At 33.5% G+C, this 234,915-nt stretch overlaps 9 protein-coding genes, 3 long non-coding RNA genes and 1 other non-coding gene across 24 annotated transcripts; 8 read left to right on the top strand and 5 right to left on the bottom strand.

Moving 5' to 3' along the window:
* Nucleotides 1-43,587: 43,587 nt before the first annotated feature.
* On the top strand, nucleotides 43,588-45,696 carry LOC133319540 (uncharacterized). The gene is made up of 2 exons (XR_009753114.1): nucleotides 43,588-43,763; nucleotides 44,438-45,696. It is a non-coding gene; the product is annotated as an uncharacterized LOC133319540 (long non-coding RNA).
* A 42,183-nt stretch (nucleotides 45,697-87,879) lies between these two features.
* On the top strand, nucleotides 87,880-106,624 carry LOC116776046 (NACHT and WD repeat domain-containing protein 2). Its single transcript, XM_061524252.1, has 32 exons — nucleotides 87,880-87,997; nucleotides 89,492-89,580; nucleotides 93,100-93,245; nucleotides 93,711-93,885; nucleotides 94,602-94,746; nucleotides 95,172-95,397; nucleotides 95,629-95,739; nucleotides 96,533-96,708; nucleotides 97,393-97,547; nucleotides 98,414-98,617; nucleotides 98,996-99,135; nucleotides 99,283-99,394; nucleotides 99,526-99,624; nucleotides 99,860-100,029; nucleotides 100,156-100,319; nucleotides 100,407-100,570; nucleotides 100,761-100,930; nucleotides 101,039-101,258; nucleotides 101,413-101,625; nucleotides 101,702-101,762; nucleotides 102,206-102,358; nucleotides 102,674-102,861; nucleotides 102,934-103,063; nucleotides 103,181-103,287; nucleotides 103,363-103,514; nucleotides 103,601-103,819; nucleotides 103,926-104,130; nucleotides 104,199-104,343; nucleotides 104,486-104,648; nucleotides 104,833-104,964; nucleotides 105,237-105,461; nucleotides 105,602-106,624. The coding sequence occupies exons 1-32, from the start codon at nucleotides 87,895-87,897 to the stop codon at nucleotides 105,744-105,746; spliced, it is 5,007 nt and encodes a 1,668-aa protein (XP_061380236.1). The 5' UTR covers nucleotides 87,880-87,894; the 3' UTR covers nucleotides 105,747-106,624.
* On the bottom strand, nucleotides 106,435-118,590 carry LOC116775890 (fibrillin-1-like). Of its 2 annotated transcripts, XM_061524253.1 has the most exons (28): nucleotides 118,419-118,588; nucleotides 115,771-115,945; nucleotides 115,384-115,465; nucleotides 114,826-114,960; nucleotides 114,681-114,741; nucleotides 114,413-114,549; nucleotides 114,148-114,271; nucleotides 113,631-113,789; nucleotides 113,307-113,483; nucleotides 113,056-113,205; nucleotides 112,886-112,982; nucleotides 112,743-112,801; nucleotides 112,543-112,671; nucleotides 112,085-112,228; nucleotides 111,756-111,903; nucleotides 110,986-111,641; nucleotides 110,583-110,915; nucleotides 110,389-110,499; nucleotides 110,134-110,310; nucleotides 109,871-110,020; nucleotides 109,163-109,320; nucleotides 108,981-109,076; nucleotides 108,771-108,898; nucleotides 108,291-108,427; nucleotides 107,923-108,064; nucleotides 107,240-107,360; nucleotides 106,907-107,028; nucleotides 106,435-106,624 (listed from the first exon to the last, which is right to left on the bottom strand). In XM_061524253.1, the coding sequence occupies exons 1-28, from the start codon at nucleotides 118,465-118,467 to the stop codon at nucleotides 106,462-106,464; spliced, it is 4,320 nt and encodes a 1,439-aa protein (XP_061380237.1). In that variant the 5' UTR covers nucleotides 118,468-118,588; the 3' UTR covers nucleotides 106,435-106,461. The 2 variants fall into 2 exon arrangements, with proteins under 2 accessions (XP_061380237.1, XP_061380238.1); XM_061524254.1 differs by lacking the exons at nucleotides 108,291-108,427; nucleotides 108,771-108,898; nucleotides 108,981-109,076; ... (1 more) ...; nucleotides 109,871-110,020; nucleotides 110,134-110,310 and having other exon boundaries at nucleotides 118,419-118,590.
* A 3,880-nt stretch (nucleotides 118,591-122,470) lies between these two features.
* Nucleotides 122,471-131,112, bottom strand: LOC116775905 (sodium- and chloride-dependent GABA transporter 1). The gene is made up of 12 exons (XM_032668932.2): nucleotides 130,986-131,112; nucleotides 128,524-128,750; nucleotides 127,854-128,125; nucleotides 127,591-127,692; nucleotides 127,333-127,504; nucleotides 127,036-127,226; nucleotides 126,673-126,853; nucleotides 126,478-126,602; nucleotides 125,941-126,185; nucleotides 125,658-125,861; nucleotides 125,232-125,399; nucleotides 122,471-123,931 (listed from the first exon to the last, which is right to left on the bottom strand). Exons 2-12 carry the CDS (start codon nucleotides 128,592-128,594, stop codon nucleotides 123,839-123,841), a joined length of 1,824 nt encoding a protein of 607 aa, XP_032524823.1. The 5' UTR covers nucleotides 128,595-128,750; nucleotides 130,986-131,112; the 3' UTR covers nucleotides 122,471-123,838.
* On the top strand, nucleotides 126,107-128,470 carry LOC133319532 (uncharacterized). Of its 3 annotated transcripts, none has more exons than XR_009753111.1 (5): nucleotides 126,107-126,193; nucleotides 126,720-127,278; nucleotides 127,358-127,722; nucleotides 127,917-128,007; nucleotides 128,361-128,470. It is a non-coding gene; the product is annotated as an uncharacterized LOC133319532 (long non-coding RNA). The 3 variants fall into 3 exon arrangements; XR_009753112.1 differs by lacking the exon at nucleotides 126,107-126,193 and having other exon boundaries at nucleotides 126,208-127,278; nucleotides 127,358-127,510; nucleotides 127,594-127,722; XR_009753110.1 differs by lacking the exon at nucleotides 126,107-126,193 and having other exon boundaries at nucleotides 126,208-127,278.
* A 7,984-nt stretch (nucleotides 131,113-139,096) lies between the features above and the next one.
* Nucleotides 139,097-143,954, bottom strand: LOC116775980 (zinc finger protein 345-like). Its single transcript, XM_032669051.2, has 13 exons — nucleotides 143,725-143,954; nucleotides 143,440-143,544; nucleotides 143,166-143,373; nucleotides 142,873-143,052; nucleotides 142,233-142,399; nucleotides 141,517-141,602; nucleotides 141,033-141,158; nucleotides 140,607-140,726; nucleotides 140,261-140,407; nucleotides 139,857-139,931; nucleotides 139,675-139,786; nucleotides 139,417-139,521; nucleotides 139,097-139,301 (listed from the first exon to the last, which is right to left on the bottom strand). The coding sequence occupies exons 1-13, from the start codon at nucleotides 143,872-143,874 to the stop codon at nucleotides 139,128-139,130; spliced, it is 1,755 nt and encodes a 584-aa protein (XP_032524942.2). The 5' UTR covers nucleotides 143,875-143,954; the 3' UTR covers nucleotides 139,097-139,127.
* A 4,251-nt stretch (nucleotides 143,955-148,205) lies between these two features.
* LOC116775978 (zinc finger protein 567-like) lies at nucleotides 148,206-151,423 on the bottom strand. The gene is made up of 8 exons (XM_032669049.2): nucleotides 151,230-151,423; nucleotides 150,410-151,082; nucleotides 150,029-150,177; nucleotides 149,720-149,844; nucleotides 149,315-149,432; nucleotides 148,961-149,088; nucleotides 148,587-148,721; nucleotides 148,206-148,344 (listed from the first exon to the last, which is right to left on the bottom strand). Exons 1-8 carry the CDS (start codon nucleotides 151,338-151,340, stop codon nucleotides 148,245-148,247), a joined length of 1,539 nt encoding a protein of 512 aa, XP_032524940.2. The 5' UTR covers nucleotides 151,341-151,423; the 3' UTR covers nucleotides 148,206-148,244.
* Nucleotides 151,424-153,594: 2,171 nt separating this feature from the next.
* LOC116775951 (uncharacterized) lies at nucleotides 153,595-164,628 on the top strand. Its single transcript, XM_032669020.2, has 10 exons — nucleotides 153,595-153,766; nucleotides 155,177-155,371; nucleotides 155,670-155,831; nucleotides 156,923-157,099; nucleotides 157,470-157,596; nucleotides 161,814-161,988; nucleotides 162,303-162,432; nucleotides 162,893-163,012; nucleotides 163,463-164,083; nucleotides 164,418-164,628. Exons 1-10 carry the CDS (start codon nucleotides 153,712-153,714, stop codon nucleotides 164,606-164,608), a joined length of 1,953 nt encoding a protein of 650 aa, XP_032524911.2. The 5' UTR covers nucleotides 153,595-153,711; the 3' UTR covers nucleotides 164,609-164,628.
* Nucleotides 164,629-165,556: 928 nt separating this feature from the next.
* LOC116775915 (calcium-dependent secretion activator) lies at nucleotides 165,557-199,514 on the top strand. 8 transcript variants are annotated; one of them, XM_061524262.1, is made up of 36 exons: nucleotides 165,557-165,709; nucleotides 177,221-177,300; nucleotides 177,928-178,011; nucleotides 178,565-178,658; nucleotides 179,113-179,221; nucleotides 181,083-181,250; nucleotides 181,326-181,501; nucleotides 181,636-181,721; nucleotides 182,699-182,707; nucleotides 183,300-183,457; nucleotides 185,522-185,602; nucleotides 185,674-185,843; nucleotides 187,224-187,380; nucleotides 187,497-187,618; nucleotides 187,765-187,909; nucleotides 187,990-188,096; nucleotides 188,279-188,454; nucleotides 188,526-188,546; nucleotides 188,628-188,804; nucleotides 189,040-189,176; nucleotides 189,547-189,737; nucleotides 190,293-190,452; nucleotides 190,694-190,841; nucleotides 191,022-191,134; nucleotides 191,932-191,970; nucleotides 192,883-193,039; nucleotides 193,152-193,293; nucleotides 193,369-193,543; nucleotides 194,209-194,343; nucleotides 195,600-195,730; nucleotides 195,919-195,930; nucleotides 196,087-196,195; nucleotides 196,408-196,542; nucleotides 196,803-196,936; nucleotides 197,130-197,238; nucleotides 197,584-199,514. In XM_061524262.1, the coding sequence occupies exons 2-36, from the start codon at nucleotides 177,231-177,233 to the stop codon at nucleotides 197,653-197,655; spliced, it is 4,209 nt and encodes a 1,402-aa protein (XP_061380246.1). In that variant the 5' UTR covers nucleotides 165,557-165,709; nucleotides 177,221-177,230; the 3' UTR covers nucleotides 197,656-199,514. The 8 variants fall into 8 exon arrangements, with proteins under 8 accessions (XP_061380246.1, XP_061380248.1, XP_061380247.1 ...); XM_061524264.1 differs by having other exon boundaries at nucleotides 195,630-195,730; XM_061524263.1 differs by lacking the exon at nucleotides 195,919-195,930.
* Nucleotides 199,515-200,783: 1,269 nt separating this feature from the next.
* LOC116775894 (LIM domain and actin-binding protein 1) lies at nucleotides 200,784-214,562 on the top strand. 2 transcript variants are annotated; one of them, XM_032668920.2, is made up of 17 exons: nucleotides 200,784-200,941; nucleotides 207,045-207,191; nucleotides 208,014-208,180; nucleotides 208,437-208,534; nucleotides 208,617-208,688; nucleotides 209,006-209,165; nucleotides 210,959-211,056; nucleotides 211,297-211,454; nucleotides 211,593-211,650; nucleotides 211,734-211,889; nucleotides 212,216-212,328; nucleotides 212,604-212,759; nucleotides 212,828-212,993; nucleotides 213,068-213,228; nucleotides 213,316-213,461; nucleotides 213,741-213,819; nucleotides 213,901-214,562. In XM_032668920.2, exons 2-17 carry the CDS (start codon nucleotides 207,054-207,056, stop codon nucleotides 213,901-213,903), a joined length of 1,929 nt encoding a protein of 642 aa, XP_032524811.1. In that variant the 5' UTR covers nucleotides 200,784-200,941; nucleotides 207,045-207,053; the 3' UTR covers nucleotides 213,904-214,562. The 2 variants fall into 2 exon arrangements, with proteins under 2 accessions (XP_032524811.1, XP_061380255.1); XM_061524271.1 differs by lacking the exon at nucleotides 200,784-200,941 and adding an exon at nucleotides 206,427-206,445.
* On the top strand, nucleotides 207,745-207,826 carry Trnas-gcu (transfer RNA serine (anticodon GCU)). The gene has a single exon. It is a non-coding gene; the product is annotated as a tRNA-Ser (tRNA).
* LOC133319499 (uncharacterized) lies at nucleotides 209,172-210,583 on the top strand. Its single transcript, XR_009753098.1, has 2 exons — nucleotides 209,172-209,723; nucleotides 210,127-210,583. It is a non-coding gene; the product is annotated as an uncharacterized LOC133319499 (long non-coding RNA).
* Nucleotides 214,563-215,831: 1,269 nt separating the features above from the next.
* LOC116775876 (uncharacterized) lies at nucleotides 215,832-224,900 on the bottom strand. The gene is made up of 12 exons (XM_032668882.2): nucleotides 224,430-224,900; nucleotides 222,354-223,053; nucleotides 220,780-220,932; nucleotides 220,578-220,695; nucleotides 220,169-220,357; nucleotides 219,686-219,826; nucleotides 219,424-219,560; nucleotides 219,111-219,250; nucleotides 218,584-218,731; nucleotides 218,222-218,361; nucleotides 217,876-217,974; nucleotides 215,832-217,730 (listed from the first exon to the last, which is right to left on the bottom strand). The coding sequence occupies exons 1-12, from the start codon at nucleotides 224,626-224,628 to the stop codon at nucleotides 216,901-216,903; spliced, it is 2,994 nt and encodes a 997-aa protein (XP_032524773.2). The 5' UTR covers nucleotides 224,629-224,900; the 3' UTR covers nucleotides 215,832-216,900.
* Between the last annotated feature and the right edge of the window lie 10,015 nt (nucleotides 224,901-234,915).

The raw sequence follows: 234,915 nt of genomic DNA on the forward strand, positions 1-234,915 counted from the left end.
TATTCATTTAAATCAAACTAATATATTTCGGATAACTATGCGGATTTTATTATTTTAAAACTACATAATCCCGACGTTTCGACTACTTTTCAGCAACCGCGATCACGGGCAGACGAGATGTGAAAGTTCACATCTCGTCATTGATTATGTAGTTGTAAAATAATAAAACCCGCGTAGTATATCCGAAATATATTAGTTTGATTTAAATGAATAACTGACGATATTAAATGGCTTGGAACTTTCAATGTCTTTAGACACTATAGCTCATTTGAAGCAGTAACTTTCTGGTAAAATAGCAAGTTCTATTCCTACTTACAGCAACATGTTCAAATTGTACATTATATTAATATTTTGTAGTACAAATTATTCACTGTGTGACTCATGTACATTTTACGCGCGTCCTATTTGTATTTAGGTCATAGAGGCTTCATGCAACAAGTGGTACATTATCGAAGAGTATAAAGACACATTTATTACAAAGAAAAAAGAGCACACTTATATGTATACGAAGTACGGCGTTAATGGTAAAGAACAAACCTTTATATTTCCTGTGTTAATTAAATAAATATCTGGTTAGTCAGCGACTGTTCTGCGCCGGGAGGTTTCGGAGTGATGTAAATCTTTATTCCGAATCTAAGATTCATTGTTTGAACACGTCCTTAGACAAAACAAACTTCTCCAAACACCAACGCTTGTATTCTGAAGTTACAATAAAAGATTTAACTACAATGAATAGTTTAGACTGCTTTATTTAATGACAAAAACATTTATAATATCACAATCGTAATATTTTATTAAAGCTATTGAAATAATATATAAAAATTGTGTTAGTAACTTTAAAATGAAACTAGCGATTGTATTTTGTTTGCAAATATATGTATAAAATTGATGTAATGAAAGTTTAAATTGGAACGAACTGACGTTCAACATAATTCCCGACTCGTTCAATACAACCGGCTCGCTCATTGTCGTCTAACACAATTGTCGACTGATGTTGATTTAATGTAATGTCTGCATATTTTTGTGTATTAGGAACTTTAGCTCTCCGTCTATATTATTTTGTTTGATATGTGGTATTGTGGCATATTTTTATTTAAAGAACAATGCATGTTACTCTTTCGTCTGATTGCGGTTAACTGAGATGTTGGTTGTGTTTTATTTATACATGATGTTCAAAGGAATTGGAACCAATTGTAGGAGGTACTTTTAAATGGGTGGTCATTCATTGAAAAGTCATTCAGAAAGATATTCCGCCTCAATGTATAATTCTCTTAAAACGTTATTTGTGTATAATTACTCAGTTTGGTCCTATTTTATAATTATTTGTTTAATATTTTTACTATGTATGTTATAACGAAGGGAAAAATTATAAATAGCTCCATAAAATATTTTCTCATTGACAGACGGACTGAAATATTTATAAAAGAATCTCAACCCCGGAAACACGTCAATGTAAACAGTATCACATGATGTGTGAAATAATCGAGAGAGCGCTGCGCACGCGCCGCTACACGTGCGCGGCATCTGTAGTCTTACCTACCGGGAGTACAGGGCAGGGATACGACACCTTCCTGTACAAATATAATATGAACATGCATATTAATATTAACATAATTATATATATTATCATATCACTTCAGGACCTTAGGTTTTAGTGACCGTTCTAATGTCCTGTTCATATTTTTATATGATGTTAATATATCTCAAAGGTTCCAGACGTCTGTCTCGATAGAACACACAATGGCAGGATTTGTTACCGCCTCCCAGCCAGGATGCTCATGCTTGCCTTTCTAATTATCCGCTCGCTTGATCGTGAAACAGTAGTACACTGTCTTCGCTCTCATTTAAGATTTGAATGTGGGTTTTATGTTTTTATGTGATTTTTCATTTACTCCCTTCAAGGGAAATTCCTTAAGATAACGTTAAAGCTTCTGTGATCTTAAATCTTCGAGATAAATATTGAGAATATTAGTTTTGTATTAATATGTATGCCTGATGAATTTATTTACGATTTAGAGCTCTAAATTTGTATTTGATATTTTAGGGACTACAAGAAGTAGATGTAATTGGAAGTACACATTAGGTACATAGAACACGTTTTGTATATTATACAATTTCGTATATTCTAAATAGTTAACGAAGAATAACGAGGTCGAAGCAAAATCAAGAACAGTGAGGTTTGACTAAAGAAAGACTTTATCAAACTCATTTTCTCTAGAATCGGAAATCATAATTTACATCATTATATTTGAAATATAATATTCTGGTAGTAATAATTCACTTCCGACCTACAATTTTATAACTAAAAATTAAAATAATAAAGTTTCTCTCTTATATTTCTTTACATAAGAAAATACTTTTTGTATTTCTCAATTTTACAGTGTAGCTAGTCTATTTAATAATTTAACTTCTAACTCCGTAATAATTTATTAAGAATCATAAAACGGATATTTTTTTTGCCAACGTTACACGACGGAGGAACTGAGAGCTAATTGTGATTGTGTGTAGACAAGGACGTTTTAATCAAAACCTCTGGATTATTATCACGGTACGGTCGACAAGGAAACGGAATAAATAAAAACAACTTGAATTATAAACATTAAATGAGATGTATTATAATTTTATACAATATTATGAGCGCATTACTTTTTATATGTTTTTTTTTAACACTTCGGGTTTTTGTAACACGTCAAATAAAGTCTTATTAAAATCTGTTCACCGATAATGGAAGAACTAAAAGATTGATAGGCTGCGTGGCAAATAATTTTATTTCCAGTATTCATTGTATTAAACAGATATAAAATAACAGTTATAAAATTTAAAGATGTTACTTTAAAAAAAATTGGAGAGAAAATTTTCATGTATTAAGTGTTTAATTAAAAAAAAAAAACTCTAAGCCTTTTTGAGACACCTAACTTTCGGATTCTCTTGTATATTTTCACACAATAACACAATTTTTTCTCCTCGAGTTAATCCTATCTAGTATAACGAACAGTATCCAAGGATACAGAGTTATAGTTAGTGAGGAAACTGTGTTATATGTGACCGACGTCAGTTCGCGTTGATTATAGTCGTTAGTTCATTCGTAAGTTTAAAAGCTTCATTTAAAATATCGTTTTAATGAGAAACAAAGCTGATATGTTATTATTATTTCTAAATGCCTTAATTTCCTACCTACTTGTAAACTTCGATATAAACGAGTTACTTGCAGCTATCAAAAATTGTGTTTGTACGGACCACATAAAGTTTCTCGCAAATCCGTTAGGTACTTTTCGCTGGAAAAGCAAGTGTAAACTTTTACAAAAATTCTTCTAAAACTTTATATCTGAAAAGTAATAAACATCCAGCCATCCATACAAGAGGAAATACGTACATACATCCGGTAACATGACACCGTCTTTAGGATTTATGATCTCAGAAGTCGTACATGGAATACGTATTCCCAAGCAATAGGTTTATTAATTTACTGACATATTTGTATAACAAAATGAATTGTTTCTTAACACTCATTTTATATTTAATATTTAAAAAGAGTATATGATATTTAAATTTTATGGTAAAAATATATTCAATAATTATTCATTATAAATACTTCAAGCTGTAACATTGCCAATTTTCTCATATAACACGAAATGGGAAACACGAACATGATCTATTGGGTAGGTACACATGAGTCACTTTTAAAATGTCTGCCAAATAACAAAGCAGTAATGCCTTTTCTTTCATGGTAAGAATCAAATTCATCAACCAGGGTGTGTCACTGCAAGGCTTACAAAAGAGGTCACTGGAATATCTATGAAATGAAGGAAAGATTATATTAAGTTTTTTTGGTGCTTGTGATAAAATGTTGCCTGATTAGAAAAATATGTACAAATAGCGTTGGTGAGGACTCCTTCAGATTCTACACCCACCATCTTGAGGAGCAAGGTCCATGAGCTGATTCAAAAAGTTTCAACGATCTTTTCCTGGGAATATTTATGGTTTTTAAATTGTAGTTAACTTTTCGTTGCAAAAACCGGAATCTCTGACCCAGGGTTGTTTCCGATGTAGACGTAGTTGTGTCCTGACGTCTCATTAGGACGGCAGCAGTAACGGTGTGTTCTTAACCGCTTTATAAAATGATAATTACGCCCTTAACGCGGACATTTTATGCCATAACTGTGTAATTAGCAATTGCAATTAGTGAAAAATATTTGTCAGTCAAGTCCCTTTGACTTTTTATTTTCCGACAACAAAAACAATTCAAAATGTTTTGTATTCTGATCTCATAACCGAATGGGAAATCGCTATAGGCTGTTTTTTATCATTTAAGAGATTCTAATAAACCTAAATGAATAAAGGTTTTGGATTTCCACCCCTCAGGCTGATCCGCCTTGGTTCAGTGGGTACATATAACTTACTATCTTTTAAGATATGCAATTTTTATATTTTTACGTCACTCTTACACGTATTGCATTCATATACTTTAATGACGATATTAGTGAATGTATTACTCACACATGTGTATATATATGTGTGTGTAATATCTTACATTAACACGTAAAACACAGATAATATTACTTAACTTTATTCTACCCTCTTGCCATTCATAATTCCTATAATCATCACAATTATTAATGATTATCAATTCTCAGTATCTGTAATCCATTAATATTTTGACACAGTATCTATTAATAACGTCAATTAATTCTAATCAATTTAATGTAAAAGCATTAAACGTACAGCTGTAATTACTTAATACTTCTGGTTCAATTAACGCAATCTAACCGTTACAAACGCGTGTCAATAAATAAACTTTATCAACAGATAATAGTATATTATGTAGCCAGCACCTTACATCGGAATTCAATTGTGTTCTGACTAAAATATTGAAATTTAAGGCTTGTTGAACATTATATGCAAATTATACATAATAATTATTATGACTGGGTATCGCTTTGTTAAGATTGGGACTTTTAATTTAGTTTCTACTTATACCTATCGTTTTGTGCGTAAAGTTTTCAAAAAGATTTGTTAATTGAAAGCGTTCCTCTCCAAACAGATTTTTTTTTATCATTGAGTTTTGACTTTTGCGAGTATTCATTTAAATGTTTACTACGCGTATTTTATTTAATTTTTTAAAATACATACGCCGACGTTACGGTTACTTTCGTCTGACGAGATGCCCGCGGTCACGGTTACCGCAAACATCGGGATGGATGAATCCGAAAAATATTAGTTTCATCTCTTTGTTATCGTTCCAGATCTGTGGAATTAATCCATAGAGAATATAGCAAAGAGGTTATAATGTTCTATTTGATCACGTCTTATTCACGTTTTAATGTTGTTTTAAAGGAAGTTGAATTTAATGCTGCTAAATGCAAATAATAATTAATTAGTGATATTTTAAAATGTCGTCTCACTGATAGATTTGCGTTTGATAATAAATAAATATAACTCATTATTAGTATATATATGATTAAAATACATTTGTAACAAAGGTCAGAGAAAATGTTTTAAAGCGTTTAATTTATTATGAAAAGAGACAAGAATTTTGTTATGAAATAAACCAATTTAATAGGTAATAATTTGTTATAATCGTAATGGTCAATGTAAAGTATTTGTCCAGATCTCGAGCGAAATCGATTTAATGTGTAAATGGGAATAGTTTGAATATGTTAAATAAATATCTCTATAAGGTAAATGTGAAATATATCTTGACATAAAATGTGTGAGCGTTTCGCTGCTCGGGGAAGATCTTTGAGTATTTTTCCAATAACCATCGCCTGTGGGTTACATTTGATAATGCGGGGATGTTTTTCGTAAGTTTCAGACAGTTTTAAGAATTTATTACTATCTCAACTAGACTGTGAACCTTGGTTTTACCTGAATTAATTCTGTCCTTGTATCATTAGACTGGATGTAGTGATTTTGTAAAAGGGACTTATGGAATTTAAATAATTTTGAAGTAATAATATGATAACATATCATATTGAGTTTTGGTAAAAATAAAATAACATTAAGTTAAATATATTAATATTTAATAAAAAAAAATTGTGCGTAAAATATTAGTTAAATGTAACTAAAGTTCTCGATTACAATCTTCAATCTAACTCTCAGCGGTCTTACACGGATGCTGACGTTAGATATGATAATTAAGTAATTTTATTGATAAAATACAGCCGAATGTGCTCTCAAGTAGACCTATCTCGCAACAATCCGTGGGAAAATACTAAAATTGCTGTAGGAAATTAGATTTACACGCCGGTATAAGTCACTGTTAATATTACTCAATGCTCTAAAATCTTTGCTATATCTTTGGATAGCGACTTAACTTGCAGAGGATTTATATATGACCTACTAGACTTAAAAAATAAAGACTATATTTTTCAATACATTAGTACCCACGAACTTTATGTTTAAAACAAAATGCTTGAATCATTCTGATTTATTTATTCAATAATTAAATACACATTTAGAGATTTTTTAAAATAAAATCCACTTATAAAACACATGACTCAGAAACACGATTTATTTTTAATTACTGCTTTAAATCACAAATGAGATTGATCAAGTTAGGGTCGTAGATTCCAATGTTAAAATATAAAAGGTTAAAATTACTGAAAGATGTTAACAGATTTTTTTTTGTTCTTATATGATCTTGATAATGGAACATAAACTCTGTTTAAGACGCCATTTTTGCTATTTAGTTGATTTCTATTAATGAGAATGCTGAATTAATAAAGTTATTAAACATTTTTGTATGAAATTATTATATTTCTTGGTCTCGTCATTTCTCCGATAAATCATATGGAGATTGTTGGCGTTGTCCATAACAAATAGTATCCTAACGTTTGCATTATCTGTATCTTTATTATATTTTATGTACTGACAGTAACAATAAATTCAGAATGAATATGTCAAAACTATCGATATTCATAGTGAGTATTCATCTGACTTTTATAACTAAAGGGAATTTTTTTTAAATTAAACTAAAATTTTCGGATTAATTATGCGTTTTTTATAATAATTACCTAACTTCACGTGTAAATTGGCCTTTCCTCGTCTATGATTTTAATGAAACCCTTTTGTCAAAGTTAGATGCAGGCGTCATAAAGATGTTGAAGTTTTTTCTGGGGCTCGCGCGAACGGCTGATTCATCGGCTTTATTCAGGGTCGCAATAGTTTTGGGCTGAATCTAAAAAGGCTATCGGTGCTCTATAAACACCTGAGAGTTTCCAAGAGATACATCCTGGGGAAATCCCATGATGACGTCGTTACATCGCTCCCAAAAGACAAAGATGCCCCAGAGCAAGAGTCAAGGCTTCAATTCCACAAGCAGTTTATGATAGGAGCGCAATTAATAGAGTAGGGCTAGGATCAAGTAAGAAGGTCCAAGATACGGATACTAGGGCTATAAAATCAAATGTCCAGTCTTACTACATCCTTAAAGTGGCTTCGGATTGGACTATAATGATGGATACGTATGAAAAACATTACAAAATCCCCTAGGATATTTGTGCATCGGCATCTAGACCAGACATATTTATGTATTCGCGAATTTTAAAGCGCGTTGTGATGCTAGAGCTTACGGTTCCTTGGGAAACCAACATCCCCAAAGACCATACCATCAAGGTCAACAAATATTACGAGCTCACTAACGAACTCACTCGAAATAGGTTCGTCGTGGATTTATACGCGGTAGAAGTGCGAGCGAGAGGTATAACGGCTAAATTTCTCTACAACCTACTAAAAGACTTGGGCCTGTCCAGAACTCACATCAATTCATTCTTGGAACGTTCTTCCAAAGGCAGACCTAGTAGGTTCTTTTCAAATTTGGTTAGGTAGGGAGAGGAGCTTGGACAGTGGAGGTGAGCGTTTAACGCGCGTTAGATAGGTGCCCCTTAAACCTACCCCTGGGTCGCAAGTCTCAGACACTCTAGAAGCTCCTCTCCCTGCAACGATGGACCCGGCACCCACACGGTGAATCCATTGAATGCTCAGAGGTTTAATCTAATTTGAAAACAACATACTCGGTTAGTTTTGCAGCAGGCGTGATCACGCGTAAAACGCGATAGTAGGTACATTCGACAGTATTAGTTATATTTAAATGAATACTCGAGCAATTACTTTGTGTCAGAAGCCAGAAAATTTATGGACTGCCTTATTGATGGTAGTGATACATAGCTTCAGATGAGTTGTAGGCTTTGAAATATTTGGTTATATCTGTATTCGAGAAGACATTTTCAAAAGTTGAAATGTATTTACTATTTCTTAAAACATTAATTTGTTCCTAAGACTAAGCTATTTCATTAGTTCTCGCGGTGAAGCTAGTCACCGTCTGAGACGAGACAAGAAGCGAGTGATTGACACACACGAGATATTTAAGGACGGATAAATCTCAGGATAACCATATAGGTATCTGTGTAAATATAATTGTAAAACTATTTAAATTAAAATAGGAACATAATGCGTAGTTACTATTTTAGATAGAAACAGTAAATAATTTTAAATTTAATTATGTGAATACGTAATATGTATTTTTATAATAGGTTTTCCAAATACAAAACCTTGTATCTTATTTCAGTGAGCTTATGTACCATCTTTAGGGCCTTATTTATCATTCATCATTCAAACAAAAGAAAAAAGTTATTCTCCGCAAACATAATATAGTAAGCAAATTGAGACGAAACTTCTAAGCATTCCCTGGATTCACCGTGCGGGTGCCGGGACAATCGCGTTGCAGGGAAAGCAGCTTCAACAGTGCCTGGGACTTGCGACCCAGGTGTAGGTTTAAGGGGCCCCTAGGTTTTAAATATCTAACGCGCGTTAAACAGGTCCAAGTCTTTTAGTAGGTTGTACAGAGATTTTGCTATTTCTATTTCGAGTGACTTCGTTAGTGAGCTCGTAATATTTGTTAACCTTGATGGTATTGCCTCTGGGGATGTTGGTTTCCCAAGGATCCGTAAGCTCTGTTATCACAACGCGCTTTAAAATTCGCGAATACATAAATATATCTGGTCTGGAGGGCGACGCACAAACATCCTTTGCGATTTTGTATTGTTTCTCATACGTATCCATCATTATAGTCCAATCCGAAGCCGCTTTAAGCATAGAGTAAGGCTTGACGTTTGATTTTGTAACCCTATTGCCTTCTCTCACAAAACCTACTGATCGATTTTTTGTAGTTAATTCCCTTTGCGCTCTGGCTACCGAAAGATTAACCGCTTCACGTATGATTTCCAGAAGCCTATAGTGACGACGCGAGTCAATACGCGGTCAATACCGCTATCCAGGAATACCTTACATGCCACCAGCAAATGCTCTGTGAGCAAGATGTAAGAAATCTTTTTTGAATTTTATATAAAGTATTAAGATTGTAAAATTAAAAAATCTAGTATGTTTTTTTACATGTATTTCAAATTTGTGTTTTTAAAAATCATTCACGTCTTTGCACTTTCTTTATTTTACTTTTATTTTTCGGTACAAATATATATTCGTACTATTTTTGGTGCATTGTGGTATGAATAAAATACCTACATTTTCAATTAAAAAAATCCCTCGTTTTGATATCGTCGCACTCATCACAAGATATTACGGCATGTGGGTTTGAGATAAACTGTCCCGAACATTTAAATCATGCATCCGTCACGACGGTCGCTGGTAGACTGTGTTATATCATGATGTATTTTCTCTGTCCTCGTCACGTCGGTCACACAGAGGACTTTATTTACATCTATTACAAATGCATGATAATTATTCTGTAGTTATTTCACACAACAGCTATAAATAGCTTTGTTGTTTTTTTTTTAAGTAAAACAGACTTCAATGACATATTTTTTGTCATTCTACGTTTAAAATGTCTATAATATTGTCTGTTTAATTAAAAAATATTCTTTTAATCCATTCGCTTTTATCTAGTTTTCATCATGGCTTCGTAATAACTATAGTTTTAGTTTACTTATGTGAGTGATTACTTGCAGAGTCCATCTTTTTGTTAGTCTTAGTCTCCATTTAAGAAATATATAAATATATGTATGGATGGTGTAAATAAACATTGTGACAGCGTTCGTTTTATTCTGCTGTCGGTATGAATGCATCTGCTAAACACCTGTTACTGAAGCCGATTACTCATCAGGTATTTGACGTGTTGGTGTCCAAGGTCACAGCCATTGTTAGTGCACACGTTACACACAGTACAATAGATCTAGACTATTGTTTCAACGTATTCAGTTTTTAGAATATCCTGTTAGAACATTACCATTATTTACAGACTCGTACACAGATAATGTTAGTTTAAAATTAATTAAAATGGTATCAGACAATAATGTAATTAAAATATATTAGAAATATTATTATAGTATTTATTTCGTCGGAGGTAAAGGTATAAAATAAATCACCCGCCATATTGCAAGGCCGCCATTTGCATCGCGTCTCATTTTAATATTAATTGTTTGAACCGTATTACACAGCGCTTCATTAGAGAGTCTCGGAAGATTAACTTGCAGCAACATTTTTACAATTTTTACATGAATCTGAAGTGTCATTAATTAATTCTATCTCCGTACTTCGTCGCGACTGACTCCAATGATATAAATTCACATTAAACGACATGATATCTCTGAGTTTTTTTAATGTTTAACAAAATGTTTAATACCGTTCTGTCGGATGTTATTTTTCCTATCATTTATTATATTATATGTGATGTTTTAATTAGTTTTAGTACGGAACACCTGGTGTTAATCAGCACTGGTGCTTGGTATGTTTTACACAGGCCATGTGGCGGATAAACAGAGATCAAACAAAAGAATCAGCTTTATGGATAAGGTAAAAATAACATATCCGATGTATATGGCGCTCGTGGTATGTTATATGCTCGCATTTATTGTATTGTTATAAAAATATATTTTCACAAATATATATTATAGTCGTATGTTTTAAATGTGAATATTCTAAAATATATAACATCAATTACATTAACACGAGTGAGACATTAACTGTGATGTAATTTATTTTATATAAATTGTGACGTAAGAAATTTAATGTTGTTAAAAAAAAAGTTAAATAATTCCCGTTTCCTGGATTCGGGACACCTTTTATCAGTCGGCCCCCAATAAAGGCGCGCTCGGTGCCAAAACCGGGCATCGAACCCTGAACATCTGTTTCTTTGCGCACGCGTCTTATACATCGTGGTTTGAAATTTGTTTTAAAATATTAAACTTATAATTTATTAAACAAATATCTACATTTAGCGTTAAAACTAGACTTTTTATTTAAGTATATTTTATAGATCCTATATTTTAAATACTTTATCTGGATAGTACATGGTATATATATATATTCTACATCTAGTTTCCGACGTGTCTCGGATGTAAATACATACAACTGTTCTGAGTCTCTCTGTGTTTACATTTGCTATGATTTTCGGTATGTAGAATGATGGCTATGATTTTCATTTATTTCAGGATATATTTAAATTAAGAGAATCTATTTTTTGTATGTTCTACAAGATGTAAGTAGATTAGATTATATAATTCGAGACACATTTATATATTAAGTATAAGAATACATTTTTACTCTTTTAAATGACATTCCAAAAATCACTGTCAATAATGTGGTACTTGCAATATATAAAAAAAAATCACTTGATATTTAAAATATATAATGTATTAAAATTAAAAAAATAAATAAATCCATAGTCACATAGAGTGTTTATAAAATTTTGGTGTTATCTGAACCGTATAGATATTTTCATTTCTTTAGTTTAAAATATACGCTATTTTTAACAATGGTCACCCCACTGAATCATAGACATAGCTGTGTTCAGTTTATTTGAGATAAATATCCTGGGTGGTCTGCGATACGATATATCAAAGATGACGGAAAATAACATATACGTTTTTTAATATAATTAGGGACAGTAATTTGTTATAAATATTAAAAAACAAGACACTTCCGGGAAACATTATATGTATGTTACATAATATAATCAATATTTACGCAAAGAAAAGAGGATAAAGTATAATATAATTTTAAATTTATAAGGTTATTGTGTTTGTGAAGGCAATATTATCTGTTTTTATTTTTCTAAATGACACTATTTGTGACATGCGTTATAGATGTCAAAGGTTAGTGACATAAGCATTTCGGAGCCAATATTATGTATATAAAGAGGCCCGTGCTGGTTCCGATGCAAAATTAATGTTAATAACATCAAAACAAAGGGAAACACACAAAAAATATTGTTTTATTCATATAACTGTTCCGTATATTATGTAAATCGTCCGTAATGTATGTAAAGCGTCCGCTCCTTTGGACTTTTCCTTAATATTTTATGTACGAAACACGAATTTACCGTTTTTCATATATATTATACGATATCTAGGATTATTTTAATCTTTACGTTCGTTAATCAGTGTTAATGTTGGAGTATTTGTTTGTTTCACACTTATAAGGTTTTCATATATGCGTTTAATATAATGGTTTGTAATAATAATGATCTGTTTATAGGAGGACAGTCTTTAAGTATAAATAGTATAACTTATTATCTATGTAAAGTTGTCACCAGATACCAACTATTCTCCACCCAGAAGAGACCGCTGCACCATTCACCTTGTTTCATAATATATCTTATAGGAAAGTTTATCAACTTGTTAACAAAAACTATGTTAGATTATATAAAGTTCATACAATTCTACTTATTTTTAATAAATCGAAAATCTGTATGAGTATTAAAAAATAGTTATGCTAATATTTAAATTATTATAATGGTAAGGATGTTTTAAACTTGAAAAAAGAATTAACAATTGATATACGTAAATATCGTGTTTGTTTTGTCGAGGAAACAAAAAATATACACAATATTTCTCCAAGGAGACGATCATGATCTTATTATGACCAAAGGGAAGGGTCTGAATGTCCTCGGCTCTAATTTTATTTCATTTTTTATAACCCTTCACCTATAACTTTATTGACCCTCGGGGTGCTACAGAGAATAAAGACTGCATTCTGCTGTTCGTCATTTTACGGCTATAAAATCAGAACTGGCTGGAATTGGTCATTCAGACCCCAAATAAACATACGAGGGCAGGCCCTTACAGCAAATAGAACCTTTTTCTATAAAGTAAATAACGATAGGCTTTATTTTTAATTATAAAACTTACACTCAAAATTTAACATTATCATATCATAAAGATGTAGGTACTGTTTTAGGACCTATCTATTAAGGTGTGTTCAGTAACTTAACTTTTGAAGAAAAAGTAACGAAGAAGGGAAACGATATTCTTTATTGTATGGCTTTTTGTATTTTATTTAACACAAATATCACACACGTTTCGTTTGTTATCCATCATGTTAAAGCCTGTGACCTACATTATAAGGGTAATAGGTTGACATTTAAATTTTAAAATAATAAAGCTATTCCCGCGCGAATCTACAAAATGGCGTCCTAAATGTCAAAACGTAAATGGTAAAGTGTAGCATTTCGCGAATCCTCACGCTCGACTGACCACCCCCGATTTTATATACAATTATGTTTAATAGAGATATTTCGTTACAATTTACTTGGCCTTTCAGAATAACTGATTTAGAAATTAAGAAGACCTACTTATATAACTGGTTTCGTAATATCCTAGGTCGAACATCTTAATACAAGCTGTGCACTAACAATACAATGAATGTTAGTGTAAAAATATATATTTCCAGTTCAATATGTATGTATTTTTGTATCAAAACCATTGCCCTCTTTAGCATGCTAGCTGTGAATAACTACGGCCTATTTACAAATATTAAATCCGGCTTGGGATGTTTTTGTGTTTGTTTTCAACTGGGTGAACCCATTCGGTGCAAGCCGCCGTGAAACACCATTTAGTTGTTCTGTAGTTTTTAATAATGCCCTATTTCTGTTAAATCCTTCAAAAGCTCGATATTCCCTTAATTAAGCACATATTGTTCGTCTCTTAGTTTAATATTTAAATATATTTCGATGTCATTAAAATTTGTACTCGTTTGTCGCAAGTTTTGGTAGGTTGAAAACAATAGTTTTTAAACTAAAAGCGTTTATCTCCGTCTGGTACAGAACAATACAGCTTTAATTTATTTTAGTATAATTCAAGAAGAGTCTTTTTAATTCCATTTGAAAGTAACTTTTATATACTAATGATAATGTCATTTTTATTAATTGGCTGAATGGGTTTAGGCGATGTACGAAGAATAAAAAACAGAAACAAAATTCTTCGTTTCATAAACGGATTTATGGATAATCTTAAATAAATTTATTTTATAGAAAAATATGTTCATAAAATTAGAAAAGTCAGTGTATTTTATCATGGAAATTGCAATTAATGTATAATATTATAAAATTTGTACAAAACGACTCATAAATTCCATTGTGTATGAAAGTCGTTTGTTCCATCAAGCACGTCTACGTCCGCCATTACTGGCGCCTGAGTGTTTTAATTAAAAATACTATATTTGTAAGCCTGAATTAAATATGTCTTCCATTTATAGTTGTGTAGGATTTTAAAAGCTCATATGACAAATATTTTTCATAATAAAATGTTTTAAATGATTGTTCCATAGTATAAAGATACAATGGAAAGAAATATTTCTTATCTGTGTCAGAATCATTCCTATAAATATAATAGTTTTGTAAGTAGCTATTTAATTTTGTGACTGTGTTTTTAAAAGAATATTTAAAGAAATATCTTATTTTTAAGTTCTCATAAATACAAAATATCAAGTCGACTATTAGCGTCCTTATCGTCGCCGCGGCCATCTTGGTACGTCGTCAACATGGCGGATTTATGGTCGCTCGTAAAGCGCGCCAAAATTAACAAAAGGTTTGGCAGCTGACTAGTTTTAAATATAATGTTATGATGGAAAATGGCTATCGGACGCGATGCTATCGAAGTGCCGCTAAATATAACTTCCACGTTAAACCGTTTAGTATTTGTTCATGTAATGTTCTACTCGTATATTATTACTGTTTAACTGATTTTACGTCTTGGACGATTAAGTTTACTTCGAATAAATGTTATATTCATTCAGATTGTATTGTAATTACAAAATTTTTTAGTAATTTGAAATTTCTCTATACTTAAAAATTTTATAAGTATGAGGCGAGGTGTCTACTTTATTTCTTTGCGACTTAAAGTTCAATAACCTTTAATGACCGATTTTGATTCAGCATAAAAAAACATTGCAATATAACTCTTGCGTTGAGGATTTCTTTGTTTATTTTATTCAATGAATGTCTGTGTTATAAGTTACGGTTATTTAAAACTGGGCTAATGATAGTAACGTGGTGATACCATGAAACAATGGGGTATCGTCCGAGCACCGTGACCCGACCCCATGACCGGGCCGATGACCCCCGACGACCTATTGTTGCTCTCATGGCGGCGTACGACCATTGACGGTAGGATATACTTTGCATACCATATATATAATAATCCTGTAGTAGTACTATTGTGGAATATATTATATATTTTTTAAGTTTATCACGTATAATAAAAAAACTCACTTAATTTCTCCACTACTCTTAGTTTTGTTTAAACTGTAAGGAGTTTTAATTCAATATCATAAAAGGATTTTTCGGTCGTTTTTATTTTTAATAATTATTTCTTTCTCTATGTTTTGGTTTTTTTTTGTCACTCCGGACACAACAGGAGCAGTGTTGTAAGTTGGCACGTTGGTGTCTGAGTGTGTGTGTATGTCTGTGGCATCGTAACTCTCAAATGGATCGACAGATTTCGATGTGGTTTTTTTCATTTGAAAGCCAGTTTATTTGAGGTGCTTCCCATTTATATTTGACTAATATCAGCCGAGCGGTATAAAAGAATCAAGTCTTTTCCAAAATATAATAATTTCTGCTTATGATGAATCGATTAAGTGCCTCATTCGTGCAAGTATAATCGTTACAATATAACAGATAATGTTTTGGGATTTTTAATTCCAAAAATAATTAGAAATATAAATAAAGGTGCTATAAATAAGAAAACTATTGTTATTAAATTTAATAATTTTAAATTGTAATTGTTAGTGATACTTACTCTGACTATATAATAGATAAGAAATACATTTTGTAACTTATAAAATACTTTGCCGATATTCATAATATATAAAACATAGTTCGCCCGTGACAAAAAGTTATTACATTAAACCACATACAAATTCAATAGCTATAGAAAAAATATACACATATATATATATATAAACGTATATATATATATATATATATATACGTTTATATTTATATTTATTTCACGAGATCACTGTTGAAGTTAAGTTTTATCAAATAGCATATTTTATTTGATAATACGAATTTATATATATATATATATACATTTAGTCTGTCAGCAAACAGTAAACATTACCTGGAAAGGAAAAAGATTTAATATGGCTTCTACCTGATTTAAATGTAAAAGGCTCTGTTTGGATTCATATAATGGAATTCTAAGAGCTGGATGCGAAGTTGACTGATGTACCGAGCTCCACACGTAACAGCAGCGAGATTTTAAGAGCATTCGTCGTGAGGTGGGAGTTACATCGAAATCAGTACAGACGTATGCTATAAATACGAGGCATTGAACATTCGACTTTAATTGCGTAGTAAACATATGTATTTGTACTTGATAAGTGAATCTCACGCCAGATAATTACGTTTTAATAAAAAAAAATATAAAATAATAAGTGTCATATATTGTTTTTAATAAAAAATATTTGATTTCTAATTACGTTAAATGTCAAAAACGAAAAACAAAGCCAGGAGACAGCGCTCCTTTCATCTATGAAGAATTTTTTTCCACATGTTCATTTTTAAGACGTTAACTTAACAATAAAACATATAGCATGTAAAAAGTAATAAAATATTTTTGTTATATATTATAATTAAAAAAGATATGATAACTTTAGAACCCTTGATTTGATTGAATTTCATTATCGGAATAATTATGAAAATTTTACGCAAAATTTAAATTTATTCGCAGATGATGGCTCACAATGAGACACCTATTATGCTAATTTGACCTTACGACAAGTTTTTTCATAACAGCAACACTGTCGGTTTCAACATTATCATTTATAAATCATAGACAAAACATTTGTATTCACTGTTATAATTACAATGTAAACTGGTATTATGGGCGCAGTTATGTGAGTGAAATCCCGACATGTCCTAAAGAGTTAGGACCTTTCAATCATTTCAAAAGCTACGGAATGTGACAAAAAAAAAACCTTATAAGTAATAAAAACATGTGTAAAGTGTTTAAAAAAAACTAAGGCATCTTATATGTATCAGTAGTAAAATACAGTATATGCTTAAAGGTAAGATATTTCTCATAAATATTCTTAACAATTGTTCGTTAACAGCACATCCAGAGATATCTTTATTTGATAGGTTTGAAACATTATTTAAATGAATCAATATATTGTTTATTGAAATTCCTATTCTATTGGCTGGTTCCAAAACAAATCGCTTTAAAGCGCTGTATTAATAATGTTCTCATTCAGATAGAATATTTATTAATCGTATATGGAATAACTCTAGATAATATTATTTTTGCTTAAAAATACAATGACTCTTTCTATTCTTTACAATAAATCTACGCTAGAATGTCCGTTTATAACATTAATTATATTTATAAAAAATTAAATAAATCATTAAGGGTTAGGGTACATGAAAAAATCTAGATCAAATTACTTATTGAAATTGATCAATTTTCTAACCTAACCTTTATGCATCATATTAAAAGAATCTCTTCTGTAAACTATAATCTTAAGGACCACTTAAGCAGCCACGTCTTTTGAGGTACGAAAAAAATCCTGACAGTAGTGGTGTGATAGAATAATGTGTTGCTATACGAAGATAAATCCTATTTTGTATACAATAAGATATATATTTGTAAAATTACATATAACATGTTTGTTTTAACGAAAATTCACGACTTCAATGGTACATATCTCAACATAATTTTATTGCTTAATGTCTACATAAAATATGTTATATTTTAATTTCAATCATTTTTATAATAACTTAAGTATTGCCGGCGTCTTCGACTGTCTGAACTTTGATTATGGGTTTAGAGTGATAGGTATAAAGTGTTTTAAAACAATAGATAATAGCAACCTATCAGTAGCGACATATGTAGTAGGTATTTGTCATAAGACTTAATACACAATACAGTTGTTATGGTGTGATCAACGGGAAATACGGTGGAATAAATTCTAGCCTATAACTTACTTTATTGTCAAAGCTATATAACAGTAAGTTTTGTCAAAAAAGTACAGTCGTTTTTGCGTTAAAGTTCAACAAACATCTAAACGTCATAGATACATCTTCACAAATTTTCATCTTTATTATTATAGTAGGATTAACACAGCAGCGTATTTTGCACAGAAAGGCCTGTTTATGTTCTCTGTAAGGAAAATCCATTACTCTCAAAGTATTTCACTTCAGATAGACATAAATCCAAGTCCAAATTCTCAAAAGACCAAGTTGAAATCTAACAGCAATCGAACCATTTGTGTGTTTTACTCATAAAATTCTTAATTCCCTTCAAAGACTAGCGCTGCCACATGGCTATTGATACTTTTAAATCACTCTCCCATATAAAAACATGAACCAGATCATGCTTTATTTTAAAAGCTGACTTAACAGCTATATTTTAAAAGTGCTTTCAGTATGCCAGCATTTGGGGCACTTTAGAGTTTTTCTCAAAGGATTTTGTGCTCTATTCCTATTATTTTTCGGTCTTTTTCATGTTGTGTTATATGTGTTTAGGTTATTGCGAGGGCAATCTATGTGTAAATCAATCTATCGGTAGTCGATCGACGCGTGCGCCTGCTGACGATCAAACAAGTATTTTAGGAACATATTTAAGTTCAGGATGAATCAGATAACACATAAATAATATTTGTTATTAACAAAGATTATATTTATTAAAAATAATGTATAAATTTAACTTTAATTTCACACTTGAACCATATACAAGAACATAATAATCGCTTTAAACACTTACGATATGTCTTTATTTAAGATGCAGTTTACATAATGAATGCTGATATTACAAAAAATATTATATGCAAGACATTTAAACTGGTCTTCATATAAAATCAATGTAATGTTACTTATTTTAATATGGCATAAGAGATGAGATGCTTCTCCTTAACGTCATCTACGGGGCCACTTTACGTTAGGGAAGCGTCTGGAATATTATAAAAATAGTACAAAAATAATTATTTGACGAGCACATCAGTTTTTAGGATATAATATAATACACATACATACACACGCACACACACAAACACACACACACACACATATATATACATGTATACAACCTATGACCAGTTTCCTTAGTTATGATTGATTATTTTGGATTTTAATTGTGAATTAATATTTATTGCACGTACAGACTTATATATATATGTATATGTATATATAATATGCGATCCAAAATCAAAGATTAAGTAAAATGAATAGAAAATTAACTTTAAATTTTAATACTTTTTAATACTTATCACACACAAACTGTCATCACGATCAACTTATTGTATAAAGTAATTTTTTACATTATTATATTAGATTAATATTCAATCATCATGATTCCAGATCAGTCATCAGCCTTACGAGCTCACGTCGTTATAAGTACCGAACATTTCTAGTTCCTAATTATATTCAGACAGTGTCTGAGACACTTTTATCTCTCGTATGCGGAAAGCTAAGTTTCATCAAAATGAGTACACGCGAAAATCTTAGATATTATTACTATTAATACAGTTTATTGAATGAGAAACGGTAAACGCTACGTATTTCGTGTGAGATAGCAAACTTGTAGTAAGGGTACTGAAAAGGTTATTAGTTCGTTTCGTGATGTCGTTTCACGAGATTTGTTAAACGTTTAGATATTATTTAATTCAAACGACGTACATACAATGCTCTGAACGTGCCGCTGTTATTGTACATTGTTTGCAAACTTTCAAGGGAGTAAAGAATAGTTTAAAACGGAGATCAATAGAGATCTAAAGATCCCAAGTTCAGCGGAGGAATAAGTACAAATATTCTAACCAACTACAAGGTTGTTTTATGATGTTTGCTTAAGAATACTTTTACAAACTTCCAGTACATATTTAATAAAGATTTTCCAATATTCTAACATATAAGGACCGCTTGGATGTCAGCCGAAACTCTATTGACCTTGGCATGCCTGCAATAACCACCGCAACCAACACACTTGGTCCCCCCTACAGAATCATAGCGAACATATTTTATATTAAAACATCCGAGACGAGTGTCTATCTAAACTGGTCCTAATCTATGACAACTCCCCTTCGAGATGAGGGAAGCTTTATTTCATTTCTTTTTTTATGTAAAAGTGTTTTTCAAAAGGCTGAAGTAAAATCTTTGAGATCATTGTTTGAAATTAAATTTTAGATAAAAAAGAAAATCAGGTATAAAAATTAATTGCAAAAAATTTTAAGCGATCCTTGGATAGCGTCTGTAATAAAATACAGGCTTACGACTGTGGAGTTTGAAAGATCTTTGATAAATATATGTAAAACTAAACTAAACTAAACTGAACTTACCAAAATATGAATTATTACTGATCACACAAAATAATATATTAAAATAATTTGAAATAAATTAAATTTTTAACTTCAAATATTGCTCATAAGACGATTGTGTTGCTGGGATTACAATATACTGATATTATTATATATTATATAATTAAAGGTATATGTTACACACACATATATATACTACATGAGAACGGGCACAAAGCAATTGTAAAGAGGAAATGGATTCGATCCCGAGGGAGTTACAGGAATTAAATGGAAGCCAGGAACGGGAAAGAATATATTCAAAACTACATTTGAACTGAACAAAATAACATCGTATCGAAAATACACTGAACTGTAGGTAAAGAGTGAACACCAATGAGTTATTTAACGTGAGAAGCTTTGAGTAATCTTTGAATGAAAACAAAGTTTTATCTTAATCTATTTTAAATATAAGTCGCCGTTACAATAACTATTTTTGTATTTTTTATAATTCGTTAACTTTATTCGCTTGTTTGAAATGTCGAAATGGTTACAAATGCTGCTTCTGCTGCTAATGCTGTTTTTTTCGTAAAAATCATTTACTTTTAGATTCAATAATTTACATAAAAGCATATAAAATAGTATGATTAAAATGTTGCCATATCCTTGGAAGTAAATAATACCTTCTATCAAATATATAGAGCTCTTTTTGTAACTTTCATCTGAGTTGTAATCAAAAAAGAGTTCTATTCCTATAGCAATAATATTTATTTTACATTAGACGTGCCGTTTGTCTGGGATTCATTTTGAAGTAGTAGAAGTTTAATTCATATGTCCTCTCCTTAAAACATTTGCAAGGAATATTAGGGTATAGCCAAACTTAAAATAAAACTATCTCGAGTATGATCGAGTTGTATTTCGTTTTCCTCTATAATAACATGAGCTTATCAAATTATAATTTTACATTAAAAAAGACTTAGTTTTTTAACTATTTGAGTTCGTGAAACAAACCATTCGTACATATTAAGATGTATCTACACATAAGCAAAAGAAGTGAACTATATGTTCCAGCGGTGACCTTGTAACAGTACATACTATTTAAGAAAGTGTTAATATATCAATATTATATATCGTATTATTGGCGTTATACATTACAGAGGACAGAAAACACGAATATCGCTTTAAACACAGAATTGAGGTAATTTAGAATTGTAAATGTTTTACAAAAATCTCTATTTGGTTGTGTTTTTGCGTCGGTGGTTACGCCAGGGGGAGGGTTTTGTTTCGGGACACTTCAGTCTGTCACATCCTGTGACTGAATTTATTAGACGACGAATTATTTTGAATACATTTATATAAAAATTACCAAAATCTTGTTTAACTACGATTCTATACATATAACTGTATTTAAAAAAAAATATACCGATTTTTCTTCTAATATGTTATATTTTTTGAGGCATTTACTGTTTGCAAATAAAAGACATACCGTCAATAATATTAAATCAATTACCTTGACCTGATAATATAAGTATTTTGTGGAATAGTAAATAATTTGTCAAGTTTCTGTTAGCTTAATAAAGGCCATGCAATGAAGCTGAAGTCACCAGGATGGAATTCTAATTAAGCGGGAATTAAGGAAAATGCAACAGGAGATCAGCACACACCTACACATACACATACGATAGACACACACACATGTAAAGATTACAGTGTTTTACACACGTCGTAAGAGAAAAAAGGTAACTTTAATTTTTACACTTATTCTCGTCTTGTCTGTGTTTAATTTATGTATGTGTGTGTGTAATGAATTATCAATTATATATTTTGATAAAATACGAATATGTAACGAAGTGAACCGAGTCATATCCGGTTAGTGAGGACTTAAGTGTTGCCAGTTCGGTCACAGATAAGAAATGTATAGCCTTAATGTAGGTTTAGTGGACCCGTGTCAGGGATTATGTTATCAGACGGTGGACATATACATACATACACTCATTGTAGACTATGACACAACTTTACATTGGATTAATTTTGGTACCATTATAGCACAAATTCATGTCATTCCTTAATTGTATCGCCTCCTTGGAAGCAAATCCCTGGAACTTCTGTTTGGCTGGTGGAAAAAAAATCTGAAGGTGGAAGATGTGACAGTTATGGCTTCCAGAAGTTTTCATTATATGTCTCATGATATTATGGTCCAGCCTCACTTGGGCTCCGTCTTCTCACACATACACATAGTTTTGTAAACATCTTTATACGCAACTGTGAGTTACTAATCATTGTTCTGTTAGTGGATATCTTTACTCAGGAGTCACGGAGATTTCAGTATAAATGCAATCTTTATCTTTATCTTATAGTGCATACATCAGGCCAAAGTCACATATAAAGTTAGTTTATAGCTTGTGCTTTCGCGTGAAATATCAATTATTACGTTTTTTGCAATAAATGTACGTACTTCTATAAAATTATTTACGTAATGGTCGTCTAGTTCTAGATATCTGATTGAATTGACCGTCTTAATGAAAAGGTCAGGTACTTCGGTTATAAAGTGATCGTTATCGTTGTTTTTAAGACATTAACCGGATGTGAAAATGATAGTTATGTTTTGTAAGCTACTGAATAATGATTGTGTTGAAATTACTCCGTTTTAATTTACAATATAATAATAATTTTTTTTTTTGCTTTGAACGTAATTTTGAATATTGAAAGCATAATGTTATAATCAGAAATGTTATATGTCATTTGGTCGTACCACCATTTGGGTGCAGAACCTGCTACTCATTTCTGGTGGTGCCAGTCATCGTAGTATCATATCGTTATCATGAGGAAGGAAACCATTTCACCATTTCCTGGTATTGATGGATGGGTTCCGTAATGGTGTTACTCTGATGGCTTCCATCATCTAATGGGAGTAGTGATGACAGTTTCCTATAGGCTTTTGAATGTTCAATGTCTTTGTACTCGTTTTAGTTCTACTTTTTATGTAAAAATTTGGAGCAGACGCATTCTGTGATAATATTCAATGTGAGTTATATAAAGCAATATTAAATTATTTTCTTTTACAATACGTCCACGAACAAATACAACTAATTAATAAACTAAACTGATATAAAAGGAATATATAGGATATTTTTATGAGACAGCTAATATTTTAGCAAAGTGACAAAAATGTGAGATAAAAAAATAATACGTTTGTCACTCAATCGATTTTTAAATGAAAATTCCTTTGACATGCAGTTTGAGGTCAAGAGTGCTCCAGTCAAGATGGCGGTAACGATCGCTCTGTCTCGCTCGCACTTATAGCAATCTCTCGTTCCATCCTTGTTACACGTCCGGAATACTCGACGGCACGCGGTTGCGGGTATTTTGAGTGACCAAAAATTTTTATTTTGTGTTCGTTTATTGAATTGTGCGTTAAGAAATATGAAGACATAATTTTGATTATACTGAAATTATAATTTGATAATAAGAGAGATATCTAGATAAAAATAAATTATAGTTTTATATTTTTCATTATATTACCTTGAGCTGTGTTTCATATTACTAAACATATTTTGAAAATTGTCGTCACTGTTATTATTTTAATGTATTTCAAGTAAAACAAAATAACTTCGTACACTTCTTCTGAACGTAAACTTTAGCCGATCTCTACTTTCGCGATTCACTTAACAATACTCTGAGCTTGAAGTTAATTGCGTAACGTGTTTATTTATGGCTGTTTATTCGTAATTAGTGTAAAATTATATAACCAACTGATTTCTGCAAAGAAAAGATAAATCCTTACTATACCTTTATAATTAAAGAGGCGTCGTTTCATTTGTTGTGCTTTAAATATTAATTAATTTTATAAACAAATAAAGTAAATGAAATTGAGTATTTAGGATACAACGCGTTTTTTATTATTTTCTACTTACACTTTCATCTCGTCTGCCCGTGGGCACGGTTGCGGTAAAGGAACGGATGTCGAGAGTATGCAGATATGAAGTTATAAAAAACGTGTAGTATCCGAAATATACACGTGAAAATCTTAGATATCATAAAAAGTAAATTTTAAGGAGCGATACTTACATATTTTTACTGAATGAAAATAATTTTTTTTGCTCATTTAGGCTTCACTCACGCTGGGTTGGTGGAGTATTATTTTGAATACATACTGCGTGGAGAAACACGAAGGGGTCTGTCTAATCGACTAAAGGCGATTTTTATCAAGGCCTTTTGCCAGCACTAGAACAACAAAAATTACGTTATTCTTTAAATTTAGATACAATATTCTAGATTATTGTCAAGACTATATGACAATTTATATTAATATATAAACTATATCTCAAAGCTGCCTCTTGACCAACATAGATATGTTTTAAACATGAAATAATGAAGAGAATGTTAGACAAGGATGGATGATGACGCCAGAGATGGATGAACGGCTTTTAACGAAATAGGTTTTATATGTTTCACTTAAACTGTTAAAATACTGTACACGCGTAGTACAGATATAACAAAAAGGCTCTATATTGATATAAATGCTTCACACAAATAAATTTGATTAATAAATCAAAATCACAAAGTTATATTAAGGCGTTATGAATTAATCATAAATTCGAAACAAAATGTTCGTTTGGACAATAGGAAGCCATTACATGGACTGGGGCGGCGTGGCCGTCGTTGCAGTTTAGTTCTTATTGCGTCGGAATAAGAGCCATGTGGTGGACCGGCTGCGACAATGGATGAGTGTCTGTTAGTTCATTACGCACGCAATCAAAACACAAATAACTTTGATGAAATCGTGGAAATCTATGGCTTTCTTGATTGGAGCTCGCTTAGAGTGACCATGAGATTCATATTTTGGAAGCCTTACATTAAAAAGAGTTAAGCTGATTGTGGCATATCGATTTTTATACATTTAACTTAAAGTTTAAGACATGAAGTTTTAGTAAAGGAAAAAGGCAGTACTCATATACTAAATACAATGTTTATTTATTAAATCATTTCGTTGTAAGGAAAAATTAGACACTCACACATACACACGCACACCAAACGCACAGATTTTCACACACACATACATATGTGTTTAAACTTCAATATTACTATGTAAGTGATTATTTTAATAAAATTTAATGTTTAATAAATGCAAATAAAGAATTTTCTCTCACTTAAGAAAACATGAATACTTCATGGACTTATAATCCTGATGATCCTCTCATACTCGCGTACTTCGTACACGCGTGTAAAAGCCTCATCATTTTAGGTCGTTTTAATATTATCAGGTTAACGATGACTCCGCTGAAGCCGGTTTGATGAATGGATGCAAATGACTTCGGAACGCCCAAAGGCGTTCAGAACACACGCTTTATGATAAAAAACAAAACTCTACCCAAAGACAACACTCGGTTGTAGTCATAGACAACATTTAATAAAACCTCATTTAATAATACTCTTACTATTTAGTGTGTTTGAGAATATTATCTAATTTTATATAACTTTTAAAGAGATAATAATATTAAAACAATTCCCTTGCCTCAGTTTTAGTTACCAAAGAATCGTTTCTTGCGAAACGAATATTTTTTTTATGAAAAGAATGGCTACCATGTTTTATTTCGTGCAACAATCGTTTAGAGAAGAACTAATTGATTCCAGGACAAGGAAGGTCGGCTTGCAATCTTTAATTTAATACTTTTATTCGTTATTAGCTCTGTGCGTCAATTTGTCACTCGATTCCTTTGTGTCTCTTAATAAAACGTCAGTTTTATGACATTCACGTAATTGAGAATTGTCGTAGAAGGCTGTGTTATATTTTCTATATAATAACACTTGTATAAAACTTTGTTTATACGCTTTAAATATGTAAATATATGTATGTATGTGTTTGTATATATTATAGTTCAGTCAAGTTTCCCTCCCAGGTCTTCCTGACGTTCGATAAAGATATTGCGTTAAATAAAATCGTCCCCTTTTTATGTTGTCGTAAATATGGTAATAAAGACATCGTTAAAGTTACTGAAACTGTTCCGCGTCTTGATTCAAGAAGCATTTATATCCAATAACCGTCTTATGAATCTTATTCAATAATTCCTATGTGTCTATACGTTAGAAAAAGATATATCTTGGACTCATAACAGATAGGCATTTCCGAATTCCTCAGAGACTCACTGTCTTCATGGTATACCTCATTTGAGATAACCCTAGTACACGTTGTTATTTACGCCTGTTTGTCCCTCAACAGCTTTTATGCTTACATTTTGGAAATTAAAGATTAGGTAGGAAAGAAAGTAAACGAAATTTGCACAAATATAATATTTACTACCCCGGTATAACATTGTTTAAATTAACTTATATTCTTATGATGTATGAATAATTTATGTAGTTTTAATTGTTGATAGAATAAATTGTATATTTTCTTTTGTTAAGAATTTAAAAAAAGCGTTTCTTCTTTATTTTATACATGATTCCCATAAACTAGTAATAACCGCACATTTATTGCTCTGTACTGTCATGACTAACTCCTACCAAGCTACTCGAGAGACTGATCAAATATGATTTTTATTTGATGGAACACATACATATATTATATAACGCTTGCCAATTTCTTGGTTTTCTTTCACTATGATAATGTTCTGAACAGTATCCAACGAGACCAGACAGCGATAGACGGTATAAATCACTTCAATCGTTTTTTTTAACTTCTAGGGATTCATGACAGATCGTATACTTGTTGGGATTCAATAATATTTAACGCGAAACCCCATGATCAATATTGGTTCGTCGAACTCATCACGAGAGAACACTAAAGAGTCCATAAATAAATCCAAACAATCAAATAAATATTATTGCTGCAATTTGTTTTGGATGTCACCAAACAGATCGTGAGCGGTTACTTGACGCCTGTCAGTCATCTTTCAAAAGCATTTTGGTCTCAACTCCTCGTCCTCCAATCATAGCTGACGATGGATCAGCCCACGAAGCGCGTCCAGAAACCAGCTCGCTGTCACTTAGAATATACACACAGCATCTTCCTCGCTGATAATAAAGCAGATTTTTCTTTGACTTTTCTCTCAGGTGCGTAAAAATATTCTTGTTTTCCTGCACTTTAATTACTGCTAATGAGTGTCATGTCAATTTTTTTTGTTCAGTTCCTGTCAGCGAGGATAAATGATGGATGGATGTTCTTTTGTTTATTTTTGAGGGGTTCTATATTTGTTGGGGAACTTTTTTTAAATTTATTAGTTCCACGTGTGCTCTAATAAAAATAAATTAACACCCTTTATACGTTGCAATACGATTATATCAGAACGTTTTAAGGTTTAAGTCGGTAGGAATGGAATGAGAATTCAGTTTATTGAGAAGTTAAAGAAAATAGGTTTAAGCTCCACTTTAATTCTTGTGTTCAAGCACTAAGTCGTTAACTCTATCAGTAAAGACAGGTAGAGTCACCATCAATATACACTCAAAGGAATTACTTAACAACTTGAACACACCATAAACTTACCCCACCCTTGCTTGAAATTAATTCTACCCGCCCTTGACATATAGCCATCCTAAGTCTATATTGTTTTTGTGTCTCCAAACTAAACTCAATCCTAAACATATATATTACGGCTAAATTTCCTTCGACGGTAATTTAAAAGCACAAATACATTACGCAAGGCAAATTCAACTTTAATGCCTACAACAAAAGGTGGTAGATAATGTATTACAACGTACGTGCATAAATAAAATTACAATTAATAAAGACAAAAGATATAAATGTCATTTTATAGCTTATGACGTAATAAAATCAGTGAACGTTTGTCTGTGTGTCGCTATATACAATGATTAAGATATTTAGATTCAACATCTAAGATGGAAGCGTGCAAATGACTTCGTGTTAGTGACATCCGCCTTTGAAGTGTTGGGTTCGATTTCCGATAATGTGTATCATGAATAGGTAACTTAATATTACTGTGTTATGTACATTATAAGTAATAATGAAATATATTCATTATGATCTTGAATTAAATTAACGCATTTGGTTCATTATTCAATTAGCTATGTATATAACGTAGGTGTGGTTATGTTGGTTCTGGTGCGTCGTGAATTGAGAACAGTTAATCTTATGCGAATGATATTTATATAATTATCAAATACTACTTGTATAAAATTGTCGATTTATTTAGATTTCGATGTAACAATTTTATGTGTTCATCTACTTGGGAAATATCATGTAAGGTTTGTGGTTAAAAAGTTTTTTATTCTGTATTTGTCTGGAAAATAAAATTCGTTTTAAATTTACACAAAAAACATTTGATATTTCCTCGAAGCGTACGCGTTTTCAGTCGGCTGCTTCAGTGAAAGTAAACACAACCTTCGAGCCCGTCCGCAAACAGCGAAGTGACTTAAATGAGAATATTTGAAAATGTTTATCAACTCTGATTTTAATTTATTGCTAAAGATATATAAGTCACATGCCTTATATATAGAAGTTTTTTTTGAAGTGAATGAAATCAAAATCCAGTTAATGAAAGTTTACATGTCCATTTAGGAGGAGTGTAGAAAGGCAAATAGCGGTGGTTCAATTCATTCAATACATTATTGGTCAACTATTATATTTAGCGAACATTCCTCTAATGCAAAAAAAAAAACTAGATTAAGCTAAAACTTGACTTGACTCGATAGTACGACAAATTATTTACTTTCCACATTTTATTTTGTTTCTTGTGCTAGAGCACATCACTTTTGCTAAAATTTTGTGATTCTTGGAAAGCACCCTATAGTTTAGTTTTCAAATTTTGCGAGTATCTAATTATGAGGACTTAAGGGTTTTTCTTGTCTTAAATTTATAGAAGTTTCATGTTTACACTGCTCCAAAGGTTAGGTTGCTTGGGAGTTTAATTCGTTTAAGGTAATATCACCAAACGTCGAAACAGAAACGCTTCGTATGTAGTGTGACAAAGCAAACCTAAAACAAGCATAAAGGCGTCTAACGCATTTGACTTTTTCTGAACTCTACCCGTTAAACTCCGAGGTGCCGTTTGTAAAAATGCTCTCAGGTCATCAAGGATGTCTTTGCAGTGGATTATGGTTGATTCGAAAATTTCACTCGTCCTCATGAGCACTTTGTTTTTATCTAAAGATGATTCTTTCCAAGAAGATGTTCCTACTGATATTATGTCAACCTTCTTTATAATAGGGATTAATTTTTATGACGATGAACCTTGGTGGAAAGTCATCACGTATGAAGCGGATCAATTCCTCAGAATAAATAGTGAAGTTACACGTTTTCTCAACGTCAAAGTATCAAGAGTAAATTTCCTTAATATTAAATGAAACTAGTGTTAGTCTGGAGGAGGTGTCACACCTCGTCTGCCCGTGATCACGGTTGCTGCAAAGTAACCGAAACGTCGGGATTATGTAGTTTTTAAATAACAAAATCCGCGGAGTAAATCCGAATAATACTAGTTTCATTTAAATGAATACTCGCGAAAATCTTAGATCACATTCCTTAATATTACATTGTTACTGTGACTTAACTCTCAGTTTACAAATACTTAGTGATACATTTATCGCAAGGATTCTCTGCTTAATAGTCCCACTAGTATAATTTTTGAAAGACATATATTAACAAGTAACTTTTCTCAGTGTCTTGTTTTACATAACTATCATAGTAAACATTTTTATAATTCCTAAAATTAGCGACTCTACCATTAGTTCGTTGATTGAGATTGCCTGGTTGTCAATACGTCAGAATTAAGTTTACCCGAGTGTTGAGTGATGGGTACGTCACCTATATATTTATTTAAAGTTGCACCGAAAAGAGGTATTACATCAATAATTTTAATGCTTCATAAGTATTAATAATATAATTATAGCTACAAATTATAACACTAGGAAGACGAAAAATAAATTTAAATTCAGTGTTTCAAACTCATAAAGTGTATGAGACAACTCGGCTCGCTTCCTAGTACTTTTAGCTCAGATTCAATAAAAAAAATCACGCGAAACGTTCAGCAGCCAGTGCAATATAATACAATAATCTAAGCAGGTTCGGTAAATGATATTATAATGTTTAAAGAGAAACGAAACAAAGATAGACCACTTAGAGACTCTGTGTTAAATATATTATGTCCCATTATTTGTACCAAAACTTCTGAATCCTCTTGGATAAAGTAATCAGAGAAGTATAAGCAGCCATTATCTACACTGTACTCAGTTAATTTTCCAATAATATCATTATTTTAAAGCTCTCTACAATCAAAGGCTTCAGAGATTTCATAGACTAGGCCATTATGGTATTTTTCAATTTAAAAGTAATCTAGTACAAAATAGCAGTTTATAGTTTCCTTATAATATCATTGATTTGATATTGCGACATGATTTCGTAACAATTTACGCAAATACAACTTTTGATATTAATAGAGGACCGCAAAATTGCTCAACACTAAGTCCTACGTTTTATTGAGATAAAAAACATGGTTTCCAACTAATATAAATTTGTTGCCAAATAGTTTTCTTGCTCGAGACCAAATGAGACGACCCATACAAACATAATTAAAAGGAAAAATCTATAATAAAGTACGTATTATTCAATTCAACGTACAATACCAGAGTATTGTAATGTCTGTAAATTGTTATACACAGGTATCGGTTGATTGACGTCCACATCGCACCCACATCCGCCGCTCCCTCGCCCGCTTTATAAAGGCGCGTCCACGGTGTACTTTACTGTAGAAATTATGTAAAAATAGGTAAAAATTTTAAACAAACAATCTATAGGGTTAATGTTTAAGTAAGGCTCGATATATCTAGTTCATAATATAAGAAACATTCCCATCTTTTTTATATATTTTTTTTTATATAACACCTATTAGTATAAACTATAAAGATGTATTCTGTGTATCATTAAAATAAATGATTCAATACTATACCAACAGGTCCATTGTTGGAACTTATAGCTGTATAGAGAGCCGGTTAGTTTAGGTATGTTAAATGTTTTATTTTTAATTGTCACAATGGTTTCATAAAACGGCGGACTGTGATCGCACCTTGTCAGCTCGTGCTGCTCCCGGCCCTGCCCACGACGCTTTTAATTATTTTTATGTTACTATGACCGTACACACACAGATGTATGTTACACGCGAAAACTCTTTAAGTGGCTAAAAGTTATGTGGCATGTCCGGATGTATGTACATATGTAAATCTATAAATTCCGATAACGTTTATAATTGTTATAAAATAAATTTTTAGTTTAAATTATTTAAATAAATAAGATATTCTAACATTTGGAATCAAATACAATACAAAAAATTATGGACTTATTTGATTATTTCTTTATGATAACATCAGGTCTTTTCTGTTATGTTTATAAAATACAGAAATATGGCAATTATAACGAAAACATGGAAAGTCGAAGGATAAAAGTAGCTTTAACTACGCTTAACTCGGTATCAAATGGTGCTCCTAAAAAAAATGGTGCATTTATAACGACCTCATCATCTCGACGAAGACCTGGAAATAGAGGGTGTCGCTTTAGTAAAACTCACTTCAAAATTTGACACAAATGTAATATTTAAAACACCCGATATTGTTTTTCATTGGAAAAAAATGTTACAGGAGCTCGTTACTTGTAGTTATGACGAGGTAAGACTATTCGATCTTTACGACTAAGTAAGAAATGGATTCATATGCGGAGTGGATCACTCATTATGCGGAGAATAGTTTAATGTGATGTGAGTACACTACTATTTTAAATTTTTTGCAATGAAATTCCTGGATAAACGAAACAGAAGAAGATCTACAAAAAGGCCTTAATATTAGCAAAAATTCTCGAAAAAAGTGCTCGTGTTGTTCCATATAGCCTATCGTTTGTCAAATTTGTAAAACTTTAACTAGATGGCCTCGTAATGTCTGTACTGTCTAGACTATCTAGTACCTGCTAAGTTTATGTCTTACCTCACGAGTCCACTTTGACTTCTGCGAGACCTCAAAATCCATGAAGAAGCAGATTTACACATGGATTTTAGCTTAGGTATGACGGGTATTGGCTGTGAGTTATTCTCCTTGATGTAAAGTAACTATCTTTTATTTAAATAAACCATCTGCTTGTCGAGCTTCGTATTTATTTATTCAGTCTTATGGGTTACTATTAAGTTGAAGTGAATAAAATTCTTACAGACTCCATATTGAACTAGAGTTTTATTAAAATAATATCTTGAGTGTAATATCAAATAAGAAAACGTGTCAAACCCCGAACTCTCCCCTATGTCATCAGTATAATATACTGTCAATTAAACTTGTTGAAGCCTGATTAGGTATTAGGAAGGTTCCTCCCGATATGATTAATGACCTGCCGTTAGGACATCCTCATATTGAAATTTAATATAATTTTAACATTGAAGTGTTTATGAGTCACATACATCTATCATTTGGAATATTTGTCAAAACACATTTTTATTTATCTTTCCTATACTTGAATGGAGCGTTTATTTTACACACACACACACACACACACACATGTATATTTAATGCTTTAGCGATAAATAGTTCTATCAATTATACATATAAAGTGAAAAATGATTTGAAGTTATAAAACAAAAACGAGGTGTGAATCTGGAAGGGCCCTAGGATAGCAATTTGACGCGAGTTTTAGGGCTCTTGGTGGAGTATAATTGCGTTAACCTGGAAACCGGGGGCACTTATTTTGTGCTAACTTAGTAAAAATAGTAGAGAACATAAGTAGAGACAACATAACGCTTTTTAACTCTACTTTTCATAGCTAGTTTAATTTAAACTGTTTAACGTAAATAGCGTGATTGGTTTGGAATAATTTTGGTGAGTAAATTAACATTGGTTCAACTGTTTAGTTTGTTCATATCTGTTTATTATATTGTTTAACTGGCAGTTTTTTTCGCCAAGTCGTGATAACATCCATTCCTGTTCAAAGCGTGCAAAGATTATTCTTGTGATGTAATCGAATTAAATGAATTGACTCGCAAAAGAAACATAACGGGTCTGATAACAATTTTTTCTCGATGACTTTTTCTTACATAAATTTTATCGTTTTTATTACTGTTATATATATATATATATATTTGGTCTATCTGTTTTCTAAATTTATTACGCATCATTTCAACGGACGACTCATAAATGAATATTGACGACATATTCTTTATTTCTTTACCCTAATACAAATTTGGAAACATCCACAAATATTTAAGTCCCTGCATGCTGGTAAATAGAGTGGTTAAATTAAAAATAGTACCTATCTCTTATCAATTTTTAGACACTATTTATGAATTGTAATAAAAATCCAGAAATCGTATACTTGTATGTGAACGACAAAAGACCACAGCGTATTACGACGTACCAATAAATGTCTGCATTTGCAACATTGTTCGTATTCAGATCTACAGCCATTAAGCCTCTGTTACGTTTCTAAAGATGGCTGAAGGCAATATCGGACTAAATTTTATAATGGCACTTACTTTAAATTATTGTTATTTAGCAACTTGCCTACAGTACCGCAGACTTGACGCCAGCACACTTATTCCGCACGCAACACTTATCCTATGTTACATACTGATACCGAACACAATTAGGCATTATTTAAATAAAATAGACACGCCAAAACTATTTATAGTTTTTCGGTGTAATGTCGTTTACGCTGCACGCAGCTAATACACGCAGCTAAAATTAGAATAGGACTCTTAGAAAAGAAATGTCGTTTCAATGAAATAAAGTAGGATTAACATCGTTAAATAATTTTTCTTTGATATTATATAGGATACATTTAATGTCCCCATTCCATCAGTAAAATGGTCAGTAAAAGTTTATTTGGAACTCTTTTATGGAAAGTAATTGGTCCAAGATTTACGATTCACTCTGTCAAGCGAAGTAGGTACGTTATATTGTTTTTCAATAATAAACTTCTATACAGTCGCTCACAAATAAATAGTATACGTATATATAGTCATATTATATAGGAAAAAATATGTAGGTTCGTGTAAATATACAACAAGAGTGGCAAATAGCGTTACTTATGGTGATTTTGTTGGTTTAGACCTAATGACTAATCTAAACGTGCAGAGGAAGTCGAGTAATAAATTATGTCATCTATATAATGTTTGATTAAGACACAGATTGAATTTAAATAATTGAGGCCGAACAATATTGAAAACGAGGTCAGAGAAACAATATTAAATAAAAGGAATCAAAGAGCTCAATATTAAAAGATGTAATTTAACTGAGATAAAAGTATTAAAATGAAATCTTTTATGAAGTCGACTTAACTCGGCTGCTGCTAAATGAACGCGAGTAGAGTGCACTTGAGACGCGTTGAAGCAGTTTGCTCGTTTGCAGTTAAAACGTAGTTGGCAGCTTTATTTAACGTTATCCTTACTGTCTTTCGCTTCATTATTATTTTGTTAATTCACTTTGTGTGCATATATTATTTTGTTATGTTTATAAACTCAACGATTGATGAAGGTAAGTATACTGAATAGAGAATATACTTAAGGCTTTGCATTTCTCAACTAATAATGCAGTATGTTAGGTAGAGGCCTCTTAAACCTACACCTGGGTCGCAAGTACCCGCACGGTGAATCCACGGAATGATGACAAGTTCGCCTCTGACTTATAAGTTTTCGGGACCAAATCACAGTTGTTGGTTGAGTCATTAAAAACACTTCTGCTTATTTCTATGATCCATTCTAGCCCTGAAATTTCAGACAGCGTTAGACTCATAACGATGTTTAACGATGTTTGTCACGATTAAACTATAAATATCATTGGGTTTCTGGGTTGCTTTGTACCTAATTTGTGTTATGCTACCTTGGAAATTAGGTTATTATAAACAAAAAATGTTACAACACTCGATGTTACTTCTTCCAACACTTGAAATGCCTCTATCTCATAACAGTGATAGCGTCTTTCTAAACATCATCTATTCAAATTATTAAAGATTTTGAGGGTAGTTTGAAATAAATTATACGATATTCTTTTAACTTTGAATTTTTCGTCAGATTTGATCAACGTTATCGAAGTCTGTGTGTGTGTGAGGTTACCAAAAAAAATATATCATAAAACAGCATGTTTTAATATTAGATGTGAAACTAGATAATCCTTTTATTTACTTTCTATCAAATTAAAGATCCTAATTTAAAACTAACGTAATAAAAGAAGGTGTCTATATAATAACGTTACTGTAACATGTTTTATACAGTTTGGGGAAAGTGAAAATTACGCGTTACGCTCTTTGAGTTTTGTCTTGGACCGAAAATTGTAATAGGAGCATCTTCCGTCACTCGTGACTAGAGTTATGGCTGAGCTTTACAAATAAAAACAGATAGGATGTAAGTATGATCCCTTTAAGTGAAACACAAAACAGTTCAAACGAGAAAATCCATTTACTTTTTATTAATTATTATATAGTGAATATTAAAATTATTTCTGTAATAAAAAAGAAAATTAATGAAATAAGATTTATACTGTTATTAAAGTTTTATACCGCCGCTAACTTAATTATCCGAGAACAGTTCACTGTTAAAATCATAATTTGTTTTATGTGTGATAAAAATATTTTATAGTTTTTCAAAATTTAAGTTTAAAAATATAATATATCATTATAATATAGTATATAAAAAACCTTAGCAAACGACTATCAAATACGTAAGTAAGATTTGTGTATGCTAATTTTAACTCTATAGAATTTTCAATCATTTTATTTCTGTCTTTTCCGTGGAAGCTTACCTTTGTTTAAATTTCATAGACTAATAATGATTGTTCCCGACGCCAGTGAAATATAAACGCTAAAAAAAATTATTAATATTAAAAATATATACGAATGAGTTTATTTCCAATCAATCTTGCGTGATGTTTAATGGATGGGTGAGATACGCCGCGCGTCACTTTGCATTTTAAATTATCTTTTACTCGCCACATCTGCTTTTCACGCACGTGCTCACTACACAAGCTACGAGCTTACGACTTTTATAATATTTTGTATATATTAAATAGTAGTTGAAGTTAAAAATTACTAATACGATCGGTGTTCGTACTTAGAACCTTCGGAGTCTCGCGTTTGAGTGGCTTTGCTAATTGAGATATTGTATCGTGATATGAATTGGTCGTTTAAATAATCTAAATATTTATCTGTAGTATATAAGGTTGATCAAAATTAAGCAGAAGTTTCATAAATGTGTTAAATTAGGACAAACAAGCTAAGAATTGGAAGTCAGAACTTAAAGTCTGCGTTGTATCAAAACTAAAGAACTGATCACAGTTAATGAAAACTTTTAATATTTCCTATACACTTATATACAGTACAATGCATTAATTTAAACCTTATTGCACTCATAATTTTACAGTATTAATGAACTTATCTATAACTTATTAAATGAATCAAAAGTTCGTTAAAATAAATGTACCATTAAATGACCACGTGATATTCTTTTATTTGTAATCTAAGTCATTTCATAACAGATATTGACACCACTCTCTGCTTACTACATTTTAAATCGTCACTACATACGGAGCGTTTCCCGTTCTTCATATAATAACCTACGTTAATACTGTAATGTGAGAAGATTTATGAATAAAAAACCGCTAACGTTCCGTATGTAGTGCGTCGAATCCAACTTAGGATAAGTTGTAAATTTTCTGGATACTAAGTGATCGTGAGGCTGTGGCTGGAGTATGAAGAGGAGATAAAACACTCGCTAATAATTCACTCATATATAGTAAAATGTACAACTGAAACTTATTAACTCCTTTCATGTAATAATAAAACTGAAATATCATCAAGATATTTCTGTAATAATTGGAATATCTGATTTATGTTTTAGATTATATATATAAGTATATATCGTTGAGCTATCATAGGTGATATGTCAAGAATCTACGAGACTATAATTATTTGGTGCTAATCCAAATCTATTTTACGAGGTCATCGCCTCTTGGGGTTGTTAAAGCTTTTTTTAAACATTCCTGGAAGTGCGCCATTTTGAGTTTGTGTCGGAGAAGGGAAAAGTACGTTTAGCTGTTATAGTTTTCAAACATTAAAATATGTATTTTTTTAATTAGAACGAAGTATTTTTTAAATCAATTCGCATCCGGCTTTTTTATGGCAAGCTGAACCCTAAACCCTCAATATATCTTGTACTCTTAATAAAGGTATCTAAAAGACTGAAATAATTAAATAGAAACTATTAGACAAAGAATCCTGACCTTTGGAAATAACGTAAAATACGAAGATGTATTCTGAAATTTATTTAAAATTCCAAACTTGTCCCTCATCCACTCGGAGCTCACAAAACTGTGCAGTAAACTTAGTAATAAAATTAAATATATTCGTACTTTATCGATTAAGCATTAGACTGGCTTCCGTCCGAAGAAAACGCCGTCCGAACTATTGATGACGTCCCTGCTGGTTAATGTTACAGAAGTACTGAATTCACATTATGACCACATTTAGAGCCTCATTTAACCTGAATACTATACGAAGGTTGTAAGAATATTTTCTTTCAAATGATATGATCTTCATTCTTAAATCCACGTATTCGTATTGTATGCGTTGTGTCTGAGTCTGTCTAAAACGAGTATACGTGGTCTAGTTTGTGGTTTGCTAATTAAAACAGAAGGTCTATCTCCAGCCTAGGTCTCATTAGCGTCTTCTTGAGTTGGCCTTGACACAAATGACGTACCTCGGGGTTTATGTGTTTTTAATGTCTTATATCTCTTCAGACACATTCTCAGCTCACCCACTATGCCTCTGCGAAGTGGATGTGTGGGTAATATTTTTATTTTCAGCAATAATTTCTTAAAAGTTTATTTAGTGCTTATATGTTTAAGGTTTCATTTCAATTGTACATAAGACGCTACTAAGTTTCATTAAAACAACCACACCAAGACATATTTTTTTCTCATTCATGATTATTAAAAATTAACGGCTTTAAGACGGTCTTTGCATATACGCTATGTTTTGTATTCTCTTAGATATTCTTGTGTTATTGTGCAAATAGGGTATAAATATATCAATAATAAAGTCATATTTACGCTGCCAAAAAAAAAAAATACAAATAAAATTATGTTTATTCCACTCTGTAATGTTTCAGAATATTATTTTCAGCAAAAAAGATTTCTTTAGTAAAATATTTCATCCCTTTAAATTTGACGCCCTCAGGAAAAAAGGAAGCCTAAAAGGAATCTCGCACTTAATATGAGAATAACGGGCGAGTCTTAAAAGTTCCTGAAATATTATCGCCTATAAGGCTTTGAGGGAATTAGAACCCGAGGCGTTGCTACATTTTGTTAAAATTTTATAATCCAGAGGTTATTGACATACAATTGTTCTGATATTTTATAACGCTGGCTGAAAACCGCAGTTTCGTTTATGTTGAATGATGACAGGCGACCTGTCGTTTTTGGTCGACCTTATAGGAAGTCTACCACCACTGCAGCCTGAAGGTATTTCAGGTGTCACCATAGGAACCAAGGGAATCTGCGAAAGAATTGTCGGATAGGGATAAAAGGAACTATCCTGTTATCTGCATAACAGGATAGTTTGATGAAATTCCGTTTAGCAATTTTAGCGTTAAAAAGGCCTTTATATATCCATAGCCGTGAGTAGTCAAAACATTAATTAAAATAGTAAGTTTCTACATATTTACTAACATAATTTTTTTTCTATAATATTTATCTGTAATATTTTCAGAAGCTTCTTTTCATTTTCTTGTTTCATAACCCACAAATTACTTGGTAGTATTTTTTTTTATTATGCGCGTTAGATAAGGGCCCCTTAAACCTACACGTTCCAGTCCACGTACAAGTCCCAGGCATTGTCTGTCTGTCTGACATAGCCAAAGCCTTAGGCGACAATAGTCTTAGTCACCAACTAGCCAGGGCCTAAAGGTCAATCCTAAAATTAATTCAAGGAATATCGGCACAAACCGCACAATATCACAATCATTTTGACTGGGCAAAACATGAAGTAGATTTTGATAAAAACCCTTTTGAGTATTCGAAAGTATTTTTTAGAAAGAACGTGGAAAGCTTCTTTTGACCAACGAACGAATTTACGACCATTTCAAAAGCACATATGAAGTGCCCAGTATATAGGGATCCGGACGGACAAAATCCTGTAATTCCTCACGTCGACTTCCATGGCATTCCACCAACGATAGAGGAAATAAGTTATCAGATTAAGAGAAAATCTTTTAAATCTGCAGCAGGACCCGATGGTATCCCATATATAGTATTCTCAAATTTTAAAACGCTTTGTGATAATAGAGCTCACGGTTCCTTGTGAAACCAACATCCCCAAAGACTATGCCATCAAGCTCAACAAATATTACGAGCTCACTAAAGAACTAACAAAGAATATAACAGCCAAATCTCTCTACATCCTGCCAAAAGAGTTAGGCTTGTCGACTAACTAACATCAGTTCAATTTTGGAACGCACTTCGAAGGCAGCTCTAGTAGGTTCCTTTTAAATTTGGTTAGGTAGAAAGAGGAGCTTGGACAGTGGAGGTGAGCGTTTAACCTGCGTTAAATAGGGGCCCCTTAAACCTACGCCTGGGTCGTAAGTCCCAGGCACTGTCGAAGCTCCACTTCCTGTAACGCGATGGATCCGGCACCAACATGGTGAATTAATGGAATGCTGAGAGGATTCGTCTCTATCAAATAAAATTTGATAGTAAAGTAATTAATACAAATGATAAACAATTGTGGTGATTTAGAAGCAGTAATAAATATTTGTTCAAATAAAATTTATATGAAGTCGTGGTGGCTTGGAGGTTAAAGGCCAGCCTCTCATACGTGAGGGCGCGGGTTCGAAACCTGGCATGTACCAATGTGATCTTTTCCGAATCATATGTACTTTCTAAGAGTTTCTAGACACCACTGACCGGTGAAGGAAAACATCGTGAGGAAACCTGGTCTTATAATTTTTTTAAGATTGAAATCGCCAACCCGTCTTGAGCAAGCATGGTGATTAATGCTCTAACCTTCTCCATGTGAGAAGAGGCATTTGCTCAGCAGTGGGCCCCTATAGGCTGATGATGAAATTTATATTAAAAAAAATCCTATTAGATGAGTCCTTACGGTGTTAAGCATTTTATTGTCTTATAGTCTTTTGATATATAAAAAAATATTAGCCAAGAAAAATCTGTAATGAAAATATAAAAATTCATTTCTTAAAAGAATTTTCTGCGGAACTGAGTAAAGCGGAATATCCGCTTTAGTTTCTACCGCTCGCTCCTTCAGCGGTTCCAATTACTTTTATTTTATTACATCGATTTTTATGTTATATTTGAAAAGAAACGTTATTTAAGCTTTTATTCATTTAGACTTTGAAAGATTGAAACCAGATTATTATATTGTGCTAAGATTAAATAAAAATCTTTGTGATAAATTTAATATCATTTGTTCTCAGATTGTTTTATTAGATGTTTTATCAATAAAAAATTGTGTCGTTCAAACAGAAACTCTTTAAATGTTCCGAGTTTAAATACTATTAATGTTTGAATATAATAAAACGAGTATTATTCTACAGAAACTTTGTTCAAAGTGTAACTATACGTATGAAACAACTAAACGGCGTGCAGAGTGACGTGAACTCATCCTTATTAATCCTTCCGTATCTCATTGACACACACACATCCACTTTACTAGCCTGTATAAATATTTTTAGTGCCAGTTTTAAAGTACTTTAATCCTCTCATGTTTCAGATGTATGTATAATATTGATTGATGTATTATATATCGATGAACAACATAATGTAATTTTGCCAAACAATAAAATATATACATGATAAATACAATATTACAACGGCATATCTATTGAACGTTTTATTCTAGAGAAAGTTTCAGTCAATTTGATCCAGGGCCTTATAAAATATAAGACGAAAACAAACGACGAACACAATGTTTTAAATTCTACATACAACACACTATTCTATTCTATTCTACAATGGTTAGACTTTATATATGCACGTAATATATGTCAACTACATAACAAAACTGGTAAACTCCAATTAAAATTAATTACAAGGTTAATTGAATGTTCATAAACCAATTATATTGTGAATTTAATAAATGTCAACCCGGTGAGATGTTAATCTTGTTAACAGAAATTCTACTTTCCGTCATGATTAAATACATTCAATAACAATGATATTCTGTTTACTAATATACTGGTGATGTCTTTGTTGATTTCGCTGATAATTAACGAAAAGAAAAAATATTCAAATACCTTTGCTGAATCAATAAAGAAAATGAAATAGATAAAAGTTTTGTGTCTATGAAGTCCGATGAGAGTTACATTTTATTCCATGTTAAAGATTTTTTTTATGAATATTGTTTCGCTCGGGTTAAAATAGTGCGGTATTGCTTACGTTGAGTGCTATTCATTACTTGTATTGTCCGACCGTCCATAATGCGACATGCGATAGACAGGAGAAAAATTGAGGGGGTGTTAATTATATTTAAAAATAGCTAAATTGAAATGAAACTAATATTACTCGGATTACTACGCGTATTTTATTATTTCAAAAACTACATACTCCCGACGTCTCGTCACTTTGCATCGACCGTGATCACAGGCAGACGAGATGAGAGACATTGAAAAATAATAAAATACTCGTAGTAATCCGAAAAATACTAGTTTCATTTTAATGAATACTCGCGAAAGTCTATGATCTCATTAATAGCTAAATTGCTATTCTGTGAACTTGCATCTGTATCTAATTTTATTGAATTAACTTGAACAGCTGTTACCAACAACTATACACATAGCATGACTCCACATAAAGAAAAACTAAGTCACTTCCGCCACAGTTACAACTTTGTCGTATTTGCCATAATACTTTCGTCTATAGATATTTTTCTCCTAAAAGTCCTAATATTAAGTTATTAAATATTTTACCGATTCTGTTAATACTTCCGCTTTAAGAACTTTTATAAATTGACTTAAAATATCATGTTATTTTTGCCAATAAATATTGAGATGTTTAGGTTTAACGAGTTATTAAAATAAAAACTTTTTACACGTATGTTGTTTTTTTTTTTATAAAACTGTTCTTATAACTTAATCATAGCTTCTACTAAAATTTTATTTTTACTATTGATTAAAATTCGTTAATAATTAAGTATGCTAATAATGCCTCTCTTCACTTTGGAAAAGAGCTGATCGATATTAACCAAACTTTACTAGAAACCATCGCAAGAAAAATAGCTTTCAAAAGAAAAAATGCTACGATTCCACAGACAAACAAACACACACAAAAATCGACGTACAACTTACTCTCCTTTTTTAGTGTCGAGGAGTAAAAGTTAATAAATAAATCATTAAAAATCAATACTTTAATTTTATTAAAAGTATTTGTTATGTCTTTGATACAAAATAAACACATACCTTATTAAGTTTCGATTCGTTTCGATTCCATGTGCAATAAATCTTAGACGCGGTCGCTTAAATGTCATGTGCTCAGTCACAAGCAGTTGTGTATTTCAACAAGATACGTAAATGTTAGTACATTCAGTACGCCTAGATTTGATTATTGTTAAACAAAAATAATTTGATGTTTTTTAAATATACCTCATTAGAATATAACGACAAGTTAAAATAAACACTGAGTTCCACGCTTTCTAAAATTTTCTTTAACAATAAAAAACTATGTTTTATATCTCGATCTCTTTTATATATTTGAAATCAATTTTATAACACTATTATCACTTTTAAATGTATTCACATATCAACCAATACAAACATTATTTTGAATTAAAAATTCGTTTGAATTAAGGTTGGTGAAAGAAAAATAATAACGACCGTGAGGTTGACATTACTTAAATTACAAAAAAAGTTTCTAGTGCGCTGTCAAAAATTATGTTTAGGAACATTAATTATCCGGAAGTACTTTTAGAAATTTGAAAATATAAGTGGTACGGTAAGGTAAACTTTTACAAAAGCTTATTCCAATTTGATGAAATAGTGCATTTTTCCGCGGAAGCTAACGGCTTCGGATGTCCGCGGGGGTAGGGGGACGCCGGCTGCGGGCAGCGGCGATGGGGGCGGAGGAGGGGGGGGTGTAAGATGGCGGCCGTTACGTCACTTCTCAGGCGTACTATTCGAATTAGATCAGTTGCGTGCTCCGCCTGCCACAGGCGGACGTATTATAAGTTGTTGTAAGTGTTATTTTCAGTTTTGTGAAGCGGTTTTATTTTTATTTTATTAATATTTTTTTGAGTTTTACATTCATTCACGTTATGCTGCATCAATGTAAGTTCTCTTTTTATTTTTTTTAACGTATCAATGTTTTAATATTTTTGGTCGGAGTTGCATTTGAAGTTGTAACAGACCGCAAGCTGAAAGGTTTTTGGGCGATTTTTAATGAAAATAATTTAACGACTAATTGTCGTCCTGCGGTTTCACAGTAAAAGCCTCTAACCGACCTACGATATTGACTAGTAACGCTCAACATATTTTTAACACCTTATAAATTTAACTACATACAAAAATAAAAATTAAATCGATTTTTTTTCATAAAAATAAATTATAATATTTTTTTATATAATATGTATATAAGAAATAAATTAGTATTTCACTGATGACTATTCTATTGATTATTCAATAACTAATTTCATTTGGTATTTTTGTCGTAGGCTCATTAAAATACAGCGAATATTTAATAATATTCGTATCTAATATTAAATATATAAAATAGTTCAAGTGTAATTAAAACCTTATTAAAAGTTGAATTATATTTAGGAACAAAAAATAATTTAAAACTCATTTAAACAAATAAAACATTGGGGAGAAATTAAAAATTACTAAATAATTAAAAAAATATATTTCAATGATAGCAATTTTATTGTTATCATAATAATTAAATAATTACTTTTTATAATCTAGTTTGAATTTAGTGCAACAATTAAAAGTTCCCTCTTTTGCAGATAAGAATGAATTAAGAAGCCAATTCATAAACATGTACTGCGAGGTCGGCCAGTTAGCGAGACCCCTCCGGTAGAGCACTTCCTCCCCTCTCTGTCGCCGGTCGTTATGTATTGAGGGGGAGGGGAGGGGTCTGGTTGAGTGGCGCCGGACCTGACTGTGGGCGGAATCGACCTACATAGAGTAATAATCGCTAGATGCGTCTTTGAGGCGCCGCGAAGCCTCTGTGGGCGGCTGTACTGTCCTCGATCTTATCCAAACGATACTGCTCAAGCAAATTTATAATATATATATATATAAATATTTCCTATAGTATCACTTATACATTATCGTGAGAGAAGCCGGTATTAGTCTAATAAAATAAAGCGAAGTATGACCTTAGCAGGATATTTCGTACGTCCGTCAATAATGTTTGTGATCCGCAGAACAGTTCGTTAACTTACAAAAGTTTCGTATTAACGGCGACGTGAACAGTTTTATTTGAAGTTTCGTTCGTGAGTTCTGATTTCCATCGTGTCAACTGCTGGTTCACACGGACTGACATTTTAATTACATTTTATAATATGTGTTATTAATTTATATGTTATATCTTTTTTTACTGTCAGCTACTGGCTTCTCAAAACTATAACAGACCTTAAAGTATTTGGTATTTTTAAATAAGTCCATGTTTTGGCTCTTCATTCATTTGCCGATTATAATTTAAACTCTGCTAGACGTTTCCTATATATGATACTAACTACTTGATACTTAATGTTTGTTCGTTGTGATACTATTTTAATATATTGAAAAACAGAAATTATCTCGTAAAGATAAAAGCGGTTTAAACTATTTAACATGCCTGTATGTAGATAATACAAATGTTAAGTAATTCGATGTTCCGAGGGGAAGAGGCAGGAAGTAGTTTTTGTATATAAACGGTTATTGATGGAAAGATTCTGTAATGACATCTTAATAATGAATTAAAACGTATACCTTTATAATAATAAACATAAATAAATACTTTAAGAAAGCTTCCATATAAACAATTTGAAAGTTTACGTATAAATTCACACACACACACACACACACACACACACACACACTAACAATTCCAATTTATTATATAATTCGCGTAGTTAACAATTTAGTGTCAATCCGTCCTGCGCCCGCGCATGCTATGAGTCAGCCGGTCACGTGCACATCTGCCGCTCTACATATTGTCATTGTATACAATAATGAACATTATTTCCATATATATAATAAATAATATATTTCTATAATATTCGTGTGTTTTTCTAAGACAGTCTTTATATGTTTTATAATGACTTTGACCCAGTATGTTTGATATTTGAGAGCGCGGTATTGTATTTGATCTCTGTGTCCTTTCAAAACCAGCCTTCACATTCATTTGTGACATTTGGATGTTGTTCTGATAAAAATTGTTACATGGGACAATTGATCGTGTTCTAGCTTGTTAAAATGAGTTTAAAATTAAATTAAATTAATTTTATTTTACATTACTGTTATGAGGAAAAATACCTGAAATCTTTATTGCATGTTAAAATATTTGTTTAAAAAATATATTTTCGGGCTTTTTTACTGTGTTTTTGTCTCGTCTAATCGCTAAAATAGCCTGACCTTTTTCTCGGGACTTTCACCAGCATATAGCTGATGCAGCGAGGAGTAACTTAAGTAACCTTTATTATAGACTTAATTTATTTTCATTTATAAAATAACTCGTTAAAGTCCATCGCCAAATTCTAAGAACTTAAAATTTCCTTGAGCTGAAACAGATTGTAATAATATAATTGTAAATTATCATTACTTTCAGGATTTTCGTATTTACAAAACAATTAACAGTTACTTTACTTTTTAGCAAAAGAGATATAACATTTAACTAACAAAACAATATCGTAACAACGAGAGATCAACAAACGTTTGAATTTTCTTATAAATTATATATAAACAAATAATTAATTATTTAAAAGTCATATAATGTCTTTTAAACTAATAACTGACGAGCTTCTTTCTGTGCGGTCTCGTGGTCTCGGTAGACAGTTTGTTTTTGTGTACTTGGCACATTTTTTTATTGTTTAGATGAAATATTTTATCTTTGATGGAAGAATAGACAGGTTATCTATATAATGCTTACGTAAAAACCAGCTCTAATATAATAAAGATATTTTAAATATCAATGAAATTTTCGGTGAAACGGTACGGATCTATTGGAGTGTAACTATTTTTAATAATCTATTAATTATAATAATTATTAAACAATGCTGGGATAGTTTGGGGTCACTTAATCGTGGGCCGTGGCATACTGTGTAGGAGACCAGACGTGGGCAGTGCTGTGTAATCATAAATTATTGACTAACTTGCAACAATACTTAACAGGAATTACTTTGTTCTTGATAATTCACTATTGATCTTTAATAGTTGATTGTTTTAAATTACTATGAAATAACCATTAGTTTTAAACCGACAAAGACGCATGAGTTTTAATCGTGAATGACTTACGAAGTATAGAATAAGGTTTTAACTAAGTAGGTAACACTTTATATATAGATAATATTAAGAAGCTACTGATTCGATCATATTTTTTCCTCTCGATTTTTTCATTGATGTTACTTGTATTCACGAAAAGCGGCCATTAAATAATATTTGTTTTATAATATGAAATTTGAGTCCTCTAATAATTATAAATATTAAGAATTAAATCACTTGAAATATAATAAGCATTGTTTTAGTTGCAGCTTGTGTTATTGTAACCGAGAGATGCCTCGCGTCCGGGACCACCAGTGGCGCTCGTGTGATTGTTATGCAACACGTAAAGCAGATCTTGCTTTATTTGAAAAACATCATTTCAAAAACTTAATATCTCATACAAAAACATAGTTTTTTTTTGGAATTTCTATTTAAATTTAGATGTACTTTTATGTGGAATTTTTGAGTGTAAAGAAACTGATGTCGCTCCGCTGTTCACGGTTCTATATAATATTTTGTGGAGCGCTTCCCATGTAAGATAACAATGAGCTCTACGAGGCGTATCTCGGGGTATTCGAGAATATTCACAGATGCAGCGTCTTCTGGTCCATGCGCTGAAACGATTGATTACACCTTTGTGTTATCTCGAAAGTCTAGCAATTGTGTCCACTTCAAGGATTTAAACAATGGAAGGGTTGGGTCATGTGACGCGAACCAGCGACTTTTGTTGAATTTAATGACGTTTCGTTTTTTAAAATATTGATTTTATACTCGTTGTGGAATTCAGGTTTCTCCACGGAAAAGCGGATCTATTGTTCTTATGAAACTTTTCAGTGATTTATATAGCTTTAAATAAGAAAAACAAATTCTAAGACAAACGATTCTTTGAGGGTGGCTGGGAGACGACTAGTATTTTCTAAATGACATTGGTAGAGCAATGAACAATCTCTCTCGATTCGACTCAAACTTTACATTGACCCTGATCTCGTAGGATTTATCTCATTGTATCTACTTAGTATTATTAACTTGGACCTTCTATATTGTTATTTACGTAAAAATAATTAATCTAACGAATAATCATAGTTAACAGAATGCGGGCGGGGGACTTATCGGACTTAATCAACGCAGGTTTTGTTATAGGGTGGCCATGTTTACACACTATATATGACGTCATATCCGAGATAAAGTTTTATTAGATAGGAAAGCAAACAAAGTCACGTTTAAAATTACAACACAAAGGTTTTGTTGCGTGGTCCGTTTATATACGTAATTTCATTTTATAAACTAAATAATGAAAGTGTGTGAGAATGTTAGTGTTAACGTAAACCATTTGCTTTCCTAACACTATAATAGTATTGTAAATTGCATAGGAATATTCTTTGTCTGTCTGAACGTTGAGTTTGAAGCCGAGTACCATCTTACATATATTTTGAGAGTTAGAATTCTTTAAAAAAATTAAATGTTGGACACTCTACTTATCACCCCCTGCATTTATCAACTACACATGTGTTCGTTTTTATTAAAGTGATAACCAAATTGAATAGTTATAAAAGCATTTTTTTCTTGTATCACAATACTATATTAAGGTTAACATATATGAATAAAGATTTTTAAATATACACACATAGTAATGTGCCATAGGTTTATCAATAAACTTGTCTTTTTGAGTGGTTTTTCAATAAACTAGTTACTTGGCATTACGTCAGTGGACTTCTGAATGAACTCGTAGTACATTTTCTTTTTGTTTAATACTGTTCTCAGGTTGTATTTGACTTATTTTAGGTATATTTAAATTTTTTCATTGAACTATAATAATAAATTATCTATTTTTTCCTTTTTGGCAATCCTGAAGACAAGTTCGAAAGAAATTATCCTGTTTTTAAGTTAATATTAATTGATAACTTATTTAAATAACTATCAATAGAAGGATGTAGTAATTATTTCCTTTACTTGTGTAATTCAAGATAACATAACATTTTTTACATACAAAGGTTATCATTTTAATTACAACTTATACGCGACTAGTTCTGCGTTTCACAGAAGTCTGAATAATTTGAGCAGTAGCCCTTCGCATTTAATTGTAAGTATTGGGAACATAAGTTCCATGAACATCCACAGAGATGTTTGAGAGGGTAGCCAAGACGAACATAGACGAGACAGATAAAATTTAAAACCAATTTTTGTTATTGTAATCAAATAAACGTCAAAGTAATGGAAAAAATAAATCACGTCACAAACATACAACAATATTATATATTATACATTGTTTGCATCATACGAAATATGATACTCGCAACTTTCACTGTTTATAAATAAGATAAAAAACGATTGGTAAGGTCATAAGTATTTGCGGAGTCGCATCTTTATGGTGATAATAAATACCACAATGGAATTTCTCACTTAATTCATAGCCTAGATCTAGCTTTCACTGTTTCTGAGTTAACATATAATAAGATATAACGATTGTATATAATATGAATAGATTTTTTTTGTAACTAATAAGAATTAATTATATATTATGTGATTATGAACAAGAAAAAGGCGTTACGAGAAGATTTTTCTCACCATATCATACTTTTAATCATTAGATTTTTTCTTAAGATAACAAAAGTCTAAAGAGAATATGATAATATTTTTGACAAAGACGAAACTTGTCAGCGTTTCATGGATTTACCGTTCGGCTGTAGAGTTCATCGCATTGCAGGGACAGAAGCTTCAACTGTGCCTGGGACTTACAACCCAGGTGTAGGTTGAAGGGGCCCCTACCTAACGCGCGTTAAACGCTCACCTCCACCGTCCAAACTCCTCTCTCTACCTAACCAAATTTGAAACCCAAAATTTGAACCTACAAGGGCGGCTTCCGAAGTACGTTCCAAGAATTAATTGCTAGTTCTGGACAGGCCTAAGTCTTTCATTGGTTTTAGAGAGGTTTAGCTATTACACCTCTCGCTCCCACTTCTACCGCAAACAAATTTACGACCAATATATATTTACAACATAAAGCAACAGTGACCTAAAATTTGAATAATTTAAATAGGCTCGTGTTGAAAATTTAATCATAAAATTTTTATTTCAATTTAATTGTCGTCTGAAAGGCTTTTTTTTAACCAATGTTAACCCATAAAGAGGTACATGCCATGGATTGTATAAACACTGATAAATGATATCATTTGTCAACATTCTAATTAAGATAACTGATAAGACCTGGTCACTTTGTTACGTTAACAGACTGAAAAAGCTTCACTGTTATATTTAAGGTCGTATAACATGTTTTAAACTCGTTCATAATAAATGAGTTCGCCATAAATTAATTTCGATAGTACGTGTGAAGGAGACGTGGTTTTTGTTTTATATCTCGAGCAGTTTATTCTGAAAATTTAATATTTATTTAAATGAAACTAATATATTTCTGATACACTACGCGGATTTTATTATTTTAAAACTACCTAATCACTGACGAGATGTGAACATTCACATCTCGTCTGGCCGTGATCGCGATTGCTGAAAAGTAACCGAAACGTCGGGATTATGTAGTTTTAAAATAATAAAATCCGCATAGTATATCCGAAATATATTAGTTTCATTTAAATGAATAAAACTCGCGAAAGTCTTAGATCTCATTATGTAATATTTAATAATTTAATTATTTAATTTAACTGCTATGTCAAGATATAATTCACAACGTGATAACTTCTAATAGATTTCTAGATAAAAATACTATCGTCATATACGCAAGACAAATGAAATGATAACAAGTGTATTCCTATTATAACATAAAGATTATTGTTTCATAAATGTAGTTTATTTGGTAATAGTATTTTTTTTTTGTTTAACTACAGAATATATAAAATGAGATTATTTATAAGTATACAGTTATTTTTTTTTTATATTATGTGCGTGTGTCAAAAAATTGACTGGACGAGTTACGAATAAAATTATTAAAATTATTTACTAGCTGTAACGAGTGAATTCGCTTGTATGTAAAATTAACTATTTATATGTATAATAATTTAGATTATTTATGTTTTGCTTTGGTATATCTTTAGATGAAACTGGATTTTAATATATAATTTCATATCAATATTTTTCATTTTATATATGTAAAAAAAATTCACAAAATCATTTAAATGTATATGTTTTAACTAGTTTAGTAACTGAAATTAATTTCGTTCACAAACAATGCGTATAACTGTAACAGATGATACAGAAAAGTTATAAATTATAAAACAGACATTCAATCTAATTTTTAAAACACACTGTATGTGACGTGTGAGATAAAGACGGAGACACACATCAACTAATTTATGACCAACCTCCTGATACAACGACAGACATACATAATTATTCACCAACTCTAGTTACGACACGATAGCTTAGTTAGCAAAGTGACTGGAACGACCTATTCCGGAGGCTACAGATTCGAACCTTGTTCCTGTAGACAAATTTTCAATAATTAATGTTCGTCGTCAATACAGGCATTGTTTATGCATTTATATATGCATTTAGAAATGCTTAGCTTTTAATATTAAATGAAGTTTTGATTCAACAAAACGTGACGAAGGTTATATCAATTGAGCGACTGTCCCTCAGTGTGGAGTCATCCTAACCATTTATAATTTATAGGCTAAAGTGATTACGGCCTGTGGAAAACAACAGCTGTTCGAGAGGGACGGACATACACTCAAACGTACAGCATATATATTAAAACTTAAATTGTACCTCTGGTACTGGGACATATTCTTCTATTCTTTGTCATACAGTTGAGGCACTTTATGTTATATTATTAACATTATGACAAATCGTACACACATTATATACATACATTATTCATGCATGTGAGTAATGTTATATTACGCAATTAGATTATTAATGAAATTTTTTAATTATTATCAATATCTGTTTTATTAGGTGTTTCCTGTGAATCATTCCTATATTAGTACTCTGAAAATGATGAAAATAGAAAAAAAATCTCGCAATACTTTTAAATATTTTGTGTTATCAGCTCCAAGTATATTCGTCTCTGTTATGACAGGACTTCAAACTGGCAGTCTAGAGTTTTATAATACTTTAAATATCGAGGAATTATATATAATCTAAGGATCGTTTGTTCTGATCGATACTTAAATTAATCAATAATAAACTGATAATATTTATTATTTCTTGAAAATAAAAATTGCTCTCATTTCTATTCCGGTTCAAGTTATTCCTAAGTTATCGATCGGTTTGTCCAAGTTTAACCTCATGATATTAATTATAAAGCTAATCCATATATTTGTTTGTTACAGATGTCAGACATAACGTAACTGTGATGTAAGTTTACATACAACTATATATTAATTTAAATAATCTTCATATTTCTATTCATTTAAAAACTAAATGTCATTTAATTGTCTTTGTTCATATACTTTGCATATAATACAGCGTTATATTTTATTTGGAGAGTTGTGGTTGTTTACCTGTTAATATTTACATTTAATGTTGCACAGTACGAGTATACAACAAATGATTTTATGATTAAAAAATTGCTTATATGGATGCTTATTTGAAAATAAAAATATACAAGGAGGGTTTAAAAATTAATATTTTACATTTAAATATGTTTTTAATATTATATTAAAGCGACCAGATAATAAACTTAACATTATTAATTAATCCTTTTGTATCACATTATATATAATTTAAGATATTAATAAAATAATTCTATGATGTTATTGTTTCGTGTCTTAATTCTGAAGCTACTAATGTCTAGTAAAATTATTTACTTCAGCGATTGTCAATGAGATTAAAAACCTCAAAATCTTAGTAGGAAATTGTTAAGTTGACTTAATACGGACAGTTTAGAAGTTATGTTATTGACGGATAGTATATCATGTTTTATTTATAATAAAAGGTAGTGTGAATTGAGGAGGCTATAAAAGATCGCACGGAATCTCACTTGAGATACAACTAAATATCCCGAACTAAAGATGTTTTCAGAAACATTTGACTATTACTTTAATAATATATATATGTATATATATATATTCTACTATTTACTTTATCTTCAGTTCATGGACTAACACAGAAGAAATGAAAGTATTTATCCAAATCGACTGGAAATTCTCTCACAATCTAATTTACTTTTATTAGCTCTTGAATTATTTTCTAGGTTTGAAAGTTTTTTCATCAGCATCAGAACCGTAGACATTACATAATAAAATTAATTTTAATCTTTAGACTTATAATGACTTTGTTTGAGCTTTTAAATTAGCGTTGCGTTTTACTTTACTATAATCGAACACATATAAGATTTCCTTATATTCACTTAGCTGTTTATTGGGAAGGCTCATTCGACGAAATGGATCCACAAACGTACTTTCAAATCCTTCTTATATCGTAAACGCGAAAGTTCGTGAAGATGTAAGATAGTTATTGCTCTTATACTCAAAAAGTACTAAACGGATTTTGATGAAACTTTACCGTTACAGCACTGAGACATTTAAATTGAACATTGGCTGCGATACACCTCAAAATTTCGTGTATTTATGAAGTCCACGCGGACGAAATCGTAGACTGGAACTATAGCAATATCTTATTATCTTAATATAGTTCTTACAATTCAATAATAAATATTTTATACATAATATAGTTGATATTATTGTGACGTAATTATTACACTTTGAAAAGTATTTTTTCGTTTTTGGAAATAGTATATATTGTTTATATTTTTGATAGTCTGATAGAATTTTAATTAATTTAACCGTAAACCATCTCAAGTTTAAATCTATCCTCTATATAGTGAATGCCTCAGATCAGCGGAATAGTCTTCGAGCGTTATTGTCCTAAAACCGTATTTTATCATGTATTTTAGAACTATCGCAATCTTTTAGTTAATCATAATGGCGATGACATTAACTTAAACGATCATAAAGACGAAATTTAGTTTCAGATAAGAGAATAAACAGCGCACACAATGCTCGGGGATTTGAGGGATTTAACCGATTTAAAATGTCACTGATAACAGTTTGGGTTGTTTATGAAATAAAATTTGTCTTATCAAACTACCTCACAGATGCTCCGTGTTAATAATTCAAAGACCTTTAATTATTTCTGCTCACTTTAACGCCTACAATATGGGACTTGCTAAGCCTTGAATAGTATAACTTATCGTTGTTTCATGAAAATATTTTCTATTCAACTGATATCAACGCTTTTCTATAGAAATATGCTATTTGTTTAGGACAGCGCCTCCTGACAACTGCATATTATACATGTGAGCTCATTGGAATACGTAACTTCCTTTACCGGAACTGAGACTTAAATCAAACGATTATTGAAATAAAACATTACTTAATGTATTAATTAAAATATTCTTGTAAATATTTTTCCTTTTTGATTTAATGTTTCAAAATTCACTTAATATAAAAGAATAATTATAATCTAAAGTATTGCAGTAAAAATACGTACATAGTAATAAATATTTATTTTGCCAAAAATATCGTTGCTATATAATAGGAAGACTTTAAAATATATATTTTTATTGTTTATAAATTATTTTTAATTAGTTTCTTGTTTTATAGAAACCTGAACTATGATTAAATCTAAGTCTCGTTATAACAAAGACTCAGACAGGTTATGTCGCAATACACAACGAGTAATTGGTAGACTTGAAGACTATGAACAAAATATTCTGTAACGACTAAAATCTTTCACCATTAGCCGTAGACAGGTCTAGTTTGGACGTGGCCAAGATTCACAGCCGTTCACTGAGTTCATCTCCTCAAATATCCCCATCGCCTTGGGAGTACCATCACCCCCCCCCATCTCCCCTATCTACAGACCGCGCATCTCTTCGATGGCTAGTTCTCAATCTTGGATGCATTTAACAATGTTGGTTGTATCTTGATTAGTTTTCGTCAATAAATTTTCATGAATGTTGTTTAAAAACTATGTCTGTTGTAAATTATATTATTAATTATTCTTGTAGTCTATAGTAAATAGTTTTACTTTGATTATCTTTTATGTATAAAATAAATTAGATATTTTTTCTCTAAAAACAGGTAGTATCAGCTTTATACAGATTTTTGGCTAAACATCATTACCGCTACCTCATCGTCGGTTGTCTAATATATTAACAAACATACTAATATTTTTCCTGATAGTCTATTAAAACGCTTGTCTTTTTACTATCATATCTAAAACCTAGGGTGTAAGGAATTAATGGTGAAGGAGCCTTAAGACATACAGACAGCTTACAAGTATAGCTTCTAAGTGTTTTAATTTCAATGTTAAATATACAGTTTACAGTTTAGGAGAAAGTGCGTTTCAAATGTACACATTTCATATATTTGAAAAAATAAATACTTAATATTCTTCACAATAACTGACCTCTCACTAAGGTATGTAAATGATAATTATCTCATGAACTTATTCATTATATTTAAATAGAATTGTTATATAACAATGTTCCCAAAGTAGTCCATCCCTTTCATTAACTTGTTTGATTTCCATTAAGTTACACAAAAAATTGTAAAAGATCTTACGTAAATGTTTCGTCGTGTAGAAAAAACAACGTGGACTTAAAGACCTGATTGAGGTCAGGATCTAATAGTTTATTTACTGGTTCCAGCTTAACTTTAAGTAATTACGTTACTTATTACGTTTAATAGAAATTGCAAGTTAAATCCATTATGTTAGATGCTTTATAGATTGTGTCATGTCATCAAGGAGAGCGAACAGAACTACCCGTAGGATAATGATACGTTTAGGTGGATCCATCCAAATGCAAATACAACCATCCAATTCTGTTTCATCTGCTAATTGAACCAGTCATGTTATTTTATACACAATTTTACGGAAATGTGAAAGTTAGTTTGATGGACGTTAGTTTTATGAATAAAAAAACGTCCAAAAAATAGCATTATCATAAAAAAACAGGCGCAAAAAATAGATCTTTTCATATTTATTTTTTTTGTGAAAAAAGACGTATTTCTTTTTGAGGCAATGGCAAGGTCTTCAGGTACTTGCCTTATATAGTAATGTATACTTTATTGTTCGCTGTTGTAGACCCAAAATATAAAAGGACTTTACGTTTGAGCTAAGCTAAGCTAAAATAACTGGTTAATTCTACTTGGAAATATGAAAAATACCAAAAAACAAAGGAACTCTAAGTAGAATTCCACCATAGTTAGTTTCCTATTTACTGATGGGAAAACTTCAACGTGTAGAACATTATGAACGCTATCAGAACACAAAGGCGGTCTACGTAGCACAGGTTCCATCACACTGCATACGAAGCGTTTCCCGTTTACCATTCAATAAAATACGTTGCTAGTTATGTGCCAATATTTACGAATGAATACTGGAAACTAATAGTGACCTGTGTAAGTTTACTTTTGTAAAAAGCTCAACTAAGCTTAAACGAACGCTGAGTTATCAATATGTGAAGTCTTTTCTCCACAAGATGATTAGAAATTTCATTTTCTCTGAGTACACGACGGGGATTTGATTAAAAAGTCAATTTTTAATTAGAACTCTTTGGAGTTATTCAATGACTTCATCTCTCTCTGATCTCGAACGTTATGTTGAGAATTAGATTTCCATTGAGATCTGTTTCGATTTATTAATGTAAAAATCTATTCAGATCTCAAAAAACTCGTTGCCCGAATGTTATCGGTAGCTACGTAACTCGGTATTATTTAACCCTTCGTAAGTCACATCCAAAAATAAATCACACACTGTGACCGTACAAGGAAAGAGACAAAGAAATAACATCACAGACGGACAGATTTTTGGATCTAATTAAAACTTATTACATACCCCAATACAGAGACGTCGTTCAAAACACTTATAATGCGACAAGCCTAGCAAAGAAACCAATTTATATTCAGAGCTCGTAAACCCCGTCATCGGAAACCGGAATTCTAATGTATTGGAATAAGGACGTTTTTTGTCACTGTTGATCGTTTCTGCTGTAAAATAGTGTTGAAACAGATGTAGAGCGATGTAACCATCGAAACGTGAGCTGTTACGTTTCTTTGTACCGGATGAATTTTGACTATTTTATTTATGAGGCGCGGGGAGAGGGAGGCCCGATTATTGTGGTTGGGTCGTGATTTATTCTTCCTTTGTTTGAAAAGAACTCGGGACGGAGTTGACACTTTTTTTTTCTTCAAATCCTTTTAAAGGTTATTTTTCACGTAACAATGAATTATTGCATATTATTTTGTCGCATAAAATTGTGCGATTGCCCGAGCTTTCGACTTTGTTTACGTTTATTATCTTGTTTCGCTAATCCATTTGTAACTTCTTTAAAACTGGCTTAGGTTTGCGGTTCTGGTTGTGGGGTAGTTCGTTTTAAAGTTAAGCTATTTCTAGGGCAAAGTCTTTGCTAACTGAAACGATGAAAACTATTAATGGTAAAATCTTGTTGGATTTTAAATATACGTTAAACAATAAAGGTTCCAAATTTTATTTCAGATCGATTAACCGGTTATTTATATATTTTATTATATAATTCTTAAATAAAACAAGTATTGAGATGAAAAATTACATGCACAAAGATAATTTCATAATTCAAAAGTTCTACCATTATAAGTTACTAATTACTTTTAAATTGTTGTAAAACGTCACAAATTGTTACCTTACAGAGTTTAACGATCAAATATCTATTACTGTGAAGAAAATATTGATTGTATATTAAATATTAACGGTCAATCGATGCCAAATAACCTTCGGAGACCCATATATTATAACATCTGTACATACAAACAGATTACATATTAGTGAAGATATGGATTAGTTAAACGTGGTTTTAGTTCTGTTAGTAATAAAAAATATAATTCTTCGAAAACACGGAAAATTATAACAATTTTCTATTTTTAAATTGAATTATAGAACAACCTTTACATATAGATAAAATACCACTAAATTCCTTTAAATCACATATGTATACAGAATATATTTAGGTCCATATCAAAATGAATTCTTAAATCTAGATCAGAATTATAGCGATTCCATGCGCTCGCGCATTCAATGTTCGTCGAGTTTATTCGTAATAAATAATGTTAAAAATATTTTCGTAAACACAGAATGATTTTTTCTGAACCGTATCTAACGTATTCAGGTCAGATAACTCCTCATTTGTACATTAAAAGACTCCATTCACTATACACAAAGTTTTCTTTGAGACGCTTTCCTTATCTCAGTCTGCGTTCACGAAACGGCTACGTGCACCTTATAACGAAGCGATAAAAACTGAATTTGAATAAAATATTTTGTATGTATTGCAAAAATAAATTTGTTCCGATTCATCCGTTCGATAGAATTTCGAATTTGTAACAAAGGAATAAGGTTCGTTTTTCAATTATTTGTTTATGTGTAGTATATATGGGACACGTGCAAACGGCCCGGTTGCGTTCGGATACTCATGCAAATCTCTTTGTTGTCTGAGTTACGTCACTAACGGGACTAACGGAACGCGGCTTTAAAAATAGGCTTTAGGATTAATATTCGATATAATTCCATTCCTTTGAATTAAAAAAAAAATATTGATCATTGGCAGGATAAAAAAAGAATATTATTTGAATATAGAACAGATTTTGTTACAATGAACGTGTTAAACTAATAGCTGAAAATAAAATCTTTCATTTTAAACCAATAAAATGCTTTCAAATATGGAACGACCAATCACGGTCTACTTATAATGCAACACTCATCAACGGAGTCAAGTTAAGGACTTTTATGCAAATAATATTTAAATAGACTTAATTTATATTGCAGAATTTAAATTAAATGGTTCGGTATAATGAGTATTTAATATTAATACTAGACAATCAAATATTTAACATGACAGGTTAAAATAAATGCAGTTGTATGAAAGTCTTTAAATTGATAGTTGACAAAATATAGTAAAGGAGATTTTATTGGAACCATCAAACAATAAAGAGCGCGTTGCACCACATCTATGTTAAATTTAAACACTTTAACTATTTATTACGCGTTTTACTAAACATAAAGTGGCTTCCAATATTTAGTGTTTTGAATTAGTCATTTCTGTTTCTATATGTCGAAGACGCTTCTTAAATTCTAACGCTAATAAAAGCACAATATAATTGTTGTCAACGAAATATTTCGCGAAATAAACAATGTAAGGGGTTTGTAAGAACTTTTCCTTATTACGTATACGTCGTAATGTTTTATTTGAAAACGGTCATACAAGAAGTAATAGAAATTCAAATTAGAAATATTAAAGAAAGACAAACAATAACTTAAAATGACAAATTACGAGACTAGTATCAGAGCCAGCGTGATTAGTCAGAATTAGACTCGGAGAGAAATGTATAATGTGTGAGACGGCGTTTGCATAATGTATGTGTCATGTGATTTCATACAAAATTCAATTGTTTTGGTTCTGCTGTAACTGTAAGGCGTTCGGGATGAATTATAGTCTTTATCTCACTGTGATGTCTGAGCTAGACTGCTGTAAAGTTTCTTTAAGAACTGTAAAGCAGTTTTTCCGTGGAAGAGTAACAACCGCTCATACATCCTCGCAAACATTCGTTTTCATAATATATATATATATAGTAATAATTTAACAATATTCAAATTATTTAAACAATTTGTATACAGTTAAAAGTTGGTGAGTTATTACTTATTAGCGTCATTTTATAGAATTCGTAATTTTTTTTTGTTTTTTACACAAATTAATATCTAAGAATTTCAAGGCCTACTTTTTTAAGAAGTACGCACTAAGCCCAATTTTTATTTTTAATTTACGAAAACGCATTTCTACCGCCAATATAGTTTCATAGGACAGAGTTTAATTTTAATTTCAAACGGTCAAAAGTTTATCTAAGTATGAAAACTCATCTAAACTTTAGTTTAAGACTTCTGCGAGTATTCATTTAATATTTTTTTTCATCTCGTCTGCCCGTGATCAGGGTTGCTGCAAAGCAACTGGAACGTCGGGAGTATATAGTTTAAAAAATAACAAAAAACATAGTACTCATAAAAATATTTGTTTTATCTAAAGTTTCTTTGAATTAATGTTTTTATGCGGAATTGTTTTATAAACGAAGTGTGACATTTACTCTCTTTCTCTTTCTAAGTAACGATTTGTCTAAGGTTTTGACACTAGAGTAAAATTAAAAGACAGTCTATGGCCATTCATGGCTGAATTTTGAAGTCCCTCAAAGTGTGAAAACTGTCCCTCTCAACTATCTGAAATCGCCTGCGTAAGATTCTGTAGGGTTTCCTAAAGGAAGTTCACCTAAACTCGGTATACCTGTTCAAGGTTTCGGCTCCACCAGTAGTGTGATCGTTTGGACACCCGGTCATTCCCACTTCATTCACTCACCCAGTGGCTTTTTCTGATTCGGGATACAGATTATAAAATACAATTCCATTTCCAAAATGAAAATAAAGTTTCCTGTGATAGCATATCAGTAGTTTATTTTTTATATTGTCTGTGGATTAAAGAATTCTGAATGGTATCTATTGTAACTGTTAAGGGCCTATGACCTATCAAATAGATCAGATATATAAAAATATTAAGTCCAGTAATACACTACTAGATTTAAACATATTTGATTGGGTTTTAATTTATCGAAAATGATAGAAAAAATCTGTTATTTTTAAAATACTTCATAACTTAATGAGGCTACTAATATATATTTTTTAGACCAAATATCGATTAAATTATATTATAATATATTTATTCAATGGCGTTAGAAGTTTATTTTGTTACATTTATCTAAACGAATCGTATTTAATGTACATCTCGTGAAAATTAGTTCACGAGTTTTCATTTAGGTTCAATACATACATACACGTAAAATATAACCTACCTTTTTTGGAAGTCGGGTAGCAATGGAATATAAGTTTAAGAATAAGTTTAAGAATTATCTCCAAATGTGAAAAAAAATGCAAACACTTGATTAGTCGCAATCGGTTATACACTCAAATATATTGAACTCAATTTCAGCTTGTTGCATCTTTCAATATGTTACTGAGGATCTGGCCTCCAGCATTCACCATCATTTACACACGCTCCACGCTTACAACCAGTTCGTTACTACACACGGAGCGTTAATCGTTTCTCATATAGAAATATTCACACATTACTATTAGCGTAGGTTATATAATGTGAAACGGGAAACGTTTTGTATGTAGTGTGACGATACAAACACGTAGTAAGCATACACATACTTAATTACATATTTCAAGAAGTTTGTAAATATTTTCAAGAGTATAAGCTATCAAAGTATACTACAGTTATAATTTAATTTTCATTACCTACACCTTATAAATAAAGGTTACGACTTGCGAGATGTATGCATAAGATAAATCATAATAGCATAATATCGATGTCAGTATGTTTGCATTGTATAATAAATTGATTATAATATTTCTGAATTGATATATACAGAGGCGATTAATTTTTTTGCTATCGTTACCGTAAGATGAAAATGATATTTTTATATATATGTTTATGATAAAGACAATAACATTGGTTATATATATACTCCCAATTTATTATAATATCATCAAGGTCTAGATATTTTTTTCCTTGTTATCGTAAACAGAACGTTTTTTTTCTAAGTCTAGCTCAGAACATGACGTGTAGCCTTACAATGGAAACATACGGCTGACTCATCGCCCAATAATATTGTTGTAATGGAAGCCAGAATACATACAGGAGAGGTAGCGTTTTTAAATAAATTTATTGTTTAAATATAAAGCGATAGCGTTTTTATATATATATATATTGTTGGTTTTAAAAGGTTTATTTTTATATGTTATAAATGTTGTAATTATTTTTGAATTAAAATACGAATATAACTCACGTTATATAGATCGTTGTGAAATACGAAGCATTTGTTTATATGAATATTGGATCGCCGTTATATGGTAACTTGAGCCAGGGCGCAGTAGTTAGTTAGTTTAATGTACGTCAATTGTTTTAACTATTAATGGGCCGGCTCGGGTTCGATTCTTGGGTGAGAAAAGAATTATTGTTCTTCGGTTAACTAAGTGTTGATAAGCTAACATAATTTATGTTACGCTTGAACAAGTAATTTGATGTTCCTTCCCCTCGTGTGTTGTGTCTCGTATGTATAGATCGGTGCATTGTTAAGTATTCGACGTTTAATGACTATTACCAAAATTACTGAACCTTTTTTCATGAAATTTAACAGTTTTTATAAGAAAAACATAAGAATAAGTGTTGTATGACTTGCTTTAATTACGTAATTTGTGAGATTCCTTGTATAGGGTTGACATTATAGGAGTCGTTCTCTCAGATCATAATATCCTTATTATTATATATGTACTTAATATTGAATGTCTGAATGATGGAATTTGACACGAGTAACGTCAGATGGCGAGGTATATTTAATGTAACCTTTTCATCATAGCCTTCTGGAGAGAAAACAGTCCATTACAATGTGTATGAATTATGGAAATGTTGTAGCGTTTTACAAATATTTTGTATAGTACGTAACTATTCAAATTTGTCTTATTTTTATACGTACGGATTTCCCGAAGAATTATATTAACTATGTATAATACATGTGTGATTTCCGTATGTACTAAAATGTTTAAAAATGTCATACGACAAAGTAATCAATAGGACACCTTAACGTAAATGTTACGTTAGCATTATACGGAACAATTCAATAAAGTTAAAGTCCCCACCAGGGTATAACATTTCAAGAGTAATAAAGCAAAGATAAGGGCTATAGTAAAGAGCGTCGTGCAATTTGTGAACTATTTTTTGTTTTCTAGTTTGATAAATCACGGTAACCCCACGGCCCACCTCGCCGCACCCAGCCATAAACCTTCAGCACACCCATTTTCTTCGACATTTGCTTATAACGGGGTGCGGTGCCATATAGCTCTATTACGACCCCATAGCGTACGTTATTAGCGCGCCCCATACCATCCAATAAGTCACAAGAACAACAGATAAACTCTAACGGCGACCTTAAACTAAAATAAACAGATGATCCGCTAAATGAGACTCATACCTGCTATAAACCAGTGTATACATACCGCGGCGCGCCCTTTCACTAATGAGGACACTATAGGGCGAGCTAGCATGAAGGTTGGAGTGCGCGCGCACCCCATGCCGGCTATATAAGGAGTGTCGGAGCCTTTGGAGTTCAGTTGTGCACGTGCTGGCGTGGATGGAACTCCTCCACCATACGGCCGATACCGTCGAATTGTTTCGTTAAGTTAAATGAGTGACTCAACTCGCCAGCGCCCGTTAATTGGACTCTAACCTAGAATTTGAATTATCGCGTGGGCACATACGTTTTAGGTTAACTAACATCATTTCGTGTTAATAGGGTTCAAATAAAGCACTTCCCTGTTGCGGTTAACATGCTGTTATTTCGGACTATTTTCTGTAATAGTTTAGGAACTAATTTAATATATTGCAACCAATGATAATGTTTGAAGAACAGTTATCCAACTATGTTAAAGATACAACTGAGCTGAACGTCGTTTTCATCAAAGGTATATCATGGGAAATTACCGCTAATCCGTAGCTTTCGGATGAAAATAATTATTTCCCTCTCCTTTTATACCGTCCTACTTTATACTGAGATTAATTGTAGTCTTTTGTGCCTGATCCTAAAGACAAGATACTGAAGCTTCCGCAGTGTGTCCCCATCTATTCAATGGACTCTTCAAAAGAATGGGTAAGTCCTTTAGAGTAAGGCTCTACGATGTGATATACGTACGGTCAGAAAAAATTGAATTGCTTTTAAAATGTACATCAGCCGTTGTCCAAAAAACTAGTGATGATTTTGTTGACAGTTGTTTCGTCATAGGATTAGTGTAATCCAGTTCATTACAGACTATATACTCAGACAGGCGATCAATTACGAACTTTACTAATTAGGAATTCCGACTCGTAAGGAACAATGTTACAAAATTCCTTCCTAAATAATTCTTCATCTTTTTCCTCAACTAAGAAGTTTCTTTAAGTTTTGTTAAAGCTATTTTGCATCGTTCTTTCGGTTATTCTATATGACCTTTTTCTGCTGGTTTAAATTAATTAAATTTCAACAAAATTACTAGCTTTTTTGTTACGAAAAACTAAACTACTATTTCAAATATTAATTTTTCAACATTTCGTTTATGAGTTTACGCTTACTTCTGGGTCTTCCTATACTAGAATTATATGCGTCTATCATTATCTCGTCGCTATCTGCTAGCATCAGTTTCATCAAAACTAACAAAGCCCTCTCTGTAGTCCGTACAAACAGACAATTGTAATCAGTATCTTTTGTTAATTTTTCTCACTATTTTATAACATGAATACAAATAAGGTTTTGCTTTGTGATAATAATGATATTCCGATGAAAACTTACCGGAGGAATTATGATCATAGACTTAGCTACAAATCATGAGCAGGATATTCATGGCAGGTGTTAAATAAAGTGACACAAATAGGTACAATTTAGAGGTTTTATGAGAACTATTAGGGCAGAAAGTACACAATGATGTAATATATCAAAAACAATATCATCACATAGCGATCACTAAACTATATATATTTTTCCTACTCATATTTTATTATATATTTTTTATGACGTTTAGATTGGCTCTACTATGAATTTTTATAAAGAAAAATACTTTTATTTTCCTACAGATATATTACAGGTTAATCAAAAACCTTCCTCGTTCCAATAATCCATCTCAATATATTATAAAACTTCTTGCAAAATCCATAGTATTTCATCAAAATCGTTTCAGATATCACGAATCGTATATAACTTTGTATGTTTAGAAACTGTGCGTCAGTTTGAGCAATACTTTTATAAGTCATTATAACAGTCATTAAGGTCGACTTAGTATATGGAGTGAGTTTTATCAAAATCTTAATCTCTGTACGTTCTATCTATTGTGATGTAATACAAAAAAGGAACTGTTTTAGTTTTCATTGTTGTGATATTTATAAGTTAGTTAACTCGTTACACTTAAAAAAATATCCATTAATATATATTTATATATCATTTTTGTAAACTACACAAATATTACCTGTCTTCTTTGTTCGTTTGAATGAGCATGTTAGTTTAAAAGGTTTTGTCTCCTTTAAATTATTTAGATATTGAACGAAATATAAAGTTTTTTCATATAAGTTATTATAATAAATCTATATTATATTATTAGTTTATATTGATTATGTTTTAGGATAAACCGCTTTCCATGTAATGTATCTAACTATAAGTAGTTAAATAAGTCCGCGTGTTACGATTGTTTAATGAATATTTTTAGACGAGGGTCGCTTTACTCCTGTTCCTATGTAACCTAAAAATACTTCACATCTGTCATTTGAAACTTATTTTAAAATATAGCTGGCAAAAAAAAAATTAAAAAAAAAATGTTTATAGTTTTGTGACACCAACATACGCGTTGTTTTAATAGAAAATATTCTGTAAAATAATGTATTGCAGTATCTTTTTTATATCTGAGTCGTACAATTCTATTCAACGTAACAGAAACTTCAAACTGTACTTCCAAAGTGAACTATTATAGAGGCATTCACAAATTCCAAGCCTGGAAGACAATTTATCAGATTGTCTGATTCCCTGGAGGTCTACAACGCTGGTCTATTGTTCTCAGGCGGAATTAACGCTTGATGAACTATTATACACGATACGGACTTTTCATAAAATGTTGGTCTGATAAAAATGTTTTTAAGACTTTAATTCATCCGTATAACGTATCAAGCAGACTTGTTTTTGCATTTAAACGCATAAAAGAAAGTATTTTAATTAATTATATTCGATATAAAAATATTATAATGTTGTGAATTTTAAATAGTTTCCACTCCGTCAGTGATCTCGAGTTGAAAGTTTCTTGTAACTTTAAATAAGAACAGGTAAAAGTTGAAACGACTTTAAAAGTTTAAATCTTGACATCGGAAACTTCGGCTTAAGACGAACAATGGATACCCGGTGGCCGGTGTTGAATTAAAACGCCTACAATAATATAAAATTAACTCACTTAAGTTGGTAAGAATATTGATTAAAAAGAATTATTAATTGACATTCAACTAAAAATATATAATACATATGTTTTTTTTTAATAATAAATGAAATCAAGCAAGAATTTATGTTATATATATATATATAATTATATTGAAATAATTCAAATCCGGCATCGTTAACTCTGCATTAACTCAAAACAATTACTTATTGCTCTATTTAACAGCTAAGTCCTGAATAACAATCAGTTCGTTGGTCGTAAATAAGTTTAAATTACTGTAAAATTAACACTGAATTCCAGACGTCGGTATTTAAGTAATTTACGATTAAAATATTTCGCTACGGTTATTGTAGAACGTTGTGCTGTGGTCTAGCAACAGTTAGAACAATCACTGTGAGTGACAGAGTGACAGAAGGCCCTTCCTTAGAGACGTTTTAACCGCTATTAATACTTTCACGAAAAAGCCAATTAAATCTAATAAAATACAAAAACATATTATACTAAAAAAAAATTGCTAAGCATCCGTTAAATTCGTCAATTTTACCTTAAGAGTGTAGGAAAAGGAATTTTAAATGAAATTAGACGATAGGGGGAATTACGTGTAGGAGTCGCTCGACTTCGTTGTATAGCAAATGGATGAAATTTAGAAACACGACAGTTTAAAGTGTAATAAAATAAACATTGGTCGTTGTTTTGAAATAAAATCGGTTCTAATCATAAAAATCTCGATTAAATTTAATATAAAACTAGTCTTAGAAGAAGTGGGTACTAAAATAACTTTAAAGTTATCTCAAACTATTATGTTAGTGCACGTTTGAATGTTTTACGAAATAATTAACTATTATAATGTCATTTCCATGACATATACAAGCTGTTTGATAATTTAACAAATAGTATAATAATAATATGTTGGTTTAATATAAAAAGTATTTCGTTTTTTTTTCTCTTCTCTTATTGTTAAATATAAGCGTAATATTGTTTAACTTAAGGTAATGGAAGGGAGTGTTCTGGCTTGAGATGTCCCGAACAGTATCAACTGCTCCCTGGAGGAGACATCTGAATATCACTCGTGGGAAAATGTTTTCTTTTTGTGGCTTTTTATTCTTACGAACGAACGTGGAGTACCTTTAATATAACGATAGTAACAAAATTAACAGTACTCATACATAAAACCAATCCGAATATAGATTACTATAGAGAATACTCTAGAGCAATGATTAATGTTGAGTTTTAATGTCTAATATCTGCTTCAGTATTAAAAAACGGTCTGGACTCAGACGTTGCGGTAATCCGTTACATAGATATAAATTTATAAAACCAGCAGAAACAAAATGACCAAAATCATGTATCCGCGTAACACAAACCCATATTAGAGCTCAATAAATTAATTAATACAACATAAATCTTATTATATCTTAACAAGCTTAACACAAAACAAAATCGACTCTGACATAATGGCGTTGAGTGGATTTTTCACTTTTTTTTTTATTTATTTTACGTAAGCGATCTATTTCCAAGAGCTCTGCTTTTAATCAGAACATCAAAGCGGCTTGCCAACATTGTCAATTTGTGATTTTTTAAGCTGCGCTGACGGTAACATTTGTGTAATAATTAATTTTCTTAAATTTATTATAAGTTTGGCTGTTTATTTCGAGACCTAGGATCATTTGCGTGTTATAACTACACAGTGTGTTTTAATATCACCTTTCAACGAACGCATACTTTATATTTTTTACATATATCCGTTTCTAAGATCTGTATCTGTATAATGTAGTAAATCTTAAAACTAGTTCTGCGAACAAATTCTTTGAGGTTCTGCCAAAAATATTAATCTTGTGTTCCAGAAATAAATTTAATGTAAGATCGATCCATTCCGTTTACATTGACTGTGCGGTCTAAGACATAACATTGAAGCCTGTCGATGTTTATTGTAAACACACGGCTTACTCGTCACCTTACACCATCCAAAGAAAGAAAAGAAAAATAGAATTTATCTTGACAGAAGAAATGGCATATTAAGGGAACAAATAATAACACATAGTTTTAAATTATAAAATTTAAAATATAGACATTAAAAAGCAAAATGATCACTCAAGATAAACTAGTTATAATATATAATTAATATATACTCGCCTCAGCCTGTGACTCGGACAGTTTAATAACCATGAAGCCGCCTGGCGTGTGTCCGTCAAAGCAATGGATATCCTATAAGGTTTGTCGATATTCTGAAATATATTAGTCGTGAAGTAGTGCAGTGAAAGTGATACAAGAAATCGAAGGGGAACTTACATTAAATATAAGTGTGATTATATTAAACACGGCTTCGGTATTCGGTACTTAGGGTATAAACAGCTTAGAAGCATAATTTGACACATACAAATTATAACCTGTACATTTTACGAGTAAATAACTTAGGGAAATCAATAGTTTATTATGTACATCGTATAGAGAGCACATAAACAATACAATAGACAAATTTTGCGGTGGTTATTGCGATATCGGAGAGTTAGTGCCGCATATTTTAGCGTTCTGACTATTCATTGATCCTATTAGGTCGGTTTCTGTCTATAACAGACTAAACTAACAAGGTTAGATGATACATTGTAATCAAATTTACAAATAAATAAAAAATATACGCTTAAAATCTGCTTTTGAGACTTCGCGTCCAATTAAAGATATCATTCAAAGCTGAACTCGTCTCTTAGTTTAGTATTATCTGTATTAGAGTTTATTTAAGAATGTCAAATTTTTAATACGATGTCTCTTCACCTACTAGAACAAGTTAAATAATTTAAACCGTATTAATGAATTGTAATGAATCTAAAACCTGTACCACGTCACAACAATCTACGTCATTTATACCTATTAATGTGATTATTTAATAAATTTGCTGTTATCGAGACATCAGTGACGATCCTGATAGCAAATTACATTCAAATTCCACGGACTACGGATCAGTCCATTTAAAATGTTATCGTTTAATGGCTGCTAATTATTTTAATGTAACTTACATTTCGTCTTTTAAATGAATGCTTATATTGTTCCATTGAATATAAAGGTAACTGAATGAGTAACCTTGATTATACATAAAAACTAAATAATAAAATATTCAATATTCAATATTCAATAGCAGTAGAAGTAATCCCTGAACCTACTTAGTGAATTTCACATTCATTCGTTGTCCATAAATAACTTTGTGTACAGAATCGTTACACAATTTACATTAACAGCAAAACCTTAAAGCTCAAAAATAAATCATTTACACAACAGCATTCACGTCCAACGATTGTTTTGAAATAATATTCGACGTAACATTTAACCGGGGTCTATGGTTTTCCAGGAAAATTCATAAATGATAAAATTACGTTACTGCTATTTCTATTCATACATCAATAGGTCTTACACACTTACGTCGCTTATCCTGTAAATACATTTGACATGCAACTACATATATTTTAATTCACAAAAACGGTTTGTTAAATGTAATTTTCAAATCCGATAACAGAGCATGTCCTAATGAATCGTGGGACAATGATAATATCTACAAATTAATTCAATTATTCTGGAATTTAGAATTATAGTAAAGCGGACATATACAACAGTCTGGTAACGAAATGAACAGAGTTATTACTACCGGCCTCAACTTTAATAAAATCTAAGTAACAGATACATCACTATTATATGTATGTACTCGTAAATAATAAGAAAGTTTCGTTGTAGCTATTCGTTTAATAGTGGATTCTCATGCGAGGTCGCCTGAACTTAGGACACGTCACTGGAGTAATTGAAAACAATTCCCTGGACAATTCAATTAAACTACACTATCAATATCTTCGTAATAAAAATGTACTTCGCGTTGGAGAGCTTTAAGTGGATAGATGGCTAATTGAATTAGGAAGGAAGTCAGGTCACGCGAACCTTACTAACAAACGCACTGTTTTTATTTTAATAAAGTTATGAATTTCACTACACATATTCTTAATAATATTACGTTACATTAATATCGAAAATTAATCTTATATATAGATATTGATTTGTTGTATATTTGTCTTATTATAGCGGCTATAATATAGCCAAAACTGTCTGATGAGCAGTTGAAAATATTTAACAGCATGTATATTTTATTACGTAAACGGCCTTTTTTAAAACTATAAACATCGAAACCTAAATATAAGAATTAAAACCATTACGGTCCCCGCGTTTAAACAATGCCACAGCGTTTCACGGTACTTAGCTATCCATAGATGTACAAAACGCTAGTGATGTAACTTTTACCGTTACTCTTTGTAGATTTGCACACGATACACTAGTGCCGGTCATAAAATATACATTTAAAAATAAGGAAGCTATATTACGACACATCGGATTTTTTTATTGTTGTGCTCACTCTTCTTTTTTCTGTTTTAAATACAGAGATACGAAAATTCTGCTCTAAATCGACATAATTTTTTATGATTGTCGAAAAACTTCCACCTTGAGTTACTTTTTTAAAATTAAACAATAGTTATGCTATGGTTATTATCTCTTATATTTCAGTGTAACTAAAACGATTTTACTAAATACAAGGAAACAGTAAAACTGAAAGTATTATGGTGATATTACCGTCTCTCTTGTGATGTATCTTAGTATGAGAAATAACATTCCGCTAAAGACGATTAAAACTCGTACTTTAATGACATTTCATGGTTTTATTACAAATGATAGTTGTTCCAAATTGCTTTACTTATTTGAAAAAAGGCGGTAAATGCCTAAATTAACAAATAATTTCTTTAATTCTAAAACTTACCAATTGTATACAATTTAATAGCTTGCACATTATAAACCGTTTAAAAATATCTAATATATGAACAAAAATATCGCATTATAATTAATAATAAATAAATATAATATATTTACTAAGTGAAATACGAGTTAAATCCTTTATATTTTTATGTATCAATTTATTCACAAAGTAATTTTATATAGTTATTTATCTCGTTATAAGAGACCCAGTTTCACACAGCCATTTTAATTAAATATTAAGGCCAATCTGTTTCCCATGTTCGAGAAATACTATATTGAATTTTTACTGTATTTTTGTTTAATTAAACTTTATACATTTATCAATATATAAACATTATTAACTTACCGTTTGTTCTGTTGTTGGACGTAAGAATATTTTATACAAGAGAATGTTTTAACTTTAAAAGTTTATACATCTTTTAAATATGTTGAATATAATAAGGAATCTCTAATGTGAGCGAAACTGATTGCAAGACGGCATATACACGTGATATTGCTACATGTAACATAAGCCCGTACGTCAGATTGACAGATGATACGCTCTTAAAATCATTCGTACATGATTCAAATCAATTGTTCCCCGACTTTCTAATACGACCGTCGAAACTAGAGTCTTGTATGGATTTAATATTGGCGTTTTTATGTTAAGAAATGTTTTTTTTTTTTTATCTATGATATGAATACAGTTTTTGGTAAACCAGGGAACTCTCGATCGAACTGTTTTATATAAAAGATGTGAAGAATGTTTTCAATTAATTAATATACTTATAATTAATAAATAACTGAATGATACAACATTTATATGAATATTTTATTTCTTACAATATATTTTATACTGATCGTATGTGTCCTTAGTCTTAAGATCGGCATTCTAAAATATAGCAACCTCTACGTAACGGTCAATTTAATATTATAAAAGCAAAAGATTGTGAGGATGTATGTTTGTCGTCCTTTCATTCAAAAACTATAAAACGGATTATTATAAAACTTTTCAGTAATATAGGTTAGACCTTTGATTAAGTCATAGGATAAAATTTATCCCAAAACTCCAAATAGTTCCCGCAAGATCAAGATATAACAGAAGCTTGGTGTAGGAAGTCACATCATAGACTATAGATGTACCTGCTAGTTGGTCGCTATTTCAACTGGATTCCATTCTTTTTGACTTCAATGGTACCTATTTATTTAAAAAAATATGTTATTTTTAATAGCTCGTGATATTTATAAGGTTCTCATTTGATGGATACCATGATACTGGCACGGATCTCAAGCCCGCCTCATTTCTATTGTGGTGTATATTCGTGATGTTTATTTTATTATTCTGATTTTTATTGAACGCGGATGTTGAACTAGTTTCAAAACGTAATCTATATGAGAGCCAGAGTTCTTGCTGCGTTTATACGTTTACTATATGACGCGGAGATTCAATAACCTCTCGGAGATCGTGTTCGAGGGAAGACGAGATGAAAGCGTCTTTCACTGACTCATTTTGAATTTAAAAAAAAAAAGGTAATACAATATGTGTGAGTTGAATTCGACGTCTGCTCAAATAAATTTTAGAAATCTATTAATTTTTATATGTAATTAATATCTGTCTGTTATGTAATGCATAGTTACATTACTGAAAATTTTCATAAAACCCCGTTTACAACTTTTCGACCTTTAGAGCCAGACTTAAACATTTATATTAGTTTGAACTATCTATTAAATACTTTTTCTATAACAATTATGTTTGATTATTATAATTTACTTTAAAGAAACCTGTTCAAAGGTCAAATATATTACATAATTAGGTTTTATTTTACGATAGAAAATAAAACTCACTTTCACCTTTAAGACTCCGCGAGGCTTTCAAGATGACAGATTGAAATGGATAGCTTTTACAGATTATAATTTATTAAGAATAGTCTTTGTCTTCATTTACTGGCCTCGGGGACTTTTCCCTCTAATTTTCGTCACGAAACATAATCAACTTATGACATTTAAAGTAGCCCTATGTCAAGTTTTAGCTAAAATTTTAATTACATGGCAAGTGAAGTTAAAACAATAATGAAACGTCCTATCATTATATTGAATTGTATCTTTTGGTGTAACTATACAAATTCAGACCTATTATTTTGTCAATGCATTACGCAATGAAGTAATGGGCCTAATCTACTCCAGGCCAGTCCGCTACCCGACATTTAGATCTGGTATTTCAATATTTTTTTCATACAAATATCACGAGAATGGTTTTCTTTGAATACTGTTTCCGAGCCTTTACTTATTGCTTGTTATGCGTAATCACTCTGTGTAAACTTATTAATTTTTAAGCAATTTAAATTGTTGAAATGAAGGTCATAGATAATATATATTTTGAAGAACAGAATAGTATATAAAACGAACATTTAATGTGGCGCCGTCCTGTCAACAATAAACGTCACATGGCAAACGTCATTTGTTACTGTCTAATTGACAGCTGTCATTGTTTGTCAACTTTATTGTCCAAAGGTGCGGAAAATACCTTTTTACGTGTTGTTTATTTGACATAATGATGTAGATTCGATGTTTAGATAATCGTTTACCTATTCGACACTTTGTTGTTGTGCATTGATTGTTATGATTTGATTGAGAGTCATATATTATTTTGTCTTTGTTTAATGTTTTTTTTTTATTACGTAGAAGAATTAGGTTTTAGATTTCATGCATTCTTCTCAATAGTTCGTTTTTAGAAATTAGTTAATTTTATTTATACTATTACTTAAGAGAAAGTTTGTTTTAAATTTGAAGTTTTTCTATATCGGAGTAAAATCTGTTATAAGTTAATAACATTATAGTATCAAGTTACTGTTTGATGAAACATTAATTTGCGATTATGGCCGCCGTATTTTTCGTCAAAGAGGAAGTGGGCATTGGATTACAACAATCTACACAGATCGATTATCAGATTAACGATATAGAAAAAGTTATTTCGTATTTAAAACTGTACTTTTTTATATGTATATTTTGACTTAATTCATTCATTTTAGATTGTGTTTAATGTATTTTAACACAAAATTAGTTAGTCCTTATATATTTAAATTGTCAAAATGTTATATTTTATAAGAATAAATCTGGATAACTGATTTTTCTTTTCATCGAGTTAATTCTTCATGAGAAGGAAGATAGAGAGAAAGAAAAAATTAATTACAAAAGAAGAGAAGACGTTTGGAACACTGATGGGCCTGAATTGTTGCTCTAACCTGTGTTTATGTCAGGTGAGCAAACTTTCAGGTGTGTTAGTGCCGACTTTACGACGATGTGAAGAATCTAGAAGAATAACAAGGACATACAAACATAGACTACAAATAATCGACGTAGCTTAATCTTACCAACATTATTTTAAGTTTTATCATATGGATATTTCCCTGCTTTGAGTGTAAAGGCATTTGGAAACTTCAATATAGTACATCGGTCGTTATGTGCCACCGTGACGTCATTAACACCGACTGGTTCAGGGGTGCTAAAGAATGCACTATAAATTTATATTTTCATTCTTAATATCTGGATTATGGGAATTGTCAACATTATGATGCATTTTATGGTTTATATCAAAAAGATTGTGATGAACATTACCCGACCTTAGACGCTTTATGGCAGAATACAAGACGCTCAGCTCGAAATTTAATAGTAATTTCAGTGCTAGTAAAATGTAAATACATTTTCAAGGATCATTTTATTATTAAAAAAAGATCCCCTGCATTGAAAGCTTAGGGAATTCCATAATAATTATCCGGAGGGCCACTTTGATCCTCGAGTCCTGTCGTCTAGGTAAAATGGTCGTTTTTCCGGACGACCGATTTTCAAAACCAATCAACTGGAAAGGGTTAATAAAATGGCTGACCAAAGAGGTTAGTAACACATACTCGTATAGTTCTAGAGCAAGCTTGAATGATTTTTAACAATGGACTATGTTCTTAGAAATCTTTTGAGATGTACGAATGAAACAAAACTAAACGGACGTTTTTCAATCGGTGTGTATGTCATTTAATAAGATCAGATTAAGTTTAGGCTCGTAAATTATTCAGTAACCTTGAATTGAATTGTTGAATCCTTAATAACTCAGAGCTACCTGTTCTCTAATATGATTCATTAAAGTAACAGACTACAGAATCGGTCAACACTTTTAAAATGGAAAAGTTGCCAAGGCCTCGCTGTTTAAAAGGCTACTTTGCATATGTTACATAACTTATAATAATAGTGTATCTATAAATCTAAATCCGTATTCAAATCAGTTACAGCTGCACCGACTTCCTGCCTGACATAAGGCTGATTTAAAATTGCAGGCAGATTATGTTTATACAGGATGCTAAATTTATTTCGAAACTAATATACCACATTTACGTTCATTCAATAAAATTTTGGTATTTTTCCGTAATTTTTTAAACATTATTGTAATAATCATAGAGACCAGTAATTCTTTTAAGTGAAAAAAGTGAAAAACTGCGGAAGGAGTTGTGTGGTTACTTAAAATTTATTTGCTTTCATCTGGACCACAATACTGTAAACTAGGTAGCAAAATATCATTTTTATTATTTTGCAAGAAATACCAGAATACCTAGATATATCTCAATTGACCATATACACTTGGACAATTTGGGTATGATGGGAGACATCGAGATGGCCTCTGGAGATTTTTCTGTCTATCTCTTTTAGTTTTGTCTTCATCGGTAAAAGTTTTCCTAACCCTTGTTTCTTAAGATTGTCTTTGCATTAAGAAACTTTGGCCATAAAATGATTCTATAGCCAGGAATAGATAGAAAAATCTTTATTTATCTAAAAAAATAAAATGCCGTAATGTCCAAAAAAAAGTACCGGCTGTATAAAAAGGACGATCGATTCAAATCACGATTACTGTGATGATGTCACTCATTGTGTGAATACAAAATGGGTACTTGAGAGACAATGGAACCATGTATACGGAATGGGGTTAATTGCTCTCCTACTATGTAGTGGACAGACCTTCGCTGCTGAAAACCTACTGCACAGATTAACAGCTGTTAAGATATGTATATTCTTAATGGGCGACTTATTCAATGCCAGGCACAGGCATTATGTTTTAATATCGAGATACACCAACCTTCGTCCCACAGACGGAATAAGGCCGTCTAATATAATACAGCAATACAAATGCTCTTCTTTTGTCTCATATTAAAAAAACGATATTCCAAACAAATTTTTTACTAAAAAATAACACAAATCTAGTAATCATTCTTGTTTGAATTAGAAACTTAAATAAGTCAATGTAATAATAGGTCTCCTAAAGATCAATTTCAGGATAACCTAACATATATTTTTGTATGAAATAACGGACTTTATCCTGTAGACATTTTAAATCCGATTTCGGCTACAAAATCCTACCTGTCGCTTCTGAATTTGGCAATCAATAAAGAGAATACTATTATGACGTTAATTGGACCGTCTGAATTGATGGCTACAGTTAGATTCCTGAACGAATATTTCAATCCAGTTTCAATAGTTAAATTTTCGAACGAATTGAAGCTAAAAAAATTCGCAGACATTTTTACAGCTTTAAAACGAACGCTGAAATGAGCGGACCAAATTTATAAAAAGTTTTTTTACAAAAATCACTAAATGCCTTTTAGTTGACATGTAAAATATTTTTGTGACTGATTTTTTCTATCCTTTCATACAAGAAATTTATTGCTCTACAATAATTTGGAATAGCAATGAGCAAACAATAATAAATTCTTATAAACAATAATAATCGTTTTTCTTCGACTAGAGGAAAAAACTCCGAAACAGAAAGCATCAATAGAAAATGTAAATAAAAAAACAATAGATGTCTTCACTCTAAAATTGTATGGGTTTAAATTAGAGTTATTTTTTGTCTATTTCACTTGGAATTCTAATTATTCTGGATGAAAGGAAGTTCTCGGTATTCACGATGGGTCCATTTCTGGATGAGTAGTTCCATAATTAATGCGTTAAACGATGTAAATAAGCAAATAAATGGAGTTCCTACATAACACGGATATTTATACTTAGACATATTAAAGATTATTTAGGGAGAATGAAAATATTACTTTCAGTATAACTTACACATAGTTATCACACTATTATCAGTATATATAATGTTTCATGGTAGATACTGTTGGTTGTACGTCACAATTTTTAAAAGGCGTAATTTAATTCAAGCGTACAATGAATGCGTCATCCGTGGTACCAATTGAACGAGGCCTTGGTGCGTTGTGAGAATTGATATTAACATCACAGAACGCCGCGTGATCTTTTGATTCTGCAATAGTTTTAACCAATTTCTAAACATGAGGTATGCTAAACGACCAATGTTTATGTTGGCAGTAATTTGGCAGCGTGATAAAGGGTTTTAAAATATATGACATGATTGTATTGAGGAAGTGTGGTTGTTAATATTAAAAATCTTTGAATTACACTTACTTTTAGTGTGAATTTAATACTGGATATGTTTTTCATGTCATTATATTAAAAACAATCTTTAAGTCACTGGCGTAGTGGCTGTATCGGTAGCAACTGCAATGCGGTTTGAAGTCCGTAATAGAAATGGATACGATTGCTTTTACTGCCAAAAATAATGCATTTAAAATTTCGAGTACTGGATAGCATAACCCAGAATAAATCTATACGGATTTTATATATATGTTTATACAATTTCCGTCATTGTTAGGACTTTATGACGCTATAAATTAAGTTTAAATACGTCTCTTTCTTTAATTCAGTATAGAAGTTTTTACAAACAAAACAGAGAGCTCACGTCATAACAACCTTTTTAACATAATACGGTTCCGTACAATATTTATCGATGAAATTCAATGGACGATAATGGAAAAGTTTTGGTCACCCCAAAGATATGTTTATGAAGCTCCGATAATGTTTATATCCATAAATCAATAAGAAGAATAATATTTTTCATACTAAATGCTCTTATAGTGTTATTTAAAAAGTTCCAATGTCTTCATCAAAGCTTCTATTTGCGTTAAATGAAAAAAAAAATAGTAAGATTTTAAACCGACGTAGTTTTGCATTAACGTAATAATCATTAGAAGAGTCTACTTTGATCCTAGGAATATGTAAATTAAAATACCTTTTTTATTAGGGACAAAGACATTGAAAAAATCAGGTAATTTTACAACAGTTTTAAAAGTTAATGAACTATGTAATGTAATTTAGTTCCTTACTAAGGAACCGTAGTTCGAGTAACTTTTTTTCACCTGAACACAAAGGCACTTTCACAATTTTCAAGATTAATTAAAGGAAAATGAGATTTATAGCTGAATGTTAGTTATATTTTAATCAAGTGCAAAGTCGGCCACAAACCTGTTATCTTCATACTATATCTTAATGTTCACATTGATAGATGTAAGCAAATAATTATTACTTTTACTTTACAGAAAATTAAATATTCTCATTATATTTTAATGCCTTTATAATTTCTTCTGTTGAGTAACCCTTGCCTAGTTTATACAATTTACTAGAAGCAAGTAAGGTATTAAGGTAGTTACTTTCTTGATTGTCGGTTAAAATGTCATACAGTGAACATATCTGTTTATCCAACGACCAATACGATATAGAAGACTGTACTTGTATTATTCGATACAGTCCTATTGGAAAAGCAATTGAACTAAATTAATTTGTTAAAGTCCTAATCTTGCTGAACAGCAGTTTAATAGTGAAATGTAGTATATTTAAAAATGTCTTAAATTTTTTAAAGAGGATTAAAAAATTAAAAATCACCAGCATCAAATAATAACAAAAAAAAATACAGAATTGTTAAATAAGGTAACATAATAAAGTCTTGTTTTTAAATAATTGTTCATCGACTGATAATTTTCCTTTAATCTATTTCTTAAACTCTTCATATGATGAAGATGTGTTGCAAGATGGGTGGAGCTATAGATCTTTGGGCAAGACAATAATATAACAAACGTCAAGATTTATCTGATCTTCTAAAATCACAAAAAAAATATTTAGTTAAGCCGCCATAGTATAGGAAGTCGTGGTGGCCTGGAGGTTAAGGGCCTGCCTCTCACACGTGAGGGCGCGCGTTCAAAACCTGGCATGTACCAATGTGATCATATGTACTTTCTAAGAGTATTTAGACATCACTGATAGAAGGTGAAGGAAAACATCGTGAGGAAACCTGGTCTCATAGTTTCAAATTATAAGACTGAAATCGCCAACACGTCTTGAGCAAGCGTGGTGATTAATGCTCTAACCTTCTCCATGCGAGAAAGAGGCCTTTGCTCAGCAGTGGGCTCCGATAGGCTGATGATGATAATGATGATGATGACCATAGTATTGCCAGTATAGGTCAATGTTGTAATGGTTGTAGTTGTATATTACTTACAAACGATATGTCAGTTAATAAAAAATTAACATGATCCCATACAAGTTGTTGATGGATTAATAAATAGCGTCGACAATAACAAAAGTGCATTATCTCAAGTAACTTCATGGAATCAGAGGACATCTGAACAGAGTCATTATTATTTTACTATGTCGTCGTGATTACTTATATATCTCATAATTATTAAAGTTATTAACATTTTTCTTACGAAAAACTTAAAACAGGATTTAATTTTTTTTTCTATTAAAAGATAAATATTATTTAATTTCTTTTAAACCCTGATAAGCACGGCCATCTGTCATAAACCTTCAGCTATTTCTCTTTTTGGTCTAAGTACATATGTATGGGCATTAATTTCGTGGAGCACGAGGACTTCCCCATTATCCACTCTCTATTCTTTGAGGAATCGCTTTAGAAAATTTTGGAAGCTGTTCATCAGTCTTCAGTAACTTATACTCCTAGAACCAGTCAGTCCAGTTACTCGAATCTACATCGTTAAATGATGACACTCCTATAATAGCAGCGTCTTTTAAATTTTCAGCGAATGAATTCTATTCAAGGAATTTGTGTGAAGTGAAGATAAAATAAATCCATTAAGAAATCTAGGTCCCAGCGAGCAGTCTACGTTTGGTCCATTGTGATACAGATCCGGTAAATATTCTAAGAATCCATCGCGATCCACCGTGGCAAATAGATCCAGTTGGTTGGTTCAACTTATTTTTCATTATATATTTTTTTTTTACTATTTATGATATTAATGTAAGATAAAGACTTAAGTACTACTAATTATAGTATGTATATATCGAATATGGATTTCGTCTTTGGAATTTAATTTAAACACTATTAAAGTATTGTCAGAACGTGGCTGTGTATGTATTAAATAATAAAAAATATATTCATCATCAGCCTATCGGAGCCCACTGCTGAGGAAAGGTCTCTTCTCGCATGGAGAAGGTTAGAGCAGTAATCACCACGCTTGCTCAAGACGGGTTGACGGAAATATATTGACGAGACATTGATTTCACTATATTATAGACACGGATTAATTGATTTTACACTAAGTTTATTTATATCTACTTAAATTTCGTAAGAAAAACTCATGAAAATAATAATCTTATAAAATTAAGACAGACTTAATATCAATTTATTTACTTTTTTTAAATTAATAATAAAACGAAACAATTCAAAATGTTTTAAAAATTTATATATATTCATAAAAATTTTTATAATCAAGAAGACGAAGTTTAATACAATACTTTCTTGTATCATGTCCAAAGAGAAACAAGAAAAATGATTATAATTGTCATTAGTATTGTAAAGTGCGAGCCGTCAGTGATACCACACTGCGATCTACATCCGTGTAACGACGTGACGGGAATTATTGATATCAATATTATTATAGAAAAAAACAGAACGAGCGAGAGTCCGACACACACCTTAGGTTCCGTATAGTATAATGAAAACGTTCTGTGTATTATAATTATAAACACTGTGTGTTCTATGAACGGAATAAATAAAACATTATGTTTTGGTAATAAACATTTCATCTTTTAACTTTGAAAGTCAAAAAAAAAATCTATTTTAATAAAAAGCGTGGCTTTAGTTACAATAGAGAATTTATTATATCTTAAACTTTTTAACTATCAAACGAAGAATCCTTTAGAAAAAAAAATATCTAAGTGACAATTATATGAAATTCTCACCATAGATCTTTCAATTAATATCCCGTAACCAGTTTGAAAACCTCAGACGTTACGCTCGATCAGCCAGTCGTATTGACCTGACAGATACAACGAGCTCTCTGTTACATCTCTTTATAATACCATCGACCACACATACGACAGAAGTAATATTTCGCTTTAGACTAAGTCGCGCCAACATGCTTGTCTACGCTTTTCCATAAACTAAGACATAATAAGTTTCAATAACTCACTGAGCTGTATAAAATATTTATTAAACTATGGAAAAGAATGTTTGTTCATGAACAAACATTTTATTGCTTGATTTATGTTTCCATGTCATTTGACACGAGGTGAATGTGTCGCCTTGAGAGCACGGGCGATCACGAAAACATACTGGCGATTAAAATTTTGTCTATGTGTAATAATTATAATATAATAGAATCGAGTCACTTTTATTTAGATAATAAATTCGGCCTAATTTCGTTCTATTACGGTTGAATGTGTTTAAATTTTTTCTTTAAAACGTCAGATACATAAGTATAAAGAAATGTAATTTTCACAGTTTTATTTACTATAACAAACAGGTACGGGCAAGACTTATTTTTTATGTATACAATATAAACATAAGACGCCAAAAGTTATAATTTTATTTTACTTATATTGTGAATTTTTGAAGCATTAATTCATTTCACACTTTTTTAATTCCCCCAATCAATTATCCAATACAATATGTTTTCAAAGACACAATCTCCTAACACCATCAGCGTCCGTCACGAGCTACAATGACAAACGACAGACACGCTGTATTGCAGATATTTTATAGTTCAGTTCATGTAAGAACCGTATTTATTATAATCAGGAATTGCTGCCATTAAAACTGATAATAGCGTTACTTGTACTTTCAAAACATATACAGTCATTTGAAACCTCTTGAACCTCTTCCTTATCACTATTTTTAGGATGAAAACAACTTGTCACTCTCTTGTTAATTGAATTCGGGGATCTACATTATTTACTTGTTACGGATATAATGATCATAGTTTATATGTATATTTTAATTTGAGCAAAACTCTTTTCATCTCAGTGAAAAGATCCCGTTTCTTGTGACGTCTTTTTCATATGACAATTTATTTTATTTAATACATTTACTAATTAATATAGTTTATTCCTCAATAATTTTTATGTTTTTTTAATCTCAATAATGTTTTGGACATAATATGTTGAACTTAATTATTTTAAAATACTTCATTTGTATACTTAATACTGCTTTTTTTCATATTATTTGTTTAGAACGACTTGTGTCCGTAAACGTCCTTTTTTATAATAGATTAATTATCAGAGGTATCCTTAATCTCAAGAATATTGTTACCTAGTTAGTTAGTTGTCTAGAAAACAAAATAAAATGATCTTCCAACTTCGTAGCTTTATTCGTCTCTATGATAAAACATACTCGTAGTTTTACTGAAATTCCTTTCCAACTGACACTGTGTTTCACATAAAATTTTTGTTAGGAATAATTTTATTATATTTGTGTCTTCACTCGTTCTACATACAAAATTATTTTTCCAAATCGGTATTAAGTATTGTAGTGTTGCAAACAAACATGGAATATATCTTATAGTTTTAATAAATGTAACTGTGAGTTCAACTAGTCTAAATAAATTGAATCTATTTTTCAGACTCTTTTTATTGTATAAAATTAAAAGCTGTTTTTGTTACTCTAAGCGTGTTTTTTCCTCGTTTCCCGACGAACGTGACAGTACGAGATTTTTAGACATTATATTCAAAGTATGAGTTTTTGATGTTAACGTGTTCCTTAATAGAACGTATCAATTTGTGATAACTTAGTTAACTACATTTAATACTTACCGTTCATGACGTACAAGCTCTTTACGTTATATGAACCAATTACGGTATTAAAGAGTCTCGTAAACGTAATTTACGTCGGGACCCACAAGAAACAGCTTGCGAGAACTCTGACAATTTATAATTATATTTTATGGAATAAGAAACTTGAGGATGTAACTTAAGGTGATATCAACAATACGCTGTTTTAGAGTTTATGAGCTGTTTTATTTAAAAAGTCAGGGAATCCTAAAGTCATTACGTAAACAATCTTTAAAGGTAAATGATACGACATGACTTCATTTCGTATTTTCAATGATCACGTTTGAACTATAAAAAAAGTAATAAATGTAAACAAATAGTATATAAATTTTCGAAAATATTGCATTATTTTAATTTTATCACCTTAATGAAATACATTTCATAGACATGTAAAGGTTAACAAAGAGTTTTAGTCTCCGATCGAAGCCTAATGAATGCTAAGGTACAGTAATTTTTAAAATGTAATGTTTTTGCAATTTAATGTCGTCACGATATATCTTGAAAGCGTCACCGGGCCTAGGGCTAGACAATGTAAGTTTTATTTTAGGTTTTACGGTTAGCTGGAAGTTAGCTGATATTGTTTGTGGGTGTTGCCGCCGGAACTCGGTTATAACTCGCTCTAATCGTGGAAAAGCAGGTAGGAATCGATACAAAAATAGATTCGTTTCCGTTGCGGCTGGCGTAAAGTGTAATATGTAGCGTTTATTATGAGACAGGAAATAGGGTGTGTAAAAAAAAATATTTAATATTAAAATTAACGAAATTCTGTAACTTATATACCAAGGTTGTTTTATATTAGATTATATAACACCTACTTTTTAAATGTAAATGATTATGGCAAGGATAAATAATGGGTTTTAAAATTTGGTTACGAATTCTGCGAGAACCGAATGTCTTTTAATTATTATTTTTTATTTGTTTAGTTGATTAATCTGTAGAACACACCGACTACAAAAGGTGACTAGATATTATGAAATCCTATACATTTAGTTAGGGTAGTATAGGTTAGATTATTTGAAAGTAAATAAAAATAGTGTTCGTTTTTTCTACGTTTTTGTGTAGATATTTTAAATTTATCATTACATAGGTAAGGTTAGGAAATGGTATTTAAGTGTTATATTATTATTTTTAATTTCCGTTTTCCTATGTAACTTTTTGATGCCGGTTTTTTTAAATTAAAAATAATTTAATTCTCCATTTATGACGTGCCAATCTTGATATTATTCCCATTAAATCAATTATATAAGTTACACCCTACTATGTGGGTGTCTTTCAGTCATTTCAATCAATAACATAGTAAATGAGCGTTTATGGATGATCCTCTCGATTCTTGTATTGGGGTCTATTAATGTAGCCATTATTTTTATTAATTCAAGGACAGGTTTAATGAAATGATACATTGTTTACCAGAAACGTGTATCACGGATTAGGTCCTATATTTTTTATGTACAACAGAAACAGGACTATATTTAATAATGTCTGTATAACTATAAACACCAACCGATAATATATATTTTAAAACTTTAAAGGAAGAATAAGTAAAATAAATGGATATCAGTAGTTTAAAATAATGTGTAAAACTGGAAAAAAGTCACAGTGTAGAGAAAGGTAACTGTTTGTAGACGATATATGAAAACTGAGCCGAGTGAGCCAATAGTAAAAGTTGTGAGCAATTTTTTTGCTGATTTCGAACCGAATTTTATTTATAATTTTGTATATATTTTACTAATTTTCAAATCTTTACTATCACTTTGTCTATATTACTACAATATCACATATTATTTCTATTTAATATATTTACATTATTTAATCAAAAATAATCACTGTTTATATTTTGAGAATACTGAAGAATATGAGATATACTGAATGAATTGTGTTGAAAAAATAAGAAACCCTCTATTGAACTTCCCTTTGAAAAGTAAAAAATACTATTTGATCACTAACGTTCGTCAGTTAAACGAAAAAAAACCTTAATCGGGTGGATAGGCTTAAAAAGAATATGAAACTACATGGAGGAACAGATCATAGAGACCAGATCTTCTATGATCGGACATTTAATGAGGAAAATCCTTAAATTTGGAAGAATATTTGAGATTATATAGAAGAAAGTTTAAGGCTCTCAAGAATAAGATTTCACAGAAACCGATTTGAATAATCAATGGGGTGTTACTATAGCGATGTCTTTACTTTAAATATGTTAAAATATGTATTTGTAATTGAACCTATATAATTACTTACGATTATATCATATATATTAAATATATTATATATGTATGTTATTGAAGTGAAGAACTTCTGCACAGTTAAGGTTAATTAAAATAGTATTTTTGATGTTCTCATGTTTTATGGTTTAGATTCAGTTTCTTATAAAACCACTAAACAGTATGTGCGTTAAATCTATAAAGTATCCGCTCCCGCTAACTCCTATGAATTCTACCATACCAAGACAACGCCCCTCGGACGCAGTAAGGTGCGGCCTGCATACACTGTTGCTAATGGATTGCTTTTCATGCCTTTATTGTCGCTCAGGAATTAATGTGTTCGTGCAATAAAACATGACGTAAATCAAATAAAATTTTTGCATTGTTAACATATTATATGAGAAATATTCTCTTTACTGAAACTAATTTTCATGAGAATACTGGCAAGTTTGTAAGAGAAACTATATTGTATCGTCCGTCTAATGCAGCACCAGAGGGAAAGCTTCAAACGTTGATGGATAGCACCATAAAACTAAAAGTGTTCAGTATATTTCTACACAACAGTTCTAAGTGTAAAGACAGTCCAGAAGAGATTATTGACAGAATAATAAAAAACTCAAAATTTATTACCTTATATGTCCTTTTTGGTTCTTAAACTAACACCTTCATAAAAAAGAAGTTAACTTCGTATTTTTATGACCAAATATATGTCACAATTCGGTATAATCGGTAAAATCGGTGCAAGATAAAAAAAAAATGTTTTCGAAAAATTACGTTCCTTGTTAAAGACAAAGAAACCAACAAAGGAATGTTTTGAATACAACATATATATTTTCCATTTCAGTTGTTTGAAAAATACGAAAACCACGAATCGATATCATGTAAAATAGTTTGCCGAATGGCTTTTTAATGAAGGCTTATATAATCGAGATGGTGCCAGTCTGTGTCTGACAAAAACTAAAGTTCTTTAAAAAATATCTTCATAAAAAACAAGTTGATCACTTAGATCAAGAAAATGACGAAAAAACTATTATATTTTGTTTTTTATGACGAATAACAGCCAAATAATTATGGTTTCGGTTACCTCAATATGTTCTGTGAATTTCCAAATCTCCAATTATATCTGTTCTATGGCATCAAAATTTAGGAAAGAACAGAAAAGAATGGAATTTTGAAGAAATTAAATGACATTGAGAAACTCTACCACTCTCAATCGTAAAAAAATGTATTGCAACTTATTATTGCCTTCGTAGTCTTCTGTGTCACGCTCGAAGTAGGAAATATAAGTGTGTCAATCCTTTGACTGCAGCAAGGATCTGACACCTTTAAAGTTGGGCTGGGAGCTCCAGAATGAAAGCTATAGAATTAACTACAAAAGCCGGTATCGAGGATACTTGTACGGATTTTGAAAGCATCATAGCGACTCTGCAATATTCATAGTTTAAGCTTCCTGTGGATAAGTTTCTTCTTGATTTAATCGTCTAACAAAAACTTTCACCGCATTTTGCTTTAAAGCGACTCATCGAAAACAAAGCAACTTATTAAATTATTCTACATCACATCTCAACTATAAACACAAATAAATCTTATACGAATAAAATTTTAACGACATTGCATAATTACATGTATTTATTTATTAGTATTTTTAAGTGAAAACGTATAAAGAAATATATGGGTTATATTATAAAAAATTTAACCTCAATAGGAATAAATATAAATTCAGTATTTTATCCTTTACTACCATATCCATTAACTTTTAGATTTGCTGAAAAATGAAGAGAAGTAAATTATAATTTGAGATAAACAGTCGCAGTAAGTTATGTGTGAGAGACTTTTATGGAATTAATAAATTTTACCCTGAATGATTTAGAGTTATGAGGATATTTTTTAAATATCCCAAACATTTATCAATCTACATTTTGTTACCAAAAACTAGTTGTAACTTTATAAAATGGCTGAAATCGGCTGAAATCAGCGGTTGCCTGGCAACCAATAACAATTTTGACTTTCTTTTGTTGTCTGAATAGAAAACAGTTCCTAGTACCTACCGGCTGCGGCAACACGTACCTGGATTTTAGGTAAAAATCGATTATAATAGTGATAATTGTTTCACCTTGACATTAACTTGCAGTATTGATTGGAAGGCGGCAGAAGTAGGGCAGGTGTAGCGTCTTTGTTTTGTTAAATTTATTTTATGTCTCTATCGCACTTTAAGATATTTGTTTTGTTATATATATTTTGTCTCTATCACGCTTGATGACATATTCTTGTGCTTTTTGGTTAGCAATTAAGGTTTAAGTTTCTGGGACGTCGTGAATGATTTGTTAGAATTAGAAGGTGATGTGATTAAATCAGAACAAATGACAGTTTCTCTTACATCGGCTTCTTTGTGATATCATCAAATTATTTTTACAAAAATGCCTTGAAAATAACTCTGACATGCAAAATTACTGTATTCGAGTATTTATTATTGTTTCTTGTTATATTTACTTGCTTATATATAATAACGAATTCATATGTATTAATAGTAGGTATAAGTAGGTTTTTCGTGAAATAGCCTTTCAGTATATTTTTTGCCAAATAATAGGAAAATACGTAACATTTATATTTAATTTCTGTAGAACTCGTCCATTATCAGATTATTCTGATAAATACTGTGTTATATACTCAACAGACTGGAAAGTCATTAGAATTATCTCACATTTTGGAGGAGAGATAATGTTTTGTATAAAAATTGCATTATCAATGTTAATGAGGACAGAGTTATGGAATATTCTATTCTGATACTTTCTGTTTAACTTGCAATGTCAAAAAGTTTACATAGCTATAAATGACCCAAGATATATTTAAAAAAATGTAATCTCATTGCTTTAGACTGCTCTTGATTATGTTATGTTTAATTATATTTTTTCTGAATGTTTATGTTTTTGCAAGATAGGCCTATTTAAGCTCCACTATAACAATCAGTTTTACCGTGGGTTTGTCTGTATTGATCACACTTCTCCTGAAAGACAATCTTGTTGTGAGAGACTGAATGTTTATTTTTTTGGTATTTCATTCTAATGCAACATTCTTCACAGATAATTTAAAGAAATTCGAAGATGGATGATAGGACAGTGGATCTCATATTTGCTGGTTCTTTGAAACTGCTTCCTCCAGTCAGCTCCAAGATCGTGAGGATATTCACCAGCTCTACGTTCACAGGTATTACATTGACAAATAAAATTATGGTTACTGTGACATTGTGATTGCTTGTCTCTCTTTTCAATTATCAACCGATTGTGATGACAACGACGTACAAACAAACCTTTTAGCGTACCAAAAAGAATATGAAATAACTCTATCTACTAAAGACGATCTTAGTAATGAAATCTAAGACTTTCGCAAGTATTTATTTAAATAAAACTATCATAGTTTTCGGACTATACAACGCGTATTTTCTTATATTAAAAAACTACATACTCTTGACGTTTCGGTTACTTCTCAGCAACCGTGATCACGGGCAGACGAGACGTATCAAAAATATATAAAAAAATTTAGACTCTGCGTATATTAAATAGATATTTCGTTACAATTTCAAACATTGAATGAATCTGTTTAGCTGCGGCTACTCTGGGTACGTCTGCAGCGGACACCAACACACACTATGATTTATAACCGTGGCTTATATTGGAAATGTTAGGATTTCTATATAACCCAGATAACCCAGACCGTTCAACAGCCACCTGCACGCTCGTTAATGTTTAATAATTTCATTACGAACTAATTACTGTAACTGACGATGGCACGTATTCGGTTCATGTTTTACTTTTATAATTTGAAAATTTGTTCTGTTATCAAAAAAAAAAATTACACTAATAGGAAATTTTATGATTTCAAATGTTATTATAATATCTCCTTAGAGATTATAGGACAGTAAATTGATTAATGTTCATTAATCTTCGTTAAGGTTAAAAATTATTTGACCTAATGAGATCTAAGACTTCCGCGGGTATTCATTTAAATGAAACTAATATTTTTCGGACAACTTGATGGATTCACACGGTGGGTCACATCTCGTCTGCCCGTGATCACGGCTGCTGCAAAGTAACCGAAACGTCGGGAATATGTAGTTTTTATAATAATAAAATACGCGGAACAATCCGAAAAATATTAATTTCATTTAAATCATTTGACCTATTAGAATGATCCTTGTGTTAGTAGATTCTTTGAAATACAACCATTTCAATTATGTACGTATAAGTGTTAAAATATATTTTATAATTTGGTATATAGAGTTCTTCAGTGTTCTAGTATATAAATAAACACTTGGCAAACCTCGAGGTCAGAACATTATTGCGTGACAAGAAATCGTAGATTATGTAGAAGCAACTTTTTACAATGTTACTTCAACGCGGCCTTTAAACAGATCGATAGTACGAGGCGTTTAGTTAAGTTTCGCGTCATTAACTTAGTTATTTAAGCATTTATCATTCGTGTGAATAAGTCTTTATGTTATTTTATTGATATCGGAAGAGGAAATATCAGATCCTTATTTATTAATTTCGTTTGATGGCTACTTTAAGCTCATTTCATGAATCAAAATACCGTACGCTTATTTTTATTATAACCCGATGTTATAATCTACAACGAACTCTTATTCGGACATTATTTATAACGGAAAGTCTATATATATATGCCATCCTTTTATGTCGTCAGATACTACCATGGAGAGAAATACTTTAATGGCAAAATGCTACCCTCGAATAAAGGATTATTGCCGGGAGAAACACGGATTGGAGTTTCAGGTAAGGGATTATGTTATACCGTTTAAATCACACTCGGGTAAGGTTAATACTTACCTGAAGGATACATCATTATAATGGTTTCTTCGGCTCTGGTTTTAAACTTATTGGTAAAATCAGATAATCGCATCTGTAACGTAACTTAAACGACTAAACCGGACCGTTATCGTTCAAAAATATTTTTTACATTATATGTATAAAAAAGAATTTAAAAATATACTATAAGGTATTGGTTATTTATAAAAGAAATAGATATTTCCTTGAAGCTGACTGATTATTTTCTAAAGCTACTATGAAAATTTATATCTTTCGCCTTCCAGTGGATAAATCCTTCGTTTACGTTAAGGCGAAGACATGTCTTTATTACTTACCGGATTGTGCAAACTTCTACTCTTTATTTCAGTTATTATAAAAACAAATGTATATTAAATGTTCAATAAAATTTACCATAACATTTATATTACATTGGTATTAATATTTTTTTAGACAATACATTACAACGCTGTATTATTAATTTGCAAACAAATAATATATAAACGTATTAAATGATTATAATGTAAATAAGACTAAGACTGCCCCTTAACTGTCTTTGACTTGTTCTCTTCATAATCATCTGATAAACGCGAGACGCTTTCAAAGAAATGCAAAGGAAGTTTTTCTAGAACAAAGAGGCGTTTTCAGAATCGAATTAAATCAATCCCCTACAGTTTATCTAAATAATATTATTAACCATTATAAAACACATTACATGTATCTTTTTAAAAACTGTATTTCAAAATTGATGCCACACGTTATTTTAGTGTTACATAATAATTTCAAAGATTTGTAATTTTCTCATGTGGCTTGCATACTTTGAACAAACAAAAATTTTGAACATAAAAATGTGTTAGTCAGTTGTGTTTGAACACACATTGGTCAAACCAAGCCATCAGATATGGTTTGAAAACCATAGATCCTCGCTCGTAAAGACAGGTACATCCGCAAGGCTATTAAACGAAAAAAAATCCAGATTTCAGTAGAAAAGGCGGTTTGTATACGTCTTACACCTGACATCCCACACAAGAAAAACCTACGACTGTGATCGCAATACCAGTACACAATTAGGCCGTTTCTAGAGCATTCACAGGAGTAGCCGAAAAAATTAAATGTTGGCGAAAAAAATTTTTTGACATAAAACTAAACTAACCGACAGACACTTTCATCTCGTTTGCCCACGATTACTAACTGAAAAGTACAGGGGAAAAAAAATTTAAGTCATAAAAAAAATTTTGTTCTACTTTCTTTTACACGAGTATATCTTAGTCTACATAAATGTAGTTTACTGTTCTATATAATATGAATGTTATACAAATCAAACCTTCCTAATTAATATATTATATACTAAAGAGAGTTACTTTTTTTTTGTTATCACGCATTTCAGTCCAGCCAATATTGGAGCAAATAAGCAACTCCATCATCGAAGTCCGTTGTGTCTCACATAAAGCGAGTTGTCCTGAAGTGGTAGCAGGGCATAAAAACATTCCTATAGGCCACATTCTTAATCTATCTGAAATATAAAGCTAATTCCATACTAAGAAATTGTGGTTACTTGGAAAAAGATGTTATATCTATGATTTCTCATAGTATATAACATACACGGGATCTTTTTGTTCATAACCATAGTTTCCGTGATAAACACAGCATGTTATGTAACCAACAATAGCTGTTTTACACAGTCAGCTTGATACAACACGTGGCAAAGCTTCCGTCGACAGAAATAGTCCTGCCGCAGCCGCTCATGCTTTTTCCAAGAGCACGTTAATAGCTAAGCTAAATCAAAACTATAAATACATCTATAAATATGATTTCCCTGTATCAAAATTCACAAAAATATTCTTCATTTTAATGCCCTAATTATGCATAAGGTAACGGTATGTATTATAGGGTTTTCCATTAAGGGCGCTTGATCTTTGAAATGCAAAAAAAAATACATGCAGGAAAGATATTTGCGAAATTTTTTTTTTATTTGGAAGGTCTATCGACCCCATTATGTATGGAATATGACATCATTCAAATGACCGCCACGGCTTCGGTTGGTGGCGCGCACACGAAAGGTCCAATTTTCGATGACTCTGGCGCACAAATCAAGCTGTATTTGATCGATGGCGTGGCGTATGTTGACTTTGAGGGCATCGGTGGTTTGCGGCTTGTTGGCATAGACCTGCGACTTAAGAAAACCCCACAAGAAAAAGTCCAGCGGGGTCAAATCGCACGATCTCGGTGGCCAGTTCACGTCGCCTCCGCGCGAGATGACCATGTCCAGAAATTGCTCGTGCAGAACTTCCATCGTAGCGTGTGCTGTGTGGCACGTAGCGCCGTCCTGTTGAAACCACATGTTGTCCAGATCCATATTCTCGATTTCAGGCCAAAAGAAGTTGGTTATCATCGACCGGTATCGCTCACCATTGACGGTGACGGCCACACCATTATCGTTTTCGAAAAAATACGGACCAATCACGCCTCCGGCCCAAAATCCGCACCAAACAGTCACTTTCTGCGGGTGCATTGCCACTTGGTGAACCTCGTGTGGATTGGTCTCGTCCCAAATACGGCAATTTTGCTTGTTGACATAGCCATTCATCCAAAAATGCGCCTCGTCGCTGAAGATGATTTTTTTGCCAAAATCGGCGTCAACTTCCAACTGCTCTAATGCCCAGTCAGCGAACACACGGCGCTGTCTATGGTCATTAACCTTGAGCTCTTGGGTCAGCTGGATCTTGTACGGGTGCAGGCTCAAGTCACAACGCAAAATTCGCCAAGTTGTCGTCTGCGAAAGGCCGAGTTCCTGTGCGCGACGCGGAATTGACTGCCGCGGGTTTTCGAGGACACTGTCGCGCACAGCGGCGATATTCTCGGCAGATCTCGCGTTACGTTGACGCACGGGAACCGGCTGATTGTTAACTGACCCGGTTGACTCGAATTTGTCCACCAATCGACGGATAGTCGACTCGGCAGGACGATCATCGCGACCGTAAAACGGGCGAAGTGCGCGGAACGTTGCTCGAACTGAAGACCCATTTTCATAAAACAATTTTATGATTTGCACGTGCTGCTCGACACTGTAACCTGCCATGGTGGTTTGGGAGGACGGAATGAATATAACACACTGCATTTGACAGCTGTCACTCAAACAACATGGCCGCAATCAGCTGTCAAAGTACAAGCGTCCCTATTGGAAAACCCCATATATCCTATAGTATACAAAAACATATTTTTTACAAGTTGTTTGGGTCAAGATAAGAGTATTGATATTATACAAAAACAAAATGGTTTCAGTTTAAATAAAACGATAATATTTCTATGAATAATTCAATCTCCGACACATGTTTTTATTATTAGGTACTATTATTATTATTTTTAATCTAAAACGCAATAAAAGGAAAAGCAAAAAGAAGGTGTTTATTTCAGGCAGACTTTTAAGATCTTAAAACAATACAGTTGCCTATGCAGACAGTTTTTTATAATTGTTTCGATATCTTCAAGGTGGTAGATATGCGATGGGGTGTCCGAGACGAGGCTACAGATGATCACATGACGACGGAGCTGTGTATGAGAGAAATAAAGAATTGCCAGCGTCTGTCCATGGGACCCAACTTTGTTGTCTTTCTCGGCCAGAAGTATGGCTACAGGTATGTAATTAATATGATATTTTATATAATTGCACTTCCTCCCTATGAATTTTAAAGACAAACATAGTTAATTTATCTATGTACGAATATATTCACATAAAGTATCTATTTGAGGGTGGTTAGAAAAAAATGCAATACGTCCTTTCTGTTTGAGTACTTTATTCACACTTAAAATTAAATTAGATAAATGGACTGTATGAAAGTATTTAAATGAGGGTTGTTTGTCTGTGAGAGTGATCTGTTTGATACTTGACTGCTGTTGGTACTACCTATATTCTATTATACAAAATATATTATGTAAAAAAGAGACTATCACTGAGAGAACATCTTAAATAAAGTCCTTTAATAGAAGCTGTTAAATTATTTATTTGAAAGTACAATTTATTTAGAGATGGAAGGAATTATTTCCTAAATTAAAAGAGTGTATTATAATTCTTATAACCTGGTAGCGGATGTCGCTTTCAGGCCGATACCAACCTACGTCTTATCCTCGGAGCTCCAGATGTTACGCGATGAGCTGGCAGCTGGTGGAGTCGATGTTCTTGTTCTGGACACCTGGTACAAAAAGGACTCCAACGCTGTGCCACCTGTGTCGGTACTTCAGCCGATATCTTCCATACTTATCAATTTCAATAATAAGGTAATTTGATATTTATGTTATACCAAATCTTCCGTTATACAATATCCAGGACTATGTTATATCATTAATAAAATAAATGTTATAACCACCCGACAAACTGGAAAACTATCCAGATAGTTAAAAAAGTATTACATTTTCATTTTCTTTCATATTTGTATATATTCCGTCCTCGCTCTTCTGCTAATTAATGTACATCATATAAATATAAAAAAATCATCATATCATATAATACACTTATAATAAAACAGAAAAACTTTCTAAAATATTTTTATATTTGACTTAATTAAAAAAAATCAGCAAAGTTGTTGCATATCTCAGAACCATTAATAAAATATAACCGACTGTAGAAATACAAAGGAAAACAATTCTCCACATTTCACTGGTTTGTTTAATAAATCAACCGTTCAATGAACGATTAAATGAAGTTGTTTTAAAACTTCGTAAGAAGAAGTTTAAATCAAAGTTAACAAAGAACCGAACTTGGATATTGGAGTAAATGGATGAAGTTTGTGCAAGTATTGTTAGTTGAAGCACTAATTGTCTTTGAATGTTCCATTGCGACTCTGAGTCGCTTTAACGAATTAATATTATAATTTAAAATCTCCTTAGGCCTTGGAAGGCATGCGCTATGACTTGCGTCGCGAGCGTTATAAACGAACACAGTTAAGCATTCCTTCTTTGTCATTTAGGTGTCATTTTTCTGTTTCATTTTTCAGAGAGTCCCAAAGTTGCAAGCAGAGGATCAAGCTATTTGGTGGGATACCCTCAGCAAGATGCAGAAGCTGTTTCGTAAAGCTTCCTCTCAGCTTTACAATGCTGGCAAAATCGACAAAGATACAATGCACAACTACTTTATGTCCGGTAAATGTTATATTTATCACCAATGACAATTTTTGTAATTTGTGGCATATGTACCTTCAAGTGTTCTTTCAAATGTGCTGAATATCAAAGGAATACTATAAAATTAATATTTGACAGAAGTTAAACGTAACTTCTTAAGAAGAACGGTGTCTTCGTTTCAGATGTTTTTGAGATTCACATTTCTCATGTCCAACACTTTAACAGTGGAAGCAAAAACAATAAATAAAATTCTTTTAAGCAAACGTACATTAATGTATATCCTACTGAGATTCTCAATCTGTTTAGACGTCGGTTTAGGAATCTTTTGATCATCCCGCTGCCGTTGGATGCTTTAACTTGTGAGGTCCAAATAGCATTGGATATAAAATATTCAACTTTGATTTGATTTGCATCTGCTATTAAATTTTAATGTGTTCGTTTTCCAGTAACCGAACGAGAGGTCATCAACGGTGTCCTAAACGTCAAGAACACGAAGAATCACTGTCTGGCCTATGTCAGATACATCAATAACATCAATCTACAGAATCTCAAGAAAGCCTGTAATTTCGTTGACATTCTTAACAGGAGCTTGGACACGGAGGCATCGAAGCTATTAGCTGATCTCAGAGACGTTAGACTACCAGAAAAAATTGAAACTACCAACATACAAAAGTGTGTAACAAATTTAGATTAATTATAATGTATATACATTTAGTGTGAGAACAATATAAACGTGAGCGTGTGTTAATATATGTGCCTGTATATATGTATTTATTTAATCTATTAATCAATTTATAGAGATATAAATCATTTAAATATATACAAACGATCCTCACTAACACAATAAAGTACTTTGTACATTGTAATCAATATGAATACTGTACCGGTTATGTTTTATAACAGATATACAGTGGAGTGGATCGGACGAGACGGCCTTGACAATGAAACCCACGGAGAATATCTAAATCATTTCATATCACACTTCTATAAGAACATCATCAAACTTGTTGATAGGTGAGTGTCTCACGAAGAATGAAGTAATGACAAGGGTCTAGAGATTAGTTGATGACAATAAAATCAGTAATTGAGTGATAAAAATTTTATTTTCCGTTATACACGGAAAAATTATCACCATATATGATTTATAAGACATGTTTTATTTAAAGTTGAATGTCTTGTCAAAAATCTAGTATAATATCTGTAGTAATAATAAGTAAGTCTGATAATCCCAAAAGCCTTCTGACACCCAGACGTGCGGCAAATCTCTATCATTTGTAGTGATCTTCATTCTGTAAGAACAAAGAAATACAAATCTTCTTTTCTCACACCCACAGCAAAGGATTTTAACAGCTTGTATGAATCGATGTTCTCTCCCACTTATAATTTTTAGTATTTAAAGAACGAGAGAAAAGACTTTCACTGTCAATTACTTACCATGTACGGTGACATCTCTGCTAATCCTCTGGTAGGATGCTAACTATTCGGTAACGCACAATCCATTTTTAATTTAACAAGCATGATTGATATGGTATGCACAGAGCATACCATATAAATCAGAATAAACGCTATTTAAAGGACGTACAATTTTTGAGATATAAAATCCTAGCTGGTGAGAGAATGTAGGGCAGTAACCAGCTAATAAGATCTAAAATTTTTGCTAGTATTCATTGAAATAAAACTCATATTTTTCGGATTTCGGATTTTTCGGTTACTTTGCAGCAACCCTGAACTCGAACCAACGAGATGTCATCTCGTAGTTAATCCGAAATATATTAGTTTTAGTAACCATTTATTAATTCTTTTCAAGGGCTATGCGCAAAGAAGACAGCAGTGCCCAAGGTCAGATCGTGACAGAGATTCTTCAGCATCTCCACGCTTGTAACAATTCAGTGAAAGTCTTTCACGGACGGGAGGATGATCTGAACTTTATCCATAACTACATGACGAACGATTCAGACAAACCTCTGGTCCTCTATGGAGAAGGTGACTTTTAGTGTTTTATCTGTCCTTGTGTTGATTCGTGAATGTTAAATAATATTAACTTAACTAATACTTAATGTAGTACTTCATTCATAATAGAATGATTTTTTTATCCAATAAGACGACACATTGGAAATTATTAAATACTCAAACTGTTTATAATCAGCAACGATAACTCTCTAGTTTTGCTATTTCTTGAGAGATAGAGATATGTTTATAGTGTCAAAAAATTTCATCATTAAGTTAATATTCATTTTGCAATTAACTCTCAATAAACAGACGCTCAACACAGACCTAATCACACTTATATTTGACAAACCAATCGAGTACATTACATTAAGAAAGTATCGATTAGACCATCAGCACCTCGTTCCAACGCACTCCTCTCACTGGCAGCTGTGATGAGCAATAAACGTAGTTACTATGATTATATTACGAAGTGAATATTATAGCGTACTTTGTATTGAAAAAAATATTTTTGTCATAGCCAGCAATTATATATATACATTTTAGACAACGCGATATATATAATTTTTATTTTATTACCTGACGTTAAAATCTTTACTTAAAGATGTTTTACAAAAATGTTTGAATGTTTTCGACTGATTTTTAATACTTATGATTATGTTTAATACTTACACTTTTAATGTAGTTTTTTGAATATTTATTGAATTACATTAATTGTAGGTGGTTGCGGTAAGACGAGCTTATTAGCGAAGAGCTCAGCTATGTCTTTGGATGAGTGGTTTGCTGAAGTTCGTCCCACAAATATCATCAGATTCCTTGGAACAACTCCTGACTCCAGCGCCTTAACACCCACGCTGATATCTATCTGTCAACAGGTATGCCGAGCTTTTATCAATTATACAGATTTAATTAAACGATTCAAACGATTGTTATAAATAAAATAAACGTTTAAAAATTTAATTTGCGTCAATTTTTTTGTGTTACAATTTTTGCTGAGATAAAAAAACGAAGTCTTAAAAGTTCACTTCGTTACCTGTATATAGTTATATCTCGGATTCCTCTTTTTCAAAATGCGTTTTGAAAAATATTATACTACCGTACTAAGTATATCTCCCGTTCCCGTTCACGAATTCCCTGTTGTAATAATAAACTAATATGGTAAATATATATACGCATATATATTTACCTTTTGGTTCCGTTGTCAGTTATTAAATATATGTGCCAATTACAATATATATGCCAGGTTTTCCCTTGTACCTCATCATGAAATGTTACTAGCTGAAAGTCAAATAGATAAAAGTAAATAAAAAAATATAAAATTTTAACATCATAATTTTGTGACTTAATCGTTATCTTCATATTTTTATTTCACGCCATTTTGGTTTTACACAAAACTATTACACTAGAGATTGAAATGTCCTTAATTTTCGTAATTATGATAAAGGGTTAGATGAAGTAAAGTTTTTCCCCGTAATGGATCTAGGTATTATGGAATAAATTGTGTCCTAAATCATGATAAATATTTTTATAAATAAACAAAAAAGTTGTGTTGAAATCCACGCATTATTTACTGAGTAATTTATGACAGAAAAGCAAAAAAAGTTAAAACGAATAGTCTTAAAATGTTCGGTAAAATATTCTTAGTACGTATTGTATTCATCATTATTTTTATTGGGGCTTCTAGTGTTCGGTGACATTAAGAGGTTTAGATTAATTTTAATATATTCAAATTGTTTGACAGATATCATACAACTTCGCGCTACCCTTCGAAAGTATTCCAGACGACCTGGTTCCACTGACAGCACATTTCAAGCAGCTCCTCACTATCGCAACCCAGCAGCAGCCATTATTGTTGTTTCTGGACTCAGTGGATCAGCTAACTGGTATCGGCACTGAAAACAATAAAGTGTCATGGCTGCCCACAAGACTACCGCCTCATTGTAAGGTAAATCATCAGATTATAGTACTGTTAGATACGTGGAGACATGCACTTGGTTTATGATACATAAAGAAAAGAAAACAAGACATCGGATTTCAACCTGCAAAATTATTAGCGCACCACACCAACTGCAATCATAAACATACAATTAACATGGCTTTGGTTAGTTAGAATTCTTCCTCACCGATTTAAATCATATTAAAGATAAAAGTAATGTCAGTAATGATTTTGTTTCCCATCTTCATATTTTCATAGAAAATCTGGTTTTGTGAAGAAAATAGTCATTGTTTTCGTCCAAAACACTATTATTCTTAATAGTAGTTAATAAAATATTTGTATTGTATATAAAAGAATAAAAAAATCCTCACTGGGTCGTCATTTCAGATTATAGTCACTTGTGCTTGTGAAGAAGCTAACCCTGATGTATCTAAGGAGTATGATGTTCTTCGTAGAATGATTGACTCTGAAGAGAACTTTTTAGAAGTAAAGGCTTTGGGTGAAGACCTGGCGATGCAGGTTTTAAAGTAAGTGACTTAAAAAAATTGAAACAGATAAACTAAAAAGTTAACAAAAATGTAACAAGATCTCAAATATGTATGATATTTACCTCTTATTAGAATGAAAACCATATACATTAAAAACAAACTCAATTATTCTATCTTTTCTTCTAGACTTTGGATGGCTGCTGCTGCGAGGGACTTAAGCAACTATCAGTGGCGTTTGGTTTCCAACGCTATTGGACAATGTTCCTTGCCAATCTTTGTAAAGTTGGTATTTGCTGAGGTATGCCATGATTTTAAATGTCTTTTTGTTTATCGTACACAAACTGTAACTTTCTATTGACACTATTTTATTAAATAGTTTATTGAGCAAATTTTGATTCTGTATTTTAACACTAAAATATCTTTTAACAGGTCTGCCGCTGGAGAAGCTACACAAAGCCACAGGACACTCACTTAGCATCAACAGTTATGGACTCTATTATGATGCTTTTTGAGAGGATTGAGAAGCAGGTATGATAATAAAGATTAAAGATCAATTTAACGTGACCGGGATTCGAGTCCCTTAAGAAAAAAAATTAGACTTGCCTTTAATTTCCACTTAATTCAACGTTAGATTGCAGCAATCCTTTCAATTTTCCACAAAAATAGATGTAATTATCGAAGCATATATCTTTTACATTCTATGCGAATCGCTTAAGGTGTGATTTCAGTGAAATTATTTCTAAAAGTCGTAATTTTTTTCTAGCACGGTCGATTATTGGTTTTTCATGCTCTTGCTTACATCACCGCCGCCAGGAGTGGCCTTTCAGAAACGGAACTGGAAGATCTCATATCTCTCGATGACAAAGTTCTGGATGACGTGTATCAATACCATTTACCACCAGTTAGGAGGATTCCTCCTTTATTGTGGACCAGGTATTAACACTCTTTAGGTTATTTATAAAAAATCAACAGAGTTTATTTTTTATAAAAAAAATACATTTCTAGGCTTACGTTACCTAAAATTTGATTTTTTTTAATCATCACCAATGGCACTTCCAGGATTCGTAATGATCTACCCAACTATCTCTCGGAACGCGAGGCGGATGGTGTTTCTGTCATGAACTGGTATCACCGACAGTTCAGAGACACAGCGCGAGAAAGATACTTCAAGAATATGAACATGGCCATGTATTTTCACTCCATGATTGCTGATTATTATTTGGGTAAGCAAAATTGGTATAATTATATTATTTTTGTTACAATCACAAGGTCTAATTAGGGTAATACTGATAGAATATATTTTTTTCTAGGTATTTGGGGTGGTGGTAATCCAAAACCGTTTAAGTACACAGAAATTCAGCGGCATCGATTCAATCTCGCAGACAGGGAAGGTGTGGCTGATAGGAAAGTACCATTGCAGCCTCTGGTCTTTACATCGGCTGATGGTTCTTCTAAAAGATACAATTTGCGGAAGGTATCAAAAGCATATAATATATTATATAAAGCTCTATAAAATTAGTAAATTGAAATATTCGGAACGATTATACTCGTATACTGCTAAGGTCTGAAATAAGTGTGTAGCTTTATAACTCAGTAGGTCAACGGTCAAAAAACCACTTAAACTTCTGGTGTAGATTCGGTTCAAACTATTAATTCCATACTAGTTTGGGGAGCTACCCTTCCATCTGGTTCGCTCGAAACGATTCACGGACTTGTACGCAGAAGTTTTATTCAACTATGAGTGGCTGCATGCCAAGTTACATTGTTGTCCACTACAAGCCGTTCTTGCTGACTTTGAAGACGCCAAGCAGCATGTAGTAAAGGATGCTGTTAGGTAGGTTGTTGTTATAGTTAAAGTTACAGTTCAATTAACAATTTAAGTTGACGGTATAAATTTTTAGGTCCTTATATTGATATTTTGTTTGCAATACCTTATTTCCAGAGAATTAATGTTGGTAGCTGACGCCTTACGCCTGGGAGGTGCAATCTTGGGACCCTATCCTGACATGTTGGCTCCGCAATTAGTAGGAAGGTTATTACCGGAAGCACAACAAAATCCTGCAGTATCTTCATTGTTGCAGCAATGCCATGATAAAGGCAAAAATCACTGCGCATTGTTGCCATCACATCATTGCTTACATACACCGGGCGGACCTTTGAAGGTAAATAGAAAAATGTTCCCAAGATTTCTTGTATTAATATTCACCTTAGGGCTAATGACAGGCTATGTATTTTTTATAATAGTCGTATTATTAATATTTATTATCAATTCTTCTTCAAAATATCTTAAATTTATGTTAAGTATTTTTCTTACAGTATTCCTTGGAAGGACATCAGTTCGCCGTTTTTGCATTTCGTCTGAGCTCAGACAAACGATATGTCGTATCCATATCAAGCAGAGTAATATCCTGGGATCTATCTACTTCAGACCTCGCTAGAGACCTATGTCCCCAATTAGAAGGAATTATGCAAAACTTGGAATTATCACCTGACAACAAATGGGCTGCAGCTTCTACAAATAATTCTGTGGTAATGAAACATTGTTTCTAATAGTAGAAAATGTTACCTGCGAAGCCATTTCATTATTGAAATGTTTCGTTTTCAGTCAATACTTCTTAATATGCTGACAAGTGAATACATCACGATCGTGAATCCATTGGAAGAAGGTAGGTTGACAGTAATAATGTATCTAATATTTTTTAAACCTGTATATTAATATCATCTTCAGCATCACCCTATCGGAGTCCTCTGCTGAGCAAAGGTCTCTTCTCACATTGAACCGATTAGACCATTAATCACCACGCTTGCTCAAGACGGGTTGGCAATTTCAATCTTATAAATTGAATTTATAAGACCATATTTTCCTACACCGTCCGTCAGTGGTGTCTAAGTACTCTTAGAAAGTACATATGACTCGGAAAAGACCACGTTGGTACTAACCAGGTTTCGAACCCGCGCCGTCACGTATGAGAGACGGGCCTTTAACCTCCAGGCCACCACGACTTATAATAATAATATATCTATATTTATCTACATTAGTTAGCGAGTTACAAGATAACTATAGAGTCAACAATAAACACAAAGCAATAAGATTTCATGATTCTTCCAGGGGAGACGGTCCGCGGTGTGTTCGTCTTAAACCACCATATGTTCATCTACGGTCCTCAGTCGTGGGTGCGGTTCTCCATGCGTGGAGAGCCGGAAGAGACCCAGCCAGCGCCCCCGCACACGCCATATGACGATGTTGATTGGGAGATACTATGTAAGTTGATAAACAGTAACAAAAAACATACTTCCGAGAGAATTAGTATATTATTTTTTAGAAATATATCGCACAAATTTTTGTATAAATACAATTCTATCACGCCAGACTTTTTATGTCTTGGAACCTAAAGACAAAAAATAGAAAAAGAGTGGAAGTTTGGGTGTATACATGATTAATTTGGACTTAAATTCGAATTATATGTTTGAGTCCAACCTAACAACAATTTTAAAAAGTAATAAGGGTTTTCAGGTATGTTTAATGACAAAAAAAAAACAGTTTTTTGATATTTTACCATTTGCATTTTCCTTCAAGCAATGGATCTTAGAGATTTAGAAAATATAATTCTCGTAATGTGGAGTGGAGACCTGGATGATGATCGACTTCTGGTGCACTTCTGCAAGTCTGGACAGTGGGTGAAGCCTCTTAGATGTAGAGGAGCTCTAACGATGAATAAGCACTGGACAAAGTTATACACTAGTGACCCTGAGAGAGGTTACCAAGTAAGATAATATAATAACTTATTTGTTTCTAATGAGCTAAAGTTGAACATACAAATAACCGGGTAATGTCAGATTTCAGTTTACGAAATAAATGAAGATCTATCAAGCTGGGAGAAGGTCGAGGAATTACATCACAGTGAAACAGACACAGCGGAGGCGATGCTCCAGTTGAAGAGAGGAAAGAAGGACCGAATGTTGCTCGGTATAAAGAACGTTGAAAATTTTAAAATTTATAATTTTACCTCCAGAATTTTAAATTTATGTTAGCAATACTCACAAACAATTAACGATAACAGGCAATAATAAATCTTATTTTCAGCTACAACTACATATAGTTTTGTAGTTTGGGACTTCAATAATGTTATCCCGAGAGGTAATCATACAGACGTGGGGAATGATTCCGAGGATAAGAAGGTTGAAGAAGAGGTTCGAAACGCGCTTTTAAAAATACCGAATGTTTTTTTTTAATAACAAAAATTCAGTAATTATTTATAATTTCAGGAAGAAAAAACTGATATACCAGAAAAAGACTTAAGGCTAGAAGGAATAGTTTTAAAACTTCCACATACAATACGGAATATATCAACTAAAATGACTTTATCCAACTCTTTCATGATCAGCAAAAATAATACTTATGCATTGGCTGGTGTTAGGTAAGTACTAATGAACTGAGTTGAAAATAATGTCCGATAAACCAGTGTTTTGTTAACATTTATTTGTTTCGCAAATGCTTTTACAGAAAGAATTTATATGTATGGAGTTTAGAGACGACAAAACTCATCAAAATCCTCGACGCCCACTTCGGACGAATAGTGCAACTAGAACCATTGACAGTTGGAACTTGGAATAACGTGATTACCTCCTCGATAGATAGGACCGTGAAGATATGGAACATCGACAATATATTTGAACAAGTCCATAAAATTGATAGACAAGAGTTACCAATTGATTCAATTAGGTCATTTCTGTTAATTTTATCAAATAAAAATAACCCAAAATAACAACAAACAATAGTACAATAACATTTATTTTCAGGTTAACTTTTTTTTATTCTATGTTTACAGCCTCGCGCGTGACCAATGTTTGGCAGTCACCGTGACCCGTAGTTGCTGGGGTCTTTGGGACACCAGCACAGGTCGTTTGCTCTGTCAACTGGCTGACGCACCTCTGGGTGCTATAGTTACTCACGCAGTCATTACGCCAAGCGGAGAAAATGTTATTACCGCTGAATCTGGAAATGTTGTTATTTGGGATACTCCCGAAAGACAAGTATATATTTTTTAACTTCCTATACTGTACTAATGTCCAAAGTATTGTTTCTGTGACTTTTTTTATAGGTGTTGTTCAAAGAAGAACAAAAAGGAGTAAAACAACTGCTTCTTTTGGAAGACGGTTCTAAATTTATAACAATATCTATGATCATTCCAACGGATAACATAGACAATGTGGCTACCGCGCATATCGTTGCAAGAACAGTGCCTGGTAAGTACTTTTGTTACTACCTACTTTTGACCAATCTGTTTTTGGTACGGATATCAAACTCTCATAAATGAAATGTATATTAATCTGTGAATGTTAGGTTTATTAGTTTTATCTGTTACTAAAAAATACTCTTAATGCGCAGAAGGTGAAAAAATTTATACAGTGGATTATGATGTAAGAGGCACTGGATATAGAGCAGCCGTAGTGTCAGTGGATGAACACCACATTGTAGCACCTGGAATGGATAAATCCAACAGGGAATGTCTTCACGTCTTCCACGCAAGAACTGGAGCACGATTACATAGGTATTCATGGAGTAAAAAGATTCAATGTGTTCCATTAAGGCCTGAGCGAGATGACACAAATCTCTCATCTTATAGTATATATCCTTCCATAAGGAAGAAACTACGTCTCTATAATTTTAATGTGTCCGTTTTTTATATTTTAATTTTTTGAGGTACAGAGAGTAAAATACATTGTTTGCACCAGAATTCCCATCAAGAACAGCGGCATCAAGGACATGGTGTGTGTGTGTGCACTCCCCCATAAGCCGCACTGGCTGGCTGTTATTGGAAACGACAGAGCTGGCATCTTGGACATTAAGACGAAACGACATATTCGGTAAGATTTTTTGGATTTTATAAACTTCATTTTAAAACAAATTATAACGAAAGCAATTATAGTTCACTAAAATTTGTATCAAAAGAGACGTATGAGATAGATTAAACCCAATTCAATGTAATTTTTATGAGAAATCTAAAATGGAATCTCATCTCATCTAAAATGAATCCCAATTGGTTACACAATACTTTTGGCATAATGAAGTGCATCTTGATTGCATATTTTACAAAAAAAAGACATGAAATATTACGGTTGGTTTGCAAAACTTTTAGATTCGTGCCCCGTTGGAATGGAGCGTGTACAAGAGACGGTAAGACGGGACTCTGCGCCCCATCCCGAGGTGGTCTCGACCTAATAGAACTCAAGCGAGGGACGTCTGTCCAACAACTGATTTCACGCTCCGCGGAGGGAGTGTTCTCCATCATCACCATGTTTAGTTCCACTGACCAATACGTATTCTATTACCACAGTGGACGGAAAACTCTGAGGGTTTTCAGGTTGGTTAAATTCCGATTTTGTTGCGGATTTGGATATGTTATATATTTATTCTAGATAATAATTAAATAATAAAATGAACACATACTATTTGAGGTTAATTTTCAATTTTATTTATGGAATTCTTTCCATAAACTTCCAGAACCGTCGATGGCAAAGCAATAGCTGAATACAGAGCCCCCGCAGAAGTCACTGGAGTGGCGAGCGCACACGGGGGAAAAGCAATAGCTATTGTGTCACAGGATGGATGTTTGACCATCCTTAATATTGTTGATCCTTATGAGTAGAATAAAAAATAGAATAAGTGTTTCTCTTTTTAGCTAAGATTATAACATTATGGGTTATTCTATTTTTTGTTTGTGTAGCTCTCTAGGATCTAGGCGGTTCAATATTGTATTTAGAGTAACACAGTGAGAAATGTTCACAATAAGAATGAGATAGTAAAACATAGATTTTAATATTTAATTGTCTGAAGATGCGTGACTGTGATATAGGAATAAATCAGGTATAATGTAGTCTTAACTTTCTCAAATAATAATCTGCTTAGTTTCAGTTATCGTCTCTAAGAATATGTTCTAACTTGTTCAATATTTTTGATGATGGCTTAAGCGTCAGACCATCAAAACGCTGAAGTTCGATTTTTTGTATTTGGTTAAGAAAGTCCGGTTTTTCCTTGCACTTTCCCATTTTTATTTAACCTATTGTATTATTACACAATTCATTTATGGAAACTTATGCCTCTAAACTAAATTTATTGCTGTTGTAGAATGTACTTACGGTATTTCTTTAATAGAGACGTATCTGTTATAGTGGCTTGTGAAAATAAATAAGAATATAAAATAATCGTCTATTGTATGTGATATCTCTTATAGTAAACAATACTTAGCTTCAACTGCTTGTATGATTTCAACAAAAAATATTGTTTGTATAACATATGTTAAAAACTCTTAAGCTGATGAAATGAAAATATCCAAATAATTTTAAACTTTATTGTTTATATGCTTAAAATTCATATTCCGATACGTATATATATAGCTTGGCAACCGCAATTCCTCCAAATTGATCATGACTGAACAATTCCATAGACAATTCTAGTTCGACGCTCTGTGGTCCTTCTAAAGGTTTTACTAGCGATATCACCGCTTGATTACCAGTTTGTCTTAACCTGAAAATAATTATGTTCGTAAAAGACACCTTTATATTCTAAAAAAATTAATAACAGATGCAGGAAAAGGTCGTGCTAAATATATTTTGAATGTTGCCGGGTACTTGTCTTAATTATATTTATTGTCAGTATAGCATCAGACTTATTTTGAATTAAAATTATTATAAATTTTATCAAGTTAAAGGATAAATAACAATTATCATCAATTCCCTTATAAACATATTTTAAATATCGTTTCCGCGGAAACAAACCAAAACAAAAGCATAACATAAAAATACTCACACAAAACAATTAATATCGGCTTTGACCTTGACGGAGGGTGGAGCGTCAACCTTCACAACCCCCAAGAGAAATTTCATCTTGGCATACGCCCATGATGGACCACGCATTGTGAACAGGTCCACCTCAAAAGAAAGAAAGTCGTCAGGAATTGATTCAAAACATTCCATTAATAGTTTATTTCTCAATAAAAAACGTTAGTGAATAATCGACAAATTGGACATTGATGAAGAACAGCATTTGATGAGGGAAGGAGTACTAAGATTTGAATTTAAAAAATCACTACCAATAAATATCTAAGGGTCGAATTATTGTTTCATATCAAATTGTTCTTACTTTGGATTCCGGTATGTATAAGTTAGAAACGAATGTCATGAAGTTGTACGAATAGGTGGTGGGTTGATGAGTACACTCCCAGTCTGATGGCGGGCAGTATGACTGTATCTTGCTACAGCGACTGCAAATAAACAATATTGTTACACTTAGGAGTGAATACAAAGTTGAAAAAGTTTTTTTCTTTTTTCTCCTATAAGATCCAAAGTTTTCTCCGAAAAGTACCTGCTTATTATTCAGTGTTAAACAGCTATTTATTTTTTGGTATCAGTATCAGCAGTTCCTAGAACGGCAACAACATTTTCCAGTTTAAACAAGAAAGTTACAAGACATTTTAAAATTTAATTTCGGTACTAGCATGAAATTCCGCTTAAATATTAGAGCCCGGGCAAGCGGATTGGTGAAGTTGATGCTGATGCTGAACTATATCACTAATATCGATGGTCAAGGCCTAGTATGTTGATCACCCGGTTGGGGGGCAAGCAGAAGAGATTGTCTTAGAGAACGTGGTAAATATGTCCAAAATTAACTATCAATTTATGAATAAGTTTCCATTTAAATATACTTTAGACGACTTAGAACTGTATAGCGAATTTTAAGTATAACTCCATGTAGTTTTGCTAGAGGTAGATGATGGTATAATAAGAAGTCTCTAGACCATCATAGTCTGATAGTGCTTAACTCACTGTTCATTCTGCAGCTGGTATCCATTCGGGCAGACTATACGATGGCAGCGGTAGCTTCCACGAGTATTCAGACACACATCGCTAACTCCCTCGGACCGGAATCGTCCACAGGTGGCCACTCCTGTTTCGCACTCGTCAATATCTGGTTGAAAATTATATATGTTTTTAAACAAAAATATTAATAGTATACAGAGTGCAATCAAAAAAGTAATCTATCGATGGACCACGGAACACCCAAATAAAATACTATAAAGTTTTATACAAATAGTATTTTATATATTAAGAATATAATTATTGTAATTATTTATGCACTCATGGTTGTGGCAGAAGATAATAATAAAGTAGCATAAGATTTTATAAGAACTAACCAATGCAACTCTTTTTGTCTTCGGAGAGTCGATATCCTGACGGACAAGTGCACCTGTAGCTGCCTGGTTCATTCAAACATGTTCCCAAACAAAGGCGATCTTTGAACTCGCTGCACTCGTCTACATCCGAACAAGTCCTACAAATACAATAATTAAAGTTGAATTGAACAAAATAAAATAGTAACTTATCCCACTTCTACTTTTTTATTATTAGATACTAGTAAAAATTTATTTTACATAGAAACATTTCTTCTCATAGAAGAGGACAACCCTATATACATTTTTATGAGGTTTTTGTATTTGATTATTTTCAAATTTCTTTGAAACTACTTTATAGACTTAACGTTATCGGGAATTCCAGAGTGTAACTATTTTTTATGTACATGCATGTAAGCGGAACCGTTTTTTTAATACAAATTTTAATATAAGTACAATAACAAAAACAATATCTGTCTATCAAAAATAGAACATAAGTCTTACCGGTTATCCGGATTTAATCTGTAACCTCTGTAACAAGAACATCTGTAACCTCCCCATACGTTTGCACAATGCTGCTGGCAGAGATACCCAGCTCGGGACTCCGAACATTCATCTACATCTACGCACACCTGATAATAGTTTAAATTGTACATTGCATGAGATTTTATTAATCTTTGTATAATTGCTTCTTAACAAAACATTTTTTTTTACCTTTTCGTTGACAGGTGCTGACCTAAATCCAGTATGACAACGACACATGTATGACCCCATTGTATTTATACAATCAGCGTTTTGCGAGCAGATGGGCTGCGCAAAACAAATTCATTAATCAAATTATAGCATGATATGTTTTTAATGTTAAATTTCTTAATCAAGTAAACTGATCAACCTACCACATCCCCAGAAGCAGCACATTCGTCGACGTCCTCGCACTGATGATCACCGACGAGCCTGTATCCTGGTGGACACGAGCAGGAGTAGCCACGATACAAGTTCCTGCAGATTTGTAATGGACCACACTGAGCTTCCCCGGTGACACATTCATCTACATCTGAGACACAACATTTTTAAGTATTATGGTTGTATTTAATTTTAACTTTACTGCAAAAATTCATTTTGATGATATCCATAATTAACTTGAAAGTTTTACAGTTCTGCAATCTCGACGCTACATTAAATAGGGAAATAAATATTATAAATATTTTAAGGAGATCTTTTTCAAACCGTTTTTAGTCTTTGAACAATCATATTGGGACGGAAGGTACATCTATCTATAAGCTTTTCTTACGCAAAAACTTCTGTCGAAGGCTTTTAACTTTGCGGTATACAGGAAACATTGTGGAGACGCCACTAATTTAATTAAACTTTAAATTACAACACGGATGGAAAAAAAATTCTTGCATTGCTTTGATATTTAAAATATAATTTAGAATATATAAATTATAGATATTTTAATTTTGTTAAATTATAATTTTTATTTATCGTTAAACTTCAAGTCTTTAATTATCATATTATAACAAAATAATAGAAATAAAATTATTTGAAATACAAAGACACAGGCTCATTGTTACCAACGTACTAGCAAGTGTTATAATGCCTACCTTCACAAATATTAAATTCATTTAATCTTGTTCCAGAGGGACAGATCGACACTGTTCCCTTGTCTTCGACCTGTATGATATCAGGCTCACTAAGTTTCTTCTCCTCTTCGGAACTTGACGGTTGCTTTTTTTTATTTAAAGGGTTGTCAACTGGAATAAGCACTAATTTATAATTTTTCTAAATGATTTTACGAAATTTAATGCACATCGTGTCTACGGTCAGATTAAAAAATACGGGTCTTAGTTTTGAAATACAAAAATACCTGGTATATTTCCGTACCCTGGCGGAAACTGTCCTTTATTCCAAACAGGGACACATTTATGTCTGTATGTGTCTAGTCTCCAATTTGGAAGACATTCACAACGATAGCCCCCTTCTGTATTCACACATATTTCAGCAGAGCCGCATGTCATTTGTCCATTAGTGCACTCGTCGATATCTAAAATAAAGTAATATCATTTTATATTTACAATATAACGGACTTCTTTTCGCAACCTCTGTGTTCAATGCAATTTACCTTCGCATGTCTTAGTTTGAAAATTAAAATGATAGCCAACATCGCAAAAACTTCTCGGCCTAAATGGTCGTCTTGATAAAGGCCGGTACTCCGGATAACCAAAGAAGTATCCTGCAAATTATAAATGAAGTAACTTCCTGACCTGTTATGAAAACATATCGAAGTTAAAACAGTCAAAATAATGCAAATCTTACGTTTCGTTGTTGGAGAAGTGGTTGGTGCTGGTGTTGTAGTACTTGTTGTAGAAGTCGAGGAGGTAGTGGAAGTAGCTGGCGGTGTTTCTGTTGTAGAAGTAGTAGATGTTGTAGATGTTGTAGATGTTGTGGATGTTGTAGATGTTGTAGATGTCGTAGATGTAGTCGATGTAGACGTCGAAGAAGAAGAAGTCGTTATTGGAATACATGACTCTGAAACCAAATCTCGTCGGAAACCAAAAGCGCATTCACACAAATAACCACCCATGGTGTTTTTACATGTTTCTGTGAGTCCGGAACAGGTATGTTGATCAGACTCGCATTCATCAATGTCTGTAATAAATATAAAATTAATGAGTAAATAGAAGTAACGAAAATTTATACCATATTTAAGATAACGTACCGTAACACGCTCCGTATTGATCCATTTCAAAGCCAACCTGACAAATCATTGGTTTTGCTTCAGGCCATTTATTTTTATTGATGTTTTCAGTGATTGAATAAATATCATTATCCTTTTCTGTTTTTGATGTAACAATTTCTTCATCTTTATTACTGTTAATATTTATCAGCCTAGGCGAAGTTGGTGTAATAGGAATGGAGCTATACGTCGTTTCTGTAACTTTAGGATATCCGGGGCTAGGCTCTACAGAAGGAGTAAACCTACTTTGGGGCTCAGTTGTTTCGTATGGTCTCTTCGAATCGAGCACTCTATTTTCATTATCAATATTTGTTTCATCGCGATTTATCGGCTGGGAGTATTCATATTCTTCTTCCACTTTTTTCGGCGTTGTATATGTTTCTTTAAAATCTGGTTTATAATCAACTCGATTGATGTCATTGTCAAGATTATCTTCTGGTATTTCCGATTCCATTGCTGGTAATTTAAGTGTTACTGCCGGAGTTGATGTGGTTGGTTTGGTTTCATGTACAGCTGGTTTAGATGTTGATTTTGAAGTAGACTCAGTACTCGTGACTAATGTAGACTGAGACGTCGTGGATGAAGTTGGAAGAACTTCTGTTTTGTTGGAATCTTTTTCATCATCTTCGATATCTTCTCTATGGATAAAAAAAAACTTTAAGACATATTCTTCATGTACAATATGTTTGTCAATTCGAACTAACACTTCTATTACGTCTAAAAAGCTTGTAATGAGTTATTTTAATACTGACTCAGAATAATAATAATCTTCATATTCCGGCGCAGGTGTGGTTGTCTTTGGTCGACGCTGGCACCGGAAGGAACCAGGAATATTCACGCAATGATACTCCGGCCCCGCGCGATCGCAGTTGTGCGAGCCGAGAGCACACTCGTCGATATCTGAGACATAAAAATAATTTCAAACATTTCCTTTTATATGCACTAAGTATCATTGCATAATATTTTTAAGCAGTGATTTTCATCATCTTCATTGTTATTCTTAAAAATAAAATAATTTATTTGCTTTGCCATTGATTGAAGTATTAAAAGCTGGGGGGGGGGGATCTTGTGACGAACATACCTTCGCACGTGCTTGAAGAATGATGCAGAATATAACCAGTTCCGCACGATATAAACCTTATACAAAGGAAAGACCCAACGGTGTTGTCACAACGCTGTGATTCAGCTATGCAATTGTTCTGATCTGTCGCACACTCATTTACATCTGAAAGTTTTTGTTGAATGAGATAATATGAAGAGGAAATACTAACTTTGACAATTTTGCGTTGATTTATAACAATATTATAATTTTAAAACTTGGGCTATTGCGATGTCTTCTTTACCTTGACTACTAGCTAACCGATAGCTTGTGTTAAGAAACCTCACTTCCACTATTTTGATAGTATAATTTAAAAAAAAGAATTATTTAGAACACAGAAAATGAATATTCTTATTTACATTCCATTAATATCTTAATCAGTTTAACTGACATATTTAAAGATAAGTCATTCTTTGATTATTCTAACACCAAATGTTTACCTATACAAGCTCCGGTAGTAGGATCCAGCTCAAAGCCAAGTTTGCAATGACACTCGTGACTGCCGTTCGTATTCAAACAATTTTGATATTGATCACATAAGTGTGTGCCTTCTACACATTCATTTATATCTAAAAGAAAAACAAGTCAATGTAAATACTGATATCTCAAAAGCTATACAATAAAACCTTTTTTCTCTCACCTTCGCATTCATTGCTCAGGGGATTGATTCTCATTCCTTCGGGGCATTTTTCTGTTGCTCTAAAATATGTAAATTTTCGTTTTAACAGATTATTTTATACACCAATAACTACCAGTACAATTGTATTATGTCATATCTTTCACCTTGTATCTTTTGCCTTACAATCATATTCGCCAGGGACATTAACACAGACTTGATCAGGTCTACATATATCTTCTCCATCGTCACACTCGTTGATATCTAAAAATGAGTTCACGATACAGACCACATGATCATGAGTAATGTGTGTTATAATTAATTAAAGTTATTGTACCTTCACATTTATTTGTCAAAGGGTTTGTTTTAAAACCGGGGGGACAATGCTTCGAGGCCATATCCTGACAGTAGAATGAACCGCGTGTGTTAATACAGAACTGGGATATCTTGTTGCAATCGTCTTTCCCCGTATCACATTCATCAATATCTGAAACATTAGTTTTAGGCAAATAAAAACTTCTTCTTGTATTTTAACCATTTAACTAATAACTTTCACGGTTTATTCTGTCAATGCTAAACAAAACCTACCTTCGCACTCTTCGTTTGCTCCGCTTCTAAACCCTGGTGGACACCTGTCTTCGACCGGTCTCTTATTATCTAAATTTCCCGGATCTCCTGTCAATCCCCCACACTTATAACCTCCGATAGTGTTCTGGCAAATATAACTCGGACACGGTGGATTAGGAAGCTTGCATTCATTTATGTCTGCAAACAACACGTTATTGTCATTACTTTAACATTATATAAGTAGTTTAAATTGATTAAATCGCAAAATAATTCTTTGAGAACAAATTATAACGTATAAATCCTATTCTTTATATAAATAAAACTAAAAAGCTAGAACTATCTTACCATCGCAAGCATTATTTAAAAGATTCCTCGCAAAACCTGTTGGACATTTTGCCTTATCTTGATTAAGCTTCCTGGGAATGCACTTGTATGAACCTAATATATTAAAACATTGCGTGCTTGGAAGACAAACGGGCGGGTCCAGGTTGCATTCATCGATATCTGTATAGTTGTAATAAAATTACTTTAATTATAAAATAAAAATCTATTTGGTAATATCTAGGCTCTATTATGGATTGCAAGTATCCACTAATTCTAAACCTGGTTAAAGTGGGTCTTGGCGGATGATGACGGACCTATCATCCTGCGAACATAGTTACTACAAACAATGGAAACGTCAGTTTAAAAATCTAAATGAAACTTAAAGATACGGCAGTCCATTAGGATTGCAATATAGATATTCTTATATGTTTTAAATACTCGTCTTTGTTTTGTGTTGCACCGATAATTTTTTATAAATCTCTTTCCAATGACTTCCTTTACAAGAAAAACTAATTTTGAAGGATGTATAACAAAATACCTTCGCAAGTCTTCTGATCAGCCATCAGTTGATATCCTCGCCTACAAGAACACTTCACTTCTATTCCATTATCAATACATCGGTGATGGCATGGATTTTTTGGTTTGCATCTGTTCCTCGTGATCTAAAATTTAACAAAAAATTTACTTAATAGTATCTATAGGTCAATTAAACTCTTATTACGACTCACCTCTTAAGTCTAATTTTATAAAATCACGACAATCTTGACAAAAAATGTATATTACATTTGTAAGTTATTATATACCTCAATACAGTTCCTTCCGTCAGCCATTAACATGAATCCCGGATTGCACTTGCATTTATAAGAACCGGGTATAGGAATACAATGATGTGCGCATAGCTCGTTTGGCGCGTACTCTTCACATACGGATGCTATCACCTCTGTAAGTATATAAGATTCATTTATCTGACACCTTATGGACCAGGGCCTTAGCTTTATCACCAGACTTCCCATGTATCGATAAATACTAATATAACGAGGTAGTTTTTACTTTCATTTTAAATCAACTTACCATTATCTGTAGTCTTCTTTGTACTCGTATCTTCTCGTCGACTTTCTGTAGCTGAAACATTCTAAAAACGTTTTTATATTTAGAAGATTCACATATTCGTCTTTCTTTCATATAAATTTTAATCATGTCTTATGTCTTTACTTACTTTACAACAAGCGGATAGAGCATCCGAAGCGAGTATTTCTTCTGCACTGTTTCCACTATTCTTCACTAAACAAGCCTCGGAACTGTGAGAGCTTTTGGCTAGTGAGATTCCCGTAGAACATTCCCGACAACATATCTACACAATATTGAAAGTAAAATTAACATATATAGAATAAATATCTATTACATGGAACCTACATTTAACGTTAAATATTTAACCTATCCTAAATTCGTTACATCATTAATCAAGATAACCCTGTAATGTTGACACAACTTTCACATTATCGTAACAGAGCAATAATGTGACACATTTTCGGCAATTAATTTCTCAAATATAATAAAGATAAACGTAAGATAAAATATAATGAACCCCATATTATACATCCCTGACACAGTTTCAAACTTGAACTATTTAAGGCACTCTTTATCTTTAGCAGCAAAAGGAACTTTTAATTACACAAATTAATCATTCAAAATGACTCTATATAAACAATGAGAGAACTTTGTGTTCTAATTCATTTTTATTTGCTTAAGGATATAAAACTTAAAGCTTTCTTACTTTCGCTGATTCCTTTGTCAGGGACGAACAACTCTTCAAGGTCATAGCAGATACAATCCCGCTCTCACAGTCTTGTTGCTTTCTGGAAGAAAAAATTAATTAATATAAAACGTAACGAAATATATATTTGTATTGAAAGTTATCATTTTATTTATATTTATTGTCACTGTCAACAGAAATACTCTCCACGTGTAATATCGACTTGAGTTATAAGTAACTGTAATAAATCACTATGTAGTTATTTTTAAACAATATTATTGAGGTTTTATGATATCATTGCTCTTGACCCAAATATGAATACGTAAATTGCTCACCATTATCCTCCGCGTGTTACAGTCATGGAATAAATTGATAATGGTTTAGATTGGAAAGGTTATGAAGCCTTACGTGAAATACTCCTTGCAGCACTGGTCCATGGCGAATATGCAAAGGGATCCTAACTTAGCCGGAACATTTGGCGGGACGGATGATGAACAATCTTCAACTGAATGATTACGGGCATAAGACGTGCCCTGGTGACAGCACAGCTGCATGATCTCCGCCATTTGATCACCCAGAGAACCTGGTTGCCAAATATTAAATATAAGCAACCTTATGAGATCTAAGACTTTCGCGGGTATTTATTTCAATGAAACTAATATGTACTTTCGGATTACACATTTTTTTTATTATTTCTAAAACTACATACTTCCGACGTTTCGGATACATTGCATCAACCGTCATCACGGGCAGACGGGATGAGAATGTCATCACAAGTCTCAGTCATTGTAAAATAATAAAATAACTCGTAGTAATCCGAAAATATTAGTGTCATTTAAATAAGCAACCCAGTTAAATAAGACACCTTTATATGTCTGTCTATTTGACTTCCTTGATTAGTATAATAGCTTTAATTTGTATTGTAGTGTAGTGAATCTGAAATTCGACTTTTAATTATTCATACTATCAATAAGGAGATAGGGATATATTATTTAAAATATAGTATAGCATAGTATAGTTGACACCGGGGCCACTTTCCTGGACCGGTTTGTTCCCTCGTCCCTCCCTTTTGCGCCGACAAAACCAACCTCTATCAAAATGAAGGTCGCGGTTGCAATGCATGCATGCAAATTAATGTTACTAGAAAACTAATCCGAAGATCAGTAATGATAGTCTCAGATTATTTATTCGGTTAAAATTAATGTTTTGTATCACGTGTTTTTCCTCTCAAACACCATACACTGTCACAATAGTTATAAAAGTTATTTTTGTACTTATGAATCAATGTCGGCGACAACGGGTTCAGTATTGGGAACATTAATGTAGGTCAAATATTCTTAATCATAAAATCCGTGGCTGAAACACGAGATGAACTCAGTTTTAAGCGTCTTTATGACCCTTTGACGATGTGATCAATTATATTGATGATCAATTTCGGATACAACGCGACATTTTCTATTATTCGATGTAGTTAAAATATTTACCGATACTTGGTATCGCTAGGTCTGTTAAAATACCAAGCCTCTGTTTTTAAAGATGAATCGTGTCTTATCAATAACTTACGAGTTTGCCTTTGAATTATTTTAACAATGTTCTATAAGAGGTTCTTTGACTGAAACTACTTATTTACATCGTCAATTTTAAATAAAATAAAATAATAATAATTCTCCAAACAAATCTATTACAGGTGATTAAAGACGAGAGTACAGTTTTGTCATTCCCTAAAAAAGTACTAAAACCACCTAAATCTTAACTTCTTTTCTAAATAATTCAATTAATTAATGTTTTTGTGTCCTTCCGGTACATGTTATTTCGCGAGCGTTCCATTAAATCCTAACATAAATTATCCTCGTATGAGGTTAGCAATATTCAAGATGAATCCCTAAAAAATATACGTGAGATACTAATGTTTTATCCAAAGTATAACTTAAGTAACATTTTATTAATTGTAATATTTACAAAACAATATAAAATTGTGAAAGACACAAATATAATACTGTCGTAGTTATCCGACTGGCAGTTATACTTGAGCTTTAGGAAACTACAACCTTAACATGAGAGATATTAATTATCATCTGAGGGCGCTTCAAGACCTCAAGACCCTAGCAGTGCAAAGCAACAACACGGAAAAAATTAAGGATGCTCTGACAGCAATAAATAACATCCGACAGAGGCTTCCCTCCACAGAAAACGATAACTCCAAGCCAACGAAAGCCTGATCAAAATCAAATAAGTTCTTCAACATGAAGAAGAATTAAATGAATCAATTTTATTACATGCTTCGATACGTGTATCTAAAATAATATATTAATTTATTTAACCATCGTTAACTGATTCGTTAATTTATTTCATGTCTTTCGCACCATGTGTAGTTCTCGGTAACATTTGTATATTTTTTTAATCCTCACACAAACATTTAAACTTCTAACAATCAATGATCACCTATTATTATTTGTAAAAGTTTTAAAAACCATGAAATTTCATAAAATTCGTAGACAAAATGCAACGTTTTTTAGTCTCAAGTTAAGTTAACATACGATTTTGTTTTTCGCATGTGACATCGGCTGTATTAATTTCTTATAAAATTTTTATTTAATTAAAAAAACGCAGATCCGACTTTAATTATACCAATAAAAAAAAACAGGAGTATCTTAAAATTAAGTTTATTAAATATTCTTTAATATTGTAATTATAGAATAAAAGAAACTAGAATTTTTATTAGACTTGCTTACAATTAGATACAAAGTTTCGATCATTATTATTAATATTAATTGATAAGAAAAGACATTAACGCATCTATACACGTGAATTACGACTGATAGCTTTCCCTGCTTGAGATTGATGTGGCAGAGTAATATGCTTTGTAAGTTACATTACTGGAAAATCATTAAAATTCCGTTTAAAAAAACAAATAAACAAACATATTTTCGCAAACTCTCACTCACGTTCTTCATAGCGACACCGCTTCACATAGATTCCTGTTATAATTTTCAATGTATCCACTTTGTATACAAATGTAAGAATATTTCTAAGTGTGAATATTATAATAAGTTTACCTTCGACATATCTCACGGACGCCAACAAACACACAACATAATACCACATTGTGACTGTATTTAACACTATATTATTTTAAACAGCATATAGTTAGCGCTCCATCTCACTCGATATCATCTTATTCAACGTTTCTTACTGCAGGAGATCTCCGCTCGAATACAACACGGCATCTATTTCGGTCAACGCGCGTCTTGCTTCGTCAAAGATTAAACATCATGAATATGGGATAAATCCTCACAGAGGCCACATGTTCAAACAATTTATCGTCCATAAATCTATCATAATATAGCTTGTATATTAGCGTAACGTTATTTTAATTAGTATGTGTGACAGGTTGATATCTTTGTTTAATATTGTGTCTGAGGCAGTAGCTTCACGTATAATATATGTAAACCTCACAAGCGACTGAGCGTAATAGGTATAATGTACATGGCACATCTGTATTTTTATTAATTCTTTAATTCCTCCTACCTCTTTTTTGAGATGCAGCAGGACTTCGTGTGTAAAGCTAAGGGGAAGTCGTGAGCGTTGATATTTATTAATTAATATGATTATTTAGATATATGTAGGTACATTATCCTTTGTCACAGTTTAATACAACTAACTACATGTGTATAGATATTTAGTATTAATATTTTTTAAGGACTACTTCGTATTAACTACATTTTCGATTTGATTTATATGCATTAAAAGTTTACTTCTCACTAACTTTGTCTCAATCACGAATTAGACACTTACTAATATAAAAACTTGAGAGCTTAAATAAAGAGTCATTCGATGTATTAATTTATTTCTCTTGTAAATTGCAATTTATGAGTTCTCGCGTACGAACCTAATGATCGTTGTTATTCACTCGCAAAGCAACTTAACCGATTGTTGCAACTTGCAATACAGTCTTATAAACTGAGAATAAATTCAAGTCAAGTTTATTTAATGAGTTGTAGTTAATCCTTTAAAAAGGATTTTTAAACCTTTAATATATGAAAACACAGATAAGTTTCCGTAGAATGGAACGCATATATTAAGACGGAATTTGTTTACTGTACTTCACTTCGTAGAAAGTGTTGATAAGGTGCGCAAACAGCGATAATGGACATGTCTTATAATTAAATCGTCTGTGTGTGTTTATGTTATACTAAACACTAGCTGTGACTCGCGGTTTCTTTCGTATTTTTTCCTAATCTAGAACGTCATGCTCTTTTAGCTGTACGTGTATTTTATGTGGCCTTAGCTTTCCTCCTACAGCCGGTTAATCGATTTTACATTATACAATTCATTTGAATTATGTTGGTATATTTAATGTACCAACAATTGTCATAAACAATAAGATAGTAAAACTATTGGATGAAAAACCACAAAAAAAAACTGAATTCAGCCTAACTTTTCATTATGCATCTAATGTTTCAGAGTTAATTCGTAACAAACAAACTGACGATGCGTTTTTACATATAATATTAATAAACACATAGTTATGACGTTATTGGTACCTACTCTTTATCTCTCAAGTACACTACTTTATAATTTCCTTCCTGTCATTGATAGTTATATATGACATTTGATCAGAAACTTCAATATCAGACGACCAACGCAATTTAGATTTTATAACTTTAGTAATAAAAATAAAAATTAAATTCCAATTGATTGTATAAACGTGTTATATAATATACTTGAGATGGTAAAGATTTATCTCAGCGCCAATAGATTAGACGGCTGATGAAAAAAATTTCCAAAACTTATCGTAAGTTAGCATATCGTAAATAAACTACGCGTGTGGTTGCTATAGTGTTAGTGAAACAAAAAAAAATATTGCATGTATATATTTGTTACTTCCTAAAATAAGATTTACAAAGTCGTGAGCGTTAACATTGTTAAACAATAACTTTACACACATTTCCTGTGATATATTAATAGATCGTTACAGATTGATAGAATACAACATTTTCAACGAGATTTCGATAATATATTTTATAATAAGCGCTTTTATGGTATTAACATGTAATCATATCAAAGATTTTCGCGTGTACTCATTTAAATGAAACTAAGCTTTTCGGATACCTACAACACGTCTTTTATTGTTTCGTAGCAACACCATCATCTCGTCTGCCCGTGATCACGGTTATGTATTCATGTACCATTGATTATAAGGATTTTACATTTACACCTTTTCCTTGAAACTCTTCATGAAGCAGAAGAATTAAAACCAAAACTTAAAAGACGGTTTCATATTTAACTAATTATAGAAGCCACTAAGATTTCCCTCAAAATAATATTGCTATGTTTAAGTATTAGTGCAGTCAACTAAGCCTAAGTTACTCGTCAATTCAATAGCATAAGAATTGAACGATTCATTAAGCTGGTCGTGAAGTGTACAATAAAAGTAAACACTTTAACATCACCAAACGATCTATTAATATGCGACAACACGAAATACATAGACGTTCCTACAGCGATGGATGTTTTAAAACGAAGGTCAAGCATGTACGGAATATACAATAGTTAAATCGAATCTGACTATTATAGTTCCTTCATTATGTTAAAAGATTTCGCACTCTATGTAAGTATTTAAAAGATTATCTGCCAATAATGTGCAACACTATTGCTTGTCTATTTCATAAGATACACACCAACGCAATGTTTTAAATGTTATACAATATTGAATTACGAATCTTACTATGTGGGTGTGTATGTATACTTATGTGTTGCATGTGTTACACTATAATATGAGAATCAGTAAACCGATTTAGACAAAACGTTGTATTAAGGTTCAACTAAATCCAGGATCTAAGTATTAGGAATCATTAAAAACTGTAGAAAGTGAAGTTAGATTTAAACCCAAACATTATTCACATCGATGGACTGATTATTTTTTGTTAAATATTTGTTAACCAAGACCGGATGACTAAAACTTGAGTGTTCAAAACTGTCGAAGTTGACGAGTACTCTGACTATTGATAGGCCTACTAAGATGGGCTTTGTTAAATAAAAGATACTTTCACAATAATAAAATTAACACGGTCTATTTAAAATAAAACAATCGCACTAACTTTATTTACATACACGAACGATAACAAACACGCAGAATACACAAGAACTGATGATGGTCAACTAAATATACATAGAACATTACTTAACAGAAATAATATATTTATTAAATTATCTACGAAAAAACTTTAACGAGTGACATCTTATTTTTGTACATGGCAATCAAGACTTTATTAAATCTTAAACCTTTGAGGGAGGAACGAAGTATTATGAACATACTGTATATAACTACATATAAACGTAATATATATGTCTGTTTCTGTTTCTGTTGAATTAAATAACAATGTCGTATAATAAATATAATAAGTTATCCCCATAACAATATGCTAATATGAGTGTTTCGCGGTCCCGAATCAAGGCCGGCCATTGCATCATCAGTTAATATTAACTTAAATATTACATAGCAACGCTAAAAGCCGAAAAAGGCGCTAATAGTTTAAACCTTTAAGTCTTATAAAACCAGACATTCGTGAGATAACTTCCCAAGAATATTATGTGAGGTAACTTTGCATCTTATCTAATGGTCATATAAGTTCGTTTTTTCTGAGCAAATCGATAAAAATTTCATGGTTTTATAAATAAAATTATATATTTCGTTACATTGACTACCCACAAAATGATCGGCTGTATCTGAAATAAGACTTCGCGAAACATAGACGTTGATTATAAATGAAAAAATATTTAATAACCAGTGCATAGATTTGTTACTTTTGGATAAAATCGAGAAAAGAAAGGATGGTTGGACTAATTAGAGACTATTAATAAATATGTAGCTATAAAAACATTTATCATCTATAAAATATAATCCGAACGTCAATCGATTAACTCGCTTGGTTAAAAAAACTATTTGTTTATTATTTTTGACGAAACAACAATGAACTTAATTGAAAAATATGTCCATGTATATAAAATTTTTAAACAGAATCACGCTCGAAAACCAAATGGTTATGTAATTATAATATTTATAAAATAAATCTGAATCGAGGTAACAAATAAAACATTTGTATGTCATTATTTTTATTTAATGGGATCGATAAATTATTCTCTACAGGCTACGTCATACTTTGGCATACGTCACGAAACCACACATAGAATATAGTATTGCCATAAATAAGAATACATTATGATATAATAATATAGAATAAATCTTTAGTATAGAGATTTGTAAACGAGTACATCCAAATGTATATTATATGTAACTAACAAACCACTCTACTTTTAACATGGAAGCACTATATAGAATTATTTTATTAAAATTATAATTATTCTAATACATTTGATATATAACATGCATATAACAAATAAACAATAACGAGTATATAATATGTTAAACGCAATTTTGGCAACGATTTACATGTTTCGATTAAATACATCTTAATATAACTACAATAATATAGAACCGACCTAACATACACTGACACATGTGTTGGTGTGAAACGCTTAGTGTTTTGAAAATCCACACATTCCTACAAATATATTACGTATTTAAAACCATTGAATATATAATACTGTAATCTTTTTATTTTAGTTCAGTAAATATTTATTTGTAAATAACATGATAGAAAATTTAGGCCATAATTTTTAAAAGCTTTTGTAAAACTACAGTATGAATAAAAATTGTGCAATTTTTTTCGTTAATCTTGGTCTCAGTTTCACAGTTATTATAGTCTTTTAACTATACACAGTGATATGAAATATTCTTCTAAACAAACACTTAAAAGTTAAACTTAACTAAAAATATGCATTAACTAAATAATTAGTACGTTAAAGCTTTACCAAAATAACATTTAATAATACATCAAACTAACTTAAAGGATACATACATATGTATAAATCGGAATATTTTTTTTTTTGTATGAAGACCAAAGTCATATACTTTTATATTTGGCAGTTAATATTTTTAATATATATAAACTTGAATAATAACGAACAGTCACAAATATATTGTCATCTAATAGTAACATTCATTACGTTAAACACGCGTCCCGTTGCGTTTTTTATAATACCATTAATACATTCTTAGTCTAAGTCTAATAAGATAACTTAAAAACATTTGTTCCAACAAAATATCATTAATAATATAATCCTCGAGACGACCGCAACATCGCAGACGGCGGTCGGCCGGCCGCGGCCCGCACACTCCACTCGCTGACTATAAACGTCGTAGGGTACAAACATACATGAACGCGTCGCAGAACCTAAAGTCTAAAATTTTCTATTCACTAACTTAAAGAAACGATAAAACTTAAGTTAAAATAAACTACGGTTAAATAGACGAACGCTTAGTTTATATAATATTGTGCGTTATACATAATGGTGCCCGCGGTTTCTCCCACATTTCGGATCTCTGAGGTCTGAGAACGAAAGTGTTAAGTGTTTAAGCGCTAGCGTGTTTGGCTTGTTCCTCGGCTTGCATCTTAGTACGGAGAGTAGGAACGTCCTCCGGGATGCGAACTATCTTGTGGAATTTCTGCAGAAAGATACAATCGCTTCGTATATAAAATAATAAAAGGCACATATTTTATAACAACTTCACACAAAGCAATATTTGCTCTTGAACTTATATGGGGTTTTCCATTAAGGGCGCTTGATCGTGCAGAACTTCCATCGTAGCGTGTGCTGTGTGGCACGTAGCGCCGTCCTGTTGAAACCACATGTTGTCCAGATCCATATTCTCGATTTCAGGCCAAAAGAAGTTATCATCGACCGGTATCGCTCACCATTGACGGTGACGGCCACACCATTATCGTTTTCGAAAAAATACGGACCAATCACGCCTCCGGCCCAAAATCCGCACCAAACAGTCACTTTCTGCGGGTGCATTGCCACTTGGTGAACCTCGTGTGGATTGGTCTCGTCCCAAATACGGCAATTTTGCTTGTTGACATAGCCATTCATCCAAAATGCGCCTCGTCGCTGAAGATGATTTTTTTGCCAAAATCGGCGTCAACTTCCAACTGCTCTAATGCCCAGTCAGCGAACACACGGCGCTGTCTATGGTCATTAACCTTGAGCTCTTGGGTCAGCTGGATCTTGTACGGGTGCAGGCTCAAGTCACAACGCAAAATTCGCCAAGTTGTCGTCTGCGAAAGGCCGAGTTCCTGTGCGCGACGCGGAATTGACTGCCGCGGGTTTTCGAGGACACTGTCGCGCACAGCGGCGATATTCTCGGCAGATCTCGCGTTACGTTGACGCACGGGAACCGGCTGATTGTTAACTGACCCGGTTGACTCGAATTTGTCCACCAATCGACGGATAGTCGACTCGGCAGGACGATCATCGCGACCGTAAAACGGGCGAAGTGCGCGGAACGTTGCTCGAACTGAAGACCCATTTTCATAAAACAATTTTATGATTTGCACGTGCTGCTCGACACTGTAACCTGCCATGGTGGTTTGGGAGGACGGAATGAATATAACACACTGCATTTGACAGCTGTCACTCAAACAACATGGCCGCAATCAGCTGTCAAAGTTCAAGCGTCCCTATTGGAAAACCCCATAGAAAGGTGAACTAGTGACGAGCTTAACTATTTTTGGTATTGAATTATATAAACATCAAACTAAGTAAAATGATAAAGTCACAAAAACCACCCGAGGAACAAGGACAGGCACAAAATGTTAATTAAAAAATAAGAACCATCGAGAATTCTGGATAAACAGTTACAGAGAAAACATTCACGTTAACTAAGTAGTAGTCACTAGTACTAATGTACTAGTGATAATAGAACACAGATCATGGCAAGAAAAATCTTATACGATGGTAATTACCTCCATATTTGTCCCCGGGGTAACCCTCCAGAGGTACAGCATGTAGCCCGGGATACACAACATGGAGGAGAGCGCCGTGAACCAGCCGAGGACGTGCGACCACCAGGGGTACTCGTAGTTCATGTACTTGATGGGCTTCCATTGGACCAGGTTGAAGATAAACACGCTCTGATCAAGACAAAAACATATTATACATCAACAGTCCCCTGATACCTCGACCTACACTCGATAGAATATAGAAACAAAATTGAACCGATTTATTAAAAAAATATGTCGTTTATCGATATAACATTTAGATGTAGATTAATTTTAATTTATAATCAATCCAACGGCGCTTTATAAAGTCCTTTCATATAACATAGGAAAGCTTTGATATCAAACTGTATCGAATTTTATAATTAAAAAGTTAGAAGAAAGTTTACTCACTATGCATATAGCGGGCGTGAATCCAACCCAGCAGAATTTCCACCAAATGGTTGGGTAGTATCCAATCATCTCCTTTATCCCGTCGTAGAACCGGTTCACACCAAACGCCCACGAGATGGACACGCATTCGAAGAAGATCAAAAACAGCAGACAGAAACCGGACACGGCGTACGAGTCTAGTATTTGGAAAACGTACATTCCTCCCTAAAATGCAAATATATATACAATAAGTCATTTTAATAATTATTTTCCTTGTTCGTTAAATTCTTCCCGCACGGCTCACCTCAGATATGCAAGACAATCCAACCAAGTAAGATATGATGCAGGTGATCGCAATGAATATTTCCTTCCTACGCCTCAATAGTTTCGGCCACTCGTCGATGACGGCGGTGATGAAGCCTTCCATAGTACAGAACTGACTGTCCAAGCCAATGAGCAGCAACATGAAGAAGAACAGACACGACCACAGAGACGCCCCGGGGAGCTGCAGGACCGCCGACGGATACGCCAAGAACGCTAGACCCGGCCCTGAAGCGGTACATACATTTATATTAGAGGCACTAAAATATGTCTTAGCAATAATGTGATAACTGGATCTTAAAGTAACGAGATCTAAGATTTTCGTGAGTATTCGTTGAAATGAAACTAATATTTTTCGGATTAACTACAAGTTAAATTATTTTTAACAACATACTCCCGATGTTTCAGTTACTTTGCAGCTACCGTGATCACGGGCAGACGAGATGTGAAAGAAAATTATTATAAACGCGTAGTAAAGCCGAAAAATTTTTGTTTTATTTCATTGGATCTTGAAGGTTACCTGATGCGGCGACTTCAGCTACAGGTCTTTGTTGCTCATGAGCCATGAAGCCCACTACCGAGAATATGACGAAACCGGCGAACATTGATGTACTGGAGTTGACTGAGCAGACTATCAGAGCATCTCTGTTGACAATACATGAAATTCTTAGTCGTGCAAAATATACTGTTCCGGGATAATATTTTTCCAACTTACTTGTATACATTATTGGTGAACTTATTATAACTTCCCAACGCGACGAGAGTGCCGAGACCGAGACCATACGAGAAGAAAATCTGAGTTACAGCATCTATCCACACTTCGGATTCCAGAAGCTTCGACATGTTCGGCATCACGTAGAACTTTATGCCCTCAAACGCTCCCGGTAGAGTGATACCTGTATGAAACCTTGTATTAGATTCAAAATTCTTAAAATTGAAAAATATTTTTTATATTAGTATAACATTCATGAAGCTAACCTAAATTCTTAAAGGAAGGCTTATTATTGACATCAATTTTTTATTTAATATGATATATTTTTTAAAATAAATCGATTATTATCAATGTATAAAAGCTAACCCCTAATAAGCAGTACGGTCAGCAAAAAGTATGGGAACAGCGCAGTGAAGTAAACGACTTTGCCGGTCCAACGAACTCCTTTCCAGATGCAGAAGTAGCAGAGCACCCACACCAGCAGCAGCGTGCCCGCCAGCTCCCAGCGGATGTTGCCAATGTGTTCTATGCCGCTGGATATTTGGAGAGCGCGACGTCTGGAAATTAATAAAACAAGATTATTATCAGTTATCCAACAATTATATACAGGTAAAGGCCATTAAACGAAATGAATTGATCCAAATATTATACAAACAAACTTACTCCCAAAATTCTTTAACGGGATCAGAGAGGAATGCCTTACTGACATTCTTGCCGTTGAGTGTGCAGAAGGTGTTCATATCGAAGTCGGACCAGCAAGTCAGGTTCTTCCTGTCATATGGATTTACACAAGTCTCCGTGTTCCAGTAGTTGTCGCAAGTTCTCCACGGAACGTCTGATGGTGACAAGGATAAGTTCATTTCTATTCTTCTAGGGAATGCAATAGTGTATATCGAAACTACATGATACAAAATTATTTACCAGATCTCATTGACATAAAGAAATAGAAGATGGCCCACGCTAAGATGACTATGTAGTACACGTTCATCCAGCACGACATCACTGCTGCGGCGTAACCGATCCCTACACAGAAGGTTATAAGTTATATTACAGGTAAGTTCAACTCATTGTATCAATATCTCAAAAGATATTATCTTCTTTGTATAGTTCTGTTTAATTAACCAAGTTATAACACACTTCTATATATATGCATTGTAACATAGTAGTTGATTTAAATTATTGACCTTTAAAAATGGGCGCTATTTTGAAAACTCCCAAGCCACCAATCGTAAGCATCTGTCCCATAGCAAGTTCCATGAAGAACATCGGAATCCCGGCAAGGAAGAGGGTGAGGAAGTACGGAATAAGGAAGGCGCCGCCACCATTCTTGTAGCAGAGGTAAGGGAAGCGCCAGACATTGCCTAACCCAATAGCCAGTCCGATGACTGAAAGGATGAAGTCTAACTTGCTGCCCCAAGAACCTCGTTCCGGAAGGTCAGATTTAGTTGCCCCGACGCTGAAAAATAAATATTATATTATAAAGTATATGACGGACTCAAATATACTTAAATGCACTACATACCTACATCACTTACTAATAAAAAAAATCACAACTACACAAATAAATACAATTTTATTGTCTGTTTGTAAATTAAAATAACCGTTTGTTACTAAATGCGTGTTCACGGTACGTATACTCATTTTTTAACGTTTGTTCCATCTAATCTTTGAAACTGCTTGACCTATTTCAGGAAAACTGTCGCTGGCAGACAGCTGATGTTATAAGTGGTAACAGGCTACTGTAGTAGTAATTTAATTTGTAAAATTAAGTTCTTTTTATTGATAATAAAAACTTATTTATTCCGTGCGAAGAACCCAAAAGTATTTTTATTAATCATATACTAATAATCTCACCCAGGTTTACTACCGACTCCTTGAACACTGAGCTCGATGTCATCGCAGCGACCGTCACTCTTTGAATCCATTTCTTCTTCTTTTAATTCTCTTTCACAAACTCTCTATAAATCTCAATCTCTTTCTTTGTTTCCGTCACCAGCTAATTCAATATCAGTTAAGGAAAATTTATTAACATTTTAATTTGAAGTACGTCGACTAGAAATATATCTTGCGTTTATTTTTGTCTGAAAAAAAAACAAAAACGTTTTAATGTAGTCTGATTTATTCGACAACTGTTTTATCCTAATCTGGACGCTGTGAAAATAATGTTTACCACAGTACATGAGAGATGTCGTGTTATAGAATAATTATCGGAATATTACGAAATAGAAGGTAAGAATTTTGTTCGGATATATTCTATATATAAATACGTATACTTATGTCTTGGTGTAATGTTGAGACAAATATAAAAATAAACAAATTATGTTACAAATCAACATGCCAAAGCTAACGCTATTAACTTCTATTAACTGGAGTGAGAATGAAGGTTCATGCCCACATTTTGTTTCTATTTTAGACCTTAGCTACTTCATAAACAAGTCTATAATTTAGTATTATTTTAAAGTAATCATATTTTTGTGTCTGTTTTATTACAAATGAAAATATATTTTGGACTAAACTCAAAATAAGCCTTGCAAAAAAATATTGTCACTTTAATAAAAATTAAGACTTTCTGCATATAAAAATAGCTAACATGGTTGATTATAAGTACAAACTCCGAAGCCGAATATGTTTTGCGCAAATCGACTCAGCTATATGTAATATAAATATAACATTATGTTGCGTCCAACCAGCGAGTGGAACCAATAGTTGGGGTGCACTTTGCACGACTCCGGACTCCCCACTGCGGAAACCATTATATTTAAACCAGTTGATATCAACATTAGCTATTTGATTGATCTATTTTTATATTCTGCAACGGATTTCACCAACGACCCAACAAGCCGAGATAAATAAACTAAAGGTTCAACTCTACGTTTGTAACTGTTTTAGTTGTTACACGTTTATTGACGAAGAAATCAAAAATTTAAAAGTTGTCGAGAATTAACAATTTAAAAACCATCGTCTGATAAGTTTCGCTCAAAAAACATTAGTATCACACTGTTAGCGTCACTGCTAGCGTTAAGGATATATAGGAGATCTCTTAAGTCAACTATACAAGTCCTGTCACGAAGTCAAAATAAGTCGTACCAATCTTAGTAATGTTGTTAGACTACACATATTATTTTTATTCCCATTGTTATTTATTAAATGGATCTGATTTGTATAAACGGTCTACAGAACATTTTATCATACTATTTGGTACCTTTATTATTCAATCAATGACTAGATTTTATCTGAATTGTAAACACACACTGGTTTGTTGAAAGCTTGTTTAAATCCCTTATTAAAGAGTGATCGATTCCCATTCAACTCATTGATATTATATGAAGTATGGTAAAGTAATTTTAAATGAGTAGACATTGAATAAATTCTTTTGTTTTGTAATAATTATCACAAAAAGTGTCTCATAAGCTTCTAGTATTCGTCCTCGGAACGCGGATCCACTGATCATGGTATGCTTTTATAAGATAAGCAGCTTTTTAAAGGACACCTTACAACCTTTCATTACTGAGTTAAGGATCTGCCACAATAAGAAACTTTATAAATCTTTGATAGTTTTGAGAGATTAATGTGTTTACCCCAAGTACGCACGTTACACTAGATACGTAACGTTTCTAGTTTGTTAACCAATAACCCACGCTGTCACTCCTTATGAGTGTGGGAACGCAAACTTGGTGTAAGCGAACAGGACACAACTGTGTTAATGTTTTAATAATAATATTTTCCATCAAGTAATTGTAAACAGATAATGTTATAAACTTTTTTTTTATTTTCACAGTCTATACGTATTTGTTTTCTATCTTATCTATATTCTCTTAAAGTGATCTGTTCGAAAACTTTGTTTATCGTTAATCACGCCTTAGTTTTTTAAAAAATTTTCAATATATAAATCGAGAAATAATATTATAAATATAGGATATATATGTCATTTCAATTGACTATAAAAAAGTTCGGTTTTTAAAACAGCGTCACTGTTACTAAATAAAAATAAATTTTCCTCCTCCGTGTCTATTAAAAATAAAAAAATGTATAGAAGCTTTGAGATTACGTCGACAAACCGATATAAATTGAACAGCATCTCAATAAAATACTGTATTCATCCCCTTGTGTGATTTTATTTATCTAGGGAACTTTAAATATCACTTTAGAGTCAGTTATAGCGCCTAGACACATATATAACATATTTATTTAAATGATTCCCGGTTTAATTACTCCTACCAGTCTCTTCCTCACGGATATCAAGAACCTGTTCTATTGCCGAACGTTATCCCGTTACCTAACATAACATAACATAGCATAACATAAAACAAACTTACAACAAAACACACAGCACACCAACGTACACTATAACACACAGACAGACATTGTCAAACACAACACAGCACGGTATCCAGGAGTTATGTCAGATGGATGTTTGAGAGAGGTGCGTGTTGTCCGACCACATGCTTGGGCCCGAATGTGCCATCGTTAGATACCATGGCTACCACTATGATGATCACCCTAGAACTGTCAGTCGTTGAAAGAATTTATGAGCTCGGATCACAATCCCGACCCTCCGGAAGGATAGCATCACGACTGTAACATTGCATGCTTTAATAAACTGTTTGTGACCGTTGCGTGTTTGATTTGATATGATTTGTTTGGAACGAAGATTCCGCTATGGGAGGATAGACGAGAGCGGGACTTAGTAAACTAAAAAAAACACTCGCCGCGACTAATATCTATTCGCCTACTAAATCTAATCAAAACAAATCAATTAGTAGTTATAGAGAACAGCGTCAAGACATCCGTTAAAAACATTTTTCCTCATCAAGTCTAAACGTCCATAGCATAACAAAATCTTTATAAATTACATCCTTCAAAACAAAGAATTATATCCCTTGTTATAAATTTTATTGGGTGATATAAATGGAATTGAAAATTTCTTTTTGATTAAAAAAATATAGCTAAGATTCTATTTCATAACAAGCTCGAGCAATAAGATTACCCTGACTTACAACAATACAGTTCTAAGCAGTTAGTATAATAGAATTTTTTAATAAACATTTTAAACTTTATGAAAATTCAAGAGAATAATAACTACGCAACTATTGTTAAAACGTTTGTAGAGACGCTACACATGTTGTGTTGCTATTATTGTCTTTAGAATCAGCAACTTTTCTCCCTTCAGCTATACGTGGGTATGTTGCGTGACATTTTTTTCTTAGCTATTTCACTTTCGCATTTTTTATAATATAACGACTTATTTAGTTTCATTCTTTGTATATTTATTATAACAAGAATGTTATTTATTTAAAAAAAGGAGTTTTGCTAATTTATAAGAAAAATATATTTAAATTTGCATCCGATTGAAAATGATATGACTGCATGAAAAATATGTTTCTTATATCTGAAGCAAATATTGTATATTTTATATATTATTTAATAAAAACACATACATTTATCATGAACCGATATTATTTAGATGTCAACTGTGTATACGATAACTATAAAGTATAAATTGTATATCTTTAAATATAATTTTTCTATTTTAAACACAAGTATATTACAAACGAGCTTTTTTAAGTAAATTACAATGAAAACCCATACACAAATTTAATCGAAAGTAATCAGGCAAATGGAAAACAAGAAAACTTTAAACAAATGTACTCACAAAATTCCCGCCTTAATATTTTAATGGGACACCGCTTCAGTGTGTTGCTGGATGGAGACAAAGGATGTACAGGTCTGGGATGAGCTCCAGGACCTGGCGCATGCGTGCACCATCCAACACCCTACTATGTATATTTATCACATTTTGGAATTAATATTTATAAAACGATATGTTTCTATGAACTTATAATTGTGAACAGATACTGTATGTATTTTTGAAATAAAAATATTTATTGCATTTAATTTTTTTATTAAATCCGTTATTGTCTCTTCAATGGTAAAAAAAGAGAATATCACCTTATAACAAATGAATAGTGATAGTGTTTAGTATAGTACAGTACTGTTTTATACATTCAGTAAAATTAACATAATATAATATGAAAAGAAACTTGGAGTTTTAAAACAAATAACTGTTTGTGTACCTTATCTATGTGAGACTGGATTATAAACTTTTATAGTCCTAAATAACAGTTAGGTTGTCTATTATTAACTTTTCTAACATATAAGGTTGTATGGGTTCATTGCCACAAAGTCGGCTTTATCTTGCAAGTAACAGCCTTCATACAGAAAACGGTTTCCCGCCATAAGCTACACTCGCAAACTTAGTAATGGCACAGCTGTCAGCTGTCAAAATGACGTAAATACATTTTGAGTGATTAGAAATTGGAACCTTTGCCCAATTTTTTAAGGTTGTAAATTAAACGAATCTCTATTTTCACAGTTTAATGACTCTCGCTTTCGTTATGTAAAGTTGTCTTAACAAAATACAAAAATGAATCCTAAATGGTGTATGTTAAGTTTGATTTTTGTATAATATAAAATTAGATGTGAATAAGAATTTTCAGTCTACAAAACATATATCAAACTTCGTCTATGATCCGCTGAAATATTTCATTATGCTACACAAGCAAGGCCGACTAATTTTCGCACATTTAATGGGGTACATTTTTTTTTATTAATAAAAGCACACCAGTTTCAAAATATGCAACATCTTGACATTTAAGAATCTTTAAAATTAAACCTACAGTCTATCAAGTTCAAAAAATATTCCCCTAATTTTAAACAAGAAAATCAATCGTAATCGTAAATCTTAAACATACGTTACGAATAACAAAAAATATACATTATTAGTTTTTTAAACCAAAAGAAAATTCCTTTTTTAACTTACAATTATTATAAAAAAAATCTAGTTAATAATCCCAATTGAAAGCCCGCGCCAAAAAACACTTTTATATTTAAAGTAGTTAATAAAATTAAGGGTATAGGAGAGATTGAATATTCGTAACTAAAGATGCTTTAACTGGAAAAGAATAGAAAAACCTTCATGGAACATCGTTTAGAAATAAATTTCTATTAAAAAAAATTTAAACACTTCGTTATCGCATAAAAACAAAACACTTGTATTAAATTTACTTGCTACAAGTAAAAGTAACCCAATGATATAAATGCGTGACAATTTATTGGCTAATTTAATATATATGAATATATTGTAAAAATGTACAATACGTGGATTAAGTAAAGTAGGCCCCTTGGAACACCATAGAGGAAAACTGGGTCAAGGGATCGATGAACAGACAGGATCTCAAATATTAAGTCCTACAATAACAGCAAAGGCTTATTGAATTAAGCCTTTGCTGTTATTGTAGAATTCAATTTTTAATTGTTATCTGACAATTCCCATAAAATAAACAAAGGCTTCACGGCGGTACTACTGATTAGCTTATCAAGTGTTATTGTCTTAAAAAAATTGATATTGTATCGAATCGACTTCCGTGATTATTTACAATACTATTTGAATAAATAAACAAAGTATACAAAGGTACTATCGTCTTTTTCATCGTCATCAGCGTATCGGAGCCCACTACTGAGCAAAGGCCTCTTCTCACATGGAGGAGGTAACATAGGTGCTATATAAAAATAAATTTAATAATCCCGTAAAGAAAACGAATTTGAATATGATCAGAAATGTCATATTAGCGTTTTGCGTAACTTGATGTTTTCGTCCACTCTATCCAGATGAGATCAATTGTTGTCTATTTCCAGTAAATGTACCACGACCTGTTCCACTTCTGGTCCAGGAAGTGATCCAGCTCATGTAGCTCGTGTAATAGTTTCCCCCGCGAGGTGTCAACCGTGCTCGGCGACTCGCAAGAGATAGCATCCAGAGATAAATCAGAAGATAAATCAAATGAAATGATTATAATTAAGTGTCTACTAAATGTTTTTATATAAGATTTTTTTTTAACCAAAATAAGTCGTTTTAATAAATAGATTATGCATTTGATTACATTAAGATTTTTTTATTATTTAGTTCCAAAATAAAAAAAAAATAAGTTTCTGTTTCATTATTTTTCGTTTAATTTGTTTAGGATTTCTTTTTAACATAAAGTAAAAATGTCATACTATTAATCGTTTTGATATTTTTTAAAGTGATTTGACTTATAAATACATTCTCTACTATAATACACTTATTATCCATAAAGTAGAAAAGTCAACATAACGTATCTATTTCCGAACAGTTAAATTATAATAGACATAAAATTTAAGCATCATTGATATATGTTGGGATCAATCATGTGTCATGATTTCGTGTGAGTCACCGGATCCACATCCTCAGCGGTCCGGACGAGGCGGCTCCCGTGGGAGACGGCCTCCCCAGGCCGCCTCTACATCCTATATATTCCACGATTTATATGCTTATTATTTGTCCACCCTTTCCATATCTATGGAGAACTAAGTCTACAGACGAAACTACGTACATACATACTACAATAAAAGTTTTATGTATATAATTATCTTATAGATTAATACCGTATGTACGTTTGTGAATGATTCTGTCATATCCTAACACTGTTCTTTGAGTCTATAGAATAATTGGTTATGAGAAATATTAACCTTAATATTGATAAATGCTGAACACATACTTTTGGATTTTATTCAACGAATTATTTAAGAATCTTGAGTGTTATTTGAGGATTCTTCGTCCACGTGGCTTAGAGATTCTATTTAACAACTTAACCAAATAAAATAATAATATAATAAATAAAAGATTATTTCTGTATTTACACTATCATAATACCTTGTCTTTTTCCAGTATATCGAGACAATAAAGTTTGCTTTTGCCAGTACAATGTGTAAAGCTAATCTTCTATCTGAGTTTTCGTTATTTTAAACATACAAACATCTCAATTAATAACTACTAATAAAGACATGATTTTAGGAAGTGTTTTTAGTAGCTTGGCCTCTAGTAACTTTCAATAAGTTTTAGGTTTTCTTTTGTGCCACAGAATCTAAAATCGCAGCCAACATTATCAATTAATTGACTTGATATAAATTTGTATAACCTCGTGTAATTAGTAAACCTAAATAAGTTCACATTAGATCAAAAAAAGTTACCACATAAAATTCTATGAAAGACTAAATCTTTATACCTGAAACAATTAAGTATCACTTAAAAATAACTTCTATATTAAGCTCCGGACGAAAAAGTAACAAAAATGTATACTTTTTACTATTCAGATTAAAAATAAGAATGCTATTATCCTTTTCACTTAGTACAGAGTTCGACAAAGCTTTTACAGTGAGCCTTATCTCGTCCTACCATTCCAAACCAACGAAAATAAAACGCGAGGATCAAATAGGCTAAAAGATAAATGAAAAAGTTGTCGTTGACCTACTTTCGTATTGTTGTAAAGTTTCATGTAGAAAACCCTTTTTATTTTAAACTTTTTTGTTATTTATTAGATAATTATAAATATTGAATGATTTGATTGATGAATTTTCTGATTTATTACTGTGTAGTATATACATATGTACATATGTAGGTGTGTATCTGTTCCCGAAAATATATTCGATAATGTATACTTTAATTTAAATAAATAAAAACGAGTAAAAACTAACATCAATTTAGATTAAGTCCGATTTCTCCAGCTTAACCAATGAATTGATCTTTGTTTCTTCTATTTTACCTGTTTAACATTGGTTTCCTAGTCCCTGTGACAATTAGATGTAACTGGAGTCTGGACCTAAATAGTCTATTATTCGCTCTATATCATAAAGTAATGCCATGAGGAGTGAGACCCGTTATTAATTTATTAAGATTTAAGAAACAGCCTAGAAACTTTACCTTAAAAAAAAAATTGGTAAAAGATGTTCCTGGTTTAAAAACAATATATATTAATTGGTGTAAAAAATCTTAAATTCGGTGATAACAATAAAGCGAAAAGTAACAATAGTATTTATACGGCGTTGAAACAAAGACTACTTTACTCTAACTTATTCCCATCCTGAATTTGTCCAATTGTTTCTTGACAAAGAAACTTATTTACGATTTAAATATTATAGTATAATAATTATGGTTCCAGAACTACACTGGTGGTTTTTAAACAGGTTCCCTTTTCTCTAATTTGGGGCGAATGACTGAAAATATAAAGCATTTATATTTATGATTCTTTACATATAAAAATTTTATTTTATCACATAGTCTGCTTTAATATCAAACAAAGTATACTTTTTTTCATTTAGGCTCAATTTTCTTTTGTTTCGAATAACACTATTATAAGTTTTACTTTTGTAAAACGTGCCAAACACAGTTTGGAGGATTAAATATGTTTAGAAGGAAACTACTATAATAGTAAGAAAAGTATATTTTTAGGTGGTGGTACTTTGACATCTAGAGCAGAACCTTAGGAACCCCAAGTTTTCCGTTATCTTATAAAGCCGTGTGGAGGATAGGTTTGTTCAGATCCATCCGATCATAAAGGGCCAAGATTTTCGTTTCTTGGGTGCCCCGCTCGCCTCCCGTAGCCACTTGTGGTCCCAATAAGTAAACTCTCTAACAAACCTGGGCTATACCACCAACTTTATGTAATACTAAACTTGCTACATCGTACTGGCTGGCGACTGGATGAGGGCATCCGCCGGCGGTCTCTGAGGGGGTGCAGGTTTCCAGATGTCTTCATAACAAGTGACCTAGACACTTATAAGCCATACAAAATTTTTTGACAGAAAAAGATTTTATATCCTAGATACGATTCCAAATTTAGAAGAGCTGGTGATATGACCCGACTTCGGTGCCCTTTAGCCTAGCCGACCGTACGGGTGTTGTAATTCGTCAGAAGAAATACTTTGTTGTTTTGACTGACCTATCCATAGGTGACAAATCGTGTTCCTGAATCACAATCGAGTGCTTTCAAGATGAAAAGCACAAGCTTCGGTTATCACATTGGCGTATGTTTCGCCGATAGATTCTCAAAAACGCCAAGTCCTGGATTTACAGAAACTACCAAGGCCTATAAAAGGGCACTAAGGAAGTCTTATCTCAAACACATTAATCATTATGGCATTAAACTTTTTTTCAACCTTTTGACAATAGAGATCTGGTTCTTAGACAAAACGGTAAAGTAAAACTTCTACAGGTCTCACTACATCTTCTCATAGAAACGACAATCAGATACTACCTAGCTGACTCGCTTACCAAAGCGGTTCCTCTGTGATAGAGGCCCTTTTTCTATTAAGTATGTAATGAGAAGTCCGAGTAGTCTTAACATGAATTAACCTAGGGCTCCAATGGTATGTTGAAGATACAAGCACGTGAGCCCGAACTGTCTTCTATCATGACATGATAATGGTTCACCTTTTTTAAAATATGAACTCATATGGATAGCTTGGAAGGCTCGCAACGTGATGTCTATACCTAATAAAAGAAAACAATGTAACCTTGGTAATTATTGTTCGATTACAATTACATCTGTTCTACGTAAAATTATTTTGTACGGGTGCCTCATGGCCCACTAAATTTAAGACCCTCTCAGTGGCCGACATAACGGTTTTCACCGAGCGCCGTCGACTGGAAAAGTTTTGGAACACGCCACACATTTACGTGGCCGAAAGCTCTAGAAAACAATGATAAAGCTCTCGCAGTCTCACTTAGAGTCTCGAGAGGGTCTTATTAATAAGCTTTTTAACTTTTGCCAGGATGTCTGACTTTCTACGAGACCTTGTACTACGCAGATACGCGTAGTTCTTAATTGCTAATGTCTGTGCTAATGGCGACTAATGCAGGGAAAAAAGAATTGATACATTCACCTTAATTAATTTTTTATATATATTTTTTTCTAAGCTTCTTTTCTTTTAAATATAACCGATTTGCTGGGTATCGTGTTACAAGTGGCGCCCTCTGCGCCGTACTAATTATAATATACTATAATCCTTAGAATTATTTTTATGACTGATTATAATTAAATACAACACTGAACTGTTGTAATTTTGTAATGGCAACATTCAAGTATCAACTCGTATTTGAAAACATTAAATATTGCATTCAGTCATTTCGTAATACATTACTTGAAGTTACACTGAACATTGAAAATCAAGTCTGAAACTGTACCACGAACAATCGCGATTAATTTTTTTTACGTTTGACCTTGAGTCAATTTGCTTCCATAGATGGCAGTAGTAATTAATTAATATATTTCAAACGATTATCCTTTGAATACTGCTACGAGTAACGTTATCAAGCAAAATTCCAACTACCAAGACCAAAGAGGATCTTCAAAAACACGATTGTAACCAACCATTGAGAAGACATCTCCGATACGACTAGTGTGCCCAAGCACGAGCCCAGTACAGTGAACACTGACTATATTAGAAGATTTGATAAAGCGATCTGCCCAGAAGGAACCATCACAATTCCGTTATTTTAATTGTCAAGGTGGCATATAAATGAAACGCTTCGTAACACATATGTTTATTTTATATATGCTGTGTGTGTGTGTGTGTGTGAGTGTGAGTGTGTGTGGGTCCGCCTAGTGTCCGCGGGCCGCATGTTTGGGCCGGCCGTCCCTGGTGAGGTGCAGGTGCACCAGCCTCACGTGCGTCGCCAGCACGCTCGCTTGGCTGAACCGGGCCGGGCACCTGCTGCAGCTGTAGGGCCGCTCGCCCGTGTGGGTGCGGACGTGGGCCTTGCAGGTCGCGTTACGCTGGACATGGAGCATACATTGATTGATGGCATGTCAACTTTGACACGAAGTATAGTTCGTCAGAAGGTTTAAATGTAGCCGTAGTTTCTGGTAGGTCTGGTATTAATGAACTCACGTCAAATATCTTGTCGCAGTACGGACACGGGAACTTCAGCGGCCTCTTGCGACCGTCGTGAGCGTAACTCTTGTGCTCCCTCAGAGACCATCCGTTTATATAGGCCTGGGTGACGGTTACAAAATATTATATACTTAAATATTCACATTACTATAGATAATGATATTTCCCCTAGTAAATAATTAATTCATATATTTCTCATATTGTAGACTGTTTTAACATTTTATTTCCTATACGAGTTACATCACACGTAAGCACCTTATCACACTTGTCACACTGATGAGGTTTGATGTTGAGGTGAACTCTATTCACGTGTCGCTCCAGGTCTCTCCGGATGCTGAATCTCTTGTCGCAGTGAGTGCACTTCAGTCTGTAACATACAGTATATTATATATTATATATAGATGTATATATTAAGTCCATCATAGTGTCGTTCTCACGGTAGTTCCATGTAGTTGACGTGAGGTAGCGCCACTTTGAGGTGTTGTTTCAGGGCTGCGTCTGATTTGAAACTCCTGAAACAGATGTCAAACAAACTTATCACAACGGAGGAAAGTTCCATCAACATATATGTATGTATACACAGCACGTTTGTTCCACGTCAATATTCTCCTAGCTTAGATCGTGTACAAGACATTGCCGTCGGGTAGTGAGACCGCCTTTCGTATCTGACAGTATTTAACATTTATCATATAACTTTTTTTTTCTTTTGAATCATTTTTCTTGATGGTGTAATGTTAAATACTGTATGTTTGAACGAGTGCTAATGAACAATGATAGAAAAACAAATTAGATCCTACCCTCGAAAAAATTCAAAATCCGACTACCTTCATGCGATCATCACCTGTCACACTCCACGCAGTAGAAGTTTCTGTTGTCGGAGTGTTTGATCATGTGGTTCCTGAGCTGAGAGGGCGCGCGGAACCCCAGCCCGCACTCAGCACACACGTGCTGCGGCGCTGATGTAGACGACACTTCGGATGGGTGGGCTCTGTCATAACATACATATATGAAATATATTAATTTTAAGTCACGCTCAGAGGAATACTTGTAGTGTGTTAAAGCAATAGTAGGTTAACGAGACGGTAGCGACATCTAGTGTCTGGTAAAGAGCAAATCTATGAAAGAATTCTTTACTAAAATTAATTTTGTTTGATTTTATCTAAAAGTATATAAGTGTAAGTACCAACCGTATGAGATGTCCCTTGAGCACCTCCTTGTTGGCGTAACTCTTGTGGCAGTAGCTACACGTGGAGCGACCTCTGTTTAGGTGAGAGTACGAGATGTGCTTCTTCAACGATATCTGGCGTCTGGAGGTCGATGTTAGAAAATTATTTAGTAAAGGTCTCTCAGCTGAATAGACTAATTCCACATACTGTTATATACATCAAGGTAAAATACTCATTTTATGACCAGAATGAGAATGGAACAGTCATCAAAATTTTCAAATCTCTCAATAAAAGGATAAAGCATGAAAAATATAACCATGTGGTGTATATGAAACGAACAGAGTCATTAAACTTTAAATTTATCAACGCGGGATGGGACGGGATGGCTCATTTGAAAAACGACTGTGACGTCACAGGGAGTCGCAGGTTCGTGTTGGTGTGACTCACTTGAAGGTCTTGTCACACTGCGGGCACTTGTAGTGGAAGGTGTCCTTGAGGTGGCAGGCCGTGTAGTGGTCGGTGATGGTGAGGCGGCTGATGCGGACCAGCTCACACTCCCTGCACTTATAGCGGCTGGGTGACGGGAACACATATTACCGACATGGAAAATAGTTCACACAACTATCTATACAGATATAACTTGTTATTAAAAAAAATCCCTTAAAAAAGTCCTGTCCTTGACAGTAAATATAGTTATCGTCCCCTGGATATCATGGACGACATACTAACTCGCAAATAAACGATTACACATCTATTATAAGCACAGTTTACACCAAAACACTTTAAACAATTTATTTGTCCTTAAATTGACTTAAACCGAACCTAACCTAACCTGACAGACAAACACCTCGCTTGCACATCACCTCATCACCAGGTTCCTCCAGCAGCACGTCTGTATGCTAATAATTAGTTTCGCTTCAGTTCAACTCACATCTTATGGTATTTCTGATGGCTGAGCAGCTTCTCCATCGTGGACATTCTCTGTTTGCAGATGTCACATTCAAACTCGCCCATGGTCTGAAAGAGGTCAGTTCCGAGTGAAAACATACATCATATATATTGTCCACGACCGTAAAATAATATATGATATATTCGGATTGGACTACAATGATGGATACGTATAAGAAAGGTTACAAAATCCCAGAGGATACTTGTGAGTCGGCCTGCAGACCAGACATATTCATGTATTCAGGATTTTTAAAGCGCATTGTGTTAATAGAGTTTATCTTATAGTACCTTGGTAAACCAACATCCCCAAAGACCATGCCATCAAGGTCAACAAGTATTACGAGCTCACTAAGAATAGGTTCGTTGTAAATTTGTACGAGCGAGTTGGGAGAGCGAGGTAAAACAGCCAAATCTCTCTACAACCTAGTAAAAGACTTGAGCCTGTCAAGAACTCACATCAATTCGTTCTTGGAACGTGCGTCGAAGGCAGCACTAGTAGGTTCGATTCAAATTTGGTTGGGTAGAGAGAGGAGCTTGGACCGTGGAGGTGAGCGTTTCATGCGCGTTAGAAAGGGGGCCCTTAAACCTACCTGGGTCGCAAGTCCCAGGCACTGTCGAAGCTCCTCTCCCTGCAAAGCTATGGACCCGGCACCCGCACGGTGATCCCATGGGACGCTGAGAGGTTTCGTCCCATATTACCTTACTGTGTTTCTGCATGTGTTTCTCATATGACTCTTTGAATATGAATCCCTTTATACAGTCCACACATCTGTACACACTGTTCACGTATTTGGGATCCTTCATCATGTTCTGTTTCTCCTGGTCAAACTGTTCCTTTGTTATGTGTAGTACCGTCACAAAGCAATCTAGAGGAACATCAAGTACTTATGTTATGAATGCAGAAGTTTGCAAAAACGTGGTTTAGGTAACAGAATAACACGGGCTGATATAATTAATTAATAATAGTCGTGTGAAGTCACATGACACAGTCGTACATGTTGCTGCAGGTTTGTTAACAATTTCTATGTTTTAATATACTTACCGTTACCAAAGGACATCGTGGGTGAAAACTGCTTCATAACAGCCCCACCAATCTTATGCAACCTCTCAAATGTGCTTTTAAAATTTTTTTGTATATCAACATGAAATGTCAATGAATTTTTTTGATTTCTAAGTTGAAAAAAAATGATTCAAGCGTTTGAATTATCAAGTCTATCCAGACCACTGATAATTTACATTTTATTAAAGTAATATCTGCTATTATTTTTAATTTATTATATCATACTTATTGTAAATATATAGTTATACATTAAAAGCATATATTGACACAACGCCTCACCTTTACTCTTAAGTTTCTTGTCATCTTTATAAATATCAGACTTGCTATTTTCAAAATTTTTTTTCTCTTTCAACCGCTTACTTAATAATTTTAAATTAATATTCTCCAAAATATCTGATTCCTCTTTCATTGCATCTTGCAAGGCAAAATCTTCCTCCTTCAAATTTGACTGTTGAAATTCTAAAAAGGATTTAATAAATACAATTTACATGACTTATAGAAGTTTATAAAAAACTTCCTTGTACATATTAAATTAAAGAAATTAATTATAATGAGATTTTTCATAACATTACCACTATCACCGGTCACTTCCTTTAAATTATGTGATGTTAATTCATTTTTCATTTCTACCTTAATTTTAACATCCCTACTGCTAAATATCTCAGAGTCTGTTTCTTCTAGATGTTTACTCTCTCTACTGTCTAATGAATGCAATATCTCCTTTGACAAATTGACTAATGGCGGAATTTTGTTTCCGGTTGGAACTGTGGAATCTGTAATCTGTAATTATGTGTTAATGAATCTCATATTCATATTATTATAAATGAGTCTTTCTCAGATACTTACAATTTCTGTACTCTCGAACTGAAACTGGTTACTTTGTACATTGTGAACAAATCGCTCCACGTTAAATGCTATTTTCTTGCATATATAACACAACCGTATTGTTTCCTGGAGTAAAAAATTATATATTTATTTTTACCAAGACAGTTGAGCTTTACCCTATGTAATATAATAGTAAATGTTTTTTTTTTAAGTTTTATTTAAACAGTAAATACATTAGATTAGTTTTATTTTATTTTATTATTTATAATTTTATCCAAGTCTTTATAATTTACTCAGAAATGGTACCTTAATTATAGCACTAAGAGTTCCATTATGAAATTTAAAATTGTCTAATTCCCTCTCAGAATCATGACATAAACAGGCAAGGCAGTAACGATATTTTTTAGTGTGTGACTCCATTTTAAACGCTTGAACTAATTTACAGGCTTTATTCATAAAGCTTTAATTACTTTGCGAAGTGCAATCATTGAATTTGTTGATACATCGAATCCTTCAACGCTTCGATGACATCTACAGTCTACAGTCTACTGACAGATTATATTTGTTTTTGAAGTTCGACATTGACTTTTTATCTTTTAGTTATCATTATCGCATATTTACATAGAACTCAAAAAGCCTTTATTTAATATTTCATATCTATTAAAGGTTATTCCTTATTTTTTATAAAATAGTATATGATACAAGATTTTAGAATTTATTTGAATTGTGATATAATAATAAGGAAACATAAAAATTGTCTAGTGAAGTTCTACGTACAACGAAGGCTTAAAAAAAAGATTTTAAATTATGTTTCATTAAGAAACCAATTACTAAGTCCATCTTTAATAGACTGAACTTAAAACTAATACAAATACCATTCAAAAGGGTCTTATTCTTATTACGACAGTGTTTGATTGCTTTAAGAGTACATATTGTTTAATTCTTCAAAATATGGACTTGCGAACAACTCTAGGTAGCGAATTATCGGTAATTAATGACAATTCGTTATCTGGACCGATGTAAGTATCTAGTGTTGCACTATTTATTTGAAAATCAAAACTAGGATTGCATTTTATATATAGAATAAAATTATTAAGATCCTTAGTCACTTGATAACAAATTACGGATTAGAGTTCAATATTTTATTTTTATTTCTTAGGTAGGTACTTGGTTCTAATTGAACAAAAAATACTGCTATAGTATAAAATTCTAATATCACGCAAATCAGGTAGTATATAATAGAACAGTGGATTACATTTTTAAATGAAGGCTTCTTGGAATAAACCGTGAACTGTCTGGTTATATCGATGAAGTTTACAAGAACCCTGCAGTTAACCTTTTGCTAAACTTACTCACCTCCAGTACATAAAATATTTTATATGTTGAAAAAATCAAATCCGTATATAGCAGTAATAGAGGGATAAATAATAATAAATATCAGGAGAAACTTAGTTTTGTCGCCCAGAATGTTATTGTGACTCCTAATTGACTATGTTTTTTTGTTAACAAAACTACTTTTAATATTTGAACATATTTTATTATGTTTATTTCTTACATACTTGTCCTACCAACATAATCTTTTGAATTACATTTAGAAATAATCTAGAACTATTTTCATATAGGAAGAGTTTATCAGTGGATCTCAGGGACAGAAGTTACTATTGAATGCAAAATGAAACAATTTCTTACAACTTAACTCTATTGGTTTTAAAGGACACAGGATGATGTAAGGCAGATCATACAGAAGGTGAAAGAGTTGGGGACTGGTGAAGAGAATGTGGAATACAGTGCCAGAGTGGTTCCTCGTCATAATCTTGTGTTAATGAGATAGAGTGCAAGACTGAAGAAGACGTAGGTGCCGAAGAATAGATTTTTCCACCGAGCGTTTCGTCTTTGAGAACAAAACCAATGGCATATTGGAATAGTTAATCGAACATTTCCGAAATATTAGGATCTAAATTTTAACCGAACCCATAAATTGTGCCAGGTTTTATACTCTGGTTTTAGCAAAGAGCACAGGTCATGGGATAGGGTTTAAGAATAGGTTGATAAACCGCTCGTGATGGCTGTTTTCTTTAATTTACCTACTATCTCATTTATACCGTGTCTTCCAGACTTCTAGCTGGACTGGGAATAAAAACATAACTCACAAACCCATTTGATAACATAACTCAAATCGATAAACTGGTTTTTGCTATTATTGATCTACAGGTGAAGAGATTATATACGAAATGAGTCATCCTGGGTGCTGAATTTGTCCTCACTGTTGACAAAAACCCATTGAAAGCCATAGGCAAAACGACAAATGATATCGGCATTGCTCATACCTTTTCTACAATAAAACCGGATTCCTCTACTCTCCGCTATCTTTTATAATAAGAGATAAGGCTAATTAACTTGAATAATGACTTTTTGAATTTTACGTTAATATTTGAGGGGCGAGTTTGTCCTCAAAATTCTCCAACCACTAAGCTGTTTATAACAGTATAAAGTATTTTTACTAAGGGATCCATAAAATTTACTTTTATCCCTTTCAAGGATTGCTTTAGAACATTCTCTGTTACATCAGGTAGAGGATGGCAAGTAAAAACCGGGTTGCTCTTTTTGGGTACATGAGAAATAACATACGTCATAATACAAACTAGAAAATAATTATAATATAATAAAAGCAAGTCACTCAACTAACAATAGAATTAAGAAATTGAACAAATCACCATTTTCGATCTAGTTTGCAATCTTGGGTTGAGTTAAATTATTAAATACAAAAGATGTTAGGCTTACACATAACAAGGTTTTTATTAGCAATACACGTGATGATCGGGTAGTGATCACTACCATAGGAAATTGAAATGACTTTTCAGGAAATTTAAGAAGAGCAGATCAACAAACATTTTGAAATTTTACGTATATGGAAACTACATTCATATAACAACTATTAAATTCATATCTAGGACCCTCACAGAAACGACATTAATATCTTGGCTGTTGCGAGGAAGAGCAATGGGAGAAAAAGGTACCTACGGTATACCAGAAAAAAATGGCAAGACCAGAATCTCATAAATTCTGTTATCACACAGAAGGAGGAGGTGGCGAGAGAACGGGAGAACAACCCTTTCGCTCCAACACTGCGCAGGCGAAGAAGGATGCGTGTAATGAGGAACTACTTTCGACTCGCTGCCTCTCCTGGAGGTGACCACCCGTTTCGGACATGAGAACACCCGGGTTGTCATTACACTTGGCCTTATCAGTAACTGACGGGAGCACGGTTGCGTATCCAAATGCTTCTGTTCGTTTCTCTATCACCATAGAGGTAGAGCGGGCGTACCGCCGGCGGTGCTAATACTGGACTTTTATGTCTGCTAATGTGCAGCGTTTGATTCACAGTATGGTTGGAAGATTATATCTCTATGGATAGGATAAGGGAAACATTTCAGCGGGAAGCCGCTGCCTCCTAAGCGTCAATAACATAGACTGGAAATATCTCCAGGTATCTCTCGTCAGTATTCAGGTATCTATAGGTTTTCAGGGACACCAGCTCGCGATTAAATATTCTTGTCTCTAATACTATTCCGCAACCAGATGAGGCCAATTAATATGTATCAATAAATTTACCAAATGACAAGTCTACGGGAACATCTCTGACTAAGCCCACACCAGTGACATTATATCTGAGTATTTTTGCACATTTTATCAAGGTCAACAAATATTACGAGCGATTACGAGTTCTTGGAACGTACGCCGAATGCAGTCCTAGTAGGTTCTTTTCAAATTTGGATAGGTAGGGAGAGGAGCTTGGTAAGTGGAGGTGAGCGTTTAACGCGCGTTAGTTAGGGGCCCCTTAAGCCTACACCTGGGTCGCAAGTCCCAGGCACTGTTGAAGCTCCTCTCTTTGCAACACCCGGCACCCGCACGGTGAATCCATTGAACGCTAAGAGGTTTCGTCTTTCTATAGTTTTATTAGTTAACAAGCTGTTCGCCGTTTAATCAGTCGTGAGTCATCAGATATTCCATTTCCCATCCTTATCATCATTATTAGCGATGTTACTAATATTATGGATGTGTAATCATTTACCAAGACTGCTACTAAGTAGCCTTGTTTCACCTGTTTCTATAAGGCTGTCTTATAGCAATAGGGGAAACAAGGCTTAAAACTTCCTCCTACACATGTATAATAAAGAGTTTGGGGTCGGAGGAAGATGAGGAACCAATCCGAATTGATGTATGATGTTTGTATAAAAGCGAATGAGGGACCAGTGATGGTGGGTGGTGTTTTGGGTGTAACTGAAAGTGCTATATTATGCTCTTCACCATGTACGTTTCAGGTTAGAGTTTGTGTTATAGGGAGGATATCAGATAACTGTCGCAAATTGACATTCATGGAATCAGCACTGTCCAGTGGTTTCGAGGAGTATCCCCATCAATTAATACAACAATGGAGATATAGACATATAGATGTACAACATTACATATAAATCAATACACATACATACTCGCAATAGAGTTATTATAACTTAGTAATATTTCCAAGCGCTTCCTAAGAGTGAGTAAACACATTAACAAATAAATAATCACTATTTTGACTAAAGGCAATTGTAAATTAATATAAAAATACGAAAGTCTCGCTAACACGTGAGTTAATCAAAGCAAAGGCAATATAGTTTATTCTTATGTATTAGTCACTTGCTCAATATTGTTAAAAATTTAAAATTAAGGTTTCTGTCATTCCGTCTTGCGACTTAGCACCATACATACATGATGAGTTTAATAAAGGTTTATTGAATACTACATTTAATAATATATATTTTATTCGATGTTGAGGAGCCTTCTCACTTCCGGTTGCAATTCTTCACGTGAACTGTCAATGTCATCTTTGATGAAAATGATTTGTCACATTCGTGACACCTGTACTTGCTTGTTATATGACACCTGGAAAAAATTACTCCCATAATTTAAATATGAAATAATGGCAAGTTATTTTTATTTAAGACCTTACATATATAAATGATTGGTTTGTTGGAATTTAGTAATAAATATAATTAAGTCAAAAGCAAAGTAATACAGTTAATCTGTTTTTAAAAAGAGATATTTCGTTCTTTTAAATATCATCTATACACATTCATCTGTATAAACTAGCCTTTCCAATATTAGCGCGGTTTGTTGGTCGTTACCTTTGTACGTGTTTCTGTAGACTGGCGTCTTTAGCGAACATCTTGTCACACATGGAACATAAAAACGTCTTTCCTTTGTGTGTCTGTTCGTGGTTCTTGAGAGTATATTTTTTGGGGAACGACTTGTTACATGTACTGGAAGAAAAGATACTCCACATTATAGTAACATCTCCACAAGTCTACATAGCACATATATAACAGAATAACATATGTGACAAAATAGCTAATATTGAAGTCCATAGACGCAATAACTTCCCTGTAACATTATATATAATTACCTCCCAAATTTTTTGCGCCACTATTTCCTGCTCTACCCTTGTTATACAGCGCCTATACAACAAAATATTAATAATTTGAATATTTATAAAACATACCCACAGACATACGGCTTTATGTTCAAGTGTACGGCTCTCTTGTGCACTTTCAACTGTTGGGAATCCTTCAAGACTTTACCACAAACATCACACAAGTTTGATTTCTTTATAACTAGGCCATGTTTATCCTACAATCATAGAGACATAGCTTTTACAAAATCTGTTTTGTTTAAATTTATCAATATTTTTGATTGAAATCCATGAAAAACATTTTCAAAATTCTTAAACTTCAGAATCACAAAAGCATATGGTAATATCTAAATAATACTCATTCAATTTAATTATATACGAGAACTTGCATTTTTTTACCACAATGTCTACATTTAACAGGGATTTCTCATAAGCAGGTTTTACCTTTAAATGCAAATTTAAACTATTTTTGGAGTCACAGGGATATTCACATTGCTTGCAAACCCACGGCTTGCGAACGGACGACTGCGGGTGTACATTGCTTCGATGTGTAGTTAGATATCTAATACAATGATAATTTATAGTGAGTCCAACGAAAACAGATAAATTTTGTAAATAAACTTATTAAGTCATGTAAACTTGACATACATACAATGAGACATTAATTTCAAACTTCAACCATTATACAATTACAATATTTAATAGTAACATATTTGCTAACACCCAGCCAATCGCCCATTAATGTAGGTAATATAAAAAATCTTTTAAATCAAACTCATAGTGATTGATAAAAATGCTTTTAAACTACAAAAGATCTCTTCATTATATAACTTGGAATAATAAAATTACCGATGCAGATGAAAACTCATGCCGCAGATATCGCATTTGAATGGCTTGACTCCATCATGAATGTTCTGATGCTGTAGGTACCATGACCTCACTTGGAATCCTTTGCCGCATGTCTGGCATTTATACTAACAAAAAAAAATTACAGATTGAAGGAATCAAGTATTTTAAACTGGAATATCTGTAGAGTTGCAACTATTTATTAAAAAAAAAATCTCTCTTAATATATAAAAAAAAGTTGATTTATATATCATAGTTCAAGAGTTCAACTTATTCCATTTTCTATTTTTTGTTTGTTATAACTCAACTCACCTTAAATTCTCCTTTGTGTCTTTTCTCATGATTTTTGACAACATGTTTGTGTACAGATCGGTAGCCACAGTTGTATGTACATGCATATATATCTCCTGTGTGTATTTTCCCATGGGAAACTATTATTGATGCTGTTTGATAAGTTTTACCTAGAAGCAGAATCAACAAAAAATTTGAGGATACAAAGTACCTCATTATTACTTAAATAGCTACCATAAAATTTATAATTTGTTGTATAAAAGACAACATGGCACACAATAGTGAACTGTTCTGCTTAACATACATCTATATATTTTTAGATATATTTATGAGACATATGACCAAAATAAATGATCTAATTTTAATGCATTTATAACAAAAAATTCAATCAAATCAATTTACCGCACAGCTTGCAGAGGAATGGTCTTCTTTCTATGTGACTCAATACATGTCTGTTTATGTATGATTTCTGTCGGTACTTTTTGTAACACCTCTCACATTTGTAATATAAACCATTATCGTCTGTGAACACGTTGTACTTTACAGGTTTACTTTCAACATCGGTATTATTCTTGTTATATTTTTCTAATTCAACATTCTGGTAGTGCCTTAAGAGTTCCAATTGATTTGGGAATACTTCAAAGCATGTTAAACATGAAAATCTCTTTGTTTCGTCTAGTTTAATTGCATTTGATATTTCTTTATTAATATCTTTGTCTTCATTACTATAAACAATTTTGTTTTCAATTTCTTGTTTGACTGAATATAATTCAACATCATTTTTCTGAATTACTTCTCCACGTAATTCTGTTATATTGTTTACATTTTTTTCTGTAATTTCTGATTTAATTTTAACATTTTTCTCTTGATCTATAGATTTTTCTTCATTGAATATTTGATCTTCTATTTTTACTTCATTGATATTAACAATTTCACTATGAATTATAATATTGTTTAATTCTTGTTGTAATTTTATTTCATTTTGTCTGATAAATTGTTGATATTTGTATATATCTTCTATTTTGATGACACAATTATTGCATATTTTGTTAGGTAAATCTTTGTTTATTACTACCTGTATAAAACATATAAATTTAAACAAATTATTACCTCAACAAATATCTTAGAAACAATTAAAAAATATGCTTTACAATATGTTACATATAATATATCGATAGAAAGTTATATGTAGTGGATTTGAAACTATATTTAAAAACCTTACATGGTGCCCCAGACAGGTAAACAATTGTTCCAAAATTTTACATCCTTCCCACAATTCTTCCACAATATTAGATGATACCTTTAAACACAATCTACACTTGCATTCACACATTTTACTGCAAATCACACAAAAATAACTAAAATTAAATTTATTTGTGACAACGAAACATGATAAAAACTTTTTGTTACAAAATAAACAAACAAACAAAAGTCACAACATTTTGACAACTTTAAAGATTTTTCTATTATGGTATCCCTGGCATCTGAATTCTGGCATTGAGTGAATTTCATACAATCATAACATGTCCATAGCATATAATGATAATAAAATGAAGATGAAGGGACATTTGCTTACTATAAATTTAAATGAAAGACTTCATAAAGTTTTCGATATTTCAGAAATTTGCGTGTTTATCACTTGCTAGCTGAAAAAATAATTGTACAAAATTAATTAAAAGTAATGTGTCCATCACTAAAGCTGTTGATCTTTTGTAAGACGTTGTTTACCTGTTGTATAATATTAAATGTAGCTTTTCCGAATTTATTTTTAATTAATTATAAGTTTAAGGACAACGCGTATACGCGTACGCGTAACCTATAAAAATTTAAAATGTATTTTACAGTCACTGTAACATTCAGATTTTATAGTTAATAAGTACTTAGTATTCAAAATATATAATTTACAGTTTTTGCCGTTTATTAACAGTGTTGTTCGGAATATCTTATCATATTGTAACAAATTTTATTATAAAGAATGAACAGTACCAGAATCCAATCAATATTAAAATCTCATTAAATTTCATTTCAAAAACATAATGTATTTTGTTTGTAGATAAAGCATAAAGGTCCCGGGATCGATCTCTTAATAGGTACTTATGTTACAATTAATAGCTTTGTACACTACATAAAACCGTTCCACGTCTTTCGGGATCGTTAATTTAAAATATAGATTTGTTAATTGAGGTAAATGATGGAAGATGAAAGTAATAACTAACATAAGCAGACCTTTTGTAGTTTTTTACTTTGTAATAAGTCTAAAATGAGTCACTTCTAAGCTATAAGTACCTACTATTTTAAAGTGAGTTCAGTAAAAAAAGAAATTGAGAGGAATTATTATTTCTATCAATAAAACTTCTTTTTTCAATTATAATTAAACGAAGTACTAATATCTAAATGTATTTGATCAGGTAATGTTTTGATATAACATATTTGTTTGGAAAACCGTGGTTCAATTTCTGATCAGTTGTGTATTTCGTTGACTGACCAGTTCCAGGATATTGTAATACGTCATAACTCAGTAGCGTGCTGTAACATAATACTTACCTCTACATCAGTCAGCTGTTTTTGATTTTATTTCTGTATTTTAACTTTAATCAATTGTATAAGGTAATACTGTGCTTTTCGTACAAATAATAGAAAAATCAAGCTTCAGAGAATCATGCAGGGAAGTTTTTTAATTTTCTATACTTGTCACTGCATCCTTCTGTACGCTTAGTCTAAGTTTGCTACGACATACTACATACTACATACGAAGCGTTTCTCGTTTCTCATCCAATAACCTACATTAATACTATAACGTCTAAAGGTTTATGTTTGAAAAACTGCTAAAGCTCTGAATATGACGTAACAGTCAACGTAAGTGACATTCACTACATCTACTTATTACTCTAAAACATACATAAAGCTTTCTTTATTTCTTTAAATAATGATATTAAATGAATATTGGGTTATATACTTAATTAAAAACAGTTAATAAAGTTATTATAAGTGTCGAAGCAGATTGTCGTTATGTAATAGTACTTGCCCAAATTCATATTAAATAAAAGCTTGAGTTCTACATAAAGGTAATTCATAAATGTGAATCATGAAATATTTAAGGGTAAGATGATAAGATATAATTATTTTGCTTATGTTAATCTGTTTGTTGAATGCTGTTCGATAGTATTCAACAAAATGGAAAGCTACTTCCTTTGATAACTGCGCCCTCGCATCCCGTCCACAGATTATTTAAAAGAAGGTACAATACAATTATATTCATTATTATTTTTTAATAATTTTATATACCATATGAATATCGACGGCATTTTTTTTTCATCAATGAATTAGCAAGAGTAAAACAAACGTATATTTTTTGTCATGCCATACGTCATAATTTTAAACAAAATCTTTAAACCTTCAAATCATTTCTTAATTATAAAAATATAGGTCAGTCTTTATTATTATTTAAAAAAAAAATAAGATAGCTAAAATATTTTTATCCTCTATACATTGATATGTTATCGTAAAGCTATTTCCAGTCTATTATTTGTGTTGTTGACAATTGTTTTTTTTTTATGTCACATCTGCTTCGGACTCTTTAAATTGCAACTTTTATGAAACACGATTTCGGCATACTGTAAAATGAGTCGTCCTCAGAGTCTGTGCTAGTATTAAAATTATTATTTAAAATATATATATTTTGTTTTAAGTGTTAATAAATAATAATGTTTTATAAGTGTTTGTTGTTTTTGCTTTTGGGCGCACTTAACGCTTCGAGAGGTTTGTTTTTATTTATTTTTTTATATTATATTTGAAATCAACTGTTTTAGCTATATTTTTGGTAACTATTTATAGTACTATAATTTAACTTTTAATTTTATTGTATTTAAATATTGATGTTTCGTGAAAATATTTTTTAATTTTTCCATAAATTTCGAAAAGGCTGCAGGAATTTCAATGAAATATAAATAATATCTATATTTCCTATGGCTGTCTGAGTCTGTTAGGATTTGAATTATTAATAACCTGCGAAAGACATCCCCAATGTGCTTGACTATAACTTCAGGATTATAATAAATATTTTTAGAAGAATAGAACTAGTAAAATTATTTTTGGTTTCAGAAATACCTAGGTTTTTATTCAGATTCACAACTCACTTATCCCGTTGTATTGTTCATTATACGTTTTGAGTTGTAACATTAATAATTAATAAGCACATGTCAAATATCAAATAAACTTTTCATGTCAAAAATAGAATGTAATTAACAATTGGCTAAAATCATAAATAAATGTTTATTCATAGTTAATCGTGTTAATGTAAAATACTATATGTTTATCACCCGGACGCACGCGCTCTTGAAGTGTCCTCGTGGACTTCCGTTGCAGTGTGGGTGTACCTTTATTGACCTCTATCATAATATATCATGTGTGGGAAATATGTTATTAATTACTTTGTTTTAAATGAGTCTTGTACTAATTTAATATACGTATCTACAACATTATTCCTTAAAATTACAGTTTTTACAATTTTTACTCCGCATTTCAATTTATGTACTTTTAAAACAACTTTAATTTTGCACGATATTTTGTAGTAATAAATAGTAAGAGTAATACAAGTAACAGTATTAGTTATATTAAACAAGCGTCTGGTACGGCTATAAATATTAGAACAACTCTATATACCTAAAATGAAAAATTTATTTATAATACTTAAATACGTTTTTAAATGTTCGAGCAATTTGTGATGATTTGTGTCAGAATGCAATGGACGCGAGAGTTCTAGGGTCCGATCAATCTATATATTATAATGTTGTTTTTGTTTAGCGATTCTTTCAAAATTTATTCTATGGAAACAAAAAAAGGCGCACGGATCCTTTGAGAAAAACAAAGTTCATTATTTCTTGACTACATACTCGTAAATCCACACGGATTAACTTGCCCTAAATTTATATATTATCATCGTTTTATCTTTAATCCTAGGTTCCTTGTTGATTTAAGGTATGTAATAACAGCCCTTTGATTTGTTCCTTGTTATAAGTTTGTATCACTTTGAGCGTAGTCATTTACTTGCTTGCAATTTTGATACCTAATAAGACTGCGTCTTCAAATTAATGTTTCCTTTTAATATAAGAATATTAATATGAAAAATATTGTGGAAGTCATCTGTGTATAACTGTGGAAGTCTTTCAGTTAACTGGCGGAGTTCGTCGTCCTCTACATCAGCATCGTGTACCCTGCCGGAGCTGAAGCATGGCCGGGTGGTGGTGAGAGGATATCGCGGGAAACTTATCAAGTTCATTTGCGAGAAACGATACGAGCTGGCTGGGAACAAGTACGCCACCTGCCGGGACAAAAACTGGGATGTACCTATCCCGGTCTGTATACGTAAGTTATAGGAATGGAATAATATTTTAGGCATAACATCGTTATTTGAGATTAGTTGCTTAACAATTAATTCAAGAGAATTATATAAGTACGTAGGGATTAGAACTAAGAGTAGTAATTAGTAACTCACACCAACATAGGCATCTATGTAGAAAAACATAGGTGTATCACGGATATATAAATATAAATAGTTATATATCCGTGAAGACATAAAGGCTTTATACATATCGATTCACTTGAATTAAATCATTGGAGATGTTGATTTTGACATTTGTTAAAAATGCACGTCATTTTCTAGGGCCTGGATGTGCTCGGCCGAATTTTGAAAATGGTATCCAGATCCCCACGAGTAACGGAGCTTGGGTGACACACTTCTGTCTCCCGGGATACAAGCTGGTGGGATCTTCGGTCATTTACTGTAACGGAAGACAGTGGAACGCTACACCTCCGATATGTATTGGTAATAGAATTATATAAATATTAAAAAGACCATAAACTGTGTCGTAACTTTTATTGCATCGGTATAGTAAAGGTAACCTTCGCAGGCCCCGTAACGAGTGGGTTAGGGTGTTAAATTTTATACATTTTCTTCTTGGAGTACGGAAGAGACTGTTATTGTAATATAATATACTCATACTGAGGCCACAAAGCCTATTTCTAGTAGAGCGCATTTAGCACACTGGTTTCCAGAGAGTAAAATTAGCAGTTCGGCGTTAAGTTTAGTGTGGAGATGAGATTTTTGATAATATTTATTTATTTACGTCTTGGAGGCCTCATTTCCAAGGAGACCCGTATCCTTGACATATTCGATATTATGGTATTACGACCCAGTCAGTCAGTTGTCAGTTTTTCAACGCATATTTTTCAAATTATATATTAGAAATTATTAAATGCAAAAAACATTAAATTAGTATTGCTTCATAGTGTATGTAATAGTCTCCCATTATAATGATTTACAAGAGGACTGATTTTTAAGTTTGATTCAATAATAGTTATCGAGGCACTGACTTATTAAAAATTATTAGTAAAATTAATTTTTATACTTAAGTTACTTATACTTCTTCAATGATACTTAACATTGTATTAAATCATTTCAACTTGGGAATAAACATAAGAAATAAATTTCAAAGGAAAAAATTTGCATTTCATTATGTAATAGCCTTTGGAATACAAGAGTTCATTATTCATCACTTGACACTGACACTGCATTAGTTACGTTTTATTTGAACGAATTCTGTTACGTTTTCGTCTTTTCTTATTAACTCATACTAAAATTTTATGTCATAAATGTTAAAGTTGTTTCTGCTTTTTTTTATTTTCCTACATTAAATTGTTCGTTAAGGTTCAAATTCATTATCAGTGTTGGATATGAAAACATCTACAGTATAAAGAGGTTGTTCACGTCAAGGTTCTGATATTGGACAGTGTAGACACTTGACGTAATAAAAACAATATCGCAAGAAAAATATCAATGAAATGTCCCATCCAGGTGTTACAATGAATGAGAATACTGTGGAATTTATTGTTCTGATGACATTTATCTCAAATCAGACTCGTCAGAAGATAGTTCTCCAGCGTTAAGCTGTGACTTCGAGGAGCCAGATCTCTGCGGCTGGACTCAGGACGAGATGCACGACTTCGACTGGACCAGGTTCAATAAGAAAACCCCGAGTTCGTTCCTATTGACCGGACCTTCTTATGACCACACCATCGGAAAAAACGGTTCGGGTGAGTCAGAGCTGAAACAATTCAATGATTTGAGCACGAATTTTAAAACATCTGTGAAACATCTTTAGAGACGCATTAATATAAACATTAACTTGACAAACGACATTGCTGACGAGCCAAAGAAACAGTTATAAGGTAACTTCCTCCAGCTTGAACCTGTGATTATTTTTAAGAGTTTTATTAAGAAATATAATTTACACATCAGGTTGTATTTGGACAAAATATACTATGTACAGCTATCAAATGATGCTTCAGTGCAGGTGAATCATTAATGTTCAGTGATTTCTAACCCAAATAATAATTTTAAACGCCTGTATATGACTTCACCAATCACCCCCGTTAAGTTCATCACCATCGTTTCTGTCACCAGGTTATTATATGTACATCGAGAGTACATCGCGTCTTAAGAACGACACCGCCAGGTTCATGTCACCGGTCTACAGCCAGAGCCTGTCTGAAGACGGCTGCTTCTCGTTCTTCTATCACATGTTCGGAAAGTGAGTAAAAATTTACGTAATTTTATTACTGGTTTGAAAGGTATAACAAAATCTTGAGTCTTAAAATAATAATGAATAATTTAATGACTATATAATATAAAATACCAAATAATATTATATATATAATATATATATATATATATAAATAATGAAATAAATGTGCTATAAATATATCCACTAATCTAATTTATAACAGTTGTAATCTAGCGGGTTTTAAGTTTCCGGTAAGTCAATTCATTACAAAACAGATAATTGAAAACGTAAATTAAACATAACTTCTCTTTTATGTAAATATATGAGAATACATGAGATGTAAAATTACAATGCTACGAGATAGCCGTAAGGAAATTTAACTTTTTTTGATTATTCCTTAACCTAATATAAATATCGAGATGTAACATTTAGTAAACATGTAAGGCTAGAAATTTCTGCCTTTCAAATCTTTTTCGCTTCATGACATCTCCATGCCTATACAGCACGTATCTGTTAAACTAGTTTATTCATATCAATGCTATTTTAAGACAAAAAAGAGACAAAAATTCTAGTAAATCCCAGACTTTCAAGTTGGTAGAGGAAATAGATCTCGACTAACGATTCACTGGGCTCAGAAGTTACGAGATTGTCATAAAAACTTCTACTAAGAGGGGAATTCACTTCCCAAAACGTACGATCGGAATATCTAACGCCGACCTTGGCGCGGTGCCATGAAAGTTTAGATGAGCTCGCACTATCTGCAGCAAGAACTGCCTTCGACTTAATACGAAGATAGGATAACAAAAATACTGTTCTTTACAGTAGCGAGAATAAAATCAAATAAGGATTACTATTCATTTTATTACATACATTATTTGTCCGACTTACGGAAAATAAATATTGGCTATAATTATTTTTTCATAATAAAGTTTTATATTTTTTTATAAATAAAAATGTATGTATATATTATTATGAATATTTGAATGAATGAAATTTAATTATTAGACTTATGTCATAAAAACTTTTAATTTGCGAGCTTTGAAGTATCTTTCGACATTTTGTGATGTAAGGGAAACAATTTAAAACTTAAGCGTTAATCAAAAGAAATAACAAACTTGTGAACACTAAGTACAAAGATTAGTTACATAAATAAACGTTGTGAGAAAAATCAGACAAGAAAAAACCGAAGAAAGTTAACCGAAGCGAGTTTGTACCAGCAGTTTTGTATCGCTGGATATGATTTAGCCAATATACACAAATCCATAAAACTCGGAAAACTTAGCAAGCGGGAACAATAAACTATATGAGAGGAGACAAGAATAATCCGACATCCCGGAACGACGAAGACAACAGATTGGCAAAATATTTTACTGGGATAATTCAATATATAACAAGGAAATCTACAGCTATCTATATTTGCATTACTTTAAAACTTTTTATAACACTACTCATAGGCATATAAACAGTTTCATTTCTAAACACGCTGTGTTATTTTTAAGAGTGAATTTAGCTTCAGGACTGTGAAGTCCGCTGAATAAACTTGGTTTTTCGACTTCGTCTGTTGCTAAACTGTCTTATTAGCAAAACATTAACTTAGTAATGTTCACGCATATGAAGAAATTTCATGAGATCAATATCAACATACGGGGACTGCACTTTATAATAATGACACACTTATTGCTTACTACGTCGCCAAGATTCACTCTCGTTCATAATGTGATGCAGCTGTGTTTGGTATATTGAATTACACGGTATTGTACGTATGTAAAGTTATTTTACATAACATTATATATGTTTGTTTGTACGTATCGGTGGGTTGTTGCATAGTGATCTACTGAGTCCGAGGGATATGCATCATGTGATTGTAATAAGTAAGCAAACTACTATACGAGACGTATTAAGTTTAAACATCGATCATAAAAGAGGGGTGTCATAGGACGGACGTCGGTGCCTGTGTGTGTAAGAGTGTCCGTCTGTCACAACACAGCTCTCACACGGATCGAACGATTTCAATACGGTTTTTATATCTAATAGCCAGTCTCCTTGCGGTGCTTTAAATGATTGGTTAACATCACGCTCTCCTGTATAAAAGTTGAAATACAATTAATGTTCAATGGACAAATCCTGTTGGTCCTCCATCTTAAGAGTGTCGTCTAAAGTGTGGGTGAAGGTTGAAACCCATAGAGACATTATTCTAAGAGCAAGTAAAAGGAAAATATAATAACTCTGACGTATACAAAATAATTGAAGTAAATGTATTCATATAGAAAATTTACTATTTTTTAATAAAAGATTTTCTACGACATATTAATATTCAATACACTTAATTACCACGGCTATATATTTTTTCCTTTATTGGGATTATTTATTGGTAATAAGTTTACACATTTATTCGTATTAACAGTAGCTTCTTCAATGTCTCTAATATTCTTATATTGATATTATATTATTATACTTCTACACTCAATTTGGAAGTCCAAGATAAGATGTTTTCGAGGCGAGTTACATACATAATACAAATTACGTTTAGTCGAAACATGTAATTTTTTTTTATGTTATTTAATTAAATGACTTCACAACAATCAAGCAGACCGTCAGTCCATAGTTTCAAAAGAAAATGTTACGTCTTTCGATACATTAAAAACACAGTGCGTCTAATCTGGAACCGTCAGAATCAGGCGTCGGCAAGATCGCCACTAAGGTTATGTTACGTAGACGTACAAATTGAATAAGTCACCAAGTACGTTCTGTTTTCATATATTTATATATAAAAAATATTTATATCGTCTTTATATAATTGTCCGAAGAAAATGAGATAATATATTTTAATAGATTAAGACCATAACTTAATTACATGTTAGTAAAAGAGTAGGTACATGTTGTGACATCATTTTAAAAATAATACCGAAGAATAGCTAGGAATTTTTATTTTTACCTATGATAGTAATATAAAATATTAAGCAATTGAGAATCTCGAAAAACAATTGTTTCTCTATAGATACCAAAAAATATCTTAATACTGCACAAAAATTAAAGAAAAGAATAATATATTGATGATCAAACACACATTTTGAATTTGCTGACGGTACTTATTAAATTTCATCGTGTCATATTCTACATAAACGGCCAGTGTGCCATGTGCCTAGTACAGGCTTGTATGTTCAGACTGAGCACGGAGCGTTGAGCGTTTCATTAACAAATCTTCAAAGTTTACGGTAATAACCTAGGTTATTGAATGACAGGGCGACGCTTCGTTTGTAATATGATAACGCTAACTGGGATGAAGCATCGAGATGACTTTGGTTTGCTTATCATGTTTGTGTAGAATTTAAACTCATTCATCAGTTTTAATAAACAAAGGTTTCATTTAACATTTCTAATATGAAGTACGTTCATTTTGACTTATTATAATCTGTTCGGAATTTTGTTTTCCTATTATATATTCAGGAACATTTTAAACACGTACAAGTTGTTTATTCTACTATACTGAATATTCGATAAAATATTCAGTTATAACAGAAATATACGTAACATTGAAATACTTACAACCATTTCTAACATAATAAATGATTGTAAACGTCACACACACAATAATTAGTTATCAAAGTGTTAGAAATCCATTCGGTTTTAAAAAACTGTTCCTATAGATTAGAAATAATTCATAGAGTTAGCCGTAGAATATTAAATATAGGGTATTGGTTTCATGATGCCTTTATGAAGCTCATTGGTGTGGACGGACCACGGACGGACGGACGGACGGTCGCGATTATAATTTGAAAATTAATATCACAATTAATATTAAATAACTATTGATTTACCAATATTACTACAACTCATAAATGAAACACAGACTGTTTTTACACCAAGTAAAATGTTTCCTACATCCTCATCACGGATAACATATGCTTAATGTACCTACTATATTTTCTGTTTATAGGAGTGTAGTAACGATTTTTTTCATATTTACACTCCAAGGAGCTCCTCCTGGTCGCACTGTTTCGTTTTTAGCACATTTATAAAAAATTATGACGTCATTTCTGTATTTGTAGACCAATTTTGATTAAAGTATTTAATTTCATAAAATATTTTCGTGTTTAACAACTACATTAATCATACTATACATGATACTGTAGGTGTATGGATTTCTCAGATTTCAGACATCTGGATCCTAGAGAAGGAACAAAAACTTTTCTTAAAAAACATATATATTTTTACAAGACATTAATTAATATTATTGTTTCTAGCACGATCGGTGGTCTCCGCGTGTACCAAAAACCCGACAAACTTCCAATGGCTGTCTTACTCAACTTGAGTGGTTCCCAAAGAGATCAGCACATCTTGTTCGAGAAGTGGGGCAACCAAGGTGACCAGTGGTACAGCTCCGTATCAGATTTAAGGAACCTGGGGGATAACTTTCAGGTTTGCATTAAACTATTTTTTTTATTTTTTAAATAGTAATTATGTTTTAAGTTCATACAGACCTTGGAGGTTGGAATAATAATGCTCCCCATATCGTTGAATTTTTTAAACTCTACTTGTTTTGTATACAAGTTCCATTTTCTGTGTAGGATATTTATTGAAATAATATGACACGATACCAGGAACTATTAAAAATCTTTCTTATTATACATAGAAGTTTGAATTTAAAGTAAAATACTCACAAGTGCTGTTTATTTTATTATGAAATACTATTTCTAAATATGAGATAGCTAAAAGAATATCATTATCATCAGATCATCATCGAAGGTATCCGTGGGACCAGCTTCACCAGTGACATAGCCATCGACGACGTCGCTATACTCCAAGGAGAGAACTGCACCGCCGCCAAGAACAGGGCCACCACACCATCCACAGCTTACATGCGTGAGTTTTGATATAAGCGACTCCAAGTAGGACAACGCAATAACACAAAAACCCCCAAAATTTAACTGAAAACCATTTGAGGGTTTATTCCGTTAAAATACACCAGGGAACCACCCTCATGATGTTTCTCTTTGCTAACCACACAGTGTCTGTGATCTTTGTACGCACAAAATTTATTCACATTCATTTAAGATTATTAGTATTCATTTATCTACGACTATCCACTGACTACCCGTAACTATCTTTTAAAACTGAATAACCGAATCGCTAGTGTTGATAACGGAAAGGAGTTTCAGAATAATGAAAAATACAATGATAAGGCACAAAGAAAAATATTACCAACCTAAAGAATCCTTCGAGAAATAACCTAACATCTTAAACTCATAAGTCGGTATAGATCCTTAACACTGAAAGTACCGGAACTGAAATCAAGATTATATAATGTATTTCTGTGTGATAGCGGAGTCCTGTCAGGGTCGTTGCATGGAACCCTCGACCAGCTTGTGTGGCTGCACCTACAGCTGCCTCACTGACGAAGACTGCTGTCACGACTTCTTCGAGTTGTGCGTCTTTAAGCAAGGTTACTTCACCACGTTTTATTATAAATGAAACAAAGTCAGACACTGCAGTTAAGCTCGCCCTTTATCGGTTTAATATGAATAATGTTAAATCTAAATAAGTGTGAAGACACTTTTATCTCGTCAGCCCGTGATCACGGTTGCAGTAAAGAAACCGGAACGACCGGTTTATTAAGTTAGAAAGTAATAAAAAACCCTTAGTAATATACGAGAACCTTAGTATCATTTAAATGAATGGACGAGAAAATATTAAATATTATTATGTTAAATCTGTAACATATTGTGTATTGTAGGGAATGAGGACCAGAGTAACGACAATTGGCGTTATTAGAATTTAATTCAAAAACAGCTGGTGTATTTACAATTTAATTGAATTAAATGAATGTTTTTGAACGATTAATTTCTTCAATGTGAAGGTCGAAACCAAAGGTAAAGATCGTTTTCCTTTACAGATTTAACAACCACCACAGACGATATCGTGGTGGCGAACAGTTCGTATGACAGACCTCAAAAACAGAAACTGATAGCATCTCCCCCAGACTCTACTTTAAGTACAACTACATCGACTACTTCTACTACAACCACCACAACTACGATGAAGACTACCTTAACAACCAGGACTACAACAACTCCCAAACCTACAACTACTTCTACATCCACAACAACAACTACTACTACACGCAAACCTACAACAGTTCCCAAAACTACTACAACATCTAAACCTGCAACAACTAGAAAACCTCAAACCACTACACAGAAAACCACAACAATAGCGCCCAAACCAATCCGACCCAATAAACCCAAACCAATCCGACCCAATAAACCCGAACCACCAACACCCAACAAACCTACACCTACTACCATCAAAACATCTACTACAACATCGACCAGTACTTCTACTACAACTTCTACAACTACATCAAGCCCATCGACATCCTCTGTTCGAGTAACTCCTGTCCTGGAACATGGAATATCCAGAACGATAGAAAACCACAACCAATACCACGAGATGGTAGAAAAGGCTAAGAAGGAACAAAAAATAGAAGTCAGAAGGCTTCATAATATGAGCAAGGGTAATGCTACTGAGTAAACATATACCATAGATATCGTTTTACTTATATGTGTGTATTAAAGAGAATTATATTGAATAGCGGTATTTCTTGTTATAAATTATACTGGAACATATAATAAGAGACACACCACCAATAACTTTTATAAGCTGTCCGGGATACTAGTATTTTAAAGATCAAACAATCATTTTATATTACAGTTTCATATTGAGTGCAAAAACTATGATACTAGTTTGAGGCCAATCTAGATTATCATCGTTTAGTTTGCTTTTAACTTATTATTATTTTAATAAAATTTCAATTTGCTTGACATTAATAAGAGTGTTATAATTCACAGAAGAAAACCAATCATCAGGCTGGAGGGTGGTGCTTATAATACTAGGTACTATCATATGTGTCGCTATCGTGTCGTGGACGGTGGTCGTGTCGCGGTCGGCCCGCGGCCGTCTCGCTATAGCCAGGTTCAGGGGTCGCTGCAGCCAAGATCCAGAAGTTAGATATCTCTCCACAGATGTTGATGATGATTAAATGATATCGTTTTGATAAAACTCTTTCATTTTGTGTGTTTGTAAGGTATTGACCAGGTGATGGCAACTGCTCAAGTCAGCCTTAACATAACTTTTAGTATTTCTATAATATCCAAAAATTATATTTATATTTGCCAAAAACAATTATAACAAAGAAGTTTCAAATTGGTAAATTTGAAACTAAAATATGAGTCCTTAATACGAGTACTATCAGTTTTGAAATGTCAAACTTAACTTTGAATGTTGCAGCGTGTTTCGTGAGTGTATGTCAATATCATTACATATGATGATTAATGAACGAAAATCTAGGAAACTGACTGTTTTTATGTTGACAATATTATTATTTTTTAAGGTTATATAGGACATTGGTCAACGCCCTGGAGTTTTAGTAATAAGTAAATAAAAAATAAGAATAACTTAAGTTCCGAGGTACATATACTTAAAACATTTTAGGTGCAGCGATTTATTATAACATTTAGCCACAGTTTATAAAGAAATAAAAAAATCACTTAACATTTATTATTATAGAGTAATTTCAAATCAAAAGACTTTTCAGTTACTTCAGGGTTTCTCAAGGATTTCATCTAGTGCCGTTACTGTTTTTAATAGTTATAAATGGCTCATGTAAGAACAACACATCAGGTTTGAGTTTTTATTAATGGCTCAAAAGTTTATTGTACAACCAAAGCGAAAAGTGACAGTTTCTACTCAGCTACATATATTTGTTTGAAAGGGTAAGAAATAAAATTTGGATTATATTTTTTACAAAACAAGTAAACCTTATGTGTGTATTTTTTCTATAGCAACTCGTTTCCTTATATGGCAATACAGCGGGCGGGCTAATTTAAAACCGTGACCTCGATTTAAACTATTACCCCGTTCCCACAATGTCACCCGGCATGGAGGCACGCGTTATCGACCCGCCAATGTTTTGCGCATGCGCCAATTGTATGCGGTCTTATGACGTTTGCCTAGAAGTTAGAACTCAGTCGAACGGCGAGCGCGTCTCCGCAACCGTAAATACTAAGTCGGATATTATATATTTATATAATACATCCGACTCGACTGCTATGACTGCTGATATCTGTGATTAAGTCTGTCGGTAAGTTGTCAGTTATATCAAAATTTGTTTATATTTATTATGATTTTCAAATGTTTTCAATAAACTTCACCCTTACATAAACATAGCTTCATCTTAACACACAACTATACTGAAAGTTATATACATACCCATATGTATATATATACCGTGTGCATGTGTGTATATAGGAAAATGAATGTGTGAGTGTGTTTAGGACTAAATACTAGAGATCTTTGTCATGCACAATTTCCCATATAATTTGTGAGGAACAAACGGTTTTTGATTGCCGATTTCTTGTTTATGGTGTTACGTCATGCCGGTTATGGGTTGATTTACGGTGCTTCACTTATTGTGTATGTCACAAAAATAGATTATATATCTTATATAATATAGTAACATTTTATGCAGATGATCAATACACATTAAAGGAAGTCTTGTAAGTCATGTATTAAGATTGAGAAACCTCGCTAATAACGCGTCACAAAATACGTATTTATTAATTGACGTTGTCAAAAAATCTTTCAGTTTTTTTCTTTAATATTTATATTTAATCAGAGTTGTATGAGCTTTGTTTGTTTCGTATTCCTTTGAAAATCGGTTTCAACAAATACACGGATAAACATACTTATATCTCTATCTCCACTCCAGAGGAATTATCTTCTTATGTATCTCTTCTAAACATTACACAAAATCCAAGAACTTGCACTGAACTCCTAAAACACTGAACCTACGTACCTTAATAATTATATACAATTAAAACAAAACTCAAATTAATTACATATTAAAAATAATGAATAATGTGTCAAAAATAATGAATCATAAAGTTTGCTAAATCAATTTAAAAATCGTCTCGATACTGATCTTTACTCGGTTGCTTATAGTGAAACTTATATATTTAGTGCAATAATTTTTCATTGAAAATAACGCTAATGAGGTTATTTTCTTTTTTATTTCTATAATATTTAAATATATTTAACATGTTATCTTAATGTCAGGAAGCCATTATCGGAGACAAACCTATTTATATAGAAATGACGAACGTGGCAACTAATACTTTAATGTCACTGTTGGTAAGCGATAGGAAATTAAAAAAAGGAAGCCATGGCATTAATAATAAATTTAAAAAAGGAACATAATATCTATGGGTTTTATTAAATAAAAAAAAAGATGAAAAATGTTCCTTTTTTTGAATCCCTAAAACAGACAACAGAAAAATTCCTACACATTTTTTTGCTGGTAAGATAATGAATAATTCTTTTTGCTTAACCTATACTGTACAACTTAATTTAATCACAGAATTAGTCTCTTTGAGTTTATCGCCAATTAAATATTCAAACATCTTTTTATTTTAATCGAATTATGTAAATATATTAAGATCAAAGGTTCTCGTTACTTTTATATTAATACAATGAAATAAAATTCATCTTAAAACGATGACAATATTAATACGTAAAAAATATAAACTGAACGAGTATGAGAAGTGAAGAAAAAATTTAATACCTTTTCGCTAAATCTCTGCCAAAAACATATTCTGATTTTCCTTCAAATCCATAATATATCTTTATGTTAAGGTCTCTTTATGTGATTTTCGCTTTCTATATAAGTATTTTTATGTAACACTTATTGTAAATAATAAAAAAAAACAAATGAATATGTATGTTGTAGAATGGGAAGCCGCTGCCGGCTTAAACAAAATCTCTCTCCACCATTCATCAGTCAAAATTACTCTCAGACATAATAGTCTTTAATTCTCTCATGAAACGATTTAATATTGAAACCAACAATTTTCTATATATTGACATCGGTTTAAGGATGTCCATAACAAGAAAACACGTTTAATTTAAATCGTATTTCTTCAAATTTAAATTTGACCTTATTTTTTCGGTTTTACTTTATCTGTTAGATTTCACGATCCTTATCTCATGCAGGTTATTGTGGATAATTGTTTAGGTTAAAGTCAATTGATGTATATAATGTTGTTTCAGTGACTGATCATTTTTTTTGTTATTACTAAATAGAAAGACTAGTCTCTAGAATGATATTTAATATTATATATAATATGTTGTAATTTTAAATTATTTATGTTATTAATAAAAATAAATTAAAATAGATTTTTGCAATATTCCATGAATAAAGCTACCAGAAAAACCTCTTGACAGAACTATTGATTGAAACAACAACAAATATAAAACCCAACAGGGTCGCGTGACTAAAATTTTGGGGAAATACAACTGGCAAGGGAAACGCTATTCATATTTAACATAACCATTCCTGAAGGCTCTACAGCGAGCTCTTCGATCATATATAATATAATATATTTTATCATGAAGACATGTACATCACTCAGAGTACATTTTTTTCTATATCACTATTACAAGTAGTAAAAACAAATGTACTTCTTATTGCATCTTGATGTAGTGGTTGTTTCATGTTTGTGATCCTACCCTCAAACACAAAATATTGATTACACGTGAACACTAATGGCTTCATAAAGTATACGGGCAAAGAAATCCCTCGGAGATATTTAATAACTGCCGTGTATAGAAGAGCTTGAAATCTTTGGTGTTTCAATCAAACCAGTTCCATAGAATTACGGCCTCTCCTAACTATGTGTTTCACGTAGCTAAAGCCATAAGGTTGTATTTTAAACTATATACAGATATATAAAAATAATATATCCATTATTGAGAAAAACCTTACATATATATATTGTAGTTGTTGCTTTGAATTTGTACATATTGAAAATGAGGAAGCGAAGTTGGGATTGCCTTACCCGTTCGGATTATCTATTTTAAATGAAAAAATAATTCAAATGTTAAGTATAAGACCATATCAGTGCTAAAATAAATAAATAATATAAAGGAGAGATGAAGCAGAAAAAACAGATGCATCCTCCTTAGATTATCAGACAGAAAAATTTAAGTTGAAATAAAAATCTTTTTCTAATAATTTGAACAACATTAGATTTCCTGGGCTCATTGAAGAGAGGTGAGCTCTCTAACAACCTACATTCATTCTAAGCGCTCGGTTTTATTCCTGGAACATTTTTATTTTTGTACGTCTAGAATTTTATTCAATATTTTCTTACATTGATACGTTGACTATATGTCTATAAATGTATTTTATTAAACCGCTCACTGTTAGTAAAAGTTTAGTTTGTTGATATCGTGTAAAAAATTAATAAAGATAATTAACTAGGATTTATAGAAAACTTAAAGTCTGAAGCTGATCTTTTTTACTCCTTATACTAAGTACACCGGTACTTCATTAAAAGAATCACTACTAATCGTAATTCTCAGCTATTTATACGATCTATATAACAAGTAAATTAAATACAAAAATGAGATTTTTGCAAAAACTTTGTTCTTAACGTGACAAATGTCTTACCTTTTAAATAAAAAAATATTCAAATAGGTCCAATCAATGCATATTGGTAATAAGTTCCTTGTTTTATTTTCAAGGAATTTATTAAATATTGTATAAATGTCCAATAAAAAAATTTCGTTCATAAAACTTCACACGTCGTGGTATTCACATAGGTTATTGAACTTGAAACGAGAAATTAAACGTGTAAAGTTTGGTGTTGTAAACGTGTGTTAAGCATACCGAATACGTTCCGGATCATATTTCTCTTATAATCTCTCTCCTGCACATCGCTTATTTGGACAGTCACCTAAAAACGTAAATGACTTTGCTTTGTGTTTGTTTATTATTCTACAAACGAATGTTAAGTATAATATAAATTGAATGCAAAAATATATCTATATCAGTTCGTGCTGTCTCCATTAACCTTTAAACTGACTCAACGTTATTCCATAATATAACTAGTGTATACAATCTAGATGCTGGTACACGCTACACCTGCTGACGACAGAATAGAATTAAGTGAATTTGCAAAATTTCAAGACATCAATTTTATCAGGAAACAGTTGAATTTTCTGAATTTACCGAACTCTACAGTTAACTTTGTATCGAAGTCCGTCATCTAAAGATAATTTGACAGTATACAAGTTATAGAATGGATGACAATGTAGTACTGGGCAAACTTATTGTTTTTAATTATTTACTTTTAATTTAACACTATGACATTCGCTTTGAATTAAGCACATTTTACATTATTTTTTTTATGCACTCCATCTGACAAATATCGAGTGAAAAACATATATGTATTCGTAGGAGTGACGCGTACCATTTTTTTTATTTAAAAAATCATAATCCCATAACTATAATCCCACCCGATGATAACTACTGCTGTACTCTTAAACTATAAACATTATAACTGAGTAAGAACCCGTTGTCACTTTGTTTTTGCAGGCAATTCACGTTATACTGCCCAAAATTACCAACAGGAAAAACATGATTTTTATAGTAACTATTCGTTCTGAGGTTTTACAAGCTGGTACAGAGCAAAAGGAATAAGTCCTTTAAATGGTTTTTTGGAAATATAACAATGATACTTTTATACTTTTGAATTAAATTAAATTTTCTCCAAACGTAGCTCACCAGTTTGCCTAAAAATATACGTCTCCATTGGTTTAGACTTTAGAGCTATTAGGAACACTAGACCAGGTATTTCAGGAGTAATCCGACTTAAATTAAATTAGAATTGGACCAGGCGGGGTGCCGTGCCGCCTTTTGTCGTGGATTCCACTGATTTTCCGATCTTACAGTCAATAAATTATCCAAACTAAAATTACCAAGAAAAATTTATACTCAATATTAAGACATAGTTTTTTTCTTGGAAATTTTGAAAGCTACCAATATTTTATAAGTGAGATTTATAGGATAAAAAGAATTTTAGGACATTTAAACCAGATACTTTTTTTAAATCACGTTAAATCCTACTAATGTTATGAGCACTCTACAAAATGCCAAGTCTCAAGGCGTAATAGGAGTTAGCACAAGGCGTGTTGAAACTTCGGTAAGCAGATAAGCGTCACCGGTGAATGCAATGCGATTAAGAGACGACCTGAGTACGTTATACAGAACAGAATACATACAAGTACTTCCAATGAAGACCCTTCAACCGTTACTGGATGATAACTCTTGTAAAACCGTCACTGGAAGGTTGACTTTATCGCTGTTTGATTTTAACTATAAAAAATATTCACCTTAATTTCAAAAATATTTTTATTAACTTAATTGTTTGTCTTTTTACCCTTTAAAGATGTGACTTGTCATTCGAAATGACTCTGTACAAGCTGTATTAGAGGGGTAGCGGGAAAGTAAAGGCTTTTGAAAAACATTGTGTAAATACAAGGGAAAAATAATTTTCCTATATGTACATAAGTTTTCTCCAACAACCATGGGAACGAGTGAGGCGTTAATTGTATTGGTAAACGCCATGTCTTATCAAAGTTAATATCAGCGGCTGGTGATATATGACGGCGTGATAAAGGCTTGTTTGTTTCCATGTCAAGGTCATGGAAGCTATAAATTTGAAGGAGATTTCGTAATGCCATCCGCTATTCAATACCGACTCTCGTTATGTCATTGGATCTCGATAACACTGTATTGTGAACCACCATTTAGAAAACAAATGCGTGTATTGTGCAAAATAAATATATTCATAGCTCGGCGTTATTTTTTATAAATAATTATATTTTCCCACAATGTTCCCAACATCAGCGTAATTTATATTCCGGTTTTCCACACCATTAAGGGGTAATGTAATTTATAGCCGTGTTCACGTTTTGGGGTACATTACTTTATTGCGTTACGATTTCCGAATTGGAGAATAATATTAAAAAATCCGAGTTCTTATACATTTACTTTTATAAGACATGTATAAGTTCCGAGAATTTTCTAGATACTGCTGAGATCGTCATAAAACAATACACAGCCCCCGAGGCTCGTTTATTTTACAGTGAGTTCAAGCTTTTTATTTTCTCTTTACGACGTCAGAAGCCTCCGGCGCCGTTTAATTGTTCCCTGTTTGTTTAACATTTACGTGCTGCCAGTTACGTTCTAGTATTATTATGTTTTTAGTCCATTTTATTATAGTGCAGAATAATTTAAAAGTTAAAATATTTCCTATTCGTTTGCTTCCGAGCAATAGTCAAACAATAAGGACGAAACTCTGCGTGTGGTAGCTCCGAGCATCAGTACTCGACTCTACAAATATATGTTTAATATGTCTGGGTTTTGATCGCTCTGAAGAACAGAATATGAATAGAATAAATCTATATGTCTACAAACCATAAAGTTTTGTTTCGTTAGTCCTCAAATGACAATATTTTTTTCTATTTCTTACAATACCTGTTCGTGTCTAATTATATTTACTTAAACGAAAAAGCTACTCAATGTTATACTCGCAACATTTCAAACCTCCATCTTGAATTTATCTCTCATGATTTAAAATCACGTTTATGTCGAGTCTTGTAACAAAACTCTGTTTGAAAACAATTTCGTAACAAACTTTAGATATCCTCACTGAAACTTAAACTGTTGGCGAACAACTTTTAGCGAGAATTTAAAAAACAAATTAAAGAACTACCTATTAGAATTTTCATTTTGTTATCATGTAAAATTATTTGTAAATTTTGTTACAAATTAATCTTAGTGTTGTAGAGACATTGTATTGATTGTACTTGATTTCTATGTGAATACAAACAATTTTATTTTATAATGAAGAACAAAACAATAATCCAGCAAAAATTTAACATTCAGGTAATGCTCAACGAAATAAATTGTTAAAGTTGAAAATGTTCGTAAATTAAAGAGAACGAAATAACATTCCAACAATAAAAAATAATGTGGGAATGCCTTATTGGCCTCAACAACAGCAACCCCTTTCATTAAAATAGTCATAGCGGAACATGCGTGTCACAGCACAATAATCCGTACAATGGTATTTCGATTTTACTGAAATATTTGAGCAATAGCTCGGTCGAGTGAGTGAGTGAGTGAGTGTTCTGAATTACAAATGAAGTAAACTCCATAGTGATATTTATAATACTTTATTTACTATACAAGTTTGTTTATATATAAACTTATTTGCGCCTTTCAGAGTGTGTTAAAACAATAAGCGAGTAACCTACCCTCAGCGAGATTGATCTGTCACGTGATATTGTGAAAATATTACTCGTCGTGATCCTGAGCGAACTACACTGACTTAGGATCTCTTATAGCCTACTCTGATGTATAAGCTACATTACTGTAAAGTTTCATCAAAATCATTTGTTCACTTTTTAAGTTAAAGAGCAAAAACCGTCCTCTCATATATCCTTACCAACTCACATTTATAACATCAGTAGAACGGTCAATAGAATATTTGAATATTTAAGGACAAATGTTTTCTTTATAAAGCAGTATTATATTTTAACTATATTTAAATCTTATTTGATATATGCCTACAAAAAAATCACGTCTTTTACAACAATGTTATATTTTTAGCAAAACTAAAGTTGTGAACCGTGTCGCTCGGTGAATATAAACTAGGTTGTGAACTGTTAAATAACAAACAGGTGCAAAGTTTATATTTAGGAAGATATTATTATTCAATTGGGAACTCGATAGACAAAACTAACCCTCTCTAAGAAAGAAAGTCGATTACATAACATGTATATTAACTCTAGGACACACTTAGTCTCTCACTCGTTAAAATATCAATCGTGACTTGAATTACAGTCATTTAGAGAAGAGTTAGTGCAAGAGTCAATACTTTTCCTCTCGAACATTTACTACACTAAAAAACACAATATCTGTCCTGCTTATACATTACATTATACTAAGAGTTTCTATAATTTGAGTGTTTATTAAATAGTGAAAAATATTTTACAGATTATCAAATAATCAGGGCAACTTTGTCTATCAATAATTAATATAGGAAATAGTAATTAACCTTGTTGAAAACATTAAAAGAACCCTCATTTATATTAACAACAAAATACGAACAATGAAACTATATAATGATCTAAAATTAACATATTTATAACCACAAGTTAGCGATTAGCTACCTAACTCTTTAAAAATACGTTAAGTCCTACACGACACGGGGCTGTATCAGACGGATCGAAGAAAATAGTGTAAAAAAATGGTAAATAGTATTATTTTTTAAATCAACTTGAATTATTAAAAAAGGGAAATTTACAAACTACTAGTTAAATAGCGTCGTAAAGTTAAAAAATATATAAGTTGCTATAAAGAATCAACAATATGTGGGGAAAAATATAACCGGACTTGTTATTGTTGTGTGTTAAAATATACGTTTAGTTGACATCGATTTCTAAGTCATCGCAAATAAAGGAATCGTTTAAAAAAAACGCAGTTTTCTTCCCGCTCTTATCGTTGTCTTGATGTTTGTCTTTGTCGTTATTGATGTTTAATATTTTAGCTCGCTTTTTAAAATAGTATTAAAACTTATTTATCAAGCAAATTAAAAATCATTTCCGTTATAACTTCACTACAACTAATTCAGATTCTTAGTTAAATAATAATTATTTTTTTATTTACTGATTGCCTCTTGAGTTATGAAGATGAAGTGTTTAGAGGTTTAGAATCGTTTTTCTTAACTTGATAGAAAGTCATTACTGTAGCTACAGATTTTTATGATCTGTCATAAATCATATTAAAAACAATTCATTCTCTAACCCATTACAATTACACAATTTCGCCATTTCTTTATCCCTAGTTAAACTAAATTTAAACCTACATTGAACCGTCGCTGTGATTGTTGTTTCGTGAACAAAATAAAAACATATCATCAAACTCTTTTATGGAATCCAGCCGAGCTTATCGAGGGTAGATATCTCAAGCCACGCTTCGATGAACTCAGATAAAATAACAAACATATTCCTTCAGACTTCGGAAATTTTGCCTGAAATTATTCAACATACTATTCTTCAGCTTTTCTGTGTGTTTTTCTCATGCGTGCCACAAGAACTCTCTTCCTTTACATATTGAGTGTGGTTTCATTTTGGTTTGTGACCTTTGTAAATGTACAAAAACAAATTTCATATTTGTGTAACATTTTTCACACTTATATACATAAGTCTTAAGTTTTGCTTTCAGTAGTATTTGAGTTGTTTTAGTTCCACTAACAAATCTCATTGTGACTTCGGTCGAGTCTGCTTAATTGTATTCCGTATATAAGGCAATCTCTGTTCGTGTCTCCTTCGTTTCACACGACCTTGGCGGTATATTCGGTGCACGTTTCTGCACGGCTGAAAGCCACAAACTAAACTTATTATTTTCTCAATTGATTATCGATCTAAACGATATCATTTGATAAATATTTGTATCCTTTCAAATGTAATCTTTAAATATTTTAACCCACGCATATGTTTACGAACCATTAAAAACTTATCTACAAGATACACGAGAAATATATATTTTTGATTTCACGTCTCGTTTGGGTGAGTTTGTAAAGTATTTCTGTTTGAGGTTACGAGAGAATAATTATTCCTTGTTATGTTTTGTGTATAATATTAACCTGTCACAAGAAGCAATTCTGTTTTCGCGACTTGCTCTTTCTTTCATTCATATTCATAATAATAAAGTACGAGAATCTCTTTGATTTTCTCCTCTCTCCTGAGGGTTTTTTCTGTTTAAATATATTCAAAATGGTCGTCCAAACAGATGTTAGTTCATATCACAAAATTGTACATTTTCAAAATACCATTGAATATTTTCAGTTAAATCTTTAATGCGAAGACAAGTTCTAAGATACCAGGAGACTATAGACATACTAAACGATGATGATTCATTATAACGTCTTCCGTGAGCCTAGGAGAGCCCAAATCTCTATATCTCATTATTAATTGATGTTGGACAATCAAGAAGAATATAATCACTTAACTAAATTCCTCCTTTAAGCTGATTCTCTTTGTAAAGTTACCAAAATGTTCCAAGCAAATACAAAAATAAAACTTACATCTCATTGAAAGATCATACTAGGATTCTCCTAGGCCTAAGTTTAAGTAGCCTTTCATCTTATTTTATGTTACTGCTGAAACAAATCTGTTTGGAGATAATTAGCTCACAGTGAAAAAAATTTTAATGAATCAGTCGAGCATAAGCATAGACGAATATCGAAGTAAATTTGATGTAACTCAAATAAATATATATTTAAGGTTTATTTAAATACAGCTTAACTTAGCTTTGTTGTAGAAACATTGTCAAGAAAGATAAACCGTAAGATTTAAAGAGTGAAATGTCGTTAGATAATAAAAAATGTATGTATTAATACATAGGCTAGTTAAAACTTAATACGCAGCCACTTAATATTATAAATCATATTTTTAACGTATAAAGAGTTTCCAAATCATGTGTAATTCATCAACGTCAACCATCCGTCAAGAGAGGTGACGAGGATTAGCGTTCCCACTCCGAGTACCAACATCATAACAAATAGTTTTATTTCGTTTCTAAATGTTACGAACAGCTTCAACATTAATAACTCGTCTAACTCAACAGCAAGCCGTTTCTTTTATGGAGACGCCAATCAATTTTATGGCAGAGTAAACGAATTCAGGTTAAGTGTATTGGTTGCAAGGTCAAGAGATTCAGCTGCGACGGAGCTTGATCTAACATTGCTATTTATATTCAAAGCTATTCTTCTGCAAAATCGATATAAAATCAGATAGTATATTTTGAGTAGTTCGCTAGTCATTTAAAAGTATTTTTACAACTTAATTTCCTTTTTTTCCATATTTAAACTCAAATATAGCATTACTTAAATATATTGTGTATAACTTATATCGTAAGGAAGGTTTTAACTGTCCAATGTTGAGACACAACTAAATTGTACAAAATTCAAAAAATAGTCTACTCCTGATTTGTCATTTTAGTCTATACTGGCAATTTTGGAGCCTTTATTCTAGTAATCATCCGCCTAAACCTTATGTCAGTCTGGAAAGAAGCTAATATTATTACACTACTTAATCAATATTGAACAAATATATCTGTAAACAATTGTAAGGAATGTAACTCAAAGGAAAGAATCGGATCGAAATAGTCGAAGAGTCTGAAAGTTATGACGCCACGGATAAACGAACAGTCACACACACACACACACACACGCACACGCACAAACAGAAATACATTTGTGTAAAACTTTTTGCTTTAGGAATCAAAACCTTTGTAAAACATAACCACAAGGATCGTTTCCAATAAACTCCCACTAGCTTAGTATAATCAATGTGTCTCAGAGTTCTTTGTTACTAATTACTTTGCTTTGATACAATATTTTATTTAACTGAAATTATGTTCCTTAAAAATCATCAAAATTTGTCCCAAACTTTACAGTTTTACTGTAACTTTTTAAGCCGTGAATAATCATTATTAGAAACTATACTAGTAACGGACTTCATACTTTTCTTCAGAATACGGTAATTGTATGTCTAAATCTGGTCCGCATATCTCTCTCTCTCCTATCAAGGCTCACGATCTTCCTATTTATAGTTCCACCATAAGACATGTCCTGCTTATTATTGATTTTTTAAGACTTTCTGTTTCAAAATGTACCACTTCACAGCTAGTCGTTTTTTAATATAGTCAAAAACATAAATACATGTCTTGTTTTAATTCTAGAAGTAACAAGATGATCGATCCAAGCTCATCCGAAGAAGACAGTGAAGATGAACACAAGAAACAGCCCTCCAAGTTACCAGGTACAAAAAAATAACTGTAATGAAAAATAGTATTGTACAAATTGGCATTATATTCTTTGTGGGCTCAGTTTCACAGAGCCAAAGTATATGTCACACAATGTTCCCATTTTACGTGATCTTTTATCAAGATTCTACTTTTTATTTGGCAAAAGACCAAAGTTCATCAGAACCAAGCTTGAGGTTTGAACATAATTATATAACCATGGCTATCACATGTACAATACCGGGGAGTACCTACTGTATATATTAGGTATATCTATGTTTATAATATAAATTCAGAAGTATTTGTAGATAACGAATATTCAATTACTTTATTTCTACACCAATTCATGTCACGCGGATGTACGAACATCAAACAAGTTTGGAGTATAAATTGAAAGTTTGATTTTCCGTCGATAATTGGGGAAATTTGTTTGGAAGTGTTGTGACCGTTGACGTCAATGATTACATCGATATCAATTGAGAGAAATTAATTAATGACTAAATAATGTTGGATGTTTAAAGTGATTAAGACTCGAATGAAATAAAAAGAACGAATGTCTTTCTTCCAAAAATCGTCTCCATATAATCTTCGTAACATTGTGTGAGTGGTAAATATTCCATCAGCGGATTATTTTTTCCCTTTAGTACCACCTGGCGCATTAGCAGGAGGACGGCCATCAGTGCGGGGGAAACCGGAGTTACCGCGTGGGTCCACTGCTGGCCTACCAGGTACAGAAATTATCAATTTACATTAAAAATAACACAAAATTATATGACTAGTACAAAATATGACGAAATATTCAAACCTTGTCTATTGCTAGTGTGAATTGAGTTAATCGCCTTCAAGTTCTTTATTTATTTTACTATATCCTCGTCACATTTTAAACATTAAACAATTTTTTTTTATATTCCTGTAAATTTTTAAATGTTGGTTTCTATCACAAGATGAATTTACTAAATAATTCTTTCAACAACCTTTCATCAACATCACCTTAAAAGGTCTCCCGAGTTAAAACCCTTTTATATAAAGTACCGATGAATTCTCTCGCTATTTTCGAGGGTCCCTGATCCTAAACTTAGGTATTTATTTATAATACATGACACAATACGTCCTTGATCGTCACATGTTTTTGTGATGACCCTATTAGAAGTTATTTGGTCACGTCCTTATTCGCGCCGTCCTATTTTATATAAAAAATGTTGTGGAACGTTAAGCTTTCGATAATAGTCTTGAGTTTGGTGTGATGTTATCTTCGAAGTGACACTATCATTATATGTTCAGGAGCGAGTCCTCTTACGACTGCACCTCTCGCCGCCCCGCTACACCCCGCCACTCGACAAAGGGAGCAAGCAGCACTCGCACCTCCTCAACATGCGTAAGTATTCTAATTAGTTATGACCTTGAATGATTTTTCCAAACTTTGATAAAATTCTATAAAATACAAACTCTGTAATACTAGATGATATGCCAATAAATAGATTTCAAGGTTCTTAGATTGAGTTTAACGTATATTAAGTAAATAGTTTCATGTCCATTTCGTCTCATGAAACATTTTAGAGATTTTATAGTAGAAATGAAAAAGCTGCGTAGTTTTAGTTAGAAGTAAAGCAATTTAAAACTTTTGCTTATCAAATCTATAAATATTTTAAAAGTTTTTGCCAAATCAAAGTAGATTGTAGAATCACAACATACCATAAGTTTACATACACTGACAACACTTGCTATTAACTTTATTATAAACTGTATATATTTTAACCAATCCCGAGATATGTCAGTTTGTGTGGACGAGAAGCACTTACATTGACAACTTAATACTATAGATCGTTTAGATCTTTCTTGCGCAGGACCTCAACGGGGAGCGCCAGCTCGGGGGAGGCGCCAGCACCCTCGCCCAGTCCCTCTGGAACCAGTCACTCGGACAAGGATCAGGACCCTCAGGTATGCAAAACTAAATTTATTTCTCATAGTCTCTTCTCGCATTAGCTCATAACATCTTCCCCCGGAAAGGTGACCCATTTTCGTTGGTTTGGATATGGTTTTAGATGAAGGTTTGTGACTTATGAGTTTGCCATCGAATTCCTTGAAATTTAAAAACGAGTACATTAAACCGAGGTTTTCATTTCATCAAGTTACTGAATACGGAGGTTAGTAATATCCAAAGATGGGTGCTTTAGTAGCCGCCCGTACTGAGTAGGGGGCCCAAATAGGTACCTACGAAAAGATGACTCGCCGACTGTGTACAAACCATAGTGCCGATGGTGACTGGACAAGCAGACCCGATTGCTATATCTGGGGCAGTTTAAATTCGATCTTTTCTTTTAATTCCCCTTATTCAATTATATGAAAAGTAAACATAAAAAATTGCATCTCTCGCTCAAAGTGCACCTCACTAAAAGAGGCTCAAACTCTAATCTTTTGTCAAACCACCCCCACCACCTAGAAGCGAATGAGCCACACTTGCTCTTTTAGATTCTGTCCTAAAGACGAAGCGTTCCTTACATACACAAGTTAAATTATTTATCATCTTTAAAATTACATATTTTTACCATCTGGATGTTGATTACCGTGGGTGTGACTTCTAATAGGACCAACATTTGTACCCTTCGATACATTTGGTATTTTTAGGAGATTTTAATACCCATCATTGTGACTGAATGTTCTCATATGAAACTGACGGACCACGCTAAAACAAAAGCGTGGAATTTTATTTGTTTCTAAGCATTTCCCAAGTGGTAAAGGAAGCCACAAGAGTGTAGAATATGGAATCTATTTTCAAAACATGCTTACGTGGTACCTATTCCTAAGATATGAGACTGTGTAGACCATGCTACGAGTACTTATCGTTCGATTTCAATGACCTCCATTCTCTGTAAGATAAGGGAATGTATAGTTAATGCCGCCTAATGGCAAACCTTGAAGGGTAACTTCTCATTGACCGACAACTTTGCCGAAGGTTTGCCGAAATCGGCCGACTGAAGATTTTCTTGTTCATGCCACACATTTGTGTGGAAAAAAGCTCCAAAGAACAAAGGCGACGCTTTCACAACTTCATTTGACGTTTCGAAAGCTTTCTACAGGGTCTGGCACTATATTCTTTTTGGAAAACTTTCCAGCTATCGCATATTACATATTGCTTATTAAAGTTACAGCCAAAACTTCACGATGGAACAGTTTCTTTGTCTGTACAAAGAATTAAATACGCTCAATTTTCACTTCCCTGCTTTTGACCCTTGTTTGCTAGAAAAAAGCATATTAAGACAATCATTTTGGTAAAAATCATTTAGTTACCTATGATCACAAACCTAAAGTAGCCAACCCCTCAGTATTTCATAGAAAACGTTTGTACAGCGCGCTTTTATTATTACAATTCCTTTTTATATTCGGATAATCAGACATACGGCGGGTCTTCATGTTCTCATGTTAGTGCTTCCTCGTATGTAGACGAAGTGATATGCTTTTTCATGAGCACATTACATGATTTGAATTGTTTTTCTGCGTTGACGTTTCCTTCCACTAACAATTTGGATGTCCTTAACTGACGAGTAAATAAGTTATTAGTTGCGTCAACCGATTTAGACTTTCGTTCCATCTACCAGCAAGACGAATAAGGGTCCAACTGTATTTTTTTTACATATAGGACAACGAGACCTCACATAGAATAGAACACCTAAAAAATGCCCTTTTTGCGAATTCTATGGTAATAATATTCACTAAAATCTGAAATATTAACAATCTTAAGACGAGTTAATATCAGTTTTTATCTAAAAATCAACCACAAGCTATTAATTTTCTTTTAAAGGAGAAAATAGAAAAACTAGAAGAGGACAAGAAACGCCGTCTACAACTGTACGTGTTTGTGTCCCGGTGCGTGGCTCATCCCTTCAACGCTAAACAGCCGACCGACATGACGCGGCGACACACTAAGCTCACTCCGCATCAGCTCGAGACTATACAAGCCCGATTCCAGGTCAGGCGAATACATGGCTAAAAGTAATTTTCTGTTATCTTAATCTCAATATTCTCTAAACATTCCCCTTTTTAGGCTTTCCTCAAAGGAGAAACTCAGATTCTCGCTGATGAAGCCTTTCAGAATGCTGTTCAATCCTACTACGACGTGTTCCTCAAATCCGAAAGGGTTGAACAAATGGTCAAGTCGGGAGCTTGTTCGCATCACGACTTCCGAGAAGTTTTCAGAAATAATATAGAAAAACGAGTCAGGTTTGAGAATGCTTCGTAATAACTTTCAAAACTCACCTAACTTACTCGATACCTGACTTTCCTTCCTTTCAGGAACCTTAACTTAGTAAATATCAAACCGAATTAATGAATTTAAGATGTGAGATTAATTCCAGGTCTTTACCAGAAATAGATGGACTCAGCAAGGAAACAGTGTTAACAACCTGGCTCGCTAAACTTGACTGCATTATGAAGGGAACAGGTGAGATTGTTATTACCATAGAATAAACATACCCAAAGTAAGAACAAAAAGAAAGAAAAGGTAGATTCATTTTGATGACATTATAAAATTAAAATAGGATGTCCAAAAAGACAATCACAATAATCATTGGAATCAAGACATATGTTGTTTTTCTTCTTTTTAGTTCTTGATTAGACCTTAGACAGGTTGAAGTGTTTGGCATGGCGCAGTGTGCAAGGCATCTAATGCTTAAACATGCAACAAGCATCTGAATGTGTGTCGATGAATCAGTGTGCTCATCAACTAGCCCTTTTGTTGTTTAGGGTGACTCACACGTGCTGATAACGAGGCCCACCACTAAAATAAATTATATCTAAAAGAAAATATAAATAAAAACTTTAATAAGCATTGAGCCATCACTCATACCTAGAGCGAAATATAAACGTTGCTTGACTTGCATTGATGTGATGTTTCTTCCCTCTATACTCTATAAGAATGACAATGCAACAAATGTATATTAATTTTAATGTATGAAAAAACATATTAATTATCGTTCTCGTTAAGTATCGAAATATCTCATATTGCAATGTCATTTGAGAACACATATATATAAATAAATATATATATATATATGTGTGTGTGTGTGTGTTCTTAATTTAGTGATTATGTGACAATGTTATAGCAATCCCAAGATCGGTTCCAACTAATTACCTCACACAGTAATAGTTAATACAAGCAACATAATCATTAAATGTGTCGGTGTAAGCTGTAGTGTTAAAAATGTATGCTGAATAAAAACAACTTAATACAACACTTTGATTCAATAGCACAGAGGTCAGTTAAAAAAATATAATCGATTAACTTCATGGTTTTATGTTGAGTGTATGTTTAAATGTTGTATATTTTTTGCTGACCAAATGCCAGTTACCATCGAATGATATAACAAATGTGTGGCTTTCATCTCTCACGTGTGTTTCTCTCCCTCTCACACCTCCCAGGAATAACAGGTACATCTGAATAACAAAACAATGGTTTTCCTTTAAACATCTCCGCTTCTGTCTTGTTATATTGCTTGTTTGTCATTAGTCGTACTTCTAGACTCTAGGCTCTAGCACTTTATTTATATTCGTTCAGCTTTAAGTTGACGTTGTCGTGATATGAACAAACATTATTTAAGATCGGTTCAATTTTAAAAGGTTTCAAATAGCGATAATTGTTAATATGAATCGAACACATGCATTTTTTAATTTGTTCAAGGACCACATTAAACAAGTTTAAATTACTCGACATATTTATTTTTATTTCGATGACGCTTGTAGAATATATTACCGTTGAATGTTTTGTAGAAATAATTCTTTATGATCTGAACTCCGCTTAAAAATCGTCATAAACGCGAACAAACTTGAAGAATATACCTAAAACTAACATAAGCCAGCATCAACTACGCTTTAAATTTGTTTTTTGAAATAAACTTTTCAATACTTTAAAAATTCACTCGTAAAATTAAGCACATCACTTAAAAAGACATTTGTTTACTTAAAAAGACATTACACATTACACCCTATAATGTAAAGAAAAATATGATACATTACTCAATAGGTATCCCAGGAGACGATGACTCGAAGAGGCCATCCCGCGCTCAGCAACAGAGTCTCAACGCTGAATGTATTCTCAGCAAGGAACAGTTGTACGACATGTTCCAGCAGATACTTGGGGTCAAGAAGTTTGAACACCAGCTGCTCTTCAACGCTCTTTTGGCAAGTACCGCCTCTTAACATAAAAACTTAAAGCAAGTGTTAAAATCCATTTCCTTGTTTCCTATCAGTCCTTCTTCTTATTATTCTATATTTCCACAGATGTTTTCAATCGTAAGTAAAAATCAGTAACAGTAGTTAAATAAATTATTGAGAAACTTAAAATATAACTTCATCAGAACATGACTGAGGTATATTTTAACAAGATAGACATATGTATACAAGAAATCAAAATATATATTTCTGGTTCACCTAGTACGCTGTTAGCTGTTTGATTTTCAAAATATTAGTTTCTTGAGGACTTTTTGGTTCCACTTTTATCACTCGAATATAAACGCGTCTTAACAAGTTAAATTTCTTATATTTGATTTTTTAGAATCCCTTTTTGTACCTTTGGAAAGGAAGATAAATTAACCTAATATTATTTAAATGTAAACCACGCCTTTTGCCTAAAAAAACAAATCAATAAAAAATTTGTCAAACTCTGTTTACCCACTTTGTACAGTCAGGAAGAACATTTAAGAAAACTTACAAATATACATCTTCAGCTCCGTACCCCACGCTAGATGTGATGGACTCATTATGATCTCCCTTATTTATGATTCGTCTTTTTGGGACGTCATCTTCACACATGACCTTTACATCTATCCTCATAGTTCTTTTTACCAAATTAACCCTCATCCCTCCGTATAACATGACCATACCAAACAAATTTTTCAATTTCATTTGGTATTGCTTTCAAAACTCCTCTTACATATTCCTCCCTAATCCCATCAAATCATGTCACTCCACACACACAATATTCGCATCTCTGTTTCACGCAAGCTGCCTTCTAGCACCACTTTTTAATCCACACAATACGACAGCCTTCACCAGGTTCATGTAGATATTGCCCTTAGCCTGATGTTTAGACAAAACCTCGACAGTACGAATAAAAAATTTAAAAATACGCATACTGTTGAAATATTTTCATTTGCCGTGTGTGTTCCACCGCACTCTCATGAAAAGTATGTTGAATATTAATTTCTTCTTCTTCGTAATACATCCTACCCTATTGTTTAAAAATATTCCCAGATTAAAATTATTTTACATGTTATATATGACATTATATTTAATTAAAGTAAAAAACTTCGTTTGTTCTCTTCGTAAATTGTAAAAGTATAATTACGAGTATACAAAAGTTCTGTCGTTTCCTTGAAAATCTCATTACGGTAACTTTTCTTTCGTTTGCTGGCACAGAGCAACCATAAAAATTAATATTAGCTTTCCTCGCATAATTAACTGAAGTATTCCAACGTTATATAACAGACTTTTAATCTCATAATGCTTCAACACAGAATTGTTTTGAATACCTTTTTCGTGTTTCGAAGCGCTGTTTTAAACTGTACCTTTATATTTGCCGTAAAAACAATTTGTAAAAATTTATAAAAACTATTTAAGTACCTCTATAGAATGTAATTTCTATTATAAATAAGACTATTTACTTATGATTCATAATACAAATCAATCAATATATTAATAATAGGTACAAATAGTTTTTCCTCAAAATGATGTTGTAGACCATTCCTTGAAAATTTCTTATCAATAAACATCGTTTGTTGACAGAATCTCGTTCACGTAATGGAACCCTCTCATTGTGTTTTCTCCCAATATATTAACTAAAAATTGTTTAAGTCCCACAACACACATATAAAAATTTGTGTCTACTTTTTATATAATTGATTTATATAAATGTAGTATTTTTCATTAGAGAAATAATAAAAAAATATATATTCATGCAAGAAAAGTTTCAACCGTATTTTGTCACATTCAATTTCACGGGTGTATCTGATGCCTGAAAGAGACATGAGATTAACTAAAATATAGATAACATTTTTCTCCTAAGAAGATTCCTTCCTTAACAATATAAACAAATTTAAACTTTTATGTTACACAACTTTTGAACTGAAACACTTCAGTTTTTAACTTGAGTTTTATTACTCTTACAACTGTGCAAACTTCCAACATTGAAAAAAGTTTAACATTGATCGTATTTCCTTTAAATTTTGTTGTATTGTTTTATTATAGTTGGACTCCGCGGACGAGCAGGCTGCTGCTATCAGAAGAGAACTGGATGGACGGATGCAGAAAGTCAATGAGATGGAGAAGGTGCGTGACACAGAATATCCTCTCCACTAAATAATTAATGAAATATTTAATCGATTTCAATATATATTTAGAACCGCAAGTTGATGCCGAAGTTCGTGTTGAAAGAAATGGAGTCCCTATACATCGAAGAGCTGAAGTCTTCCATCAATTTGTTGATGGCTAACTTAGAATCGCTCCCCGTGTCAAAGGGCGGCGCTGATTCGAAATACGGTCTTCATAAGATCAAGCGGTATAATCACAGGTCAGGATTTGAATTGTTTTAACTTATTTATAATGTGGTTTTAAGAATATCTGTTCTATCTGTAACTAATATGACGATGCTTTAATATCTTAAAATGTTAACAGCCCTATAATAAATATAATCAATTATTACAAAATAAAGTATTAATGTTCCAAGTTAATATAATGTTATAAACCCTTCCAATGTGATCATATCATCTATTAACTTCAACGTATACCTGACTATTGATATCTCAAATCGTTTATTTATTATAAGATGAATCTGGTCACATCTACCTGTCTCTATGATTCTTGCCACTTCTTCTTGTTCATTTCTTTCTTGGTTTTCTGTCCCTGGCACAACGGACGGTATACAGGAAGTACAAGTAATGATTCCTTTAAATGACTATCAGCATTCAGCACGTGTCTTGTGTACGAACCTACACCTGCCTGACACCAACGATGTTGACTTTTATGTCATAGACACTGTAGAATAGAGTGACTAGACAGTAGACATAGTTTGTGCAACTAATGAAGATACAATACTATTTAACGAAATGCGAACAAAATTTACAATTCCCACGCTAGTTATAAGATCACGTTGACTTCATTCGGAATTAAAATTTCAATTAGAAGAATAAAATAATGTTGAGCGTACGTTTCTTGTTTCTTCATCAGTTTTTGGGTTTTTTATGACAATTGATAGTAGCATGAGGTGAACTCGGTGAGGTGTTCAAATCTACCTATGAGAAATGCTTTACAACAAAGACGGAATGCTTTCAGGGTTTTTATAGATTACATAATTGTTACAGCCAGTGCGATTACATTTGCCAAAACTTATAAAGAACAGCTTTCGAATCTAGAGCATTAATAGCGTAAATTAGAGGAGTAACTTTAGTAACGAGTTTTGAAAAGTTTTTTAGGCTTTCTATATAACATCACGGCTTTATATTCTCCTATACTCACTCTTATGACTTGTACATAACGAAACACACGAAATACCGGATTCTATACAAAGGACCATAAACGCTTAAGTAATGCTTTTAAGCGCTTCGCCTAACACTTCCCATTCTATACATAACCACCCCGCCCGTATGCCTTAGTTATTGTACTCGTAGCATCCGCCAGACCTATTTAACATTTTCTATTGCTATGCTTAATCATTCTTGGTATCGGTGATGGTTCCATTGTTCCACCTTCGTCCTGTGAATGTTCTCCTTACACCCATTTATTTGAAATTGATATTTCACATTTAATTCAATACGATCAATGTAAAACTTTTTATATCAAACATTTTTTATCCTATCACTTGAATTACAATTAATAATTATATTGAGATGATTAAATTATAACAAAACATTTGGGTAATCATGCTTCGATTGGTGGTGGAATTTGAATATAGATCGAATGCTGGGCCAGACCCGAGTCCAAGGTTGAGTAAGCAGCTATGTTTCAGATCGCAAGGGTCTCTAGCGAACAAACTGACTGGCGAAGGAGACGGCGGCGACGTGGACACCCAGCTCACCAAAATGGATGTAGTACTTACATTTCAAATAGAGGTAACGTGAATATTACCAGAACAGCAACTAGATAACTAAGAGATAACATTGTAAATTTTGATGATCCTAAATATGTGGCCAACAGTTCTTGGTCCATAAATATAACTTTATTATAGGTAGTGGTTATGGAAGTTAAAGGTCTCAAGTCGCTGGCACCTAACAGAATAGTTTACTGCACGATGGAAGTGGAAGGAGGAGAAAAATTACAAACCGATCAGGCGGAAGCCTCGAAGCCAATGTTTGTATTTAATGTTTTTTTATTGGCGTCAAGTGTCGCTTTATAATTTATGAAATTTAAAAGACAAAGACTTCTCTATAAAGAATTCAGAGATACAGATATATGTTATGTTTAAGAGAACAGAGCTAATTTGATATGTGTGTCAGGTGGGACACCCAGGGTGACTTTAGCACGACTCAGCCATTACCGGCGGTGAAGGTCAAGCTGTACACAGAGAACCCTGGAGTGCTGTCCCTGGAAGATAAAGAATTAGGCAAAGTTGTATTACGACCCACTCCCTTGTCTAGCAAGGTACGGTGCATCTTTCACCAGCTTGAATTTTAATTACATACAGAAGATTAATTTTAACATGAAAATTATATGTACTTAAGGCTCCAGAATGGCATCGCATGACCGTACCTAAGAACTTACCGGACCAGGATTTGAGAATAAAAATCGCTTGCCGAATGGATAAGCCTTTGAACATGAAGCATTGTGGGTAAGTTAAAAGTCTTAATGTCCAGCGATAGGCCACTTAAAATTATATATCAAGTCTTGAAGCATTTACATATGAACCACATACAAAATAAGTTTGTGATAAAGATCCGTCAACCGCTTTTCGACATAGAAATTTAAAATTAATGAAATGATTTGCAATATAAATTGAACCTTTCATTCCAGCTACCTCCACGTTATCGGTAAGGCTGTCTGGAGGAAGTGGAAGCGGCGGTACATGGTGCTGGTACAAGTGAGCCAGTACACCTTCGCACTTTGTTCGTATAAGGATAAAAAGTCCGAACCCGCGGAGATGATGCAACTCGATGGGTTCACCGTAGACTACATTGAACTGGCCAGTGGTATGTATATCTTCATATCATGTATTTCGTTTTATGGTTTCTATATTATTAATAATAATTCTCTTTCGCAGCGCAACTGATGGTCGGTCAAGGTGAGAAGTTTAACTAAAATTCTCTACATTTCATCAACTTTAGTTTTTTTCTACTTTTGTTGATTTGTGAACTTTCCGTAGAATTGGAAGGCGCGAAGTACTTCATGAATGCGGTGCGTGATGGCGAGTCAGTGCTCATGGGAGTGGGAGATGAGAACGAATGTCACTTGTGGGTCATGGCCTTGTACAGGGCCACAGGACAAAGCCACAAGCCCACACCGCCCACTACATCCGACTCGCATATTAAAATTTTGGGGGGTAGGTCAATTTGATATATTTTAAGGAAAAACAGTAGCCTAATCAATTTTGAAATTTTATATAGGACAGAATGTTTTAATTCTTTGGTACAGGTTTTTGGCCTCTTTTGATAATTAACGACAGGTTACATTATAGAAATGCCATATTTTTTTACAAATTACTTCAATAAGGGCGTATTTTTTTTTTTTGTTAATATCGATATGCAAAGACTTTTCACTCATGTGTCTATGTATAGATGCTGACAAAGCTCGCAAACACGGTATGGAGGACTACATTCAGGCGGACCCATGCCAGTTCGACCACCATCAACTCTTCACCACGTTACAATCTCTCACCCTGAAGTACCGCTTGCAGGATCCATACTGTTCTTTGGTGAGATGCAATAAGTTCAGGGTCTGAGTAAAGCTTTGCTATCGTGCTACATTATGGATGAAACTTGGACAGAAATACATCTAATTTAAAAAGCCAACTGTATTTCCTAATGACTTCCTTTGTATATTGAATACAAGTATTTATTTAATGAGCAAACAAGTTATATTTTTTGTAACAAAACATTTGTAAGTTTGTGAGCACTTACAAGTATTATAATTATTATCCCTTTATCGAAACCTGCACTAATCACTCAATGTTAAATCTGCATTTTTCAAAATGTCACTTATTGTGGCTATCCACAATACTATTATTGGATTTTGACAATAATTCAAGGACCTAACTATTAATTAACGTTGAAACCGATCGCCAGGGCTGGTTTTCACCTGGGCAAGTGTTCGTGTTGGACGAGTACTGCGCTCGTTACGGTGTGCGTGGTTGTTACCGTCACCTCTGCTACCTGTCCGACCTCCTCGACGTCGCCGAGAGCGCCCAGCAGACCGTGGACCCCACTCTCATGCATTACTCCTTCGCATTCTGCGCCAGCCACGTTCATGGGAACAGGTAAGCACTTTTGTAAATACCAATTACCGTCGCAATGTAAAACCTATTGTTATATACATTAGCCTTCATAGCGATGCATCGTTTTCTAAATCTAGATGAAGGTTAAACCATTGTTTAGATAAAAATGCCTTTTGATTGAGTATAATTTAACTTCTAGATTGAGCTTTTTGAAGTCAGTTGCAGTAACGAAGAAAATGCTTATAAAATTAAAATTCAAAGGTTTCGTGTGCTTATAAAGTTTTAGAAACGATGCTCTTATTGTTAGATGAATTCCAGTAAATCCATAACGCACTTCCCTACTCTTAACTGTTCTTCCTGTTCTTGGCACTGATTCTGTAAATAAATAAACACCCTTGCTATGTAAATGTGCTTTCTAACTGTCTGTGCATCCTACTAACTCTGTCTGTCGGCTTGTGGAGGTCGCCGTATCATACCTCCGTCAACAAGATCAATGAAAACAAAAAAATCTAAACATATAGAAATCAGGAGTCGCTTAGTACCAGCGATATAGCGGCCTTCACATTTACCCTGCTAGTGTAAGCGACCCTTTCACAGTACGGCGTTGCCTGGCAGGCCTGACGGCGTCGGCAGCATCACGGTCCAGGAGAAGGAAAAGTTCGCGGAGATCAAGGAGAGACTCAAGACGCTGCTGCAGTACCAGATAACGAACTTCAGATACGCCTTCCCCTTCGGCAGACCGGAAGGAGCTCTCAAAGTGAGTCAAATAATGTGAATAGTTACGGTCATCACTAGCAGATCGTTATTATCATGTTTATTGTATTCTACCAGTCATCTATTTCAGAGTTTAAAATAGTTTCTCACCATACAGTGCCCATCCTTTAATAGGCGTAAGTAACTCGCCTCCTTCAAACTAAACGTTTTCCACATTGCAATAATAAAACTCACCATTTGGCGTCTGTTCAGTGATCTAAACAGCCAACCGCATATAATTCCAGGCCACTCTGTCTCTCCTAGAACGTGTCCTCATGAAGGACGTTGTGACACCGGTCGCTCCAGAAGAAGTCCGCAGTATGATACAGACCAGCTTAGAGAATGCGGCGCTACTTAATTATACTCAGCTCAGCCAGCAAGCTAATATTGAAGGTACGCTCAGGAACGACCAGTAGTGGGCTTAGTACATACGCTATACTGAAGCAGTTTCTTGTAGCTAACTTCAATTAAGGCAAAAATAAAAATAATACTCACTAAAAGACGAAATCTCAATGAATGCCAAGACCAGGTACGAGTATACCAGAATTAAATATTGTATTTAAAATAATTCAGAGGATCTCCGTGGAGAGACCATGGTGACCCCGGCCAAGAAGTTGGAAGATCTGATACACCTGGCAGAGCTGTGTGTGGACCTGTTGCAGCAGAACGAAGAGCACTACGCGGAGGTAGGTCAACACACGCTGGCGGCGTACCTGATGAAACGGTTGTTTAATTAATGGTTAACAGTCAACAGTTAACAGTTATCGTCTCTAACATACAGCGGTTAGTTAAACAACTGAATATATACAAACTAATGTGATCGCTCCCAGCATCACATCAGTTTGCTATTTATATTGTGTGTTAATTGTCGTGGTCTCTTATAGTAAAACTTTTTAAGTAAGACACAACAAGCTCTTAGGCTGTCAGTCCACACGGAGCAGAAAATATCTTAAAAAGTTTTATCACTTGTCAATGTTTGTTGAACTAGCACCCTGTTCTCCTATCGCTATTAGTGTGGGGAGTGAAGCGGCATATGTTGCAGAGTCAAACACAAACATGCGATTTATATAAAGCTAACTTCAGGACAATTCGGGACACAATCTATCGATTTTACAAAATCATTTTGTCTCTGCATAGTATACAAAATTATCGGTTATTAAATTTATTTTATTCGCAAATACTGATATAAATTTTGATTTATTCTTCGTAGTGTTTCGTGCGATAGACTTCGGCTACGAACGATTGGAACTATATTTTAATTAATTTGAAGCTGTGACGATTGTTTTGTTCGGTCACAAAACAAACAATGGTATTTTCTTTCATATATGTTATGCTGTCTTTAAGTGAAACTTTGATTAACTATAAGTCATGTCGGGTATCGCTGGCTGCCGTGGAGGTATTTCTTTCACTTAAAGACGCTGCAATAAATCTGTTTATATTCCACTTGTATCTTCTTTCTTCTATCTTCGTTCTTTCTCCGCAGGTTTATAACACAAAACCGGACTCTAGCGGTCAACAAAATGTAACTACTCAGTTCATTGTACGGCTGATCGAATCACGTTCAATTCGTTCACTCGGTTTTAATCATTCACTTCGATCTGATCACAGGCGACGCTATCAAATACATTCACACACCGGCTTGATCAGCTTAGAGTCGATAGAGATACAGTAGCATGGAAATAAACGAAGTGCAAAACGGAACTTGTATTGGATTTAGTGCTTTGTCTAGGACACCTCTCAATAGTCCTTATAATTAATGTCTATCCTTTGTTTATTGTTCCGGAAGAAATGGTTTATTGTAACATATCCTCAGATGTAACAAAAGATAAACATTAATAGATAAATATTGTTGACAGTAAATGACTTAGATATCAACATTAAAGCGCAGTATAGATGATGCGTCCCACATATTGGTAACCAGACATATCGATCGCTACTAGATCAAGCCTTGACCTGGACACATAGTTACTTTACGATATACACATACAGTTCTGTGGAGTCGAGACTCGGATCACATGGAGTATGAACGACGTTACATTCACTAACAATCCATTTCCACATTATAACAATTGTTATTAGATTTTGCTCTTTTTATTATACGCTTTTTAGTTTTAGTACGTGTTCTTTAGCTTCTATGAGGATAACTTTACATTGTTCGCTATTCGCACATGCTTGTTTATTATTTTTAGTAACACGAGCTCTTTCCTTTCAAGCTGTAAGTAGATAGTTGTGTAGGTAAATCATAGTTAACAAATAATATTCTGTAATCCTGCACTTCAAAACCAATATCTCACTCTTATTGAAAGATATACTTCATTCGTCCTAAACCCTAACTTGTAAAGTTTCTTAAACCCAATGTTCTTTTAGTTTCTCATATTCCCTGATATGATTTTTAAATACTATTCGTTTCAAAACCTTAAATCTATCCATCCAGGCGTTCGCTTGGTTCTCTGAGCTGCTGGTGGACCATGCAGAGATTTTCTGGGGTCTGTTCGCCGTAGACATGGATCGCGTGCTATCAGAGCAACCCCCGGATACTTGGGATTCATTCCCACTGTTCCAGATCCTAAATGACTATCTGAGGACCGATGGTATGATTCCGTAAAGCAAAATTCTTTACCAATACATATAAATATGTAATCGACCCAATCGCAGCGTTTCACCAGATACCCATGTTTATATTGACTATGTTGTCATTCACAGAAAACTTGCGTAACGGTCGTTTCCATGAACATTTGCGTGACACCTTCGCGCCGCTGGTGGTCCGTTATGTGGACCTCATGGAGTCATCCATCGCTCAATCCCTCCACAAAGGATTCGAAAAGGAGCGCTGGGAGATCAAAGGGTATCTACACTATTAATGATCTAAATGCAATCGCTATTACTAACGTACTATTGATTGAGTTGTTACTTTTTGCAGTAATGGTTGTTCGACTAGCGAGGACTTGTTCTGGAAGTTGGACGCGTTGCAGTCCTTCATCAGGGACCTGCACTGGCCGGAACCAGAATTCAGATCTCACCTGGAGCAAAGGCTGAAGCTGATGGCGAGCGACATGATGGAAACCTGCATACAAAGAACTGAAGCTTCTTTTCAGGTTACACTCTCTTCATTATGCTACTCTTTATTTTAACTTTAATTTTTTTATAGAGAAATGTACTCCCTAGAGGAGTATGTCTTAACAAATAAATATATTTCAAATATAGTAACCAATAATTAAACTATACAGATTTTTGACGTATCTCATACATCTCTCTCTTGTCAGTCCCTTATTACTGAGGATCGTGGTCATGTGGCATCCCGCAACGAGCAATCTGACGCCATTTATTCCGGTCCGCTGTTGCCCTCACAGCCTGGTAAAATGTTTTTGAGGAGGTGGCTTCCTTAATTTGGTCAGCCCATTGAGTAGGTGGACGTCCTCCGGCTCTTTTGCCCTCTATGTCACCCACTACGACCAACTTCCCAGGTTTCGACCTCCTTTTCGCATAATATGGCCAAAGTATGTCAATACGTGTTGACGATATATAGTAGACAGCCGAGTTTTGATTGAGCGTTGAGAGAGAACAGAGGCAACGTATATACATATCTGTTATGGGAAACAGCTGCATATGAAATAACACAATAATCTTAATGTAATGTTTCTTAGTACACTCAACAGTCAACTATATCTCAATATATAACCTTCCGCTACCAAGAAATACAGTACGGAGTTTAATCATGTCATTAGGTCATGCGAGTTAATTCTCTTTCTCCGTGTTCCAGGCGTGGTTGAAGAAGAGTGTGACCTTCATGTCGACGGACTACATCCTGCCGGCCGAGATCTGCGCCATGGTGAACGTGGCCTTAGACGCTAAGAACCAGGCGCTCAAGCTGTGCGCCGTGGAAGGAGTAGACATCGTACGTGTCCCAAATCATTGTAGCTATAAATGATATTACCGATACTTTCAGCGCCATCTTGTGAATGAAGTGATGAGATGCAGTGAACGGCAGCTTGGATAGATTTTAATTAATATTTTTTTCATCGGCCATTTTAAATCGTATAATGTCTGACAACTTTATATGGTTTAATAAATGCATTAATTATCAATTATCTCACCCGCTGCATACATACATAAGAGAAAAAAAAAATTTGCAAGACAATATTTTAAATTAAGTAATAACATACAATTGGCATCTATTTTAAAACGGTAAAAAGAGTTGAAACATCTACAAAATCAAATACTACATGCGTTTGCTACACTTGTCTCGGCAACCGTAATTTTTTTAAACATTGTAGCTGGTGTGCTATGAAAAGTCAGAAAACAAAATGAGTATTGCTGTGATGTTCCGACTCTATTGAACTGAAAGATCCGTATCATTCGATGTCTAGCGAAGAGCTACTGACATGCGAGCTCGGCGTTTCATTTTAGAGTGCTCATTCACATGGTTCATGAGAATGCAAGAAATCATTCCTCACTGCGAACACACCTGACTAGAAGCTTTAATGTTTTTTCTATTATTTAGAAATTATAAAAATAGTTGTACGTCATCAAAACTCTAAACACGATTACTTCGGAGGCTTTTATTTCATAGCATCATCGTATATTTGAATCACGGTTCTGCGAAATAGTTTTAGCTTCGGCGCAAACATTTTGTAATAATATAATAATCATAATAAGTCGCTTCTAGTCTGGTATCGTGTTGAACGACGACACTTTTCTAACATCCTGTATAGTGTTAGCGTGTTTGTCCGAGCATGGCATGACGCAAGCAATGGCAGCGCGCACGCAACCAGTAAGTAATGAATGCGCACTAACATTTTTATGATCAGCTCGAAATGACGGTTCCACAAGTGTCCATGTCGGTGGCTCTTTAACTCTCGTCACACCCCGCTGTCTGCGCCGCACTGCTCCGGTGACTGCCGATGTCGGCGGAATGTGATACAAGCCCGTGACACATCTTGTGGTTCTGCCATGCATGATTTGCAGAATTTGTGACGTCACCATCGTAGTATTTTATTTCAGCGCCTTTTTGCATGAATCTCATTAGCTATGCAACTTTTTTTGCACAAATCTGCAAGTTAAGCATGGCGGAGCACGGACGGTCGGGCTCTAATAGCGTTATAGAGCGTGGCCGGCTTCGCTTTAAGTGTTAACTCCTAGCATCTCTCACAGTACCAGTACCATGCTAAAATGGATGCTCAGATCGAGGCCTGTCTGCACGCGATGTCCACGGGGATGACAACGAGGTTGTCGGCCGTGCTGGACGCCACCCTCGCCAAGATCGCGCGCTTCGACGAGGGCAGGTGAGTCTCCGAGCGCCGCGGACTTCGCGCGCCGCCCGCCGCCATCCGCGGAGCCGCGCTACCTCCTGTGAGACAAACATCGCATACCGTCACACCAGATCATCCACATCCCTCATACCGGCTTCTTGTGTTTGCTGATGTTCTCATTCGATCGAACGATTTAACATCAAGTTAACTTTTATTTACAGGTGTCTCAGGAAGTATATCTTTGGTTTTATTTAACTCCTTCTCATCTCTCTTTCATTAATGACACTCCTAATGATACTGTTCTCTTCTTCTAGGAACTTTAATCTGTCTTTCAGTAATTTTCTATTAATTTATTCGAAGGTAGTAAAAATATACTTGGAATATTACAGTTTGATAGGGTCGATCCTGACGATCGCGAATGTCTCCGGGTCAGGGAAGGACATTGGCCAGGGTTACGTGAACTTTATGAGGAACTCCATGGACCAAATCCGATCGAAGGTATTTTATATACACACGTTGTTGTTTCTACTCAAATAATGTGTTGTTCTCGATTCTTGATCTAACTATTCGTCTCTTTCATTACCGTTCCATCAAATCGTTGTCAATGTTACCTTTCCGAAGCTTCGTGTGAATCTTGGGATACCAAAAGCCCTCAACACATTATGCCGCAACAGTTCTGGTTATACTCTTTTTCTATTCTCTATATCCAGGTGACAGACGAGCTCTGGATCCTGCAGCTGTTTGAGCAGTGGTACTCAGTCCAGATAGGCGCCATCTCCATGTGGCTCGGGGAGCGCCCGGCCCTCCATCCTCAGCAGGTCGCATGTCTCTCCATCGTTCTCAAGGTACACTAAGAGTTACCACCCTGACACCGAAATTAACGATCTCATTTTCAGAAGATGAGGTTTAGCCATGGAAAGGAGAGACGATGAATTGTGATTTTGTCTCTTTCCGCCAATATAATTAAATTCAATCGTCTGGTTAAGAAAATGAATTTATATAGCAAACCATAACGGATTTACTAAAACACTCGTGAGATACATGCTCATTGTGTAACATCATTTCACACATCGAGACTTAATCTCAAACTATATATGGTTTGCAGAAAATGTACAGCGACTTCGAGCTCCAGGGTGTGATTGATGACAAGCTGAACTCCAAGCAGTACCAGGCGGTGGCGGGCAGGATGCACACCGAGGAGGCCACCTGCAGTCTACTGCTGGCTCAACAGGACCAGGGGTACGGACGTCACACCCACACTGTCATAATACAAATACGATATACGAACACATATTAACTAGCTATAGAGTGAAAAAGCTTTTTGTGTGATCATACAAAAGAATTGAAAATAAAAGAAGGGAAATACTCAATAACAGTTGATGGTTGCATTAGATTTACAAACAGACAAACGTAAGTGTGAATTATTTAACAGAAGCGGAGACGACGGAGGGTCTGAAGAGGGAACCAGGAGCGGCAAGTCAAAGCTGGAGGCTCTCACAGAAGACGCCAAGCTAGGAAACGTGACGGCTGTTGTTGGAAAGGTAATAAGTAGATAATGTATCGTACCTCCTCTTAGATATATTATGAACAGAGTGGTGTCATCTATTAGATATTAAACGAAACTATTTTATATTTTGTGGACAGCGCCATCTACTAAACATAAAAGAAATACTCCTGACAATTCACTGTGTTAGCAGCGCTGCCATGTTGTGATTTCCAAAGTTTAGCGAATTTTATGTCATGAGGGTTTAGAATCGTCTCATAGATTATCAAATTGACGATCGTTTTGTGTAATGTTGACTCTTTCCTGTCTTACAACACATTATGCCAGTTAAGATGTCTCGAAACATATTCTGGAAGACTACACGATGTCTCATTTATTCCAGATGGGCAACATGTTCGGGCGAGGTATCGGCGAGCTCTCCACCAAGCTGGGAGGCGCCTCTTCCTGGTTCTAGCTCGCCCGGCTCCAGCGGACCCGCCTCCTACGTCATAATATAATTTGCTTTCATCTCCTCTCTAACATATAAAGCTTTCTTGTAACAATCACTGTGATGTCGGTCCATCAGTTTCCGCGCGTCTCCCGGCCGCCGGTCGGGGCGTCTCTGTAAGCGGCCGTACGTTAGAGTTAGCGTAACGAAGTTTACATTTTATTTTATAAAGCTTTATGTACAGTTAGTCTTCTGTTTTCTCTGAAGGAACACGTTAGATGTGAATATTAAGATTAGTATTTGACGACGGGTTCTCTAGGGACACTGTAACGTGCGCGTCTGTCGACACTGGCAGGACACGAGGCTACAATAATGAAACATATCGCTTCTACTATGACATGTTCGCGACGACGTACAGAAAGATATGTACAGCTGTGTGGCGGCGTCTGATGATGAAGACGACGGGTCTTTTACTAAGAGATGACTATTTTCTTGGCAGCTTGCATTCTTCCTCACCGCGACGGGCTTCATCATGGGAACATTAAGATATTATTTTTATTATCACGCGGACAGATTGTTTGATCTTCGTCTAGTGAGCTGTGATGAGCGATAGTTAAGTATAAATAGGAGTTATTTTATTTAACAATATCTGCGGCGAGACGAGCCCTCGGTTAAACTAAACTCTTAATCATTAGATCGGTTTTCAGCAAGTTTTTCTAAACTAAAAGCAGTATTTTTCTAATATTATAACGTAACCTTTTAAAGTTGATTCTAAACTGTAGTGAAGTCTATAATGATCTGTGCTAATAGACCGGAAGTGATTAGGATTGGTGATGTTCAATCTCTTTGAATAATATTTTCCGTCTTGAGGTGATAAAGACTTTTGGTCGAAGCCGGTGTTGAAAATATTGAATGTCACCGATAACCGCGCGTAGACTGTTAAGATACTTGTAGATTCAGAAACTAATTTTAGTGCTATCGTTTCATTGTAACCGAACGGAATAGTTTCAACGGTTAAAAGTAGTTTTGTAATTGTTTTCGATAGTTCCAATGCTCTCTAGATTCACATCTCTTCAAAAACTAGACTAAACACTCGGATCTAGTTCTTTAAAATATCCCCTTATATTAAATTTGTTAAAAAAAATATTCTTCTACGCTATAAACATTTATTTTCTATTCATAATTTAACTTTAAAACTCTTAGATAAAATATTACTTATTAAATTGAATCGCTATCAAAATGAAGTCATCGGGATGTTTGGCGATATCTAACTTAGTTGTTTCATAACTTTAATATTTTATTACACATGTCATCACGACGGAAGCGCAGTTCAAGTAATGTATACTAAATCAGCAATAATTCCTTACCGGTCATGTACATAATAATATGTAAACTTTTTAGAAGTGAATTTTATTATTTATAATAACATATTCAAAGGCTTTCATATTTTTCACTATACTTTTTCACTCTAGCAACACTTCAGCACTACATGTAAGGCACGCCACAGTACAAAACAGGCTCATTGTAATACACGTTTTATTTAAGTATTTTAGCAATAATATAATCAGAAGTACAGTTGAAGCCAACGTAACATGCCATGTCACTCAGATGTTCAACAATCTGCAGTCGATTCGTGACCTCCATCATTGTTTCTTGACGGCGTTGTCATTTCAATAAAAAGCTCAATAAATATTGAAGTTACTTAGACTTTGAAGTCGCTCGAACTTCAGTCGAAGTGTCAGACGTCCTGAAGTACGTGCTGTCAACTGTGCCTAACTGAATCTATGTTTTCGGCCGTTGTTTTCTCAGCTTCAACACGCGTCGCAAGTGACAGATGATACAATAAATAATATTTACAATAAAATAAAAATGTTTACTGTTGCCAACATGTTTTATTCCACTCATTCATATCACCATCACAAGCGAGACAGTCGCGGGCTTGTACCATTAAATGTTAACGAGAGTCGACATGAAACTTAGTGAGCATTCATAACCAAAACACAAAAAAATAAATAACAACTTCAACTAGCCAAAAATCCGGAAAATATATAGCTACAAGTACAACAATATAACACTAACAAAAACTGCACTATGGTTCTAAATAACCCCATAAAGCATATGTTGAACACGCTAATCCCATCCTTATATAATGCAGTAAAATATCGCAGTAGAAGTCTAGCTATATCAAATGAACATACGTAAGAATTAGTTCTATTTTAAAGATAGTTTTAGAAACATTGCCAGAGGTAAGCTTATAGGTTTCTCATAAAGTGGGAAGAAAGACTATATGAAATTATATTTTACGAAATGATTGTGCTTAAAAACGTAAAATATTTTATATAATTCATACATAAGATAACAAAAAACAAAACATTTTCAGAAAACGAATGCAAAAACAAACAAACTTTTTAATAATGTTATAAAGCAAAATATTTAAAAGAAGCGCAAAACTTATCGTTAAACGAAAGCGAGCCGTTACAAATCATAAAATGTAATCGAGAAACCCCGACATCAAAATGATGATCCATAAACCTCCGAGCAGCTTCACGGAGGATTTATTTTAATAATTTATTGAGCTAGGATCAACGAACCTTTGTTCGAGAATCAAGAAAAGGTGTGAAATTATTCCAAAAGATACTACAAAACTTTACCCGCCTGTTTTAAAGAATACTCACAAGCCTTTAGTTGTTAAGTTCATTAAAAAGTGCATAAATCTTTCTTTTAAACATGTACTGCTCATAAAGGCATGAATCATACAAGAAACTCGATCAAATCTGATTAAAGTGAAATGGTCTTTCACTTCGCACTCTCCACTCGCGAATGTGATTACATTTTACAACTGTTCGTCATCTCGATCTGTACCAAGCAGCATTTTTAAATATTTGACCTATTTTTAGTCTGCTAATAATAATAAAAGGTAGGTAACGTGAACCTCTCAACTGCCGAAGAATTTCGTTACTGGTCAGTGATTAGTACCAAGTGCAAGGCGGGAGAATAATTTTTTTAAGTAGCAACACTCATATCAAAATTGAAATGTATCTCAATAACTTTAAGTAATTAAGAAGAAAATATGACAGATATGAAACTCATGATTTAATTTTATTATTCAAATGAGAAAATATTTAGTTTATTTTTTATAACGACTTGTTTACATCTTGATTTTTAAAACATTTTGTGACGGTAAATATAATCGCGAAGCTCGCAACACTCTGGACGAAAGTTTGACAGATCACAGTGCAGTGTTCTGTAGTGTACACAGTTAACGTGTTTGTGGTTCTAACTAACTTATTTTTATGTAGTGATATTTTTAAACGTAAGTTTTGAATTAAACTTTTATTTATTGTTGTAACTTATAAACATAATAATTAATGAGAAAGTTTTAAAGCATTTCTAATTGTATGCAATTGGCTCTTATACCGGAAATTGTTAAAGAGGGCTACGAAAAAGTAAAAAAAAAAATAAAAAGCTTTGTGCTCGTATCATCTGTTGCATTGCTTGCATTCCGATAGCATTACGTCGGGCTTTGAGTGGGTTCTTTATTGTCTTCTCGCAAATAATATTTAAAGAGAGATTTTCGTTCCCTTTGAATTCTTAAAATAGATTGCTGAGATGATGGGCCGACCGTAGGTATATTACTTAATAGATTCGTGTTTGTAGGTGAGGGTTAACACCTGAAATAAGAATTTGTTTTCGCTTCGAAATATTTCAAATTAGAATCTGACCCATTTCATACACACATGTTTATAAATATTTTTTTTGTGTAAACTTATCTGTGCTTCAAAAAATGTTCCCGCTATCAGGAAAACGCCTTTCTATATTTCAGAATTAAATTAGTTTTTTTATAAATATAAAAATTTATAAGCTATATGCTACATCGTAGATGATTTTTTTTAATTATACAAATTTAAAAGACAAAACCAAGTTGCGGTCATTGTTTTGGAGCCAAACTACTAAGAAGGATATTAGTTCTATCACCAACAGACTAAGTAACAGATAAAACCTCATTAGTACAATCAATAGTCTCTGGAATGTTCTGATAACAAAATATAACTATACATAACTCTACTTATTTTATTTGTGTGTTAAGAACTGACTTTATATACTCTCCGAAATAAATAAATAAGGGAAGCAAATAAAAAAAACTTTCCAGATATTTAGAAATAAAATGAAAATCATCCAGAATTCCTGTTGTATCACACCAAAATGAAATTACAAGATGAATGTTGGCATCAAAATTAATGGGTACCATATTGGACCCGTTTCAAACGAAACACTGTTTACGACGAGAGATATTTTGGATTGGGATTGTGTTACAAATGCACTTACAACCACTATGGACTTTACTTAAAACTTTCTTATGACATATACAATTACGAAAAAATATATATTTTGTTAATATGAGAGGAGATTTATTTAAAATATATCAATCAAGAATATGAGCGTAAATGGGAAATGCGTTTGAAAAGTAAACGTTAAGTATTAATATTAACTGTCACGAGTTATTCAAATACACAGCAATCCATATCCTGAGACCTGAAAATTAAAACCACAGTTACTTTCCAACGATATGAATAAAAATAACTTGCGTTACCTAAATTATCGTTTATAATAAAAACGCGACCGAATAATGTTTAACATTATTTACAGCTATGTCCCAGTTAAACTTCAAACATGTGGGAAAAAACATTTTACAATGTCTAACTTGACTTAACACGTCCGCGCTTTAAACAACACACTGTTTGATCTTGAATACAGTCTGGGGACATTGTTTTACCTGTCCTCATGGAATCACGTTGTAATATAATAATTTGGGGCCGTTTTTACTGGAAACGTATTTCTTAATTAAAGTTAGCAATGAATCTTAGAAATATTTACATTAAAATGACACAGTATAAGGTCGTCTGATAAATTTAAACTGACGGTGGCGTTTGTTGAACGTTAGTCAATTGCGTTGATTGATTTCGATTCAATTCGGACAGTAAACAAATAATAATTAACTATACACACTTTACTTGTCAACCCAACAACGGGCAAAGGTCTGGCATTAATCAGACGTATTTAAACTATATTAATTATATAATCTATAATGTAAAAATAACTAACCCTTTTTTTGTTTTAAATCATCATAGAGGTTGTATAGTCATGGTTATAGTCTCCGATTATCCTGTTTGTGTCTCGGACTAAAGTCGTTTTACCTCAAAAGATAATATATATTTAAATCCTTTTGTATACGTATATATGTCTGTTGGACTACATAAACAATTAACTTAAAATTAGTTTGAATTAACTTCTCCTTTTCCTGTTTAGTTTAGTCTTCTGAAGCTAACGAACTCTCAATAATGATATCTAGAGTTTAACCTTCAAAAGAAACTACTTTGTCCGGATACAAGGCGTTTTTTATTATTATGTAAGTACAAAATCCCGACGTTTCGGTTCCTTAATCCTTCACAGATTACAGCAACCCTAGTCTCGTTATACTGATACATCGTAAAAGCTCATCGAATATTCGTATCCTTAAAACATTTATATTGTGACCGATATTAATGTTAAAATTAAATAAACACGACTCCTTCCCCAAATGTCATCGTCTCTGTTAATAAACTTATAAAACCTAACAGATTTGTTAAGCCATGTAGCTCTCATAACGTGAGCCCGTGCTGTGACTCAGGGCGTATTAAACGTGTGTTAAGTCATAACACTCACGTATAAACAATAGCACTAAATGGCAAGTGTCCCTTTTACGGTCAACTACAACGTCTCTTAAGAAATTATATATGTACTGTATCTGGAACATTACACATATTAGAAAAGAGTTTATACAGTCCGATACGATTCATCTCTCTATAATAATAGTTCAGCTTTTGTGACTATTTCGCTAAAAACTGGATCATATTACATCGAATCAAACCGAATCTTGTCTATAATTAATTACTTGTAGAACTTTATCCAAATATTACAATTGTATTTTTTAAAAATATTATTCTCTGAATAGATCGAGTCCGTAGTCTGTAACCTTAGCCTAGATTCACAAATTATTTTAAAAACAATGACACTTGTAAAAGATGAGTAAATACAAAAAAAAAGAACGCTGTCTCATTTGAATGTTTCATTAACACCTCTTTTTTTGCAACTCTGCCAGATTTAATGTATTTTATTTAAAGAAGAAAAAAATACATAATCTAAATATGGCTGATTGCTGTTAAAATAAACTTGAATGCAGTTATGAAGATTACTTTTTTATTTCTTTTTTTTTTTATTACTTTCATGCGTTCAGTATTATTTTTATTTAAATTAATAAATAAAATATATAAAATATATCATTTCATTTTGATAATTAAAAATCATCTTACGAAACGAGTTATCTTACGATAAGTGCAATATGATTCAGCACGTTCCTGTCACGACGAATAACGACTTACAATACTCAGTATCGTAAATAAAACATAACACTACATTATGAGCGGATTGTATCAAAACATTCAATTGATTCATTATATCAATGCTGTGTTCAATTAATTTTAACCAGTTTAATGCCACCATATCACCGCTCCTCAACCAGGAAACGAAGGAATATTCAGTGCGGTGCATTGTGACATAACTGGCGTCTAAAATTAGTTAATCTCATACGCCAGCGGCAGCGCATCGCAGGTGCGCTGGTGTTGCCATTCGATAGACACAGCCCGGTTTTCGGGTGTTGATCTCGCTGCGTCACCACAATTAATGAGATCGATGTCTATTTCAGTTAATTCATTCATTATATTAATTTTCTGTGTACACTCTAAATGGATGGAAGTAATTTTCTTAACCGTTCCCATATACAGTCAAGGTTATTGATGTTGCAACCGTGAGCGTAGATCTGACACAATTCTTCGCATACTAGTTAAAAGTAACTTAATGATGAAGTTATTTTAAATACTGTGATGTAATTAAATATATATGCATTAATAGACGAAGGAGTTTTTGTTGCAATTATTAGGAGAGACCCATAAATTATAAAATCTTAAATAACATTGGGTCTATCAAAATGCGTTTACCCTTTACCCTACATTATGTGTTTAATTATAACGACGGCGCTCTGCCAACCGGTCAGGTGAATACATTACGTTAAATACCATTCCGGCATGATTTAAATTACCTGTGATTCTCTTTGAACTGCTCTCGCTCTGAATTGCTTTGGTTTGACAAATTTATTAGCTGCACCTACAATAAATATAACGCATGCGAGTATATTCCTCCCGGATTGCTACTTAATAAACGAAACTAAATTAATGAAACATGTCGCATACGTGATACGCTTGAATATTTTCAAATGTCATGCCAATATCGGAATCCACTTCCTCAAAAAAAAAAAGGAAAATGTCAATATAAATAATGCATCGCTTCCTGTTGATCAAAACGTTCAAGTGAAAACAAGCCGTGGAAAATACATTAACATCAGAGGAAAGTAAGCAAAAAAAAAACTGGAATGCAAAACGCATCTACGCTTTCGCAATTAAAAGCAACAGTACGCCGCGCCGTTATGGAAGACTATCTGACCATAGCAATTGATCTGTTTTACAATTACTTTCAAACGTATGTCACTACTCGTCATACTTCAACTCTTAAAGTGTGCACTTTAATTTTGGCGTTAAGAAATATTTTTAGCAATGGAAAATATTATTTACTTTATGAAAATTAAATGTTAAACACCGGGAGTTTGTAAAACTATTCATATTCATAATTTCTTTTTAAATAGCAAATGAATAATTTGAAAATAGTTTGTTAAAAAACACCTTTTATCTCTGTTGGTACTCGTTAGGTTTATAAACAACCATCCAATGGTCTCACAATTACACCTAAATATAATGTATCTGATATTTTGGAATCTGTAAATATAAATTGAAATTCCTCAGTCCTGGCTGAGTTCCACCCACTCGTTCATAATATGTATTTTATACACAAGCTGTAGCTGCGAACATCGGGAATTATATTTATTGATACGTTTAAGTCTAATAAAACAAACAATAATTACACCTGTTTTTGCATGATGGTTAGAACTGAGATGTTACAAAATAATATTTATTAAAAATATTATAAATATCCAGGCTGTAAAGTGTAAACCATTGCCTATCTAATTCTATTCCTTCAGTCTGTCTGTTCTGTTCTGGTTCTGTCAGGCAATTACTCACGTCACCTATATAATAACTAAAATGTAACACTAGTTAGTGTAGTAAAAATTAAATGTAAAGTTTTATTTTGAATTCCAGTGATATTAAATGTAATTAGAGACTCGCGCGCTTTATAAAGAGATTTTAAAGACGAACCGGATCACGGCTGTCATGAAATGTTTGTGGCCGTTCCGCGAACACATATACATGTCATATGAGACAGTTAATTTTTACTCGTTTCCCGCGCTCTTAGCTGTCAACAATGGCCGAAAATGATTTGTATAATATAATAGAGTGCATTGTGTTCCGTTTGCATTAAAAGTTAAATGTTCATAAATTATAATGTAAGTTATGAAATTTTCCGATTGTCGTGACAAATGCAACAAGTAAAAATTTTAATCGGCGACCAATTATTGTTAAATATAAACGGGAAGGGGATACAATGTGTCGAAATAATTTTGTTCAATTGAAAATAAGCAATTTAAATTCAGTTTTGTAATGTAATACAGATAGGTTTTTTTTTAATAAAATCTTGATTGAACAAACAAATGTAACTCAGCCGTTTTTTTATTCTTAAATAGACATATTATGGTGTTAAGAGTGCGAGATGTGTAATGATGAATCTTAAAGATAGCTAGTACCCAAGTCTGGATCATCGAAGCCCACACAGGTAGCTTTCAGAGCAATGCTATTAATACAACGTGAAAAGTTACACAGATCGCGTCACTGTATTGCTAATCTCTATTCATAGATGCTTTATCCTGTTTTATTATTAAAATCATTTTTTTTTCTGCAAACATTGTATAAGACTGATATAAAATATTTTAATCGCTAATTGGAATACTTCGTTGTTTGTATTAATTTTTCTCACACGTCCAATAATGAGTTTCTTAAATACTTGCAAGTAGGTAATTGTTTCAATATATTTGTCGAAAGAAAATGAGGTGTCGTATTGCAAAGTTCATTAGGACGAGTTAATAATAGACAGAAGACATGCGTCGTGTTAATGCGTGATTGATTCAAATGTTCGTTTATATATAAATCATTATCCCTATTGTTATAATGTGCTAATCGCTTAGCATAAACTAGGCCTCGCTTCGGTTGTGAATGAAACAAGAATCTCAATAAATTTAAAATAAACATTGAATACTTATAAATATAATTATTTGCAGTGTTAAATAAAAATTTTCTTATCGATACTTGCTATTAGTTTTATCAAATAAATTTAATTTTGTTGTTCAATTGTCTTTAAATGTGTTTCTTGTGCAGTAAAACAAAATGGCAACAACAATGGAGGCGTCTCAGTCTCTCATCCAGTCGGAGTCCAGAGTCAGTTACCAGGAGGTGCACGTCACGGAGAGGACCAAGAAGAAAAGCAAGACACGACGGCATAAGGACGAGGGATCTATATCAGTGGTCAGGAAAACTATACTAACATGCATATAAAACACATTGCATCGTTCGGGCTTCAGTATGCAAACATTATACACGTATTAATTGTTATTAATCGCCACCGAACTCGGTAATGTTTTAAAAAGCTTATTTAGACCTAACAATAAGTATTGTTATTACACACTCTACTCAACAAACTGAACGCCGATCGCGATTAATAGCTCTATTATTATTACATGAACAAGTGCGAAACATCATCTTAAAGTGGCGCCATCTGTTGGTTGAATGATGCCGTTAATGAATATATTTTGGGTGTTCATAATCCAAATGTAGATGGCGCGTTAGCAATTTAAAAACTTCCATTATGATTTCGTTAGATATATATTAGTATTCATAAATATATTTAAATCATTTTTTTTTTGGTATTTTTATAATAAGCTCAATGATTTTACTTAGTCCAGTTGAAAATAAATATAATATTAATTTGTGTGGACAAACATTGCCGTTATAATTTCCTTAACATTTGGGGATCCGGAGTCGACCCGTTCCGTTCAACTATTTGAAGGCGGTGTCACAAGACGAGGTGGCCGAGTGGTTAAGGCGTTGGACTGCTAATCCAATGTGCTCTGCACGCGTGGGTTCGAATCCCATCCTCGTCGGATGTTTTTTGACACTTTTTTAAATACATTTTTTATTAAACTACACTTTAACAGTTATTTACGTTTTTTATATTCATTATAATTTATATTTTGATTTTTTTTTATTTTCCTTAATCGTAGATAAAAATTATAAGAATTCTATTTTAGTGTTACGTTCTCATCCCTAATAATGTCAAATTCCCCACAGTCCAAGAGCTCCGAGAAGCTGTTCAAGAAGATGAAGGCGGCAGAGGGAGACAACCCGACCTGCGCCAAGTGCGCCCGGCCCGTGTACGCCATGGAGAGGGTGAAGGCGGAGAGGCGCTCCTGGCACAGGGACTGCTTCAGATGTGTGCAGTGTGACCGACAGCTCACGTACGACACACTCACTCATAGAACTCGCCACAGGTCCACATCCCTACTGGAATACGGGCCGTCGGGAGGATGTCGCTCATGATGAAGGAATTAACGACCGGAAACGACCGTATCCAGTCGGCGACGCGGGCTTGTGGTGATACGTAGATACTAGATATACGAGCGGAAGGAACTGATATGCTGTATTTTTTCTTTACAATAATCGACTGTGTTGGTATTGTTTGTGTTTTATATATGTTATATGGTCGTCGCGCAGCGTGGAGTCCTACGAGAGCGACCACACCGCCCTGTACTGTAAGCCACACTTCAAGCAGCTGTTCGAGCCCAAGCCGGTGGAGCACGACGAGCTGGACGGTGAGTCTCGACCTCGAGTCACACACATGTAAAATGTCCGTGTTCTCAGTATCTTAAACCCTCGCTGTCTGTTCGTTTCCAGCGGCTCCCAAGAAGCACCAGATGATTATATGTGAGAGCCAGCCGGTGGAACTTCCGCCGGACGTCGTCAGAGGTCGGTGCCGTGCTCCTGATGACACCTCCTCATCTCATTCACCAGTTTACATCCACCTTCATCAATAACATCACAAACCTCATAAGTCTTCACTGAAAATTACAACTTTTCAAGAGATCATTTTTTGTACCTTTCATAGCTTTTTATTTGAACTAAAAGATCAATAAAATTTTCCTTGGATTCCATTTATATTACAAACTTTGTTGTTACACTGTCCAGAATAAACTGTTGGATTGATTTAAAACATTATGTATAAGGTTTCTGGGTTGAGGAGGTCGAGGTCGATTGTGAAATTAAAATATATGTTATACATCCAGCATCAGACAAACCCGAGCTGGGCCTGGAGGAGCTGGCGGCGCTGGACGTGAAGTCCAGGTTCCAGGTGTTCGAGAAGAAGAACACGGAGGAGGTGAAGAAGGAAGACCTGGGACGAGCGCCCAAAGGGAAGAGCGCCGCCGTACTGGCGAAGATGGCCAAGTACGAACACCACTCACCACAACACGCGACCTCACACTACACACGGACAGTTCGCAGTACCTCGAGCATTGATACTCGCCCGTCATAGTATCCTCGGGCTGGAAACGATCGGTTGGAAACGCGCCGCGTGTAGGGAGACGACTCGGAAGTCCGTCCACACTCAGGGACAGACATGAATACATCAATACTATGCAAATATACAGATCGCCGACTCCTGTACACGCGCCCGCTGCGGACACGCGTGGCGTGAAAATAATGCGTGACGAAAACCAACGTAACACTAACTCGCTGACCGCTCGGTCTGCTCTCCGACTATTTCCATTATAACACGCGTTCTATAAAAATCTCTCCAACACAACCGTCGACTCGCACAGAGAATATAAACCTTATCCCGCAAGGAATACGGTATATGTTAGTATTCCTGGAGTCTGCTATTGAAAAACTAATGTACTGTCGCGTGACGTCACCTCTCGGCAGTCGCTACTCGCTAGACACTAGTCAGTGTCGTGACCCGCGGTCCGAGCGTCGGGTGTGCTCTGTGCAGCGAGCGGGCGTGCGGTGAGGACGCATGCTAATATATTATATTCGACATATTGATGATGAATATCATTCTTCTTGTATAGCAGCAGCTCGCGACTTCGCTCGGAAAATATATTTTTGTTAATCATTAAATTTTTGAAAATAAAATACAAGCTAAATTACTCTTATCACATAAATAAAACTAGTGTTATTCGGATTTACTACGCGGATTTTATTATTTAAAAACTACATAATCCCGACGTTCCGGTTACTTTGCAGCAACCGTGATCACGGGCAGACGAGGTGTGAACGTGAAACGTCAGGATTATGTAGTTTTTAAATAATAAAATCCGCGTAGTAAATCCGAATAATACTAGTTTTATTTAAATGAATACTCGCGAAAATCTTAGATCTCATTATACTCTTATCACATTTTGCTCAGTCTAAATTAGCGTCGTCCAACTGAAGAAGAAGCGTCTCTCGTCGTTCACTCGATGATAAGTTAATAATATAATGTTACGAGACTCGCTCTCCGCCTGAGGGACTGGTCAAACTAGCGGTCACCTGACGCACAAGCGGGAGAGGGCCCGTCTAGTGAGTGTAAGGTGTGTGTGTTCATCCAACAGCGGGTGCTCTGACGTTACAAACAGACGCTAATTTTGTTTCATTTTGAAAAATATTGCCTTTACATACTCGTGTCGTACATTGTAAAATATTTTCTCTATTTTCGATTAATTCCAATTGTCATTAAAAGATAATATTTTAAATATATAAAAAGATATCCACGTCTCATGTTAAGAGTGAATATTTTTTTCCAGACGCCTCTAGATATAAATAAACTGACATTTCAAGGAGAAAATACAAGAAGCGGGTCGATCGCTTTTATGAAAACGCTATTTTTGTACTAATGAAAATATAGAACTTCTGCGAACAGACCGGGCTAACCTGACCGGAGGACGTCTGACGCGTGCACTGAGTTAAATGAATCCTGCAGTAATAAGTTCTCAATAAGAACACGTAACGCCATCTATTGCCTTGAAGAGTTAACTACATTAATTCAATAGATTTGTCACGACACTTATTACTGACTATGTTTACTTGTCTGCATCTCGTTTTGTATTTTCGTGTTCAGGAAAATATTAACATATAATTATGTTTATTATATTAACGTTATAAAATCAAGTCGTGTGTCATGGTCCCGGTGTCCGGATGGAAGTATTTTTTTAAATCATCAAATACTGAAGTTATTGAGTCTTTGTTATTATATTGTCCAGATTCAAAGCCAAAGGTATGGACATCGGCGTGTCGGAGGAGGCTCTGAACGGAGTGACCCTGGAACCCTCCTCCAGCGACCAGGAGGACGACGACGACGGTAACTAATACACACACACACACACGCGCCCGCACTAGTATATGGAGAGAAGAGGAGAGGAGTAGACTAGATCGTGCTAGTCCTCTAACAAGAAGTTGATAGATTAGAATTATAAGATTTTGTATAATCAATCTCTCCGGGTCTCTGTTTCACTCCTTGTAAATCAGTTACAAATATAAATTACTTTATTTGTAGCTCACATATAAGAAGGTCACATAACATATATTATTATACATCCAGATGACTCGGTATTGAAGAAGTCGTACTCCCACAAGGCGATGGTGGAGGCGCCCTCGGTAGAACTGTCCGAGCTGGTGGGCAGGTTCGAGAGACCCAGACCCTCCAGGCATCAGCAGAGGAAGCAGGAGATACAGAACATTAGGAGCAGGCTGTTCCTGGTAAATACAGAGGGGGGGGGGGGTGACACACAGGAGATAGAGATTCAAGCATCTCATATAGAATACCTTACTCTAAGATTATATTAAAACTCAATAGAAATAACAAGCGTATGTTATATCAGCTGCTGTCTGTTTCAGGGGAAACAAGCCAAAATAAAGGAGATGTATGAACAGTCGGTGCTACAGTGTGAACAGAGTGAGATACTCTTTGTATTATTATGATATATGTGTGTTTGTTCATTACACGTTAATGGGTGACCGTGACGTCATCGTGAACAGGTGTGACGTCAGCGGACAAGATCGCCAAGGAGCTGGAGGTGGACGCGGAGAAGGCGCGGGCCATCAAGCAGAGGTTTGAGAACGGGGAGATATACAACGACGAGAACCGGCCGCCCAGGAACAGAGACCTCGACGACAGAGCGCTCTTCGACGACGGTAGGGGTCAGCGGGAGTGGGCGATGCTACTGACACACGTGCGAATGTTTGAGGCTGTATGGATGTCTATTGTTACCTCACGCAAAAACTACTGAACTGATTTCGATGATTTACAGTGAGGTGGGACAGACCTCAGAACAAGACCGGGCACAGATCATCTCATCATGACAGTTGTATTGTGCCTGATGTCACGTGACACTAACACGTGTCGCTCTCACTCGACCATCACATCTATTGTTTGAACAAATTTTATACATTTGGTAGTCTAATATCGAAGTCGGCAGACACAGTCGCGGACTAAACCGAGTATTCCCAAACCCCGCCAGGTATCGCCAAGAAGTCTCGTTCCATCTTCCTGGAGCTGGACGCCAACGCCAAGCACGCTTCGCCCGGGACCCCCGGCACCCCCACCGCCGAGCCTCCAAGGAGGAAGGAGATAGTAAGGAAGTTCACTTGTAATGTACAGTTCATGGCCTACTCGTACTCACTAGTTACATTACAATATATTTGTGTGTCTGTGTATCTGTGCGTGTGTAACTTTGTCTATTTTAATAAAAGCTCAGTGACTTTGACGAAGTCTTCCTTAAGATTCAAGGAAATCGTTGCTTTGTTATTCTGGACGTATTATCCAGAAGCCAATACATCAAACTCTACTATGACCTAGCGGTTGTTGTTGAACAGTATGTTAATGTTGACTCCCGTGTCCGTCTGCAGCCCTTCGTGCCCAAGGACGTGATCCGCGCCGCCGACAAGCTGGAGGACGTGAAGATAGAAACCTCCGACATACACGACAGGTTCCAGTTCTTTGAGACTTACAAGCCGCAGGTGACGCGCAAGGAGTTCCGGGTCACGCCGCCCAGAGAACCACAGGTACGGCGGGCGGGACTGGCGGAGCGCGGGAGACGAGGAACGACATAACCCTGATATATGATCCACAGCGCCCCAAGTCACCCTCGCCAGAGATCTACCACGAGCCGAGTGTGGTGAGGAGCGACGAGCCTCCCGCGGACGCCGGGCTGGCGGCCAGCAGGCACACGGCGTCCAAGATGATAGACGTGTTCCGGAAGATGGAACAGGACAGGAACAGACCCGACGACTGCCAGGGTGAGATACTACACGCCGGGTAGAGCGGGGCGGGGCGGGCAGGTGGAAGAGTACTCTCTAACATTCACTTGCAGGTCCGAAGCCCCTGAAACGCTTCACGCCCCCTCCCCCGGGAGAGTCCGAGCGACACGGGAACACCAGCACCTCCTCCGAGTACAGCGAGGACGAGGACAGCGACGACGAGGGGCTCAGGAGGTACCAGCAGGCCCGGGAGCAGGACGAGGCGCTCAGACAGGTGCGGACACTGACGGTGTGGCGGAGAGACGGTGGAGGTATCGCATTGTCACTAGTGAGATATAAAAGAGCCGGCTTCTCCCCCCAGGCCCAGCAGTTGGCGCGCACCAAAAGCTTCAGGGACAGATTCGAGAACTGGTCAGAGAGCGAGAGAGACGCCGAGCCACGCTCGCCCTCCGCTGACCCGAGACACCTGCTGGACGACGGACAGTCACAGCTGGAGACGGCTAAGAGGTGACACCTGGACACCTGGAGCCGGCGGGGCTTGTACCGCTCTGACTACGTCTTTATAGAACTTTTATTGAGTCTCTCACAAAACATAAAGTACATGAACATTTAGTAGTTCTCTTCCCTCTCCCGCCACGGCCCTGCGTCCGGGCTGTGTAGTGAGCTAAGGAAACCATTAAGTTCTCACAATGAAATACAAATAAATATATTGGTCGCTACGTCCCGGGTCACTCGAGGACTGTACGTGTGACGTCCCCCTCACCTCACGCGCCGTTTCTGTTGCAGCCTCCGGGAGAAGTTCGAGATGATGAAGATGCAGACGACCGTCACCAAGTCCGTCACGCCCAAGGTCAACAGATTTGTGGTAAGCTGACGTCATCGGCCGCCACGCGCCCGCCCTCCGTCACAGTTCTAGTATTCGTTTCTCATGTCCGTGTTGTTCCAGTGAGCCGTCTCCGCCGCCCGCCCTGTACCAAAGCTCGTCCTGCCCGCGCCGAGTCCACACACGTCGTGTCGTCGGACTCCGCTCTGATATATTAGGATCCATTTTATTTACTTCTCGTATATCCGTGCGCTTACTACAAGTCCCCGACCCCACACTACGTACGGAGCGTCTGGAGTTTTCCGTTCATAAACCAAACGTTAAATGTTTTGTCGCCGCGTGCGTCGTGTGGGTCGCAGCCTCGTGGTAGGCGTGGCGTAGTGTAAGGGATCTAGTCTTAACGTATCGTAAGCTAAATTTAATTCGACGGATGTTATAATGTTGTTGTTGTTGTGAGTCCTCCCCGTGCGGCGCTGGTCTCCGAGCGCCGCCTGCACGGACTCGCGTCTTCTACGTATTTCACTATTCAGTCTCTACGCGTCTCTACAACAGGTTTATATATTCCCTTGTATTTAATATATTTTTAGTATTTCCGTCGCCCGCCAAGTCGTCTCTAACAGATGTTAACGAGTCCCGCGTCTTCCTCCGCGCTTCTGTAACTTATTGTTATCGTTTTATTATAATCATTATCTTTGTTTGTAATCTCAATAACGTTTTGTACTTAACGTGTCTCTCCTGTATGTTTGTACTCGGACTCCGAAATAAATAATAAACGTGATTATCTAGATACTGTTTACTTTGTTTCACCCCCGCCGTCACCGGCGACTGAGGTCGCTGACTTGATGACGTCTGACGCTGGCTTGATGACGTCGGAACTTCCTCGGCACAAGGCAGTTTCGTTTGAAAAAGAAATAAATAATTATTTTCCAATTTAAGGAACTGTGACGTAACAAACAGTTCCAGAGATTACCCTGAACTAACAGACATTTAAAAAATGGAATATAAGAGAACCTCGAATTAAAAGATATTATACAATATTATTTTTATTTGTAAAGAGTTTTCTTTGTCAGATTACAGCCACTACACACACACCTATAACCTGACACTGAAAATGTTTATAAAATGAAAAACAACTGGAAAGCACAACTGTTGCGAAGTGACCTCTCCGACCAACGAATGAGGCAATCGCCTTTTGTCCTTGACTTCTTCCTTTCTTTACGATTCTTTAGTTGGCCGGCCCTCGAAAGGAAACAGCCGCTGAGCTGACTGTGGTTAGGTTTCGGGTTCGTAGCAACAGCTTTCATCGCCTGGGACGATGTCAAACACAGCATTTGAGTCACTGCCGTTTAACTTATCTCACATTCGGCGACAGCAATCCATGCGAAGGTGTTGCTGGTCGTCGGCTAAAGTATGGGGAACCCATCGGGTGCAAAGCTCCCTGACGACTTAATATTCGTGTTATATTTTTGATCTTGACTCATACCAATGCCGAGGCGTGTCCGTATCTGCTGATACTCTCTTATCTTCCTCTACCATGCGTCGCACAGAACCGATGTTATCTCCTGTAGTCGCTGTTAAAGGACGTCCCTCACACGGATCATTATTGAGATTGCTACGTCCACGCTTAAACTCGTTAAACCGTATATAGTGTCTCGAGATGGGGCTTCATTAGGAAAAGATTATCGCAGCTCATCATATCTTTGTTGCCGAGTGAGCCCACAACCAAAGTTATAATAAATCATTGACTGAAAATTTTCTCGCTTTAGGTTCCTTTTCACGAGCAACAAGTTTTAGATTTGGCGCCAATTCACAAAAACAAACGACAAATGAATGCAATATACTAAACTAGGTTACCAGAGTTGTAACATTTAAATTAAGACAAAGTTTTCATCAGCACGTTTCCAACCGGCCAGCTCTAAACATTCTCGGTGCCCACGTATCACGTTTAATGAACAGCTCAAACAGCTGTTCCAATTCATCAGCGACGTGTCCTCCGAGTAGAGAGGCATTTCATGTCGTGAAGTGTTTTGGTTTCAACAAATAAAATACTGTAATAGAAATCTATTGAAATTTAATAATCAACTGTGGTACAAACATTCAGTGGTGTCTTCATTGTTTACTTCTCCAGTCACGCGATCTTCACGGCTCTTCGGAACGGTCAGTGAGAGGGCTGACAGACTACTCATACAAAATCATACGATTCCAGTAAAAATATATTTAAGAAAATATTCCAGACATCTCAAAAATAATATTAGTCGGATAAAGACAAGGAAAATAGACGAATCATTCGAATGTTATTTGTATAAATTTACAAAAACAAAATATATATATATATATCACTAGAGTGTATCGAGCTCCTTAGAGTGGGTCGTGTTTAAGGTCCGTACCCGGTCGTCGCTAGTCTGGCCCTCGTATACACCTTCCTCTAAACAAACGACCCGAGCGGTCGCTTCCTCCGACAAGGGACGTAATAAATAATTTAATAAAAATCACAAAAGAATTACTCTAGCCTTAACTTATTTAATATATTTTCAACTTTAAGTGCAGTTTCTTTAGAAGTGTGTGAGTGAACTCTCCTCGCTTCACTTATTATATTTTCGTGTTCATTAAAACTCTTTCATCACAATCATAACGCAGTTTTAGAAGTTACAAAAATATACAACCAGCTCTCTCTCTCTCTCTCGCTCTCCGTACAGACTGTAAGGCGCGACGATCCAACTCCTCCACGTTTCATACGGAGGCTTCTCGTAATACTGTAACTGTCTAAAACTGGGCGTCCCTCCGTCCTCTCGGTAGCCTCTACGAGACCCTTATCCTACTATTTACAAGGTTGATCCTATGTTACGTTAATTCCTCGTGATTAGAACCTTGTGCGGTCGGAGGTCAAATCTCCCGACCGGACTCTCAATGTGACAAACACGCTTCATCGACGGGCAAGTAAGATTTGGACAATTTAGTCACAGACATAGTAGTTTGGTTGAGGAGCTGAGGTTGAGGAGCCTACATGCCGGGTGTGACCCGGGCGATGTGTTATGAGTAATATAATGGAACAACAGTACTATTGTGTCTACTGCCGCGTGTGTCTGTGTGTGTCACAAGGTCCTGTGTCGCTGGCCAGGGTCACTAGTCGGGTGAGCGGTGCACGACCCTGGGTAACTTGTCACAGTCCAGCTTGTCACTCTTCTCCGCGTGCCTCTCTTGTTTCTTGTCGCCCGCCCTGTGTCTCCTGTGCTCTCTCCTGTCGCTCGACCTGTCCTTGTGATGTGACGATCTGTGTCTCGAGGAGTGTTTCCTGTGGGCGTGCGACTTGTTGGATCGCTCGTCTTTGTCCGTCCTGTTCTCTTTCTCTGTCCTGGTTTCTGTCTTTTCCGTCCTCTGCTCGGGTTTCTCTGTTCTGTCGGATTTTTCGGATTTCACTTCAAATTTTTCGGATTTCACTTCAAGTTTCTCGGACGTTTCAGGTTTCGCTTCTTCTTTATCCGTTCTCTCAGTTCTCGTCTCGACCTTGTCTGTCCTCTCACTCTTTCCGTCCAACTTATCCGACTTGTCACTTTTCTCAGCACGTTCACTCCTCTCTGTGACCTTCGCATCCGTCTTGTCTCTCTCCGGCCGCTCTCCTTTGTCACTTCTATCAGCCTTGTCAACTTTATTTTCTTTATCCAACGTTCTCACGTCTTGTTTATCGGACGTCCTATCCGACCTCTCGGCTCTATGTTTCTCAGCGTCTCTATGCCTGTGGGAGTGTTTCTCGCCTTTCTCTATCTTCTCTGTTCTATAATGTTTCTCTGTCCGTCTCTCCTTCTTGTCTTCTGCCCTGCTCGTCTGTCTATCTTTACTCTGATCGTCTAAGCTCTTCCTGCTCTCCGTTATCTTCAAAGCCGCCTTCTCTTTGAACTTGGCACTCAGCGCCCTCATCTCTATGACCCCGCTTTTATGTTTCGTTGATTTATTTTCTGGAAAGTATATTGTTCATGTTAGTAGTGATGAATGATCGCGCTAGAACTTGATCAACGATAACACAGAGAGAGAAATCAAATTTTTTTTAGTCTCTTAGTAAAAGTTAGAGTCAACAACTAATGTTCAGTATGAGTGTGTTACCCGCGAGGTCGTCCCTGGGCGTGGCGGGCGCGGCTCGCTCGTCGGCCGGAGAAGACGCCTCAGAGCCGGGGTAGTACTGCTTCAGACGGAGATGCCAGGCTGAAAGTGATAGATACCATGTAGTAGTAAGGAGACAAGATACATCATTAAACAAACATTCATACAACATTTACTTTGTAATAATTTTTATCACAAATTAAGAAATCGGCGGAAAAATAATATGGAATATCGTTATTCACATGTTTCTACATCCGTCGGAAGTGAAATATGGAAAAAAAAGCGAGTCGGATTTATTTAAAGTATAGAACTGAGTATATTATGTGCGTATAAGGTTTTGTTCCCTCACCGATGGACGTCACAGCGGACACGGTCCTGAACTGATGGATGATGTTCCGAGGCAGGAAGTAAACGTCATCAGAGCACAGAGGGAGGCGCGAATAACGAACTCCCTCTCTCCGCAGTTGGTTGAGCTTTGCCTCTTCTAGCCTGTGTAATGTTAGGGACGAGTCGTAACAAATCACATAAATTAGAAAACTAAATTTTAATAATCCAACGATTGATGTTACTGAAGTAGAACAGTGGTATATACCGAGATAGCTCGTGGAACACGAACGCTCGCAGCAGGACACATCGTCAACTGCTTATGAAGCGCGTCCCGTTTGTCATTCACAAATATCGATAGACTTGTAAGTAGTGGTCTGTACGTACCACGTGACGCACTGTGAGATGGGAGGCTCGTACAGGTCCAGCTGCAGCAGCTGCACCAGCTTGTTAAAGTCCGCCGCGTGGAAGGCCACCACGTCCTTGGTGATGCGGCCGCGCTCACAGTCTCCGCACTGCACCGCCTTCAACACGCCTGTGACACACACGCCTTACACTGTTAGCCTCACACATAACGTACGACAAGTACAGAATAAATGGAAACAGTTAATAGTGTTTCTTTCATAAAAATCACCGCGGCTGTATTAACATAGGTTAAAATAAATTTACTAAATTTGTTAGAGTTAAAAAGCATTCTGAGCAGTCCATCAATAAATAAAAATGAACCTGTGACGAAACAGAGTAGACTGTACTTGTGGTGTCCCGGGTAGCGTTGTGTTATATTTTTAATCATATAATGTTATTCGAGGTCCACCTCCATCCACGTATGTATGTATGTGTGTGCGCGTGTGCGTGTGTATGTGTGTGTGTGTGTGTGTGTACGTATGTTTGTACGTGTGTATATAAGCACTAACCGACGGCTGCCGTAGTGATCCTATCGAGTCCGTGTCCTACGTGGTCGGCGTGCGCCCGCGTCCTGTCCTCGAACAGGAACTCCCGTGCCTCGTTCCACCGCGGCAGGTACTGCAGGTTCCGGAGCTCGTTCATGCCGGTTCTACGTACAGACAAACAAATAATGTCGAGCCGTCGCAAGATTACAGATATTTAATATCGACGAGCTCGTGTGTTATTTAAGCTGCTCGAGTCGGCTTCAGACCGCTCTCATAGCGATTCGGTCAAGTCAATAATAAAAACTATTATATTATTTGGTAGTTGATAGTTACGAACCGTCTCTTCTTAATGGGACTCTTTCCTAGCTCCGCCGTGGGCACGAGCTGCTCCCCCGGCCTGATCCACAGTATGGGTCCGTCGTTGGACTCCTGCGGCTCCATCTCCACCGCGGACATCGGGCCCCACGGCATCGTCTGGAACGTGACGCAAACTCGAGATATAATTCTCATATACGATCAAAGGAATGGCCGGTATACGTGTTTTTCAGCTCCCCCAACTCCCCCGCCACAACGTCTCTGTCCAGTAAGCTAGCCCTCACCAGTTTAAGGAAGGGGCAATCCGTCAACATGTCCAGCATGTCCGGGAAGTACCCCCCGACTTCTTCATGCACCGTCCCCACTAATGATATCTGATGGAGAGGTCCAGACCTGAATGTGCCCGCCAGGTACGACTGCTGCACCTGGAATATACACATTTATTTGCTTATTTATTTGTATCAAATCTGCAACTGATTTAAATGGTAACTTATATCTGCTGGAAATCTTTTTCAGCTTCCCATTTGCATTAGAATAACCTTAGATAGTGGTAATGTATTTAACTCATATGTTATAGTCAAGTTATTAAGAACCGCAGTATTTGCTCATCTCGCAATACTCAAATAATACCTGAAATAAATTTATAACGGATAATTTAGAATGAGATACAGATCGACACAAGCAGGATCCCAGCAGGTTGTTATCCCGCCCGTGTGTTTGCTAGTCGTATTTCTATCGTTACAAGTGTTCTGTTCTGTATCACCGACCTGTTGGTAGTATCTGCTGATGGTGGTGGTCTCTATGTCCGAGGCTCTGGCGAGGACTCCGGCCTTCACGGTGAGCGTGGGGTAGGTCTCCGCGAGGTACTGCAGAAGACACGGCAGCCTGCCCGCGGCACCTCGCACTACACCACACACGTAGTTAGCCCAGCCCTCGCTGTCCTCCGAGAACACCAGCTGGAATCATATAATAACGTCGCACGTTATCATCTGGATGTCTTCACGACAAGGGAAAAGAATATTCAACTGGGACAGTGCGACAGTGCGACGAAGTAACAGGCAAAGACTGTACAGTTTGTATTAAGGAGCATGTCAATGTTTGTAGATGTCGCTGTGCAAACCACAAGGTTAAGCTAGTGAATAAGGTATTTTAACAAACCGACATATAATAAAATACCTTCAAGAATTCCTTGGCCAGCTCCTCCTGCTGTATTGCACTCAACATGTCCACGTCGTGCTGGTAAAGGTACACTACACTGGCGCCGCCGTTAGGATGAGTCTCCACACGCATCAGTCTGAAAAAGATATAACAGTTCGCATCAATAGAGTGCACGGTGGATCCACTGGTGACTGGCGTGAGCTCACGGCGCTGCTCGCACCTGTGATACTTGAGTTCCTTGAGCTGCAGGCTGTGTGCCCGCGGACCCCACAGCGGCGGCGCGCGCTCCCTCCTGCACTGGACTCCTATGGAACACCTCTTCACCTTGGCGCGACGCTTGCACTGCTGACACGAGTGACGAGATGAATGCGATCTGGAGCATGGGACAGACATGAGACATCGGATGTGAGGGCGGAGGAAGCGTTTTGGATACACCAATACATCTATACAAATCAATTGCATCATCAACCTGTATTTTCAAACTAACAGCTTTTCATTAAACACACATGAATGTAAACACGATACCCAAATACAAAATGCTATTTTTCAAATTTTTGCCAGCGTATGTTTGTTACGGTGCAGCTCTCGAACGGCTGGAACTATTTTGACAGGAATTCTACTCACGGATCGGTGATGACGCAAGAAAATAAAGCTACATTTTTCATTTACTTCTTCAATTAAACGTCGACTTTTTAAATTATATTTTTATACATAATTTCATAGTTCTGACGTAGTTTCATTGTTATCAAATGGAATTCTGATTCCTCAATGTGGAGTCAAGAGACACAATGAAAACTTGTAAGGATTCAGACATGCATCTCACAGAGACCTAAATATGCAGGCGGAGCTAGAGGCAACGTCTTTATATGTTTAAAGATGTCCAAACAATACCTACAACATATCAAATAAACTACACCATCAGCTTCCCTGCTCGATGTTTCTTGGAGTTTGCCTCCTTGAAAACAAATACAATTTTCCATCACACTCCACCTCCCACACTGCCACAAAGAGACCTTGTCATTTTAAATCATTCTCAGTCGTTCTTAAAGTTATATATTTTAATTTATTGTTATTTGTTCATGAGACAGATATTGAAAGGCCAACACAAAGTAATGTCCTCAGTAAGCCAAGCCAGTTGTTAATTACATTAATTCCATATTGACATAGGTTCACAGAAGCATATCTTCAATTCTTAATATAATTCATAGTTTTCAAGGCATGATTGTTTATATGTAGCCTGTATGGGACGGTAACCATCCTTGTGTAGCCCGTCATATATATGATGTAGACAGGTATTACTCCTTATTAATCTAATATTGTCACTTATATCAATATTACTCCCAAAAGGAGTAAGTATCAGCGGACAACTGCAATATATATGTACTTTTTGTTCTTGTAAATCCTTATTGTGACTGATTAGACAAAAAACTAATTTTATTATCCTTTACAAACACATACTGACCACCATCCAGACTGTTGTTATATATATATATATATAATATTCAGGGAGTACTTCACATATTCCACACTAACCCGTCCAAACCGTCTCATTCTTATTCTGAGGCTAAACTTGTTTTAGTAATATAAATTTCTACATCATGGGTAGATGCTCCTCTAGTCTCTTCTTCTTCAAACAAAAGTACCAATTCTCAATATACAACTTTCAACAACTGTGTGGAGCATGTACTGACTTCACCATTTGTAAATGACACACATTTGCAAATGGTGAAGAGGAGAATCACATAGAAATAATACATTAATTTAATCTAATCAATCTACACATGTAATACATACCTATCTCTGTCTCTCTCCCTCTCCCTCTCTCTGTCTCCTTTCTTCTTCTCCTTCTCTTCTTCATATTTAACAAGTTCCCTTTCAACTTTCACTTTAACATCACTATGGTCACTCTCCGTGTGTAAGCTCCTACTGATCACTGGATAGAACTGTGTGGATATCTCTTGCTTCATCTTCAGAGGTAGCTCCAGGTTCCCATAGCACGGCAGCTGCCTCCTGGGCGTGGACTGGAACTTTATAGCTCTCAGTGACAAACTGAAGTGTGTCGACAGACGTCTGGAAGTAGAGGACTCCAACAGAACATTAGCTCTCGTTACTTTGGGATACTTGTATCTGAACATGGATCTCTGTAGATGCGTGTTTATTATCCTGAGCTGCTTCGACACCGAAGAGTATATGCGTTTAGTGAGATCATCCCTGGGAATGGTGTTTGAGAGATGCATTTGTTTCTTTGAAGTATTGATGCCACCGAACCAATCTAATCGAATGTTATCGAGGTCTATACCCAGACTGTTATTACTAAACAACAGCGGATTCTTTAATGGTATCGATTTCTGCACAATGTGGAGAGTTAACATTGAAGCATCTCCGAACCCTCCGGAGTCAAACACTGGCCATATCTTGCTGCATTTGGCTGGTCGTGCATTCTCACCCCACACTGCCAACTCCTTGGAATCCGTACTGCCTTTACGCTTTCGATCTGAAATTAAACACAATATCATAACATTATTATATTTATTTGTAACAGATATCTTTGATTTGCTTCAAGATATTTTTCTTTGTAATTAAATCCACTGCTAATTTATTGCCCTTTACATGTTTTATTTAACAAGTTATTTAAATTAAGTGAAAGATATTATGTTAATGTTTATAAATATTAGATGAAAGAAAGAAAAGTTATAGAACAAAGCACAAATGAAAAGTATTGGAAAACTAAAGATCTGAACATCTGAAAAGATATAGTTTTGATATGTATTGTGGTATATAGAATAAATAGTTAATGAGAATGATTCATATGTCATGGAGCTACTGTACTTTACATAAAGAAATAGTTTTAAATATTGATATATAAAATTTTCTTAATGACATAAAATATAATACAAGTAATTTCTATGTTTCGATAAAAAGCTCTAGAATTCAATAAATCCATATGTTTCTCGTGGACAATATTCACCATAAATATACTTCATTATATTATTTGAATACGAGTCAAATGTAGTTTCTACCATGACAACAAACAATTGGCAGACATCCATTGGTTGTAAGACTTTGACAAACAAATCTTATTGTATGAAGAAACTTTTACCGATAATTGCGATCAAAATTGTGATTAAATTTAATAAAATTAAGTACTGTTGTGTTGTTTACATCATATCAGCATAAAATATTATTCCAATTTTCATCATAGTCTAGACTCTATATATGTATTTGAAAATATTTATCATTTAATATGGAAAAGTTGGTTTTCATCAAATAGACCTTCTGCATGCATGCAATATTCAATATTTTCTATAATGTTTCTAGGAAAAAATATTTAACTTTTACTACTTATATTAAGTAATGTAAAAACAAATAAAAACTTTAATCACTATAGTAATCATTTTTTTGTAGCAAAGTGAGTCATCAAAGACAAACCACTGGCTCTGCATGATACATCACAGGAGAGATGTTAAAAATGAATCTTTATAAATGTGCATGAATAAAAAGTAAAATGTATTTTTATTTCCAGTATATTATTAGTATATTGAAACTAATAGAAAGTAACACAGAGTCCTTGGCAAGGACAGGAAGTGGTGTGAGATTTAACTCACATAATAATTAGAAAAGTTGTGTTCAACTAATATTCTAGTACTTCCGTGGTATTTTCTTAGTCAAAAAAACATAAAAAATTCCGTAAATGTGCTTGAAATGTTTATAAACATTAATGACCTCCATATGAATGATGTAACTTAGGAATTGATAGGTTAACTGTTTTCCCCCCAAAAGTTAATACATATATTATGTGTCTGATACTTTCAGGCGTCGAGAAGGGGAGAAGGGGAGATTTTAAGTATACAGGTAATCAATTATTCCTACCTTTGAAAACAGTAGTTGCATGTTTTAAATTAGTTGACACACTTGGATCATGTCCCAATTTCGAAAGTTTTCGATAGTCATGAGTCACTCTACGGCGCTTGGTACCTTCACCGGCATCTGTTTCGCTGCATGAACTGTAGCAATCGTCCAAGATATCACAATTTTCATTAACTTTTACGTGGGAATCATTAGACGCCATTGTTTCACGGCAAATGGTGAAACGTCGACGAAATAACCACAACTGTTCAATGAAACATTAAAGATAATAATTAAATTAATATCACTGTCACGATACCAATACAAGCGACACAAAGATGTTAGAAACACATTGATATCGAATAAAAAACAACTTGAGACGCCATTTACTTGGCTGCCTCGCACTTTTTTTTGTTGAGAGTTAAGTTTTTTTACACTGTTTTGTTACCTAGATAGTTGAAGCAAAGGAATTTTATATACAGCCACAACACAACTTTTGTAGAAATTAATAAACGTTTATTAAAACATGAAAATGTCTTTTAAATTTAATAGATTAGAAAATGATTAATAAAATTAATCATTTGAGCAGCTATAAAATACGCTTCTGCCATCTTTTATGGCATGAATGAATTATATTTATAAATTGTCTTTGGTAAAGTTACTCTAAACCATAGATAATAACCTCTGAATAGAAAAAAATGTTTCATATCTCAAGAAATATTTTACTTCAAAACTAGATGTCGCTTTAGAGAAAGGAAACTAAAAATTTAAATGAAATGATTGTAATACATAAAAATTTAAAGAGAGAGAGAAAATATAGAATACTCAAGATAAATCCATAGAAATTAATAATCTTTGAAAATAATCTTTGTCATTATGATTTCAGTAAAGTAAATAATAATAAAAAGTCATAATTTAATAACTCTTTCTCTATAAAATTTCTTTCAATATATAAAAACAGATGCTTGTTTTGTAATATTAGGTTTTACCGGATAAGCAGTTTGAAACCGAAAACTGGCATTAAAAATAAAAGCACTCTCTACTTCAGACTTTTTTTTTATTTCTCCTAGATAGGAATTATTTAATTAATATTTAAATATATTTTCTATAAAATGCCCAAAGGGAGTCATAAAACTTAATTATTAGGTATTGTAACTGTAAGTGGCTTTTTTTATTAAAAATGTATAGTGGACAGAAGTATTGCTATGATTTTCTGTATTTTTTGATTAATAAAACGTTGGAATGTATTTAATTAACTTTAAAGACAAGTCCTCTAGGTAATCAAGCAAAAATACACATCACTCAAAGTATTAATCACATAATATTAATAGGAAAAACTTTAGCTGAAATAAAATAACAACATAGAGAATAGAATTAAAAAATATATCGTTTTTAGTTTATATATGGAATATAAATTACGTCTTATATATATGTTCAAATAATGCGAATTTCCAGTTATTACTGTCAAAAACGAAGAAAATGATGTAAAAAGGACTATCAGTTGAGTAAATTTTTTCTAGAGTTTTTATTAATTTTCAAAACCACAAGTGTTATAAATTATTACTTAATATAAACCGCATTAGGCGCCTATTAAAACAACGAATAATAGTTGAATTATAATTCGATCGTAATAATATAAGTGTGCCGTCCAAACTTGACACTTACAACAAAAATTGTGTAATTTTTTTTTGTAAATCGGATAATTATTTATGAGCGATTGAAATATACTCAGAAGCAGTACATAATATATATGGATGCTCTCAAAAAACTCTGTTATTTCTCTGAGTGTGAAGTGTTCAACGATACAGTATAGAAAATATATTTGAGAAGTGTTATACGCTTTAAGAATGAATATATTGTATTACTTTAAACTATTGACAATTTATCAGAACAAACTGAAAAGGATCTGTAATGGAAATATCGTTGAGATTGTTATTTGACGTTTAACATTCTTTAAAGGGATATATGTGTTTTTTATAATTGTAGGTACGTGATACAAAGTTGACCAAATTCTGTAGAATTTACTAAGGTATGGATTAGTAAAAATCGGCATCGCTGTTGGTTATTGAGTCTCAAAAAAATATAAAAATAAATGTGAGTATTTTGTATCAATACGTTTTAGAAGCGGAACCGTTTGCTTAGAAACTTGTCAAATGTCTTGTGTCAATATAATAAGTTATTTGTTAATGTCTGTTTGTTTTGCAACAAAAAATATGTTTGCAATTCGCACAAACAACTAAAACATAACGTTAGAATAACACACGAATCAGTTTATTTTACAATTCCGTTATGAAGAATAGGCGGAATGTAGTATCGGTTCTCGGTGTGTAGATGTGTTGGCGGAATTAATTAAAGATCGGCAGACCGCAGAGCTCATCTTGCGACAAGTCTCGTCTCATGTCATACGAAGCGTTTGCCGTTTCTGATTCAATAATCTAAAATTTTATCATGTGCGAAGCTTAGCCTTTTAACTGTCCGTATGTAGTGTGTCTATAAAACTTGGAGTAAGCATACTGTGTCAGTTTCGTCTGTTAGGCGGATCTTCAACTTTACTAATATATTTGCACTTAAAACATATATCATATTTTAAAAGTATTAAATTCAATAAGTACATAGTGAACTTCATTTTGAAAATATGTGCAACTTTTTTGATTTTTCTTTTAGTGTAGATAGATAATAATTAATAAGATACATTTAAAGCTTTCGGGAGTTAATTAATATTTATATAAGACTACATTTTTCGGATTTAATAATTGTACATTTACCCGACACTTCGGTTGCTTTACAAGATCTGTGATCACGGACAGACGAGATGAAAGTGTCTGTTAGTTAGTCTTTATATTTGTCGTCTACTGTCAACGATTACTTAATTTCCTCGCGAACGATTCTAGATGCACGCCGATTGCTCTAATTGTTTCTTGAGGTGTGTCATTGTGGTCAGGGCATCCCTGGTCTTAGATGATAGACTTTCCGGAACATTTGTTAATTATTAAATGGTAAAAGTGAAAAAAATCGTGAGCATCTTTGAGACGTTAATTAGGTAATATTTTTAAATCTTATACTTATTGATTGGAATGGCTCGATATTTAATACCTTTATTTAATCGAAATTCGTCATCGGACGAGCTTCATAGTCCCTACCTTCTCCCTCTCTTCAGGATGGGGCTCTTCATACTGGTTTGTACCTTTGTTTTGTGGATCACAGGAACTGACACTATCATAAAGACGTATGTAAATATTCCTAAAACATATTAACATTTCTTCGATGAGGAGGGGATTTGTTATTTAAGAAAATCTGAAGAAGCTCACAATCAAGGATGTCTTGAGAATAATCTGGGAAGGGGTGAGGTCTGTTTATCTTGAGGGGAATTTGGTTATTCGGGAATGTAAAAACTGTTTATAGAATTTGAAATGCTATGAATATTAGTAAAATATTTTGTCACTTACCCAAGAGGAATATAATATAATTTTTTTTTGCAATTTTTGTAATGATTGTGTCTCTTTGAAAAATTGTCGTGTAGAAGCTATGAAAAAGTTTGTATGTGTGTGTGACTGTCTGCTTCTGACGGGCTAGTTTCAACATACTTTCATATTCATCAGTTATCCTCGGTCCGGATACTTCACCGCGTGTTTAGTATTTCTGGGAATGTTAGTCCAGTAAGTTGTAAGTCACTTTTCATCAGGACAACGGTTAACAGAATTTAACAGATCTATGATTGTGATGTTATCACTCGTAATATTTCACGGTGCAGATACTTTATGAATAATTTGGTTCTCAATTTTCTCCAAAAATACTTGCAACTTATTTCATGTAAATTAATTTGTATGGTTTGAGATGAATGTTGTATGTCCAGCGGCGGACGGCGGAGAACGTATTACACCTATTTTTTGATTATTAATTGAACATTTTGTTTCTGTGATTCTTAGTTTGAAGTCATCGTACAAATTAAAAGTTTATTTGAGAACAAAAGTTTTTGGAAAGGACGTAGTGAGAAGAGGATTCCAAGCAACTGGCGAGAACCACGAACTGATATGTAAGAACATGTAGGCTGGAGGTCCCTAGATAACAAAATATATTTTATGGATGATTAAAAGAAAGGACTATTCATATATATTTTCTTTGAAATGTGACCAAATTCTATAAATAAGCTGTTGCTAAACCACGTCACTGGTCAGTAGACGTTGTCACTTGTCAGTAACCTAATGGCTATTGTCAAAATTGATTTCCATTTTCAAGAAGTTTTAAAAGCTTCAACATTCAATATTTATGACGATTGTCTGAAATAACAAGATATATTTTATAATTTGTGATAAAAAATAATTAAATCATCTAAAGCACATAACTATTTGGTAGTAAGACTTTGAACTAATAACATTCTCTAACATATATCATCATCGCCTGATAAGAAAGAAAAAATTAAGATATTGTTAGTCTCAGAATTGTAAAATCTCTGATAGAGTTCCTCACAAGGTTTATTCCTCCCGCTCGGAAATTATTTTAAGGAGGTTATTGAAACAGGAAAGTAATTTGATTTACAAGTTAAAATAGATTTTAAAATCTAAAAAAAAAATTATGAATTATTCTAAGAAGCATAAATTAAAATCCCGTCATGTCGGAAATAAAACCTACAAGCAACAAACACTTCAAGTTATAAGTACCGAAATGAATTAATAAAACAAAATGACAATTTAACAAGTACACTGTTGACGACCTAATATTAAGAATGACGTACAAAAACATTTTTAGTAGAATTTCGTCACAAAACTTATAAAAATATACAAAGTTTGATTTAAAAAAGTATGAAATTAAAAAAATAGAGAATAAATTAGCTTCATAAGTTTTTTCCTCCGATAGAATTAAATAAATATTTATTACTATTAATAAACACGTTACATTATAGTTATAAAAATGACAATTAATACGTGAGGTGCTCTATAAAATAAAGCACGCGTAGTAGATCCGAAAAATATTAGTTTCATTTATATTTACGCTCATATATAAACTTTTCCTTTATTAAAAATGTTTTGTGCTATATATTAGTGTTGTCTGCAGATTATACCACAATGCCTTAAAAACAATTCTAACTAAAGAGTCACTGGTCAAAACACTAGATATACAATCGGTAGAACATATTTAAGTTAATTAATAAAAGAAAAATTAAAGTTTCTCTATTGCAATACAAAAAGGTAAAAACCTTAAGGAAAATGCACGATAAGGACGTTTTCATATAAAGTAGAATTTATACATGTACTGTACATATAAAATATATCATATAAACAAGGAATTAATAAAACATCGTAGTCAATAGACGAAAGGCAAATGTCGTAGCGTTCATAGACGAATACGATAATAAAAATGGAAGTGTTGGATAAGTGCGTTACATACAGAAGAGACACAGACGAGTCGCGGGTATTAATGAGTTGAGATTGATGGTGTGTATCGCTGACTGCTGACAGTTATAGCTGGAGGAGGAGGAGCTCCTCGGAACGAACATTGCCTGCTAATAACGATATTCACAATTAACACTTGGAAGTGATACACTCGCTTGATAATATTATGTAGCTCAGACATGATTGAAGAAACACCCACAGTTAAGAAATAACATAAACGAGAAATGAGATGAATCTGTGGCCGACTGTTGAGGTCTAGAAAATATTTCAGTCAGGGTCGTAAGGTTTTCTCTCCGTGCCTGTTTGGAGACACTTATAGTTTTGTGATAACAACGTATGGGTTACAAATTTAGCAAAATTGTCTACGACAAAACGTCCTTGTAATTTTTTTCCTCTAAGTTTAATTATGTCTGAATGAAATGAATACTCATTCACATTTCCTACATATGTGGTAGAGTAACGTAACGGGAAATGATGTCTATTATCATAGCAATGAGACGTTAGCCGTTTTTCGTTGCGGTAAGGATCTGGTACTCATGAAACTTAAGTGTTTGAGCACTTTTGGCTTCAACGACTTTGTTATACATTGAGCTACTTGCGGTATGAGAAAGATGTAAAACATCTCTTCTGATGTAGACGAGAAGAGAGTTTGAATGGGCCTCGATACAGTCGCCGACTCATACTTGTACCTGGATATAAGGACTGTGGAAAAGATGCTATGTAGCAGACGAGGCGAGAGCAAGACACTATACAGGGTGTTTGAACAGACTTTTCATTACTTGTTTGTTACTTACTTATTACTTGTTTGTAACAAAGTACGAAGTGACTTTTGTTAGAGGTTACATAACTGAATGAAAACAGTAAATTATTTAAATGAATGTAGTTCCTGACGTCTTACCATATCATGTAGTATCGTAGTGTTGATGCTCTTTACACTCAGAGTTCTTAAAGTGAGGATTTTCAATTATTATTATGATTAATATATAGTTGTAGTTACGAAGACAGTGTGAGTAATGTTTATTCGCTTTAAAAAGAGGAAAGTTATCATTTCAATATTTTCAAATAATAATACTTCCAATATTTTTTTCCGTTAGGAGTTCTAAATAAATACAGACAGTTTTATGCGTACGTATCTTTGTATAAACTAACATATATTAAAATATGATTGCCGAAGATTCCAACTCACACACAGGAACTCTATGTTTAGTACTAGTGTGCATCGTTACACACATACAGAACTTTTTCCGTGTCCTTTTAGTAACCGACTACAACACTATGATTTGCGAATTTTTTTTATTAAAAAATTTGAAACGCTCCGTATGTAGTGAGACGGTACGTACTGGGGGTAAGTATATTGCGACGTTACAACGAGCCTGAGTCCTCCAACTAAATACAGACAGTTCCGAGTCTTTATCAATGTGAATACCTATATTTGAGTATACTATGATCTGGTAAGATTTATTAATTTATTAATGAAAAACTGCATACTGTATGTATTTAGTATAACGATGTTATATCATTTTAAGGGTTCAAGCAACATTGTATTCTTTCTGAAAATAAAAGTTCAGCCAGGTGTTTTATATTCATTACAATACGTAACTAATTCGCCTGAAACACTGTTCTTTATCTGTTCTCGGTTCTTGAGATACCTATTTGTGTTTGTACAAACATATCAACTCGACATAAATCAAACAGTTTTCGTCACTCGACATGCAAATTCATTATCAAATAGTCGCCGGGCCGCGGACGTGTTCTGTTTTAAGGAGGCCCGCTGTGACGACATTAAATATACAAACACGTGGACAAAATAACTATTCACTTATATATTTTAGCATGTTATTAACGTTCCTCAACATATTCTTATACATTCATATGTATATGTTTGTTTGTGTGTTTATGATTTATTACTATGATGTTGTCGAGATGGGCGGACCGTGGAACTGTTTGCTCTGACTCCTGACGAATGTTTGAGAGACTGAACGGATCTTTATGGAACCTTCACTGAGTGATGATTACTTCATGAGTTTGTATAGCAACGCATAGGAAAGATTTTATGCCAATATGCTTACTACAAGTTGGCATCAACACAGTAGATAGCGTTCATAGTTTTTCATTCAAAAGTCTTGTAGTTCGTCTTAGTTTGTTGAATGACACGGCCGACGCTTCGTATGTAGTGTGTAGTGTGGCGAGGCGAGTGTGTGCTAAGGATACAGATACATAAAGTAGTGTTTCGGAAACCACGCTTACCTAAATCCAATCTTCTAATATTGTTTTAGGACCAAAACCCGGAACATACCTAGATGATAAATTAACAATATTAAATCTCATTTAATACAATCATTGCAGTACCAACGTAGTTATAAAAAATAATATAATATGAAAAAAAACATATTAATGTGGAGAACGAAGCCGCTAGTAAAAGGTAGTATGAAGCAAACAACTCATTTGCTGTTTTTTTTGTTGATTTAATTGATATATTTATTGTTATTATAAACACAGTGTTTTAATATATTTTTTATGCCACTAAAAGTGTCCGCGGAAGTCCTCAAGGTCGACTCGGATACATAAACATTAGGACAACGATAAAATATATAAGTTTGACGTGTTGAGACTCGAAACTCGAAACTCGCCTTACATACCATACCATACGGCACACACGACTGACGACACTGACGAAAACTGTGAGAGAACACACGTACTGGGGGTAGGAGTGAGTTGTACCTACACGCTGACTGAGTGTTAGGGTTCGACACTATATTTATTATTTATGATGATATATTAAAAATAATACATATATTCTAGTCGGTGAGAAAAGACTGAGTTCACGAGCAGTTTGTCGAGTCATTAGAAACATATCGGGCTAGTCTGTATCCGGGGCTCCACACATGATCCACGAGACCAACGGATTTAAAAGTATCCCAAGATTTATCCCAATGGTACAGCTAGGTAAATATTTTTTTTTTTACGAAATCGCTCCGGTTGTTTCAGAGTTATTAAATAACGGAGACACACACACACACATACATATTTACATTCTCATTTATAATAGAAGAATCTGTAAGTTTGTTTGTTAAGCCCGGCACAAACAATCACAAAAACCATTATTTGTTCATCCGAGTTCGGCGAGCCAGCAGCCAGCTCACAGGCGCTGCGGACGTGGTGAAAAGAAAATACCTCCTCTGTGTGAAATTGGTTACAGCGTTATAATCATTATATTGTAAGAAAGGAATCACTGCTTTGATGACATTTATTTTATTACGTATTTTGATATAGAACACATTAGGTTGAAGTCACAAGCTCTTACCACATGTTACCAGACTTATAGAACATTTTTTTGTCCGGCCGCTTGTTCGGATCCATCTCAGTAACAAACAGCTTTTACTCGTGACGACAGAGAATCTTTCAGGACTCCCAGGAGAAAATGAATATGACCCAGCACACAATGCGCAGAAATATTAAGGAAACTGTTGTGAAAATATAAAATTTTTATTGATGACTTTGATTTAAGTTTAACAGTTTTTTCCTTGGAGTTATCTTTGCAAAAGCTGCTCTTGGTTGCTCGAGGTCCCATCTACCTCCAAATGAAGTTTCATTCTGATTTGTTCAGCAGTGAAAACATAACAAATGCAAAGAATATCTTACTTTCCTTACAAGTGTTATTTAATTTAAATGGAGTATTTTGATATTCTTCCCTCGTTGTATATCCTAATTACCAAGGAGCGGATCTTTTTCTATGTTCACATATGAATAATAATAAAGCGACAATATAACATTATATTACGTTTGTTTTAAACTGAAATTTCTGTGAAACAATTCCAAACATTATCTTTAGATAAAGGCGCGGGTTCGAATCTCGGTCAGTGTGTTATCAGAGTCGGATACATCCAACACGATGTTTGTCAATTGTATGTCTGTATTAGTTTTTATTTTGGTTTGAACATTTTAGATGTAGCACTACCTACTTACTACACGCCTGCGTGACCGTGATAAGAGACTTCCTCCGAAAAGAAATTAATTTGTAGGTATTAATTTGATACATCTTTATACGATTTCATTTATATAAATGTATAAGTAAAACACATTAGGCTGTCGTTGTTGGCTTTCATTACGTCGACTCATACTTGAGGCAGTGGCTATATTTTAAAACACTAATATAACCTCCAACCCGTGCTCCGCGCGTCCTCAACACAACACACAACAAGTGTTGAGAACAAACGGAGTTCTATAGTTTTCTTTGTGGATACCAGAACATGACACACATCGACACATCGCACATGACAACAGCACACAAGGAAATATTAAGCTAATAAGAATACTATTATATAATACGGCAGGATGTGCGTGTGCGTGTGCGTGTGTGTGTTTGTGTAATGCCCTGTTTCAAAAAACTAAACGGATAACGATGAAACTCTCAACACAAACAGTCAATAAGGCAGAACGAAATATAAAGGATCTCATATATTATTCACCTTCGTTTTTCTTCATTACTTTGAGTCTTACAGGAGTCCCTGTGTAATTTCTTTATTACTAATCTTTTTATTTATCATAAAATAATATATAGTTGTATATGTCAAGTCGAATCAGATCACAATAATAAAAATATCCGTCAAGGTTGTACTGTACAAAAACTATAAAATGGTGTCTTTTGAAACGTTAACAAAACAACTTTATTTATAAATAATTAAAGTAAACATTCTAATAAAAGCGTATTTATCTGTGTATTGTACAAACTTGAGGTTCAATTATACAAGTCGTTTCGGAGTAATTACGAAACGTAAGTACAATAAATTTATATAGAAATACGAATTGTGTACGCTTAGACCATAGACTATAATGTAATATAATAAATAAATAGACAATGAGTATAACTCGCGAAATTAAAAATAGAGCGACGCAGACGACCGCCCCGACGGCCCACATTCGAAATAATAATTGTATTAAGGAAACATGAGCATGTGTTTGTTTGTTTGTTTATCCGATGACGTCATGTGTTTATTCTCGCGAGGCGACGCGGCCGACCTGGCAGCGCTACACTCACATAACAAATATCATTTAGTTTACTAACGTTTCAATACCATCTTTGTCTTTAAATGGTTCATGTCATTCGTCCAACATGCCAT

Source organism: Danaus plexippus, chromosome 24, assembly GCF_018135715.1.
Source record: "Danaus plexippus chromosome 24, MEX_DaPlex, whole genome shotgun sequence".
NCBI classification, from domain to species: Eukaryota; Metazoa; Arthropoda; class Insecta; order Lepidoptera; family Nymphalidae; genus Danaus; species Danaus plexippus.

Excerpts from the sequence above, each read along its gene's own strand:
- LOC116775905 (XM_032668932.2), bottom strand. The coding sequence starts at position 128,594 with ATGGATTCAAAGAGTGACGGTCGCTGCGATGACATCGAGCTCAGTGTT. Across the intron at positions 128,126-128,523 it reads GGAGTCGGTAGTAAACCTGG|CGTCGGGGCAACTAAATCTG; the intron begins GTGAGATTATTA and ends TTTATTTTTCAG. Across the intron at positions 127,227-127,332 it reads CCCGTTAAAGAATTTTGGGA|ACGTCGCGCTCTCCAAATAT; the intron begins GTAAGTTTGTTT and ends ATTAATTTCCAG.
- LOC116775951 (XM_032669020.2), top strand. The coding sequence starts at position 153,712 with ATGTTTTATAAGTGTTTGTTGTTTTTGCTTTTGGGCGCACTTAACGCT. Across the intron at positions 157,100-157,469 it reads CATCGGAAAAAACGGTTCGG|GTTATTATATGTACATCGAG; the intron begins GTGAGTCAGAGC and ends TTCTGTCACCAG. Across the intron at positions 163,013-163,462 it reads GTTGTGCGTCTTTAAGCAAG|ATTTAACAACCACCACAGAC; the intron begins GTTACTTCACCA and ends TTTCCTTTACAG.
- LOC116775876 (XM_032668882.2), bottom strand. The coding sequence starts at position 224,628 with ATGGCGTCTAATGATTCCCACGTAAAAGTTAATGAAAATTGTGATATC. Across the intron at positions 217,975-218,221 it reads GTCCGCTGTGACGTCCATCG|CCTGGCATCTCCGTCTGAAG; the intron begins GTGAGGGAACAA and ends TATCACTTTCAG. Across the intron at positions 217,731-217,875 it reads GCCCAGGGACGACCTCGCGG|AAAATAAATCAACGAAACAT; the intron begins GTAACACACTCA and ends TATACTTTCCAG.
- LOC116776046 (XM_061524252.1), top strand. The coding sequence starts at position 87,895 with ATGGATGATAGGACAGTGGATCTCATATTTGCTGGTTCTTTGAAACTG. Across the intron at positions 89,581-93,099 it reads AACACGGATTGGAGTTTCAG|GTGGTAGATATGCGATGGGG; the intron begins GTAAGGGATTAT and ends GATATCTTCAAG. Across the intron at positions 104,344-104,485 it reads CGTTGCAAGAACAGTGCCTG|AAGGTGAAAAAATTTATACA; the intron begins GTAAGTACTTTT and ends CTTAATGCGCAG.
- LOC116775978 (XM_032669049.2), bottom strand. The coding sequence starts at position 151,340 with ATGTGTGAATGCAAGTGTAGATTGTGTTTAAAGGTATCATCTAATATT. Across the intron at positions 151,083-151,229 it reads TTACCTGTCTGGGGCACCAT|GTAGTAATAAACAAAGATTT; the intron begins GTAAGGTTTTTA and ends TGTTTTATACAG. Across the intron at positions 149,433-149,719 it reads ATGAGTTTTCATCTGCATCG|ATATCTAACTACACATCGAA; the intron begins GTAATTTTATTA and ends TCATTGTATTAG.
- LOC116775980 (XM_032669051.2), bottom strand. The coding sequence starts at position 143,874 with ATGAATAAAGCCTGTAAATTAGTTCAAGCGTTTAAAATGGAGTCACAC. Across the intron at positions 143,374-143,439 it reads AGTTCGAGAGTACAGAAATT|ATTACAGATTCCACAGTTCC; the intron begins GTAAGTATCTGA and ends ACATAATTACAG. Across the intron at positions 140,727-141,032 it reads CAGTGTGACAAGACCTTCAA|ACGCCAGATATCGTTGAAGA; the intron begins GTGAGTCACACC and ends ATCGACCTCCAG.
- LOC116775890 (XM_061524253.1), bottom strand. The coding sequence starts at position 118,467 with ATGTGGTATTATGTTGTGTGTTTGTTGGCGTCCGTGAGATATGTCGAA. Across the intron at positions 113,206-113,306 it reads AGCAAACGAAGAGTGCGAAG|ATATTGATGAATGTGATACG; the intron begins GTAGGTTTTGTT and ends CTAATGTTTCAG. Across the intron at positions 110,916-110,985 it reads TCAATACGGAGCGTGTTACG|ACATTGATGAATGCGAGTCT; the intron begins GTACGTTATCTT and ends TATTTATTACAG.
- LOC116775894 (XM_032668920.2), top strand. The coding sequence starts at position 207,054 with ATGGCAACAACAATGGAGGCGTCTCAGTCTCTCATCCAGTCGGAGTCC. Across the intron at positions 207,192-208,013 it reads ACGAGGGATCTATATCAGTG|TCCAAGAGCTCCGAGAAGCT; the intron begins GTCAGGAAAACT and ends AATTCCCCACAG. Across the intron at positions 209,166-210,958 it reads GTACTGGCGAAGATGGCCAA|ATTCAAAGCCAAAGGTATGG; the intron begins GTACGAACACCA and ends TATATTGTCCAG.
- LOC116775915 (XM_061524262.1), top strand. The coding sequence starts at position 177,231 with ATGATCGATCCAAGCTCATCCGAAGAAGACAGTGAAGATGAACACAAG. Across the intron at positions 187,910-187,989 it reads CCACTCCCTTGTCTAGCAAG|GCTCCAGAATGGCATCGCAT; the intron begins GTACGGTGCATC and ends TATGTACTTAAG. Across the intron at positions 196,196-196,407 it reads TGGACCAAATCCGATCGAAG|GTGACAGACGAGCTCTGGAT; the intron begins GTATTTTATATA and ends CTCTATATCCAG.